The 288,358-nt window shown below is 40.0% G+C and overlaps 6 protein-coding genes across 7 annotated transcripts in view; 4 read left to right on the top strand and 2 right to left on the bottom strand.

Moving 5' to 3' along the window:
* Positions 1-67,529, top strand: part of ROCK1 (Rho associated coiled-coil containing protein kinase 1) — an 82,628-nt gene extending 15,099 nt beyond the window's left edge. The window contains exons 2-33 of the mRNA XM_030965161.1: positions 16,202-16,283; positions 19,983-20,083; positions 20,919-21,056; positions 22,253-22,428; positions 25,148-25,232; positions 26,877-27,021; positions 27,291-27,429; positions 27,851-27,942; positions 28,122-28,281; positions 30,672-30,738; positions 34,109-34,197; positions 35,758-35,806; positions 36,393-36,528; positions 36,898-36,989; positions 37,105-37,351; positions 39,003-39,109; positions 40,121-40,271; positions 41,184-41,344; positions 42,235-42,419; positions 43,161-43,230; positions 44,639-44,733; positions 46,056-46,221; positions 47,750-47,843; positions 48,197-48,285; positions 48,617-48,805; positions 49,045-49,210; positions 55,425-55,495; positions 59,221-59,309; positions 60,420-60,498; positions 60,616-60,877; positions 61,644-61,851; positions 66,023-67,529. Coding sequence (XP_030821021.1) covers positions 16,202-16,283; positions 19,983-20,083; positions 20,919-21,056; positions 22,253-22,428; positions 25,148-25,232; positions 26,877-27,021; positions 27,291-27,429; positions 27,851-27,942; positions 28,122-28,281; positions 30,672-30,738; positions 34,109-34,197; positions 35,758-35,806; positions 36,393-36,528; positions 36,898-36,989; positions 37,105-37,351; positions 39,003-39,109; positions 40,121-40,271; positions 41,184-41,344; positions 42,235-42,419; positions 43,161-43,230; positions 44,639-44,733; positions 46,056-46,221; positions 47,750-47,843; positions 48,197-48,285; positions 48,617-48,805; positions 49,045-49,210; positions 55,425-55,495; positions 59,221-59,309; positions 60,420-60,498; positions 60,616-60,877; positions 61,644-61,851; positions 66,023-66,026 — 3,984 coding nt within the window. The 3' untranslated portion in view covers positions 66,027-67,529. The remainder of the gene's footprint in view (positions 1-16,201; positions 16,284-19,982; positions 20,084-20,918; positions 21,057-22,252; positions 22,429-25,147; positions 25,233-26,876; positions 27,022-27,290; positions 27,430-27,850; positions 27,943-28,121; positions 28,282-30,671; positions 30,739-34,108; positions 34,198-35,757; positions 35,807-36,392; positions 36,529-36,897; positions 36,990-37,104; positions 37,352-39,002; positions 39,110-40,120; positions 40,272-41,183; positions 41,345-42,234; positions 42,420-43,160; positions 43,231-44,638; positions 44,734-46,055; positions 46,222-47,749; positions 47,844-48,196; positions 48,286-48,616; positions 48,806-49,044; positions 49,211-55,424; positions 55,496-59,220; positions 59,310-60,419; positions 60,499-60,615; positions 60,878-61,643; positions 61,852-66,022) is intronic.
* A 5,282-nt stretch (positions 67,530-72,811) lies between these two features.
* USP14 (ubiquitin specific peptidase 14) lies at positions 72,812-91,877 on the top strand. Its single transcript, XM_030970653.1, has 16 exons — positions 72,812-72,866; positions 75,294-75,439; positions 75,957-75,989; positions 77,492-77,596; positions 79,202-79,305; positions 81,358-81,416; positions 83,264-83,394; positions 83,680-83,760; positions 84,492-84,571; positions 86,099-86,213; positions 87,539-87,604; positions 87,897-87,989; positions 88,971-89,099; positions 90,128-90,188; positions 90,828-90,935; positions 91,063-91,877. Exons 1-16 carry the CDS (start codon positions 72,851-72,853, stop codon positions 91,212-91,214), a joined length of 1,479 nt encoding a protein of 492 aa, XP_030826513.1. The 5' UTR covers positions 72,812-72,850; the 3' UTR covers positions 91,215-91,877.
* A 1,559-nt stretch (positions 91,878-93,436) lies between these two features.
* THOC1 (THO complex 1) lies at positions 93,437-111,375 on the bottom strand. Of its 2 annotated transcripts, XM_030970634.1 has the most exons (22): positions 111,269-111,375; positions 110,084-110,157; positions 109,916-109,976; positions 108,937-109,003; positions 107,760-107,878; positions 107,049-107,097; positions 106,453-106,548; positions 106,107-106,189; positions 105,539-105,612; positions 104,873-104,981; positions 103,723-103,854; positions 103,243-103,343; positions 102,316-102,382; positions 102,105-102,155; positions 101,386-101,456; positions 100,544-100,567; positions 100,027-100,122; positions 99,668-99,733; positions 97,629-97,712; positions 97,258-97,405; positions 95,803-95,881; positions 93,437-93,890 (listed from the first exon to the last, which is right to left on the bottom strand). In XM_030970634.1, the coding sequence occupies exons 1-22, from the start codon at positions 111,365-111,367 to the stop codon at positions 93,595-93,597; spliced, it is 2,046 nt and encodes a 681-aa protein (XP_030826494.1). In that variant the 5' UTR covers positions 111,368-111,375; the 3' UTR covers positions 93,437-93,594. The 2 variants fall into 2 exon arrangements, with proteins under 2 accessions (XP_030826494.1, XP_030826500.1); XM_030970640.1 differs by lacking the exon at positions 100,544-100,567.
* Positions 111,376-128,615: 17,240 nt separating this feature from the next.
* COLEC12 (collectin subfamily member 12) lies at positions 128,616-225,050 on the bottom strand. Its single transcript, XM_030965327.1, has 10 exons — positions 224,900-225,050; positions 213,514-213,564; positions 147,469-147,591; positions 141,288-141,386; positions 137,805-138,851; positions 135,902-136,390; positions 135,663-135,799; positions 134,813-134,922; positions 132,984-133,129; positions 128,616-131,811 (listed from the first exon to the last, which is right to left on the bottom strand). Exons 1-10 carry the CDS (start codon positions 224,904-224,906, stop codon positions 131,792-131,794), a joined length of 2,229 nt encoding a protein of 742 aa, XP_030821187.1. The 5' UTR covers positions 224,907-225,050; the 3' UTR covers positions 128,616-131,791.
* A 44,997-nt stretch (positions 225,051-270,047) lies between these two features.
* On the top strand, positions 270,048-282,978 carry CLUL1 (clusterin like 1). The gene is made up of 7 exons (XM_030964305.1): positions 270,048-270,150; positions 271,493-271,641; positions 273,311-273,478; positions 275,490-275,934; positions 277,180-277,317; positions 281,491-281,705; positions 282,811-282,978. The coding sequence occupies exons 1-7, from the start codon at positions 270,048-270,050 to the stop codon at positions 282,976-282,978; spliced, it is 1,386 nt and encodes a 461-aa protein (XP_030820165.1).
* Positions 282,979-286,956: 3,978 nt separating this feature from the next.
* The window catches only part of TYMS (thymidylate synthetase), an 8,568-nt gene continuing 7,166 nt past the window's right edge, over positions 286,957-288,358 (top strand). Inside the window, exons 1-2 of the mRNA XM_030971161.1 lie at positions 286,957-287,255; positions 287,562-287,635. Of these exons, the coding sequence (XP_030827021.1) occupies positions 287,084-287,255; positions 287,562-287,635 (246 nt within the window). The 5' untranslated portion in view covers positions 286,957-287,083. The remainder of the gene's footprint in view (positions 287,256-287,561; positions 287,636-288,358) is intronic.

Here is a 288,358-nt window from a genome sequence, read left to right as displayed (position 1 = left end):
GACACAACCAAAGAGCCTGGTCCAGGCTGGGATCTGTGAGGTTGGGAGCAGCCTTGCTGACCTGGGGCTCCACTGGACAACTCCAAGGTGGGCATGAGCCAGCAGAGCACGACTGCAGCAACAAAGGCAGGTTGGATCCTGGCCTGCATCTACAGAGGGGTCAGTAGCAGAGTTGGAGATGTGATCATTCCACTCAGTGCTGGTAAAGCCACAGCTGTGGGGAGGTGTCCAGTTCTTGTTCCTGCAACTCAAGGAAAGCTCTAAAGGAGGGTCACAAAGGGGATCAAAGTGCTGGAGAGCTTGGTTTGTGAGGGAAAAGTGAAGGTGCTTCCCCGGAGGAGGCTTGGGGTACCTCATCACGGTGTTCCAGTGGACGCCTGGACAGCTACAAGAAGACGAAAAGCTGTCTTTTCAGGAGAAGAAAACAAGGGCCAACATGTACATGTTGCATTGGAGAGGTTTACGTACAAAAGAAATTTTTTACTGTTACAGTAGTCAGTCATTGGAGCAATGTCCGTAGGGATGGGGTGAAGTCCCCATTGGTGGTGGTTTTCCCCATTGGTGGTGGTTTGCTCAGCAGGGTGCTGAGCAATCTCATCAAGGCTCCCTTTTGCTTGAACAGTTGAGCAAGGTGAACTTTTGAGGTACCACCAAATCTAGACTGTTCTGTGATCCTCTGTCTTTGGAGAAAACATCTCTACAGTTTCACTGGTCAGTTGTCCCTTTGCCTTTTCCTAGCTTTGTTTCGGAGCCTCAGTGAAGCTCTTAAATCAGTGCAAGAACATGTTTGCAGCAGTGCTGGTTAAGCAGAAAATAATGGTATGTGCTATATGTGCAAATTGTTTCTTCAGCTATCAAGGTCCCATTTTCTGAGGTGACCCTGTCCAGGATACCCAGATATGATATCTGTGCTGAGCACTGTGATGTTAATTTCTCCTTTAACGGCAGATCTGGTCTCATGAGAGTGAAAGAGACTTAAAAGAGAAAAACCTTTAAAGGTAATGGCCTGAAGACATGGAAGAAACTCAACCAGAAAATGCATGCATAACAAATCTAGTTTCTAAGTGGACAAAAATATAAATCGCTGTTATTTTCTTAAATATTTTACACTCTAAATGATAACTCTAAATAGCAACAGTATCTGAATTTAAAAAAGAAAGCATCAGGAAAAGCAGCTCCCACAAAGTTAATGTTTGTCTCTTTGTGACATTTAATACTCTGGAAGTTAAGATGAACTCTGTCTGGAAGGAGGGAAAGAATATTCTGAGCCTTTAAACCAGCAAGTTAAAATTATCCATTTAGATTGGAAAGATACCTCCGTTAAGGTAAGAGAAGCTTGCAAAATGATCAGGAGCTAGTAGGAATTTTGCCTTATGATGGTTTCAGGTGAGAAATTGCTTCAGTTTTGTCTTATGTTTCAGGTGAGATTAGTATATGTCTTCAAATTAAGGATTAGCATAGAATGAAGTTTTTAGTAAATAGCATGTGATTCTTCTTTGTTAGTATGGAATTAATGCAGGTAATTTGGATATGACAGGTTGTTATCATATACAGTCAGATATAGCCAAGCAACATTTAAGTTTTACTAGATGAAAATATATAGTTTATTTGGGCATAAAATCAAGGCTACAGGTACACTTGGAAAAAATAACTGAAGTAGTTGGTTGAATCTGTATTTCTGATGGAGCCCTAAGAATTATGAAGAAAAAAAGAATTGTCTAAACTATGGTCTAATTTTAAGTGTATTTTATTTCTCAGCAGACTACTTTTATGTAATAAAACTTAGAAGTGCAAGAGATTGGTTTTAGAATTCTACTGACAAAAATAAGACTGGTATTAGAGGGCTCTATAGCAGCAATCCTCAGGCCAGTCCGTCAAGAGTGAGGCCACAATCTTTCTACAGCAGCCTCTTGTCTCTGTTTTGCAGGCCAGCATCTAATACAGCTACTGCCTTCCTGCTACATTCACTAGCTGTATTACTTAGCCACAGGCCTTTTAGAATTTACCTCCCTCTTATGTTTTGGGTTGTGGGGCAGGAGGACAGCTACCATGATCCATACTGTGATCCACAATGAAGGTGTATTAGATGGAATAAGAAGGCATTGGAAGAACTCAGTGGAAAGAGCAAATCAAATTCCAGCTATTGCTTATGGTCTTTTCCCAGTGGCCGTTGGCATTCCACATGCACTTTTGAAGAAATGAGTTGCTCCAACATCTGTGGTGCCAAACAGGCAAATTCAGTGACTGTCACTGTGGTGTTGGAAGGAAAAGAAATCAAACCAGGGTGTCTTTTAGTCATCTCTTTACCATCAGGTTCCTGTTATGTTTCTGCTAGTTCAGAATAATTCAGTGTGGTGGTAGTTGACTCTTGACAGAACAGAAGATCTAAGCCACAATGACCTTTTGAGACGCTCAAAGGTATGCTTCTCACTTTTTACAGAAAATAGCATATTTATTTTGAGGATTGATAAGGAATGTAAGCTGTATTATCCTGATTTTGGTTTTGTAATTTTTAAGATGATACTGCTTTTAATTAAAAATTTTTTAAAGCTTGGTACTGAAAAGTCAAAATATGTTTTTGGCATGCCCATGACATTGAACAGCGTTTGGAAACAGAGCAAGTCAGGCTGCAGGATATTCAGATGATTTTCTGCTGTTAAGATTAATTTCTATGTAGAAATAGTATGTGAGAATTTAGAACTATTCCACTCAGCTTTTTTTCTGATTTTCTTGTTCCTGTCTTCTGGACAGCCATGGATTTTTATATTGGCTTCCAGAAGGAATAGCGTATCTATTCATAGATTGGTTTTCTGCTGTTTTCTTAATTCTTTACAGCAACATGTACAAAAAGAGGTATTATCTCTCCTTGTGTTCCTATTTATGAAAGTTGGCTTTTAACGGAATCTGTTGAACTGGACTAAGTGTCATCTTGTCTTCAGAGAATAAGCAGATTAAGAGGTTTTTCAATGAGATAAGGTTAAATAAATTGGAAATTTGTCATGTTGTAGTTCAGTAGGTAAAGGGACAAAACTATAAGAAACAACCAATTTTCATATTTGTCCCTTAATTCTATATTGGAAGGAAAGAAGGAGAACTCTAAACATGTGAATGTGACATGATCTTAGAGTGTGAATGTGACATGATCTTAGAGTTGATCTACAGCAGTTCAGAAAAGGGGAAATTCAGTTCTTTTCTGTTTGCTGCAAGTTCCACAATGTGTTATCTTGACTGAGGCAAGTAAGGGGGATTTTAAATGTGCTTTACATGACAGTATTAGATGAAATGCTGCATTGCTTGTCTTCTCTGAAGACTGCATATAGAGCTTTGCATCGTGAACTACTTGTAATTTTGCAAGTGCGAAGGAGTTTGTCTCTGTTGTGTCTCTGTTGAAGTATTTGGTACTTACTTCTCTTGCCAAGCAAACAGTTTGTAAAATATTTGAAAGTGGTAGGTCACTTTAAAAGAAATTATTATTTGAAATGCTTGTTTGTTTGGGATGTGTAAATCTGTGTATAGAGAATGTATGCATGCACACACTTCCTGGTGTTAGACCTTTCTTAATGTCAGATGGTTGGGTTTTTCCTTTTCTAAGTCAAATTGTTTATCTGTAGTTCAAAGTTTAGTTAAATTTAATGATAGTTTACCTCAATGCCAGTGCATTTTGTTTGAATATCACAGAAGATACAACTGCCTTCTTCATTTCCTTTTGAAGTCTCTGAGGCTAGATATAGTCATTTATAAAATGACCATGATTGGTAACAAGCATCTGTTTCCAAAGTTACTGTTTCCATCCATGTGTTATGTAGTTCTTCAGAAATTGGCTCTGTAGTCCAGCAGACTTCTGGAAAGTGAAGTGCAGGAGGTCTGACAAAAGTGTGACTCTAAATTCTTGAACTGATTATTACTCTTAATTACATTCCAGAATATCTCATGGTGATACTGCGTAGTATTTAGAAACTGGAAACCTGCTTTCCTTAGTGTTTTACAAACACAGAATTTATATGAATGGGAAGTGACAGATACTGCCTGACCTCATTTGACATGGTCTTTGAATTACTTGTTTTTTAAATATTTTTATACACACATACAATGTATTTCCATCTCTCAGTTCATGTAGATTTCCAAGAAATCAGTGCTTTTAAAATGACTTCTTTTAAAAATTAGATACTGGCAAAATGTTCTCATAAAGCAAATCCTGGGGTAAAAATCATATAGAATTCGGATGGAAGTAAAAAGTAGCCTTTCAATTCCTTTCGGTTTATTTTGTAAAAAACACACTTTTATCAGTTTTGCTCTCTGCTTGATGAGAAACTAAATGACAGCTACTCAAAATGGTCTGTGGGATGGAGGAACAGAAAATATCATGTTAGTGCACTCTGATTTGTCTCGTGGCAGGCTTTTATGGTGTGACAAAAATATTGCCTGCCCTCATCTCCTGTAGAGATTAAGTTAATCAGCCCAGGCTCAGTCTTGCTCCCTTGTAAGGACAGGCAAGAGAGACTTTGACAAGATTCCATGGTTGTGGCAATGGTCCAGACAGCCCTGGCTCTCTTTCCTCTTGGGTTAAGATTTGTTTTCTCCCGTGTTCTAAATACAAAAGAAAATCATGCCTTTGGAGTCTAGTTTGGGTGGGTAAGGGGGGGAGTTGGTTTTCTCAGGTTCCGGAGTGCTACGAAGGAAGAATGGTATTGGGGAGGAGTTGACTTATTCTTTTGGTGTAGCTGGACAAGTTGGTAGAAGAGTTGCTTTTACAGTTCTTTCTTAGTATTTTAGTATTTTTCATCCTTATGATCGCAGTATATGAGCTCGGTGAAAATATCCAGTGTTGTAGAAGTTGAATACCACTGTTCTATGGAGTTCTGCTCTCTGTGTCTCATGCTTTAGCAAGTGTATTAGGAATGCATGTATCATGCTTGAGCAATGGAGATGTTGGGAAAAAACTTCTTTCTTGGTGTATGGAGTCAGTGGCTTTAGTTTTCCTCAAACTTTAGTCTCAAAGCTTGAAAAGGAACAAAGAGAAACACAGTTGCACATCCCTAGCAATCTTGTAAGCGTGCTAAATCACATCATCTTTGGACTTCCTTGAAATTAAAAAAGTTGGATCCTCTAATGGATTTCTAACATTTCCTCTCCTCCTCTAGTCTTGAAATACTGTACTTGAAAATCCCAGATAAGCTGGTTTATATTGTTGCAGTATTACATATGGTAAAATCCTTACTGATTATAATGAGACAGATTCACAGTTTGTAGAAAGCCACCCTTAAGTTTTCATGGACAGCTTTGATTCTATTCTGTCATTTCAGTACTGGAATGTGGAACCATGCTTTCCTGTAAATTTTTGGTTTTATAGTCACACCTTTCTTTTTACACATGCAGTCCAAAGCATAAAGGATTTTAGTCATGATTCTGCTATGGTGTCAGAAAGAGTAAAAAGAATACTTAGAGATTTGGTTTAAATCAGAGAACTGTAGAATGTTTTGGGTTGGAAAGGACCTTAAAGATCATCTAGTTCTAACCACCTTGCTATGGACAGCTACTATCCACTAGACCAGGTTGCTCAAAGCCCTGTCCAGCTTGGCTTGAAGACCTTTGGGGATGGGACATCCACAACTTGTCTGAAAGCATCTGTTGAGGGAGTATTTTTCGACCTGAAAGTAGTCACTATTAGTGACTTGAATATTTAATTAAATATCCAGTAGTAATTAAAATGATGTTGGTAGTGTCATTGTCTGTATGTGCTACCATTTTTTCTTCAGATGGGTTTTGAAAGAGAGCTTGTCTCTTCACACTTTTAAAGAAAAAAAATACTTAAAGGTAATGGGTAAAACACTTTTTAAAAAATTTATAAATTTAATTCATTGGGTTCTGGACTCTAGAAACAATCTGTTAGCAGAACTGTTTTTGTTCTACATTAACAGTGAAAATTTCCCAAAAATGTGGAAAACTTCCTGTTTTGTTCCTGTTAGTTACAAAATCCTATTAACTGACAAATCTAAGTGGTTGTAAATAGAAATAACTTGTCTATAGCTAAAATAATTCTCATGGAATTTTTATAACCTTTTTTAAAAATAACATTACTTGAAAGTCATTTTTGTGGGTGTATTCATCATGGAAAAAGAACAAATACAAAAAACATTGGGTTTAGGCATACAGACATCTTTTTTATTGAAAGTGAAGTTTTTCTTTTAATCAATACACGAAAAAATCTATGAGCTTTGCTAGGGTTTGTGATACAAAACTGCCTAATGATGCACAAATTCTTAAACAATGTTAAGTTCTTGTTTAGTTGCATATTTCAAATATCTGCTTGACGTGTGATTGCTTGTGCTGGAATGTTTATTGCAGAAATGTAGTGAGAGCTCTGACAGGAGATTGCGCAATCAAAGAAGCTTCTCAGAGTTGATTCCTTGCTTCAGTTGTGCTCAACTTCCCATATTTTTTGTTTTGCAGATTGGTTAGCATGTGACACTAAGGAAAGACATTGCTTTACAAATCACTAATTCAGTTTCTGCAGAGTTTTTTTAGCATAATTCTTTCATAATCCTAATTTCTGGTCTTCTCTCATGTAATTGTAGAAGTGTTTTGACTTGTAGAGTTTTAGGGAAGAATTTCCCTTTTAGTGGTGGGGAGGGAGAGATTTTGTGCAGTGTTTCCAGGCTGCTAGAAAAATTATGATGTTCCCACTCTTTCTTGGAAAGTTATTCAATTAATTGTCTGTACTCTGTTTAAAAAATTAAGTACTTTTGTTCTCAGCATCTGTTTCCAGTCCCTGGATTATTTTTTGTGGGGTGAATTTTATTACTAACAGAGAACTTTTTTTTCCTTGATGCACCTTTTTAGAGTCTTTTTGTAAAGCAGAATTATTGAGCTAATATAATCTCCAAGACCAAATTGTCAAAGCTAAAGAGAGAAGCTACCTTTTTATTGTAGTATAGTTTATTGTTTATGTCTGTAGTTAGCACTTAGTTATGTTTGCAGCAAACATAATCCAGGTCAGGTGGCAGCAGGTTCAGAATGGCTGCTAAGGTATTGCTGCTTTACAAAAAAATTAGTATCCTTTCCAGTGACTTATTATATTGCATACTTTGATGGTAATATTTTTTGTTTGTTTGTTTTTCACAGCAAAGCATGAAAAACTTTTCAAGCAAAAGCATGGTAGGAGAGCTAAAAGCAGCAATTTGGGCTATTGATGGGAGAGCTTAGGCTAGTTTTAGTGTAATGTAGAGCTGAGAGATCTAAAGTTGCTTTACGTATTTGACAGCTTTTACAAGAGCTAAAGTAATTTTATTGATGTTGTTTGCAATAACTCCTATGAATATGTTACTGTCTTGCTAATACACATCTTGCCCGAGTGATTAAGCCTTACTTTCTGAAGTCAGGTTTCATGGATACCTCCCTGGAAAAAAATATGGGAGGCAGACAGCAATTTCCTAGGCAACAGATGTGGAGGGGATTCTGTTTCCTTTGGTAAATACTTAAATACTCTACTATTTCTTAATGGAGTTGTACAGTTTCTTTTCTTTTGTTGAAGTCTTTACTCGACTCCTTGCGGGTTGCTGCAAAAGAAGCCTTAGACTTTTGAGCTGGGACTGGACCAGTTTGTCTTCATTCTTTCCTATCTCTGATCTGTCTTTATACATTTTGTCGAAGGGAAGTTATGTACCAGTATTTGCATCCATAGTGTTAATTTTTATCCGTGTTACTTTTGCTTTCTAATCAGCGTTTCTTAGTGTTGCCTGCCATTGATCTAAATTGGTAGTTTTGAGTGTTTGTGTTTCAAATGAAAAGGTTGGGACTCCCAAATCAGAACAGGCGATCTCTCTGCTGCCTGTGGAAGAATCTGCCCTCACAGGATAACCAAGAAAGCTGTGGGGACCTCAAAGAGCGTTTGCTGATATAATTTACAAGTGATGTTTGGCTTAAAAAAAAAATGAAGTAGTTATCTTATATCTTAGTTGAGGGAACAGGGCTTGCCTTATATTTTTGGTTAGCATCATCACTTTGAGAAGTGGAAAGGATGTGAAGTCACTTTTTCCCACCGTGAGGTATTTCTGTGGATAGTGTATCAGGTTGTCTGCTCATCTCCTGTTGCAGTTGTTACAGTAGCTGGGAACTCTAGACCTGTGAGGCATTTCCTAATGCCAAGTGCTGCGCTGGCTGTGCGATGCTGCTTCCATGGTGATAAACATCAGTCAGTGCTCCTGACCAGGACTCCTACTTCTTCTAACACTATTTTAATATATATGTTTTAGGTGTACTTGTGTTAATGACATTTAATACAGTTTTCTTGAAAAGGGCGGTTTTAACAAGCTGTACTTACACTTTATTTAATTCTAGTGTTAGCCAAAAGTGGTTTGATAAATCATTTAAACCTAAAGTAGGCTATCTATTTTCTTGTTTTCTACACATTAAAATATAAAGAATCTCTGTAGCCTTCCAGACAGTTCTACAACTGTGTTAGTCTTTTTATGTTAAGTATTGTTTTCATGGTAGAATGTGCCACATTTGGTATAGAAGCTTTGAATTTTGTAAAACTTGTCCACAGAGCATATTAACCAATGCAAGTGAACATTTTTTTAAGGAAATGAAGCTGCAAGAATCCAGCAGTCTCACTTGCTGTGAAATGAATCAGTATAATTTGACTTAATAGCAATCAGGTTTTACTTCCATTTCACATCTTCCTGAACTATTTTCAAATTATATAGTACCCATTTTCTGCCTAGATTTTACTGAATTCGTTCTTGGTGCTATGTGGGTCTGTGTTCTTCATCATCCTTGAAGACACTGCTCTGTCATCTGATAGTTGTTCTTAAAGATGCAATACTAAGTGTAATTAATTCTGATGACAAATTGCAATAATAAAGCAGTAACGTAATAAATTGAAGTTTGGATGTAAAGACTATTGACCACAAGAAATTATGCTATTGTAGTAAAATTAATGTTGTAATATAGTGTTAGAATTTGGAGTGGAAAGAAACACCCACTGAAATACATTTTCTGGAACACATCTTCAAACAATTTCAGTTTTCCATAATTTTAGGCATAAAATAGCCTCACCAATAGATGTCATTCAGAACAGATGTAGTGATTGACAATTTATCCATTTAGTCAGTGGACAGAGAGAGGCTCTGGTGTGAAGGATCTATGACTTCACATCTGTTTTAGTGAAAGACTGAGATGTGTAGTGGGTGCTGGCAGTACTCCTGCATGCTTACTGTATATTGGTTGATTTCACAGACTTGCACTACATTTTGTTTTAGTTTATTTTAGGAGATGCTTCAGGTCATAAAATCCATTGCTGAAGTGATGAAACAGCAACACCCAGAAGTGCATGTGAAAAAAAATTGCTACTTGTATGTGTATCTGTAGACTTGTAGCTGAGGTTTCCTAAAGTGATAATATGGATATAACAATATTGAGAGGCCTTTTGGCTCTGGTGTTAGTTTCAGTGGGTATTTTGATGTATGTGTTTGTGTATATCAGTATAATTTGAGATATTTGTATTGATTTATAATCTGGTGAGTCATGTAGGAAATGTATATTCCAGGAATTTGTCAGTGCAACTGTTTGAACAGAAGGCAAGTACATGTACTTACACATGGAAGCACACAGAATGTGGGTGAAGTTTGCAGCTACACTTGGAAAAACCCTTTAAAATGGTCAAAATGAAAGCAGTAGTCTATACTGCTTTCAATAAAGCTGCCTTGAAGTTTCAAGATCTCTTTATTCAGTTGTTGAGTCTTTGCTGAGTCAAACTCTGCTCTTTATTGAGTTAACACCCCACCTCCCCAATATTTCTGTTTGAAAGGCTATCTGTTTAAGCAAATTTGCAAGAACTCCTAGGAGTATTTCAGGGTACTGGGGAGCAAGGAGCTCTGTAGAGTTCTGTTGTGCTGGGTGATGAATCAAGGGCCTTTTACCAGGCTTACATGTCAGTTTGTGTACTTTGCCTGCTCTGACAATTTAATGAAAATTCTTAAGTGAAGTGCCTTAACTCTGTCTACATTTTCTTGTCCACTTTAAAGATGAAGTGTTAAATTGCAGTTTTCTCTTATTTGGACAGCAAAATTAATGAGCGTGATTAACTTAAAACTTAATGGGATCTTTTGGGTACTTGATTAGAGATAGATGAATGTAGCACTATTGGCATAGTTGACCAGAGAATTACATATGACAGGATTTTATTGCGAATTTTGATGAACACGTGCAAAACAAGGTGAGTCGGGTTTGTTGATTTGATAGTGAGGGGGGAAGATCTTAGTGCTGTAGAGATAGGAAAATGGCTACAATGCAGGGAATAAAAATATGGGTAGTTAAGAGTTGTAGATTTTAAGGCTTACTTTTGTCTCTTGAAAAAAGGAAAAGTGGCAAAGAGTTTAAACTTGGACAATTGCCAGTCTGTCCAAGGAATGCAAATTTTATATGCTGGTAATACTAATTAAGTATTTTTTAGTGCTTTGAATGCTAAATAAAAAGTAAAATAATTAAATGTCTCAATAACAAAGTTTCAACTGAATTTCATGTATTTTTATTTGTGTTAGATGATACTGTCACATAATGAAATGTGTATAAATAAAATTTCAAAATATAAAAATGCTGTAATTGTACCCTGATAATATAGGTAAAACATTGCATTTTCTACTTTATATTATTTATGAATGATAAGATATGTTTTGCTAAATTAGAATTGGTTGATAGTGTATATTTTCAAATATCCTTATAAAATTGTATTAATATTAATTCATACATATGAATGAAACCAGCATTACATAATTGTAGTGAGTTTTGACATTAGGGAATGTAGTTGCAGAGTGAATAACTCTACTATAGTCATAGTTGTACTGGCAGTTTGATGCATTAAAACTTAGGAAGTAGGTATAGACCAGAATTTGGGAAAAATCCAGTTAATGTGAGACTGCTTAAGACAAACTGAAGAAAACCAGTCCATTGTAGATGAATCTAATGAAAAGAAGTTAGTGTAACAACCTGAGAAATTCAGTGTTAATAGATTAGAACTGTTGTGTAGTTAATGTATGTGTTATATGTGTTAATGGTAAGTTTTATGTTACAGCATTCTGTGTTTTTAGAACAACTGAAGGGAAAGTAATGGCAAAGGCTGTTGAGTTTGACCAGTTGTATAATGATGAACAGATGAATGAATGGAAAGCTGGTGATCAATCTATTTAAAACAGATTGATAATGAAGTTTAACAGGTGTGTGGTATTTCACAGCCATAAGGGATCTAAAATGGTGAATAATGATCAATTAATGAATGTAAAGCAGTAAAAATTAAAGATCTAGCAAATCAAAGAAGAAATTAATAATTTGTGCCTGGTTGATTAAAAGTGGTAGGTAGAATTCATCTTGAATGTTGATTGAGTGCATGGGAGAAAAACCTCTCATCTTGATGGACTTATGTTCAACTAGCTTTGATTTGTAATGCCTAGTTTTGGGAAAGAATCAATCTAGTACACAGTGACTATAAAAACTAAGCAGATATTTCAGTGAAGAATTAAAAATATAATGAAGCACAGAACAGGAACTGTTGTAATGCATTGTGTACTTACAGTGTGCTCACAACTTAAAGACCACATGCAGTTTCTCCACGTGTCCCTGCCCCAGTTAAAAAGTAAATGGTGGAAATAAATCACCAGAGGGTGCTGATGGTGGGAATTGAAATAACTTTCAGACAAGGATAATTGGAAGAGAGTTGGCCAGTGGTGAAATGCTGCAAGCATGTAAAGCTGTGTCTTGGGGGAGGTGGGTAAAGAGTCATTGTCCCTTTTTTGGCTGAAGAGTGGTAAGCTTGAGATGAGGTACACTTTTGTATAGCCTGTAGGTGGTGGAATTCATATCTGTGCAATGCTGTAAGAGCAAGAAACTAAAACAGAAAACATTTAGAGAAAAATCACCCAAAAATGTTGTCTAGAAAATTTTCATCATAGTTAACTGTGACAGTGCCATTTCTGGCTGACACACACAGCTGAGCACTGCTTGCTCATATCCTCTTTCCTGGACACTCTTACTGTCACCTCCAGAGCCAGTCTATGCATCTAGACTGACCTTTGGTTTTATTCCATATAGCTATACCTTTTAAACTTTCAAGTATGGTGTAGTAATGAATGAAATTAAACAGAATATGTGGAATTGTTGGTTTCATAAGGAAGAACTCTGCATGTTGTAATGACTCCCTAGTGTGTCCTCTTTAAAATTTAAGGATGAAATGAGGTCTTTTAAACAGATAATGAAACTATTGATGATTTTGTTGAATGAATGTGATATAGAAAAGGCTGTATCAGACCATGAAACTGACTGAAGAATACTAGTAAAGAAGTTTTTCCCCTGTTCTTTTTTAATCACCTCTGAAATACTATTACCATGTAAGTGGAGGTATAAACCAATTTATTTTAGTAATCTAATTTTATTTTAGTAATCTAATTTAATAAAAGGAAAATGTCTGTGTAGACCTGAAAGCTAAACAGGAAAATTGCTCTGTAATGACAAAATAAGGTAGAACTTAGTGCTAGCTGAAAATACCTCTAAGCCACAATATATGTTTCCAAGAAGTATGGAATGTGCTGTATTTAAAGAAGATACATGCTAAAAAAACATGGCACCCATCCAAGTGGAGGAAAAAGCCATCATAAAATTGAGGCTGTCTTGTTTTGATACAGTGCATGGAATTACTGGAGGTATGGTTGCCTGTTACAATGAGGAGAAGAGTATGGCTGCTATAGGTCTTGATGGAAAGATGATGTCCCTTCCTTTCTGTGTTGGCAAAAAAGTCAGAGGACGTATTGAAAGCTTGACCAAAATGGGATGAAGAAAGCTGAGAGATGAGCTATCTCAGCAGCCACTGGCAGTAATGATCATGTCTTATTTGGACTTAACCCTTTCTCTGCAAGGCATTATTTCTACAACTCCATAGTATGTTCCCATCTCTCTGACCCGCTCCACTTTGAACCAGTGCTCACTTTGACTTTGTGTACTCCTCCCTGTTTGTCCACTAGTGATACCATTTAAAAATAGCTGTGCTTCTGTGCTTCCTTTGTGCTGGGACAGATTGTAGTGTTTGCAAGTTCTTCTGCTTTAGCTAATGGAAGTAAAGCTGTTTCATATTTTCTGTTATACACTAGGTATCCTAAGTATTTTACTTCCATTAATTATGATTCCATAAAATTGCTTCAAGCGTAGTCTTGCATTTGCAGTCTGACACTAAAATAATACCAAGGTCTTTTTTTTCTTCAGAAACTTACTTCAGTTGAAGAAAATAATTATTTTGAGAGTTAAGGATTTGTAAGTCTCTTAATTATAGCATATCACCCATCCTTACCTTTTTTAATGTAAGTTTTGAACCAGATTAGTTTATTCTCTGGATACTGTAGTGAAGGGAAGCTGATTCTTGAAGAGCCTTTTAAATAAGCAATTCTTGGCATGTAGCTTCCTTAGATATTGTTTGCATGATCTTGAAATATGATTTGAAATGGATGGAAGATCAAGAGCTTGAATGTATTTTATTCAAGCTTGAATGTATTCTCTGTATTTCAGAGTTGTTAAGTATTTTAATTGATAGAGTTCATATCTAAGAACTGGAAGTGAAGAACAGAACAGGAAACATTGTACATGGTGAATTCTGAATTAAACAGTATTGAAATTTGCTTTTGCATGTTAAAAGTGAATTTGTATACTTTTTCCCATCTTTAAATTAAAACTTCTAAAAATAACACAACAAAATACCTAACATGTCTTAGACATGAAGGAAACCATGCCCTTTTCTGTACTTCCTGCTTCTTTAGGCATGGGCTTATATTTTAGTATTTTGAAAGAAAAAGTATGATACAAAAGTAAGATTGATGTTATGAATTTAAACATATTGCCATTTTTTGTATGTTTTTGTATTCAGTGTTTAAAACCTCCCTTCCTATAAAGAAAAAGACTGAATTTTGCCTTTTGAAGCAAGCCCTGAGTTGAAACAGATAATTGCACAACCCCAGAGCCAACCAGAATTTGAGAATTTTGTGCTTCTGCTTGGGGTGGGTCAGTTTTGTGTTAACTGTGGACCTGGACAAATCAATTGACTCTACAGATTGGAAGGCTTCATAGCAGACTGAACCCCAGATTTTGACAGTTCATTGCCATCTCTAATTTGCTTTTAAAAATCACTGGATGGGACCCAGCAGCCTCCTAGCTGGTGTTTTCCTTCTGCTTCACACAGCATGGAGATAAATGCACAGAAGCTGCTGGTGGACTTTGTACTGCTGTGCAAGCATTATCATGGTTCCCCCTTAAATTTATTCAACAGAACCAAAGAATTTTAAGTTTTTTCCTGGATTTCCTGGATATTTTCAATGTGTCTTTGGAAAAGGTGTCTCTTAGTAGTTTGCCAAGTATTTCTCACCAAATTAGTTACCCTACCTTCATAGTTTTATTTCTGTATCTGCCTTGAGTCCAAATTGTTGTTGGCCTCTTACTCTATTGTTTTTACTACTGACTGGTTTAGTGTTGTTTCCTTGCAATTTGCTTTCTTTTTTCACCATCAGTGTCAGTCCAAAAAGATGATCCTTTAATGCACAAGATAAAAAATCTGACTTTATTTTAGAGAAGTGAAATACTGTGATGCTTTTCTTGTTTTGTATAATTTTCATTTTAGCATTTCTTAGTTCAAAATGAGCCACTGTAGGCAGAGGTAGCTTTAAAAAGGAATGTTTTTATGAAATTGACAATTTTAAGATTATCTAACCTTTAAAGTTATTCTGATTATCCTTGGAGGTGCCTGTGTTAAAATTCTAGCATGATTTTACTGTTTATTCTTATTATATATGAAGTAAATAATGGCTGTCTCTCATATTTTAAAACTGACGACTGCAAACCAAGAAATAATTTTGATTTTTCAAAATTATTGGGATATGGCCCTTGGGATTTTTTATAATTAAAAGTCAGTTGTAAAGACTGAGGTGAAAAATAGGTTTGAATTTGGAGTGAAATATCGAAGACAAATATTGCAATCTAAATCAAATGTGTTCTCAACTACATATTCCTGGAAAATAAGCTTTCAGAAAGCTTATGCTCTAGCTGTTGTTCAGACATAGTTACTTGATATACTTAGCAAAGACTGATGGATCAGTTTTCAATCCTGAAAAAAGGATAGGAAAATCCTTTTAAAAGCTGAAAGCAATCAAATTAGGTCTAGTCAGATCTGAACTGATCAGATCAAAGATATGTCTGGTCTAATATCTCACTCCAAGCAGGTTAAAAGTAGGTAACATAAACACCTAGGACAAGTAAATAGCAGCGCATCTCTGGCATGCTTTGGTAGCATTCATCAATTTGTATTTTAAGACCTTTGTCCCTGTTGTCACTTACACTTATCTGAGAGACAGGACTCCCTAATGCACTTTGATTCTTTGTTACATAATTCCTAGAATACTTGATCATTTTCAAGTCAAAGCCAAATCTGTGGTTTTCAGCCAAAAAACTGAGTTTAGTCTTTCTCCAAGAAGATGCTACCCACTGAGGAGTCATTTATACCTAGTGACAAACTTAGACTTAAACTGTTTCGCAAAGTTCACAGCACTTAATGAGACCTTAAAATGATCTCCTTCTTTGTTGTATTTTTCGCTTTGGTTTTCTGATGGTGTTTGGTTTGCTTTTGATTATAGGGATGTATGCTGTTGTAGTAGTGCCAGATGGGCTTGTGGCTGTTTGTTTCTAGATTTATGTAGAAGTGTATAAAGCCAACATCTTGTTCATGAGAATTCACACTGAATTCAATCGATAAAATGCAGGGGTTTGATTCTGTGAATTAAATTACCATCTTTGTCCTATTTGCCAGTTGCCATTTCATGTTCAAATGCCTACTATGTGATGCACTGTGACTTTTTAATATTACTGAACTTCATTAGAACTGCTATTCTTTTTGTATTTGGAAAAAAGTTATTATTTTCATGTAAGTATGGAGCTAATTAAGGTAATAATACATAGAAGCATATGGAATTAAATTTTGATGAGTCCCATGGAAGTGAAGGAGTAACAGCTGTTTCACATAACTGCTAACAGTCATTAAATAAATGTGAATGATTTCATTTGCATGGAAGATTGATAGGGACAACTGTTTTTTTAATGTGGCTCTTTAGTTAGTAGCATGTGTAATTATTTTTTCAAATACTTAATTTTGCTTGTTGTTTTGATTGTGTTTTTTCAGGATGGATTAGATGCTTTGGTATATGACTTGGATTTTCCAGCCTTAAGAAAAAACAAGAACATTGATAACTTCTTAAACAGGTGTAAGTATTTAATGTTTAATTTACTAAATAACAGAAGTCATAACAGAAAGAAAACACCTGCTCTAGCTCTTGGAAAGGTAGCTAGGGGTTGGGAGTGCATTGAGTTTTTGGGTGCAAGAGTCTTATTTATTTTCCCACTGAGCAGTGACAGCTGCCTATGCAAATCTCATCCCCAGCAATTGAATGTCCAATCTGTTGCCCCTGTAAGTGGCCTTGTCTGAAGTGGCACAAAGCCTTTTAAGAGAAAGGCCTCTTGTCTTTGTTAGGGCAACTCCCTGGATTCCCATAACTTGTTTTCTATTTTCATGTACTAGGATATCATAAGCAATTAACAGTAAAATGGCATAGTGATGTATACAATGGCATGGAATCATATTAAATATTTGTTCACTAACAGAATTGGAGCATTATTTTGTAAGCTTTTGGGTTTTTTAGTATAAAAGGTCTCTTTTCATGAAAATCTTACTCTGCATAGCTGATGCATTTACTTGTGTGTGCAGCTGATGTGTCTGCAGAATTCTCTGCATTTACTTTGTATTTTTCCACTGCAAGATTTCCTGCACATTATACTCTATAATAACATTTTAAAATAGTAAAGTTGATTTTTAAATAGAAATAATAATTCCATAATTTTCATAATTTAAAAGTCAAGATACAAACAAAGAAAACCCCAGAAAAGGCATTTATAAATCAAAACTTTAGTGAAGGCTGCCAAACCGGCAAATTCTGAAGATTGTGGCAGAAATGTTTGCTGATTGAAGACTTGTTTCTGCCTGTAGACTAAATGGGTGAAACTTGAAATTAAGGTAATACTGTTAAATTTTTGCAGGCTTAAGCAATTCAATTCAATTTTGTAATAAATATTTTCTGTGGTAAATTTAAAATAATTTGACTAAAATAATTTTTGTCTTTACTTTGAAATTTATGTGGAATGGTTTTTTTTTTCCACGGTGTTTTCAAATGGTTTATTGGGTGCAACTGTAACGTGTGACAGTGAATTTGTGGTGATTATTTTACATTAATCTCCATTTGTGTGAATATTTGAGTCCACTGGATGTGTTTGATGGCTCATTTGCACGTAAGCTGGTTACTGAAAGCCTAAGCTCAAATGTTCTGTTTAACTTTTCACAGTTCAAACTGTGTTGATACCATATGCTGAGTTACATGCACATTTTGTATACTCAGTTATTTACTGAGAAGGTGTGGTGAAACTCTTGGAGAAAAGAGAAGTTGTATCAGGCAAAGGAAATACTCATTGCAACAGATAATTTGAATGTAATTTTTATGAGTAGTGAAATCATTAGTGTGTCTCAAAAAGCTTCACTTTGGCAATAGGGGCTGAGTGAAAGAAAACTTTTACATTTACAACCTGATAATGAATATCTTTTAGGTATAAATTATATACTGTGTAGGATGTGACCTGAAGTAATCTGAAGGTGGAGAACAGAACACATTAGTTCCCTTCAAACTGCCTTTGAAACATTAACTTGCAGTGTTTGCTGAAATATGAAAGCAAGCTGTGGATGTGTGAGTAGTGGCCTTAGAGAGAACTGTCAAGTCTTAGTTTGCCTTGAATTTCTATTAAAAAAATTTTAAAAAGCATTTTCATGTTTATTTTATTAGGAAACTGTTTAAAATATCTTTTTGTGGTATCAGCTGCCTGGTTTGCAACATTATTGCAGAAATCTAAAATAAATTTCTGGATGGCAAATAAAATGGGAGTTTGCTTCCTTTATTTTGTGGACTGATTGCCCTATGAACCACTCCTTATCCCCTCTTTACTTCTCCCTAATTTACATTGTATATTTGTGGAGCCTCCAACATCTGCCTCTACCGGCGGAGGTTGTGAGGATGATTTTTGCAAACGTAGAACCTTATTGTTTCTCTACCATATAGAATTAAAAGAATGAAATGAGTATTGCAGGTATCTGAGAGCCCTGCCTTGCAGTGGTGACTCAGTTTATTTCAAGGCAGCATCTGAGCCTATACCCAAAGTTCAGGGCAAGTTGGGAGAGGGTGATTTTGCCATGGGAGCCACCCCAGCTGTTCATACAGCATAAACTGGGCAGGTCCTCCACTGGTCCTGGGAGATAAGGAACTGCCTATTGAAGTCTATTGCAGCCTGATAAACCTTGTTTAACAGATCTAGAGTATGGAGGTTGAATTTCCAACACTGTTGTTACTATAAGGTGTTCTCTGAAGATAGCTGTGTGAGTATATTAGTATGTATCTCAATTTCAATAAATTTCAGTAAATCTCAATTTGCAACTGATCAGAAGCTTGGCTTACATTTTAAAATCCTTAGCTTAGGTTGCTGTTCAGATGTATTTTCCTTAATTCTGCTTTGTTCAAAGGCAATGCTTGTGATTGAATACCATTTAAAGGATTCATATTGTGCTTAGGCTTTTTTGTTCAGAAGAGGTGAACCTCCTGTTGTGAGATTACTAGGGAGGAAGTTAGCAATAGCTAGAAAATTGCTGCCATGAAAATTACTGCATTTTATTTCTGTGCAATCTTGCTCCTCCTCTTCTGTAAGCTAGTTGTCACCAGGGCAAATAAGGCAATGCATTATTTGTTGGAACTACTAAGTATTTTGATCTCTATGTGGAAGAATTTTTCAGAATTTAAAATTTTGCTATAATTTACCGGAATAAGCCTGTACTATGCTGCATTGTAAATGGTTGCTTTACATTAGATAATAATGCTGCAGAGTATTTATTCAAACAGAACTATGTTTGTTCCTCTTGAGGTAATAAAATCTTACTGAATTTTTATTGTAGATAGGCAGCTTTTGTTTTAGATTGTGGCCTGTGTCGCTAGAAATCTAATGATAATTTTCTGTCAACTGTTCTGTCAGTTTTTAGTGTATGAACATAAAATATCTTATTTCTCCTCCTTTTTCTTCCCCTGTCCTTACTTCTCTCTGAACTTTGCTTTTAGGCCTAGAATACCATTTTTGAAAATAAAATACCGTTGCATTATTTTTTTATTAGAAGCATTTCTGTTTTAGTAGAACTTCCTGGCTTTTAGAAATACTGAAGCATGAAGCTTTTCTACGTAGTCTCATGCCAGTGTTGACCCACATGGATTAAAATAGACTGTTTTAATCTTTTACCAAATTTGGAATTAGAATTAGAATATCTGCCCACTGGGAGTTTGTAAATTATTCTAGTTTATAGAATGACAGGTTTATATAAATAATTGCAGTGATTCCCACTGCGTGTTTTAAATTAAAATCTACTTTTTTTGAGTGTTAGGAATCATGAAAGTGCAGAAAAGCTTAACTTTTTTCAAAAAATATTTTTTTCAAGTGTCTTGTAATGTATTTTCTTATACACTTTCCCAGCTGTGTTGCATATTTATTCAGAAATAATATTTTTATACTGATCAACTTGCAAGCAGGATCATGCTGTATATGAAATTTTTGCACAGCTTTTTTTTTAATGTAATTATTTTAAACAAAATTTCTAAATTAAGATCTCCTGTAATAGGATTGTACGTTAGAGTCATTGCATTAGGTTATATCAGGTTTTGGTAACTGGTTGTGAGAATAAGGTCATGCATTCTTGCAGAGAATTTTTCGATGGCTGTGTAGGTTCTTTGAGCAGCAGTTCTTCTAAAAACGATGAAAAATTGAAGTTAGACAAATGGGTTTAATTAAGTTGGCTATATATAAAATGTGAATTTTTTTCCATGTAGATAAAGACACAGTAAATAAAATGAGAGATCTGCGCATGAAAGCTGAAGATTATGAAGTGGTGAAGGTGATCGGTAGAGGGGCATTTGGGGAGGTTCAGTTGGTAAGTTGAGCTTCTAGTTGTACATTTGAATGTATTCTGTAGTATTTGCTCATGCATCTGTTTCTCAGTTCATGCATCTGTTTCTCAGTGTAGTGTTCAGAAGATGCAGTCTTAAATATTAAAGCCTTTGGCTCAGTGAAATTTTATTCCTTTACAATTTATGGAAATGTTTTTGAAAATGTCCTATTTCAGTCCTGTCCAATTGCACAAGTACTTGTTTTGCATTGAAGTCTTCTCTCTTAAAATGGAATGTGTATTACTCATAATCAAGAAAATTAGCCTTTACCACTGTTTACATGGACACTTGAAGAAGTCTTAAGGGCTAGAAGAGTTTCTGCCAGTTCAGGGACTACACCAGATTTTTGTGGACATAGTTCTCACAGATGAGAGATGTGTGTTGTTTGTGATAGGTTAGCAGCCAGGCTTGTTAATCCTGCTTTATTTAACCGAGTGCTGGTGGGAGAAACTGGAGATACAGCAGCAAGTATACACATCTGCTAATGAACTCTGGAAAATGCTTATAGTTTTAACTTTATGGTATTTAACATCACTAACTGCCAATATTTGTCCTTTTAAAGGCACATACATGCAGATTAATGTGACTCTTATGCCTATGGACTTCTGAGTTGAAAAGTTCTAGCAAGTATTTTAAAAGTAGTGCATTGTCAGATGTAATTATTTTGTGGATGTACAGTATAGAATCCTTTATAGTAATGTGAAGAGTCTTATAAAGGCTGTTAAATGGTAAAGTGGGAAAAGTAATGTTTTCAGTGATGTTCTTCATATGTTAATATGGCAAACTAATATGTTCCGTGTGTCACATTTGTCTTCACAGGTAAGGCATAAATCCTCAAGGAGAGTGTATGCTATGAAACTTCTGAGCAAATTTGAGATGATAAAAAGATCTGATTCTGCATTCTTCTGGGAAGAAAGGGATATTATGGCTTTTGCTAATAGTCCCTGGGTTGTTCAGGTAAAGTGATACTACTTTTAAACTATTGGCATTATAGAATAGTTTGGTTGTGACACTGCATGACCTGGAATTACATGTTTTGAAGTCTCTTTTGTTTTTTTGGTCTGGTAGGGCATACATGACTAAGATAATAGCAATTTTTTATAGCAATGCTATACAAAAGAGCAAGTATAACACTTGCTTCAAACTGTATTTTTTCACATTTACATGATAAACTATTCTCTTTATTATTAAAACTCTTTGCCAGATATATTTTGGTGCATCTGCTCTGGAGTAGTTTTTTGAATCATCCAGCATACCAGTAAGCATACCAGAAAGACATACTTAAGACAGAGCTTCTGTAAATTCTGATTTCTGTGTGCATCTTTGCAAATTATGCCTGCTCTGGTTATTTTTTCCCCATTTCAGTGTTCTCACTGACAGTTTCTTGGGAGGCACTGCTGCCTTTGAAGTTCTAAGGAACATGCCTGAACCAATCATCGAGCATTGTGTGTGCACATGTCATCTTGTTAATTTAAACTGTTCTTACCCTTAAGCATGTAAATTCTTCTGTTAGCTTGGAATTACACAAACTCATTCAAGATTTACCCAAGTCAAATGGGTAACTGCTTTACTATCTGTCTGGGTGTGATTGTGCAGAATAAAACTTAGGAATTTCATCCAGTTTTAAGTTAAGAAAAATCTGCTTGCACTACTCATGTTGAACAGAGGGCTGGCAACTTTAAAGGAAATATTTTTATTGTTTAAAGTTTAGGCTCATTTTCTATATAATAAATAAATGTTGATAATAGAAAAAGAAACACTTACTGATAATACAAGTAGAATTGGGCAGATGTTTGCAACAGAGTAATTTTAATTTTGTCTTTGTATATGGGTCCACTAACATCCCAGTGAGAAAGAAAAAGCATTTGTCTAAGTGTAATGAGCTTTCTTTAAAATGATCTCAAAATTCATTGTAGCAAATTCACTAATCATAATTTGTAACCAGAACTCTACTTTCTCCAGGGTAATGTAAGGAGATGGAGGATCTGGCTCTAGAGGTTAACTTCTTTTTAGAAGGTTTGCTGAATGATACAGAGTTGCTGCAGTTATTAGCAATTCTGTTACTTTGGAAATCAGCTTGCACAGAAATGCCTTTGATTTGCCAACAAGCAAAGAACATAACTGGCTTATTTTTTGTTTTTGCTTTTTTGCAGTTATTTTACGCATTCCAAGATGACCGTTACCTTTACATGGTGATGGAATACATGCCTGGTGGGGACCTTGTGAATTTAATGAGTAACTACGATGTTCCAGAGAAATGGGCAAGATTTTATACTGCTGAAGTTGTACTTGCATTAGATGCAATTCATTCAATGGGTTTTATACACAGGTGAGAAAGAAAAAGATATTATATAGGGTTGTTTATTTCCTGATGCTGCCAGAATTACTTCAGTTTAGGCAGTTTTAAAATTCAAGATACTACTTTTTTATTGTTATTCTATAATTATTCCATCTTAGAAATTGAAAAGTTTTTGCCATCAGAAACTGTAAGTCTGAGGTGATATAGTCAAAGTAAAGGTTTTCAGGGGGCTGATGTTCCTCAGTTTGGGGAGCAATAAAATTGTTCCATTTTACCAAGAGGTAACAAGAACAAAAATGGTGTGAGCATTCTTTTCTTTTGATTAGAAAAAGCTGTTTAGGGAATTTGATCACAGTAGTATCCACTGTTAGGAATTAATTCTCTGCTAGGCGTTTGAAGCCTCAATGACCCATTAAACAAGAATCTGTGAACAATGTGAGGAAAATCTCCCAGCCATATGTTTTCTTGTGAAGGGCAAAATGGAAAATTGAGACGCAGAGCAAAGAGCAAAGGGACTCGGATTAATTTCATATTATGTACTTGCCCTAAAGTGAAATGTAATCTTTTCTTTGATAGGTTGAGAAGTTTTCTTTTTGATATTTGAACTTGTATCTGTTTCTAGCTTTTAATTGTATTAACTGGGAGCAGAAGAATAAATTTTTCAACAGAAAATACAGGAAGAATTTGAGTAGTGTGTAGTACACACTATAGTATATACATTTTCAGTTTGTAATTTGTTCACAAGATCAGTGTTAACATGTAAGCTTTTGCAAAAAAGGCTAACACAAAGCAAAATAAACTACTAATCCATTGCTTGAGTAGGATCTAGAGCATCATTAATTATGTAGCTATGCTGCATCTAATGGGTAAATTATCTGGCTGAATGAACCATTTGTACGTGTGTATTGCAAGCTTTAGAAAGCAGACATTAGAAGATGCCAGCAGCACAGAGAGGTTTTTTTCATGAAAATTTAGATTATTTTGACACCAGGAGATTTTTTTTTAAGTTTGTTTTCCCCTGTAGTTAATCTGTTCAACTCTGATGAATGAAAAGGAACTTATGAAAATATGGGCCTACTGCTTAATGGGTCAGGGGCTGAGTGACAAAGGACATGGGAATGGCTGAGGCTGCTGCCTTTGCCCAGCCTTCATTGATAAGGTCTGCTTTCAGGCCTCTTGGGTCTTGTGCCCAGTGGCAGAGCTTGGGAGAGGAAAGCATTGCTCTGCAGAGGAAGATCAAGCTGAGTCCCAGTTGTGCAAACTGGATATGCACATGTCCAGGGCACACGGTGGGACATGCCATGGGTGGTGAGGGAGCTGCCAAGTAGCATTGTGATACTGCTCTCTGTCACCTTGGAAGGTGTGTGGGAATTAGGAGATTCCAGATGACTGGAAGGAAACAAATGGCACAGTTGTCTCACCCCAAGAAGGGCTGGGGGGAGGGAGAGGAGCTGAAGGCTAGGCAGCCTAAGGGCAGTTGGATTAAATTGTCAGGAAACCGTTTTTGAGCGTGCGGATGGAGAGGTGATGGTGAGCAGCCTGCATGGATTTATTAAGGGTAATACATGCCTTCCCAAAGCAATTACCTTCTGTGTTGAGATGATGGGCTTCACTGATGAGGCAGAGTGTTTGTCTTGACTTCAGCAAGGTTGTAGATATAGCTGGGTTAGAAAGGTGCAGTTTGAACAGATAGAACTGTCTAGATACTCCTTGAGTAGATTGTGCTGTCCAGCAGCAGTCAGCTACCAGCAGTTCCCCAGGGGTTTGGTGCCAGGATCAGCACTGTCTCTGTTCACAACATGAACAGTGTTCAGGAGGACAGAAAGCAGGACTTTATAAAAAAAGTGGACCAGGCTTGAAGTTGCATGGTGAAAAGATGAAAGGCAGTGGATGACACAAGTTGCAGCAGGGTAATACCTAGCTATTCATTAGGAGTTGTTTCTTCTACTATGAGGGAGGTCAAACATTATAAGAGAAAGGTTATGGATTCTTCATCCTCCAAAAAGAAAACTTGCCTGGATTTGACCCTGAGTAACGTAATGTAACTTTGAAGTCCAATCTGACTTTGCAGCTCTAATTTGATCAGGCAGGTAACTGAGAGTCTTACAAAAATTCCTTCCAACCAAAATTATTCTGTGAATGTACTGGTACATTTGCACTACATTTCATCTGACAGTTATGGCCAGAGTTCTCCTTTGAGGTCTCTGAAATATACTTTCTCCTGAAATTTGTAATTGTTTCTTACTGCGGTTCTGCTTCAGTATGTTCTATGACATCAGTATGCTGCACTTTACCAGTTACTTCATGAAAATTCTAAAGTGGAAGTACTTGGAGAGTGATATAAGTTAATATTCCTCTTCAGTCATGGGAAGATATTTGTTCACAATAATAGAATTTTGAAAATGACATTCAGTTGTTCCCTTGAAATAGAAGTGGTACAGGAAAGAATCTGTGTTTTCAATGACTGTTTGACATAATCAGTGAGGAACTTGAAGTTCAAAACTAGTGTCCAGATCTATTAAATTTGATGAGTGAAGTGTTCTAATTTTTAAAAATGTTGTTGTTCAGCAGTCTCTGTTGGTCGTGATACTTAGAGAAAGCAAAAAAAAGTGGAGGCAATAGTGATGTTTTAATGTTGCTGTTTCTCCATAAAATGTTGCACCTGAAAATCAGTTAACTTCCATTGTTTTCATAAGTTAAATCTAATAAATTGAATGATTACTTTTAAAAATACATATTTTTCTTTCAGAGATGTGAAGCCTGATAATATGCTGCTAGATAAAGCTGGTCATTTAAAATTAGCAGATTTTGGTACTTGTATGAAGATGAACAAGGTAAACATATGTTTGTAATTAGACTTTTCTGTTTGTGAAAGGAAAACATACTTAAAAGTGAAAAGAAAAGATACTGAAAAGTTTTAAGCTAGATGAGAAGGGCGTACTCTGTTCCCTTATTGTTCTTCATGGCCTAGTGAAAGGAACTAGATGATCTTTAAGGTCCCTTCCAACCCAAATCATTCTATGATTCTGTAATTCATGCATCTTATTCAGTGGCAATGTAAAGTGCAGAAATGATTCTTCAAGTACTGTTTTTTAGAGAAGAGTTTTTCTGAAGTTTTCTTCTTTTCTGAAGTCAAGCCTTTGATTGTCTCTAGATGCTCAGGGTTATTTCTTTAAGTATTTTGGTATGAAAAAGTAAAGCAAAGAAATGAGATGATTTTTATGTAATGTGCCAGAAATTAAAGAATCAAAACTGACATGCCAGTTGCTTAATGCCAGTTTTACTTATTAGCCATTGCTGACATAGCATGAGGACAAATCTGAGAGAAACAGATGTCATAGAATTACTTATTTTTAAAAATGCATTCTGAGGTCATTAAAGAAAAAAAGTTCAACAACAGTACTCGTGACCTGTGTAGCACTGTTCCCTACACAAAACTGCCTGTTTTGTCTCAGCCTGCATGTATATTTGAGGAAAACATCTTTGGAAATCTGAAATATGTGGTACATAGTAGAGTTGGTGTAATATGTACAATATATTTTCATCATATTTCAGGAGATTTGAATAAATTACTGTACTTAGCTGCTGAATAAAAGGCACCAATGAAAACCAAGTGCAGGCTATGTGTAAAAATCCTAGTAGTCTTGAGCCTAGTCTTGGTTCCTCTAGTCTTCTGAAAGTGAAAGGTTATTCTCTAGAAGAAAAACTGCTTAGCACAGGAGCTTAATTTAGGATTTGCTGCATATGCCGCACTAAATTAATATTTATTTTACTTGCTTATGCAAGTATTTTTATGCAAGTTTTTCCACTGATCCATTTCTAGGAATGGCATGGGATTATTTCAGAAGTGCCTGAATGGCAGTGGAAAAACGATGTGTGGTTACACCTTCAGCATTCTGGATGACAGCTCCAGTGTGACTGATCTCAGTTCTGCGAGCACTTTCTCAGGGGTGTGAGGAACATCAAACGTTCTTCTCATCTGTTACCTGTTTTGAAGCCTCTCTACATAAATTTTCAAAGACTTATCTACCTTTAGTCTTCCTAGCATTCAGTATCTTGTGTCAGAGGCCAAAAACTTGCAGTTCAGCTGTTCCTGTTATTAAAATCCCTGATGTTGACCCATTTATGCTAACAGAGGAGCTTTCACTGTTTACAGTACATTCTGTCATCAAATGACACATTTATACTGGCATTAGTGGCTGTGTGGTGTGTGCAGGGCCTAGATGCAATTCTGATTACTTCTTGGATACTAACAGGTTTTTCAAGCAACCTCCATTGTGTTTGACAGATATAGTGCTTTGTTCTAGCTTTAGCAGCTTAGACTTCAAAAATATATTTAAAAAAAATTTTAAAAAGAATGTTTGTTGACAGAATTTTATGTGGATCTGTTGATGTTGCTTAGGCTGCATAAGCTCATGGAACTTACTGGCGATTTTGGAACTTACATTTGGGCCTGGCTGTTTTCCCCTGTTTTGTAGGAAGGAATGGTACGATGTGACACGGCTGTGGGAACACCAGACTACATCTCTCCTGAAGTACTGAAGTCCCAGGGAGGGGATGGTTACTATGGGCGGGAATGTGACTGGTGGTCAGTTGGAGTCTTCTTGTATGAGATGCTTGTAGGTGAGTAGTAAGATCATCAGAATTGACTGCACTACTTAACTAGACTCCCATGTTAAAATCACTCTTGTTTTTAACATTACAACTCTTCTGGCATGGGCCGTGGTTTACAGAAAATATTTTAGAAAAATTCTGGCAGAGTTCTCAAACATTTGTTCTTGCCTTTTGTTCACTTGGTTACATACATTGTTGTATGTGTAATTCAGATATTGCAAATCAAGTCTACAGTAATTTTGATCTGCTTTTTAATGTTTGTGGTTCTGCTTTTTCAGGTGATACACCTTTTTATGCAGATTCTTTGGTTGGAACGTACAGTAAGATTATGAACCATAAGAACTCCCTTACTTTCCCTGATGACAGTGACATTTCTAAAGAGGCAAAAAACCTCATTTGTGCCTTTTTAACTGATAGGTAAGGTTTATATTTTATTCATAATGAAAATAAGCCTTCATTAAGAGTATTTCTTGTCATGTCAATAAAAAAAAGTATTTGCTTTGTGTGCATTTTTAAACTGCTCAGGAGAAGTGAAGTTCTTAGTGCCTGAGCATGAGTGCACTGTAACAACTTGGCAATTGCCTGAGCTGTCCATGATGGTGGAAACAGAAACAGCAGAGCTTCTTATAGACAAAAGTTAAAACCAGGCTATGTCTGAAATGTAGCTACTCTGCTCATATAGAGATCTTCTTATGAAAACATTAGAGTTATATGTACATTTTACTGTACCTTGAGAGGTATTTTATTGTCTCTGTTGTTAGATTATGCTTTAAAATGAGTCTTTCCTTCAGAATAATTTATGGAATCTCATGTGTTTAACCAAAACACTCTTCAACAGGGAAGTGAGGCTAGGACGAAATGGTGTAGAAGAAATTAAACGTCACCTTTTCTTCAAAAATGATCAATGGGCTTGGGAAACACTCAGAGACAGTAAGTATAGTGCTTTTCAGAAATAATGGTCTGGTTTACCTATGTATCATGTTAGCAGAAAGACTGGTGTATTTTGTTTAAAGGAGTTTAAAGTTTTGTTTACTCTGTACCAAGCAGAATTTTCTTAGTGACTTGAGTGATGTACTGATTATTATCATACTATTTTGCATTTTTTCTAGCTGTAGCACCAGTTGTGCCTGACTTAAGTAGTGACATTGACACTAGTAATTTTGATGATCTGGAAGAAGACAAAGGAGAGGAAGAAACATTTCCCATACCAAAAGCATTTGTGGGCAACCAGCTTCCTTTTGTAGGATTTACCTACTACAGCAACCGTCGGTATGTGTGCAGAAAGCAAATTAATGCTGTATTCTTTGTTGGCGCTGTTTCTGACTCTTACCCACCAATATCTAGGTTTAAATCTATTCAGATACTTACTAATCATTCAGAATACTAAAAATTACATTCTTTTAATACTTTAACAATGATAAAGTAGTGCTAGACATCATTACCTTAAAATATTCCATTGTATTGTTGAGTGTCCTCTTCTGCATTGAGAAGATGCTGCAGAAGTGATGCTGCAGAAGCTAAGCAAGAAAATCCACTGTTGCCACTACCAGGCAGAGGTGCCTGCAGAGCACTGAATTGTGTATAGAGTCATGAATCAAGGTTTGAAAGTCCATTTGTTTTACTGCATATTACTGTCCCTGAGCTGAATATGAAGTTTCCATACTTTCCATCAGTGTTTCAGTGTGTAGTAAATTAAACCTTGGCTTACTAGAAATATTTCCTACTTGCCTGCTTTCTGCTTCATAATTTATCTCTTTTTTAAGTACACGTCCACTGACAGAGTGAGATTGTGATGCTTTATGGCTTTCACTATTGCTTAAAAGACTTTAAAGTTACATCAGTTAAAACTGTATTAAGGCTTTCAACAGTCATTATTATTGTAAGCCCTATGGATAGCTACATCTACATTCAAAAATCTCGATAACTTTTTAATGCTTGGAAAGCTGCTTTTAATTGTGGTGTCAGTCAGGCTTAAAATGGGCTAAAACTTCTAGTTGAACTGTCAGATAGAGACTGTTAGTTTTAATAGCATTTCTGAATAGGAAAATCTTAAAGGAAATAAATCTGGTTTTCATCCTTGCATAGAAGAGGAAGCACTTTTCCCAACCTGTGGTGAAATTCTTTCCATCTCTGCAAAGAGTTGGATTTGTTGTTACTTTTTGCCACGGTAAGGTGTAGAAGGACTTGTAGGCTTTCCATACACTTTGGGTGAGTTCAGCAGCTCAAGAGTTTCACCTATTGTTCTCACTTTAGTCTGTAACTTTGAAAAGTTTCCATTTTTGCCTTGCAGGAATATTTTGGAATATATTGTCAAGAAGTAGCATATTAGGAGCATGTTAATAACAGAATTTCTTCCTTCCCTTTTGGGGGACCGTATCAGGAATTTAGAGAGCTAAGTGGCTGTGTTCTTGCTGTCATTGAAGAGTTCTGCTGCTCTCTGCTACTATTGTGACTTTGTAGGCCTACTAGAACTATGATGCTGGCCTAGAACTGACTTTGGTCCTGTAATATTCTGCTGGTGTGATTGTCTTGAAAAATCTGAAATGACTATTCATGCTTGCTAAACCTGTAATCCTAACTTTTGTTTTCTTTTTGTACTGGAAATAGTTCATGCATTAAAAGAAAAATAAGTCTGTATCTGGACATGTTAACACAGATTTTGGAATACCAGCTGAGAACGCTTTGTAGCCCTATCTGGCTTGTGAGTTCTCCTCTAGATTTGATAGAGCTGGTGCTGTGCCTAAGTATCACATTCTTACTGCTCAGCAACCCTGGTGTGTAAAATAGGGGAGCCTCTTGTACTCCAAACAGCAGGCTTGTTTCCATAGGAAACTGTTTCATTTCCACTTTGTCATTTGATTGTCTGAAAGCCAGATTGATGTTTAATTTCACCATGGTTTGGAGATGCCTTTGATTTTACTCTCCTTGATCTTTTGGAGAGGTATTTTTATATCTGGAAACATCCACGTGAAACAAAAAGGATGTGTCCATCTTTCTCAGTTCATGTGTTGGAGTGTTATTTCTCACGTAATCTGATGCACTTAATAGATGCTTTATGTCTCTTTAGATCAGTTATCAGGCCAAGAATATCACATCAAATACCAAAGGAATTTGAAAACAGTAATTTGTATTTATTTACCTAACTCTTCAGAATCATTGCAACTAGAAATTTATGGTATTTTTAGAAAACATTTACATAAAATAAGAACAGTGGCTTCAGGGCAAACTTTTTGTGTGTAGAGCTCTTAGTAACTTTGTTGAAAGTTACACAATCTCTGCAGACTTTGCTTCATTACTGCTACTTGCTGCATAAGTGCCTGAGTAAATATTTATGGGATAGAAGCCAATGAGAGTGTTGTAACTAAGGAAAGCAAAGATTTTTTTTAATGGTTATTAAAAAAAAGAAAAGTGGTTGTATTGTATTTGGCAGAAATCCTTTTTTTCTGGAGGCCTTCTATTGCAGCTTTGTACTTTAACCTTTCAATAAATTGAATTTTTCAATTAAATGTGCTTAAATCTGATTATGTTGCTATTTGATTATCCACATTTTGGAGCAATAAATCTGGGAGTTATATTTTAGGATGTCTGTATTATCTTAATCTTTTTTAAACTTACTTTTAAACAACTCTTCAAATATAACTTTAAAAATGTTTTTGCAGGTATTTAGGTGTCCCTGCAGAAAATTCCAATGACAACAGAACAGGCTCCAGTGTGGACAAAAGTGTGGTATGTCTTCATCTTTATTGTATCCCAATAAAGAGTCTGCTGCATATATAAATAATGTACTGCATATATGCCATAAACTGTTTGAGTTAGAAATGTCTCAAATTACCTTAATATTTGGGATCAATGAAATCAGTGCATGAGTTTTAGCTCTTTAGTATGGCCTCCCTAATAAAGTTAATGGAAAAGCAGAATTTCACTTCTTAATATAACATCGGTTTTCCTGAATTGATTAAAGCAGCCAAAACTTTTTGTGGAACAGGATTCACAGTTTTTATCTTAAGAATTATCAAAGTACTTGTGCAGTGTTTCTAGAATGCCTCATTGACCCTGGGTAGCTTTATGGCAGCCATGGAGTCTGGACTTCCAGTGAACTCAGTGGAAGGTGGAAGACAATGTACCAAGCTTGGGCATTCTGCTCCTTCACAGGCCTTCCCCACAAGCTGTTGGGAGTTGGGGCACTGATGATCTGCATTTCTAGAGCAGTTCACCTAGCAAGAAATGCTCAGGAATTCTTTCAGTTACTTATTCCCAAACATCTCGGCAGTCAGGTTTCCAGGAAGATATGCTAAGGTGTTTGAGACTTGGTTGAGTGCTTGGATTCTATGTAAGTTCTGATATAAATCAAACTATTCCCTGAAAATGGTTTGATATTTTACAAATTACATTCTTTCCAGAAGAAAACATGGTCAAAAATTGATAATTAACTTTAAAATAAATCTTGGCTTTGACTATGATTTACTGTGTTAGTATTTTGTTCTGTTTTCTGTTGAGAGTAGAAAATAGAAAGAGTAGATATCTGTGTTCCCTTTTCTCTTAAACTAGCAATAAAAAGGTTTAATGACACATGGCACTACCCAGAGAAAATTTCTACAGGGTAGGGGAACAGGTTATGTTCTTTACTGGGCAAGTGAATTTAATCATTGAAATATCTTGATTTTTTATGTATATTGATGTGTTTGACATACTTTCTTTTCCTTATAAGCATTTGACTGTTGATACAGTAAAATTTGAAAACAAAGCCAGACTTTCCAATGTTTGAAGGTACTTAAAACTGTGTGCTGGCTTTTGGCTGACTTTGAAGAGAGTTACTGAATGGACTTGGCATAGTCATTGGAATACTACTCAGTGTGAAGATGAATCCTCAACAGTCCTGTCCATATTGTCAGACATATTTGAGTGTCTTGTGACTTTAGCAGTTTTGGGAGGTGAAGGTCTGGAAGAATTTGAGTGATATAGGAAGGTTTAATACAATGTTAAGTCTTTATTACAAGGTATGTTTCCCCCACAGTTCTTTCTGAGCCGGTTTTCTTTCATTACATGCTGCAATGAAAACAGTATTGTTGACACATGGTTAGCAAATAAATTAGTTCTGGAAATATAACACAAGATGCTACCTGGTCTCTGCATTTGATGTCTGTGTTTTGAATGTCTTTGCAGAAAGACATGAGTGCCACAAATTTCCAAGAAATTAATTGTTTTGCAAATGTGTGAAACTTAACAGAATTAGGCCATGATGGTGTGCAAAAATAGAATCCTATATCCTTTTACTGAATATTAAACCTCTTGCTTGCTTTGGTTTAGTGCTGCCATAACCACCTGTAAACAGTTTAGATTTTAAGAAAAAGGAGATTAACAGATTCTTTTGCACCGGATCTTAGGTTTTCTTCATTGCTCAGGGTACAGAACCAGACTCACTATGCTGCAGTGAGTAAGAAAAAAGAAAAAAAAAATTACAGTTCCAGAGGGATTTTTCTTTACTTCTCTCTTGCAAACAGGTTTTTCTTCAGTCCTTTCCTCCCCTGCTTCCTACTCAAAATGGAAACCAAGAGCAAACTAAAGCTTAAAGGCGTGCTTTTATACTGAGTTAATTGTAACTCAGGATTTTCTTGAGATATTCTTTAGTCTATTGATAGCAGATTGTGCAGAGCTTTGCCCGGAAGCCTGTTGTCTCTACTGATATAATTAGACTGCTCAGCGAGCTCAGATGGGTCCCCTGGGGTCCACCCTGATGTGAGAACATGCAGAGACACAGAGACGCAAGAGGATGCGATAGCAGTCCGAGCGAGTCACAGGCAGTACAGAAATGCCTCAGTTGCCAGATGTCTTTGTAGACCTGTTTCTCATCTATCCCATTTAGTTCCTCTGAGCACCCTGTCTGGAAGGGCTATAACATGAGTGAAAGGAAATGGAAGAGCAATCACACTGAACCTTTGTTATCCTCTGTTTTGGGGCATTTGCTGTGGTCCTTTCTTATTACAGTGAGAGCCTTTAAATAGTCTTGCTGCTTGCTTTATTTCTCAGTGGTTCATACCAAGGAGATAAATGTGTTGTGTACTGGTCTTTTCTTTGTCCTCAAAGTCTAGATTTAGAAGGCATCCCTTGTTTTTAACTACAAGCATTGTCTGATCCACATAGGGTTATGTTCTATGTCACACCAGTAATTTGTTTTCCAGAGCTGCTCTGTTAAGTGCTGAAATGTCTAATTTTTTGAAGTTTTTTGAGATTTTGGAGTTAAAAGCAAAGCATCAGAAGCACTTGAATATGTTGCTTTGAAGAGAGTCTAGATTAGGAGTCTAGTGCTTCTTTGTGCAGTTCCAAGAGCATTGAGGGAAATATGTAAAAATGAAATAGGCTGAAATCTTTACAATATCAGTGGAAAGGTTTATAATGAATCAACCAACATGAGGTTGACTTGATGAGCTCCTTCATCATGTTAAATGAGGATTTTGATGTTGGAATGGGATTATTGTGCCTAGATATTCATGAGAGGAATGAATTCCTGAGTTTATCCTGCTGGCAAACAGTACATGCTATGCAGTAATGTGCCATATTAACATCTGAAGTTTGTTACTGTCTTTCATACCTTGGTACAGTTCTAGCTGTAAAAATCTCTGACTAAAGAGATGGTGAGAGCACTTTCTCCCCATTGCCAGTAGCTGACTGGCCTGGTTCTGCTTCCTGAACTTGTGGGGAGCTTGAAGATGCATTGCAAAATACACGTGGTGGTCATGCTAGAAGAAATTTAGAGACTTACTAAAGTGCTTACTTGTATTTTTGGAGTAATATCTTTAGTCAGGTACTGAAGATCTGTAAAACAAGGAGGATTTGATTTAGCTTAGCCCTGTGAATTTTGAAGATACCTTAAATTTCATGCGCATTCAAATGAAAAAAACTGTCTTACTTTTTGTAATTAATTGGGGGGGGGCAGGGAGGAAGGGATACGCATCACATTTTAATAAGGTAAAATGTCTTATTTTGGTAGAAGAAAGTAAGCTGTGATACAATGTAAGTAGAACTGAATATTATGAAATACTTTTTTAAAGTCTCTAATTTAATGCATGTTCTTTCATGTACAAATATATATTTAAAGCTGGAAAATATGCAGAAGATGATCTATGAGTTAGAAGAACAGCTACATAATGAAATGCAGTTGAAAGATGAAATGGAGCAAAAGTGCAGGTGAGACTTTGAACTTCAATTGTTTACATAATTTAAGTATAAATAACACTTCAGTTCTGTGGTACTGCTTTAGGGATTACCAGGATAACACTAAGAATAGTGTTGTAGTTCTCCAAGGGAGTTCCAGGCACAGATCTAAGTCATTCTAAAATTTTCTTGAGTATGGTATAGAGAAATTTTTTTTCATTGACAACCATGTAATACATGTTCTTTCTGAGCACTTTTGTGTTTCAGTTTACCTGATATCTTTGTATTCAGATGTTTTATTGGACTAAGGTACATGCTCACCGTGCTGATTTTTTTTGAAAATGTGAAATTCTGTATACATGGCATCTATTGGATTGTTAAAATTAATTAGGTGTTTTCTAAATATAGGGTATTTGTTGGAAAACCACCTTTTTTTTCTATGGCTGGCATATAAGAACAACAGTTTGCTTTATGAAGTTCTGTTTCTACCACGCTGAAGTAGCAGCTATGTGAGAATTGACATTTTTCTTGCAGTCACATGAACAAACAGTTGAGATTTCCCCTTTCTGATAATCAGACATTTTTACTGAGAGTCATGCAAACGAAATTCCCCTTCAGTTAGCTTCTCGTTTTGGAGTCTTTTCCTGAAGAATTTAATAATCCCTGGAGGCAACACTAGGTATATGATGCAGGAAGAATTTAGACTTGTGAATTAGAACCATAGTGTGTAGCTGTACAAGTGCCTTAGGTGTAAACTGGTAACTGAAATGGTCTAGTGGGAATTTAGGCTGTGTGACTCTGTTGCTTACTTAAACACAAGCTCACTGTTGACACGTTCTGATGGCTCTCCACAAGCAGGACATACATTCTTGAAGGATTTTCAGTAGCTGTCTTCCTGCCTTACTACTGAAGTTGTCAGAGCACAACTGTGTCTTCTGGTTTGTCATGCCATTCACTGCAGAGTTAGTAGATAGGAGATATCCCTAACTATTGCTACTGCCTCTTGTTGTACCTGCCAGGCTGCCTTGTCTGGATCCTCTTTGTTGCCTCTTTGAAGAGGGATGGCTGCCTGCAGGAATGCAATGGATGTGTCAATGTTATTGCCATTTAAATGGTGTTTTACTATGTGTTTCACCACACTGTCTGTAGTTCCGTCTTCTAATACATTGCTTCAACAGAGAGACTTTCAAATAATATTATTCATATACCTTTATCTGTAGTAGGGAGCTGTCTGTGGAATTAATGAGCTATTTTAGATATTTGGAGGTCATAACTAGAGGAAGTTTTAGCAGCTTACCCAGGGTATTGTAACCTTAAGGATAACCTGTTGTGTACATACACTGTTTTTTGCAGATTAAGGGATAAAATGTGGGACCTAAAGTTTCACATATTTAATCTCTAACAAAGCTGATAAATACTTAGTGATATATTTTACAAATTATTTGCAATGTTTGTCTTCCTTAGCTTTAAATGTTCATTACAAAATAACATTAGTCAAAATATTAACATTCCCTTTAGTAATGGTCACAAATCAGTTCACTAGAAAAACAGTATGTATAATGTATCTGTTAAATGATCTTGTTTTATTTTTAGATCTTCAAACATAAAGCTAGACAAGATAATGAAAGAACTGGATGAAGAGGTAATATTTTTCTCCTCTGAAGATGCCTTAATTGGGTGAAGAGTAGAGTTAGGAATAGTACTTTCATGATTCTAAGATATTTTTTCTGTGACTAAAAAAATTGTTCTGTGTTCAAGTTTGAGACCTAACAATCATGCTTCAATACATAACATTGGGAGATTACATTTTTATTTGTACACATTTTCAAAAACTTTTCTTTCTGTTAGTCATGCTGATTTCTGTTTGCTCTGATAAATATTTTACCTAGTCTTGTTTGTTGCAAGTTTTCTGGATTTTATCAAAGTCAATTACTACAAAAATGCAGATGATTTTCTATTGAGTCCTTCTCTTGTCTCTTGATAATAGTTTTATTAGTTTCTTTATATATAATTGTACTAATAACAATTTTTCTAGCAATTGTATAAATTTGTCATGTAGAAGTTAAAAAAAGCTGTCTTTTCTGAAAACCTTTCCAAGGAAGCCAGAAATTTATTCAATTGAAACAATACATCAGTTTCCATGTTTAATTAGCTGCAGAGATCATGCAACTGGTTTTGTGATTGTTCCTTAAAATGTAAGTATAAAATACCAATTCTTTGAATTTTAGGGAAATCAAAGGAAGAACTTGGAAACAGCAGTGTCTCAGATTGAGAAGGAAAAGATGGTATTACAACATAAGATAAACGAGTACCAAAGAAAATTTGAACAAGAGAATGAAAAAAGACGTAATGTGGAAAATGAAGGTATGCAGTATTGTCCAAACGTTGACAGTGAGGATGTATATGATGTGTTTTGGGGAATAATTTAGTATCATAGTGTCTTAAGTGCTGTGCAACTTTAAGGTTTGAAAAGGGATCTTTTCAAATAATGAATACAGATTTTGAATTACTTTTTTTTTGTTCTTATTTTCAAATTCTGTACTCTGCAGCACTGTGCTGTGCTGTTGGTCTGCAAGCACAAAATTTGACTTATAAATATATATAAGAAGCAAAAAGTCAACAAAAGACCTGTCAATGGAAAACAATATTTTGGAACATGTTTGTGCAAAAAAACAAGGATAAAATCCTAAGGTTTTTATAGTATGCTGTATTAATGATGCAATTTCTCTTTAGTGTCCACACTGAAAGATCAGATGGAAGACTTGAAAAAAATCAGCCAGCATTCACAAATTTCAAATGAGAAGATAACACAGTTACAAAAACAAGTATGTTGTTTGTGCTCCTTGTCTTCATTATTTCTTAGATCTGAGTATTCAAATATAGCAAAACTGGCTCCATAATCTTTATATTTGAGAATCTTTGTCTGGTTTATTTTAACAGCTAGAAGAAGCAAATGATTTGCTGAGGACAGAATCTGACACAGCTGCAAGACTGAGAAAGGGCAACACAGAAATGAGCAAATCATTAAGTCAGGTAGAATCACTGAATAGAGAACTGCAGGAAAGGTGCAGAGTTCTGGAAAGCACAAAACTGCAAGTGGAGAAAGATTATTACCAACTACAAGCAGCTTTGGAGTCAGAACGAAGAGACAGAAGTCATGGATCTGAAATGATTGGAGAACTACAGGGTAATTATTCTGAATTTATACTTTACCAAAAAAAGTTGCCATAACCCTACTTAAGTGGAGTTTGGTAATGGGAGGAAAGCCAACCTGCAAAACAGGTGTGACTGAGCAATATCTGGAGATTGGATCTGGCTTCCTGATCATGTTGAGCAGCTCTTGGGAGATAGAGATCCTCAAAATCAAAGAGTGTCAAACACTGATTGTGAGTCTGGGGCTGCACTGACCAAAAGTCTGAGTCCAGTGGTGCAAAAATATGAAGAGCTGATACAGTGCTAGAGAAGATGCAACACTATCTTACTGCCTTGTGCAGTAGCCAAGTTGGTATATCCTGGACTTGCTCTTCTTTCGTGTGTGGAGAAGGCTGGTTTTTTTGTTAAATTGCATTTGTTTTCTTTTATGATGATTCTACATTACTTTTACAAGTAAGGTTAAGAGCACAACAAGGGATGCAGATGCGGAATCCTTTTTTTCAGGATGCTTGAAACTTTCTACTATTTGTATTGATTCTTCTAAAGTAGAAGCTATTCAGATGCATTAGTTCATGGCTGTGTCTACGCTAATGGACCCTGACTCTTAACTTGTCATTTTGAACCATCTGTCTGCAGTATTGAGTTTCCATGAGGCGCAGGCTTTTGATGAGGACTCTCCTTTCCCTACCAAAAGGGAGCTTATGAGACAGAGACTTTTTACCAGGGTCTGTAGTGACAGGACAAGGGTCAATGGTTTTAAATTGAAGGAGAGTAGATTTACATTAGATATAGGAAGAAATTATTACTATAAGGGTGGTGAGACCCTGGGACAGGTTGCCCAGAGAAACTGTTGTTGCCTTGTCCCTGGAAGTGTTTCAGGCTAGGTTGGATGGGGCTTTGAACAACAGGGTCTAGTGAGATGTGTCCCTGCATGTGACAGGGAGATTGGACTACATGATTTTCAGAGGTCTCTTCCAAACCACGTGATTCTACTTAGTATTTCATATAAACTCTTATGCCACACAAGGGTAGATGCTGTGGGGTTTAAGGAATACTTTTACTTTTTCCATGTCATAACGCTTAAAATCATAGGATGGTTTTGTTTGGAAAAGACCTCTAAGATCATTGAGGCCAACTATTAACCCAGAACTGCCAAATCCACCACTAAACCACATCCACTAAGTGCCACATTTACACATCTTTTGAACACTTTTGGGGTGGTGATTCCACACCTTCCATGGGGAGCCTGTTTCAGTGCCTAACTTCCCCATGGTGAGGCGCACTTAGGTGAATACATGTTGTGTTACTACCCAAAAATCCGTTTGAAACTGACTTTCTGTGTAATGTGCGTTATCTACCCATTAATGAAGTTAGCATCACTTATAGGTGCTTGTTCCATAGCCTAGCAGAACTTGGGTTAATGAAAGAAATTCTGAATATTAGATAATGGAAGTGATGGAAGGCAGGAACCATTTTTGCATGATTAGTTTTTGTGAATTGTTACTGATGACGTGCATAAAGAGTGTCTAAAAGGGTCAGTTTGCTCTACAATGTATGGCCTTTGCATGCCTGAACAATTTGAAGTATTTGAAATATTTTATGGGCCCATAAATTAATAAAAGTTGCAAAGACAATTGATTAAGTAACATAACTAATATTGAGTGATATTTAATTTTTTGTGGCAGTTCGGATTACAGCTTTACAAGAAGAAGTAAAAAACATTAAAAACAATCTTGAAAGAGTGGAAGCAGAAAGAAAACAAGCACAGGATATGCTTAATCATTCAGAAAAGGTATGGTGAAATGATGTTGAGGCTGATGCTCTTTGTCAGCTTTTGACTATATTTTCAAATGTTATTGATGTTTCCAAGTCCTCAGGTAGTTCTTACTTGTAGCATTGTGCAAGAAAATTGTGTTTGTCATTCATTATTACTGATTCAAGGATCCAATCCTACTGCCAGTAGCGAAGAAATTTTTTTCTGCCTGCCTAACTATGACTGCAAAGACTTGCTTCTGAAAATCTATGAACTTTTTAAAAATCTGTTGTTTTTTCTTTATTTATTTTTTTATCTTTACTGGATTTTAATTTGACTGGATCAGTGCCAGGCAGGCTTTTTAGTCAACTTTGGTGTGGAATTTTTTTCTGTCCTTCCTTCTGAATGTTTCTCTAACATCTCTGATCCTTTCCATATGATGGAAAAACAAGTTAACAGTAAGAGGAAATCCTGCACCCTTTCTCCAGACAGACTGCAGAGTTAACTCTGTCTAGTGAGGTCAGGTAAAGACTTGCCTGTGCTGTGTGGTCTGTGTGAATAAACCAGAGATAGAACAAACAGCCTGTGAGTGAAGGGGACAAGCAATTCTAAGTTGTTGTTATGTGAAGAAGCCATTCAAAGGCCAGTGCTTGTCTCTCAAAGCACATCTTCAGTGCTTGTTTGGTGAATTACTGTTAATGCCTGGCAATCCTAGCAATGAAATAACCCAAATCCATTCAGGTAACAATATTCAGATTCCTCTGTGCTCTAGGATGTCCGTTCATTAGTTTTATGTTTCCAGTTTAGGTGACTACTGATTGTACAAAGGGAGAAGTTTCAATTTTCTTGCAAATTTGTAGACCACTGAGAAAGAGTTAATGAAATTTTTTCCAGAGCACTGAGTACAGTTTTGGTCTGTTACTGTTCTTTGCTAAGCGTGGAAAATAACACTGATAATCTCTTGATAACAGAAATTTAATATTAAAAAGGGAATAAAAATGTGATTCCTCAGGTATTATAGAAATCTGATCACTTTTTCCTTATCTTTAGGAAAAGAATAATTTAGAGATAGATTTGAACTACAAGCTGAAATCCTTACAAGACCGGTTAGAACAGGAAGTGAATGAGCACAAAGTGACAAAAGCGCGGTTAACTGACAAACACCAGTCAATAGAGGAGGCAAGATCAGTTGCAATGTGTGGTAAGTGTTTCCTGCAAGTTTCAGGTGAATACATAATAAAACATGTTCTGATTATGATATTTCAATACACATTGTGTTACACTGTAGTACTCTTGCACCAGTGTTTGATCCCTTTTATAAAGAAAATGTGTATTAAAATCTTAAAACATGAAAACTACACATTTTAAATTATTTTCTCTAACATGCTATTTCATAAAAATTGTATTGTTTCTTAATGTTTTACATACCTTACTTCAGAGCCTTCCTTGGCTTCTAAAATGCTGTTGAATCTTGAGATTCTGTCTAATGCTAAACAGAATTGAAAGAATGCATTATCAAGAGAGATATCTTAGAGCATTCATTCCTGTGTAACTGCATTAAAAATACCAGTGTCGTATTAGGCTTGTCTGAAGTGAAGTGAGAAGTTTCTTTTATAGATGTATATCCATGAATCAAAGGTGTGTCTTGATTTTGTAATTGAATGTGTCAGGTTTTCTCTGTGAAGGTCATCAGTACCTAAATGTGGCTTTTAGAGTTAACAATAACGGTAGCATTTTTTTTCTTTTGCTACTATCCATTCATGGAAATGAAACTTTGCCTTACGTCAAAATGATTACTTCAAGAATTTGTGCTTTTTTTTCTTTCACTGTTTATCTTTCAGTTGTCATGATAATATTCCAGTGCTTTGAATGCAGATTGGAATTATTTTTATTTTTTAGTGTTCCTTGTAATAATGCCAGGATCCTTTTTCTTTCAAAAAAAAAAAAGAAAACCAAACAGCAGAAAAGCTGAAAATCAAACAGCAGAAAAGCTTATATAGCTGAACAAAAAGGTCTGAAAAATATTAGGATAATTATGACTGTTTTTACAAATGCATGCTTGCAGATGCTATGTAATAATTTTTGTTATTTTTCTTTCCTTAATCTTTTTTAGAAATGGAAAAAAAGATAAGGGAAGAACGGGCAGCAAGAGAAAAGGCAGAAAATAGAATAGTTCAAGCTGAAAAACAGTGTTCCATGCTGGACTTCGACCTGAAGCAATCTCAGCAGAAACTGGAACATCTTCTTCAGCAAAAGGAGAGACTGGAAGATGAAGTAAGTAAAAGGTTCATCACTAATAATTTTCTATATAAATGAGAAATTAGAGTTGAACTGAGAAATAGAAAATAAATTCACTTATACTGAGCTCCTTATACAATACAACTCTCAGTAGAATTGAGGATAGTTGTTGGCCTAAGTAGGTTTGCATAATTTCTGCTTGTTTCATAACTCTAGCATGTCTTCCATATTTGAACTTCAATTCAATATAACACATTTTTTTGTGTTTTCTCTTTTTCTAAAGAAAAAAAACTTGCTTGTGAATTTGACTGTGCAGTCTGATTGATGTGGATGATTTACAGGTCTGAGTTTGTGTTGTCTAGTTTGCATTCTTTCCTTTTGTTCAAGGAAATGCAATTAGAATATTGAGTGTGAAAACTAGGTACTAAGAATAATAGCTTCATTCTTAATTTTTCTTTACAGGATAGTGGGAATGAAGTTTAAAACACCTTTCTTAAGGGTCACAACTCATGTAAATTAGTTTTTATGTACTTGATAAGCTGCATTTTTTTTCTAGGGTGAGAGATTTTTAAGATCTGAAATCCATGGAGAGGTTTGCAGACAATTCAGGTTCCTTCACTTGTTGTCTTTCAGATATTTTAAATCAGGGACTTTGAAATAAACTAAAAATGGGAAAACTTTATCATCCTGCAACATCATAGCCATAGGTTCTAAGGGCAGCAGCTTTGTGTGAGATTATTACACTGAAGTGTTTGGAGATTCAGGAATACTTTGACATATGGTACACAGTGTAGCATCTAGTCAGTGGTGTTTAATATAAAAAAAATATTTTATATTATAAAAATATAAAAATATGTGAAACCTCTTGAGCCACATGCAATTGGTTATTTAGCAAAGGCTCCTAAATGGAAATATTTCTCATTTAGGTAAGGAATCTGACACTTAAGCTAGAACAAGAGACGAATAAGCGAATAATGGCACAGAACGAATTAAAGGCACAAGCTTTTGAAGCTGATAACTTGAAGGGCTCTGAGAAGCAACTGAAACAAGAAATCAATACCTTGTTGGAAGCAAAGAGATTACTGGAATTTGAGTTGGCTCAACTTGCAAAGTAAGTAAAAACGTGAAGTAAAATGGAAAAAATTGCTTAATTATACATGTACTATTTTGCCTGTTCCTGCTAGTGAATAAAGTTCTCTGGAGCATAGGCATTTTTTCCTAAACTGAAAGAGTATTTTTAGCTGCATGTTATGATTCCTATGTAGCTGCCTGTTATGATTTCTATATAGCCTTCAGTGTTGGAATATTTTTGTTATGAGCTACAATTCAGAACAGTTCTTGGCTCATCATTCTATGTTAAGGCACACACACATATACATGTGTGTGTGTATATGTGTATATATATATGTATATGTACATATGCCTTTTTAATTTGAATTACTTTTTTATGGATTGACTCTGATGCTACTTACTAAATCATATGGGACTTTTAGTACATGGGAGTCAATAGTTCCCTTTCATTGTCTGATTCATTTTCTTAATGTTTCTTTATCTTAAATTGAAGACATTTTTCATTAATTAGACTTCTATCATATATTCTTTCAGCTGGCTTAGTGTTTCTCTATTTCGAGTACTTCTTGGCTTCTAAATTACATACTGAAAGGATCATTGTTTTAGAATAAGAACTGTATTAAATCAGAATTCTAGGATAGAGCAAACTGTTGCTCTTTGTGAAGTCATATGTATGCAAATGGAAGATCATTGTAGAGTGCTGTTCTGGTTAGAAATTGTCTTTGTCTTTTGTTAGTAGCTGACTTTTTAATTTTTTCCCTTTTTTTTAATTTCTTCAAAGACAGTACAGAGGAAATGAAGGTCAGATGCGTGAGCTTCAGGATCAGCTTGAAGCTGAGCAGTATTTTTCGGTAAGACTTGTAAGGAATTGTGTGTAAGGAATTTTGACATAAATTCATTTAACAGTGAATAGTTGAAACTAAAATTATTCTAATGTAAGTAACAGCCTGGCATAAATCAGCAATTCAGGAAAACTTGCTTGAAATACAAACAAGGAACAAAATATTAGAGAACATTAGATGGTGTATCTAAAATGTTGTTTTGTTGTTTGTCAAAACTGACATTACATTGAGTAACTGAATTATTATCAGAGTTGTTCCTATCCTGAGGTTAGAAAGGAGATATTTTTCTGATACAATTGCAAATTTGTAGAGAGTTGAAAATCTCCAAACTTACTGGAAAATAGCTGATGCTATTGATCTACCATACATACATTTAAGAACCATAGACTCAGAAGCATTCTGCATGTATTCCTTATTCTCAAAAGCTACCTTCTCTGCACCTAAATCTCTGAAGAACCTTACTGGGTACTCCAGGTAGCCAAAATGTGTATTTCATAGATGTAGTTTGATCTGTTTCGTCCTGTGAAAAGAAACAATAGGATAAAATTATCTGTAACACCTGAACTTCAAATACATTTGTGTATATGGACAGACTCATTTCACTTTGGGAAATACTTTTAAATTTGTTTTTTCCTGGGAGAGGCAGTAAAAAATTTTGTTTACTAAACTGCATATGATTATAATTTCATTATTTGTTATGGGGACTTTTTCTGCATTTCTCCATTACATACTGCTAACAAAAAGATGCAGAGCATTGTGTTTATCAGTTTCTTCTTCTTCACTAATTTGTAGTTTAAATAAGACATTCATAATTCAGTCTGAATATTTAGCAAAAGTAGTTTACTGTAGATCAAATTTTAACTTCCAGAATTACAGGTGATGGTAATAACAACAGTATAGTAATAAAACCCAGAAGTAATTCACAGCAGGAAGTAATTTACATAAATCAGACCTCAGCTGAATCACTTACTAAGTTTGTACAGAAAAAACTTAAGATTCTAAGAGAAGAGGTGCGTGGACACAAAGAGAATGCAATGGGTGAAAGCACAGAATGGTGTTAGCCTTGTTGGATGAACATTTTGAGTCATGTGATGCTTCAAGATGCAGTTTTGCCCTGTTGTGTCTGGGAGACCTGTTCTGCTGTGTCACAGTGCCTTCTGTCTCTTTTGCAGCACCTGTATTTGTGCAGCTATGTAGGGAAACATACTAGAAAATTGAAAACTAATTTGGTCATATCAGTTCCCTACCCAACAGAAACTGTAAAGAAGCATCTGGGAGAGGAAGGAAGGAGGAAATTTGACTAATGACAGTATTGCCATGTGTTGGGGTTTGACAAATCCAAACTAAGTAGTCTGAAAACAGGGAGGAATTTCAGTATGGAATTTGAATAATGATTTATTTATGCTTTCTTTTACAGACACTTTACAAAACTCAGGTTAAGGAACTGAAAGAGGAAATTGATGAAAGGAATAAAGAAACACAAAGAAAAATGCAGGAATTGCAAAATGAAAAGTATGCCCATTATGTTTCTCACATACACCTAAGTTTTTCCTTGTAATACTGTCTCACTCATGTATACTTGTAATCAGAATGAGGATGTTTTAATTCCTTTAGAAAAAGGCCTCAAAAGTGTTCCATAACACCTTGTAAGTGGCAAATACATAGGATGTTACCTATACTGACACACAAAGCCAAATATGGTTATTCATATTTGCTTTGGACATTATCATGTCTGTAAGAAGAATAATGACTTCTCTGAAAATTTAGTAAGATTCAAAAATCTTGAGAAACATTCCAATTTGTGGTTATCATCTCGTCAGCTTTTAAAATTTGATTATGTTATCCTGATAATTACTTAATAGTAAGTAATTAGTCAGTAATACTTAATACTTAATAGTAAGTTCTATACTCGGTAAAATAATTTGAGAAAAAGGCAACGAAGTCTTTGAAATTTAGTATACTTCTGATTACAGCTAAACTAGTTATTATTAACAACCATTAATTGTTATGTACTATTTTGTAAGCTATCAAATAAGAAAAAAAAAATTAAGCTTGTTTTTCCAGTTTCTTAATTTATTTCATGTTCTGAAGAAGGAGACTGTAGCCTTACAGATCAAGTACAGTTTCTTCTAAAGTCTGTGTCTCTTGTTCTGCTTGAGCATCAGCACTGGAAAGCAGTCTGAAGGGCAGAGGTTATGTACAGTGTTTGTTTTGTACAGCAGTTTGGTAGGCTAAGAAAGGGAGAAAGAAAAGATGTTGTGCTAATAAATATGGTATAGGAGGAAAATATATGTGCCTCTGCAAAATTGTTCATAAGTGGTAACCAACATAAAGAAATGGGAAGGGAGGAGAAGGTAGGCAAGACTACCCTTATACTTCTTGGGGTTATTTATTTTCGTACTTCTTTTTATAGATGCTTTGTATTCTATTCCCTCACCATTCTCTGCAATCTTATGTTCATCCAAGATGTTTCTCACTTGGATATAACTATGGGAATTATGATAATGGGCAAATGTGGGTTAAGTATCTTTTGATGGACCACTCTCTACATATAATTTAGTTTTATTTTCTGTTCCTCGAAGGCAGGAGAATACATCTTGGTGTTTCATGGATGATTGAAATGTTAATGAAGATGGCAGTAAAGGCTTGCTGCTGTAGCTTGTGTGGACCATCAAAAGATACAAGTGTACAGAATGCAGTTTTGTAACTCTTGCTTTTCTTAAGAAACTAAGATAATGACCATTAGCTGAGTGATATAATTTGGGTTTGACAGTTTTCCTGAAAATTTGGAATATTTTGCATAGGAAAAGGAAATCTTAATGCCCTTTTTACAGAGAAACACTCGCTGCGCAGTTGGATTTAGCTGAAACCAAAGCTGAGTCAGAACGGTTGGCACGGGCACTCGCTGAAGAGCAGTATTATGAACTGAATCAGGAAAGCAAAAAAGCTGCATCAAGGCACAGACAAGAATTGACTGATAAGGACATCATCATAAGAAGGGTAAATTAACTGTTATACCTGTATACATCTCTTCTGGCTGGAAACCAAAATTCATGGTTTTAATTAATGAAGTCCTGTTGTGATCATAAGTGATAACTAATTAAGTATCTTAAGTTTTGGGCTCACTCGGAGCCTTTAAATTTCATCATGTGGCCTCCCTAAAAAACAAAATTCATTAATCTGAGGTGAAGCCAGAATGAAAGTCAAGTGAATGTCTATAATTCAGTTACTAAGCCTTTTGTATTTACTTCTTGTCATTGCCAAGTGTATTATTTAAATCTTGTAGATTTGTGGAGCTGTGTATTAGAGACTCTTATTGCAGAGTAATTTAGTCTTTAAAAAAAAGGCCACTTGAGAGTCTCAAGTTTCACAACCCAAACCCCAAAATGTAATTTTTGAAGACACTTTATAGCATAGCTTTTGGATGTTAATATGAACTTGATAAATGTCTTTAACTGAAAAGTCTCAAACAGCAAGCCATATGTAGCATAGCTATTTTATCATTGTTTTTTCCCATTTAGCATCAGCTGTGCATGTATTCTTAAAAATCCTGGGGGTGTAAAGTTCTAGGTGTAACTGAGTTTGGCTCAGTTGATCAAAGCTTTCTGTTAATGCTACCATGGATATTCCATCTCTGTGAAAAGATAGTGCAAATAATGTTTATTTCATGAATTTGCTTTTTTAAGCTTGAGATTTACAGAATACCACTATTTCTTAAGCAGCATTTAGAAGACTATGTCTGTGGCATCAAAGGAATACCTTCTGGCCAATATATTTTTGGTTTCAAGTTTCTGATAATTTTGTCAGACAGCTTCATACACAATTATTTGTATAGACTTCAAACAAAACCTTTATTTAGGAATACAGTTATGTATGTTTTTTCATATATATTTGTCAAGTGATCCTGGCTATGGCAGTGAACATGGTCACATATTGAAAGTTGTTGAGGTTTTCCTTTCCAACTTTCTCCTGCTTTTTTTTTTTTGCAAGCTCTGTACATATTTACCTATGTCTGCTTTGTCTTAGTCCAAATTTAGTTTTGTTTTTATCTTGATTTTCATGATTTATCCAGTAAATTGCATAAATATGCAGATTTTCATGATTAGCAGTAAATGCCGTGTATCTACTCTAGATTTAATGCTGGAGTTCTAGCATCTGTCAGCTACTTTTCTGTCTGGATTCACAGTATCAGGCCTCTACATATTAGTTTTTCCAAAGTACAACAAATTAAAATTGCCACATTCCATAACTGACAATCTAACTTCGCTTAAGTTGATTTTTGATTCCATATGACAGTGTTGTCAGTTCTGCAGTGATTTTTTTTTTTTCTGGGACAGGTGTATTTTGAGCCTTCTGATAAATCAAAACAACACAAGAATACTAGCATTTTTTACAAGTTCACATAGGCAGAAGGTGTTCTAAGGAAATGGTTGTTATAGAAGTAAGGGTATTTAAAATAATAGTATTATAGATGTTTTTTGAATTTATGTCACATTCTTTATTCTAAAATGCATTTCTTTTCATGTAGCTGGAAGAAACTAATAATACTTTAACCAAAGATGTCGATTTAATAACAAAGGAAAATACAGAAATCAGTGAAAAATTTAAGAAACAAGAGGAAGGTATGTCATATTTGGAGTTTTAATTGATCTGTTCTGAAGCATGCCTGAATTTGAAGCACATGTGAAAAAATGGGAAGTGGAAGAAGACATTGCTATTTATCTTCCATGTAATTTTGGGCTTGATGTTGCCTTTAGTATTTCAGCTTTGTGCCTTTCTGATATATCCTTCTGGTCATTTTCTGTCATTGCAGTAGTGTTAAACTGGTGATCTTTATCTTTGCAAGTTGTATTTTGCTCAAAAAGGGAAGCAACAGGAAAACAGAATGGAAAAAAGATGCCCTTATAGAAGTAATTAAGTTTAAAAATAATTACCTTGTACTAAAATACCTCCAAATTGAATATTATTTTAACAGATTACAAAATGAAAAAAGAGGAGGAAATTAGCAATATTAGAATGCAATATGAGAAGAGCATAAGCACTGAAAGAACTCTGAAGACACAGGTACAACTTTTTATGCACTTTATTAGCAATTATTACTTTGCATTAATAGAAGTATTTCAGGTTTTTTGCTTTTGTGAACAAACTCTTAGTTCCTTTGAATTCAAGTTTATATTCCCCATGATGTACAAATATGCATTGTTAATTTACATTTGAAAGAATAAGTTTTGATGCCGCATACTTTTCAGTATTACTTCAGTTGTGAGTAAGGGCCATTTGTGTTGGTGAAGGGATTTTTTTTTTATCAGATCCTGTAACTAGAGGAACTGAGAAGTTTTTTATGAAACATGCTGCCTATGTAATTTTTCTTACTGGTTCCCCTTTTTCTTGACAGGCCGTCAACAAACTGGCTGAGATAATGAATCGGAAAGATTTTAAAATAGACAGAAAGAAAGCTAACATGCAAGATTTGAGGAAGAAGGAGAAGGAAAACCGAAAGCTCCAATTAGAACTTAATCAAGAAAAAGAGAAATTCAACCAGATTGTTGTGAAATACCAAAAAGAGCTTAATGAAATGCAAGCGGTAAAATAATTTAATTTTTTATCATACTGTGGAATATATATACACACACACATATATACATACATATGTACACACATATATATGTGTGTGTATGTGTATGTATAGATATATATATGTATAGATATATATATAGATATGTATAGATGTAGATGTAGATATAGATATGAGTTTTGTTTTCAAAATACTTGCCTGCCATGTTTTTGGTAACACAGTAACTATGTGTGTGTATATAAATACAGCAACTAGCAGAAGAATCTACGTACAGGAATGAGCTCCAGATGCAGCTGGATAGTAAAGAGAGTGACATAGAACAACTGCGAAGGAAAATCATGGACCTCCAGCAAGGAATGGATTCTACCAGTGTTGCCAGTCTTCCGACAGATGAAACAGATGGAAATCTTTCAGGTATGAGAAAAGCAGATTTGAACTACTTGGCTGTGTTGCATACACATTGTTCTGGAAGGTATTGTTTCAAACAATTACTTGTTATTGCTTCTTAAAGTCTTCTGGCTGTCTAATTCTGTATCATATCTCCACTTCCTTTCTTTCTTTTTTTTTTATTTCATACCTAGGTTGCTTATATTTAAAACTTAATTTTTTCTCACATCACACTTCCCACTGTATTGCTTGGTATTAGCATTGTTTGTATGCACTTTTGAGGAAGGAGTATCTTTACATCTCTTGTTTTTCAAATATAGTGATTACAATGTGCAGTATTTGGTGAAGAGAAGACAGGGCCAACACTTCTACAACATCATTATTATATTTTATATCTTGAATGCAAAATTGTCTTGGTCTTATCTCTTCTTATTCAGTCATGTAGCCCCTCTGTGACAACTGGCAATTATTGCTGATATGAAAAATAATTGGAGGAATTTCCATAATAAATTTATGGGTGTATGGTACTCTGATTTAGCAGATTAAAATAAGAACATGTAATACAGCATAGCCAGCCATGTATCAGTACCAGGCACTGTACTTTGAGAGCCACTGTTAAACTGGTTAGTTATTTACCTCTCCCCTTCCCCAGAGTTTGAAAAGTGTAATCAGTCAGTACTTCCACATGATTTGCTTCTGTATATCTCAATACAGGAAAAAAATTTAGTGTAATCAGGTGTGCTTGACAATTTCTGTACATCATAGCTAGGTATATCTTTTTTCTGTATGGTTAAGTAATTTTTAGAATTCATTGTGATTTTTTTCAATATATTTTTGATAAGTCTGAATTTCATTGTAGGAAAATATTTTTAGACATACAAAACCAGAATACTATTTTGGGTATTTTATGACTTCAGTGGATGAATAGTCAGATAAAGTAAATAGAATAATTTTAGATGTGTCTTTTCCTGTTAATGCACTTCATGCTGCTCAAATTGCCACATTCTAGAGTTTTTCCAGGAGTCTTAGAGTGATTGAAATTTCAGGTAGGTTATCAGTCTTAGTACATGTTTTGATGTAGTTACTCCTTTCTGTGTCTGTTTATGTTTCCTATCTTCCCCTAGTGTATTTTTAGATTTTTATTTTTAGTTAATACTGTAATGAATTTAATTTTAAAATAGATTTTTGTTCAGATAATGGTATATGCAACTTCCATTTTGTTCAAGAAGCATTTTGCATTTTGGAGTTTTATCTGTAAATTGCCGTCTTGTAAAGATTTTGTCTTTTGACAGCATCTTCAAGGCAAACTCCCACTGGAAATTCTCTGAATTATTAGATTGGTTAAGGAACATTTTTTTTTCCTTAGCTATCACCTGCTAGGAATTCCTTCTGGTATTTCTGAGGTATCAGTACTTCTCAGGAATTTTTCTCATACATACTAATTTTCAGTGTATTCCATTTAACAGGGATAAAAAGGAAATCAGAGAGGTTTTCTTATTAAAGTGGATTTTTTCTCCCCTCAAATTACAAATTGGAATCAAGCCTTATTGTTTTTAAGCGTCTTGTAATTGAAGAAGATTGTAGTTCATAATTTTAGTAGAAAATTTCTGAACTCTTTTCAGTTGAGAGCTTTAGGGTTTTTTCCTGCAACAAAACAGACCAGATTTATTCTACTCAAAAAAGTAGTTTTGAACTTTCTCACTTCCCTTCTCAGCCATTTTCATTTGATGGCTGTTGTGTATTATATGGAAAACATGAATGCTTCCATCTGGCCGTAGATACCTTCCCTATTTTTTTTTTCTTAAAGGCAATAGTGTGTCAGTATGACCCCACTGTGTCCCAGATCTTGGATGGACTGTAGGAAAAAGCTCTTTCTTTGTCTGCCTCAATAAGGAAGGTTATTTTCAGTTTTGCCTCTGGAGATGTGTGCCATCAGGCTTTTGGCTGCCTAATCTGTTGCTTCCATTTTGGGGCAGAAATTTCAGTCTGTACAAGATCTTTTCAAGTCAGCTGGTAATTCCCATTGTTGATTAGAACATGACAGTTCTGGTGTTCTTGGGTGAGGTGTCTACTTGTTAGCCCTCAACTATTTCTTTTTTGTTAGCTTTTCATTTCTCTTCTCTTTTTTGCCCTTTTTTCTACACATGCCTCTGATTTTTACTACAGTTGTCCTGCTGGTTTGATACAGGTAGGACCTCTAATACATATTATTAGGACTTATCTAGATTTAGATCATGTCCCTACATGCTGCTTTGTTTTTGTTTTTGTTTTTTTTTTGACTGAGTTTCTGGGTTGATCAGGATCTGAATAAGAAGCAGTTTGGTAATTAAAGGAGATTAAGTGACATTAGTGTAGTGAAATTTCACACACTTGTCAAAGAGCTAAGCAGAGGGTGAAAAAGGAGTGCAGTAGCATTATAAAGATGACAAAGAACCCAGCCAGACTTCAGAATAGAAATAGCCCATGCCAAAGAAAGAGGAAATTATCCAGCACATAGGTTTTTTCCTGCCAACCAGGTAATTAGTGTACAAGCCAGAAGGTGACATATTGCAGCAGCTCATTTGCTACAGTTTTGTTGTATGATGTTGATTGTCTTCAAGTGTGTGCCAAGTTCCCATCACTCCCACAGCCCAAACATGGCCATTCCTTCAGAGCACCTTGAATAGCATCTTGTTTTTAAGGGCTGGATGTGATGAGTGGTCAATAGCTGGTGCACCAGTTCTAAAGGCAAAGGCTCTAAATAATAGAAGCATGTATAAAAGAATGATTCCATGGTCATGATTCTGGCAATGGGCAGTTTTTGGTTTGAGAAAAATTTTTATACTTAAAAAATGTTAAGGAAAAAAAAGTCTCTATTTAGAAATAGACACAGAGAAATCACATGGTAACACACTTTACAGCTGCATTTCTCTTGGAGCTGTTTTCTGTCTGCCATTGGCTTAAATATTCCCTCAAATTTTGGTAGCTGCTAGGACAACTTATATTCTCCCAAGTTGGGGATTGACCCCTTTACACAATCCAGGCTATTCTCAGGCTCTTGCTCACTTACATGGGAAAGATGATTATGTGGATGAAAGTTTTTCCTTGTATTCAATTCTAGGCATGTTTTGTAACTCTCGCTCCTGATTATTGATTCAGATAGCAGCTCATATCTCAGTTGGTGTCCCCACTGTTAACAGAGTCCTTGCTGAAACAACTGAGGTATTTGCTTTTAAATTATGCCTTTGGAATGCCTCTTCCTCCTGGCTGGACTTAGCGAGTCTCTATACTTGCATGATTGTAAACAGAATTCCTTTTTGCCAAGACAGAACATAATCAGGAACGTGAGGGTTTTTTCTCCTAATTGTTACAGGGCACTTAACTTGTTGTGAATTGCTTCTTTTCATCTGATTGGCAGGATCACTTAAGCAATTTAGCTGCCCTACAGGTTTAACTGCAGCACATAATATTTTACAGCATATGTTGTCATGTTTTGCACAAAGATAGGAATAATGAATGTGTGGAGCATTTAAGCCAGCAGTTTTATTGGACTCAGATAGGATTTCCTGAAGCAGCCTGCATAAACCCCAAAGCAAGATCCAGTCAGAAATCCTTGCTGAAATCCACATGAAATTATAGTAGGGCAGTCTGCAGAAGGAAAAATCCAAATTGGAAGAAAGGAAATAATCAGCAAGATAGTATCTGCATGTTTTTGGTTGCTGTGGAAGACTCTTAGGAGTAGGAATTCTTGAGCATTGGAAAGAGATGCTCTGCTGTTACTGAAAGCACCCACATACAGTCATGGTTGTCTTGTGTGATTTTATTGAAGTCTTACTGTTAGCACTCTTATCATGCTGAATCCCTATGAATCCTGGTAGTCTGGATACTAGCCATGAAAATGTTTGGAATACAAATCTACATTTAAAATATATTCAGAGATAACTACAAGATCTGTAGCCTTTATGGAATTCTTTCTTCATATCCTATTTAGATCCAGCTAACCATCAGATATTTTTGAGGCCTATCTTAGACTTTCTGGATTGCAAATATGAGGTATCAATTCTGGTATTTTTCCAAAATACAGGGGAGTTGTCAGGCAATAGTTTCGAGCCTATTTTTAAAACAGGAATGGAAGATTCTTTTTTTAAGTCTAGATAGCCCATATTTTCTTAATTACTTAAGCAGAACACTCATAAATATTAGTCTTCTGGATCAAATATTTGTGAAATGGCCAGATGAGCATTTGCAGTTATGCTAAGTCTGTCAAGAGAAATGAAAATGCACTATAAATATTACTTGAGAGGAACCTTTGTGGTGAGGTTGGAATGAAGGAGCTCATCTACCCTTTCAAGAGTACATTTGGTTCCAGACAAATTTTAGCTTTGTTGAAAAGATGATCAGAAACTGTTACTTTCAACTGCAAGATGTTATTCACAGCTCAGAAATCGTCCCTTATTAAAATAGAATTTGCTCCCTAAAATAGATTTGTTGTAGACAGAAAAGAATGTCGACGGATTCATTTGAAATACCTCATTTACTTCCTACTTCTTTTGAAATTGTTTTCAGAACATGCTGAAGTAGAAGGAAACCTAGAAAAACTTATACTGTCCCTATAAGCATTGTTTAAAATTCATCATCATTGGATCTTTCCAGATTTTCATATGCCACAATTTCAACAGAAGCTTTCTTTTCTTTTCTTAACAAGTCATCCTTCCTACATTCCTTTTGAATGACAGTTTTCCATACTTTGTTTTTTATTAGCAATTCATCACTTTGTTTTGCAATGAAAACCTGAGTTCTAGGATGTTTCTATAATTTCTAAAAATGGAAGAATCTTCTCTTAGTGTAAAAATTAATCAAAGTATTCAAAACAAGGTAACCATATCTGTGAGGCCTGTAGACATCAAGGAAATAGGTTTTATTTTCCAAAGCTACTGAATATCAATAACTGGGGAGAGTCTGGGATAGCAGAGGGAGTGGGGTTGGGGGGTGTGGGGTCCTTACCCCCCAGTCCCCACAGTTCTTATGCAGATGTGAGAAGGCAGAAGGTACAAATCTCCTTCACTTTTCTGGGAAGTTTTTTTACAGGAATGAGTTTTGCTATCATGCTTTTCTTCCAGTTGATATCAGTAGTTCAGTGGTCCTCCAGTATTTTGAAGCCATTCTCTGTGGAGAAATTATGGGAAATTATTCCATATTCCTAAGTGTAGTCCATTTCTAAATATTGCCTGCTGTAAGGCTGATGTGAGAAGGATTTTTACATGCCTAATTGTAATCCCTTGCTAGGCCATCAGTTCCATTGTAATTCTATATAGCTAAGCATATGCACAGTAACTTGTATGCATTTGAATTCATTTCTGAACTTGCTGGGATATACCTCACACAGAGTAATTCCTGAAGGACAAAAGGAACCAGTAGCTCCTCAGGACATAAATAGTTGTGGAGAATGTTTCAGAAAATTTTAACTTAATGTTTTTGAAGTTTTCAGTGCTACTATTACCTTGCTTCATAATTTTAAATTTTAGAAGCCACTCTCAGTTAGCTGGAAGGGCTTTCTAAATCAACAGTCCACATTAGGCAGAATGCTAATTTCCTGTGGCCCTTTTTTGCATCATGCTAAACTATTTCAGTAGTTTAATGGTGGGAAAATAGGATATTATATTTCTCTTTGGATAATTTTTCGCTGAAAAACTTGTCTCTTATTCTTTATATCTAGTTGATTCTTCCTGCATTCCTTATTTAATTATCTCCTATGCTTATCTTCTGTGAGTAATGGGACACCCATGTAGCTTTGCTTGCTCTCTCTCCTTTTTTTGTTTCCTGTGGAAAATGTGGATCTGAGTTATTTTACTTCCTGCATCTTCCTGCTGAGTATTTTCATACAGCCCCTCTGAATGTTAAATTATGTTTACATTGAAAATCTCCTAATTTAAACTGTAATATATTTTCAAAGCAAAGTCTTTCCTGCCTGGCTCTTTGCAAACTATTTGCATACAGTGTTAGATGTTGGCATCAAGGAAAACAGCTTTACTTTTATTGTGCAGTAACTGTGTAATCAGATGTTGGCTTGTGATGAAGCATGAATTAAATGCTTATATCTTCATTTTATTTAGCTGTGCTTTTTATTCTGCATTGCTGAATAGGTAATTGCCCATTACTGCATGTAGTACATCTTCCTTTCTAGTAGTAGTTTGCTTTTGTGCTGTTCTGCTTTATTATTATAAATACACAGAATTATTAAATATGCATTTTTTAAAACCAGAATCAAGACTTGAAGGTTGGCTTTCAGTACCAAACAAGGGAAATATAAGGCGGCATGGCTGGAAGAAACAGGTACAGATGCCTTTTTTTCTTTCTTCCTCAGTTTCCTTGGAAAAGTTTCTAGGCATGTGGTGTATTGGTTTTACAACTCGTATTTAAGAAACAAACAAAATAATTAAGAGTAATTTAGTGTATGTACATTATTGAAGAAAAAAAAAACCCAAGAAAATTCAAGTTCAGTATGAAACCTTTAGTAATGACGTTATGCAAATTTGCAACAGGGGAGGAAATGCTTTACAATGAGCATCTTGGAACCATTAAAAATCATGTTTCTTCTTTGAGTAAGCATCTTTATAATTCTGTTACTGAAAAAGAGCCTCTTTGTGCAACTTGACAGTACAGAGTAGGGAATACCACACTTAAATTTTCTGAAGGTCATGGAAGAGTGCATCACACTCTAACTTGCTACATATGATTTCCAAGGATGTTTCTGTCTCCCTTACCTTTAAAATGATAGGTTTCTCTTAAAAAAAAACTGATTTACCCTAAGAAACGGGATCTCTGTGCCAGAATTCCCACTCCAAGCAAAGCAATTTTGTTTAGCCTCTGCAAAGGTTATGATCTGTTTCTTTGAAACATCCAATGTTCAAATTGAGATACTTAGAACCAGTTTCTGATTATCTTTTCTGACTTTTCAATTCCCCCCCTTTTATCATCTTTTAGAACAACTAAATACAAAAGTGAACATGGTCTCTAGAATTTTTAAAAATTTAAAAGCTAATTGTATTAAACAGTTTATTTTCCTTCATCTTCCTTATATTAAAAGACTGCTACTGGGAACTACTGAGTTATTATTCACACTTTTGAAGTAACTTTCTAATTCTTGTTGAAAGGTATTTCTCAAATGCTTCTATTTATATTCACATTCTACAACAGCTGGAAATGATTCCTATAAAATTTAAAGGAGAAGGGATTGATTCCTGTCAGAGAAGCACTTGAGGGTTTGTATTGAGTCTTTAGCTGCTGTGCTCCTTCTTTGAAGTACTGCTATTTTCAGTGGGTGTCCATGGCCTTCTTTTATACACTCCAAGTGTTGGAGTTCCAGACCTGCCTATTTTTACACCAATATCAGACCTTGGTGATTTGTCTGTAAGTTAAAACCACCGCCTATTCTGGCTTGCTGGGAGTGAGTGATAAGTTCTGCCCTATTTCAACTACCTTCCCCCCACCCCTTTGAGTAAGGGAGGAGCAAAAGCAGAATTTATGGGTTGAGTTAGCCGTTTACTAAAAGCACAAAGCAAGACTAAGACAAGCAGAATAAAACCAGCAATATTAACAGCAAAAGTATACAGAAAGAGAAGGTGCTTTACCTACAAAAAAGGTGCTCACCACCAGGAACAAAACCAAATGGCAGATGCTTCCTGTAGATCTGTTTGATTGCTAGGGCTGCTTGAATCCTCTTGTTATAGAATTGACAGTGCCTGGCACAAGTCAGGTAGCTTTGTTCTGTTCTGGATTATATAAAATACTGTGTCATTTTTCTGTCAGAATGCTTCTAAGTACCCTTTTGTGATTGTTTTGTAAAAATGGAGATTATTTTTGCATTCTCTGACAAATGAAATTTTAAACTCATGATAAATGCAGCTTCTCCAGTGAAAGACTATCAGAATTTCTTCAGGCATGCCCAGTATAGGCATTTTTACTTGCCTCAAGATATTTTAGGCACTTAATCCATTCTTTTCCAACACTTCCCTAGTTTGAATGCGCTCACACTTTGGAGGAATTTGAGCTGCAGATGGATGGCTCAGTCATGAAATAAATTGTACTGATAAGGTTCCTTAACTAGCTGAGGCTCATATCAGTGAGACACAATAGTGAGGGACTGTGTTCACTCACATGTGCATTCTGTTGCCTGAACTGAACTGCACTTGTTTCGGCTACTGTTGTAGCTGAACAAGCTGGGAGGTGGTCAGCTTCCTCAGGTGCTTCTCTTCCTAATTCTCCTGCAGTTTCAGTTTTGTTAAAGTGAGAGGTATATGCAACCTCAAATATAGGCATGCCCAGATTAAATTAAAGGAAAAGCAAAATCATATTAGGAGTGTAATTGGATTGATGCCTGAATTGTTACAACTTGAGCTGCTGCATTTCTGTCTCAAATGTCCGTAGTACCGATGTTTTTGCGTGATTCCCTCTGACTTATTTCGCTTAAGTTAGAAAGGGGTGAGCGTGGAAATCTTACTTGAGAAGAAACACTTGTTACACCTAAAGCTAACACTGAAATAGGTTACCCTTATTTTTTTCTGGAGCTTCATTTCATCCCCAGTGAAGATGATAAAATATCCTTCAAAAGCCACTGTAGAACAGAACTACCGTCAGAAGATTTTTTTTATATGTTCACAACAGGATATTGACACTGTTGTGCATAACTTTTTTTTATGAGGTCAAGTTGTTCTTTCACTAAGGCTTATCTGTAGTGTGATAATTGAATTCCGTTACAGTTAGAATTGGCATTTGTGATAGTTGTCATTTGAAGAGCTTGCTCTTATCTCTGAAAGGTGGAGGTGCACACTTCAAAGATGAAAAAGGCATTAGTTTGCTATTGGAGTGGATAAAGGAATTGAAGTACAGTCTTTTTCTTCAATGGGAAAAATCACAGGAGGCTCACACTTAGTACTTACTCAAGCTGATCAGGCTTTCTATTAAGGAATTGTGACAAAATGCCATTTCATGGCTTTTTTAAGATGCATTTCAGTAATTGAGATTTACAACTGTAGCTCACACTTTGCACAGCACATTTTAAAAATGCTGTTGTATAAACTTAAGGGGACTTTCATACTCAGGTTTTGAGGTCAGCTTCAAGTGCTGTGTAAAATGAGGTTGAAACCTCCCTTTATAGAAGGAGTAGACATTTATTCAAATTATCAGTTGTGCAGAAATCCATCCAGTTACCTGCCAGTACTTGGACTCAAGATGAACTATTGGTGCATTCACTCTCATGCTTTTCTGTCCTTCTGGGTTATATTTTATGTGAATCTGGAGATCGGTGTAGACAATTTACCTCCTTTTAATCATCCTTAGTGTCTTGTATCTTACAGTTCCTTCTAAAACATTTCAAACTTCCGGGGAGGGAACAGCCACAGCTGTCACTGAGCTTATACTTCTGGACAGTTCCAGCAAAGATGTTAGACTGGCAACTCCCAGTGAAGAGCAGCAGGCAGGGAATTCCAGTCTTGAATTTACTGGGACGTGCTTAGGGTAGAGGTGTTTGATCTTAACTATCTCAGTGTATCCATGGGTACCAGACCTCTGTTTCTGCTGATTCCTTTTACCAGTCCATTAAATTGGGTGTGTAGGAAATAGCAGGAGTCATGGGACTCTGTTTTAGCCTACCAGCAGTTTGGTGTGAAGTACCAGTGAGTCCTGCAGGCCTGTAGAACTAGAGAAGTTTTTTACAACATTATCAATAAGTGATAGCTTTTGCTTTTTGTCACTCTCAGTGATACAGTAAATTTCCTAGTGACCTGCCAGTGGCAACTGAAATTTGTGAGTTTTTGTACAGATGGACTTGCAGAGTCATCACAAGCATTTTAGAGTGATCCAGGAACAATACAGTCACTGCAACTGTAGCACAGCACAGCTGTCTGTAGTGTAGCTGCCTTCAGGATGATTTGAATATTTCCTGATGTTAATTTGAAACCTTTCATTTACTCTGGCTTTATATGTGCATGTGGATATATTAGGATAACTAATTGCTTTTTAAAATGTGATTTCAACTGTTTTACCCTTTCTTTCCACAGTATGTGGTGGTGAGCAGTAAAAAGATACTGTTCTACAATGACGAAAAAGACAAGGACCAGTCTAATCCATCTATGGTACTAGATATAGAGTAAGTAAAGTCATTGTTAGTTTTGGATACAAATTGACAAAAGAGTGTTGTGTGTGAAATAGCAGATAGAAAATCCAGAAGCTTGAAATAAAAATTCCATAAATTTTTAATTTCCCATACAAGTTGGAAAATGTCTATCTGTATTTTAGTGTACCATTAACAGAACTTGGACAGTACTTTGTCCTATGATTGCTATAAGTTAGAGAAAAAGAGAAAGGATCATTGCTATTCTAGTCCAAAGCATTTCTAATTTTTCCAGCTGTTTTCTGTTTAAAGTGGTAAAATATATTAATTGTGATTCCCTTACATTGGTTATACATGAGGAAAATTGTATCAAATATCACTGAAGCCCCTCAGTGGTACATGACTGTGATGTTTGAACAGCTGATTGACATTATGGGATCTTACAGAATAGTAATTGAAAAAAGGTTTTAGAATTCATGAATAGATGTATCAGGGACTACAGTGGTCTGGAAGGACTCTGAAACTCAGGAAGTGCTTCAGCTGCCAATTGCTCATAACCAGGAAAAGAGTTATTTTTTCTTAGAACTGTTTCATACTCTGTTTTCATAAACATCTGCTACAGCCACTGTTGAAAACAGGATCTTGGGAGAGGTGGACTTGAGTCTTGACTCACATGATGTTTGTTCCAATTTAAATAGTTTTTTCAACAGCTGGTGCCCCAGATTTCCTTTTGTGATGTTTTGGCATAGATTGTTCATCAACGTGATTTAGTAAAAAACTACTGGATAGTATTCTACTTAATATGGTTACTTTTATCCAGGTTTTCACTAATTTTTTTCTAGCAATAATGTTAGATTTCCTGGTGTTTTGAGGAAGTATTTGAATGCCTTTATCTTAAGTAAATTTACCATGATGGATCTTGAATGCATTGTAAGATAACCCTCTTTCCATGCTGTGAATTATTTTGGTCTTATGTGGGTAGACAAAATCTGTATGGTTTATGAATTAGTTCCCAAAATCATATTGCAGTGTTGAAGTAGGTTCTGTTGCTTGCATAATTTCTGAGAACTTCAAAGCAGTTTGATAATTGTTCTGAACCATACATAACTTTTTAGCAATTTCTGATTAATGTTTCTTCTAATCTAGTAAGCTGTTTCATGTCCGGCCTGTAACTCAAGGAGATGTATATAGAGCTGAAACTGAAGAAATTCCTAAAATATTCCAGGTAAAAATAAATAGATTCTCCTGTCTATTTAACTCTCTTGAAAAAGTGGTAGCTTCTTTGAAGAGGGTATAAAAGTACTTAGTGCTTCAACAGTAACACAGCAGTGTTCTTTTTCAGATTCTCTATGCTAATGAGGGGGAATGCAGGAAGGATTTGGAAGTAGAACCAGTACAGCCGGCAGAGAAGACAAATTTTCTAAATCACAAAGGCCATGAATTTATTCCCACGTTATACCACTTCCCAGCCAACTGTGAGGCCTGTGCCAAACCTCTCTGGCATGTCTTTAAACCCCCTGCTGCCCTAGAATGTCGAAGATGCCATGTGAAGTGCCACAGAGACCACTTGGATAAAAAGGAGGAATTAATTGCACCATGCAAAGGTATACTCATGTTTTTTTCTGTTCTGTGTTATCCATGTGGTTAAGCCAAACCTGCTGAACTACTGGAGGTGAATAAAAGCACTTCAGTTTAAAATTAAACTTAGAACTGAAGTGATTTTAGATGTGGAAGTTGTTATTAAAGCAATAGGCTGTTACAGTGTTTATGAACAGGCAGCTGCGGCAAACCTCTGTAGGGAGGTCTATGGTGTAACTGATGGAGCTCTGCTGAGGGCCCTGAGAGCACAAGGTTCCCTAGAGGTTTGTTCCCAAGTACTGGGCAGCCCCTTGGGGCCCACACCATTTCCTCTGCACCTGACCCATGCTAGGGACAATTGCAGTGGCTGCATCAGCAAGCACTGCTGAGACCTTGCAGAGTGTTTCTTCAGCACCTCACAGACTGGAGTAAAAGTTTCTCCTCTGTGCTGCTGTGAAGTGGAGCATTCAGGGTATGTACTCTGGAACTTGGCCATAAGGCACCCACACAACTTCCTAGCTTATTAAAACTGTAATTAGTGTAAGTTTCTCATTTCTCCAATGTTCATGTTAGACTCAAGAATCTTAATGCAGAATGACAAATCGTGAAAAACATTATATTCATAATCCTCCCTGCTGTTTGTTGTCTTCCAAAAATATATAAACAAATGCAATACAAGAATGCATATAGGTGCCATTGTTCTTTCCAGTGGCACAGTTGGTGTGTCATAACTCTTACTTTGAAAAGGAGCCCGGGTTTTCACTGAATCATCTTCCTCCTTTTTCCTTGTAGTGAGTTATGATGTAACTTCAGCAAGAGATATGCTCTTGTTGGCATCCTGTCAAGATGAACAGAAGAAGTGGGTGACACATTTAGTAAAGAAGATCCCTAAGACACCACCATCTTCTTTTGTTCGTGCTTCTCCTAGAACTTTGTCTACAAGATCCTCAGCAAACCAGTCATTCCGAAAAGTTGTTAAAAATACTTCTGGAAAAACTAGGTGAGAAATAAGCTACAAAAACTACAGATCTTCTTGGCTAAAAACCCCTCAGTTTATAAGTCCTATTCCATGTGAAATTGTGAAATAATTTCATAGTTACGGCTGCTAAACTGCTGATCTAAATCTTTGCTCAAATCCCAAAGGAATGAGCAGAATTCTCCTGTTATTATGGTAAATTTATCAACTCTTCACTTTTGGAAAGGTAGCATGGAGGTGGTAACTGGCCTGCCAGTGCTTGGGAGGGAGCTGCTTGCATTTTTCTTCCTGTTTAAAGGCAAGGCTCAGTGGATATGTCAGTAATGGCATTTAGCAGCAAGGGTGATCCACAGTCATTCCATCCATGGATTGACTCAGAGCTTGTGTATGCTAGAAGTCTTCTGCAAATGGGGCTAAAATGAGAAACTTACAGATTCTGTCTGTTGTTAGGCCAATTCTTTTGTTGTGAGGCCAGTTAAGTATTAATTCCATTCTTCCTCCCTGCTAACTCATTCCCAGTTGTCTTCTATCCCAGCAGTTGTTTTTGTAAACTATTTGCGACCCTATGCATTAACCAGGACATGATGTAAAATACACTTTTTTAATGCTTAGGTTGCTGTAATCTGATTTTAACCTTTATTAGCTTCCTGATACAGTATGTGTGTTGTTTTCTCCCCAAATAACCAAATGAATTGACAGTATGGAGTAGAAAATAGTGTCTCAGTAAGGAAAGAGTCTTCCCAGATTGGCAGGGCTACCAAACATTCCTGGCATGAAATGCAATAAAAGCAGACTTTTGCATATAAGGAGACATGGGGTATATCATGAAACATCCTCCTTGAAGGGAACAGATGAGAAAAGATCTGAAAGGCAAAAAGGGCATTGATTTTCTTGTCCCCAACACTTCCATCCTAAAACGTCAGTGATGATAGAATGGTTTGGGTGGGAAGGAACCTTAAGGATCATCTAGTTCCAACCCACTCTGCCACGGTGGATCAGGTTGCTCAGGGCCCCATCCAGCCTGGCCTTGAACACTCCCAGGGATCATAGTTTTGAGATTGTAATATATTCAGTGATATATAATCACCTTCAAGATAATCCCAATACTTCTTTATTTCACATTTAGATGTTTAGAGTTGTAGACTTTCTCTTCCAAAAGCTCTTAGAATTGATTCTGAGTATGCTCTCCATTTATCCTTGAGAGGTCCTCTGGTAGCTGTAATAACCAGCTTTCATGCATGCTCTTATGGGAGAAAAATCCATTTTCTTAAATCAATTAATTGATTATTTTTCACTCTGTCTTAATGGAAGCCCTGGTTTGGAGTTGCCTTTAGCAAGGATAAGTGTGCAGCTAATCTGCCAGAGAAGGAACAGATTTGGATATTTGAAAGTTTACAGTAACTCTTAAAGGAATGGGTATGTTTGGGGACATAAGTTATCCAGACTATTGCTGTTATTAATCCTGTTAGCATTGTCTTGTTGAGAGTGTTACAGAATCACAGAAATGCACAACTAGGGAGTGGAACTTTTGAAAAAAAAAAAGAGAAACACCATTATTAAAACTCTGTTTTTAAGATCCTGAAGATACGAGTCCAATAGCTCACCAGCACCAGAAGGAGGACAGCTGCTCATTCCTGAGCTTTATCTTGTGTCAGTTCATGCTTCACAGATTACCAGAGCAAGCTGATCTGTTTTTCAGCAGAAAATTAATCCAGGAATGTTTTGCCTAAAGGAAAGCCAAAAAACCCAAAGCATGATAACAAAAACAACCCTAACTCCAGAGAAGAAAAGCTTGTGATTTTCTGTTGGGTTCAGAAGTTACAGAGGTTTGGGGGAGAGCCTCAAGAATGAAAGGAGGAAGGGTGATGGTGATGATCTTGCACAAGTGGATGTCACGTCAGATCAGCTGTTCCAAATACTGCAGCCTTGCATTTTCTCCAGCTGCCCTGGTGTACAACCTCTGCTCACACCTTTCTCCATCATCCAAGGAGATCTTCCAAGTTCTTAGGAAGAAATAAAGCTCTTAGGTTTTCTGTCAATTCAGAATTTAATACCTGCATGGTATCTTACCTCTTTAGCTTCTTGAATTTATCTGACAAGCTGTGACATGGATCAAACAGTTAGCATTTACATTACTCTTCTAGACTGACCCCAAATCCATAATGACATAACTGATACCTTGCTTCTTGATGATATCAAATACTGACAGAGCTTCTTAGAACATATAATTAATTGTAAGAAACTCTGTTTTAATGCTGCATATTGTAGTCACTGATTGTGGAGCAAGAGTCCTGTTGAGCATAAGCCATTTAGAGAGGCACAGCGCATGAGCAGCAGGAGTGCTGGGTGTGTGTGTGCTCCTGCCTGTCATGCTGCCTGGAGATGTCTGCAAGAGGCAGGTGGAGCCCCTTGGAGGAGCTCCCTGGGTGTCTTTGTGACACACTCTGTCCCCATCTGACAGCTGGCATTGGGTTGACTGGAGTGCAGTGGGGCCTGCATGGTGCCTGCAGAGCAATGAGAACAAACAATGAAAAGATTCAGAGTTCCACTGAGCAAAGAAGCGTTAGAAAAAGGCCAGGCTGGAACTCTTCGTTCTGGCAGTTACACTGTGGACATTTTTGTGGTTTTCTCAGACAAATTTTTTGTGAGTTGTATCTGTGAACTAGACAAGTACTGCTCTGATGGACTATGTTCAGCCTGTGCCCTGATACCACTTCATATTCTGTCTTATATGTTTGACAATAAGGAGGTGATGGATTTATTTTAGGAAAATCCACTTCTAATGTACCACTATTTAAATTTGGCTTATTAAATAAATTCACAGTGTAGCTTATATACTGAACACTTAACTGGTAGCTCAGCACAGTAGCTGAGCTCATTTGACAGCCTGTTGCTACTTAAAGGGGAGGATTTTCCCTCTCTTTCTTCTTTTCCTTCTTTTCTGTCCTTGGATCCTAGGTAAGTGTTTGAAATGATCAATTTTGGACCCTTTCATGAAGGTACACAATTCGTTTTCCCGACTGTCAAAAAAATGTAGACTAACTGTGCCAAGGTAGTGAGTAGATCAGTGCACTGAGAAGTGCAGTGAAGGCCAAAGCTGAGGACAGGCAAGTTGGAGGATGCTCTGCTGGGGTCAGGGAGGTGATAAAACGGAGGAACACCAGGCTCTTTTCCTCTCAGGAGGCAGTCAGTTGTTGGATCAGCCTCTATGAACTCATGCATCCTGCAGTTCTCCTCCTCCCTCACCACTTTACCTAGGTGTGGGAATAAGAGAAGCAGCAATGATTTTTATGATTTTTATACATGTCTAGCTTTTACTGAGTATCTGAAAATTGTTCTCTTGTCAGACAGTATAGCAGAACTTGCCCTCGGTGATGGAGTCCTACCATGTAAGCAGGCATTAACTGTTTTGTTGAATGGATACAGACTTGAACACATGCTTGAAGACATTTCAGTACATTTCATTCAGGGTCTGACCCACCTTTCTTTGCAGTCAGTAGGCAGCGCTTCCTTGACTTCATGGAGAGGTGTCTCAGAACCATTGAAAGGAGCTTTGCACATTTGTTCATCCTAAGTTCTGTTCCTCATTTTAATAATTTATCACTAATGACAATGAATCAGAACTTCATGATGAACTGGCTGGCATTTGCAGTACTGCTTCAAGATCAGAACCTACACTTTATAGCTTCCAGTCTGCTGATTTATTCACATTGTATTAGCACAGCTGAGATCTTTTGTTTTAATACAGTTGGACTTGGGCACTTGGTCAAGTTAATGCATGTTTGAAGAGGAAAACGACCAAGCAGCAAAATTTCTGTGCATCAGATGAGCTCTGCAACTGCATGTGCGTACTCTTAGCCTAGAGAGCCTTTTTTTGTCCTGCAAGTGAAAGAGGGTCACCTTGCATTTGCCATGAATACACCCATGATTGTTGACTCTTGATTGCTTACTTGTAAAGCTGCAATAATATTATATCATCTGTCTGATCTCTGTGTCTGCTTAATGTCGTTTGAAACTGAGAACAGTTTGTGGAAGATGATGTAGGTATGATGTTAGTATTGTACCTTGTCAATTGAAAAAAAATTCTGTTAAAATCAAGTATTTTCTTCACTGAGGCTCTTGGCAAACACACACAAGTTTTACGAAGCTAATTTTTATATTTGTTATTAATTGTCTGTTTTCTTTTTTGTTCCAGCTAACCACATGTACAGTGCTTAATGGAACCTCATGGGATGCAGTCAGAGAAACAGGGCTTTTTTTAACCACACAGAGCAGTGCAGACGGGCTGTTGTTCCTTTCAACATAACTATCACAGGCTTCAGGGTTAAGATTGCTATTACTGTCTCCTCCTTGCTTTGGCACAAAAGCACGCTGAGGGTGTTTAATTGCGGGTTTGCCTCAAGGTAGATTAGATTAATTATTACTATGTAATGCAAGTTAAAGCAAATAAAGCTTAGCTAGGTATATAAAAAAGGTGCTGCCTTCTGGATTTTTTCAAAAAAGCCTGTCAGTCACAATGAAACGCAGCCAACTTTCTTCGTACCAGTGAAAGAAAAAGACTGTTAACCCTGTGAAGGGGATATTTATGTCAAGATGAGCATATGAAACGGAGTAGAAGAGGAAGGTTTCTCAGTGAGAAGGACTGCAATTGCTTTCAAGACTCTTAAGTTGTGCTCTTGAAGACTGCAGAACTAGCTTAAAATGAAGCCTTATCACTTGAACTTCAGTGCCTTCACTGCAGAGTTCTCTACAGCCTTAATGCTAACCACCCACTATGGAATGGATCAAAGTGTTAAATATTTTGCATTATGCTTTACAAAATACTGATGCAGCAGGTTTGTAAAGGGGGGAAAACAAGCAATTGCCTTTAATCTATGCATTTTTGCCAAGCCATACCGAATTATTTTATTGTTAGAGGCATTATAAACTAACAGTAAAAAGAACCACCGAGTTTGGAAGCATATTTTGGGGTACATCATTTCTATTACTGTATAATGTATTGCCTTACAATTTTAAGTGATAACGTACATTAAGTTAACAAACATTTAAGAATTATATGCACTGTTTGAACTGTAAATTATTCTTAGAACACTTTTACTTGGTTTTACATTGTTCTTTTAGTGCCTTAATTTGAGATAATTGTATTATTGCCATGTTGATAAATGTAGAGACCTAAAACTAAACAAAAGAAACCTCTAAAAAGCTATTGCATATCAGTAGTTTTTACTGAACTTTAATTGGTTGAAGTATTGTAGATGCTAGATGCATTTCTAAATTAAGTACAATCTTTGAGTGAGAATTCCTCTTACAAAGAAAGACTGATTCTTGTTCATAAGCCAAGAGATGAATAGGCAATGCAGGAAAAAAAAACCGGCAAAAAAGCTCTGGGTGAAATTCAGGAATTTCAGTAAATGCTGTCAGACTCTTGCTTTGTAGCAGGAATACATTCATGGTATGGGCAGTATGGTTTTATTTTATTTTATTTCTTAACCAAATACCTCCTCAATAATTTATATGGCTTTGCAGTTGTGTATTAAATAAGAAGCACTGGAAAACTGATTCGTCCTTAGGACGATTTGCATGTTTCAAGTGGTATTGAAAGCCGCACTGATGGATATGTAATAATAAACATATCTGTTATTAATATGGTAATGACTCTGTGCTCATTTAATGAGAAATAAAGTAATTTATGGAAAGACCTATTTGAAAATGACTGGCATGGTGTTTTCTCCTGACTGCAGCTTATACATCTTTCTAAGCATTCAGACATTGCAACAGTTTCCAAGTACAAGGTGCATTTGCATCATAATGCCCAGGGCAGTCTGGAAGGTTTTTTTTTTCTTTTACTATTCCTCATGAATAAGTAAATACCATATTAAATAATGTTTTAATTTCCTTATTCTCATGGCCTGCTGTAGTAGCCTAATTTTATTTATTATTCAACCACCACCCTGAGCTGGCCTTGTGATTGCTTCATCCTTCATGATGCAGGTTTGGAGTTTCAGAAATTGCACTTATTTGTGGGAGTGAACACTGTTCAAAAGACAGGGCAGTTTTTGTTGGTGGGGGGTTTTGGGATGAGGCTTTTTGGGCTTTTTTGGAACAGCCATGTACATCCCATGAAGCTAGCTGTCCATAAATCTCCCTGGCGAATCCACCAAGGTCTGCAGAACAATAGAGCAGTAAGGCCAAATTACATGTGAATCATTGTATGTCCTTTGAAGGTCACAGAGCGGGGAAGTACAGATAAATAGAAGCCACTGATGTAACTTCAGCAAGTTCCTCTGTGTTGAGCTTGCTGTATCTGAAATGTCAGGCATATCAAAACTGTGGCTGGAGCACACTGAAGACAACCTTCCAGATCACCAGTCACATTGACAGTGAGCTTGTCAAGCAATATAAGAGATAACTGGGACCTGCTTTAATCTCCTGTCACATACTGGGAAGGGAAAAATATAGTAAGATGATCAAACATATCTTACTTAAATATGTACATTATAATAGGAAATTTGGAGCAGTTGGAAAGGCCTGTGGTCTCTCCAGACTTGGATTAGGTTGTGGATTGCTTTTCTGCTTTCTTTCATGTGTAACTGGCTACCTCTGCAGGCTCAAAACCTTTTGCTTGAGTAATTTATTAATAAATAGTAGTATCTTGTAATTTCATATTTCATGAATCTGAAAAATAGCATAAGCCCTGTTATGAATAGCTAGTGACTAGTGAGAAGAGGGATTGTGGAAAAATGGTTTTTGCTCTAGAGACTGGCACCTACTGTCATTTCCAGAGTGTTTTAGTAATGCTGAAGTTCTGCAGGTTTTGTTTTTTTTTTTAATGCTGATTTTTGCTTGAGAAAGCAGCAGCAGACATAATGAAGTGTAATATTACATTGACTTGTGTGTCTGGGATAAATTGCAACTAAAATGCTGTAATAATAAAGTCTAGACGTGCAAATTACAGTTTGTGTGTTCTGGTACACTGATGTTGGCACTTGTTTACTGTAAGCAAGGTGCCTATCTACAGGAATAGCTACACTTTGAATAAAAAAAGCAGCCAAATGTCTCTACTGTTAGGAAATGTAATGCTTACAATCTCAACTGAAAGTCATCAAGATACCTGAAACGTTTAAGATGTGAAGAGCCGGCATAAATCACCCTGGCTGCCTTTATGCTGGTGAAGGTGTAATTTTACAAGCTGCTTGAGAAATCAAAAAGTTCATTTTCTTACATGATTTTTTGTTGTTGTTGTTGATTTGGCTCCACCTTTTCATTTTTTAATGATTGTATTAGGTTTACTGACATTGGCAGAATGTGAAAAATCTGATTATCTCTTCAAGCCTCCCTATTCCTGCTGAAGGCAACAGGAAAGAAAATGGAAAGAGTAGCTAACTGTAGCTAAACAGCCTGGTAATAAAAGGATAGGGCCTCCTCCACAGGTGGGATTTTCCTACAGTAGCCACTGGGACTGTAGCCAGATGCAAATTGAGAATTATGCAGCGAGAGGAGGGGGCAGCCCCTGAGCTTCCCTCTGAGCTTGTGAACTCTGCTGGGATTTTTCTAATGTATTTTAAAAAATGCACGTTGAGTTTTATTCTTGTTCCTTCCCCTGAATGTACACGTGACTCAGAATGTAAAACATTTGAAAACTGCTGAAATGAAGATGTAACACAAAAATGGAAGGGGGGGAGGGGGTGTTGATACTCTAAACATCTCTCTCATTGCTACATTTTCTTTACTGAAGATACAAAGAAGATACACTGGAGTGTGGCTGCCTTATCCCCATAAGTGTTCAAGGCCAGGTTGGATGGGGACCTGGGCAACACGATCTAGTAAATGGCATCCCTGCCCATGGTCCCTTCCAACCCAAACCATTCTGTGGTAGACAGGTTCCCAAGAATATGATGCTCCCCACAGAAAACAAATTATACATTAATAAATGCACCTGCCAATACATTGAATGAGGGTAACTCTTCTTGACCTTCAGAGAAACAAGAAATGTAAATGCAGTATTCTAAGTCCTGAGTGTCTGTTATTTAAAGTGAATCTTTGTTCTGTCCCAGGCATCACACAGGTGCCTAAATCATCTGTGACCCCTTGTCAAGGGGTTTGGTTTCCTTCCCCACACCTTCTGCTGGATGGCAGTACCTGCTTGTACTGTCTGAGGGTTCACCTACCACTTGTGCTCCTCAGAACTGTGCCACAGGAGCTTCCACAGCATAAAAAACATTTTCTAAACAGATCTGGACTTGCTCTGAGCCATCCTCCAGCACCCATAAATCCTGCCAGGCCTGTTGGCCAACGTGCACTACAGTGCTGATGACACAGCCCCAGCTTTTGGATCCAAGCTGGCCTGTATCCAACCAGCTCAGGATGGGAAGGAGCCCTGCTCAGATGGCCCTGTCACAGGCCACAGGGACACAGCCAGAGCAAGCACTTCTGGTGTCCCCCACCCAAGGTTCCCACGGGGCCTGCCTTTAAAAGATGCATTTAATAATGTTCAACCAATCTTTTACCATTTTAATGTCATCAGGTTCATATTTATACATCAGGCTGCACTCTTTGTCTCCTGATGTCAACCCTGCTTATGTGAGTTTGTGTGAGATTCAGGAAAACCAGCATCTATTGATCCCCTCCTTTAGGAAAAAGATTGTTACTGCAGGAAGGGGCCTACATGGCCTTGGAGGAAAAAAGATGGAGATAGTGGTTCTTCACCTTGCAGAGGTCGGGATGGTTTTTCCTGCTCATACAAATCCCTTTTCTTCTCCTTCAGCACAGCACCCTCTAGTGCCTTTCCCAAATTCTGGAAATGCATTGTCTGTGCCTGAGCCCTGATCAGCTAAGGATATCCCTGAAGGGAAGGATTCAGTGCAGCTTCAGACCAGAGAGCATTTCACTTCCATTGAGCTGGCACGAGTAAACATGACTCTACGTATGTCACTTCTGGTATAAAGAGCAAAACATTCAACTGGAGTTATCCCACATGTAAATTCACAGGCAGGCAGCTGGGATCTGCTCTCTCTTGAATAGATAGATGATCTGCAGGATCTTGCACTAGAACTGGATCAAAGCTTTTCTAAAAAGCTTCTTTCAGCAAGTCCCACTAACAAAAGATTCATCACTTTTGCTGGTCAATTTTAACAATTAAATTGCTTTAGTAATTGTAAACTCCATTTTAATTCAAGATCCAGCATAATCCAGCAAAATCTCTGCATAACACCCTTTGAAGCTTCTCTGTGAAATGTAATCCTTGCTGCCCCAAACCTCCTTGTCCCATCTAGGCGCCTACACTGGACAATAAAACCAACTCTTGCTCTTCTTCTTCACGACAAACTGAAAAGACAGAAATTTCTAAGCCTTCCACCTTAAGGCTTACTTTCAAACCCTGGATTATTTTTACAGCCATTTTATATTTTATTCTACTGTTTTGAAGTGAAAATCACATTTGGGGGACAGCAAGGAAAAAATCCTTCTTGTTTAGGATATCAACTCTGGCAAAAGTATGGCCAGAAGTGCACATGCCAATAACCAGACAGTGGTATAAGCTGTGACAGAAGCTCTTCACAGCTGGATCTGTAAGCAGCATAGGAGTTTTGGGTTTCCAGAGGTGGGAGCTAGTAGGGTCCAAGGAAAGGATGCTTCTCTCTTGTCTCCTTCTATTCCTTTTATCTTAAAGCACTGCTTTGGTTTCTTTAAGCACATCTGAATACCAAGAGTTTTTGTAGAAGCAGTTGAGATTTGGGTCTCCATGTCTACTGGTTTTAATGTTTACAACTTGGGGTTCATCACACTGAAGGCTCCTGGCTGTTGCCATCACATCCATCCTTCAGTTCTTCTTATCTATCACTGAGCCTAAAAAACACTGCTGGTTGATTACTCATCTCCTCTCCTCCCAGTGAAGTTCTTCTGTTGGTAATTTTAGCTCCTACTTCACCCTTTCCTATAAACCAAACCTATTTCATCCATGAGAGCCTTTTTATTTTTTCTGCCTCCCTTCCCCTGTGCAATCACAGCTTTTGCGCAGACCCCTGGGGGTGCAAAAGCCCAGCTCAGCTCTCACAGAATTGCAGAGTCACAGAATGGGTCAGGATGGGAGGGAGTACAGTGGGTCCAACCTCCAATCTCATCCAACCTCCCTTCTCAAGCAGGGTCATCCTAAAGCACACTGCATGGAATTGCATCCAGGTGGCTCTTGAATATCTCCAGTGAGAGAGACTCCACAACTGTCTGTGAAATCTGTTCCAGTGCAGGGTCACCCACACAATAAAGACGTTCTTCTTGTGTTCAGGTGGAATTTTCTGCGCACTAGCTGTCACTAGTTGCCTCTTGTCCTATAGCTTGTCACCACTGAGGAGAGCCTGCCTCCACCCTCCCTTTGGATATTTACACACATCGATGAGGCCCTCTCTTGGTCCTCTCTTCTCGAGGCTGAACAGGCCCAGCTCTCAGCGTGTCATCGTGACAGAGATGCTCCTGTCCCTTAATCGTCTTTGTTGCCCTTCTCTAGACCCAGAAGCTCCAAGAGCTCCCCGTCTCTGTTGCAGTGGTGATCCCAGAACTGGACACACTCTCGCTCCAGTCCTGCGCCCTCCACACCGACATAACCTGCCCGCGGCACCAGCATTGCCCGCCCCTCATTCTGGCGGTCGGGCCCGCTCCAGACCCCAGCCTGGCCCGTCTGCCCAGAGCTCACAGGACCGACGGGATCTAGGCCGGGCCCGCTCGCAGGACCGACGGGACCCAGGCCGGGCCCGCTCTGCCCGGGGCTCGCAGGACCGACGGGACCCAGGCCGGGCCCGCTCCCGCCGCCAGCCCCGCCCGTTCCGGCGCTGCGCGCGCACTGCTCCCGCCCCGCTTCCGCCGCCCGGCCGCGCTTTGCAGCGTCATCCCGGGGGCTGGTTTGAATGAGACCCCGAGCGGGGCCGGGACCCGCCGCCGCCGCCGCCTCCCGCCCGCCCGCGCCCACCCGCGCCGAGCCCCGCCGCCTTGCGCCCGCCCGCCCCGCCGTGCGCCCGGGCCGCGCCGCTCCGCCATGCCGCTCTTCTCAGGTGAGCGCGGCGCCCGCCCCTCCCGCCGGGCCCGGCCCGGCAGCGCTGCCGCGGCCCCGGCGGCGGCGGCGGCGGGAGGCGCCTCGCACGTGCGCGCCCATCCCGGGCGGGCCGGCGGCGGGAGCGCCCCAGGAGGCGCGGCCCGGGCCGTGAGGAGGGAAGGGAGGGAAGGGAAGGGAAGGGAAGCGGGGAGGCAGCGCTGGCCTGGCCCTGCTGGTGGGAGGGCGGGTGTCAATCGCGGGCCGCCGTGCCTCGGCACTGCCCTGTCTGGGTTTGCTCTGGGTTCCTGCTAAAAGAGAAGTGGTGCTGTCCCTGTGGTGAGCCAGAGCGCTGCATCTGCGCCTTCCAGGTGTGTCTGGCGCCGCTCTTTGAAATCCATTCTATCCTACAGGCTCCGATGGGTTGGAAAAGCCCAAGTCTAACCTTTGACCAGGCACAACCATGTCAACTAGACCAAGGCACCGAATGCCGCATCCAGCCCTCTCTTAAACACCTCCAGGCATGGTGACTTCACCGCCTTCCTGGGCAGAATATTCCAGTGTCTAATCACCCTTTCTGTGAAGAAATTCTTCCTAATGTCTAGCCTAAACTTAAAATTGAAGCTTAAATTGTACCTCATCCTGCTGGCCCTTCTTGCTGTGAGGAAAGGTTTCCGTGGAAGACTTCAAGAACAAAGCCGCCGGTGACACTTTGGGACCAGTTACTGCCTTGATAATATCTCACAGATTTGGCCTCTTTGAGCTTTTCAGTATTTGAGGTTGTATGCAGCCTCAGTACACAGCTTGTCCACTGTTTTGGCTGTGGTTGGCAAACTGGGATCCTTATGTCAGTGTGATGATTTTTCCTGAACCCATCCAAATCTAGTGGAGTCTCCCTCACTGGAGATATGCAGGAGTGGTTTGGGCACAGTCCTGTGGCTTGTGCTCTGGGATGGCCCTGCTCGAGCAGCGAGGTGGGATGAGATGAGCCTCTGTGGTCCCTTCCAACCTGACCCATTCTGTGAAGTGTATGTGCTGTGTTTTCTGATCAGCAGGGAAAATACGTCCTTCCTCTTTCTTACTTTGCATTGTTTTCAAATTAACGAGTTTCTCTTTTGTTTTGCACGAAGTCTTGGTTGCAATCTCTGAAGAGAAGACAGTCATGCTCTTCCATTCTTCCTCTTGAGTGCTGCATTGTCAAAACCAGCAACGTTACAGATTAATAATTGCTAACTCTTCTGCATATTTAGCAGTGGAAGCATGACTGTTCAAAAATTCAAAACCTAAAAGTCTGTGCAGCTGACTTGTTCAGTGACTGAGTAGGTTGTCTTCCTGGAAAATGGGAAAAGTCTTGTGCTTTGTAGGTCTTAAATATGCAAAATAATAAATGTGTTTTTAAAAAAAATTGGAACGTTGGGAAAAATAGAAGATGCTTTCTATTAGAAATACTGAAAAGTCAGTCATTTGAGTTCCTTTGTAAACTAATTTAGTCTAACTCATTAGACTTGATTTTGATTATTCTGTGATATTACACATCACGCATTGCATACGTCTGAAATCTGAACCTTTTGGGAAGGGTTTTCAAAATTATGACTTCTAAGAGTTTTGTGTTTTGAAAATATATTTATGTGAAACCAAAGCACCGGTAGAAGGATGTGGCTTTCCTAAAGTCTGGTATTTCAGCCATTTACTGTGCATTGAGGCTATTGCTGCATGCTGTGTTTTACAGATTTTCAGTAAAATCTCAGCTTGCTAAGGAAGCCTTATGTACCTGTGTTAGTTCTTGGAAGTGTTCAAAGGTGTGTCACTGTTCTGTTCGCTGTAGAGGCACACAGCTTATTCCAGGCATTTTCTGTCTGCTCTTGGTCATTACTAACCTCACCACAGTGACGTTAACATTCCATCGAGCCATTCTGCCTCCTGTTTCTGCTAATGATCCCATATCCATCAGAGGTTTACACTTTTTGTGACCAAATTTCGCTTTGCTTCTTAATTCCAGTCCTGCACCTTACTGGGGTCAATAGCCTTGCTTTTAAAGAGCACTGTATTGTTTTCCTCTGAAGGAGAACGGAAGTGCTACGGATAACTGAGCTGGAATTGCACCTCTGAACTTCCCTCAGAAAGTTCAGTTGTTTGCAGCAATCAGTGCCAAGAGAATGGGAGACTTAGTTCCAAACTGCTTTTCTGAAGACCTGAAGAAGGGTTTTTCGTGCTGTTAGAAACATGAAAAACACTTTTCACTTGTTTTGTAGGATATTTTTAGACCTGCTGGAGGTGGTATGTTCTGATGGATGAGGTGCCGTATAGTAAAAGCGTTCCCTACCTTCATTATTGACAATTTAAGAGTCGAAACCAGAATGTTTTGAGACTGTATGACGTCTTAGTATTCTTGGTAATTGCATTCTTGAGTATTAGGAAATAATCAAGTTTCAAAACATTTTGTTTGCAGTGAATGTGAAATGGGGAAAAGAGAAATTTGATGGTGTGGAGCTGAACACTGACGAACCTCCGATGGTCTTCAAAGCCCAGTTATTTGCACTGACTGGAGTTCAGCCAGCCAGACAGAAGGTTATGGTTAAAGGAGGAACTCTGAAGGTAGAACTCAAATTTTTATATTATGTTTAACTTTGTTATGTGTTAACATGAACAATGATGATGTTTCTGGGTGTTCCTCTGGAAGACCTTTGGTTGTATGTGTTAAACTGACTGAACTTCTTTACTCATTTATACAGAACAGCTTGGTGGGAGACTTTTTGTTACTTTTTTATGTTCAGAATCTGAATGCAAGGTTTTTCTTTCTAGCTTAAGAGAAGTTTCTTGGGTGCTTCTCTACTGGAGACTTACTGGTGTAATGAAATGTAGGCAGTTTTGCTGCAAAATTTGTTTACATTTAAGCAGTGTTGAACAACACATGGGAAACCTTATTGAAAACACAGCTTGGCTGCTTTTTATTTTACTCAGATGAGACTTGATAACATGTAAATAGTTAATATTGTGTAACCTTGGATGAAACACAATTGTATATTTAGAAATGTGATTAATATTAATGAAAATACTTGCTACAAGTATCTTGCTACAAGATAATTAATTCGTCTTTTAATTTATTTCACAGGATGATGACTGGGGAAACCTAAAAATAAAGAATGTAAGTTCTGAACAGTAACTAAATTTTACTATTCTGATTTTTTATTTTGGCATTTAAAGAGAGACTTGAAAGTGCTTGCTGTTTCTGTTTGAATGGGCAGTGCTATCTCAAAAAGTTATACCTTGATGGAAAATAATTTTATTGATGTCATATGTAAGCATGCTTAGAAAGGTGTCACCATTGATTTATGAAAAAACTTCTTTTTTTGCATCAGCAGGGAGCTCATACTATCATTTCTGGAGTACTTGAGTGTATATATTTATTTATTCCATACAAGAAATGTTCTGGATCAGAGCAGTGCTGTCTTACCTGTGATCATAAAAATAGTGATGTTGTTTAGAGAGATCTGGTGAACCTGGGTACTGTTTGCAGACCCTTGTCCTTGCACATCCCCATCATGGACAGATGTGTTGGTGATGCTGAAGTTACACCTCTGCTTTTGTCCTTTTTTACCAGCCTGCTGAAATGTGCTCTCCTGTGTTAAATAGCTGCTGTTTTTAAACAAAGCCATTAGTAATGGTAATTCATACCTTTGGCTGGTTCAAAAAGAAAACAGAAAGTGTTTGTGTTTGTGTTGCTTGCCTGTATAATATTGCATGGGGGAATCCCACAGATTTTTGTTGTTGTTGTTGTTGTTGTTTGTTTTTTGGGTTTTTTTTGGTGTCATTTTTGTTACTGTACGTCTCTTGTAACCTCTTGTAACAGCTTTACAGGTTTTACTCCAGTTCTTCACTGGGCAGATTGAATTAGGTAGCTTTGCTCTTACCCTTGTAACTAGTTTGCAGCCTGTAGCTGCAGTTATTGTAGCAAAGTTTTTCAGCAGAAAATGCAGTACATAATATTCTTGTCTTTTTCTGCATGTGGTTGTGCTAATAGCTGCTTTTATTCGTTTTAATAATGTTATATACAAGTTCTAGGGATTTATTTACACTGTCAAAGCAGTTTCTCTTCATTCTGTTGTTCATCCTTTTTCTTAGCACTGTACGTTTCAAGACTCCAGATAGTAATTTTCTCCTCCTTTGACAGATCTTATTGTGTAGATGTGCTCCTGTTGAATGCTGAAAGATTCCTTTTCATATTATGCTAGTTCAGCAAGCATGGAAACCTGGTTGACTTTTTTTACCCCTTAAATGTTAGTTCTCATGTCTAAACTGATGTGGTTTAGATTATTTTTTAGCTAAACTGTGTAGTTTAGATTATTTTTCACTTTTCAACTAGTTTAACCAGAACTTGCCAGGAAAGCTCACCAGATGTTTCAGTGGAAACATTTAGCATGGATAATACTGTGGAGTTGTTCTCAGTAGTTACTTCCTAGATACGAGGAATTGAGGTACACCCTAAAGTCACAGTAGTGCAGTATTGGTTCTGTTAAACTAAGAGATAAATAAATAAACAAACTGTGTTTATTTTTAGGGGAATAGCTGAAGTACGTTAGGAGCTTGAGGGTTTGAGTGGAAATAAGTGTCCTTAGACGTTGATTGCTGTTTTTGCTGTGTTTCAAGGGGATGACCTTACTAATGATGGGTTCCGCCGACGCGCTTCCAGAAGAGCCGGTTGCTCGCCCCATCTTCGTGGAGGACATGACAGAGGAGCAGTTGGCCTCAGCTGTAAGCATGCTTCCAACTTCAGTTTCTTGTAAACCTTCGAGGAATGGCAAATTTTTAAATGCTTGCAGTTGCTTAAAAGTGGGTTTTGAAACTGTAGTGTCTGTTTAGCATCTTCACCAAGGATCACAAATTTACATCGATGACCAAGCTGGGAGCAGTGAAAAGAAATCTGGGTTTTAATTTAAAAATCATACAATTAGTGCTTTTTTTCCTTTGAGCATGCAGCTTAGTAGATTCTCTAAAAATACCATTGTTGATGTTTTTGAAGATGAAGTTGTATTACCCTTACTGCATCAGTGTCCTGTACTTTGTCTAAGCAAGGCCTCTTAGATATGCAAAATTGTTTCCTGCCTCTTTCATATCTGTGAGGAGAAACTAGGGTTTGTTTTGGGGTGTGGTGTATTTGGGGTTTTGTTTGTCCATGTTACTAGTATTAGGTCAACTTTGTAAAAAATGGAAATAAGTTTGACACGTGTTTTGCTTTGTGGAAGTAAAGTCTGAAAGAGACTAATTATTATTTTCTTAATGAAGTAATTCCTGAATTTCCTTTTTTGCAACTTGAACGGCTTAATTTTCTCACCAGTCATTTGTACTGCAAGCTTTGTCATACTTAACAGTTGCATGATTGTTGTCAACTGTGCATGCAGAACAGAAATACTTTGATGCATGTTTGTATGAAAAAGGATCTGTGGTTCAGCACTGGGTTTGTGCTTCAGGATTTAGTGCTCTCCTGGCCACCTGCAGGTGAAGAATATTTATGTATTTTGGAGTAACCCCATACACAGACATTGAGATAACTGAGAGGCAAGCAAGGAGGTGATTTCACTGTCAGATAACATTTCAAAAAAGTTGGTCACATGGAAATTTTGTTACACATCAAAATTCAGTTGTTTGCAGTGCATGTATTCACTTTTGAGATATGCTGAATGAGTTCTCTTTTCCTGAAATAATCTGTTGGTATTGGTATGAAGTGCTACTTCAGTTTCTTTAAATGATGTGTTTTTCCCTGATAAATACCTAAGTATTCAGGATTACAGAAAAAGAAAGAAATTCTATTACATGGTGATTTATAGTTATTTCTGAAACTGGTTAGCGTACTATTAGTTGGCCTTCACTTTGGTCAAAACTTCAGAAATTCACAAGTTGTCTGAAAAGATCAAGTTAATGATCTGTTGCAGATTTCTGGAGAGGAGTTTAAACAATGCTTTTGTTTCCAACTATGAATTCCATCATTTTCAGAGTTTTACTGAAAACTGATTTTAATTAAAACATCAGTGCTTTGTACAAATGTATTCATGTGGAAATTTCACGGAAATCGAATTTTAAGGTCAAAACTTGAATGGGATTATAGTTGAACTTTCTGAATAATTGCATGCTTGAAGAATATATTCATTAAACTAAACAGGCGCAGAAAAACCCCCAAAGCATTCCCTAAAAGTATCAAACAGTGTAATGATTTGGAAAACCTCATAACATTTGATGGAATATTCCAGGTTTTATGCATAATTCATGTGCTTAGAAGTTGATGTCACATTATAGTGTTTTTACAAAAATGGTTGCCACTTCTCTCTGACCTTCAAGTACCCTTGTGAATTTTTTTGGTAGATGGAATTGCCATGTGGATTGACAAACCTTGGCAACACTTGCTACATGAATGCTACGGTTCAGTGTATCCGCTCTGTGCCAGAAGTGAAAGAGGCCCTTAAAAGGTAGGACAAAAATACCGTGACTAAAATGTTTCCTTTAGCTTGTGAAGTAGATATTTTGCAGAATGGTCATCTTAGTACTGGTATGGATTATCATGACAATCTATTACTCTTTAGGTCTACTCAAGATTAAGAGAATGATCCATTAAAGTTTATCCTATGGCAGTGTTATTCTGTACTTTAATAAAAAAGTTAAGACTCTGTATTTCTTGGAACTGGCCTTTAATAGAGAGAATGTGTTTTGCTTAGCTAGAAAGTAGTTCCTATCAAGACCAGTTTCAAATTCTAAAATAAGCTACTGAACTCTTAACCCTGTTTTTTTGCTGTTAGTTTTTATGGTCCTGTTCTGCATAAAAGAATCATATGGGAGTCCTGTTCCTTTGAGGAATATTTCATGCAATGGCTCTATTGCACAGTATTTTCAGCTGTGAAATTCTGACATTTGCTACTTGGAGGTACAGCTGGAAGTTTTAAGACATGTCTACATGAAATTTTGTTTTGTTTGCTAATTTGTTCTGATTATAGGATAGCTTTTCTGATTTTTGTTTGTTTGTTTTTGTTATTCTAGACTGAAATGTGAAAATGGCCAGTGGGGTTTTTTTTTGTCAGTTTTTTTTTTTTTTTTTTTTTTATTTTTTTGTTTTTTGGTTAAGGAATATACAACAAACTTGAAAGTCATGTATATTGAAGGAAAAAATAATACCTGCCAATATGGCCCGAATTTGTCCTCCAGATGAATTGTAATGAGAAAACAATGACTGTTTATAAAAAAGTGAGAATTAGGTAGAGTATTATTGCTGACTTAGGGTTAATTTAATTCCTTTTCCCCTGCCTTCTTGATTCTGTGGTACCCAGCTGGATATTCTGTATTACTGTAATCACTTGTTATTTAAGTAGTTATAAACAGTTTTTTATTCTGTTAGCAGGTGAACCTTTATTATAAAGCACTGAGAACTACTCATGAAGTACAGAAATTTGGTTTCAGGGTTTTTATTGACTATCAGTGTTATCATTTTTGGAAAGTCTTTATTTCCACGTGAGGGATTCTTGAGTTATGACACTGAATCTAAATACTGGACAAATTTAACATACCAAAAAGCAAAATGTAGCCTGTGAAGCTGGCAGACTGCAATACAAGATGTGGCCGTATTGTCTGTGGGAAGTCAGATTCACACTCGGATTCAAGCTCTGTTTTTCCCTGGAGATTTAGCCTTTTTTTGGTCTTCCCTGCTTGATGACAGCATGGCAGGCTATAGGGTGCATGGCAGTGGGAAGGTGTGAAAGGACTCACTTGGGAAAGCTGTTACAGCTTCTTTCCTCAGGCCTGCTCTGCTGATCTCCCCAAGGAACTCCTCCCTGTTCTGTAGCGTGCCAGGGGAAAGTTTCCTGCTTGTCATCTAGCAATGGTCACAATTTCAAAAGTCTAGTCTGAGATTAGAGAATGTGTGAGACCCTCCTTTTGCTTGAAGGCTTTGGGGAGTCCCTCTGTTCCTTATTCAGCTGCTAAATTAGGAATTTAAAGAACAGTGGTAAGTTCTTGTCATATAGATGGACTCCCACTCCCTTTCAGTCTAGGAAATACTTCGCCAAGAAAACATCTCACCTGTCACTGTTTTGCTTCTGCTGTGGAGGGAGGAAGCAAGCTTGCCCTCCATCTCTGTGCATTTTATCTGCCATCTATCCCTGAAGGTGTTTTTTTTCCCATGTATCTTAAGAAACCATGGCAAATGTTTCAGAAATGGGGTAGCTTTTGTTCAGACTTTCTCAGTTTCTTTAAAAATAGAATGAGTCTTTGAGGCAAAAGAATTAGGGAAGCAGCATGTAGCCAGATTTCTTGGTCTTTCTTTACTGTCTGAAAGATGCCAGTTTTCCTTTGCTTCCATGCTTGCAAAATAGCTGGAACTTTGAGGTAAATGTGAGTGAATCTTACCTTTGGTTACTTCTGGCTTGGTGATAATTTCCTTTAAATGAATCCAGTTGCTGCCTGCTTCAAAAACCCGACTGTCCTTCCTGTTTGTGTTTAATTGTATGCAAATCATTTTTCTTCCCTTTTAGATATGGTGGTGCCTTAAGAGCTTCAGGAGAAATGGCCTCTGCTCAATACATTACTGCAGGTTGGTGTTTAGAGTAGAAAACAGGGGTTTAGACAAGTGTGTGATTTCCTGCTAACTGCAGATGAAATTTGAAGTTAAACCTCTGTATTGTTCTTTAGTGCATATGCCTTAGCAATGTCAGGTCTGCTGACACTGGAGGATTCGTTTTGTCTTTAAAGGTTATTCTGCCCCTGCCTGCAAGGTGCTTATCTCTGCACATTGTCAGGCTGCAGGCTAAGGAAGAGATACTTCAGAGTGATCTAGGCTCAGATAGAAACAACTTGTATCTCTTAATTGTTTTACATGTAGGCATGAAGTAATTGGAACTTCATAAAGCAGATTCCATCCATCCATCCATCTATTGGTTTGATCACTTTGTGTAGAAATACTTTAGTTCTTTGTTTCACATAGTGGTAGGCTAACACCATGCTCCTGGGATATGTATGTCACTGGTGTTTTTTAATATGATTTATTGCCTGGGCTTTATTGTTACAATGGAAACCAATGCTTTATCAGTGGTCTTAGCCTTTGCCCTAAAGATCCAGATTTCATAACTGGAATGGAAAGGAGAGTCTTCAAAACAGAAGTTACTCTTTGTTGTGGTGGTCTGGGTGCTCACACTGTGGGAGCTCACGGTGGCCTCGTATCTTCAAGCTCTAACTAGAGTTCTAGTTAGACCCCTTACACTTGAACAAGGGTACTACTTGTCCACTTTTTCTTTTTTTACTCTATTTCATTGCCCCACTAAGATGCTGGGCCAGGACACTGGGATTTCTACCAGTCCATTTAAGGAAAAACAAAACAATATAAGGAAGGAAAGGTCCAGTTTGTGGGTATGCCTGCTGATCGAATTTTGGGGTGGTAAGTTCAATGGTTACTCTATACAGCCATGCCTGCCCCTCCCCTTTTCACTGCCTTTACTTCGTGTCCCTTGTTTTCTTTTTAAGGTGACAGCTCTGCTTCTTAGGAATTTTAATAGTTTAAGTAATTTGTAGTTAATTCTTGGGTGCTGAGCTGTTCAGGAACTCCTGCATGACACTTATGGCATTTTTTTTAATTGCTGTGTCATATCAGTTGCACCTCTTATCAAGGTCAGTGAAGACATTTCTGAAAGAGGAAGCAACTGACCTTGGTTCCCTGTAATCTTGCTTATATTCACTTACTCAGGTGAACAATTCATTAGTCTCTTCACTTGTAAATTAGTGACCATGTAGATTGTTGCCGACCTCACAGGGTTGTTGTGAGGATTAACAGGTACCTTTGAAGTGATCTGTGGATTTAAAATGCTGTAACCTGGATAGATAAAACATATGCTAGAGTATGGACCAAAAAAGAAAGCCATGTGTGTTGTCATGCAGTCAGTATCATTCATTGATTGCACAGTTATGAGCTCTCTGCACATATGCATACACATACTTGTTTTCCTGGGTCTTAAGCATGAGTATTTCCTAGATATTTTATTAAAGTTTTTTTTTCCTAGTCGCTGGTGAAACTTAAGTTGCTCTAGAGGATAGATTGTGAATGCCTTCTGGTTTCTCTTGTGAAAACATTGTTCCTCAGATGTGCTCCAAACAAAATCTTAATTGCTCAATTTTTTTTTCCCCTGTTAGCAGCCAGGAAAGACAAGGCAATATGTGCCAAATTCTCAGAATTGCTATCTTTATGCTTTCAAAGTTGTGTTCAGAAAGGAGATCATAGGTGCACCTGTTATGCCATCTGGAAAATTTGGTCCTGCTTTGGAAAGATCAAATTGGACACTGTTAAATGATCAGTCTTTAAATGTTGTTGCTGTTTTACTGTTCTTTTTACACTTCCTGCCATGTTTGAATTGTTTTTTCACTTCTCAAAGCATTCACTTTTTCTTCAAGCTCTTAGAGACTTGTTTGATTCCATGGATAAAACTTCCTCCAGTATCCCACCTATCATTCTCCTGCAGTTTTTACATATGGCCTTCCCACAGTTTGCAGAGAAAGGTGATCAAGGCCAGTACCTTCAACAGGTAAAGACCAATTATTAGCTTATTGTTTAAAATTCTGTAGTATGTTGGAAGTTGAGAACAAGAACATTCTAAGATTTTCATTCTCCTGTGAAAATAAGGAGTGGTTTTTCTGTAGAAAAGTTGTATAGAAGTTGAATGTAGTATCAAGTGCTAGTTTTGAGAATGCGTGGTGGGATTGGGAGAAATTCTTAGTTAAGGAATCCTCACATTTGGCTTTATAATTGATGGGTTTAATGTTACTAAGTCATAATGCTTGTATTCAGATTTAATGTGCTCCCTTCCTAGGATGCCAATGAGTGCTGGGTGCAGATGATGAGGGTACTACAGCAGAAGCTGGAAGGCATAGAAAGTGATACAATTATGGAGGTAATTGTCTTACTCTAACCAGAATAAGGATTTATAGTATTTCACATATGTTTTTGTTAGGTATTATCTGTTTGTGAGTTCTTTAACATGTGTCTGGAATTGTGAAGTTGCTTTCTGATGTCTCTGATCAGCATAATGCTACCATGGTCCTGTCAGTGATGCTGTGGAGTGTGCTAAAGGAAAACCTTCCCTTTGGGCTGTGTAAGGCAGTGTTGCACCAAGCTGGTGGTGACACCCTCTCATGTATGTGGCAACTGGCCCTGATAACCTGTGAATTCAGCACATAAGAGCTTTCTTTTTCTGAAAAAAGTGTGCTACAGTTTTAACTTGAATGGTTAATCTGATACAAGAAATTGCTGAAAGTTTTTCCCAAGATTTTACGAGAACAGCTTTCTCTTTTCTTTGTAAACTGTTTTCTGGAGAGTCTTGGCAGAGCCTTGGAAGACTATCCTAAAACTTAAGGTAGATTTAAGCTTGGGGGTAGGGATTTATGAATTTTTGATCTTGCCTGTTAATGGGCTTCAGGTTGGTTTTAACAGCATGTTATAAGCATATTTGTTTTGAAACTTTTATGCTGTGTAAGAAGATTGACTGACTAGGAGAAAATGCACCTACAGAAAGATGAAGGAATAGGCTTTAAAGAATTTAAATAAATGGGGTAATTTTGTCTGTAGAGAAGACTGTATTTACATTCTGTTTAAAGTTACATAATAAGAGATTTTGTTTTACAGACAGACTCTGGAGCTACAGCAGCATCCTCTAAAAAGAGGAGTTTAATTGATCAATTCTTCAGCATTGAATTTGAAACAGCGTATCCTAAAGACTAAGGCAAGACATAAACAGCGATGATTTCACACTTTAGCAGTTGAGTTCAGGGAGAATGAAAAGCATTGTTCAGAATAGTATAGACAATGAAGGTGTAGGTTGGGGAATGGGTCATGATATTGTGCAGGAGTACACAGAACTTAACTTTAAGATTGGATGTGCTTTGAGAGAGAGGATGGTGTGGGGAGAGAGAATGGTAATGGAAATCTACAGGGGAAAAAAACTCTTGTTGAATTTCAATAGCAGATTTCCCCCCCAGAGAAGATTGGCACTTACCAGCTTCAAGGGTCCTGACATGCTTTATCCAACTAAAAGTAAATTGTTGTCCTAAATAGGTTTTTTTGGCTTGTAAGGGTGTGTTGCTGACATACCTGGTGTACTAAAGATGCACAAAAGGTAGCTTGATTGATTTCTTAAGAAATAAATTAGGTGTCCACAGTTGTATGAATAAGAAACAAATGCAGCTGACAGCTTTCTAGTGGTTCTTTATAGCAAGAAAAAGAGGATATGACCACATGGGGCACACATCTCATGGGAAGCATTGCTCTTTTTCCATTTCTCCAGCCCAAAATCCTGACTGTTGTCAAGCTGAGCACCACTTTTAGAAAGAATTATGCACTGCATTTTGCTTGTCTGAAATAAGGAAACATCCCCTTAGATGAGGTACTGTATCTCATAGCTTGGTAGTAGTGACAAATAAAGGTCTTTTTTTAGGTAAGAATCATGCATCTCTCTCCCAACTATTTTAAGGACAACAAACGTCACAGTAGAGGGAGTCTTGGAATGTGTAGCTAAGAGGAATGATGCATAGGCCAGTATCAGCAAGAAGACTTGTTAGAAGAGTTGTTAGAAGACTTTGCAGACTTTCAAAGTGTGATTACAGCAGCATTTGTAGAATAGCTGCAGTCAGAAAAATACCTGGTTGGAAGGAGATGGATGAGAGAAAAACATTGGGCTAGAACTATGAAAAGAGGAGAGGATAGATAGAACAATTAAAAGGAATGTGTAGAAAATAATGAAGGAATTAATTTCATTTCAGTGAAGAGGACAGATAAAAGGCAGAGAAAGGAGACTCTGCATGTTGAAAGAAGCAGGAAGTCTGGCCAGCAGCAGCAGTAGAACTTTATTAATCATAAGCAACAGTGGAGTGCAGTGTTGCAGGGGGGCTTTGTAACTGGGTGTTGGCAGCCAGTTAATGCGTTCTGTGTCCTGGGGGTTGGGTGGTGATGGAGGAGAAGAAAGAAAAAGCAGGCCTCAGGTTAAATGGTGATCAAAGACTTGCTTTCCTTTATTTGGTGTGCTCTTTGCCCCTGCTGCCCCTTGTCCTTAGCCACAAAGGAACAGATTGGTCTGAAGGAAGGGCTCCTTCAAAGCTTTTTTGTACTATGAGAAGTAAAAGTACTGTCTACACAATCACAGAATTACCTAAATTGCTGTGCTGCTTGGCATGTTCTTTTCACTAGAGCAGTAGTTCAGCTCTTGGTGCATGATGGTTTTCCTTAATTTTGTGAAGCATGAAATGTACAGAAGCCGAAGAAGAAGAAGTAACTAAAGGAAAGGAGAATCTCCTTCAGCTTAGCTGCTTTATCAATCAAGAAGTGAAATACCTGTTTACAGGACTAAAATTGGTAAGTTATTGCAACTTTCATTGAATTGAAATTCTGAATGGCCTGTGTATTTCTCAGTTGAAATTGTAGGTGACCTAAATGCACATAGTTCTAAGTGTATTTAATCTGTAACTTGGAATTGGCATCTGCTGTCCAAGCTTTACAAAGTTTCAGGAATCTTTTTGGTGTTCATTGGGAAGATGGCTGTGAAAGGCAATTGCATGTTAATGTCAGACTTCAGCAGAGCATTATCTTGACCCTGATGTGGTCTTCCCTAAGCAGGTAACGAAGTGCAAGGCAGTTTGCTACTTGTTTCTTCAGCTGGGTTTCACTCCAGACTGAGCAGTATCATGATTTATGCAGCAATCAGTTCCCAGAAGGTCCAAAAGTCAACTTGAAAGTAGGGTGGCATTTTGGTTCCTAATTAAACCCAGATGATGTAGCAACTAAATTTGATTTTGAAGGGGGCATTATTTTCCATCAGACATCATCATTCTCAAACTTTTTTTAAGTAGAACTCCTTAACGTTGTCTGTGATTGTTATGTATGTATGTATTTTGAAATTGTAAGGGCTTTTTGGGGAGTCTGAAGTAAAAAGGAGAGGAGGAGAGGAGCTACTGCAAAACCTTTGTAGTAACTGTGTAAGACTAGGGCAGTGATCTGGTTTGTACAGGACTAAAACCAAATTATATGATTCTCAGATAATCTTTGTATATCTCTGTCTTCTTTTTTTTTCCTAACAGAACTTAGAAGGGAAAGTAGGATAAAATAGCTAATGCTCACAAATGAAAAAAAATATAAAAAAAGAAACTTCACTTTCAGGCCAAAAAAAATTCTACAGTTTATGCTAGATTGCCTGGAACAAGATAATTGCAACACTAAGAACCAAGTTTGTCTTTCCTGGAATTTTGTTAGGAGACACCAGCTCTCAATTTAGATGCAGCTCTGGCTGCTTGAGACTGAGAGCTGAGAAATGTGCAAATATTCTTCTCACAGGAAACTTCAGATTTTCTTCAGTTGTGTTCCAAGCATATGATACATTTGTAACCAAGTCCAGATACAATTCATAATAAAATCCAATTATGAGTTCTACTTCTGTGGAGCAAAATTTTCTGCAGAGAGAAACTCAGTGGTGTCAGGGCTCAGGAATGAGCCTGGAGCTGAAGGAATGAATGGGCTTCATCCTTTCTGCCAAGGAATTTCAAAATCTTATGTGTTGTAATGGCTGACAGCAACAGAAGAGACTGGCAGAACAAGATTTAGTTTATGGTTTGTTTACCCCTGTTGTGCTTTTCTCTAAGCTGTGTTTTGTGATGAACATGTGTCACTCCTTTTTCTTGCAACAGCGTCTTCAGGAGGAAATCACCAAACTCTCTCCAACACTGCAGAGAAATGCACTCTATATCAAATCTGTGAGTGGTACTTTCCTTGGTCTTTACAATTCTTTTAATTGTCGGTTTTCTGTTCCAAACCACAAAGTTATTGCTGTAACACCATGTGATTTTTGTTTATAAAGGATCTGAGTATCCACTACCAAGAAATTTAAGACAGAGCTTCAAAACAGGGGATCTTACTTTTTTCCTGTGGGTTTGTGTACAAATACATTCCCAGAATAGACAGTAATTTAGGATAACCAGTGTTTAAGGTAAAAAAGATCTGTGAATATTTAAAGTAATAGCTTTTTCTGATTTGTTTTTTTTGTAGTCCAAAATTAGTCGTTTGCCAGCGTACCTGACTATTCAGATGGTTAGATTTTTTTACAAAGAGAAAGAATCTGTGAATGCAAAAGTTCTTAAGGTAAGTTTTTTGCATATTGAAATTCAATTCCTCTTTATGTTTTCTGTGATTTTTTTATTAAAAGTAGACAGTGAGGACTTGAATACTACTTACTAAATTGTTCGCCTTTAACTTGCATTTTAAAACATTAGGAGTGCAGTTTCTTTGCTCAAGTACCAAGTAGTTTTGTTCCCAGTTGTGATGGTTTGTGGCAAACTACACTACCCAAAATAGACTGAGGAAGGAGGTAAGGGGCAAAAGTGAATTTACCCCAGTACTGCTAATATTACATCATGACAAAAAACAAGATGTTTTTTGGTCTTTTCTCACCAGTGGTTCTGAGAAGAATGTTTAACTAAGGAGAGGGCCATGCTTTCAAACTCTGAACAGCATTCTAATGTTGATGGGAGATGTTTATGCTGTCAGACACTTCCTGTATTAGTTATTTTAATTGTCTGGCTTTCTGATGGACAAATGCAGGGGCCAGCTGCAAACAGCTGAATGTTCTGGTCTTGCTTTCTGTTGGACCTCGTAGGCTGCTCGAGGAGCATCATGATAGGTGCTCCTTCCTTACAAGAGGAGGAAATGAAATAAGGATTGAAGGTACATGTTAACTATTTCAGAAGATAGTTTGGATAGCACAAAATAGCATTTTTGCCAGGGTACAGTCATTCTACATGCCTGCCTCTTTTTTCTTTTCCTTTAGGCCTGTATAGATATTTCTGTAGTGTAAAAGTATGACAGCTAACAATAAAGAATCTGATTTTTTGTTAGTCTGTGCTGAATGGAATAATTTATAGTGGTTTGTTTATATTGAATTAGACATTCTTCTGTGAAAGCATTGTAGCTCTTTTAGTAAATACCATAATAATCCCAGTAGGTCAGGTTGCCTTCAATTTGAAAAGGGCTGCATTTAATTTGATTGTGTTGTCTTCCCAAGGGAGAATGCTTTAAAGTGAAGTACCAAATCATGCTAATAAATCTTTGTCTTTTACTTCCTAGGATGTCAAATTTCCTCTTATGTTGGATGTGTATGAGCTGTGTACGCCAGACCTGCAGGAAAAAATGGTTTCTTATCGATCAAAATTCAAAGATCTAGAAGACAAAAAAGTAAATCAACAGCCAAAGAATGTAAGTCTCCTGACACTTTCACTAATTCAGACATCTGAAACTGGGGTACTAATAAGGACTAGAGAAAACTTGATGTCCCTAAATGCATTATTTTCTTACATAGCAAACTCCTCGGTATTGAGCTTTAGATATTTTTATCCTGTATTTTCATGAAAATGCTGTCTCTGCTTGATGAGAAATGTTAAATGCTGTTGTCAGATAGCATGTATTAAATGTATTACAATGTAGTGCTTCTGTTTATCAGTGTTATACCTAAAAGTTTTCTGTAAGTTACAAAAAATTATTCTCTTCAAATATTACTGTTCGCTGGCTGCTCCCTTCTTCAGTGGAGTGTAGGAAGCTGTTCCCTGCTCAGCAGCTGGAAAGGGTTGTACAAGGCACTGCCATGTGCCTGACTGGTAAAAATTAGAGTACATGTACTAGTGAGCTTAAAGTCAGCACTGTAAAAACTTGGAAAATGGTCTCATGTCTTATGCTGTCTACATAATTCTAAGATTGACTTCCCTGTCTTTATTGAAGACAAAAGTAAATGAGCTAAAACGGTCATGTTTTGCCATTTTTTTAACACTTGCTGGTGTTTTTCCTGGCCTAACTCCTGGCAAATTCTTTTAAACGTTTGGATGAGGCTTGCATCTCCTCTTACACAGATGGGAGCAAGGAAAGAGTGCTATTTTTGAATGTATTGGCACTGTCTGGTATTTTCTTATTGTCACTTCTGCTGCTAGCAAGCCCCCACCAAGGAATGAATCTGCAATTGCAGAATTGTTTCATAAACAAACCCAGGAATCTTGTGGGTGAACACTGCAGGCAGTATGTGCTAAAATATATTTGCTTTAAAACTGATCTTCTTCAGATAAGAGTTTTGTATGTCCACCTAAAAAAATACAATAATGAATTTCTTTCAAGTTGAACCAAAATGTTTAGACTTAAAAATGTACTTAAATTAATGGAGACTTGGGATTTGATGTTATTGTGCTAGAGCTTTTATTAAACTGTTCCACATTAATTCAACTTACTCTCTTTTTTAGTCTAGTAAAAGTGATGGTGCACAGAAAGAAGTTAAATATGAACCATTTTCTTTTCCTGATGGTGAGTACAGGGAAGCAAATTGGCTTTAAAGTAACTTTCTATTTACTTGTGTTTAAGTGTACCTGATGGTAGCACTGTTTTGAGAACCCTGTCTCTTTAATGCTTTTGAAAATTAATCTTCAAAGACTGACAGGAATGGAAAGATTAAGTAAACCAAAACGTTGAGATAGTGAAAGGCATAATTGCCATCCATCTGACAAGCTGGTGATAAGAGAATCAGGCGCATCAAAAGACATTTGCATGTAATGTGCACGCTGCCTTGTCAGTGTGTGGTAGAAGGCTGAAATCCAAACAAAAACTTAAACTGGACTTCTAAAAGTGCTGTAGTGGTGCTGGTGTTGCCTTTTTTTGGTGAGGCTTGGAGCCTGAAGGCCCAAAGCACTCAGCCATGAGCATTACATCAGTAATACTTATGGGTACATATTTATTTCATAAGAATGCACATCTTCAGTTTCCTGAGACTCTCCTGGCTGAGAGCTGCTGCTTTATTCACAGTGGTTTTGTGCTGTGCTGTAGCTGGGTTTTTGCACACACACCTGTGGTGCTGTGGCCTGGCTGGTGCATCTTTGGACTGCAAGCTGTTAAAAATCCTGCAGCTGTTCAAGTAGGACTCAAGGTTACTGTTTCTTTCCCCTTCAGATATTGGCTCTAACAACTGCGGCTATTATGACCTGCAGGCAGTGCTAACTCATCAAGGCAGATCAAGTTCCTCTGGGCATTATGTGTCTTGGGTTAAAAGGAAACAAGGTAAAAAATAATAAACAAATTGCAGCCCTGTTAACCATCTTCACAGCTCCTTTCAGCAAAGGGGCTGTTAAGCAAGCTTAGATTTTATGCACCTAAGATACAAATGATCCTCTTGTTTTCCTTGCAGATGAATGGATTAAATTTGATGATGACAAAGTCAGCATTGTTACACCTGAAGACATTTTGAGGTTATCTGGGGGTGGAGACTGGCATATAGCTTATGTTCTACTCTATGGGCCTCGCAGGATTGAAGTCGTGGAAGAAGCAGCTGAACAATAGTCTTCCGTTCTAGCCATTCTGCCTAGGTGTGAAATAAATGTTGATTACTGATCACTTCTTTAACCCCAGAGCTTTAGCAAGTGGATAAATAATTTGTTCAAACCTTCTCATGTACAGAGGGATATTGTTTTAAAACTGATCCATGTACCAATTAGTCACTATGGGACTGGACTGCCCACTGTGGTGGTGACAATACTTAAATAGCTTTAATGTCTTGCAGAAGATAATTTTTTTTAATGAGCCTCTCCTCCTCCTTCTCTAATGTCATCAAGTATTTATTACACACCTACTCTCACATTTGTTACTCTTGCATGGTTTATACCACAGTTCAGTAGCTGTCCATCCTTTGCCTTACCTGGCAGTTCTGTTAGGAAGGTAGAAGAGAAACTGTTGCCTTGTTGTGTAACTCAGTGCTGCTGCCCGTAGCCAACAGCTGTGGCTACAATCAAGTATTTGTCCAGCCTGACCTGCTGATTCAGTCTGTTCTGTTGCTGGCATCTCATGATTTCAGAATAAATTGTGATCAACAATGTGTCTCCATTAAAAACAGCTCCTGTCCTGGTACTGTAGTCAGTATGCATTTGTTTTCACTTCTTGGGCCACCACTGATGAATGTCTCAAAGCAGTCATGGAATAAAGTCACTTTTGTTTTTTTAAGCTGTAGGGATGTGTCTCCTGTCCTGTTACTCATTATTCAGTAGCTAAGTCCAGTGTGATGGCTGCAAAACTGGGCTTTGCTTATTTACTGGACCTGCTGCAGTAACTGGATGTGTGTGACTGCTGTAAAAAAACCCTTTCAGCACTGGCTACAGCCTGAAAAGCACTATCAAGGTCATCAACCCCCTCACCCCTCGATGTACAAGTTCCCAGTACCTTCTGGAAGAGCTGGTCCATATTCATATGAAATACTTTCACTTCTTTTGGCAGAATGGCGAGTTTGCCTGTGCCTCTTGATCAGAAAGGTCCTTTTACCCTTCCCTGGGGACGCTGGCATCAGCTGTGGCCATCACACTCAGCTCTTCTGCCTTGCAATTGTTACTCCAGTGCCACCTTCCCTGCACAGCTAGCTTCACCTGGGAGCACACCAAAGCTCTGGGGCTCTATTTTAAGTGGATGCTTCAAGGCAAGTTCTGCCCATTAAGGAAGCCCCCATGGCAGTACAGTACTGTCTCTGTTCTGCAGGCCCCACAGAAACACCTCCAGGGTTAAATTCTTGTTCTGCATCCTGTTACAGGGGAAGGAGGGATGGTGTTGGTGCCTGGTTACTGCTGTGTGGAACTACATCATCCCACTGTCATCCTCAGTTTTCCCAGCACTGAAGTTGTCAGTCACACCTGTACAGCTCCACTCACAATATGCTCAAGTCCCTTTATCAGTTGAAACGGTTGAAGTTCATACCTTTTACCAACCCGTATCTGCAGCAGGAGCTGCAGACCTGGGCTGTTACTTCCAATAATTTTCCTCTATCTCTGCCTCTAGCAACCTTCACTGAAGCATCCTTATCAAATTCCTAATCACTTTTAAGTCTGAAGGGGGGAAGCAGGCACAAAACTCTTTATCAATGGCTCTGCAGGCAGGAACTGTCCTGTTTCTGTTTCAGTGGCAGAAACACTACACAAACTAGCCACAGAACAAGTTGTAGCCAGTGCCATGTAACACCACAAAAATCTCACAATTTGAGGGAAAAGAGCTTGTACCCATCTACAGACAACCACAGCCTTAAAATGAAACCTTCAGAATTACCTGTGACAAAAAAGGTCTTTGTTTACCAGTACTCAGGGCTGTTTCTACACAGCCAAAGAATGAGAAGCTAGAAGTAATCCCTAACAAAAACCAGCATGGAAATCCCATGATCATTGACTGAACCAGTGCTTCAGTGGCAGAGCAGGACAGCACTTCTTCCCTGGAAGTCAGTGGTGTGCCTTGGACAGCCATCACAACCTTCTTATTTTACTTCTACCAGGTAGGTAGCTCCCATCACCACAAAAAGTTGACTCCAAGTCCTTCACACAGAGTCCTTCCCTGCTGTGAGGAACGAGCTTGCCAATTCTGTCCAGCAGGAGCAACCTGAGTTCTGCTGGTGCCAAACTGTCCCACAGGCTGCCCCAAAAGCTGCCAGGACTCTCCATCCTCCCCTTCATGTTCCACCACCAAAGATGAAGCTTCCTAGTTCCAGGCCAGGGCGACTAATCCTTTCTCAGACAATCCGGACAATCCAACAGTAATATTAAAAAGCTTTATATCCTTTACCGAACATAAAATACCTATCAAAAATCTGTTACCTAGCGACAAAAGTAACAATTATCAATGGCAAGCACCAGAAGAATCACAATTACCAACCCCCCGAGCCCCAAGTCAGTCAGTTGGCATCTGAGGCGAGTTAGCTGCTGCCTTCAGTGTCGTTGGTGAGGCTTTCGGCCAGGTCCCCGAGGCCGGCTTTGGTCAGCGCCATGATCAGGTTCTCGGGGGTGGCGTGAGAGCCCTCCTGATCCTGCCAGGCCACCAGCAGCTGCTTGGCTCTCATCTTCACATCCTCGCTGTCCAGCTCAATCTGCCGGATGTCAGACTCCTTCATCTCCAAGTAGGGGGCCAAGGCCTTCCACTGCTCCCCCAGCTTGCTAGCAAAGGACTCAATCTGCTCGCCTGTCATGGCTTTGTCCCGTTGTACGTCTGGACCTGGGGAAAACAGAGAAGGCAGCAGTGAGACACAGGGAACACCTCCAGACACTGCAAATGAATCCTCCCCATTTTAAATCCTCTGTTTATTTACTGACAGACTGACTTACACCTACTTGAGCTCTGAGAGCAGACTTTTTCCAGGTGTTTACCTGGGTTTCAAGAGCTAAGTTCCTTAATGCCCATAATAAGGAAAATCTTGCTTTTTATGTTATCTCCTTTTATATTGAGAGAAATGCCTAAATCTTAAATACATCAGAACTGCCTCCTCCAAATGAAGACAAGGATTTTGACAGACAAGACTACAGTTTTCAACACAAGTCAATTATAACATTAAAATACAGAGTGATCTTTAACATTTAGGTGTGTTTTGGAATTTTTTAGTTACCTTACTCAAAGTCAACTCAGGTAAAAAAACCCAAACAAACAAACCCAGTTTCATTCCCTTTTTTCTTATGTTCCTATTGGTAACAGGGCTATGACAGTAAATTTCATGTGTAGTCAGTATTTTAAGGAATTTTCTGTCATTCTGGCATTGACAAAAATCATGGAAGACTAGACTCTGCTGAGAAGCCAAGTGCTATAGTGATTACAGATGGGTTTGCACATTCATAGCTTATCAGGGTCTAAAATCTACAGCTTACCACCCGTGTTTGTTTCACAATTTTAAAGAAAAAAACACCAAAAATTGAAATACATAGAGAAATTAATCATACTCCTAATTTTTAATAAGATTTATTTTATTAAAAAATGATACCTTATTAAAAATTAGTCCCTTCTTGTGCCAGCTGAAGAGAGGTGGCACAGAGTAGAAATTTCAAGTCTCTCCAGCACTTATCAGTCACAGTCATTTATCTGAACTGAAGTCACATCGAGGAAAAGGACAAAAGATGCAGAACAAAACAATAAAAGTCCTCAGATCATTTCCCTTCTGTCTAAGCCCAGCAGACAATGGCTCTGCCAACATTGCTTTAAGACAAGATTTGAAGAAAGATGTAAATCCCACACAGTGACACCACAAAGAATGTGTGAATTAGCATTAAGCTGAAGAGGAAAGAACTTCTCTACTATTGCAAAGGAGACTGTGGAGAAGGTCAAGTGCTGGGTGGAAAAGGGCAACATTAGAGTGATTCACAGAAGCCCACAGGTGGGTTTCCACTGACAGAAAACAGCTTGCAAAAAAGCTGCCAGAGGTACCCAGTGTTTGGCTTCCTGCATATCCCATCTGCCCATGCTGGATCCAGGTTACAGCCCACAAGGGAGCTGTGAGATGAAGGCATGAATGAGGATGGAAGAGGGCAGATTCACAGACAGAGGAGATGGGGAAGGACACCTAGGAGTAGGACACGTCAGGATTAAAGGCGAGAGACAAACAGACATGGATTGTAGAGAAAAATGAATGAGATGATGTTTGTCAGGAAGGTTGCTCTTCTTCCAGAGAAACTTTTGCCTCTAAGGTATTTTAAATGAACAAGAAGTAAAGATCTCAGAGTTGGAATATATCCATTTTTGAAAGTCCCACAGTTACTACCCCAGGAGGGGCTAGGGGAAAGTGCTTACCCAGTGATTAAAGGGCAGAGAAAACAGGAAAGTGGGTGAGGAGCACTCACACAGGCTGTTACACAGCTGACATCTCAGCCATGAACACCCAGTGACACTGGCAACATAGAGCACATAGCAGAAAAGGTGAAAGAGGCTCCTAGTGAAAGTGCTAATCCAACAGGTTGGAAGCTTTCAGCACTGCAGGCCAGGACACTGGGAGGCTGCTCCTGTGTCCCAAAAAGGCTGTGCTTGTTGGTGTGAATGCACTGGGGTAAGCAGGACTGATGGCCCTCAGTGGAAACTACGCTAAAACACAGACTCTGCAACACACATCAAAAAACTGGAAAGACTGAGAATATGCAAATCTTACTTTCATTGTTTTCCTTTAATAAAGCATCATTGTCTTCCTCATCTTCATCTTCACCTGTTTTTATTTCTTCAGAAGGAGGCTACAATGAAAGAACTAAACATCACTGGATGAATTTTGTGTTTAAAGAGAAATTCTACAGCTCTGTGCTTGTCTCTGGAATGTGTGTTAGAATGGAAAGCCTGACACAATCCCAGATGAGAATTAAAAATCCCCCAGAGTCTCCTAAACACCAGTAAATTCTAATAAAATATATTACTAACTAAAAAAACCTCATAAAAGCATCCACTGACTTAATAGGATTCTTCCTTTTCATAGTAACAATTAAGCATTCCATAGTGAGCTTTATCACTTGCTTAAAAAAAACCCCAGCCAACCAAATTTAAGATCACTACCAATGAACATTTTTAAAAAGAATCATTATTATTGTTATTCACTAACTTTATTCCACACTTGGGAATTCCCCAAAGTTTATGTACTTTCAGACTTCTGGAAGGTGGCAATCAAATATACAAACTTTTCACTCCCTCATTCAGCGTACTGATCAGCCAAAAAGTTTCATCTTTTTCTATATTTCAGCCATGGGCCTTAGGTACACAAGTTGTTTCTTGCCATTGCCTTTGGCACATGACAGCAGTACCATCAGGAATATTGCACGCAGCCATACCTTAATACATTCAACAAATTAAAATCCCCACATTTTTTCTAAACTTGCTCTTAGCACACAGTTAACTCTGATGGCTGGACAAACAAAACAGCCATGTATTAAACTCCAGCTTTTAGAACTCACATTACACAAAAGGAATGTCTCAGTATCACTGTGTATAAAGCCATCTGAAAGGGCCCCCCGGACTCAAATGTGTACTGTTGACCAAGCAAAGGGTTAACGCCTTAATTTTACAGCTCCACAAGGTTTATTCTTGTTTTCCATATTTTACAAGTCAGGGAGCTGATAGAAGAACTCTGGCAAACCTTGCTGTAAAGTTCTGGTAACACTTAGCACAGCACCATCAGCTGCACATGCTGCCTCTTTCCTGCCATCCCTGTATATTCATGAGCCATGATTCTGGCTTATACCTTCCATAAAATTGGTCTGTACTGCAACATGGAACCCAAGCAGCTGGGTTAATGTGTATGTAAGTATATATTCACACACAAATATATATATATACACATACATACACACTCCTGCCTAACAATAGGATTGCCACAGCTGTTTTTTTTTCAGAGTACAAGGCAGGGCTGAACAGTTACTAGGTTAATCAATGTTGCTCAGTTTATTGTTACTGGGATGTTCAGAGATTAGACTGATTTTATTTGTAATTTTTACTTCAGTGTACAAACATTTTTCCTGGCTTTCTTTTCCCCTCTCTGTCCCCATGTACCAAATGGACTACAGAGGGACAATCAGAAAGTGAATGAATTCAGTGTTTATTATTATAGGATAATATTACTTACAGGCAGCTCCTTGGCTAGTTTGATTACCATGTTTTCTAGATATTCAGGTAAACTCTTGAACTGTTGGTTTGTTGGCTGGAAGAAGTGGGGACTTCTGCGTGCCAGAAGTCTCAGTGCTCTCCAGCCATAGTTAGAATTGTTCACAGCCCTACAATAAAACACAAGTTTGGTTAGTAAAGTCTGGCATCTATAAAAACACAGAGAAAGATTTGAGACATTTAGTAATATAATTCTGTCAAAATTTAATCAGTTTTTGTACATTTCTGGAGTCCTACACAGATATTAGTAATGCTGAGAACAGTCTGTTTTCTTTAACAATCCAAACATGAAACAGATTAAAATCAAGTGAAACACAGCAGAGATGGACATACTTATACTTATTTTCAACCATGTTTTCAGGGTCTGCTTGTTCAATAGCTTCCTCAAAAAATTCCTCCAGTGTCGGCATATATTCCCTAAAAAAAATAAAAATCAAATAAAGAGCTTAAATACACTTCACAAACTTCTCTAAAATAGACAGTCTTTGTTTCTTCAGACACATCTCAAGCTCATCCACTGAGGAGAAAAATACAAATCCCAAACCAACCCACCCAAATTTAACAATTTTAAACAAGCAAAGAAAGTGCTTGATACATGTTGCTATAAAATTATTAACTGCATAACCACTAGACTGTGCCAGCAGTTGCTAGCACTGCCTATTATATACATTTAAACCTCCTGCCCTACAAAGAGGTGATATCAACATCTGTCAGCAGCATTTGCTCAGCTCACAAGTGCTCAAGAGTCTAAAATGGTTGCTAGCTTTGTGCCATTTGACAGCATCAAAACATGGCTGTCCCTGCTACCCCCCACCTCAGCTCCATCTGCTCTCAGAACTGCTTGTGGTGGGTTCTGACAGGTACTCAAAGCAGCACAAAAGGAACCCTGACCTAAAAACAGAACATAAACGAAATTTCACACCATCAGGATGGTTTGCTGCTGAGAAGACTCTACCCAAGAAACACAGATTGTGTGAGAGCTGTAGGTTACTGAGAGCCAACACTCTCAGTGGTGCAAAACAAGCTCATAATGATCTGTATTTCTTCTACCCAGTGCTGACAGAGACATACCTGCTTCTGCAAGGAAGTCTAGCAAAGGGTTGGAGCAGGGGGTGAAGCACACTCGTCTTTAAATTCACTTCAATTTTGTTTTGAAAAAGGCATTTTGCCCAGGGCAGCAGTGCCCCCTGCATCATCACTGACTGCTGGAAAAAGCCAGCACCTTGAAAACCCATCTGAATCCTGCCACATTATCCCCAGAACAACCATCTAAAAAGGGGACAGCTAAGGAAGTATTACCCCATTTGAATGGAGATGTGGAGAACCAAGGCAAAAAGCTACACTTACTTGACCACATACAGTCACAAAACCACATAAAAAAACTTGCAAGCAAATCTGGACACCATGGGATCTATTTCCTGTTTACCATGGCATGCATTTTCTTTGTTTATCTCCATGTGTTAAGGCCTTTATTTATTTATTTTTATTTAAAGGCATTGCAGCACAATACAATCACACACATGGAACCAAAAGCTTTGGTTCCAAACACAACTCCAGCTTCATCCCTTGGCCTAGTAAAGGCAAGTATCCTGTCAAAGGCCTTCCTGTACATCCCAGCCTCACAAGAAAGGAGGGCACTTCCTCTGCAAAACTCTGCACCTCTAGAAAAGCAATTCCTCCCAGGAATATCTGCACAGCTAGCACCTCTACCCACACAACCAGACTTTACAGCCACTACTAGCAGAGTTCTCTCTGGGAACTGTCCCATTCCTTCTCCAAATTTTCTTACTCTGTATCATGTCTGCACAGTAAAAGAGATTTTGGTATCTGTAACAAAGAAAGTTGTGCAGCAGAATACATTTTAAGCATTTCCTACAATTGTGCAAGCATAAGGGACAACCAATAATTACATTTTTCTGTATCTGCCCACAAACAGACACAGTATGTGCTGGAACAATGCCTGGTAGCCAATTTCCTCTTATCTAGCATTGTTTAAAGCACAGACCTGCTCGAAAATCATAGCCAAACAGCATGCTAACTTCATCAGAGCCAGACTTGGCAATCTTCCTTCATTATATAAGGTAACTAATTATACAATCATGTTCTACAAAAGGGGAGTTTTCATCTGGTTTTCAGCTTAGATTTTACTTTAGTAAGCAATGAAAATTACTGGCAGCATAAACACTCAAAGAAGTGAGGAATACTGTAAAGAGGTTTCAGGGCAAAGATTCATACAACCACCTTCTCTAAAGGTGAGAAATGCACACTTCCTAAGATCATCTTGTACATCTTCCTTATGCCAATTTTGTAACTCTCTAATTAGAGTGCTAATTAGTTAGCTTTAAACAATGACACACCCATTTTTAACCTACCTACTCTCAGATTTACAGGCTTGAATGTTATCAGGACATAAATTCCAAAGGCGGGTCAGTTCCTCACTGAAAAGAAAAGCATAAACACACATTGTTTATGTTCATCATTCTACCATGCCACACTCATGGACTGTTTTAAAGGGATGTGTAAAAGATGTTTATAAGGAAAGCAAGCCTACTGCAAGTTTTAAAAGAGTGATATATCTTTTGGCTGTTCTTTGGCAGTTCCAGAGTAAAGATGTTTGAAAATTGGTGCACAGAAAAAACAGTGGGGGAAAAAACCCCCAAACATAAAATCCCCCAACCAATTAACCAAGCCAAACCCAGAAATTTTGTAAATGAAAGAGAAATCAACATACTTCCCCATAAGGATTTTTTTGTTTGATCCTTTTCCTAAGAAGTCCTCTGGAGCTGGCCTCTTCCTCACAGGCCTCATTGGCTTAGAATCAGGAGGTCTAAAGAAAAAAAAAAAAAAAAAAAAAAAAAGATGCTCTTCAGTATCAAACCAGTAATATCTCAAGAACAAAAAAGCTGTTTCACCTTCACCTTTCACCTTGAGATGGTGCCAAGTTAAATCGTAATGAAAGGACTGAGGGACAGTGAGTCTAAGGGTGGAAGGAGGCAGTGGGGAAAAGGAGAGAGAAGACAAAGTAGAGATAAAGGATTCTGCCAGACACCAAAATTAGTTCACTCAAAAATGTAAAGGTCTACCAGAGTCCCAATAAACAGAAGGAAGCAAATCACAATTGTGCCAGCAGGACGTGATCTACCCCACTGCTGGGATCATGGTTGCAAGGTCTCTTTCCCCAGCTGCACCTGATTTCATGGGATTAGAGAATGGAGATCCCAGAGCACTGAGGTTAGGGCAAGACCTACCCAAGTTGAAACTCTGGATGAGATCTAAAGGAGACAGAATATTTATAAAAGTCAAACTTCATAATTTTACTTCCCCACAATCCCCCTGCAACAATAATTTCTCTCTTCCAGCAGCCCCCCTCCCTTTTATTTACAAACAGCTTAAGTCATGAAGAGGTGGCTGCACCTCATCTCTCCAATAAAAAGGAATCTCCAAAGATATAATGATCCACATGCTCCTTACCACAAAGAGGTCACAGTCTGTGTGTACAATGAAGACGGGTGGAAGACAAATGTTTGGTCAAGCCCTCAAGATAGTCAAGTAGACACATTGAGTCAAAGTTCAAGTTTTGCCACTAGTTAGTAGCCCAGGAAACTTTCAGTGGTGAAAGCCATCTAATTGCCACTCCCTTTAAGGTAAATGATCACCATCAAGTGGCAAGCTAATAAATAAATTGTGTAAGAGAACTGTTACACAAACTCCAAGTATGCTGCCCTGCCAAAGCCATAATGCCAAAGGCTTCATTAGAGGCAGTCCAAAGGCATATATGGAAAAGTCAGGCACTAACCACTTCAAGCTAGGGTCTGCTGAAACCGGGAGGCAGCAAAACCTGCTCCAGTCTCCTGGACCACTGGATCCTCAGTACCACAAAATACTGCCCTGAGACAATGAAGAATGCTCTCCCGAGAGCAGACACACCCATAAGCACCCTGACACTCTGCAAGCCTTATGACTTTTGGCAGAAATCTAAGAGCCTGCACTCACTGAAGGGACAGGCAGCTGTACAGCTGGGTACCAGATTCTGAAGTGGAACCACCATTTCAAACAAGCAGCAGAAAGCTTCTGTTGCATAACAAGTTACCTTTCTTTCACAAAGCTTGGGCAGCCCTCATTTTTCCATGAGTTCCAGTTTTCTTCAGTATTTAATATATGCTGTAGAAAGACAGAAAGTATTGCACATTATTAGGGTCATAAGCACTTTAAGAGTTGACCCCAAAGTTTTAAATGGAGCTATTAAAATTAAGGGGAAACCTTTGTTCTAGGCTGTGTGTTTCAGTCACTATCTTGAGGATCATCAGTATAATCTTGGGCAACTGGATTAATTTATACAAAAATAGTGTAACTCCTCCCTTCAAAAATTGTGGGAAAAGCTTTATTTCCCCTGGTCTGGACAAGAAAATAGATGCAGTCAACGTAAAGGAAAAAAGGAAAGCAAAAAGACAACTTCTTGGGTTTTAATTAATTTCACTTGTATTTCATTTCCATGTCTTTGGGCAGAGGACTCCTATCTGCAAAAACTTTTAAATATTTTTTGCTTTCTAATAACCCATCATCCTGTATATACACATGCACATACAGGCATATCTCCGTTTCTCCCCCGAAGAAGGAAAAAAGAGTATTAATAAAAATATGGGATAAAATACGACTACAAAATAAAAAGACACTAAGACTATTTTTTAGTAGGATGAGGCAAAAGTTTTCTCAGATACCATAGATGTGTTCTAAAAGCTAGTATAAGCTAAAACTGCTTTTTTATGTGCTACATAGACTTTGTTCAGGCAGGCATATCAAAATACTCACCTCTACCATTTTTGAGAATCTTTCCCCATCTGGAGGATTTTCTGAAAGAAGCTATGAATGGGAGAAAAGAAGGTGAACTTTTTGTATTGTATCTGTGGCAGAACATGTAGGAAAAGAACTCCAGAGAATGCTGCTTTAAAGGTGGTTGATACAATATTACATGCTTAATATTCTTCCATGTAATTTTTATGAAAGTAGATACTGTACCAACCTGGTAGACTGCTTTTGTAGTATCTTCAATCCAAAGAGACTGTTCATCTGTTAGAACATAGTTCGAACTGGAATTGAAAAAAAAAACCCAGCACATCAGAAAGTGTGCTGAGGACACATAATTTATACTACATACAATCTGAGGGGTTTTAGGATCTGAGGAAAGCGCTTTGAATGTGATCTCCTGTGGTCCCAGGGCATTTATTAGCTTGTGGACTTAACTGGATGTGCTTGGGGACTATACTTTCAAGGTGTAGATAAACCCAATAGGAAGTCCATTTGAGTGACTCAAGATTACACCTCGACATTGGACCCAAAACACAGCAAATGGGCACAATGAAAATATTTCCCTCAGAAACACTCACCAAGTGTTATACTACACCATCTGTACCTCATGCTATCCTTGACCACCAATAAGTGACCATTTATAATGAACATTTTAATGCAATGACAATGAAATGACTGCCACCTCAAAAGGACTGAACTGGAATTCAGAAGACCTGAATTCCATTCCTTCTCAGCCACTAGACTGTCTTGAAAAATAATCTGTAGAATTAGGATAATGATCCTAGTTTACAAAGTTCTCTGAGAGGTGTTTACAAAAAGCAAGCTATAGCAGGTGGCAGAAAACTTACTCTGCAAAGATGAGCAGATTGCGTTTTTGCCTGTATAGTAAATGGCACAAGTTCGAGCAAGTCCAATCAACACTAGAGCATGGGAGGGCAAAGAATCAGGCAGAGGAGTAGAGAAATGAATGAGAGCTCTGCTTTCCTGCTGTAAAATTACTTCAGCCACACCCTGTATTTATCAATCCAAGGCTTCAAGTTCCACAAACTCAGAATAAGTAGGCAAACTATTTTAAAATATTTTGGTTTGTCTCCAAGTTCCTAGTTCCTCATCCCCAAAACACAAAGTATTTTCACATTACCTCTTAAATTTGACTTGTCCCTTTAGATACTGAAATAGTATTAGGTACTGCAACAAGATGTGACGACGGAAGTTACTGTCACTCAGCTGTAAATCCATCAGCTAAACAACAATAAAAAAGCAAAAGATCTTTAAATATTTACTCTCTTTTAATTTATCTCTGTAAAGGCACCATTAGAAATGCAATCCAATAAACAAATGGCAGCGTTACTGAAGACTCTTATTCCAGAAATAGAAGCCCCGTAGTCATTAATTAACAGAGGCAACCCACAAAGAATAAAATAGAAAAAGGAATAGAATAAATCTATCTAAATAAAGCAGCCAAACAGTGTAATGGGATATCCAGAGAAACTGTGGAGTCTTGACTGGACATAGTGCTGATCAACTGCTCCAGTTGACAGCTTTGAGCAGGGAAGCTGAACCAGACATAAATTCCTTCCAACCTCAATTAGCCTGGAATTCTGGAAGGGAAACCACGTACCTTTTCACTAGTTAGGAACTTTGCAAAATACACATGTTCTCCTCCTGTTTTAAGTTCTTCCAACTTTTTTCGGGAAGCCTGAGTGTCATCCAATTTGTAACTTTTGAAAACAGCCAAAACTTCTTCTGAGTACTATAAAAGAGTTATTTACCACATGAAAACAATACTGAACCTTTGCAGACTTAAAGCCAAGTGAGTAAAATACTTGCTAAATGTGCTATCAGCCCATTGAAACAACCCCGTTGTTACTGATGTGCAGGACTGCTCTGAACACCACAAATGAAGTGAAAATGTTATCATGTCAGAACATTTAAAGTATGCTAAAAAAAACAACATTTTAGGATCTGAACAATGTTTTGTTGTTTAGATGTCATGAAGAAAAAAGGTTCACATGATGACAGTGCTACAGATTTCATCTGAAAGACCTAAGTCTGGCCTTGATCAGTTTCTGAACTGCACCTCTGGTGGTTTTTGTTGGTATTTTTTTTGGCCCCATTAGTAGATGTCATAAATTAGATTTATATTAGGATGTCTGAGCAGATGTCACCTCTTATTACCAGAACACAGAGAATGAAGATTAAAAAATAATTAAGTTTCTTTGAATTAAATAAATACTGAGTGACAAATTTTGAAGACACAGTACCTAAGCAATAAATCCTCATCAATATTCATACTAAGCAAAACTGAAACAGCTGGCTGAAGGGGACATTCAAGTCATTGCTTCTACAAAGAGATCTGCTTTATTAGAAACCAGCAATCTTTAGGATCCCACTGGCATCAGTATGACTACTCAAAAATAACAGCAAGGACTAGATGGAGCTATTTACCTTCTTCGGGTAAAAAAACCCACCCAAACCCACAACTTCTGCTTTTTGCAGCTGATAAACCACAAAAAAAAGTACTTCTGGCACTGCTGCAGCATATGAAGTGTTTCTGATATTGACACACAGTAGGGAATTTACTGTACATTTTAACACAACATATTAATTTACTGTAAAAGGCTCACTTAAGAAAACAGCAAAATGCATTTCCTCGTGCACTATCATTTTCCAGCAGCCTGACCTTTGAACTGTTCCATGCTTATGCAGTCACTGCTACTCATGTAAACAATGACCTCAGGCTGAATGGTTGAAGCATGAACTCAGATTACCTTCAGAAACGTTTTCCATGACACCTTCTCATAGCACTGCACAGGATTTCTAAAATAATCTTGAAGCGACCAGAATTTTCTATACAGGTTATAATCTATTGGAATGGAACTGTGGAAAAAATAATGAAAAAAACATCCTGAAAAGCAATATATTATATTCAAATTCACTCAAGAATGTACAACCTCAGAAAACATTATTCACTTTGGAGTAAATTAGTGAGTCAGTAGTGAACCATCACAGAGGAATCTGTAACTCAAAATTTGTCCTTGTAAGAGTTTTCCATTCTGTCTCTTGTTACTTTCTCACCATAAAAGCAAAAAAAGTACACAAAAGGGATCTTAGGAGTTTTTCACTATCTGTGACATGAAGGGGAACACAGCTTTTGCTCCTTACGCATATACTCAAAATTCCTGAATACACCTTATCACAACAAGTTTTGTGAAGGGAATTTGTAAAATTGTCAAAACCAGAGTGGTTCTCAGGCAGGGTACACAACTTTTTCAAATCTGTACATTTCTGTCTTCCAGGCAACTTAAACAATTAAGACATCGCCAGGAGTCTTCCCTGATTAGATACATCTAATCTTCAGAGAGCAGAAGATGAGGAGCTTTTTTCCTTTCACTTTATAAAGCTTTGCTTCAGCTTTTAAACTTTTGTCAGCTCACCAACTCGTTGGTGCTTCATCATCTCCCATTTCACCTTCTTCCACATCCATTCCTTCTTCCCTCTCCTCAGTGTGCTAAATAGGAAAAAAAATATTTAAGATTTATATAAATGCCACTACAGTTTGCACAGAGCTCTCACAGTGTTGTTTACTGTAAACATTCAATTACATATTAGATCAGAAAGCTTAAGCTGGTAACTCAAAAGATCTCCGAAGTATTATTACTATAATACATGTAATAAATTTCTGTCTTAATGCAATGGTAGCCTCATTTCTCCTGAAAAAAGCTGAAGAGACAGCTCTGTCCTCTGCATACTGTGGGGAAACCTTTGCACAGTAAGTGACCGTACTCATTCCTCACAATCAAACCAGTCTTTTTCACCCTCAGAGTGCACAGTTTAATGTTCCAGGTGACCTAACAGACACCTGGGAATGCCTACTCCCAAAACAACAGCTTGGTCTGGCAGAGGGACAACCAAATTATGAACCTACAGTCCCAAACACTTTTTGTGCAAACAATCTTACACATTAACTGCAGAATCAGTGAAAAATTACATAGGAATTTTCACCTTCTGTCCCAGAGTGCTCTCATGTTCATTGGTATTGAAAACAGTGACATTTTCCAGGTTAAACTGACTCTGTAGGTTAAGCCCTGCAAAAAACAAAGAGGTCTTAAAAGCTGTAACATTCCCAAGTCTCTTTATGAAATACTGATACTCAATTCTCAGAGCATTCAAAACTTACATTTGAAATCAAAGCAAATAAAAGTCACAACACCACGGACAGACACAAGAACTAGGATGCAAGTGCAAAGTGATTTGGTCCAACTGGATTTGGTCTGCAACCATCACAGACTTTAAAGGTTCAGCTTATTTAGTCTCGATGTTAAGTGTGATGAAATGCAAAAAACCTCACCTGACTTTTCTGAAAGTGGAAATAACCTAGCCAAGAACAGCTGAATTCTTCCACAAAAGACTGTGTTTTGTGACTTAGATAATCTTCTTAGCAGATCTAAACATTGTAAAAAGTAAAGAATATTAGTATTTATCCCCCTTTTCACTTCTCATGTAACAGAATTCAAGACTTGCTAATTACAACCTACTGAGCTAATGAAAGGAAACTCGTAATTGTAAATTCAAATGCCAATGACTCCCTCTGACCAGACATATTTCTTCCAAATGCATTCTGTCAATTCTCCTAACACCTTCAACACCAATAAAAAATAAATTTGAATGAACGCTACCTAAATAATGCCTTGGATACAGGCCTTGTCATTGCTGAGGAATGATATTCTTCTATAATCATCTCCACTGATGAAGAGAGTTCCCTGAGGCCTGAATGACTTTTACATTAACAACCAAGATACGTATCTGTTCAGAGTGATGCACCTTTTAACTTTATTACTTACTGAACAAATCTGAATTTAAATCAGATTATTAAACTAATTTTCATTTCCTGAGATAGGAAGTTCTTTAATACTGCTCTCCCCTCCGTGAAAAACTACTACTCACCATTACACATACGCAGCAAGTAATTCTTCCCTGCAGAGTAAAATGTGTTCTGAAACAGAGAAAAGGTATTTAGAACATTAAAATATCATAAAACCTTCTTGAGCAGATTTAATCCAATCACAAGATATGAGTAAGTATGAGTCACTCCTACAAATAACTAAATTTGAGTCTTCCCTTACATAACAGGCAGGTTTCACAAAAAGGTCCCACAAATTCCAAGAAAGCATAAAACATATCCACATCCAGCCTTCTTAAAGGAAAACCACGTGTGACAATGAACTGTAAGAACACCATCCACTTTTTTTTCTTGGAATGCACTAATTTTTACACTAATTTCCTTTATTACTCCATGTATGATTTATACAAATAAGCAAACAGCACACACAAAAGATTAATAGTGTTCACAATACTGGGGATCTGGAAGAAGAAATTGGTTGATACTTGACTCGACAATAAAGAACAGTTTGTGACTAGGTCAGGGGCCACAATGTTATCTGAAACAAATCAGCCTGAGTGACTACAGGAGGAGGTTCTAGGTAGAAAATCCAGATTAGGAAAACACTGAGACAGTAGAATGCTTTTCAGGTGCTATCTCTGGAGTTCCTGACACTTATGTGTCAGCCACAAAGACAGTTAAATTCTGTTCATTAAAATGGTTCTTGTAGACAAAAGCTTTAGCCAAACTATGCAACATTTTGCAAAAATACCTACCGATTTCCATGTAGCAACATTTTTCTCCACAAAAGTGAAAATTTTGTCACACTGATCCAAAGGGAGGCAATCCAGAACATCCCCCAAAAGCACAAAAGGAGTTGATGCAGTGCAGATACCTATGAGGAACAGGGAATTTTTTATTCAACAAATTTGAACTGAAATACAAAACAAAGAGATGCTTTACACTTGAGGGACATTTTATTAAAAAAAGTAGAAGAAAGAAGTTCTTCCGAGTTCCTACAAATCCTAACAGAAAACTTGGGCTAAAATGTGAACTTTCATTAATGCTATTTCTACACATACTCAAATGAGATTTGCAAAAGCTTTGCACTAACATAAAACAAATATTAAAAAAATAACTGTTATAATGACCTCAAAATCTGAAACAATGTCACATCTTTTTGCAGACTGCAAGTGAACTCTTTCAGCCTTCTATATCCACAGTTAGTCCCACTACACACATCCATGAAGGCTGAAAGCCTTTTCAAGCACCACTAAAACAGTGCTCCAAGTCCATCCACCCATGCTCTGCAGGCAGTGCCTGCATTCCTCATAGCACAGCTCTTGTTATTCTACAGCTCATAAAACATACATGTAGTTGACCTGTACTTACTGAAACAAACAATTTTTGATGAATAATGTGAACAAATAAACAAAAGGAAGAGAGCAAAAGCCACTTCAGAGGAGAACAGCACACTGATTTCTGACACAATCTGCTATTGAAACAGATTCAAGTATCTAAAAACCAGCCATATACTGACAGGAGATGAGCACAGATACACAGGAGATGTTATTTCTGCCTCTGCCAAGTCATTTTACCTCTCTGCCTCAGCGGTCTAATCTCTGAAATTATGATGGGAAACTTCTAATCATTTTAGAGTGCTGGAAAGAAACTGTTGATCACGCTGCAACCAAACCCATTCATCTTTCTTTATTAACAAAAAAAAAAAAAAAAAAAAAGATTCTAACACAAATGTCACATATATAACCAGATTTAATTATTTAATTATATACTTTAATTATATACTTAATTTCTGTTCTGAAACTAACCACTAGCATAAGAGTCGTATATCACCAAAGATAACCATAGTAGATGATTTACAGAAATCAAGATTTTAAAATTCCCCTAAATGGTCCCTAAAACTCCCAATGAATTTGAAAGAGAGATGCTCACCTTCGGTGACTCCATTAATAGCAAGAGAAATAATTGCCAGGAGATTCTCACATGGAGCTTTGTTTATCTAAACAAAGAAAACACTGTTGAAATTCTCCAGTCTGACCATAATGTATCTAACAAAACTAAAATTCTTGTTTCCAAGTAGGCATATTTAAAACAAATACTGACATTCAACTTCCCAAAACAATCTATGAAATCTGACTTATCAGTTAACTGTAGTAAGTTTTTATTGAGAATTAAACCTTTCCTGACTGCTTCCAGCCACTAAAGACCCAAGTGCACGCAGTCATTTGCCTCTGAAAATTAATATCCCACATTCAGTCTTCATTCAAATATTATTTGATCATACACTATTTGACTCCTTTCATCATTCTTTTCAGCTGTCAAGGCAGCTTTGTTACATAAGTAACAAATCACAAAATAGTTTTGATTTGGGGAGGCCAAAATATCTCACTGTTCAAACCCCCCTGCCAGGGGCAGAGACACCTTTCACTAGCCCAGGTTGCTGAAAGCCCCATCCAACCTGACCTTGATCACTTCCAGGGATGGGGCATCCACAACATCTAGGGACAACTTGTTCCAGTGCCTCACCACCCTCACAGTGAGGAATTTCTTTCTGACCATCTACTCCAAACCTACCCCTTCCACCCACTTTTAAAGTACAGTTATTGAGTAATGCATGTTTATGAATTAGAATTTTCATATGCAGCAGACTTTCACAAACATTACAAAGAACTGCTAGAAAAGGCTCAGACAACAGCTCTCACTACAGTGTGATGTCTGTAAAATACAAGATCCTACCTACTTCCTTGAATCATCTGTATTTAATCTCCATTACCTCACCATTACATAGCTCCTGTTTTTAATAAAGTGTTTTCTTACACTAAAGTAAGTTGCTGTTACATTAATATACCAGCCTGTCAATAGACATGTGAGGTTCAACAAGAGATAAGCTTCAGCAGTTTAAAATACTCACTATTTCTTCTTCTACAACAACTCTAAAAGCTTGATCCAAGGTACACTTCTTCTCATTTTCACTGCAAATGCAAACATTCCACCTTAGTTAGTAACAACCCTCAGGCACAAGACTACTAAAACTTATCTAAACAGGCACTTTTTAAAAAAACAAGTGGCCTTGACTTACCTTCCAGGAACCTGGTTAAATGCATTCAACAACGGCTTGATGCTTTTGTTAATCAGAGCCTCTCTGGTGGATGTCTACCAAAATGCAAAGAAAGAAAAGCTACAACACCAGTACAAAACAAAAAGGATCTTCCTCCTTCCTCTGACAGTGGACAGAAATACTAATGAATCTTTCTACCACACACCATGTGTTAGTTTACACAGAGACCTTTGTAACAGGAAGGGCAAATAACAAACATATGGGAAATCAGGCACGTGAGCTAATAGAGCATCACACCTCAAACCTGGGCTAACAGCCTGGTGAAAATAGCATTTCTAATTGATACACAGAGGATCAGGCTCTTGTGACCAACACTGGACCTATCATTGTCTCAGGTGCCACACCCACAGCTTCAGGCGGTTATGATGCTTTGGGACACAGATCAGGGAACACTCTGAGTCGGAAGGGACCCACAAGGATCATCGAATCCAACTCCTGGCCCTGCATGGACAGCCCCAAGAACGACATCATGTGCCTGAGCGCCTCTTCCTGTCTTCAAGGGAGTTAACAGCTCCTCCCAATTTTCTACCACCTGCAAAGTTGCAAAGGATCCCTGCAAGTCCTGCGTTTATGAAGATGTTAAAAAGCACATGACTCCTGCTAAGAAGGTGGTCTAAAAATTACTAATTCCTGTAAAAAAATCGCTCTAATGGATCGAGGGCTTGTGCCTCGAGCACTTGTGTGCAAATACCACCTTCTCGTCTGAAAACCTGAGGGGATCCAGAGGGGATCCAGAGGCCGGGAACACACGGAGCCCCCCAGCCCTGGGAAAGCAAAAGCATCCTTCAGCAAAGGCAGCAGGGGCAATACGCCCGGACGTTTTGCTGCGGGGGGCACGCTACACTTTCACTGTCTTTTACATTAATTTTCGCTAACCTGAAGACTGATCCCCCCACCTTGGCCGAGCCGGCGTGCAGCCCGCCCTCATTCTCATTCCCACTCCCACTTCCACACCGCCGCACCCCGGCCGCGCTCAGCGCTCCATAAAGGAGCGCCCGGGCCGTTCCCAGCAGCTGCCCCGGCCGGGCCGCGGGCCCGGAGGCGCCGAGGCACAGCCTGGCCCCGCAGCTTCCCGTCCGAGCGGCAGGGACGGAGGGAAGGCAGGAAGGACGGAGAGAAGGCAGGACGGAGGCGGGGGAGGCTCACCGTGAAGCGGAGCCGCGCCTCGGGCAGGCTGAAGAGCGGCGGCGACATGATCCCGGCGCGCGGGCGGGAGGCGTTGCGGGCGCGCGCCGATGACGCCATGGCCCCGCCCCCCGGCGGGAAGAGCGAGGAGCGCGAGCGCCGTGGGCTCTGGGAACGGGACGGTCCTGGCAATGCCACGGTGCTGGGAACACCGGGCTGTGCCGGGGATTGGGTCGGGAAACACCCCCGGGATGGCCGGGTCCAACCGCTAACGCGGCAGTGCCAGGCCCGCCACCCAAACACGTCCCCAAGGGCCGCATCCGCACGATTCCAGGGATGGTGGCTCCATTGCTTCCCTGGGCAGACTGTTGCAATGCTTGGCAGCCCTTCCTGTGAGGCGATTGCTCCCGATATCCGGCCTGAACCTCCCCTGGCACAACCTGAGGCCATTGCTCTGGTCCTGTCACTTGTTGCCGGGAGGAGAGGCCGACCCCAGCTGGCCAAGCCTCCTCTGAGGTGTTGTAGGGGGTGATGAGGTCTTCCCTTGATGTGCAGGTGTTAGAAGGATAAATATTTGCATTTAATAGTTGTCGGTAGAATTGGCTTGATAAAGTTCAGTATTTTATGTGTTTCAATGATCTTGGATGCTGGGAGGCTAGCAAAGCTTGGGGAGGAGGAGATAGCACTGAGAGTGGATGTGAAAAATGCATATATGATTGGCTTTTCGCAAATATTAAAATGAATATTATATGTGTTATGCTAGAAAGTTTTGCTGTATTAATATTTTAAGTAGTGTGTTAAATATAGCTTTAGGTTATAACATAATGTTAAAATAGAAACTATGTATGTGGGATGTTTTTTAAGAAAGGAAAGAGGAACTCGCACCAGATAGCAGCCACAGGACACCTAAATCTTTCAGAGAAAAAAGAATTTATTGCTCCATTATCAGAAGAAACTAACTTCTTCCCACCTCGCTCAGCCATGAAGACGCTGTCAGGATTAAGAGGAAGAAGCTGACACTGACCAGACAGAATCCTGTGTTTGAATGGAATTTATGCATCATGTATGAGGTGTATGAATATGCAACAGGCTATTGTTTTTAAGGGTTAATCCTCTGTTAATGTGGATCCTTTTTTGGGCTTACTTTGCCCAGAAAAGGTACCTGGACCATGTGTAACTGCTCTTATTGTCTTGTATTGTCCTAATCACAATTGTCCACATTTTTATTACTGTAATTATATGACTCATTTTATAACCATTTTATTACGATTAAACTTTTAAAATTTTAAAAGCAAGTGATTGGCGTTTTTCCCAGTGGACACAAAAGAATGCAGAATTTACAGGCCACCAGAACGTTTGGCAGAACTCCTGAGATAAAGATGGAATTAACAAAGCCAGCTCTGCAGCTGTGCTGGAATCAGCTGGAGCTGTGTAAAAGGTAATTCTCACAGGGAGATTGTGGCTCATGGACTCAAGAAACCCCCCCCTACTCAGGAGAAGGCCTGACTGTGACGGTGGTCACAAGGGTTTTCAGGTGAAGGAAGAGATGAGATGGTTGACTATTATCAGAAGGTTTGATTTTTTATTTTATGATATATATATATATATACTACATTATAACTATACTACAAAGAAAGGAAAAGGAGAGTTTTTCAGAAGCTGCTAGCTACTTAAGAATAGAAAAGTAAAGAATGATAACAAGGCAGCTCTCTCTGACAGACTGCGAGAGCTAGCTCTGCTGTGACTAGTCACTGAGCTAAAACATCTACACTAGACTAATCTGGATCACTCTGTTGCATTCCACAGCAGCAGATAATTATTGTTTACCTTTTGTTTCTAGAGCTTCAGCTTCTCAGAAAGAAAAAATCTTAAAGATTTTAGTGAAAAAGATGTCTACAACACCTGGCCATACAGACTAATTAGTATGAGAATAAGGGAATTATTTAACCAACAGAAGGTAGAATACATATTAATAAGAGAGCTATGTAACTTGTAGCCAGTGAGCATTAATACATTTGTTTGCTATAATGTATAAATAGTGAAACATCTTGGTAGTCAGCGTGCAGGCTTTGTGGATTTGCCACTCAGCAGCCCTGTCTGCTTGGGGCTGTAAATGAATAAAATACCTCAACTCAGCTTGTGGATTGGTTTCTTGAATATCAGGTGAAATAACCTATTTTGAACAACAACCTGAGCCTCCTTTTCTCCAGGCTAAGCAACCTCAGCTCCCTCAACCTCTCCTCATCAGACTTGTGCCCAGACCTTTCACATTTCACTATTGCCAAAGTGGAAATGACTCTACAGATGTAGCTGCTGGTTATTTTTTTCCCTGATAAACTGCCCTAGACCACAATCTGCCACCATTTTCAAAGTATCACTGAAATAAAAATGATTAGGGACTTATTTATTTCATCAGTAAAATCACCTCAGTGCTGACAATTTACAGGTTGAGCAATATCCTACAGATACCTCCTGGCGATAGAAATATTTCCAGCAGGAATTACATTTATCGTGATCATAGAATCAGAATCGTGGAATTGTTTGGGTTAGAAGGGACCTTGGTGTCTGGCCAAAAGCACAGCTACTGCCAGACTGTTGTTCGAAGGTGAGAAAAAGCTCAAACATCCAATATCCCGTTCATGTGGGAAGCGGCGAGTAATATTAAAATTAAATTTATTAAATTAAATGCAAATATTTAAAGTAACGCATGAAAGGATAGATGGGAGAGTGTGGGGGTTTTTTTTAATGGTGCGGTGTGGCTGTAGTTAGCTTTTGTACCGGGAGAGGGAAGTGTTTGCCCAGAAAAGGAAGGTGCAGCGGGAGGGGCAGCTTGAGCCGCGCTTGGGGGCCGGTTCCAGGCGCTGCTCCGCTGCTGGGGAGGTGGAGACACCCTGCCAGCCCGGAGTTTGTCACCTCATCTATAACTGAAACCATTGTTTGACACGGCCTGAAAAACGTGAGCTATGCCAGAGCCGTACCAATTCATGTCAGACCGTGGGGAAAGGGGCTCCATAACATTGGAAACAGGCTCCACATGATCTGTCTGTGTGTCTGTCTGAATGAGTCACCTGCGTGTGCTGTGACACTTGCTGAATGTCATTCATTCAGGCTTGGGAGAAAGTTGGCTTCCCTCCAACCCCCCCCCCCGCCCTATTTCTCATCTTTTACTTTATATAAATTAAATCGTATTATCAGCTAAATAAAGGGCCACTCTAAATGAATAGTTTGAGATTATTCTAGCCCCCATGTCTTGCTGTAAGAAAGAGAAACCAAGAGCTCTCTGAATTGGTTTTTAAAAAAGCTTTAAACTTTAAAAAGATGGTAGAAAGTGAAAGTAGAAGTGTTCTAAGGAGATGCTGCTAAAGAAAATAGAGTTTGTTTTTGACTAGAAAGATTCCTTAAGCCAAGACTAATGTTTTAGATGAACAGAGAGAAGAACTGCCAACATACTGGAAAAAAGCAGTGCAGTATGTTTGTTAATGAGTACAACATGACTGAGGAGTTGTTTTTTTTTTTTTTCTTGGGGTAGGAACAGATAAAGAGGAAGAACGGTGTGATTTAATAGTGATTTATAGCCGCCTCTTGTTCTATACCGAATTTTTCCTGTTTGGAACCGTGTTAGTTACTTTCTCCTGGAGAGGTGGGGGTGAACGCTGGGCTGTTAGTGCTCGTGTTGGGTTGTGGGCAGATGAGGCTGCAGTGCCTGAAGTTCTCACCCCAGCAGCTGCTGCGCACCCGGGCAGAGACCGTCCCTTCAACAGCAATTTATAGTCAAAGAGAAGCTCAGCAGCGTGGCACCTCTGCTTGCCACGGGGTGGAGTCACCGTGCAACATCCGACAGCATCGCTTGGGGCCATCCTCGTCACCTCCTTAACAGAGGTGCCAAACTCTGCTCTGGGCTGGCACACAAAATCCGGTTTTGGGGATCAGAAACTCAGTCAGAGGAGTAGTACTGCGTACCTGTAAATTAAAATGCTGCAATTATCCTGGATATAAAGAGGACTCAGTGATATTATTAATGTAGCTAATTATAAATTCGATAGCAGTATGTTAGAAAAAGCTGTGTCTTCTAGTATGTGCTAGGTGGGAAGCTAAGGGGGAAAAATGAAGTAAATATTGCTTTCTGTAAAAGTATTGTAAGCAAAATAATTTTCCAGCCCAGATTTAAAGCTATCAGCAGCTGAAAGCTCAGATGGATGGAAGCAATCAACAGCAACAGTATCTCAGGATACCTCTGTACTCAGAGATCAGTTGATAGAACAGGTGTTCTGCCATCTTATGTCAAGAGGCTGTGTAGATGGAATTATAAAAAACTTCACCCAGATGCTGTGTAGATGGAATTATAAAAAACTTCACCCAGATGCTGTCTTTTGGAGTAAAATCCTGTTCCAAGACCAATCTGAGTTTCCATTTTAATTTCTGTTACCATTCCTGCAGAATGGAGACTCCAAAGCCTCTCATCTCTGATGGCACGAGGGCTTAGTGCTTTGTTTTCCCTCCTTGTTGCCAACCCTCATGCTTAAGTGCTTTTCTTCTCAACCCACTTCCTTCCCCACCACCTTGCACCGTGTAGAACTACAGGCACGAAAGGTGGATAAATTGCCTTAGGAACCTGGTTTAAATAGCTTACCTGTTATTTCCATAGCAGTCATGGGAAGTTGTGCGAGGCAGTTTTATCTTTTAAACATTGATGAATACAAGGTGTCCCCCCTTAGGCACTTAATTTTAAGGTGGCATCCTGCCAGCCACTATAGCTTGTTACTGACTGTGAGATACAATTAATAATGTGTGGACTGACGAAGGAGAAGCTAGATTAACACAAAGCACAGCCCCTCAGGAAAATTTAAATAACATTTTAATAAAGTGAATAATAGAGAATCTTTCTGCATTTTATTAGTGTATTACACTTTTCACCAGAACATACACATAACTTTTATGTTTGTTGAATCTCATGGTGATGTTCTGGTGCATCTAATTCTTTCAGGGTTTCCTCTTGATTTATTGAATAAATTGCTGGGGATTATATACCATATGGTAGCATTCTGTCATACCAGTTAGAGTAGAAATGTTTTACTGATATATTTTATATTTTAGTGGCATTTTTCAAACAATTTGGTGAGAGTGTCTAGGAAGGGTTCATTTACCTGGTTTCACCTAGAAGACTGCTTCACACGTGAATCTGAGAATGATTTTTCTGCTCCACATCTTTTATCTAGGACATGGGACTTGCTGGCATACAACAGCTGGAATACTGCCAGGTATTATACTTTATTTATATCAATTTATATCTGCAGATAGGTGGAAGTATGGTCACAAACAGCAATGATTGTCAAATGGCCCACTAAGGACTTAAATGACCAAGACCAGGGATTTGACCTTTGAGTCAAAACCTTGCAAAAATGTTTAACATATATTGTTTGTTTTATCCCAGTGTAGAGAATGTGGGGGTTTTTTTTGCCAAAAGAATTTACTAGAATTCATATCTGTGTTCTACTAAGACTATGGAAATCTGACTTTTTTTTCTGAAGCAAGGTCTCACAATCTGGATGCTACTCACAAAAACCATGCTATCAACAGCTCTTCCTCTCACATATCAATATTTTTTGGATTCTAACCTAACAATACTACTGTGATTTCAGCAGAGAACTTGGATTAGTTGGACATTTTTTTAGTTAGAATTTCCTTACAATATGCCTCTCATTTTGAGCATACTCTTGACATGGAACCCCTTTAATTTAATTCATGAGTGCGTTATAATGTCAAACTTAGTTATTAAAGAATGCAGGAAGGCATCTTCTGGACCAGATACCTATGCCTCTATACCACAAGTGCCTGAGTTTGCTTTCACATCTGCCAGTGGTATGAATTCTGAATGAATTCTGGTATGAATGTTGTTGTTTTGTGATTATGCTACAGAAAAATGATACCATTTTTGCAAATTCAGTTCCTATGGATTGCACTACTGAAGCTCATTCCTTCCTCCTTGTCATCTTCTTTTTGACCTTCCTTGTCAATATTCAGAAAAAATACAGCTCTGCCCCAAAGAACTTCTAGTTCAAACATACACATAAAAAAAACCATACAAAAGCCAGTGGAAGAGGTAGGCAACTAATTCTGATCATAAACTTTTGAAGCTTTTCTTTGACTATAAATTTGAAATGAGAGAGCAAAGATACCCAGCAATCCAGGACTGGAGTAATAAGGAAGAAGTCAAGAAAATTAGAGTAGACAAGAGAGGGAGAATCCCAGAAAGACATAAGTGAATGGAGGGAATGTGATGACCCACCCTTAAGGAGAAGGAAGTCGGAGTAAGGGGTAAGAAGGGGTCAGAGTTATGAGTGCTGGAGTGTGAGCTTGGTCTCAGTGGGGAGGGAGAGGAGGAACCTTGGAGGAATAAAAGAAGCTAAAGCAGGGAGAGCCCCCCCCACAAAAGCCCACTTAACTCAAGTTGACTTGAGTGAAGAAATCCACCATGCTGCAAATGTTTTAATTTGGGTGCCCAATAGTTCTCTGTGTAGGGCTTGGTTAATGAGGAAATGGTCCCCAACAGTGTTTAGTCCAGTCCAAATAACATCTGACATGCATGGGCAAGAGGAAAAGAAGGAATCAAGTATTTCAAGCTACAGAGGTGCAATGAGGAAAAGACCTGCTGAGGCTGCATAGCAGGAATTAATCATAAAATCTCCCCAAACAAGGAAAACTATCTGGGTGAAGTTTTTACATCAGAAGTTGTTGCACTCTGCTGTATCTCTTCTGTACTTCAGCACAGGGTATAATTTACAAGAGGGGATCCTCTAGGATAGTTGCTGCATGATCACTATGTGCTGTTCTCACATGTTGGTTCCCCTTGACAAAGAGTGAAGAAGGAATGGGAAAATATTTTAAAAATGGTAGTGAAATTCAGTATAGTATCTTAAAATATGTAAGGTCAACAGGTAACAATTTTATTAAGATACTTGAAAAAACCCCCAAAAGCCTAGGGAGGACCAGCAGCAAACTGTACATGTCACATTTCCCAGCTCACTTTATGAATATGTTCCTTTCTAGTAAATCTGTGTTTGGGTTTTGCTTTAGGTTGTTTTTTTTCAACACTGCAAAACCCATAAGTTCTCCATACTCAAATGGAAGTTTGTAAAGTACCTTGCTCTTTGGGGACCTGTGTTTTACCTCAGCCTCCTGTTCTCTAAATGTCATTCTAGATTGTCCATGCATGGGGGTTTTGTGTCCCCCTCTCAAATGGATTGTGGCTGGAAACTGCCAGCTTATGGCAACTGATGACATTCTTTAAGAGACATCTGAAGACAAAGTGAAAAAATCCAGCCATATCCATGTGTAAATTCTAACTAAGGCATGTGTCATTGAGAACCTTTGCTATTGGGGCTCTCTGTTATACTTTATTTATATCAACTTAAAGCCTGAAAGAATGTTGCTTTGGCTGCCTTTCAAAACCTGAGAACTGAGCATATGTGGATTCATTGAAAGGGAAATTAGTCACTCTTATTGCTTTAGAGAAACTAGTCACTTTAAAATCCCTGCAATATCAATATGCCTCCCCATGATATAAATGCCCTAGAGGTTTTCTTGTTTTGAAACTTCCCTTAGTGCAACTCTCTAACTACAAAAACACAGTTCACTTACTGAAGTATGGAAAGGCATTTGGAAGTATAGCTTGTTCAATCAAAACATCTGAACAGACTTGGAATCAGTGGAGTGTTTACATTTTTGTCAGTTGTCTCCAAGTGCTCGCTGCTATTAGAAGCTGTCTTTTTCCAGGCAGCCTTGCTTGTCTTATAGTACTGGAGAAAGCTCATGGAGAGATCCAGTGTCTTTAACATTGCAAACATTTGTAGCAAACCTAAAGCTATTTACCCTCACTCTGGCATGCATATTCATCCACACCTTTGCCAAGGTGAGCTGTTTCTCTAGGTGGAAGAAGACAGTGCAGGTCCAGAAGATCAAGTGTTATTGCCATGGTGCAACCCACTATATGGTTGCCACTATGGCAACCAAACTCCTTTCCAAGGGCTCCTCATATCCTGTGTCACCATAACATGTGGTAAGCAGGTTGCTGTGACTCTGTCATGGAAAGTATTCTTTTAGTCTCCCAGCAGGAGAATCAACCCAAGAGACAACAAACAAAAAAAAGGGAATGCTAATACCCACGATGGCAAAATGGTATCAGTTGATAGCAGAGCCCTCTTAGGCTCTGAGACTGCTCTAAAAATGTCCCTAGTCGTCACTGGGCAGAATGGTAAGGATGTTTTTTTCTTGGGTCCCTCCTAGATGAAGAGCTTTGAAGCTAAGCTCTGGAACATCACTCCTAGAAAAGATGTGGGAATGGCAGGCTCCAATGCATTGAGATGAAAGGTGAGAGGTAGAAGACCTACTAATTTGTATTCAATTTTAGATCTCATAAATACCCCTGTTCCTTCAATAAGGCCAGATCCCTGTCATGTGTGGAACTAAGTGAGGATCCCAGCCTTCATAAACACATCTTCTGACAAAATAAAGGGGTGTTTCAGGATTTAGGTGAGAAAGTGACACTGTGGTGGTCTGTTGCCCTTACAGAGAGCCTAGGACAAGTATGCTTATCTCTTAGGCACTCAGTTAAGTACCACAAATTAGGTGGGATGGATCTCAGTGACAGAAATAACTTAATGATCTCCCCTACTTCACTTGTGCTGTGTTCTGGCAAGTGGAGCAGACCAGCATACTGGCAGGATGCTTGCACACACCCACCCTTCAGCAGGCTGCAGCCTAGGAGCAATGGCTAAATTGAATTGCTCAAGATAATCTCACATCTGCTGCTTTTCCAGATGTCTGCTGACCTTAGATGCTTTTTACAAAACTGAAGAAAAATTTGATCAACTTTCTTGCTTTTTCTGGGACTTGGTAATTGTCCTGGGACAGAGAACCATAAACCCTGACTGCAAACTGCATGTATCAAGACATACATCTAACACTGCAGTACCTGCAATGTCGCTGTGATTCCTCTCCTTAGCTTGTTCCTCAGACTCTTACAAGTCTGGATTCTTTGTGTATTCACAATCATTATATTAAAAATTTGAGTTTCCTCACTACATTTGGTATTGAATTCTTCATAATGAGACTTAAATTCTCTAACTATTCTAATAGTTTGGCATAGTTACTGGCCACTGGCCTTTTTATTGTTGAGGGATTTCACAATTATGTAATTAAAACAAGAGTGTTTGTATGGCAGCATAAGAAACTGAGCCCCTGAGCTATGGTTTTGGATTTTAAACCAGTGGTTGGAGCTTGTGCTCAGAGGTGTGACAGCAACAGATTTGTAAAAACAATTCGGGAACAAGGTTTCACTATCACTAACAATTATCATTTTTAATAATACAGTCTGCTAGCATATGTTTTAAGCATGGAGGTAGCTCCAAAGAAACATTCCTAGACAAATTCCTGTCCTTTCCTGAACCTTGGGATCTGGGCAAACAGCTGCAGGAGAGCATTTGCTACCACACAAAAATGTTCCCCTGGCTCTCGGGGAAGAAGTTGGAAGGGAAGGAGACTCTGGAATTAGTTTCACTTTCTTTACTTTCCTTTGACTCTAAGTGCCAGTTTAAGTGACATTGTGGTACATTTTCTCCTTGTTTTCATGTTGTTTTGCACTCCTTAAGAGCAGGTGGGAGAAAAAAAAAAGAGAACTTATTTCATGGAGAAATACGTGCAAAGAGTTGCCTGACACACAAAGTCAGTCCACCAAACAAAATATATTTCCCCCTGAATTTTTAGGTAGGATTAATAATCTGAGGTGCCCCTGTACTTCACAGGAGTAGGGATGTTCAGGTAACAGTGTGGTTTCTAACTTGAAGATAAAATACCCAAATGACAAAATATAACACCTGACTACAGCTTTCTATCAATCACATTGTTTCATGTTATATATAACTCACCTACTTAAGTTTCACATATAAATTTCTTCCCTGGGTTACCCAAGGGAACAGTAATAATTTTCCAAAGTATTCACCTGAAGGTTCCCAAGATTATTCAGGTATCTATTAGACTCTAGAGAGACTAAATATAACCACATGGAGTCTTCCTTTAAAATCCAGGTCTGGAAGAATAATTTCTGTTTCAAGAGCAGGCAGCAGGGCCATTTTCTTGGTGAAGCTGTAGATCTAAAAATGTTTTAAAGCTTCTGTGGCTTCTTCACATGACAAAAGCGTAAATCAGAGAAAGATGTGTTGCAAGAAAGGCCATCTGAAGCAGAGCAAGAAGTACACACAAATCTTATCCCAGCTTTTTGAGCTGGGGGCATTTGGCAAAGGGGAAATTGGGAGGTGCGGGTGGTGGGATCAGTCTTCCTGGAGCAGTGGTGATGCTGTTTGCAGCCAGTCAGTGTTGCCATATCTCACTACCTCTGTGCCCCTGTTCTCACAGGTAGGGGCTGGTAGACCTTAGTTTTGCAGTATATCTGGCAACAATGCAAGTTCATGTTTTTCTCTACAGATATAGCACAACATTTTTGCTGCTTTTACAAAAGGAGGGATAGAGTCGACCTCAGAGAGTCCTGTTCTTAAATCCAACCTCCTAAATTCTGTCTACCTAATCAGAATAGGCCTTTCATGTAAGGAGAAGCAGTAATTGCTTTGGTCAGCTGCTGTCTGTTTTGTAAATGAGGCAAAGGGTTGTTTTCCTTAGTCATTTACAAATATCTTGTGAACTAGTGCATCTTTTCTGTATGTTTATATTTCTACTCCATCTTTCAGCCAACTTTCTGAAAATATTTTGCAGGTGTTTCTGTGGGAATGGTCACAGAACTGTTCTTTGGTTGAAAAAATCCATCAGCATCTGTAGTGAATAGTGAGAGAAACTGGAGTGAAGAGTCTTTTAGACATTGATGAATAGGACCAATGATCTGTTTAAAGCCAAGCAAAATTTTAAGTGATTTACCACACCAGGTCTTTAGATCTTTGCCAAATGTCGTCAAGAAAACTGATGATAGTACTCATATCTCCTACAACTCTGCCAGCCTCAGACTTTACAGCAAACGACTGTTTTATTTAGTGAAAAAGAAATCTGACAAGCAAGGAAGAAAAATGAACTGTTTTTGTGACAGACTGCTACACATAGAAATCTTGTGTGACAGTGGCAGGATTTAATCTGGTTGACTCCCCTGGAGAAAGGACTCTATAGCCTGAGTGTGTTTGCAGAGAATCTGTGAATAGAGGGATGGACATCTGCTGGGTAAATCCTCTGTTGCCAGGCTATATAGAGTTTTTAAAACACAGGGCAAATTCCACCTGATTTCCTGGAAAAACATTGAGATACCTCCAACTTCTGTTGCCTAAACTACAATGGCATTCAGTTAGGGGCATGGGACAGTCTTTTAAATCTCACAACCGTGGTATGAGTACTACTAGAAAAAACTGCTACTCCATTAAATTCAAATTCTGAAGTTAAGTGTTATGCTCACCACAATGCTCTCTAAGTTTTTTTCCTTCTCTCTCTGGTTGGCATGTAAATAATATAATTTGCTCTGATATATATATATATATATATATATATATTTGCTCTGCAACTATATATAATTGCAGGATTAGTATGCAACTCAAAAGTCCTTTAGCTGATGTTTCAAATAATATATATTTTCAAGTTTACACACTTCATGGTCTAGACTTTCATGTTTATGCCATTATAGTTGTTATTATATGAACCACACCAAATGAGGTCCAGGTTGCACGTGGTGCTGGATGGCATTAGTGGTGTGTTGGTGAGCACTCTTTGCTGTCACCTAATGGTGCCACAGGTTCTGTGGGGTGGCTGAGATGTTCACACAGCGTGGCATATCCAACCCAGCCAGCGACCATGCCCTTAGCAATGGGAGAAGATAGCCCTGAGCAGGAAAGCACCAAGGAGTAAATGTTTGAATAAATCCCTTCCTCTTGGTTTTTCATTCTCAGGCAACAATCCCTTTTGAACAGAAGCAATGGGTCTGATTCTGTCCTCCCACAGGTATTATACTTGGTGTCTTCTCAGATGTGTCATCTCCTGTGAAGGAGAAGCATGTGGTGTGCACTGCCTCCCAGTGCCTGACAGCCCTGGTCACAATGACAATAAATCACAAAAAATACTTTATTTTCCCTAAGCTCTACTTATCACATATTTTAGCTAATGGTCAAAGAATTTACCTGTTCTAGGTTTGGTGTAGTTTCTGGTTTTGTTTTTGTTTTCCCAGCAGAACTTCAGCTTTGTCACCTGATTTCTTCAACTTCTTTTTCAAAATGTTCAGTAATTAGGGCTGTACCTTGCAAGATGCTGCATGTGCATTGGAAAAAAGCTGACCCAGTGTTATCTGGGGTCTTTGAGCATGGGAACACCTCTGGCTGCAGCATCAGCAGTGAAGGGGGAAAGCTGCCTCCATCAACTGTGGTACAAGAGCCATGTACTTCTCAAATGGTCATTGAAGTGTTAAAACAAGGCTTGCCTGGGCTCCAGGAAGCTCGTTCTTGGTGCTCCATGTGGAAGGACTTTCATTCCTCATCCCATACCCATGGTGTGAGTAGCCCAGAGCATGGTCTGAGTGCTGTGGGAGTCAGTTCCAGATGGGTTTGTGCAGCCTATTACATGGTGTACACTCATTTTCACTGTCTCTCTGTGCTTGGAAAGAGAGCAGTATTCCTGGCTCTTTTTCCTGCTTTTGCAGCCATATATTCATACAAGGTTTTTACCCTGGCTGGTATGATCACAAAGGAAATAGTGCAGTAGCCTCTCAAACTGAGAGAAAAGAGCAAATCAAAACACATCAGTCCCCTGAGCCAGCGTCCCAACTACCACAGGGTTGGGAAAAATGCCATGGACGTGATTTTGCTGCATGCTAAAATAAAGGGAAGGGAAATGAAAAAATATATCACCATGTCCTTTAAAAAATTGTACCTACAGAGTTGAAGCAACCACAAGCTATGCTGTACAGATGGTTTTTCTCTTGCCAGGGAGAAGTGCAGTGAGGCCAGAGTCTTTTAATCTGTCATATATATAACTGAAGATTTGCAGTTGGAATCAGACTTGAAAATGTAAGTGGCTTTTCAATTGCAGAGTCTGGTCCTTCATAATGGCTTTAATTCAAAGCTTTGTCTGGGTAGAACAACAGCTGTTCTACCTGTGGTTTTTCTTGCCTTATTTTATTTTTAGAATTTCCTCATATGTAAGATGCCACAAGACGGATGCAGACTGGGAGACCTTGTAAGACCTGAAATAAATAAAGTTCTCTCCTTCTCCACAAAAAGAGTTAATTCACCTAGTGGAGAGTCCTGACCTGGACTTTTGACCACCTTCCCTCTCCTAACATGGCTAATCTGGATAAAATGGTATCCAGAGATCCAATCTGCCTTTAAAATTAGTTGTTTTTTTTTTTTTTTCCTATGAAATCATCAGCTGGTGACTGCTGAGAGTCCCCCAACTTTTGCATCTTAAAGTTAAAAATTGGGGAAAATCAGAGATTGGTCATTTTAAAATGCTACCATTAAAGCAAATTCAAGGGTATTTAGAAGTGTCTCTGGTGTTTAAATTCAGCAACTGTCTGTTTTTAAAAATGAAGGTACCTCCTTTTTGTATCCCCCTTTTCAGCATGTGTACATTTCTGCAGCTCTTGTTTATTAAAGATCCATGCTTGACTTCATAATGTGCACCTGTTCAAATGTTGATACCAACTAGAATTTAGTATAAAAATGGGAGCTGCAAGTCCAAATACTGCTGTGGACATATTTTCCACTGCAGACAGTGTTTTTTTGCTTGGAGACCTACTGTAGGTTCTTGCTTTTGTTCTTTCTTCCAAAGTGGAGTTTTGTACTTCTAATACAGACAGAAAACTAGAAAATATTCTGTGTTTCAACACTTGTGTAGGAGGAAAAGGACACGTAGGAAAAACCAACCAACCACCAAAACAAAAGCCTCAACCCAGCTCCCAGAAGACCTGGATCCACCAGGAATTTTTGTTTGTGCTGGGAAAGTATGACATGACTTCAGGCACCAACTGAATGACATTTCTCTCTTGCAAGGCAGGGATGTGTTCTTTTCACTGCTGAGAAGGGAATTACGAGAACCACGACACTGGCCCTGTTATGTTGTTTCTGAGAAGAGAGCTCCTCTGTGGTTGATCTTACTAGAAACCACAATTAGGACATCAGGGTTCATTATGCGCCTCAATCATTCTCTGTATTTTTTTCTTCTACTCCCTGAGCAGTCCCTTTCTATTTTTCTCTGTTCCCCTTCTGAGTCGTCAGCTCTTCTCACTTGACCTTTTCTCTTTCTTATCTCCTCCAGTTTCTTTGAAGCACAGCAGGGAAGCAGGGTTGCCCCAGTTTGTTAGATGATGGGCCAGTGACAAGGCTGTGCCTGTAGGTAAGTTTGCTTCTGCCAGCAGATAGCATGAAGCTGTCTGTTGTTCAGATAGCAGTTTGTGCTGTTCTCACAGGCAATAATCCAGGAACATTATTTGCCTGCTACAGTGGGATACTGCAGTGCCAAGGATGCTTTGTCTGATTTTAATTTCCAGGCTTTTATTTTGACATAATAAACCAAAGTGGACAAAAAAAATACATTGTTGCCATTCAGAAAAATGATTCATCATCTGTTTTATATGAGTGTGGGTAATAGACATGGAATTAAAGAAACGTCGTCTTTGCAATATGCCCAGACTTCTGAATGAGAAGGATTCCTAAACAAAATCCTTCTAAAGTCACATTTCAGACTTGTAGCTTCCATCAGCAGGACCTCTGGCAGGGCTGGCAGGAGCATGACTGCAAACACGGGAAGTTTGGAAGCAGTCCTTTGAGCCTGGAATCACACTGATGCCTGAGCTGGGAATTTGTGTCTTGGCAGGACAGACAGAAAAAGTAGAAGTCACACGCTAATCTCTGGATTGGAGATTTTAACCTCTTGAAGAACAAGGACCTAGGTATAACTTGAACTTAGATTCTGCTCTGGTGTAAACCCAGAATAAGTGTGCTTAAGCTCAGATACACAGACTGATTTTTCAAATGCCTTATAAAATGTGTTACTGCCTTATAAAAAAGTCAGGCACTTGTAACCTGCTCTGATTCAGTGGGAAACCACCCTTTATACCAGTGTTGTTGCTCTCTGCTCTTTTGCAACACTAACAAAAAAAGAGTATGGAAACTTCCACCATTCATCAAGATGCCCAGAGTGTCCTCAGATATTCCCTCGTGGGGCTGGATGGTGGGATCAGAGCCAGGCTCTGTCATCAGAGCTCCCCAGCTGGTCAGAGGGATGTGTTTGTTCCCAACCACCCCTTACTGTGTCTCAAGATGAATGGCTCCACACTGACCACTACAATTACTTGACAGTCCCAGGAGAGATGCTGTTTAAGCCTAAGGACAGTACTGGAACCAGAACAAATGTGTCTAAACTGGACATAATTGCATTCACACTGGTTATTAAAAGAAGATTCCTAATAAAGTTTTTGAAGAGCAGCCAAAATTATTAAAGAGATAAAGCATCCCCTAATTATTTTTAAAATATAAGCTGGAATGGTTTTGGGAAGATTTAATGAAGTTGCAGAGGAGTCAGAGGTCTCAGCACTCCTTTAACCTTCTTGTTTCTGACTAAGGGGTCTCTTGGTAATTTAGTGTCAGGTGTTAACTCTTACCCACATAGGACATTGCTCTGCTCTGCTGGTGTTCCTCTGCTGTGATCACACTGAGCTCTGCCCTCCAAAACAGCACCAGAAATGGCTGCCTCCTGTGTGCAGGGTGATGGGGGGAGGACAGCCCTCTGTTTAATTTAGCATTGATAGCCCACTCCCCTTACTAAGGTATACGAAAAATAATTTGCTGTATGTCAATGTTGGTTTCAATGGAAAAAGTCACTTCTAAAAATCACCTACCTGATAAACAAAACCTTTAAAATGAGACATCAAAATGAGCCACATTCTTGAAAATCTCCTTTTTCTTCCAGTCACAAAATGGGGCTGGCAATACTTACATGCCTCTGGGAAGTTCCCTGGGTAAGAAAATCATCATGGCATGCAAGATCTTCTCCAAAAAGGGCTTTATTTGCCTGGTAATTTGCTTTTATTGTTTTGGTCTAAAAAAACCCCAAAACATCTCCACACAAACTTCGTAGCGTTACACTGAGTTTATTTCAAAAAAGAAATCAAAGAATGTTTTTTCATCTCTGAGCCAGATGGGAAGAAAAAGCAAACGTATTTCACCATATGAAAGAAAACAGATGAGAACTTTCAAAAAAATTTTAGCCAAGTTTTTTAGAATTTTTTTTCCACTAAACAACATGGAAAAATGCAGTGGAGATGGTGAATGAACAAATAGGCTCTGGTTTTAGGAAGGCCTGGTTTCTGGGGAGCAAGGGTTTTGCGTGTAAGGGAGTTTATAATCCCATTTATAGGTGCCCGAGGTATCTCTGAGTGTGGGTGAGCACTGGGACCTTCCTCCTCCAGCTCCTGCCCAAGCCCTGGGGAGCCCAGGGTGCCCCAGCTGGGAGCAGCGCCAGGACGAGCAGCTGTCCCACTGCTGGCCTCTCACCTGGGTGAGCCCCAGCACCTGCACAGGGCAGTGCAGAGCCGGCTCTGGGGACAGCTCATGGAAGAGCCAACATCTCTGGGGAACACAGGCACCCACAGAAGCGAGGGAGGAAAAACAAAGCAAGGCTGGAGACTGCTTGTTCCCTTTGGATGATACAGATGTGTGAGCTGCTGTGCTCTTGGGCAAGGAGCCTGCACTGGGGAAAAGTGGTTTTGTTTTCTCACATGTGAATCAACTCAGCCACCTTTCCCCTGCTCCTTGCAGATCAGTTTCTTCCCACAGCCAGTGGCTGCCCTCTGACCAGCTCCTTGCCTTGCCACTGATCAGATACCAGTTCCTGCTACTTGCTAAAAGCAGAGTAGCTACTTGCCAGGAACAGAAAATTAAAAGAGGAGGTCAGCCATCTGAGAGAGAGAGGAATAGCAAGACCAGATCAGCCATTATAAACAGATAATTTAAGCCATCGTAATGGCTAATGTGGTGACTGATGTGACTTAATTCAGGACATGCCTCACCTGGAGACCCCTCTGAGGTGTTTGGTGTGCTAGGACAGTAAGCAGCAAAGGGCTTCAGCCCTTCTTAAAGGTCTTGTTCAGATCAGACCTTCCAAACCATGTTCCCATCCCCTACATGCTGCAAGAACAAGGCACTAAACCTGCAATTGTAGGATAGGACACCCCCAGCCATGCTCAGAATCAGGGGGTCTAAGTGAAAAATAAGGCTTTAATGGAAAAGAGCTTCATCAGTTTGATTTTTAATACCTATGTATGTTCTGGCTCCACATCCCTCTCATCTCCACATCCCTCTTGGTTACACACACATGCACAGAGTTAACAACATTAATTTCTGTGTCTCCACTTAGTGATTCCTTTATTGGAACATTTGCAAGTATTAATTATAGACAACAAAGGAAATGAGAGTTGAGATTTATAAGCTCTAATCAGCTGAAGGCATTTCCAAATAAATTAATGAAACAAGTCAGAAATGACATTAAGAAATCCAGAACTTAATGTAAATCACAATGACTTTGTACCTTCTCTGCCTTTCCCTCTTTTTCTTCCAACAGTCCCAGTGCTTGACAGGGTATATGAACTTGTACTTAATTTTATGTAAAACAAGAAGGATGATGGGAATGTGTGTTCAATATGACAAGTTACAATACTTATGTATAAGAAGGAAAGCAAAACTCAAGCTGGGACAAAATAATTTGCTATCACTCAAAAATTTCCATAAAACCTACATTATTGCTCAAACCATACAGAAAGATTTGATGGGGATGTTTTCCCATTAAGGAGTGGCAGGTGTGACTTTCATGACAATTTCTTGGCCCATTCTGGTGTCCTGCTTGCACTCCTTGCCAATCTGTCCTTTCTGTGACATGTTCCTGAGCTGTCTTAACACTCTTGGTCCTCTCAGTGATTTCAATTTGTGTTGCCATTGGACACCTCTGTTTCCTTCCTGCAGGAATACTAGGTCAAAAGGATGGTCTGTCTGAGCATGCCTGGCTGCTCAGGCCATATTTTAAGGATGACTGGCCACGTCAGACACGCAACTGCAGCATCCCTCTTTATCCAGTTTTGTCTGACAGCTGCAGTGTTTGATTTGAGTGTGCGAACAGAGGGTGTGAGCCCACTCACGTCTCATTTCTCAGTGTCCTCAGCTTGTCATTCCTCTGGCTGGGAGACACTAGATAACTCTTGGATAATCTGATCTTGTATATGTACTGTTGCTGAAGGAAGAGAAGGATGAAATCTGGGCAAGGAAGCAATACAGCTTGGGCTTAAACAGAGGTTCTCATTCACTTCTTTTGGTGACAGAAGTCTGTGACATCAATAAAAAGCATAAAGAATTTAATGTGGTAGATGCTCAAAACAGGCTTATTTCACCCAAATAAGCCAACATTCAAAACAAAGGTAGCAGTCTTTCCACTTCAGTGTGGCTCTTCAAGGCTCCACTCACCAGGGTTTGTGAGGCTCTCTGGGCACACAAAATACTGGTTTTGTAACTCATTATCCAAAAATAGCAGTTTAACATTATCTCCACAGACAATCTGTAAATATATATGTAAACCCTACAGCATGTGTCTACACACAACTCCTTGGTACAGCATGACAGTGCATGGCAGAATCAAGTTGTATTCAAAACCTTGTGAAAAAGAAAAGGCTCACAAAATCCAGACTGTGTGAAGACAAGCCCTGCCTCCACGATGGTGACACAGGTTTCTGCAGCTGCAATACATAAACCCTTTTATGTAATACATAAACCAATTTTCATGTTGTTCCTGTCTCATACCTAATTTGTAGCCACAGGACAGATTCCCAAATGTAACATTTTGTGTATTTTGAAAAAAAATTATAATTGAAATTTAAAACACTTGAGAGAGTGTGAGATGTAGAGAAACAGCAGTCTTTAACTGATTGATCGTAGGAGCAATATTTGAAAATCTGAAGTACGGAATCTTGTCTGTTTCCAACAGAGCTGGAGTATTTCAACAAACGTATCTGCATTTGGCCAAGGTAAATGGCAGGTCAGGAGGCAATGGAAAAACAGCTCTCCTTCCCAAGAAGCCAAAACAACTTCCTTCATCATAGAGCATCTGGCCATGAGAAGGGTATAAAAACTGGAAACCAATTCCAAGGTTTCTGCTAATGAATTAACCTGCTAATTTTTTAAATTCCTGATAAGCTGCCTAGACAATGGCTCATGGGACTGTGGAGGAAACTGGCTGAGTAATGGTATCATCTCTTTCTGCTTTGTAGCATATTTTATTTTCTGTTTTGTTTGAGAGAGAAGTACCAGTCCAAGAAAACAGAGAGATTAATTTACAAAGCACTTTGGAGAAGTGCAAGTTTATTAGACTTTTCTGAGTATGGCATGTTTTTCTCACCAAATCTTGAAATCTGTCTTAAAAACAAACATATTTCAGTGTGTCCAGCTTCTTTGTTTCTCTTTTCATAAAGTCTCTCATCTGGGCTTGACCTGCAGTATGTGTGGCAACTACAGGGGTAGAATCCCTTACAAGAAGGGAGAAGGAATGAAAACATTTCAAAATGATTATTAAAAATTGGAGATTTACTTCCATGGAATTTTCTCCTGAGAGGGAGGAAGGCAGGAAGGCAGGAAGGCAGGAAGGAAGGAAGGAAGGGCTTTTATTAAAATGGTCTTTCCATAGTACCCCAATGAAACACTGGCTGTGATCAGAGCTACAATGAGTATCTAGTCCTTAGTCAACTTAATTGTTACACATGCAGACTAGACTGCATACAGTAAGGAAAACACTATCTAAAATCTGCTTTAAAAGTTATTTAACCAGAACAAATCATCTGGGAAAGTAAAAATGTTTCTAACTGGAAAAATATTTCTCTATAGCTGAGCTAGGCCCGACAGCAAACCTTAATGAATTATTAGTACCTTTATTGTTTTCTTTGGCCCCTGTGCACTATATTTGTAAAAAAAGTCAGTAAAAAAGAGAACAATTGTAAAAAGCAAACATTTTGTACAAAAATACAAAGTTTTAAAAGCTCTTAAAAGTATATTCCATATTACTGATAAGAGTTGGACTATATATATATATTTATATAAAATCTATATATTTGTGTATCTGCATAATTTTCCTACATTTGGGATTTTAGCAAATTAAGCAACTATTTACACAGTTGCATTATATGTTTTTCGATATAAGTGACCAACAGTCTTACTCAGATTGATAGAGTGTCTTTTTTCAGAAGACACAAGCTGCTTATGGATGTGGTTACTGGTTGGGAAGAAAATCTAAAACAGAATTAGTTCAACAGTATTTCCTGATGCTGAGGGTCGAAAGGCCTTAAATAATTACAGGATGCTGGAGAAGAGTTATTGCTGAATTCCTTGATGCTTTTAAATCAGTTTTCAGTGCTTGTTTTTTTTCTGTTTTCATATTTTTTTTCAATTTTGGAAATCAGTGTTGCTCTTTCCCAGGATTTTCTTCTTTACATAAATTTCCTTAATACGAAGGTATCTGTAAAGTTACAGCCTTTTACACTCCAAGAATTTGCCCTACAGTATGAGAGAAAACAAGAAAAACAAAAAGAAATGCTGTCAAAAGCCTGTGAAGATTAAACAAATTTCCAAAAAGAAAGCTTACAGAGATCAAGGTATGGAAAAAATTTGAGCAGACTCATACTAAGACCCTGAAAATCCTGGAGGATAAATATTTGTAAACCTTTAAATTTTCTTAAAATAACAAATGTATGTAGGAAAACCAGGGTAAATCATATTGTTACTCACACATGATCCTTCATTCAGGACATCCAAACAGAATTATACACACAAAGCTTGTTCAGCACTTAGTTGTGTGTTAGGGGACTATGGATGGGATGTAATTTTGGCTCTAGCTGACATTTGTGTCTGCCTTCACTGAAATTCAACCAACAAGTTTCCAGTTGGAGGAGCCAGGCACCCTTGGCAAAGCAATGTTTAAACAGGTTGTATGGAGGAGCTAACATTTCAGGCAGAGCCCCACCATGAACACAAAGACCAGCTTTGATCACGTTCTGTGGCGATGGGGCTGGGCTGTAAGCAGCCATGGGAACCACCTGCCCTCTGCTCCTGCAGAAATGCCTGTGTCAACAGAGAGAGATGCCCCGTGGCAAGCACCTGGCTGACTGCTGGCTACACCAGCAGTTTATAAGTCCTTCACTCCAGCTGCAACGGATGAGCTGCTGATGGCCTATGGACCCAGCTTCTCAGTCCCATGGGACATCTCCTGGCAGTGACGGGAATTTTAAGATCTCCTCAGCAGTCACCAAGGGCCTCCTATTGCACAAACTTTCAAAACAAAGATTTGCTGGTTTTTGAAGGCTGGTTCCTGAGCCACACTAAGGTCCGCTTTCCCTGTTGTGTGGCCAGTGAGCCTATAAAGGCAATTTCCAGTGCGGGTAGGATCTGGAGCATGTGCCAAATCATGCCCAAAATTTTAGGCATGTGTAAAGCCTACAGGAAATGGTCAAGATTCTGGGCATTCCAGGGCTATAGACAGCTTTGAGGCTGCTTTTTCCATGTGCAATAAATCCAGCACTTGCATCTGGATCTGTGTAGAAGTGCCCCACATGTGATTCCTCCTCTTCCTCAACAAGGCACTGCTGTAGCATTTAGCCAAGATCTCACCTCTAGCTGCGGGAGATGTACTATGGGCAAGATGGAATAATCAAACCAAGGGCCTTGCTTACCTTTGTCCATGTCCTTTTCACAAATGAAACTGTTAACATCTTCACAGTAGAAGTCATTCCAGAGCCCAGCATAGATTAACCCAGCACAATCTTCCCCTGGCCCGTGATCGTGATCCCAGTTATCAGGCTGCCCAGGTTTCCAGTTTCTTTCCACAAAAAAGCAAGAGATATGATTGCACAACACAGCACACATGGCAGGTTTTCACCACAAGAAATTAATGAAAACATCATGAGATCTGTTCTGAACGGGAAACACACATTGAAACAAACAATACATGACTCTTGCTGAAAATGGAAAACAGATGTATTACAGAGAAGGGAATCTATTCGCCCTCAAGCTGCCAAAACTCAGAGACCTAAATTTAGACCAATGAACTTTATTTTAGTTTCTGAGTGTACATGCACACACAGTGGGAGTGCTCTGTGCTCCAAGTGCATTGCTCCAAGCCTGTGAAACCTGCACACCGCATTCCTGCTGGCAGATGGGACTCAGAAGAGCCCACGGGCTCAGAGATAATGCCAAGATGGCAACAGCGTGCCCTCACTCACTCCAAAGCTCTCTGACTGCACCAGAGGTGGGCATCTTGGGAGGAACAGCAAAGATCCATGTGTTTTAGGGACACGTGCTCAGGTGGGAAGAGAATTCTATTGAGTTTTAAGAAATGCACACACAGTATATTTACACACATCTTTTGAGATCGTTAGCTTTGATGGCGAAATTGAAGGTAGCAAGTAAAAAATCTTGCAGCAAGTGTTTCCTCATCCTGTTTTTGTTTAACGAGTTAGAAATGCTTCCAAACTCAGGATTTAAAAGCTCAATTTTCCTGAATAAACAGGTTGTTGAAGGGAGCTTGTGATTGCTGGCTGACACAGTCCATGCTCAGCTAAAAAACACGCCTGCCTGACACAGAGCATCCAACCAGGCTCCTGGGAGGACACACAACTTTCCAGAAGTAATGAAATACTCCAACAATCTGTAGCCAACAGCTCTGAGGTTATGACAGAGCACCTAAAACCATGGTGCAGTGGAAATCTACTAAAAGCAGCACCTTACGTAGGATCAGTCACAGTGCTGCCATGAAGAGGAAGAAAGATGAAAATGGGAAAGGAGAAAAAGGGGAAAATATTATGGCTCATTTGAAATGAATCTGATTTTTCCATGTTTTTCATCTAAATGAACACCAATGAGATCACAGCTAATCATTTCATAACATCTGACTGACTGTGTAACCTGTTTTTCTGAAGCACAGCATGTTGAGATCTATAAACTCTTTAGTCTATTCCTCAGTATTAAAAATTTGGGTGGTTGCAATCTGTTCCATTTAGGACAAATTAGGTGTAGCCCTAGGACTCCTGGAAAGCTGCCAATTCAGTTCTCAGCTGGCTAAAGCATAGACACCCTCATTTCATGCATTTTCCTTATGTTGAATGCTTTCCACTTGGATTTGGGCTTTATCTAAAGACTGGTCATTTTTTATTAGAACGAGTACTCTATTTATAGCCAGTTGTAATGCAAATAAGGAAAACTCAAACCAAAACAGTAAAACTGTGCTTTCCATCTCAACTTTGTAATAAAAGTCAGAAGCAAAAGTTTTGGCAAGAAACACTGCACTGCATAGTTATGTGATTCTTTCATTCAACATTCAGTTTTCTTTCTGGCAAGGAAAGGAATCCTTGTGCATGGAGAAGGCAGAGAGAAAGAACCCCAGCACCCTCAGTAACAAATTAAATTATTGGCATCTACAACCTTCTGGATTCATTAGAAAATTTCTAGATGCTGCTTTTAGAAGTGTCAGCAAGAGTGCCAGCACTGCTTTTTATTTACGTACGTGTAAACTGGTAAGGATCCATCCAACCATCTCCACTCATTTTCCTTCTCTGTATCTGTTAGTCCAATCCAGAAGCTGCCTTTCCCAATAATCTGCCTTTTTATCCATTGCTGTGAAAGAAAGAGCTTAGTCCATAACAAGGACAACGGGTTTTGGCACCAATAAACTACACTGGTTTCATAAGCCTCTTGTTATTAGAATACGGTGGCCCAGAGAAATTTTTCTAAGCTGAAGATATGTTTCAGGAGTTGGCCTTGGGACCCCTTGCCCAGACTAGAATCCCTTTCATTGTTTGCAATGAGGTAGAGAGAGCTAGGCATGAAAATTGGGTTGACATAAAGCCACAGCTAATATCTTACAGGCACAAATTGAAAAAAACCCCAAGAGTAAGTAATTGTATATTGACATCTCCACTGCCATGTTGAATAATATTAAAAACATAGTTAGATTAAAGATACTTTTGGGTCATACTAGTCCTAGGTTGCATGTATTAAATCAGATAATTTAAAATGAAATTATAGTCACTGCTGCGAAAAATACTTTGATAGTACACAAGGCGTAATGGATTTCATCTTTAAAGGTTCAAAACTCCTACAATTCTCAGCAGCTTTTCTGACTGCTCTGTCCCCACCAACTTCAGGGTCAGCATCAGTTCTGCTCACACTACCCTTCTGCACAGGGAGAAGCTGCTGATCAGGCACAGGGTGGACAAAATTCTAATGAGCCAATCAATGTGTTTACTTCCACTATATGAATCCATGGTGCTCTCAGCTTCCCAGTATCTTGTGGTTTCTACATGTTAAACAGCTTCAAACTTCCTCCTTGAAAACCAGCAAGAGAAGGTAATTACCTGCTCCTCTTTGTCGTTGATGATAACCAAGCGCGATGCTTTCTCTTCACAGAATAACTTTGCATCTTCAAAAATTTCTCTTTCAGTTGAAAAGTAGTAGCACTTTTCCATATAGTTCTTCCAACGGGGTGAACAACCTGTGATGTGAATTTTTTTTGTGTTAAGCCTGTTATTGGTAACTCAAGGGAGCAGTGATAGGGCCAGTAATAAATGAAGGATGCAGTGTGTTGATGGCTTACCATTAGCCTCAGGCACGGGCGTAGGCTGGCTCTGTAGCGCCATTGGCATCCCTGGGCCTGGCGGCCCTGGTGGGCCAGGTGGGCCCTTGGGACCAGGCAGCCCAGGTACCCCAGGAAGTCCAGTTATTCCTCGTGGTCCTGGTAACCCTGGGCTTCCCACCGTTCCTTGCAGGCCTTGAAATCCAGGTGGGCCTTGGGGCCCTGGTGGACCATCCTTGCCTGGTGGCCCTGGTGGCCCTGGGTCTCCATTTGGTCCAGGCAGACCCGTCTTGCCAGGAGAACCTCTCTGACCTTTGGAGCCAGGTGATCCTCTTGAACCTTTCCCTCCTTTTTCTCCTGGTGGCCCGGCTGGCCCAGGTGGGCCCTTCTCACCTGCAGGTCCTGGTGGTCCAGGCTCTCCTTTCTCTCCTTTTTGTCCTTTTAGGCCAGCGGGGCCAAGAGGACCTTGAGGGCCTCTGTCACCTTTAGGTCCTCTTGGACCAGGAGGGCCTGAAACAATGTAAGCATACAAAGTGGGGATATGCACAGAAAACAAACCAAAAAGCCCACGTGGGTTGGGCTTGTTTAATACATCTCAGACCAGCGCCACTGGATATTCAACAACATAGAAACTGGGCTAACAGCTGCTTTCATCAGTACTTGTAATAGTGCAGCTGCTTTCCAGGTCCTGTATACTTGACCCAGGTCCTTTCCTTGACCTCCACACAATACAGGATACAGAAAATGCTCTGATACACTCAGCCATGTGAACTGGACAGTGACACCATGTCCCAGGTGACCAGCCAAGGTGTCAGTCCCTACAAAACTCTGTGCTACTGGTTTATGCACTAGTGCTGTGTGCTGGTGGTCCTGTTCCCTCATTCTGCCATGCTCCCTTCTTCTTCTAGTCTCATCTCTCTGATCTTAGTCCTAGGACTCTTTCTCCTGATCCTCGTTGTTGGTCTGTTAATAACAGGGTGTCAAAAAGAGACAAAATGATGGATAGTGAGAAAAAGGCCAAATATGGGAAAGACCAGAAGTTGCAAATTGGCCAGCTCTAACAAGACAGGGACGATAACTCACGACAGGAAATGGCAATACTGTGACAGCAATAAACAACAAAACAATTTGGGATTCTGTTCATGGATGAGCAAATCTCTTGTCAATACCTTCCCATCCCCAGCACTAATCTACATAATTCAAACTCCTCCAGAGATAGACGTCCAAGCTGGAATCATTTAGGCCTGGTTGAAATGAGAATGGTTAAGGTTACTGACATGTAATCTTGGCTCTAATGCAGCCTTAGTTTATTTGGAGCAATGGATTTATATTCGTGATTAGAGGTTTAGGCTGGTTCACATCTGATTGGAAATATGAGTATTCTTTTCATTTGGGATAATATTTGGCTGGGAGAAACCTCCTAAACCTGATGCTATTTATTTCTGGAGAGAATAAAGTATCCCAGGATTAAAAACTAAGCAAAGTAGGATGTTTTCTGGCAGACTAACAACTGGCTTAAAGTGAAATAGTAACTTGTTTTTCAGTAAGGGTGGACCTTTCTGGGAATAGTCCAACATATATTTTTTAGCCATTTCCTCCTTACTGAGGATTGGTTTCTTGAGGTTCCACACCTTCACTCACTTATTTTAGAAACTAAATCAAAAGCAGATCCAGTCAGTCAGTCAGACAGAATAAAATTCTGCTAAGTCAGAACCTTCTTTCATAACATCCCCATTTTAGCTATGTAAAAAAGGCATAGAAAAATCAGTACAGAAAATTCAAGCTACATGTTCATTTCCACAGTTTAGGATTAGATAATGGAAAACCCCAGGACTCTGTACCAGCATGCACTAACTTCCACAGAACTAAAGAAGGAATGCAAGTAGGAATTCAGCACACACACATCATTAGGGAAGCTGCATACCTTGTAGGATAGTGAAGTTCTTGATGAGCTGGCCATGTTTGGAATCCACCAGCTTCATTTCTTCCATGATTACTGACAAATTGGCAACTTCAACATCTAACCTTGACCTCATCAAATCCTGTTGCACCTTGAGAGATGCAGAGTCTATGCGAATATTGGCTAGTGTGCTGTTCATAAAAATCAGCTCATCCGAGTGTTTACTTAAGGTGTCCGTACAAGTTGTCCTGACCTCATTGAGATCACTCGTCAGTGTCCGTAGATGATGAGCAGTGTAGCTGATGTTGCTGATGATATTGACTATATCAGTTTCAAAGACCTGGAACCTTTCTTCTAGATTGGTGAATTTGGCAGCAGTTCTGTTTTCATCTCCTTTATGCTGTTCCTGGAGATCCTTTAGACTTTGTTCATTGGCTTGGGCAATTGTGGTGATGTTCTCCATCTGCCCACTGAAGGAGCTGAGCTGACTGTTCATGTCTTCAAGTGTATCATTGTTGGCTTTTGCCATTGCTGAATTGTTGGCAGCCAAGGCCTGTAAATTGTGCACTTTCTCCTTAAGCCAGTCAGTGTCCTTCCGGGCCTGAAGGACAACCTGCTGCAGATTTTGAAAGTCATTCTTGATTCTTAGAATAGCCGAGCTTGTATCTTCCATTGACTTCTGTAAGACACTGATAAGATTTCTTTGCTGTATTTGAGTCAGGTTTAAGTTGTTAAGGCTCATGATGACCACATTATGAGAATGCTCTTGGTTTTGCAGGTTTGCTTGTATATTACTTGTGTCTTGTTGTAGATCGTTGATATAGCCAGTATATGCCTGAAGAGTCTTATTGACACTGATGATTGTGAAAGTGTTACTATCTAAGGCACTTTTCATTTGGTTCTGCCTATCATCTAATAAATTTCCAGACTCTTGCAGCTTCTCCAGTGTGTCTTTGTTTCTGCTAGTTTTCTCTGCAATGTCATGAAGCTGCTGACGAAGAGCCAGAATGTCAGATCTGAAGCTGGACAGTTCAGTGTTAGTATTCAAGGCTTTTTGTCCAGTTTGGTCATCTGTTGTACAGGGAAAAAAAAAAGGAAAGGCTTTATTTTTTTTTAAACACAGTATAAAACAGCACAGTGTGTTTTAAGAACAGTCAGGTTGTCAAACTGTTCAGTAGAACTTTTATGCTATTTTTTCCAGAAAAGAGCAACTACTAAGCATAGTTCTGCCTCTAGACAGAGAAAAAAAGCAAAGAGGAATTGATGGAGACCTGGTGTCTTGCTGAGGAGAACAATACAGTGACTCTGTCATCACAAATGGGAAAAACTCGGGTTAGAAACTGATGAGTATATGCAGTCAAGAATGCTGTGTTCTGAATGAAAAGTGAATGGGAAACAGAATTCAAAACATTAAACAGGTACCAGCAAGTGTAGGTTTTGAAGTTACAACTGGATATTGCTGAAAGATCAGAAGTTTATTTTATCTGTTCATGTTTTCTTCTTTCTTTTCATTGCAAGTGGAATACCTTCATTGTGATTTAGTACATATAGTTTCAATTTTTAAAATCTTGGGTTTAGCTTTAAGTAAGTTCTCATACTTATTTTAAAGCAATCTGGGTTAGAGCCAAAAGCTTTGCCAGCAGGCTACTTCAGATATGTCAGGATAAGATATATTTCTGGTTTTCTCTCTAATACATTACTATTGCTTTTAATGACATTTATTTTGCCATTATTGTTTCCTCATGTTCTGAGTTTGAGGAAGGCAAAACCTTTAATCTTTGAGGAACATCTCTGCCTGTGCTTATATTGCCCTACGGAATACTTCTGGAAGCTTGTCCAAGTATGATGAAGCATTTGAGACTGCACAGCCTATCATCCAGGACATAGAAACCAAGGAAATAAGCAGTCAACACTGCTCTCAGGGAAGACTCCCTTGCTTGACCTCAGTCACTTCACTATCCTGCTCACAGTCCATATATTTTTGTCCTCAGCTACGTGTAGCTATATTTATGAATTAGTCAGTCTCAAGTCCATAATTTCAGATGATGCCAAGAGAGAGCAGTATGGTTTTCATAAATTACAGTGAATACAGCTGTGTATGGTGCTTTTGTCTGGTGTGATTGAATGAGTCATGATGCAAATGTCAAATGATGGCTTGTGAGACTTCAGCCTGAAGTGTTTGTGGAGTCTTTTGTGGATGGACATCTTCCTGAGCACAGTTCCTCTCCCTGCCGTTTCTCTCAGTCACAGATCGTCTCAGCTCTGACTCTATGTTTACCTCTAGGCTGTAGTTCAAATTATACTGTGTTCCTCACACAGCTCTGACAACTGCCAGGTCCACACACAGCTAATCCCTGAAGGGCTGTCTTCCATTCACCACCCGCTTTTATCCTTCTGGCCCTACAGCACTTCTCTTACTTTTATGTCTCCTACTCAAACTGCTCCAGAACTTTCCTAACTTCCTCCATGGCAAGCCCACTGAAATGGGAATGGATGATCCTGAGCATCCATCCAGCACTGTGTAAAAATGTGTGGCCATGAAAGAAACAAAGGTGCTCCAAGTCATGAAAATTTAATCAGCATAATATAATAACCCAAATAGAATCCAAAAGGTTGCACAAGCAACGTTTACAGAAGTAAAATGTAACATTTACTTCTGTAGATGTGTCAGTAAAAGAATGAATTACCCCATGTTTTTCAACTAAATGTAGTGTACAAATACTTTAGAAGCCAGCTCCTTTTTGAGGGAAAAAAGTTGTAAAACTTTACAATGAAGCTGCAAGCAAGGAAGTTTTCCTAGAAATACATGTCTCAATATATGGTTTACAAAACTAGACAAAACTTATTTCAAGAATCACATGCATGTATGTGTATATTAATGCTTCTACAATAAAAACTATATGTATAGGAAGAAAAGTAAAAATGTACACTTAGAGAGTAGAATCTTTATCCATGATTTTTTTTACATCTTCCTGAAAATTGAGAACTTGAATAGTGCTTGGAAGACCCAAACACATAACAATTTATGGAAGTAATACACTTGCCTCAGACATAAGAATTTTGAATAGCTGATTATTTGTGTACCTTGCAAAGTGGTCTACAGTTTTGAATCTTAATTGCTAAAACAGCATCAAGATGACTGGGTGACAGGTGGTCATTTTATGTAGAATCTTTTGTGCTGTAGAACAACTTCTGTTATGTTTTAGATCTCTACCTCAGAGAAGATTCTCTCCTGAGGACAACATTTAAGTGTCTGTTTATTTAAATATAAATGCTTTCAGAGTGACTTCAGTGGGAACTGTAAATTTGAAGCATTCTTAAAATGCTCTTCTAAGTAGAGCTGATCTGAACTATTTTTAAGTACTTTCCCAAGTACTTGAGAAACTGGAATGGAAGTGCTGTATCTTGTCATAGGCAGAGATTTTTCAGACAAATTTCCTGCCTCAATCTGCCAGGAGAACACCCCAGGTCCATAATACAAAGGGGCTTCGCTTGCAGGTAGATTACCTAATTTCTTCAGATCACTCTCCACTTCTGTGAGCTTTTCTGTGTATCTTCTGTGGGATGTTTCCAGGCCACCTGTCACATTGTCCATTTTTTCTACAACTAGGGGAGAAAGAACAGTGTGTTAAGAAACGAAGAAAAGGGAAATTGTGGAAAAAGACTAGTAAACAATAAAGCAAACAAAACCCCACACCATTATCACCAAGCAGTAAAAAAAGAAAACGTCTTAAAATTGCCTTGCTTGCCATTACACACTGCTGTTGCTCTGTGAAATCTTGGAAGGATTAGCTCCTATTTGCTGGTGGACCCAGAATTCTTCTTCAGTCTGCCAGCAATCCCTAATGATTTTTTTTTGCCCGTGAGAAATCTCTCTCCTGAATGAGGAAATCCCTCTTTGTGGGTTTTCCTCACAAACAAAGTAATTTTCTTTTAACAGTATTTCCATGCTTCCAGCACAGTGCTGTGTGGCAAAGGAAAACTGATTGCTAAAGGCTCAGATGTATGAATGAAACTTCCTTTAATTTTGCTATGAGCCATTTCTCCTTCAAAAGAATTTGTTTTTTTCCTTGTGCCTTTTCATCATTAAAAGTTGCCACCTGGATAGCAAACTTAGGACTGAGATAGTAATTACTAAATGTTTTGGGGGGTTTAAACATATTGATAATGGTACAGATCACTCAAAGCAGTCTTGAAATGATTCTGCCTCATTAAGATTGAAAGGATGGTCATTCAGGAAGTGCAGATTTATGACTGATGTGCCCTTTATTTTGTAATGCCAGAGTACTTTTCTTGCTACTGAGACATTCAATTATTTGATGAAATTAATATGGGAACGGAAAAAGCAGAGCAACAAATAAACAGCCCGGGGTGGCTTCCAGCAGCAAAAATGTGAAATGCTTGCAAGGCTAGAGGTAGCCTACAGCTTTCACACTAGACTTTGTCTAACACCCTTTGGCATTCAAGCCACAACTAGGAGTAGAAATTGCTTCTCATAATGAGATTATTTAGTCCTTTTGCTACACTGGGAGCAGAATGGGTCTGTAACAACCCTGGGAGAGGCTACATGAGTTATTGTGCCAGCTCCTTTTTTTTCAAACAGAAGAAATAAAGTGTTTCCCATCTTTTGAGGTTCTGTAAACATGTGTGGGATAGGGGTACCTCTAACTCTTTCTGTCTGTGAAATGATCTGCAGCTAGGAAAGAGTCTCATAAAAATTGTTGCTATGTAAAGGTTTGGGTTTTCACAAGAAGTGAAATTTAGGAATCTTTTTCTGCTCATGAGCAACCACACGAATCCCAGAACTTTCAAGTGTAGTCCATCATGTACTCCTTCTTTATTAACGTTTGCATTTGTTTTTCTGATTCTGGGTACCGCAGTTACACTGGAGGCTTTTGCTGCTTCCCCAAAACCAACATGAGAAAAACAGACCAAGACTATCTGATGGAACATCACTGAGGAGTTACAACAGAGAAAAAGGCTCAGGGTCTTCAAAAAGACCATACAGCCTTTGGTGAATTACCTGGCTGCTCCTTTCTAGGCTGCTAACAAGCCAGTAAAAGAGAGACTCTACTGTGTGTGCAGTCAGTTAGAGTGTGGCTTTTTGTATTTGAGATGATAGATTGCTTGCTAAACACCAGACCCAGACTACAATAAAGGCTTTGCTTTTTCAGAGGGACAGTTGCTCAATATCTTCATCTTTAGAAAGCATTTTCTCCCCATTATAGCACTAATTTTTCACTGGTTCTTCTGCCCATTAAAGTTGTCAAAATGCTATATGCCATTTTTCCTAAATGAAACCAGAGTTGATTCTCTGTTTGTCCTGCCCTGCTGTCTTCCAGGCTGGAGCCCAGATCAACAAAGGTCCTTCAGCTACTTCTGACACTCCACTGATGCTTGTATACTCCTATGCATCACATGCAGAAAGAGTGAGGACTTGGCTTTTCCTTCTGGCTCTAGGCAGCAACCTGTTCAGTCTGTGGTGTCTCCTTGCCAGGGCATGGCTCACTCTGAGCACTTAGAGGGACCTTATGAAATCATCTGTATTTAAAAAGCAGACCTAATTCAAGTGTTTCTGCTGAACCTGTGCTTTGACTAGCAATGTCACATCACCTACGATTCTTGTTAATTCAGTTTTAGTGCGATATTCAACTGTTTCCCCAGTTATACAACAAACTTGGAGTTGGCAAATGAATATTATTAGTAATTAAAAGAAAAATGTAATTTCATCCTTTTGCTGTCCAAATGAATGCTAGTTTGTACTTCAGATCTGAAGTTTGTAAAATTAAACTTTCATATAACAAGTATGTTTTCATGTTTAAATGAAATCTAACACTGGAAGCTTGAGTTAAAATTTAACCCTGAAGAGTCCAGAGCAAATGTAAACAAAACAGTAGTAATCCTATCAATAAATGAGACTGAGGCAGTTAAATGAGACTGAACAGAAGTAATTATACAACAGCATCTGGTATTTTCATTGTTCAAAGTGAGAAAAACCCCAAACCACTGAACTCCAGCAGCAGAAACAAACCTGCTAGTCTCTGCAAACCTGATTGCAGGGTTAGCTCAAGGGCTAAGCTGCCATCCCATAGACAAACCAATGCATGTATTTGCTTTATATTGGGATCTTATGGTCAAATAAATCATAGGTTTGGGGAACTTGATCCCCTGCCCAAACTCCTTCCCAAAGCAAGTTGTAGCTTATCTGCTTTTCTTGCTATTTACCTGAAAGTGGAAAGGATGAATTTGGGAGAGACTGAGTAGCAAAAGGCCAGTGTTGGGTTTTGTTGCTCTTGGTGTCAAAAGAGGTCATATGGACTAATGGTCCTGTTATTGGGAATGTCTTTCCTTCCCTGGTAGCAGCTCCCACCACCATCTCTGGATGGAGCCTTCAGTGATATGTGAGCATGTGGAACACTCTAGGAAGTGGAAGTCACCTCTAGAGAGTGCCCCAGACTTGAACAGCCACTTTCCACCTTCTCCAGAAAAAGGCAAACAAGCAGATCAGCTGTAATATCCCACACAAAAGGCCACTCTGCTGCTCCCAACAATCTGCTCACTCTTAAAAAGGCAAAGCTGTGTATGTCTTAACTTGCTTTTGGTTAACTTCACCTTAATTCACAGCTTGGTCTCTGCATTCTCATCTCAATTCCTGACAAGATCACAGTGATAAAGATCCTCTAAAGGAAGCCAAAATTTCAAGTAGCTGCTGACAAGAACAGTGAGGACTGTCTGCATCTAAGCCACTATGACAAAATGTGCCATTTCACCAGTATGCGTTGGCCCCAGGTAATGGCAGGCAAACTATGTCTGGGAGACAGACAAAAGAAGCAGCTGAAAGTCACGGTGGGCATTACTCAAGAAGCTTAAAAACAAGGACTGACTAGAGAATAAAAACTACCAGAAATTCAAGCTGCAAGCACTCTCTTACTGGAACGAACCACAGGAAGATCATTCATCTTCAATAGACTAATCTGACACTGGCTGGTGCCAGAAAAATTATAACTTTGTATTTTTAATTTAATTTAATAAAGTATGTGCAAAAATTGCAGATTGCTTTATTAGTGTTTTAAACAACAATTTCTCTTCTCAAAGCAGAAGGATACTAAACTTGCCTTGTAATTCCTTCATGTTTTGTTTCCCTGTTATTCATTCATGTTTTGGTTTCAGGGTTCTCCAACATACTATATAATTTTTACCACTAGTTTGGAGGTTTGTTCTATGTTGACTTTGCCTCCCATTGAGTTATTTTTTTGCTTGCCATATTTAATCCACTGATTAGTACTTTTAACATTTTAAATCACAAAGGATATTTAAATGCGACGTAGGAAATGAAAGTTTTAAAAGTAGTTTTGGGCTTTATAAACACAAGTGTGGGAGGCAAATTTAATGGAAACTTAGCTAAGAGACTGAAAAAATCCTTGATGCCAGCAGAATTCCTTCTTCCAGTGTAATGTTGCAGTAAAAAAGAGAAGCCAAATTCTAATATAGAGAGGAGAGTTTAAGAACAATATACTTTTATTCTGAATTTTGTTCTTCCTTTAAGGCCTAATCCCTTCTCAACAATCAAAACTATTGCAGTAATTAATTTGAAAATGTACTGTCAGCTGGGGTTTTATCTAATTTATGTTTTCCCGCAAATTAGCATGTAGGTACGCTGAAGACAAAACTCTGAAACTGCAGGTACAAAGGGCAGAATTAGTGTCTGACATATAACCATTTGCTGCTTGGTGTTACAAAAGGAATACTTGGATTCAACAAGACTTTTGTCTCTTTGCCCCTTTTCCTTGGCATTCAAATGTTGCAATCACCAATTTGGTGAGCAGTGGAGCGGAGGTCACCAAAATGTCTTAGGGTCTGCAACCAAGATATGCATTATCCACCTTCCTACAATCCCTTTTACATTTATTTTTGGAAGAGGAAATTCTTTTGTCCTTGTCCTGGATAGCTGTGATTAGGTACTGCCATGACAGAAAGACTCATCCCTAATGAGTGACTTCTCATTCAAAGAAGAAAGTTTAGAAATGAGTGAAGCAAAGTTTGAGCCTCAAGTAGAGAGCAAAGCCTGGGGAAAAGATGGTGCTGGGGCCCTCATAGAGAGAGAAGCTTGAAAACGAGATTGAAATGAGGAAGGAAAAATCCTTCTGGAGAGTTTCCTTATTGCTACTGCTTCCTCCACACATGCAAATCATTTGCCAAAGCAAGATAAAGAACAGTAGTCCTTCCAACTTGATACACTGCATCCGATGCTGAGTGAGGGCTCAGTCTTCTGGGAAGCCCCAGAAATGACAGTTTTATGTAAAACTCTTGAGGGAAATTCTGCTAAATCCCAGTCATTTAGTGGCTGAGTTAAGTCTGGAAAGATCCCATTCTCATCTGATGTAAGCAGATCTCTACAGATTTATACCTGCAAAAGGCCTCCCCTAATCCATTTGACCAAATCATCTTATATTTATAGATCAAGAATAAGTTTTTGAATCCTGGAAGGCTTTTTGTCCCTCATAATCTGATTTCCAGAGACCAGTTACTTCAGGAGATGTATTCACATAGATGTACTGCATTATTTTAATATTTGATGTAAATTTGCCACCTTCTGTCTGCTTTCTCATGAAACAAGATTACCTAGGTCTGTCTATCTGTTCCTCACGTTCTCTCTTTTCCCTGGATAAATCTTCCATCTAAACAAAACAGTTTTAATTTTCTCCCACTCAAAACTGTGCCAAATCCTCTTAAATAATTATTTATCCTTTCTATTTCTACAATTTCCTTTTCTTTCCCTGGCAAAGGACCAGAGGTGATGTCAGCTCTGCTATGAGTGCAGCTGCTGGCAGCACAGGACACACTGCATGCTAATCACATGAATATTTACTCAGCTCCTTGGAGGGGTTTTGGAGCTACTCTCAGAGCCATACTCAGCCAGGTAGTTTAGAACTAGCTTGGTTTACTCTGCAACAAGCTGTGATACCCTGTTATAATGCTCACAATGATTTTGTTCACTTTCCTTTTCATGCCAGAAATTCACATCTTATTTATTTAACTTATTATAGATGTAACTGCACAATAAGCAGGTCTTTACATCAAAACATTTTTATAAATGCCTAAGTGGCTACAGTTAATTAGTGATAAGGATTTATGGGAATTTTAAGCCACGTTTTCCAATGTGCCCAACCAATGACTTGCACAAATGAAATTCTCTCCATTTCTAGGTTGCTCAACTACCAGAATCTTTGAAATTACTGTTAAAAGCATCTAAGTGTCTTTGTTCATCGCAATTATTGTGGATAGCCAATACACTGGTATCTCCTGGTTTAATTTTTCTTCTTCCAGATATTTCAAAGTAATATTGATACTACATTTTGTTCCTGTGATAAATATTATATTAGTAAGATAGTCTTGGCTGTTGCACATGTTACATAGCTTTGTGTCTTCCAGTACTCCTTCTTGGTGGAGGAATGTTCATTTTGTTTTAACTTTCTTTTCAAATGCCTAATCTGGTTTCAAAAATCCATAGTTATTTGAAAGTGAAATTCTAAGGCCGTAGTTTATTGTTATGTACATACAAAAAGCCAACATTGCCCAAGTACTGATATTTAGGCTAAAATGTGACAAATTGCCTGGCTAGCTAATAAGCGACAGTGTGTTTGGACGATCGTCTGAAAGTGAAATGTTGGTCTCAATGCATACATACCTTTATATCCCAGAATGGCTACAGTGATTGTTAACAGGGCACATAAAATGTATAATAAGATGATGGAGAACTTCAGTGCCCAGTTATTTTTACACTTGGTACATTGGCTCCCCTCCTGAATACCTGCAACAGAAAATTTAAATAAATTTAAAACAACGGCAAAGAACACATTGCTGGGTTTGTCTCCCCATCTCCTTTCCTCTGTTTTCTAAAGAGCAAATTATTTATCTCAGCAGGTGATGTTTACATATGGGGTGTCTATTTGCCTATGCTGCCAGGATAAAAAATCATGGTGGTTAGAACATCTGCTCAGTGAAACAATCACTTTGGGATTTTAGCACGTGTAAGAAAAGTAGGTTCTGCTTCACTGGACAACCTCTGGCTTTCCCAAGAGGTGGCTATTTTCTGATTGTGCTAACAAGATTCTGGTGAGTTTGAGAAATAAAACCTTTATTAGCGTCTTCTCTGTCAGGCATCACACTGCAGGAGCTCTTTCTTAGCATTTGGTATCCCTATGGGGGCAATAGGACACAACAAATGTTCTGGCAGGAAAAAAACACAGAAATAAAAGAGCATTGTGAAAAACTGGTAGGAGTAGTTCTGCTTTGTAACAATCACCACAGACAGTTACCATGCAAGCACTTTCTTTCCACAATGACACTTTTTGCATATTTTTGGCAGGTTTTGGAGAACACTATTTCCACAGAAAAGAAGGGATGCTTTACTGATACAGTGATCTGTTCACCCACAGAAAAAGTGCTGGTGAATTTTTCTTTGTGGACAAGCTTAAGAAAAATGGCCTCAAATTGATGAAAGAAAACAGAGCTTTACTATTCTATATTTAAACTTTTTTCCAGAACAGCTTGATATCTTTGAGTCTATTATGGAAGCAATTTTCCTATTTTCCTCTTTTGTGCTCCTTGGGAATAGCTCAAGAGTGTTGGGAGCATGGGTTATTAATCAGAAGCACAAATGTGTAAAAACCTGAAAACTGGAGCGATGTGCTGGAAGAAACAGACGGGATTTATCCATCTTTCCAAGGTGCGCTAAGCAGGCCAGGATTAACCTAACTTTCTGTGTCTGTCAGAAAATGCATTTCTTTGATGTTTCACTCTATTTGTGTACTATTAGGGGAGTCCCACAGGAAAGCTTTAAGCTCTAATAAATTCTATGTACCAGATTACTTAACTAATCAAAACTTGCTCTGTAGCTTTTTATGAATAACTTATATTTCCCCTGAGGCCTAACACACAGATGATTTTACTTTTCCGAACTCATTACCTTCTGCAGAGTGTTTTTTTATTTTTCATTTTTTTTTTAAGAGAAAAGCACAGGCCACTTCCCCTGGGTTCAAGAAGGATGGGTGACCAACATAATGAGTTAAGTCAACTGCATTTCTCTCTCCAATGACATTTTCCAATGGCTTCCTTTAAACCTAAGGTACTTGAAGAAGGAAGGATTACCATATTGGAGTAACTGAGGAAGAGGATTTATACAAATTTATTTGACAAGACATTTTCTTCAATCTTCTCTGCACATATACTCCCTGTGGTTAAGGTGGAAATGCATCTATTTTCAGGTCTTTTCCACATTACATCATCACATGTTTTTCCTAAACTTTTCAGGTGTGACATCACATTCTGTTGCCACGTGATGAAAGTGATGTCATAGATTTGGGGTCCTTGTGGTTTAGGCATAAGACCAGCCGGGAACATCTGGTTCTTTTTTCAAGAACATTATGGGAAAATGAGACGAAGGCTTGTAAGCATAAACTCAGGAACAGAAATTCCAGAGGGTAAAGGCTTCTCTTCTGCCCATGGGGTGGGAAGGGAGGGAGCTGGCACAGAGACAGGCAGCTCCACAGCCCATTTATGGGTGACTTGGATTTGGAAGGGTGGTAACTTCTGCACCAGAAAAGAAAAGGTGAAGGGTCCATAATTCAGCAGTCAGGTTGGCTCATGGATCCTGATGCATGGGCTGACTTGCTTTCTTTGGTCTCAAGGAGTTTGCTGGTGAGGAAGCTCTAACTGCTGAAAAAGCATGAAAGGGAAAGTGCAGTTTTCTAAAGGTTTGCAATAGGTATTTAGAGACTGAAATGATCTCACAGTGGGAACTTGGTGGTGTCTGGAGCACCATATTGCTGGCCTTAGCCAGTACTAATGGGCTCATTGAGTGCCTGTGCCCTAAATGCAAGGCTCCTTCTCATGGAAGGGTTTAAAATTCCAATTTCGTTGTCTTCAAAAGTTCCACATATCCAAAAACAAGTTTGGAGCAAAACTCACATCACATTCACTTTCTAAATACACAGACAAACAGAAAGCTTGATCCTCCCTATTTTAATGTTAATTGAAGCAGGCCTAGATCCTTATCTGGGAAAAATGATGGACTGCAGAGGTACAAAACACAGAGAAAGGTAGAAGTAAAAACAAAGCCTTTGGCAGCAATTGCACAATGAAAAGTTTCACTTGATAAGTGTCTCATAGTCAGATTACTCATTTTATGACACGACCTGCTTTCTGTCACTGTACTCCGGCTTCCTGGGTAGTGTAATGAGCTGAAACTTCACCGATGTCACTGGATGTATTGCAGTTCAGCATCAAGCATCATGTATGTTCCAGTGCTTCACAGGGATCTAGTTTCACTTGTCTCAACCCTCTCTACCTCTGGTTCAATAAAACAGCACTTCAGCTTTTCAGAACTTTTTGTTTCTGTGTATTTCAAACTGACATCAGAACAGCACCCCAACAAAAGCCAGACCTCTCCATCCTTTTACAGCCCAGAACAGTTGGTATCAATAACACAGGCACATCATACTAAAACAATCATACAGGCTGGAGTGATTCCATTAACTAACTGGCCTGGAACTGGGTACTGCATTCCTTACTGGGGCTTTCTGCCTGTCAGCCTAAAACTACTTCTGATTGCCAATGAACCCCTGCTACCCTCAGCCAACATGACCCGGGTCCAGGGCTGGAGTGAAAAGCCAGGGAACTCTAACAGGCTCCTTTGTTTTCTTTTACCCGGATACAGTAAAGTCTTTCAGAGCAATTATATTTGCTCTTTATTACAAACATGTAGTGCTTAACTCTGCTGCTAATTTACTAAACATATAAAAACTACTACAAAAATACCAAAGATACAGGTACCCCTTGAAGAAAAGATTTGGAAGTGTCATTCTGATGTCTTTCTGAGCAATTAAATACATCAGGCTATATGCAAAAGCCAGGAATGCAACCCTGTCTGTATAGGAATGAACTACAGTGTAATCAGAGCTCCCCAAATTCCCAAGCACACACCCTGACTTCAGCTTGCCCTGTTATCCATCCCCACTACCTCACTTAAGGATCATGCCCAAATAAGATTGTTCTGATATAGGAGATGCATTTAGTTCATGTTGTGAGGACATCTTTTTATTCAAAGGTGGTTCTCAACAGATGTGATAGCCAAAATATTAAGCAACAACAAATGGGAGACAATTAAAAATGCTTACTGTGATTACACAGAACCCAGCAGGTTGGCATAAAATCATGCAGGTTTACCACAAAAGCTGTGAGCTGATCCTTGGAGGAGCCTATACTCAGGCTTTAATTTGGCAGAAGTTCCCCAATTTTATCCACTAGACTGCTTGCTGTTATGACTGACATAAAATGCAGAATTCTTCCAGGAGATGTATCACATTTCATCTAGAAAGCTGCAGACTAAATGGAAAGGGAAAGACCCTACACACACATCCCATTGACAGAACAAAACATCCCATTGACAGAAAAAATGTAAAACCTGCAAAAGGGCGTTCTCAGCTGAAGTCAGCTCTTCTCCATCTGTTAATGATGCTCCTAGTGCAGCACACTCCTCTCTGTGTCCTGTACACGTGTTTTCAATGCTGCTCTGCTCCCAGACATTTGTCACTGACTTCCAAACCCAGGGAGCTGGGGTCACTTCCGCATGACGTGCATTTCTCACTGCTGATTTGATCAATGTTTAATAAATATCAGATGGGACACAATGTGCCTTGTTTCACTGGACATATGCTTTTTTCCATTCCTTTCCCTGACTTATTTTAATAAGAGCTCTGGTTTTTCTGCCTCACTGTTGGGAAGACATCTGGCCAAACAGACAGCAACCTAGTACAAAGAGATCCTGCTGGCTCACATGCTTTGGGGACCCCCTTCTCTGCAAACCAAAATGCTCACAAAAAATATGCAAGTGAGACATCCCCCTGTTACCAGGCTTTGTAGTATTTGTTTTTATAGCATTGCATTCCAGTGACTGAAGACTTTGTTCTCACGCAGGGGGTATACATCTGCAGATTCCTTTTGGGCTCCAAGAAGAGGTTTTGCTGAAGGAGGACCTGAGTTTTTTGGGTTTTATTTGTTTGGAGGATTTTTGTTGTTGTTGTTGTTTTGTTCCATGGTTTTAACGGGAGACTATATAGCTTTGCTGTTTGTAACCACCTTTCAAAATGCCTGACTCCTCAACTGTATTGCAATTCAGGAGCACATCTTTGAACACTGGAATAAGACATGCACATGCTTTTCTTTTTTTTCTGAATAATTCTTTTACAAGTATTTGCCTCTCTGTTCTTTTCTTGGCTCTGGCTGCAGGATCATAGGTAGCCTCATAGTATTTCTGTTAGCAAATCAATTTTGACAAAGGTGCAAGGTTTCCTTCATAACCCTGACAAGAAATGAGAATAATAATGATAAGATAAAGAAATGTAGTGCAGGAAACGAAAATATATTAGTTTGGAGGGGGTTTCCCCAGTGTGATTCACTGAAAGGAGATAACATCCCTTGAATTTCAAAAGGAAGACTGCAAGCCTACTTTGCAGCCTTCAAATGATTGTTGTCTCAAAGTTAATGTTTTCAAAACAGCAGTGGATCTAATACCTATATTTAAGGGGACCTGAGCAAACTATATACATCTAATTCAGGCCTCCTGCCCTGGAAGGTGCCATTGGCCATGGCAGGGAGGCAGAAACTACATGGTCTTTGGGTTCCCTTCCAACATGAGCTATTCTGTCATTCAGTGTGTAACTAGGAGTCAAATACTGACAGGTAATTAACGTTGCAGAGTTGCAACAAGCTCCCAGGGGTGTCTATCTCACTAGCAAAAGTAGGTGATCCCATGAGGAATCCATCTCTAGGTTTAAATATTTAAATATTTTGAAAAACCTGGTTTAAAGTGCTTAAATTCAGGCACCCAGGTGTAAAATGGTAGGTTTTTACTAATATGCATGACTAGCAATTATGAAAGTAAGTTTGTCTCACAGGACAGAGAGGATTTTAAAGTTCAGGCATATAAGTGTTTTCATATATACATACACACAAACACATTTATGTTCAAATATATGGAAAAATAAGTGTATTTTTTTTTTTTACAGAGAAGCTTTGGCAATGAGAAAACCCCAGCATATTATATCAGCACACTAAGAAAAAGCAGGCAACAGCATCTTTGACAATGATAGCTTTGTATAGATTTGAGATTACTGGATCCAGCCAGCCACAAAATTCACAGTGAGATTTTTGTCTTCTCTTTTGTATTGTGTCACAGGTTATTAACCTACCCCTCACAAAAACAATTCCCATGATCCTTCAGGAATGGTTTTGTTGCAGTGAACAAAACTGATGATTTGATAGCTCCATATGCTGGCCTACTTCAGAAAGCAATTGTTCTTTAGAGTGGCAAAAATTGAAACTGCTTCATGCCTTTTTAAATTATTGCTTTGAGAAAAAGCTAATTTCTTCAGTTTAGTAACCATTCTCACACTGTAAAAGCTGTAATTTGAGCTACATGTAAATAGATGCCCTACATATTTCCTAGCTAACGTGTAAAGGTCCACACCTCCTCCCGTTCCACAGTTTTGGCAAGCCCTGTCTCCACAATGGTAATGGTCCTGCTCACCCAAACAGTGCAGTGCTGGCTTGTGGGCAGGTGGATTGCAACAGCCTGTTTAACTTAATCGTCAGGTTTTTACAATGCCATTGGAAAAAATATTTAGCACAAACATGCTGTCATTTGTTCCAGAATTTGCTAGTTTTGCTTCTGGTTTTGTAATCAAATAGGGATAAATGCAAGCATGCTTACTTTGAAAAAGTTTCTGGTTATTTATTAGGAAACAGATAAAGCAGCTAAACTTGAAATCTAAGCAGTGGGTACGTATCCACCTAACTTGTGCCAGTTTTCCTATGCCAGGTGGAAAATTAGGAAGCATGGCAGCAAGACACAGGCTGAAACAGCCACTCTAGATTTCAAGTAAACACTGCAAGACACAGAGCTTCTTTCTTCCAAAATTAATAAATAAATGGACCCAACCCAAACCACTCCATCTCCACAGGTTTCTACAGCGTTCAGCATAATCTGATTGCCCTGCTACACAGCTGGCAGCTTGTGCCAATAGCCTCTGGAGAGAAGAAAACACACCTCTAAAGCCCAGTCTGAGGATTTGTGCCTCGTGAGGCTGTACAATCCCTGCTACAGACAGTGGTACCAGTTCCTGTGGTTTTATCCTGAACTTCACATTCAAGACTTCTTATTCACCTGGTGCCCCTTTCTTTCCATGTACAAGGTTGGGGCAATCCCTGATATCAATATAGGCTGGGGCATGAACAGATCAAGAGCAGCGCTGCCAAGAAGAACTTGGGGATGCTGGTGTACAAAAGCTGGACATGGGTTGGCAATGTGTTCTCGCAGCCCAGAAAGCCAAACACATCCTGGGCTGTGTCAAAAGCAGTGGGGCCAGCAGTGGAGGGAGGCAATCTGCCCCTCTATTCTGCTCTGGTGAGACCCCACCTGTGTACAGTTCTGGGGTCCCCAGCACAGGAAAGACATGGACCTGCTGGGGTGGGTCCAGGGGAGGAACATGAAGATGATCAGAAGGCCTGGAGCATCCCTTCTATGAAGACAGGATGACAGAGTTGGGACTGTTCAACCTCGAGAAGAGAAGGCTTCAAAGGAACTTTATTGTGGCCTTTCAGTACTTAAAGGGGGCTGCTAAGAAAGATGAGGACAAACTTTTTAGCAGGCCTCCTGTCCTAACAAGAGGAAATGGCTTTAAACCAAAAGAAGGTAGATTCAGATTAAATAAAACAAAGATTTTTTACAATGAGTGTGGTGAAAGAGGAACAGGTTGCTCAGAGAGGTGGTAGATATCCCATCCCTGGTTACATTCAAGGTCAGGATGAACCAGGCTCTGAGAAAACTGATCTTGATGAACATGTCCTTGATCACTGCAGAGCATTTGGACTAGATGACAAACTTTAAGGGTCCCTTGCAACCCAAACTGTTCTATGATTCTTGTAGCTATGTAATTACGTGGGACTTTCAGCTTGCATTCTTGGAGAACAGATTCCTAGACTCCTAAAAAATAGAAGTGGGGAGGAGTTGTTCATTAATGCTTAAGAGAACTGAAGACTCCACCAGGACTTTCATAATCCCATCTCTGCAGAGCAACTCTCAACACTGAGGGGGCAATGCTGGGGCTGGGGCTGGCAGGGCTCACCCTGTCCCTGCACCCCCTGAAGTGGAAGGGGTGCATTTTGTCCAAAAATCCCAGGGTATTTCAGTAAACATGAGGGATTTCCTTCTCTGGGACACCTTGGGAAAACCCAGCCCTTAATGATCAGCACACTGCAGCCCAAAGCTCTGCACAAAGGGGCCATCAAGCAAATTCTCCTCCACACACCAGATTGAGCCTGTTGGAGGCAGCGGCCACTTCCCATAAATCAGAATCCCACATCTGACATAATAAAGAGTCTCAGAGGGCCAACACTATTATCTCTGGAAAGCTTTCAGCCTAAGAAATACTTTATTCTATGTAATGTACACAAACCCTTTCATTAAAGGAGGGGAGAACCCTCATTTTCAGCCTGACCATCATCTCTCACTTATTTATATAACCCAGGCAGCATTTTCTCTCTGGCTTTGTTCTTCTTTGCAGCAGTCCAGAGAATCACAATGAATTGTCAGAAATCCTAATTATACACTTCAACAACCACCACCATTTAATTATATAGTATTACCAAACAATGTCCTACTGTGATTAAACACTAAATATTTTAATTGAAAGGATACAAAAAGCCCAACCACAACACAGGGTAAGCACAGACTGCTGCATATCCAAACTGTATGTTAGGCAAATATTACAAACAGAGCTGAAGAACCAGCGTGGTAAATTTTATGAAAAATCACGGATTTGCAATAGCTTAAGGTCCAGCCATAACAATGTGGTAAGAATATCACACCAGCAGAGGGTCCAGCATCCCATAGCCTATTAGATTTAAAGACAAACTCAAACCAGAACAAACCTCAGAAAATGGTGGTGCTTTTAAATAACTGTCTGGAGTAAGAGAGATGTGTCTGTCCTCAGTTACTGAAAATCAAGTAACGGATCACTCAGTGCATGTCTCTCTTTTGGAACTAAACCCAAAAATCTAATTAGGCTGTTCAAAAGATGAGAGAAACACTAGAACAGTTAAAGGAAGATAGAAATGATGTATGAATTAAATACCTGTTCAATGACAGGCAAGACAGCCATGATACATGACAATAAAGAGCCTCTCTCAAACTCTGACTCAATACAGAAGAATTTAGACTGACTTGCAAGAAGAAATATAGCCAGATCTATAGGGAGATCAAAGACAGATTTTCGTTTGTGAAACAGTTTCCTAAGACAACCTGAAGATATTCCATTCAATGATTTAAATAAAACCAGAGATAACAAAGCATTAGCAAAGTCAAAGAAGGGATCTGTCCCTCAGAGTTGTGTCAGATGGCAAAGAAATGCCATTTTTGTCAAAGTCTAGGCCTTCCATTCTGAAATAAATATGCTTCCTAAAGAAACATAGATCCTAATTAAGATTATATAAGTTGATGACTAAGGTAACTGATTTTCCACCTTAATTCAAGTTACATTTGACTGAAAGGATGAAAAGAGGTAACATATAATGTACATGCAAAGTATATATTTTCCCTAAGATTCTCTAATTTTATAACACAGTATTTAGGTGTTAGTGACCCTAGTAATGGTGCTAAATGGTAGGCAGAAAAAGTGGTTAACTCCATGCTTTGTGGCTTTTCATACATTTCTTGAAGAGGGCAAGATGATCCCTTCCATGGCTGTGAATGTGGTAGGTGCCAAAACCACGGCAGTGCCACCTGCGCCGCAGGGCCACTCACCAAGGACATGATGAAGTCATCCAGGGCACAGATGCAAAGATGATGCTCTTCAGAGAAAGCTTTCACCTGCTCTTTTACCAGTTCTGCAACTTTTAAATTTAAGGGCAATGCTAAAAACATTGGACCACTGTTTTAAAGAACAAGAAACAATGGGAACTCCAGACATGCACAACAAAGCAGTATTTCTGTATCCACTGATGTTGCCACAAAAGCTATTCCATTTAACTACAGAAATTAAATTTTTTATGTGCATTCACAAGTTAAGTGGAAGTATTTGGCAGCCATCTGTTCCATGTAAGTTTCTGCACACGTGCACCCCTGACATGGCTGAGGCAGGTCATTCATTTAAGAGCATTGTAAAATACCATGTGTTACAGCAAAGTGTGCTTTTAAACTCTTGTAGCTCATATGAATCGAAACCAATTTTCACTCAGTAGTCAGAAGCACAACCAGCATGCCCTTCTCATCAGGATTTTTTCTCTCATCTACTACCTGGTGGAACTGAACAAAATAGAGTTTCAACCATATTTGATAGCATAAAAACCATATTTACACTTTTTCCCTCAGGGAAAAATGCAGAGATACTTTTGATGAGGTTTTCGTCGGGAAAAAAAATGTTGCCTGAGACTGAGCAATATACCCAGAAAATCAAACCTGCAGATGTATCTGTAACTACAGGTTTTGTTATGTTCCACCTGAAATGTTGCAATAAATGCTGACATTAACAGAATTGAAAAAAATTAACCAAGATTTGACAACTCAAATTAATATATATACCTTTATACACGCTTTTCTGGATTTAGTGGTAATGGTCCTGTTGCCTTCATTAAGAATCACTCTAATATAAAAATAACATATTTTCCAAATGGAAAGTCTCTCTGAGGACATTATTTGGAATTTAAAAGATTCATGTGCATGAATAAAGAAGGGGTAAAAGTGTTTCTATCCATGCTGGGTACTTAGCAGTTACATAGACCTGTTATTTGGAAGGTGACCCCAATAATGAAGAGGGCCACTAGCAAGAATATAGGACCTCAAAAAAAAGTGAGTTCAGAAAACAGTAGGTATAAAGAAGACTGCTCTACTCTTTTAATTATGCAAATTGCCACTTCTGATTAGCCTTTTCCCTGTGATATCAAGAATGCTTGGCTGAGATACCAATACTGAACTGAGAAGAAAGGATCCCCATAGGCACTGCACTGAACATAGCTCATGGTCACAAATCCACTGGCCGTAAATTCATTCCTAATCTCCTGAGGCTACATGCTCAACTACAGGAGAGAAATTATGTCTAGGTATAAGCACTGTTCCTCTGGAAGTGTGCTGCCTTACTCCCCTCAGTTGAATTGAGACTCTGCATTAAATCACCTCCAAAGGAGAGGAGCTGTCAGGGCCTGGATTTATTTTCCACCTCACTGCTCTTCTAAAACCACTTTCTAAAGGTAGGGCTTTTTCTACAGAAATATTGCAGGCTTGATGGCAGGCACAATAAATCTTGTTTCCACCCTCCAATATAATCATCATCCCCCTCTGCCTCCTTTTCCAGAATCTTATTTTTTCAAAGTGGAAGTTCTCCCCTGTGAAGCTGGATCTCTAGGTTAAGGAATGATTATGTCCCAATGCAGCTTCCATCTTTCAGTTTTCTCATTCTGTTCTTCCCTTTTCCCCCTCTCCTGTCTCCTTGTGTCCTGTAGCATCTCTGACTTCTGAGGTCTCCCTAGCCCTGGTTCATTCACACCTCACTAGCATCCAATTTCCTGGATAAAAAGCAGACTTAGAATGAATTCCTCAGGCAACCAGAACATTTTTTTCAAACGCCTGTGCCAATGTGTAATGACTGTGCAATGAAAGGAGCAAACAGCCCTGATAAATGGATTTTTTCCACCTAATATCATCACAATTTCTGGGATTTTTCCCTGGTTAATACTCACCCTTATCTACAGAGGAAATTTTTATTCTGTAAACTACTACAAGAAATTTTCTGTCCAGAGGTGGGAGTGTGGTTGATGAACATAATTTGTGTTTTCCCTCCTAATAAAACAATAAGCAAATCTGCACTTTCTTGACAAATGCTGGGAAGTAAGGAATTAAATCTGCTTGTTACAAGTGAGGAAAAGCCCTGCAGAAGGGCATCCAGAGCACTGCAGTCACAAAGATAAGGAACTAGCCAACAATTGGACAACAAACATATTACCTGCCTACATAGCACCCACCCTGCTGGCAATGCAATCACTGTGGTAAGTAAGTGAAAACTCTACTGCAATCATGAAAATACAGAAGCTGACAAATCCATTAAACATGAAAAATTTGCTACACTTTCAACAGCGACAACAACAACAATAATAATACCTGCAAAAATAATTATCTTCTTGAAACATGCATTCCTTGCTATAATGCTTTCCCTGATAGCTTATGAAATCATGGAGAACCAAGTCTGCAAAATATTTTTAACAGAGTCTGGCAGTTTTAGGGTCTCTGTCTTCAGAGCAGTACAAGGGGAAGGCAGTTGCCATGAGACCAGGGTCTCTTGAGATTCTACATCTGCAGATGGAGGACTAAGAATCTCAGAATCACAGAATCATTTTGGTTGGAAAAGACCTCCAAGTTAATTGAGTCCAGCCTTTGACCCAACTCCACCATGGTACTGAGCGCCATGTCCAGTTGTTTCTTGAGGACCTCCAGGAATGGTGACTCCACCACCTCCCTTGGCAGTCCATTCCAATACTTGACAACTCTTTCCATGAAGAAATTCCTCCTGATGTCCAGCCTAAACCACCCTTGGCAGGGGTAATAGCTTGAGGCTATGTCCTCCTGTCCTGTCACTTGTTGCCTGGCAGAAGAGGCCGACCCGCAGCTGGCTCCAGCCTCCTTTCAGGTGGTTGTAGAGGGTGATAAGGTCACCCTGAGCCTCCTTTTCTCCAGGATAAACACCCCCAGCTCCCTCAGCCATGCCTCATAGGACTTACAAGTCTTTTAAGTTTGATTTAAAGTCTGACTTAAGTCAAGGCTTAAGTACAACTTGCTAGTCTTCAGTCTGGCAAGACTCAAATCTTACCATGCATTTCAGTCTCATTGCTACAAGCTTTATCAAGGGATTTAGGCTGACAGTAAAAGGCTTAAATTGAAGAAAATAATTTTCTTACCCAAAAGACTAAATGAAAAACTTAGAACTTTTCACTATAAAATGTATGTTCTTTAATGGAGAGAAAATCCCAGAGCACTTTAATTAAGAGGCAGAAGGCATAATATAAATCTATAGTTACAAGTGGGAATTGGTAAATTTTAATTCAGACAAAAAATTGTAAAAGAGACCTTGGGTTTTTTTTTCCCTAGTTGACCCATAAATATATTATTAAAAGTTCTTGTGAAAGGTACAACCCTGTGCAATAAAAAAACCCCAACCCAAATATTAGCTTGTGTTTCAGTGAAAGCAATACCAAGGTAACTAAAACTTTGGAGGACAACTATTCATGGAGGAGGGAAGAAGAAAGCTGAGTGAACTCAGTCAAGATGTCTAAGCTCATTTTGAAAATTATCCTGCCTTAAGTTAATGCCAAAGACTTTTGGACTGCAAACCTACATATCTGCTGTAGAACTTTCTCACTGGTTTCTGATGTTCTTCTACACTTGTAACTTTACCACACTTCTAACTCTCTGAGGAATGCTGAAGTTCTCAAATAATGGCTGTAATAATCAGTTTCCTTGTTTTGATATGATATACCACTAAAAATACAAAGAAAATAGTACCTTTCTGTACTTTCTGTAAAAGATGGCAAGAACTTAGAAAGCTAATAGAATTGATCATATTTGTGTCCAACCTGAATTTGCATTTACATTCTTGGGGTTTTTTGCCAAATACCAAGATTTATTGGTCCTTGAAGAGAAAAAAAAGACTGAAACAAATCTGGGGTCAATATTTGACTTCAGGGTCAATATATCTTGCCTTTTCACTCTCAAAGAGGTCAATATCTGCTGTTATTTATGTCATACTCTGCAGCTGCTCTTTTGAACTCCAGCAGAGAAATACATCACACCCTTGACCCACAGCCTTTCCAGCTAAGTGTGGAGACACTGTAATTTATTTGTTCAAAGCAAGTGTCAAATGTTTTTAGCACTAAACTGCACTAAACACTCTTGTTCCTTATCAGAGCTCCAGTTACACAAGTGCAACCTCTCTGACTTCCACAGAATTACATGCAATTTACACCAGTGCAGGTGTATCACTCAGCCAGGGAGCTGGAAAATGTTTTTTGTTCCATGTCAAGCTAAAAGCATAAAACAGAAGAGCAGGTGAAGCAGCCAAATTGGCAGCTCAGTGGAAACTCTGCATTAAAAAAAATTAACACACAGTACTCTAACCTATTTAGGGAAAATCCAATAAAATACAAAATAACTCTTCCTTGTGTCTTTGGAATCCACAGGCACCAAGTCCCAGTAGTGCTCTGAGGTTTATATGTAATAGGCTGAAGAATAATTTTCACGTATTAAGAGTAAAAATATTTTCTAAAAATTCTGTTTCTCTGCAGTTTTATTTGACTTAGTACATTTATTTCTTGGCCAGTTCCTTGTATGGTAAGTTTCAGTCCAGTACAAATTTTTTCCATGGCTGAACTATATCCTCCTGAAAAGCAGAGGTGGAAATGTTGAAAACCATAAACTATAGCTAAAGGCACATATCACAAAAAGCAGAGTTCTCAGTGTGAGCAGAACCTCTTTTTCAATGAAATGTGGACTTTGTTTGTTAAGCACACTTCATACCTCCTTGTACTTTGAATCTTACTCCAGTCTCCAAAAGGAAGAATTATTTGAACACATTTGCTGTAGCTTTTTTACTTAAGAGACTAAGAGTTTTCACTACTTTGCATGTTCCTCTTGTTCTGCACTTCTTTCCTGATCCACAAGAAAAGATGGCATCTTGTTTGCCATCTCATTTGAACAATGCATCACTCTATTTAAATAGCTTAGACAGACTTCAAAGCTGTGAAAACTAAGAGTTCCAAAAATATTTTTAAGGAGAATTAATGTATTAAGTTTCTTCATATCCTACTATATGAATACTATTTTTTACTGGTGAGATCAATGTCTGTAAATTTTTAGATGAACTGTGTTGCACAGTTGAAACAGATTAAACTGCTTGATAAATGCCCTGGTAGTTCTTGTGCCAAAAGATGAGAGAGGATATGCCCAGCAAAAAGTGTTACACTCCTGCAGAAACTGGGTAGCATAATTTGTTATGCAGGTTCTTCTCTCGTCCACTCCTTGTTTTGCTGAGTGCTTTGTTAAAGAAATTTAAATGAACTCACAGAAATTTCCTCTAAGTGTCCTGCCAAGGTGCATGAGCAAACTCAGGTCAAATTTTTACTGTACATGGACAGAAGCCAGAGGACAGAAGAGCACTTAATTTTTAATCATTATTTCATTAGTTAGTAAACTGCTTAACTGCTCCATAATATTTTGGATTGTCTGAAAATGGCACACAGCTTTGCAGGAAATCCTTCTTTGGCCACTCTCAGTAGCAGACACAAACCTTATAGGTTTCCCAAGGGAGCACAAAACTTAGTGCATAACTAAACATAATGATGAGTACAGGGCAGCCATTCAAGCAAGCTGAGTCACAGGATAAGCTGGGACCACATACAGGAAAGTGAATATCAGGGTATCTAGGAGCATGGTGGAAACAAAATCACAAATCCTGTGCGCTGTGTGTGGAGAGTAGTGGCTCCAAAGAAGATAACGAGTGAGATGACAAGAAGGCCACCAAAGCAAGCTCCTTGGCTTGCTGCAGTGAGCTGGCAACTGGACCAGCCTTGGGCATCGCAGCACTGATGAGAACTCAGCTCAACATAGGGACTGGGAAAGCCCAACTCACTGCTGTGGCTTCCAGCTTCTCGTGCTGGAGACAGCACTTGGAGGCTGGACAACCTTGGACCAGCTCTACAGCTCCAGGGCCACACCAGTCATTCAAAGGCTGAGAGAAAAGTCTCCTGGAACTTGTGGCCAAGGGCAGCTTCTGATGGGGTCAGGAGTCTTGAGGGCCACTGGCTCCAAGGCAGCACATACTTGAGGGAGTTGCCATTGAGCTCATGACCCTGATGTCCCTTTGTGGGGAGGCTGCAAGTCACACCAGGTGTTTCCACCACTGTGAGTCTTACCAGGAGTCTGGGGTTTACAGTGAGAGGCTTAAATTGAGCCAGATGCTTTTCATACTTGGAAGAAAACAGTAATTAAAAGAAAACCAGAGGACTTGGCTGCAAACTTGGTTGCTTTAATAGAGCACTGTCACTAAAGGGCACTCTGATGTAGAGGTAGGAGTAACATATGTTCCTGGATACAAGCTGGAGGTAGAGACTCTTGGAAAAAAAGCAGAAATTGAAGCAGTGGGGGTGATTACAACTGGAACAAATTACCATCACAGGGGATTCCCTGTACTTTAATGCCTTTAGATCAAGCTTGACTCCTCATTTAAAAGATATGCTTCAGCCAAAAACAAAGTCATTGGACTTTGTACAGGAGTAACTGGATAGAGCTGCATAGCCTATCACACACAAGAGGTCAGAGTAGTTAAGTGCCTTGGCTCTAATCCCTACAGATGGAAATACGTGTGGCTGCGCTCTGGCCTGCTGCACAGAAAATATGTCTCTAGGGGAAGTTCACGGTGATGCCAAGATGCCTCACTGCCCCAAGGGGGATGTGTCTTTCAGACCCAGCTGAGCTCAGAATTAAAACAGATAACCCTCCCAGATGTTTTATGGCACTGGATGGAGACAGCAGGTGATAAGGTTCAGTGTATGCTGGAACACAAGGAGGTTTAGTTTTTTTTCTTATAGAGCAGGTAATAAGTCTGTTCAAGAAAAAAAAAATTAATCCAAAGGAATAAAGGAGAGAAGCTAATTAAAAGCCTACTTGTATTAAATAGAGGGGGAGAAACTGCTCCAGGATAGTTCATCATGTTGAATAATGGCCCTGTAACGCTGCCAGAAAATGCTAAGAGCTTTGGTGAGTTATCTTTGACCTGGTTTGTTAGACAAAACTACCGTGTTGTTGCTTTTCCCCAGAGAGGGCACAGATACCCACATTGGGGGGCAACAACCAAGTTAAGTATATGTCTCTTATGTAGGAGTGAAAGGACACATTTCTCATCTTGACCCTTTTTTTGTTCTTTAAAGCTGGTTCTTCCAGTCTGCTGGACCTTCTTTAGAGCTCTCAGCCAAATTCTGGAGGAAAACTCTTCTTGCTGAAGTCCAACTTTTTTCTTGAAGGGTATAGAAGTGTGGAGGGTATAGAGTATGGAAAAGTACAAAGGAACAACAGTATTTCAGTCAATTAATACAGCTTTGGAAAACATAATTATACTAAATTTTTATGACTGTTACTAGAATGAGTTACTATTTAAACCAATGAAAATTTGCTGATAATGCTAGTGACTACTAAAAAACCCACAGTATGGAAAGTAAGGATTTAGGACCAGGATATGAAACAGAAGAATTATCTAGAAAACTGAAAAGGGCTAACTTGGACAGGCTTGTAGAAGCTTTTTTACTGTAGTACTACATAAGATGAAGCTCACTTGACATTCACAGAAAACTTCTGAGATGCAGCTGGTCCCTGCAGTCCCTATCCTGAGCACCCCTTCTGTTGTATTTGCCCCATTACTTCAAGAAATAAATTAAATGCTGCATTTTGGGACAATTTAGTTACAACCAAAAAAGGATAATGAATGACACAATAAATCAAACCCTGGAAGATTGCTAGAAGTACTGGACAACTGTGCATGAAAACTTAAGCATTAAAACTTGTTTTCTTGCAAACTTTCCTTAATCCACACTTGCTGGGAAGGCTCTCGGAACTTTCGAGAGAACAGAGACAGAAACGGGGGACTTTTGTCAGCCTTTCATGGCATAACAGGCAATCAACACATCAGCCTTTTACAGCCAAGAAAACTGCCTCCCTGTGTGCTGAGCCTTGAATCATCCCTGTGTTAGTCACAGCTGGGGACGGCTTGTGCTCTGCTTCCAGCCACGGCTGCCACACTGGGGAGGGAGTAAGGGAATCTCTAGGGAAGCTTTTGGGAATCTGCAGTGACTCTGTCACGGAAGGGGGACAGCCATTGCACAGAATGTGTGGCCACCCTCGTGTCAGGGCACTGCTTGAGGGATGTTCACGCTCACGCTGGGTTTCTCTGGAGCCTGTAGGTGTGTTAGTGTTTTAGCACCTTTTCCTACCAGGCAGCAAACTGTGGAAGGCTGAGCCCCCAGATATCCTATATTGTCCAGTCTGACATTTATTAACAGGGAAATGCCACTGTAACACTGAGGGTGCTTCTTAAATGAGCACTGTTAAACTTCAACAAGGATGCTTAATGTATTGCAAAGAGGAAGAATGAGGCCCTGTCTTCTTAATTGATCTGAACAGTACCTGGCAATCTTACAAAGTGAAAAAAACCCCATTGCCTTGAATTTTCATTAAGGCTCAGTGTTTGGATTCAGTGCCAGTTGTCATTGACTCACCCTGCCTTCAAGATAAGTTACAGACTAATCTATTTTACTTTCATACAGAACTGAGGCCAAATTACCCTTGCACCCGCTCTGGTGGAGCCTCACAGAGTTAATGTCATCACACAGATAAAACTCAGCCCAAAATCTGGTGTGCTGACTGACGTCTATTCCCTGGTTTTCCACCCTTTATCAAAGGAAAACAGCCCATCCTTCAGCTGTCCGTGAAAACTAGAAAAGACACAAGTTCCAAAATTCATATTTTTTCCTTAGCTTGACTAGAGACTCTTTAGTGAATGTACATTTATTTTAACAGATTGAATTTGCTTAGCAGCTATTACAGACTGAAATTCAGCTCTAAAAGACTATTACCATAAATTGAGACAATTTTCTGTAGTGGAAATTCACCTCATAAATCAAGTCTGGTATTCATATGGCAGCACAGATGTGCCAACTCAACTTGCAGCTGTAGGCACTCAGAAAGCAGCAGCATTTGTCGCTAAATCTGCAATTGTTGGATGACAAAATGAATATATTTTGACTTTCAAGTGAACAGACTATTGGAAGATGCTTTCTAATACAGAATTTCAGGATATCTAGTCCAAAACACCACTGCTGGTAAAAATGAGGAGACAGTGGAAATCAAAGGGTTTTCCTAGTTCTGCCTGTACTGCAGTTTTTCAAATATATGTTCCTCTGCCTCCAACGTGCTGGTCAGCAGGACAAGCATTTCTTCAGTATTGACACACCATTCAGCTCTATGTCAAACATGGAAAAGGGTTAGTTTTGCCCCACAGGAATGCAAAGCACTTCCAGGTCCAGGGGAGTTACTAAGTAAACAGCTTACATTTCAAAATTACCTGGGAACTCCTGCTGAAATTGGGACCATTCATCAAAGAGAGAGTTTAAAATTAAATACCTGGGTAGGAGGTTAACTGAAGTTGCTCGTGGTTCAGCTCTTCTGAAATTCAGTTTATTATTACTATAAAGCCAAAGGTCCCTGTTTTGAAGACTCTAGACTAATCCCACTTACTTACTTATTTCTGTCAATCAAAAAGTGGCTGAGATCCTGATTTTGCCTGACCAGACAGAATAAAACCAAAAACTCTAGAAAAAGAAGTTTGTCGCCTATATGTCTGGGACGAACACAGAACTCACAAGAAAAAAAAATTCTGTGATTCAGCAAGCACAGAAAACAGAAGTTTTTTTTCTATAATTAAGACATTTTTTTCCCAACTGAAAATTCTTATTTCACAATAACTTTTTTCGTCAGATTTAGATTTTTAACATAATCCAATTTTCAGCCATAAAATATGCAACACTGGCCATTCTGTTAAGCTTGATGGCAAAATTTTGACTATTTCATTTTGTATTTACACCTTTGTCCTTAAATACAAACTGCCAGTCATGCTGTCTACCTTAAATTGCACAGAAACAAAATTTGACTCCCATCAGGCAACAGTTTGAAATACGTGGTCCCTCCAGTGCTGAGATACATTGAACAAAGTCCTCATTGCAGGTTTTCATGGAACTTGCTGTCTTTCTGAGCAATTTTTTTTAGTTATGAACCAAATTTTCAACTCTTACATCAATGTGAATCCAGGATAAGTTCAGTGTAGTAACTCTAGTCTGAATTAGTACAAGTGAAAACAGAACAGCCCTAGAATATGGCCATTAAAATGTTACTTGTTTAAATAGACTATAGACGCCATGTCAAAAATTTCTGGTTTTGTTGCTTTAATATATTTTGTGGGATACTCAAAAGAACTTCAAAAAAGGGGTCACCAATTCAGAACAAGAACTGTGTTAAAAATCAGCTTATATCTTCCAAGGACCCAGACTTTCTGTAACTTGCTTCCCTGTCAAAGCAGGGCTTCCAGGAACACCCTAAGAAACTCTGAAAACATCAATATGAAGCCTGGGCTGTGGGGAATAATATCATTAGAAGAAACTAATGCAAAAGGGCATCTTTTTGCAAATTCAACATGCACAATTGGAATATCTCCTTTACATAAAATTCCTGTTTTATGAAAGTGGTATATGAGGAAAATCTAAAAGCTCATTTAACAGTTTTAGGAAGTGATTTGCATTCAGAACATCTCACAATTAACACCACATCATTTACCCAAGGCTGAAGAATAATGGGATTCTGGCTCCCATGCCTCCATCCTGACTTAGCTTCCCTCCTTCTCCTGTCCCAGGCCTCTCTTCTAATTCAGTTAGTCAGCTTGGTAGATACCAGACACTTAGGAACCAGGCTGGGATAAATTAGCCCTCTGAAACCAATTTAAATTTTAGCCAGACAAGGTAAAAACCGTGTGACTCGTGTTGTGCAATAACTCACTATTCAGTTATCTCCAGCCTTCTCCACACATCCCTATCTCCCCTCTCACAAACACCTTGAGAGCTTTGCAGGTCTTTGACACTTTACCTGCTGTGCCTATCACACACCAAAGCTCCCCTGGATGAACACATACACAGCTAGATATTACACAGTTCCTGTTGGTATCCCACCTGCTCAGCAGTTCCAGCTGTCCCTCCCTGTGAAAACTTGTGGAATGTGAGGTTAAAACTGCCAGAAAGCCTTCCTATAGGCATTTACAACAAAGTCTTAATTTCCCACATTTTTTCAAAGGGGTGCATATCAACAGTTCATTCCTTGCTGGTTTATAAGTACATCTCAGATTTGTAACTCAGGCTGAAGCTGTCATAAAGTCGCACAGGTTCTTTCTTTAGAAGTTTCTACAGTTAGCTTTCTCCACATTTTTACTACTGAAATTTTGAACCCAAGGTTGGCCACCCCTAGACTCAATGATTAAAATCCCTTTGCCCCTGGATTCCTTACATTTTTTTTCTGACCTCTTCCAGAAGAGCTCCAAAGCAGCTGCTACCTCCCTTTCCCCCATGTGACTCCTTCATATTTCCTGCATCCCTCTGCTATGTCCCACTTCCCCGTCTCCACAGCACACACCTGGGTCTGTCAGTAACTCCAGATGTCCTGGGGAGTCATCCTCCCCTAATGTCTCTCTTTTCACACCCTGGCCTTCCCCTCTCTCCTCTCACTTGTAAAACTTATGCACAAGGGAATCTCTCCATTTCTCAAGAGCCAAGCAGCACCTGGTCCTTGTGCAAAGACCCCCAGACCTGCTCCATCACATTCTTCTCCTTCTGACTCCCCTGCAGAAATCCCTGATGGCCTCAAGATTCAGTGGCTGCACTGCACATGAGTCTGCCACCTGGTTGCCTGATGGGTCAGCTCATGTCCTTACAGCCCTGTCTTTAACCTGGAAGTGATTTTGGACAGGACCTGCACTGAATATGTTACTCTTTGAATGGTGGGACCTAAAATGTGTTACAAATGACTTGGCAGCACAATATTTGTAACTACTTTGCCTGGAGTCTGGCAGTGAGGGCTGTTGAAACAATACAGAACAAAGTTTGCAAAAAACTCACCCCTCTAAGCTTCCTCCTCTCTCAATCCCCCCAAAAGCAGGAGATACAGTTAATCCACCCATTTTAAAGGCAATACCACTTCAACAAAGGTTCAGAGGAGTATCTGCCTTCCCCACATAGCATCGTGTCATGTAAGAAGGCTGTGACAGAAACAGATGTTGACAGTATACCAAAAGGAGGTTACACCATGCTGGTACACTTATTATCTGAAGGCTGCAGCTGTCAGAAGTTTTGTGCAGAGTGCAAGCCCACCTGAATGAGGACACATCAAAGAGGTGCCGAGCCAGAAACAGCCTGACATGAAGCCCGTATTCAGCACCACATCTTTGCAAATGGCAATATAATCTCCAGAAAGATGCATGAGGATATGGAGAATATGTGCATACAGAATAAAATATCTGGCAATTGTACTATGTTCATCAGTTGGTGGATCGTGGCTGAAAACCCCACCAGAGGACACAAACTTTGGAAAACACAGAGGGGTCAGAACTACAAAGCAGTTGTGAGGCAATTGGATTTGCTCATCCAATACTGTCTTCTTTTAAAATATTGCAAACTAAATATAAAAGGCAAGAGTCCAGTCATGTAGCAGGGATAGGTGACTGTGTTTTAGCAAGCAGGGAAGGCAGTGTGGGTAACCACCAGAGCCTGACAGTAGGAAACCCTGTAACTAAGGAGAGAGTAAATGATGAGAGAAAAAATGCAATGGCTAAGTCTGTAAGCAAAATTAGAGATGTGGTATAACTGTGTCTGGTGACGCTACTGGAATAGTTTATGCTGTTTCTGCATCCATTTATTGAGCAACTGAAATGTAATAAAGAATTGGACAGTACAGATGAAAGGATGATAAAAACTTTCCTTAAAATGAGGCGTTAAAGAAAAGATAACTTTACTGAGTTTATCAAAGATGAGACTAAGCTGACTTATTCTTGTTTTGTTCATAAACGAAACCCTTTCTGACAATACATGGCTTTCAAATAAACATAACATGATAAAAGCCAATGTGGTGGACAGTGAAGTTAAACATATTCCAAGTAGACACAAGCTGATAATTCTTGTAAGAGATGATGATTAACAATGGGAAACAATGAAAATCACATAAAAGGGATTTTGTGCTGCATGAAATGTTAAAATTAGGTCTCATGTATTTTATTAAGATGTGCTTTAGCTACAGGAAAAAAGAATGATGGGAGTTCAGCAATTCTGCTGTCTTGTATTTTGAAAAAGGTCAGGTTTCATTATCATGATGCTCCCCTTTAATTGTAAGGTTCTGAGCCTATGCATTTTGAAAGCATTCTATGCTCTTGAAAACCATTAATTGCACCAGACTATATGACCATAAAAAGGAGTTTTGATGGACAGGCTGAAGAAGGTAGCTCACAACAGCCAGTAACTGTGCTTGTGCTTATGGAAACCAACTCAACAGCAAAGAGCAAACATACAGATGCCCCATGGATAACGTTCTGAATACACAGAGGCTGCCCAAGATCCCATGCTGGGATCATCTTTGTCTAGAAAGAAGAGCAGAGAGGAAAGTAGTAATAATATGCCATGCTTGTTCCCTTAATGCATTTGAAGAGATGTTTATCTGAATTCAGCTTTCCTGTTGCACCAGGAAAGTCACCCCAGGTACCTCTCTCTTGCTTGTAGTACCTGTGCTTCAGCTGGGACTTGTGCTTGTGAAACGAGGGGTGTCTGGCCAAGGATGTCCAAACTGTGCCCCGCAGTGCCTGAAGACCTGGCTCCTTCCACTCTCAGACACGGCCTGAGCTCCCACATAGGCATGTGCATCCCCATTTGGCTCGGGAGCTCACACCACAGGAGGAACAAGTGCATTTCTGCTGGGAAATCTGGGACACAGCAGAAACTGAAGGGGCACCAGACCTGCATGGCAGCTGATGAGCCCCAGTATGCTTTGGTGATCTCTTTTCATTTCTCTCCCTCTCTGGCTCCTCAAGGAAGGATAGGGAGGAACTTTTCCTCTTCTGCTGCTGTTTCAGGAAAAAAAAAGGGGTTTAAAGTATTGTGAGCCATTTAAAAGGAAACTCCTATACATACAGAAAAATTGTTTTTTAAAAAAATCCATCCTCACAACTATTCCAACATGTTTCAAAGAAGTCACTGTGGATTAATGATGTCTGCAAACACTTTTCTAACTAAATAGCTCACTCTTTCCTTGAACACTGAAACAGCTTTCATCTCACCTTTCAGTTTGCTGTGAACTCTTGTAATTAAGGAAAGAATATTGACATGGTCTTTGGCTTTTTAAATAATGCCAAGAGACGCAGTTTCTTTATATTACTCCATTTGTGCAGAATTAGCAAAACTCCAAACCTCCCTGAGAAAAAATGGAGAACCTGACTCGGGAGACTGACAGATTTCCTTTGATGCCTCACAAATGCACTGTTCTAGTGCTGGTGTATCACTGCTGGTGATGTGAAACACAGGCCTGGGAGCCCCAAGTTAGCACTGAGCCTCTCCCTGCACTCCCAGTACCACAGCATTACTGCACCTGTCCCACTGAGTACAGGCACATCAGCTCAGCACCTTTGTTCTGTGCCCTCCTGCCTGGTATGATGAAATACATCCTTCAACACTCAGGCACCCTCAAAAAACCCAAACAAACAAAGACTTATCCATATGCAAGTTTTGAAAAAGCTTTCAGAAAGGCACTGGCAAAATGTAAAATGGATTTTGAAATTATACAACATTCCGAATCCTCAAAGGTGAGGTGCCACTTTTGTCTTCGGGTTTAAACTCAGAGAAAGCTTTTTCTACAGTTATCCCACTAGCCCTGACAAGATCTGGTTTAAAACAGCATTACCTTCATCAGATACAACTGAGTTCCTCCTGTGAGGAAAAAAAAAAGGCTTTAACGATGTTCAAATATCAGGCTTTCTGAGGTCCATAAGCCAAAATCTACTTGACTTTCCCCCTCAACCTCCCTGTCTTGAAAAGCAAACCTCACATCTGCTTGTTATCAGTAGTTATCTCACAGCATGCCTCTGAATCATTTAGAAAACTCAAAGCACATGTTTATCCCTGCTGAGAAACCAGTCATTATGATGCTATTTACAGGCCCTTGGTGACCCAAGCTCACTACATGGTGTAGAAAACTGCCAAAGATTTTGTCTCAGGGGTTCTCACTGCTGCTAGGTTTAATTACTTACCACCAACTTTCAGCCAGGAGGTTGCACTCCCTCCTTTCAAGCTGCATTGAGGCATGCCTGTGTGAGGACATGTGGGAAAGCTGAGATAAATAAATTAGACATATGAAGCATGTTGCATGTGACTTAAGGCACGTTAAGTCCTCATGTGGTTACTCTTATTCAGAAGAATAAAAAGGCTTTCACTTTCCTGCGCAGCCAACTTCAAAGCTGCATCATTTTACAGTTGTGGAGTGTAGTTAAAAGCAATGAGGGGCTAGGAAGAGATGCCAACACTCTTGGGCAAATGCATTTATATCTAAAAATGAAAACACTGATTGTTTAGTAATGTGGAAGGATGATATGTCCTTCTGAGACCAAATGTGCTTCTCCCAAGACATTGTGCACGCAAACCTCTCCAGAGCCTTTCTGCTTAGCTGGCCAGGCAAACCTTACATTTGCCTTAGCACAAGGATAAATAACTATTTCACTACAAGATACTCAAAATAAGCCCACTTTTTTTGTGGGACACGAAGGTTCAAGTCTGCACTTCCCGTCTGTTGAGAGTCAGTGGTTTTGCTCAGTATTTTCAATATTTGAGAAAACCATTTAAAGGTCTGATCCTACAGCCAGTGTCCAGTTTGCAAGATCTCCTTACTACACCACAGGGAAAATCCGCAACAAACCCAGACCTTTGCCACTCTGGTACAAATGGCTAAGAATATTGGTTCCTCCTTGTGCAAAGAGCAGAAATCCCTTCATACAATTCTTCTTAACTCTCTTGAAAATCTGTGCAGGACTAGCCCCAAATGTCATTTTTCACGATTTTGAATCAAAACAGAGCCCTATGTTTTCTGCTTTTCATTTAGTAATTTCAGCAGTGGGCCATATTTTTAATTTTTTTGGCTACAGCTGTTTCAACAAGTTTAAAAAGTTCTTTCTAAAGCCTTCACAGCACTTCAGAAACAGAAGAATCCCAAGACCTCCTCCTTGTCTCTTTTTGCTAAAGAATCTTTTGGAAAGGTAACGACATCAGACAGGGACGTTGCAGTTTTGTCTGCTTTCAGAGACTGTCTCTGTGAGGGGACATACACAGAAGTGACCTACAATGCCAAACTCCAAATCTTATATGTGAAAATTTGTCTGAAGCTACTTGCTGTGGCATATCTGTGTGAAGTACCAAGTACAGACAGAGCCATCCATTATAAATTCAGTGCAGAAGTTGTATGGTGTCTGTCATCTTCTTAATTAAACTAAACCCAAAACCAATAATAAAATACCCCAGCCCCAAACAAAAAATACTTCAGCAGACCAAAACCAGCTGAATGTCACCAGTATTTCCATTCCTGCATGTGGGTAAGTATCTGCAGCTGACAACTTCAAGCACGTGTTCTGCAGGCTGCCTCGTTCCACGCTGTTGGGGGGATGTTTATATATCCACTCACATGCCTTATGCTCTTTAATAACACAATATACAGAACTGGGAAAATTTAAAGAGAAAGCACTTGGCTACAGCTAGGTCCAAACCAAAGCTATGTCTAACCTAACTATGCCTCAATTCCTTGTGTTGCTGTCACTGAACTAGTATAAAATTTGACTAGACTTAACATTTCTGGCTTTATCTTGAGAAAATCATGGAAACTTGGGGTTGAAAAAAAAAAAACTTCAAATGCATTGCAATGTGACCCTGGAAAAAAATCTAGAGGCTGTAAGTGTATATAAAATATCTGTTCTGCCCTCTAAATAGATACTAAAAGCTTAGTTAATATTTCATAGTGGTTTGACAGAATCTTTGAAGAAATCAAATCAGAAATGAAAAATATGTATGACATTTATTTTGAACATCCTAGTGCCATAGGTCCAGTTCACTAAGTGTGAGGAGACTGCTACATTACTCAGAGGTGAAATGTGTATTTCAAATCTGCCTTCATTTAAGTAGTGCAGTTCAGTTTCCTCTGCTTCTCCAGTTTCTGGCTCATATTTGGACTGGACTGACTCTTTTTGCTGAAGTGCAGCTTGACTTGGAATTCAACTCCAGATGTCTACATCACTGACACTCAGGAGGGAAAGACAGTGATGCACTGGAAGGGGGTGTTTCTGCTGTTGTTGAAGACTGCCATTCTCTTCTCATGCAAGAAGCTCATGATTCTGAGGTGACACTAATCTCCTGGTTAGGTCCCAACACAGCATTTGCTTCACTGAATGCTTTAGAACCTTTTGTTCAGGCCTGGCACAGTTAGCCAAAGCTTTCCACTTCCATTTAATTTTTGTTCAAGATGTAATTACTGCAATGCACTCAGGCTTGCAGCTACCCTTGAGGATCAGTCAGAGGCAACAGCTGCCACACACTGTGGCTTCCCACTTGTTAGGAATTGCTCACCACAGGCAACATGTCACAACAACTCTTTCAACACACTGTACAGATTCACATTTCTCATGTTCAAAGTTGCATTCATCTGGATTAGCAGAGACATGGGGAAGCTGGCACCACTGTGCTAGCTTGCTGAGGCTGGGAAACCAAGGGCTTGGCTCACACAAACGTTTGGCACTTTTGGGTCCAATGTATTTCCAAGCCTTTTGTCCAGTCTTTTGCTCGTTCTTTACCCTAGGATCATCTTGGTGTTACCTCATCAGCAAGCTCCTCTGGTACCCCTGTGCCTTGCCCCTGTGTGCCTTGCTGTATCCCTGCCACACCAGGAGGAACTACAAGCTAATTCCCCAGCAGAGCTGGCTATCTGTGCAGCGCTCTGCTTGCTGCTGTGTCTCCTTGGACTGGGCAGGAGCTGGCAGCCTGTAACTCAGACTGGGTATGTTACCCACCTTGGGAAATTGGGATACAGCTCAGAGAAGGCACTGGACTGTGCAGTGTCTCAGGTATTCAGTTACCACCTCAAGAGGTGGGATGTGGTTATCTGTAAGGTGCTGTGCCAGAACCAGAGAGCCAAAGCAGAGCCACAGCTTCCCAGGGCTGCACTCTAACCTCCAGATCACCTTAACTGCAGCTCCTAACAGTAAACACCATAATGGAAAGCCTGGCATAGCCACGCAGGGATAGGGTCATTCAGACTACAAACCAACCTCTTTTGCATAAGAATGCAACCAAAACTGAATTTAGCTAGCCCTTGTTTTGATCAGGACACAGCCTGTTTATACTGCTTAATTGTAGTCATTCCTGTGGCTTTGTTTATTTGTTTACAGCAGTACTCCAAAGTTTGGGAAAATGTTGCAAAAGTTTCAAATAGCAAACATGGCAGTCATTCTTTAATCTAATGTTTATAGTTTCTAGGAGGACTTCAACATGCATTATAATATTGCAAAACCCCAGCATGCCTTTGCATAGTTTGTCAGTACAAATCTGGGGACAATTTATGCAGTGCTGAGAAACAGCTACTTCTGGTACAGCTGTAAGTTTTTGCAGACACACAAGATAAATCACCTACTCAAAGATGATGGAAACACTCCCAGGAGTTTCAAACAAGTTCACAATTAATTAATATCTACCATCATCAAAAATCCATAAAAACAAATCTGAAAAGAAATAAAAAAAAAAGGATGTGACACCACCCTCCTGTTATGTCCCCACATAGTATTTGCATAAATAAAGGACTTACAGCAGCATTACATTATCTTTTTTTTCCCCAACACAAATGGGTTTTCTGAAAATGTCCTGAGCTGAGTCCATATGTTGTGTTTCTCATGCTTTAGTACATATGTTCCAAAAGTGTCCCTTTTCCCAGGATTTGTCAGTCTTACCGATACATCAAGATAAAGAATCTCAACCTTTTCATAGTCTGGTTGGCACTAGACCCGTACACCTGAAGAAGCAAAGGTCTGGCACCTAATTTAGCAAGAATCAGTAAGACAGTTTAGGAACAGGGAGTTTGAGGAGCTCTATGAGAGTCCGGAAAAGGGTATTTTGCTTCTACATTCACTAGGTACATAAATTTGAAAATTTTCCTTGCCTTCTGATGCAGGGCCCTAAAAGGTATAATTCTGGTACCATGAAACTGGGACAGTTCTTGAAGTGGGACATGTTTCTTTTAACAGCAGATAAGTACTCTGAGACATATCAAACCACAGGATTTTTCTAAATAACCTTGTGAATTCTTTCAGGTGAGATGCTCTCTCCATACCCTTTGATCCAGGTTAAATTTTATATTTACACAGCACAGACAACCTTTTGCTGTGACACTGATGACATTAACTTAGTGTGCATGGTCTATTTTCTGCAAGGCATGAATATTTAATTTATGATATCTGTTCTCTATTGCCTGAACCTGGAATTTTAACTCAGAATTGCACAGGATTTTGCCTTGATGCCTTTTGCCCTTTATTTTGTTGAACCTCAGGGTGTTGAGATTCGCAACTTCGTGTTCCCCCTCAGTATCGAGGATTTCACTGGCTTGTGGTGAAATATCCATCTTATACTTTCTTTCCTCTCTGTTCACATCTGGAGCGAGGCATGATGTCATCAGTATAGTATGTCATCTGCCTCATCTCCCCTGGTAAAAATGAGAAAATTTGCTTGATTTTCAAGCATTCATTGAGGAGTCTGAATGCAACATGAAGCTGCTCGGAGTGGCCTGCCTGTTCTGGCCAGTCTGATTAATCTGCACCATCACACAGCTCTCTGGGAGGATCTGAACAGCCATTGCCTTGTTCTTAGGAAAAAAAATAACTCACAAATTCTTATTCCTCTCTGCCCTTCCCCTAGCCTCGAATCCCATTTCTGTTCCTTTAAAGGTGAATTATATTTTTGTTTCCCTTTCATTCCAGCAGAAAGATGGCCCCTTTTCTGTTTCAATGGGACCCAGGCCTTCCTGCCGCAGCTGCTCCCTCCTGGCCAGCGGCCGACTGCCTCATCTGAGCTCAATCTTAATGTAGTTTATTTTTCTCTGTCTTAGTTGTTTTGTTCTTTGCCTTTTCTTCGGGTTGGACCTCTCTTAATCAATCTCAGTCTTAGCCCTTTTCCCTTTCAATTCAGCCTTTCTTGCTCTGCTGGGTTTGGGGTAAAAGAAACAAGGCTTCCTTAGAGTGATTTGCTTACTCTTTTTTTTCCTGATTTCCTTACCCTTCTCTTCCTCTGCCAGGGAGGTCAGGTGAGCTCTGACCTTGGGTAACAGCACAAACTGGAACATTTGTGATTGCAACAGAAACACTTTTTAAATTAATTAAACAATCCAGCAGTTGCAGAAGGAAGCCAGCAGGGTTCTCCTCCCTGCTGGGCCCTGCTACACGATGTCTTACATCGCCTTCCATGCTGAAGTTCACTCTCATGGAATGAAGTCATGACTCTGATACATCCCTCCTTGTCAGTCAGCAGCAATACAAGTCAAACATCTTTATTTATGTATATTTGTTTTTACCTCTAAAAAAAAAACCACTAAAATTACCACTTAAAACTCAAGTTGTGTCATTGTGAACCCTTACTTTGCTTCATGTGGCTTTTGTTTATACAGCTGAAGAGTCACAAAGTTGATGAACTTGAAATATCTGAAGAATTCTGTAAGAAGTTATTATATGAAATCCTGATTGGGAAGAAGTAGTGCGTTTGCTTGCTGCTATGGACGGCAGCAGGGCACATACCATTAAGTCCTATGAAACAGAACGCAGCCCTACAGTTTCCAACTGGAATGTTTAAAACCCTATAGGCCTGAATGGGGTCTGAAAATTTCTCCTATGCATAAGAGAAGGAAACTGTCTTTAGGAGGCTTTTTCGTCTGTTTAACAGATGCTCATAGAGATCAAGCCATGCTTCCTAGGAGGGTTGGGGCCACTGAACCAAGTAAATATGGGGATATAGGGAAAATACAGGACAATGTCAAAACACCATTTCATTATGGTGGAGGGTTATCTCACCAGCTCTCAAGCATCTAAGACAACATTTCAGCAATGCCAGCTGACATAAAATTTAGGGCTGACCATTCTGATATAAAAACAGTGACTGGAAATCATAAATAATCCATGGAGAAATCCATGGTCCTTAACTCATAATCACATTGCTTTAGATCCTCAAGTTTGCCATGTGGTGTTCAGTAGTCTCCTTTTATGAGTAGCCACACTTCATCATGCCATCTGCAGAAGAAAATAACTGCATTTAACAGAAGCCTCTCTTTATTTAGAGCTGCAGGGGGAACTAATTAAAGGTAACTGAAACCACAGCTGCTAAAATAATTATATGGCATGTAAACTATTTTGGAAAGCTCTCATTGTTTCTCAGTGTGACAAAGCGGAGTACGATTGAAAATCTACCATCGCCTTAAGCAATACATTTGTGGTAAATGATCTACCTAGAACTCCACAGGATACCCCCTAACACAGGCATGTGAAACAGCCATGCATGTTTTAAGTGTATGTATACACAAACACACACACATATTGTACAAATTGACTTTTTTAGTACTCTTACTAGCTGCATATAGTCTTCAAAACTTAGGAAAGAAACAGGTACTGGCATTATAAAACTGTAATAAAGAGATGCCTGTGTTATTTTGGAAAGAGAAGCATTTTATAATCATACATGGAACTGATTGTTTGGAATTAAACACACTAAACATTATTCAACCAGTCATCAGTGAAAAAACATTTCTTTCAATCACTTTCATGTAAGAAAAAGACTTGAACTTCATATATATACACATACACACACACACACAGAGAATGGCAGTACTGAAGCTTGGATAAAGAGTTTCAGATGAGGTTTGAATTACTCCAAACTCAGGGCTCAGTGGGGAGCTCAGATTTTACATTTGCACAGGGATGCAGCTGTCAAAAAGAAGTAAAATCAATTGACAAAAAGCACCAGCAAATGAATCTGATTGATTGTGTAATTTGGAACTTATTCATAAGAAGTTCTTTAAAATGAAGAAGAGGAAGGATGTGCATTTGAACTCCTTTCTACTTTAATTTGTTTCTCTCCAAATGATGTTCATCATCACAGCATTTCAGCCTCTTTTGAAACTAGTAATACAAGCAAGCCTGAAAAAGGCAGGCTTGAGTGACTCAAATCATAGAGTGACTCAAATCTGGACCTGGCTTTAATTTTACAAGCACACTCTTCTAACACCCTTTCCAATGTTTATTACAGATCATACTAAATGTTTTGGGACAACAGTGTTTCCCCAAAAAAGCCATGACAAAGTGCAAAGTGCGGCGTACTCCCCTGATGGTGCACACACTCCTTAGCCCACCTAAAACCCAGATCCTTGGCTCCTTCTAGAGCAAAATCCCCATATCCATCTCCATTTGTTGACTTGTACTCAGTTTTGAGGAAAGAGAAACGTGGTGGTCTACCATAAAGTTACCACAAAGTTTATCACCAGTTAAGCTCAGTTTGCTGATAGTCCTGCTCTTTTAAGTGACAGCCCAGCCAACATTCAAATGAAGCATTCAGCGTCACAAAACCAAAGTACTAATAGTCTGTCATGAAAAAACCCCAACAAAGTAAAGTTATCCTCAGTGACATTTTAGTGCCAATACTGCTTGGAAATAAGCATGAACACCAGATATTAAATAATTTCCATACCTTGGAAACAACATATTATCCCCCTTGAGATGCAGAAAAGGAGATGAAGCCAACTTCTTTGACAGGATATCAGTTGACAGGTCAACAGCCACATTTACCATCTCAAATAATATTTGGTCAGCAAACATCTATTACTAAAAGACCAGAGTACAAATCTCCAACTCAGACATTACTTTTGTCATCATATGTGGATGTGCAAGAGGGAAATCTATCAAAATCATAGGCAGACTCTGAATGATTTAAAGAAAAATGCTTCAAAAAAATACTAGGCACTAAATGGATTTTGAGGATAATATATAACAAGATATACCAGAGCATCCAATAACTGGTTATGTCTTGAGTGAACTAGAAAAAGTCCCTTATGAACAATGACAGGAAAATGGTGAGGAAATATGTAAAGAGTGAAGCTGATTCGTTTGCCATAACAGACATTGCATAGGTCAGTGGGTAAACCCTCAGAAGGCCTGACTGAAAGAATTTCCTCCTTCAAGCCTGCTGAAGGAAGGGGATTGCACTTAGGAATATGCTCAGCATGAAAGCAGGAATTTCAGTTAGTTGGGGGCTGACACAACTCTTAAGTGCTCTAAGAAAAGTTGGGTGGCTTAAGGAAAGATTGAGACGCAGGTGTGACAATTTTCACAAAGTCATTTGCCTCAATATTTTTTTTCATAGAATGTTTAAGTTGTCCCATTGACCTCTTGTACCTTACCTGTCTTCCTTGACATATTCAAGGAAAAAGAGCCCAGGAGCCAGGATGTTGGCCTGGAATGGACAATGTCCTTTCATTGGCTGTTACTGGGGCTCAGAGCAAGTCATGCAGGCATAGGCTACTTTAGGGCACAATATCATCTAAAAATGAAGGTGCAAACCTCCTGTGACTTTAAAAGGTGTCTTAGCAACTAAATCTTCTTGAGCTTAAAGAGGGACTAAAGGGCAAACAAAAACCACCACCCTGTGACTTTGAAAGAAAGCACGAATTAAAAAATTTCTTCAGGGTCTTGTAGTCAAATAGTCTGTCAAAGCAAAATGTATTCTGCACATTTTCTTTATTTTTCCCCAAACTTCTCTCTTGTTGCTATTCTAATGGACCCTGTGTGAAAGCAGGAAGCACACAGGCCTAAAAGTATAGGAAGCTATAGATAGACTGCATGAGGCTGCTCTCAATTACAGCCAAGCTGGAAAGAGCACAAATGAAAACCAGACTGACAGTCTGGCTATTTTATGTCTCAATGAGACCTGAAAATTTAGATAGTTTCAAGAATAACCCATATGAAGAATATCATATATTTGATTGATAAACAGCTCAGAGACTGAATGGTCCCAGCTTGTAGTCATCTTCATTTTGACCTGATTGAAAACATCCTTCCCTGTCTTGGATGGTATGTGGGTCACATCAGTGGAAGGATATTAAGTTCACCCTGTTGGTGCCCTTTCACATCTAATGTGTTAAGAATGACCCTGACGTGCCAGAAGTGTTGACTGACAGTCGCTCTCGTGCAGATGCTGGAGAGGTTATGCAAATCATGGTGTTTATGAGCTGTTACACAAGACCCAAGCCAAGTTTGGTAGAAACCACCCCTTCATTTTGCTGGCTTGTGAGCCCACCCAGAGTAGCTGAAAACCTCAGACAGTGTTCCTTTCTTATGGAATGAGAAAATGCCGCACTGAACTGAGAAACTAAGATTGACTTGTGCTTCTGCGCCAAGATCTTTATGTTTGTTTCAATTGCCTTTTTAATGGAACAGCAGATAGTTTCCATTTTCCTCGAGGCCATTTGCAAACATGGAGAAAGGGTCTGAAGAGTGAGTTACAGCCTGTGCCAGCAGAGAAGATTAAAGTTGTCAAGATACTATGATAAAAATTATGTTACTTTTACACTAGGATTTGGGATTGAAAGTATTAAAAGAAGGCCCTTACAGAGAAACTTGAGGCCTACCCTCATTTTCCCTGCTACATACTGTTCACAGCTGCCCCCCTTTGTAATACAATAATGATTAGAATAGAGTAGCTGTTGGTTTTAGTTTGGAAACCAAACAAATATAAACAAAATGCCAAGAAGATGTAGTTGAATACATTCTCTGAAGTCCTAAATGTGGAGAAAAATTTCCAGTAAGAGTGATAGCACTGAAATGAATGCATACCACTTGTGCAGAGGTAAAGATTGGCACCGCTCAGAAAATGTCTGGCAGAGGACACACGTTTGTTGTACAAAATATTTCATCACTCAGCTCTGTGCTGTCTCCATCTCATTTCATCTCATCTCATCTGATCATCTCATCTCATCCGATCATCTCATCTCATCCATCTTTGCTTGTATTTCAGCTACAGCCATACCAATGCTGATCAGTGTAAGTCTCACTTCAAGTGATAGAGAGATAGCAAACAGTCCTATTTATATGTCACTAGCTGAGAGTGACATGGAACTATCTGGGCATTCTCCACGCTACATTAGCCATGCCCACAGGCTAATGGACAAACAAACTGAGGCACTGGAACAGACTCTGGCCTCAACCAAACTCAGACCTTATGAATCACAGTAGCCAAGAATGATGCTTCTAAACTATCTAAATGACAAAACAATTTTGAAGTCTTTAGAAAATCGTCTACCAACAAAAAAATATTTTCCTGTTGAATATCAAACTATGAAGCTGGGATCCTGCATGTGTGGGTAAATGATTAAAACAATCAAAAGGAACTGAACAATTCAATTATGTGGTCAGTCATACAGGTGGTTGAGTAACAAATGCATTCTGAGAGAAATATTTCTGAATAAGGAGTAAAAATATTGTCAATATTTCTGAGTAGAGAATGTCTAATTACTAACTTAACCTGTAACTTAGTTCAAGTAAAAAAAGACTTAGATAAGCTTGGAAGTCAAAGGAAGTAAAAGAAGGATGCAGAAGTTTGGCATTTAAGCAGATTCATAAATGGAAGACATGTGGCCTTAGATGAACAACAAACTCCCTTAACATGCTGATTTTCTAAAGAGAAAATAGCTGCAAGTATTTTAGATGATTTCAGGACAGGCTGCTATGGTTAGGGTCTTCATTTTTGCAAAGTAAAAAAAAAAAAAAAAAAAAAAAGCAAGAAAGACATTGTCCATAAACACTGCATTATGCAGATTTAGGAGTGAAAATTCCTCTTGCTATTAAAACTGTTAAGGTCTTGAATATCAAGGAGAACATAATGTCAAAAAACATAACCTCCCTGTAATGCAAAAGGTGCAAAACAGCTGGCAGGATGTGCCAGGCTTATTTGCCCCCTGGGCTCCACACCCCACACCCTCACCCTCAGGCCAGAAGCACCAATAAGCCAAATCCTGGGCCCCTCATGATGGCATCACCATCATGACGCCATGATGTGGCAGCGGCAGCCAGCCTTGCACTGATGACTTCCAGGCTGGCCCTTCCCAGTGTCTGTCTGTAGCCATGGGCTTGCTGGAGGGCACAGTCAGTGCCTGTACGTGTGCTGAGCCCCAGGGGCCCAAGGAAGATGGGTCTTGCCCAGCCAGATGACCAGTAGGGCTAGAATGGGAATCTTGAAAACTTGGCCCTTCCCAGCTTAAATAAGAGAGCTAATGAAGAAAGCAACAGTGGCTCTAATGTATGGTAATAATTAAGACATATTCAAATGGTGGCAAATGAAAAGGGTTGCTGAAGACTAAAGAAGTAAAATTGTAATTGTAAGTAGCTGAGCTTCCACTTCATACAAAAACAAGAGAGACACTATGAAGGATGCCATATTGCACTTGGCTCCTGTCCTAAAATAATTCCACATTATAAATATTTGACACAGCACTTAAGACTATTGCCTCTACAGGATTTAATGTAGTATAATATAACACATCTGTTAGCTACCCACATGGCATGAAAAGAGTGAATGAGGAAGATAGGAACAAAAAGTTCAAAAACATATTGTACACTATTACTTCTGTGTTGGTGCTGATCATGCTGCATTCATTACCTATTGAACTAGGACGTCAGAAAATGTTTCACAATACCTAAACAGCACAATCTTGCCCATTGGTTTCTTGACTTGAGAGACTACATCAACCCAGTTCCTGACTTAACTTTCTGCACTCCTGGAAAGTACCACGAGAAATCATGACTTGCATGGATACTAGATACAATGTGAAAAATTGGAGTACCTCTATGAAAATGCAGCAGCATAAGACATGTAAGGTCAAGTAACATGGGGAAATGCACCTGCTTTTATGTCTTTAATTTATGTACTAAAAATCTATTGCCATCAGTTTACACTACCTGAAAAATTGTAAATTGAAGAGATGTGTTAACCAAGTTAATAAATCTTTTTGTCAACCACATGGTTGCTAAGTAACATTTTCTTGCTCTACTTTGAAGAGTTGCAGGATTGCCATTTGACAGTTATCTCCTCTGCTCAGCATCCTTCCTGCTTGCAGGGAAACTTTTCTTAAGGGTATCTTTCTCAGGAGTAACTCACAGAGTATCTTTCTTAAACTGTAAGTGCTGTAGTCAAAGAAAAATGTTAAAAGCCACAGGTCATATTAACAAGCAAAACAAACTAATGCGCAAACAACACTTAAGGGTTGGCACGCACTTTCATCACTGCAGGTCTGTCAGTCGGCTGGTAACAAACTCCACATCAGCTTTTTGCTCTCCTGAGAGCAGCTTAGATTGATTTTGGCGTGACCATGCACTGGAACAGATTGCCTTGAAAGGCTGTGGAATCTCCCTGACTGGAGATATTCAAGAATCGTATGGATGCAACCCTGTGCCACGTGCTCTAGGATGGCCCTGCTTGAGCAGGGAGGTTGGACCAGATGTGGTCCTCTCCAACCTTACCCATCCTGTAATTCTGTGAAAAGAAAGCTACACTGAAAAAGTAATTACAGAACAAACCTTTGGTTTTCTCATGGTTCCATAATAGAAGTGCCAATCTCTGCTCTGTTCCCAAATTTAACAGTTAAAAAGCAAAACAGAACACAACAAACAGAACAAAACAAATTAAAAACCCCAACAAGCAAAAAAAAAAAAAAAAACAACCCAAAGAAATTCTTACTGTGGGATAGAGTTTAAAATCTTTCCAGAGGATGGAGTCTTGTCTTTATTCAGGTTTTACTTTCATCAAAGCATTTTCATGTGGTGGTATACCCAACCCAACCAGGATCTTCAAAGCTGCAAACCAGCTTAGCTGTCCTTTGTTAATTTGAAAAGGTCAGTGTTGATCTGCAGAGAGACCACGCACAGCCTGGGCACTGTTTTATGTGCCTGTGGCCCAGCTCTACCTGCTGGGGGCAGCCAGAAAGCAGGAGGTGGCCAGGAGGTGGTTCAGCCAGGACCTAGAACTGTGCCAGGCTCCCAGGTGCCACCAACACCGAGTGACCTCTTTCTGAGGGCTCTCAGAACTCATAGTGGGTGCACTTTGGTAAGCTCAGTATCTCTGCGATACTCTCTGATCTCTTATTCCCCATGTCTAAACCACAACATTTTGTTTTCTCTGAAAGCTGCTGATGAAGCAAACATTAGCTTTTTGGGAAATTGCTTTGGCGTTTGTCAGACTATCAAAATGAGTAAATCATTTAGCAGAGAAAAACAAATCTAGGCACAACTTTGCATACCATTATCTTGACTCCTCTACTGTATAACTTTTCATAACTGTGCCTCATCTGGGAAAAGTCACAAATCTGTTGTTTGTGGGAAGCTAGATAATTAGACACTCTAAATGACAACTTACAAACTATAGCTAAAAGCTAACCAGATTGGTAAACAGGAAATGCAAGACTGATTTTTGCTTCTTTACTCAGAGATTCACACAGATTAAAGAAATGCTTAATTCAGCCCTTCTCTAGCAGCAGTCCACAAACCAGGGGTGGTTTGTGAAACCACAGAGCTTGCTTGTGGAGCCATGTTAAATTCGTAACACTTCCCAGTTTAGATTGCCTGCAATAGTCATCCCTCCCAGAAACTTGCTACGTGCTGGTTCATTCATCCACAGCTTGGAGATCCATAGGTTTCAGTCAGGTCTAATGACTAGAAATTTAGCCAGTTATTCATAAACGATTTCCCACTCACAAGCACAAGAGCCTGACTAGGCAGCCCCTTGAGATAACAGCAAATCTCCTAAAAGAGCTAAGAAATCAAGGTAACAGCATCTTGACTAAAGTATTAATTTTTTTTTACACTGGTAAATGTTCACATTTTCCCTAACAAATAACCCATGCATATGTACTTGGCTATGAATTTCTGATTTCACAAACATTGTGGGCAAACCCTGTGGTCAGAGGTTGCTAGGAGCATAAATGTGTATAGCTGTTTGTCATCACGTCCTCCTGCCTCTGCAGAGGACAAAATTAAGAGTATATCATTCATCTCTTTTGTTTGAATTATGGAAGGACCTGGCTGAGAGCAGCAGGAATGAACTCCAAACTTGGGTCACGAATGTGAATCATTAGAAGAAGGATCTCAGCTAGCATATTTGATCTCCTCAGCTTGGAGGACAATTAGAGCAAAACTGAACAGCTTAAGTTTTTCTTTAATTAGCCTCCAGTCTGCAGTACATGAAGGTTCAGAGCTTAAATAAATTCTTACATAACTCAAGATCCTCTTTTCTTTTTCCATCAATATTACTATTTCCATTGAAAAATATTTAGGTTTTAGAAAGGAGGGAAATGTGATAGTCATTTATTGCCCCCACACTGCTAAGAAATTCCATGCTTTTATGTGCAGGAAGCATTGTGTTGATGTTGGCTTCCCCATGAGTTAAAAATCTTGTTTAAATGTTGCAGAATCTAAATGCTCTTTGAGGTTTTTCTATGTTGTTTTATGGAAAGGCTTCTGCCTGATTATTTACAGATGCTGTCTCTAAGAAAGCCAAAAATAGTTATTTACTAATTCAAATTTTAAACTAGCATTTTTATTATTTTATTGTGTAACCAAGGAACGCTGCTCTGGGGTCCTCAGTTCAAAGAGGAGAACGAGCCCTTGGGCTCTGCGTTGGCATCACAGGCAGTGACATTCCCGCTCAGCCAACAGCAGTGCCAAGCCTTGGCAGACCACAGGGTCCTCTCCAGCAGAAATGCAGCCTCCAAAACATTTTGCAGCATGGACTCCTTAGGTAACATGACCACGAGGGACTCGCATTATTTCAAAAGTTGCTTCTCCCACAGTAGCACAGCGTGTTTAAAGCAATTTTAGGAATTACGACAGCCCTTTAAGCCATGCTGCTTTTCCATGGCCACCTTGGCTGAGCATCAGTAAGAGATTTTTTTTCAATAGTTCATGAAGTGCGAAGATGTATCTTGAGCTTAACAAGCAAGAAATATTGCTCAGCCAGCTCAGCAAGCAAGCATTTCGTCAGATGGAACACTCATTCAAAGTTTCTCTTCACTTCTCCAAGGCTAAGGAGAATTGAGAACACCAAAAAATAGGGGGGATACCCTTGTTAAAGAGAAGCCAAGGAGCTTGGATCTCATCCTTGCCAGTCTAAAGACAGATTTTACTCTATATTCTCCCAGCAACCAGGGCCAGAAGAGTTGCACTTCCCTTGCTGCCTGAAGCTATGGCTTTTCAATCCTAAATCCTTCTTGGTGGGTGGTTTCACTGATTTGGAGTGCTAGAGTACTCTCCTCCTACGGATATGGCAGTCTCAGCAATCCTGGGAAGGGACTGGGGAGCAGCACAAACTAGCAATATGAGAGAGAGGTGGGTTACAAGACATTTCTGCCTCACCAAGAACATGGTTCAAAATAGCTTTCCTGACCCACATGAACTCAGCTCCTCAAAATCCATGAATTGTGATATGGTTAGGAGAGAGAATGATGTACCAAAAACTCACAATTGCAGTAAACAAGTAGACATATTACTGTTTTCATTACAAAAGGTTCTACATAAAATATTGTTGATAAAACATTTGCAAATGCAATTTTCTGCCTGTCAGCAGGTACTCATACCAGCTGAAAGCTGCCCCTAACAGTTTGCACAAACACTTGCCTACTACAATGTGGCTTTGAAACAAAACAGGAGCTGTTTGTAAGCCACTACTTGTCTCAACTCCCAAGTAAAGTACCACACAGATACAGGACAAATCTGTGGGCTTCCATGGTAGATTTGTCTTCTAACAGACTGGCCTTCAATTTGGATGCCTCTCAAACACATGGCTTGGGAGGCTTGTGTTTATTTCCTATAGTTTAACTTCTTATCTAAAAATAGCATTATACATTTTGTGAAAACAACAGCAAACACCCCTTGGGTGATTTCTTTACAGACTTCTGTAGTTGGTGCAGCATTTGTATTTAGTTGTTCTGCAGCTTCCTTAAAAAAAAAAAAAAAACGAAAAGCAAAAAAAGACCCAGCTGCATTTACTTCCTCCAGTAGAAAATTTCCTTCATTTCAGAGCTACAAGAGGAGATTGGAGAACTTGACATTGTGACAAATAAATTAGGTTCTTATTTACATGCACCAAAATATTCTCATTTACTTTGAATGAAAGAAACCTCTTGACCACAATTACCATTTTAAGGCGTTAACTTTTTACAAACTATAGATTTCTCCCAGACATGAAACCACTTGAGAACCAAGATCACATAGTCAAATTTGACCTAAAATTGAGTTCTCATCTTTTTTTCCTGAAACACATTGGAGCTTGCATGGTTCTGGCTGGATGCCACTCATCTCTGGCACTGATAACAACTGGCATCTGCTCTTTCTAAATGTGGAATTCTTCTACAGGGAAGGCTGTATGATTTGTTTAGTCATGTCAAGTTTTTTAGCCATACCACAACCTGGCCACATAGTTACTTCTCTCATTCCTTACACCTACACATGGAAAGAGAATTTATATGACTGATAATTTGCACTTGGAACTGAGTTTGCATGGCCTTGCTACCTTTTATCCAAAAATTTTAGGTGCTCTAGAAATGTCTATAAATTTTCCTAACAGTGCCACTTCCTACCATTACTGCAATTTAAGACTCTCCCACAGTAACACTAAACTTTTAATAAGTGTCAAAAAAATTTTTGGCACTTACTCTTCAGTTATAAATCACTTGTTCAATGTATTTTGCATTTTATTTCCATGTTGGGATTGTGGTTGGGTAAAGTTACCTGGGTGCCCCCCACCAGCCTTGCTTTGTCTCCAGCTCCCTTGCTTTCTCCTGATGTCTGTGCTCTGCTTCTTCTTCTCTCAGAGGCAAAGAACCACACCATCTGTAAAGCATGTTTTCTCCTTCTTACTTTTTCAAATGGAGTTGATGTGAATTTTCCAGCACAACACAGGCATTTGCACTAGAGCTGGAAGACCAGTAGGACTTTCCTCCTGTCTCATATCAGAGCACAAATTAATTGCTAATTGCTCTACATGTTCCTCAGAAACGCTGATCTGCCATGACCGCAAGCAAATTTCTTACCTTGGTTTCAGTCTCACCTCCTGTACCAAAAGGATGATGAGAAACATTTCCCTTGTTGAAAAGATCAGTGATGACTGAGAAGCAACCAGTGAATTCCCACTGTTCTTAAGGAAAATACTTTCATAAAAACTGTTCACCTCTCCTCACTTTGTTGATGAATATGCAGCTTACCTCACGACACGATACACAAGAAACCAACATAATTGTGCTGAAGAGAGTGTGATTTCTCTTTTTCTAATAAAAAAGAGGAGTGACTAGCAAAATTTTTCTTTGGCCTCAGATGTCTTTATTAAGTCAAATGGATGTACAAGATGTAACTGAGCATCTTCCTCTGGTGAGAATTTTCTGAAATATGGTTGGATAAAGAAAATTCCTTAATCACCTTTGAAATCCGGTTCCAAAAGAAAAATTGTAGGATAATGGCCTCTGATGAAACAGTAACAACAAAAATAATAATAACCCATGTATTCCCTAATTCTACTAGTATTAGTTCCATCATCATTGCATTCAGTACTTGTGCTTGTTGGCCTTAATTCCTACAACATTTTGCTGTGTTGGAACATATGAAGTATAAACTAAAGTCCACAGCTGTTTCTTGCTTATTGTGCTGGTTTGCAATGGGGTGGAGTTAATTTTCTTCCTAGTAGCTGATATGGGTCTATGCTGTGGATTTGTGCTGGAGACTGTGCTGATCACAAAGGGACATTTTCATTATTGCTGAACAGCTCTTATGCAGAGTCAAGGCCTTTTCTGCTCCTCACATCCCTCCACCAGTGAGCAGCCTGGGGGTGCACAAGGAGCTGGGAGAGAACACAGCCAGGAGAGCTGATCCCAATTGACCACTGGGATATTCCATAACATATGGCATCATGCTCAGCATACAGAGCTGGGGGAAGATGGGGGCATTTAGAGTGATGGTGCTTGTCTTCCCAAGTCACTGTTACATGTGATGGAGCTCAGCTTTTCTGGAGATGGTTGAACACTTGCCTGACCAGGGGAAATAAATTATCTCTCAGATATTTCACAGAATATTCCGAGTTGGAAGGCACCTGCAAGGATCATTGAGTTCAACTCTCAAGGGAATGGCCTGGAGAGTGATCAAACATGCAATGGTGGTGTTATCAGCACCATGCTGTAACCTACTGAGCTAGTATCAGGTGGTGAATGAAATCCTGGTTTTCCTTTGCTTGTGCACAGCTTCTGCTTTCCCTATTAAACTGTCTTTATCTCCACCCACAAGTCTTCCCACTCTTACTTTTCTGATTCTCTAGCTGGTCCTGCTAGTGGGTAAGTGAATGAGCGGCTGTGTGGGGCTTAGCTGCCACCTGGGGTTAAGCCACAACACTCACTAAAAAGAACAGGAAGCTTCTTTTAACAACCATATCAACAAGGAAAGCTCACACAATTGACTGAAAGAAACCTGAAAACTGCATCCTCTTCATCATTTTTATGGTGGAATAAAACTGCTACATTTCACCCAGTGCATTGCACTGATATCAAGAACATTAAGTGCCAAATGTAGTGCTGAGTTTCTGAGGCATTTTCTCTCCCTGCATTTCAACTCACACTTTTATAGGTTTCCAGGTGCCAAGAGGAAATCTGTCCAAAATTAAGTACTTGAGCACGGTTATGTTGGCAAGACTTGCACCTAGCTAGAGCCTAAAAACTGATCCCTTATTAGAGCACCTCAGTGGACTGAATTTATTAGCAATCTGAGCCAGAGTGCAAGCCACACACTGGATGCAAGTCTGTCAGAAAATGGGCTTGCTGCTTGGAAGGGTTGGGGATTACCCAGCCCGCCTTGGACTCTGCTGCAGAAATGGAGCATCTCTCCCCTGGATGCTGTTGGTATTGTTTACTATGTGTTGTGTGTCTCTGCACTGCACCACAGTTACATAAGCAGACTTGTGAGTGCAGCATCAGCCACCTGCAGGGCAAGCAGATCCTGCTGGGGTCTGCTAATAGTGGTCTGTCTGGCCCCTACTGTTTTGTTACACAGGGTCAGCAGATTCCCCAGGACTTCACATCCATTCCTGTGATAAAGTAGAAGCATCACCCTGAAATATTTTCTGTCTTCTCTTATATTGGGCATATGCTCACTATAGACTACAAAAATCTGTTCTTTCATGCCAGGCCAGGTTTTATTTGTCATTAGTCAATGCCTGCATAACCTCAGCACTCCCCTCTCATATCTGGAGAATGTTAAGCCAGAATTAATGACACATGGCTAACAGGCACCGTGGCTAATATGTCACCAAGGCTATATCTCCCAGAGCAGCAGTCTCTGCTGAGCATCAGTCCTTGCCTTCGTGACTCTGCTGTACTCCTCCATGTAGTTTACTAATTCAGATTACGTGGAACATCTTTTGTTATTTAACACTAATAGGATTCAGTTGAACAATGCTTAATTACATCCAGGTCTTCTTCAACGCATGGTTTGTTCCCCCTGTCAATGATCCAATAAGTACTGAGACATACCACAAAATGCAGAATGAGTAATGCACACGGAGGTGATTATTATGCTGTGGTGCTCATGATAACAGCTGGAACAGATCACTGGATTACTGAAGCTACATGGACTTTGGGATAGCCCCTGCAAAACATTTTCAAGAATGAGTTTCTCTCAGTGCCCAGGTTAACATACCCATCCAGGCTGCACTATCCTTCCTTCCAAATGACTGTTTCCTTTACACCATTTACTGCATCCTGATTTAATATCATCATGGATTTATCCTCATGAAAACTGGGGAAGACAGGATGAAGTTTGCAGCTCACTTTCATTCTTAAGTAATAGTTAATGGTAGATCCAGGATACCAAATTCTCTTCCATCAATACCTACTTAGTTTGGTTAGCCATGACAGAAGATGTCAATAGGCATAAAAAACGTGATACCTTTTAGATTGATGAGATGGATCAAGTGAAAATTCCCCAGTTTGACAGAGCTGGGGTCAAATGTGGGGGCAGCCCCAAAAGCACAGCTTCAAGGCCACTGCTGTTGAACCCAGGCATGGGAGACAGCAGTCTGCTGCCCACCCTGTCACCTCACCGTCCTGAGCAGAAGACAGTGGGCCATAGGTCAGGATGCCTGAGGCACACCCAGTGTAAGTCTCTGAAGTGCTGTGACCACCCCAAAAATGCTCTGGATAGAAAAGGAAATGGTGCATGCCACCCACCCAAACCCATGAGGTGTCAACAAGGGTTTAATTTACACAGAATTGGACCATGGACTACGTAACTCAGTATCACCCCTCGGCATGCACAGCCAAGGACAGCTTCGCTTCATTAGTGCTCAGCAGCGAGCACACACTAAACTCCACTATCCTTCCTTACGATTCAATCCCTGATCCCCTTGGTGATTCCCTAGCTCCTCTAAGTCATCCAAAAGATTTTGGAGAGGAGCACAACAGGTCAGCCAGACTCTTTCCACACTCGACCAGAAAAAGCAAAACACTCATCCTGTTTACATCACATGTTTTGGGAGCTGCACACCACCTCAGCCAGAACACCGCAGCTCATGGACAGTTTGCAGCCAATTCCTGGACCATTCTCTAATGTGGAGCCCTCAATGCTGAGAGAAAGTGAACACAGTCAGCTTCTACCTGGAAACACCCAGCAGGGTGGGTGTTCTGCAATTCTCAAAACACCTTCTGAATAACAGTATGAAAAATTCTGCATCATAAAGAAGTGTGATCTCTCCAGTGCGCTTTCTTACATCCCTCTATATCACATTCAACCTAACTCAGACAAAAAACATCCCAAACTAGGCAGAGCTGATGGATTCAGCTGCCTGAATAATCCAAAGGAAAACTTTCATCAGATTGAGCGGGCAGCCTGCCTTTCTCCACAGTGACAAGACAGATTTAATTGCTTATCATGGATTTCTGTCAGGAAAATCTTGCTCCTTCAGTTTGCTTATTTCTGCTGAAAACAGTCTAATTGCATGAGACTTGGTAAATGTACTACAGTAATAAAAAATGGTCTGTGCCATCATTTCAGATAACAAACAGAATAAGTTAAATATCAGAAAACACTATAACTTCAAGGTTGTTTTCCATTAAAAATACGTTTTCAGCAGATTCCATCTTCCTTGCCTTTAGAGTGTTTCAGGAAGAAACAGTATTCCTCTGTTCTGGACACGTCACACTCCTGTTTTGTCACAGCTGTGAGCACTGGTTCCACCCCTGGAATTTGTACAACCTGAACTGGTCTGTTTATATTTGCTCATAAGGAACTGAGTTAACTTTCACAAATGCTGATGTGGAAGCACAGTGGTACCACAGAAGCCTCAAACTTGCCTAACTCCTGCCAGAGACATGTTGAATTAGCTGTAATACCTTCCGTGATGCTGCTGCAGCAAGGAGTCTGTCAACAAGTCCTTTTTCAGCATAGAACACTCCAGGCAAATACAGCCCTGATCTGTGTGGGACACTGAGCAATTTTATAGACACAACACATCACTTGATGATAAACTTCTGCTGAACTGAGCTGAAGAATGGGAGTGTTACATCTCTCCCATCCTTCATCTCTGTGCCCTATTCTGAAAGTTCTAGAGAGGTTTTTATTCTCTAAAGCATAATTTGGATGCATCTAGAAATCGTAATTTGAGCTCTACTATATATTCTGTTGGTGATTTTTTAGACTGTGTTCATTAAACTCACATTGCATTCTGATACTCAAAGTGAAAAAAAAAACCAAAAACAACTGGAAATCCCTCAGTAAAATGTCCCTGTGGTAGGTCCAGATTAAGAAGCTGAAATGAGATAAAGATGATTGACATATAAAGACTTTCCCTGCCCTGTACCAAAAGATCCAGAGGTGTTAAGATGAAATAACTTAAAAAAGTGGAAAAAAAAGCATTTATGAGTTGGAGAATAGTTCAGCCTCATGTTTACTAGCTGGTTATAAACAGGGCTAGAAACCCTTGCCTGTTCTCAATAATTTTTGTGGAAGGCAATATAGATGAAAATATGCTTTTATATGACAGCTAACAGATGAACGAATTTATTTATTGCTCATAAAGACTTGAGGACTTAGTCATCCAGTGGGGAAGGTTCTCCTGGAATCACAGATGCTCCTAAAATGCTACTACTATCTATTATTTTTACTCTTTGGAGCTCAATCCTAGAACAGAGCTGATGTGTGAATTCCTGCTGTCACATCCTTCCCTTGGCCTGCAGGTTATTACCCACTCTTTGCTCATCTCACCTGCTGACACCACAAGATCTTGCATGATTCTTACTATGAATTTTTTGTTGATGAATTTCAGATGCTATGAAATAAGCACCATGAGTAACAGCAGCAGCCCATCATTTAGACACTGGAAAGGGAGCAGTTGTTCACTGCAAGCATGAAACATTTTAGTCAGACTTTTTCACATTTTCTGCAGATAATAAATACATAGTTTCTATAAATGAAGGAGTAGCCTGCAATATATTTTTGAGTAGGGCATTGCTGAAGTAACCACAGTGAAGAATCTGACACTTTTTTTTGGAAATTAAACCCAGTAGAAGTTTTTACTAGATTAGTGAGTCTATGGAAGAAGGCAGTTCCATTTGAAAGACCTAATATTTACAAGCACTTTCAGATTTTTCTCTAATGAAAGCTAAAATAAGCTGTGGGTAATGTTTAGATTCTGGACAAAGCATAATGAACAAGCCTCAAAACATTCTGCAAAAGTGAAAAATTGCACTACTCAATTGAAATGTGTTTATTTTGAGGTAGCAAAAGGGAAACACTGGACAGTATTCCTAAATAAACCACTGTGATACCCGATGCATTTCTGGCTTGGGAGCCCAGCCTCCTAGTGAAAACTGAGACTAATTAATCTGATCTATTTTTCCCATAAAACAAAAGAACAAAATTTAAAATCACACCAGAATAAAGTAGAATACCTCAGTTGATCAGGAATTCTGAAGCTGCTCTTCAGCTGAAGACCTCAAAATAAAGCTGTATAAGCTTTTCCAAGATGATCCTTTCTGCAACTGTCCCTTGTTGGTGGGGGAAGGTGCGTGGGAATCATATGGTGCCTTTATTCAGAGCAAGAAAACAAAAAAAATGAAATGCCAGCACTTTTTTCTGAGACAAAAGAGTCAGAAGTTTTTGACAAGCTCTAATATTAGAGCAATACATCAGCACTGCACTAATTCTGAACAGAGGTATTTCCGTATAAAAACAAACTTATATACTTGAAATTTAACACCAAATTCAGCCTCGTGCAATGCAGTCCTACTTGCAGTATGTAATCCCACATATGAAATCTAAATGAAAGAAGCATTTTATGTTTTGAAACTTCCATATCACAAATAGATGGGCCATGAATCATGGTGACAACACACAGAAAAAATATCTTTTCTGCCCAGTCTTTCAATAAACTCCTAATTCACTGCTAGACGTGATTACCAACCAGTCAGCCTCGCCTCCATGCCTGGTAAGATCACAGAACTGATCATCCTCGATGTTATGTTGAAGTATATGGAAGAGAGGGAGGTGATTAGAGACAACCAGCATTTCTTCACCAAGGGCAAGTCATGTCTGATAATCTAGTGGAATTCTATGATGGAATGACTGCATTGAATTCATGAATGATGGCCCCTCATCATAGGGAAGGGATGTCATCCAGAGGGACCTTGACAAAGACTAAGGAACAGACCCACATGAACTCCATGAATTTCAGTAAGACCAAGTGCAAGGTCCTGCATGTAGGTCTGGACAATCCCCAGTATCAGAACAGACTGGGTGGTGAATGGATAGGAGAGCAGCCCTGCAGAGAAGGATTTGGGGATACCAGTGCATGAAAAATTTGGCACAAGCCAGCAAGAACCACACCCTGGGCTGCATTAAAGACACACAGCCAGCAGGTCACTCTCCCAACTCTGTCACCGTCATATTTTCTGGAAAAATCCCCTTGCCCAGGATTCTTCTCCTGGGAAGCTGAGAAGCCTCAGAGAAAAAGGAAAACAATATCATCTCATTTGCTTCTCCTGTGTTTTGCTGCTTTGGAATGTGGTTTGGAGACTGTTTATCCAACAGGTGATTGTTTCATTCGTTTCATGTGAATTTTTTAGACCTAATGACCAATCAGGGTCCAGCTGTGTCAGGATTCTGGAAGGAGTCACGAGTTTTCATCATCTTTTAGCCTTCTGTAAGTATCCTTTCTCTATTCTTTAGTATAGCTTAGTATAGTATTCTTTAATATAATATAGTGTCTTAAAATAATAAATTAGCCTCCTAAGAACATGGAGTCAGATGCATCATTCCTTCCTGCCACTGGGCACCTCCCAAATACAAGACTCCTCTCTCATGAAACCCCATCTGGAATACCAGTTCTGTATGTCCATCCAGTTTCCACAGTACAAAAAGACATGGACTTGTTGGAGCAGGTCCAGAGAAGGGCCAAAATAGTGGTCAGAGCACGGGAGCACCCTTCCTATGAAGGCAGACTGAGAGAGCTGGAGTTGTTCAGCCTGGAAAGAAGACTCTGGGGACTCATTATAGAAGCATTCCAGTACTTACAGAGGGCTTATAAGAAAGAGGGAAAGAGACTTTTCAGCAGGGCCTATAGTGACAGAACAAGGAGAAACAGTTTTAAACTGTCAGAGAGTACATTTAGATTGGACACCAGAAAGAAATTTTTTATTATGAGCGTGGTGAGACAATGGGACAGCTTGCCCAGAGATGACGTAGATTTCTCATTATGGGATGTGCTCAATGTCAGGTTGGACAGGCTTTGAGCAACCTGTTCTAGAGAAAATGTCCCTGCCCAGGGCATGGATATTGAACTAGATGATCTTTAATGTATCTTCTAACCCAAAACATTCTTTGATTCTGTTTCTATGATTTTAGACATCCAAAACAGAATCCAAGCACTGAGAGAGTGAGGATCCAGAGGGATTTTCATTACTTGGATGTTTTGTGCCATCATGGCTGCAGATTTAGCTTTTGGGTGCAAACTTCCTTCAAACTCTCAATCACTATCCATCCTCATGTATTCCTCATGTATTTGATTGGTCAGTCAAGAAGAATCTCTAATTTTCCCAGCTTTACAGAAAACCACAAGATTGCTTTCGTCAGATTTTGGAAAACAAGATCCAAGCATGTAATGAACAAATATGACGGTTACTGCACAGATGACAGGAATAATGCACATCAATATCTGGGTAAGGCAAGTGGTATGTGAGAAGGAAGAACATGACAGTTTATTATTTAAATGTGAAAACTGCATTTGTGAAAATACTTTCAAAGTAGAAGCTAATCAGAAGTGAAGACCTCTGATTCTGTCTGCTCTCCCTAGAACATGTCATAAATACGTGCATTTTGTTTACAGATAGACTGAGAGCATACAGACCCTCCAAAACAAGACCTGAGTTTCCTGATGGGTGTCTGATGAAGACATCAGCCTATATGCCTTTATTTGTGAAGCCTAATGACAAGAAAGTGAAAAATGCAAATCTCCTTGGAGAAACTGCAGTAAACGGAAAGAATTTATCAGCAGTTGCCTCTGAAAAGCTTATGCATTTACAAGCACAGTTTTCCCATTTGTTACAGCACTCTCTACAACAGTTCGCTGACCCCAAGTTATGCTCAAATAGCCTGATTGTAAAAAATGTGTGGTGTTTATGAGAAAAATTTGGTGGAGGATTCCCCCTTTTAGTTGCATGTTATGAAGAGAGGCTATTGAGGACCCCAGTTTGTAGGCATGCACAAACATGGAGGTGTCTTCCCACAGGTATGGTGTGGCAAGGGCATCCACAGAGCAGTGGGTACGAGGGGCTCTCTGCTGTGTAGGCAGCAGTCTGAGCAGCTGACACGGAATCTTCTTCGCCCCTTCTCACCAACCATTTGCTGTTCCTGCTCTGGGGTCCTGAATTTAGGCCAAAACAAATGGGGAGAAAAAAAACTAATCCACATTTTGGGATGGGGGATAAGGGAGATAAAGTTCCCCTAGACATTTTCTCTTTTCATTGGCAGGCACTGGACGCTGCTCAAAGGTTTGGTATGTCAGACACGGTCCCAGCAGAGACTGCCCAGCCCAGAGGTTGCAGGTGAGGCAGCTGTTTCAGCCAGGGCTGTTACCACTACAAACAAGCTGCTCTTTTGCAATCTGTTTGGTACTTGTCCTCGTCTCACCAAACACAGGAAATATTACAAAAAAACCCCGAACAAAATAATAATTTTTTTTTTTTTCCAAACCCAGTGATTTATTGTGACAAAGATTCTATTTGGCCAGTCCTGTCTTCATAGTTCCTTTAATTGCAGTATCACTAGAGGAAAGCATATCACACTTCCTATATTCTTCTTACATAATAGAGGAAAAAAAGCTCAGGCTCAAAATAACCCAAGAACCCCATACCAGGGGGGAAGAAACCAACAGAAAAATTAACATTCCACATGTTTCAAGAATGTAAACAACGTCATCACACAGACATGCAGAGAACTGGTGTTACTCAAACCAGGCACTGCCAATTCTATCCATCTAATGAGTTGCTGAATCCTGTGACAATCAGAAACTGCTCATGAGAGCTTAGTGAACAACAGCATTTGTTTCCCCTTCTAATTTCTCCTTATTAAAAGCTACAGGGAAAGCACTGGGCTAGAAAGACTACCTCAATTACTCTTAATTGCTGTCCATAATGATTAGTTCAGGCCACAGTGATGCTGCAGCAACCAGCACAGGATACAAAGCAGGTGCTCTGTCTCCTCCTGGTCACTCCCTCTGCCTGGAGTGGAAATGCCATTGAGGGAATGAGTACAAGCTCGCCCTCCACAGAGGCTGGTGATACCCATGACTGCATTTTGTGATAAAAGGAAGGCTTGACCTTCCTGTTTTGCTCAACTGTCTTTTTTTTTTTCTCTCTGTGTTTTAGGCAGTGTTCCAAGTAATCTCATGAATGAAACCCCACCTCTCAGAGCAAGAGGGCTGCTTCTGCTTGGATAGGAGGGTGAACATGGCTATGGCAGGCAGCTGATCTACAGAGCAGGGACATGTGTACGGCCCAGTGGGCCAGATACATAAAAACAGCAAGAAACACTTTTCCAGAATCAAGATGAGGACAGAGGACTGCCTCAAGGGAGCTGAGGGAACATTGAAGCTTTTTTGAACAAAACAGAGGAAGTAAGATATTGCTTATTCCTGGTCCTTGCTATTTCTCCTTTGGCATAAATCTGCGGGACAGTTGGGGCATGACTCTGAGTTTTCAGTTTGCTTCTGACAAGGTTTTCCCAATTAAAAGACAAGAAAATATCAGAAACATAGATACTGGGATAATATATATTCTATATATGGAGGAGATGGTCATGGTTTCAGAACATAAATTACCATAAAATCAAATTTAACTATTAGCTGTTTTATCACCCAGTCATCTAGGACAACATTCACTATTGTTCACTAAAAATTAAGAACACAGCAATGAGAATGTTGGAATGTCCATCTCAAATCAGCCTGTATTAAAGAGCAACTTACCAATTAAGTAGAAGGAAACTAAGAGTCTCTTAATACTATCAATCAGTGAGGAGACCCAGACCCAGTACTGAACAAAATGTTATTTTTATAAATCCCATACCAACCTGATGCAAAACTTCATGGTAGGACTAACTTTACTACTACAAAACTTTAAAAACTTCACAGCGAGATGCAATAATTCCTTGATGTTAACAAACTTCCTTATGCTCCTCTGACAAGTGTTAAAGGACTGGATGGTGCAAGCAACTACAGAGGAAACTAGTCTTTCTCACTGAGATCCTGGCTCTAATTCACTAAATACAATGGAAATAAATGATGGATTTTATTGTGATTTAAAGCAACATACTTATTTAGGCCTTTCAGCTGCCTGCACAAGTATTGTTTAACTCTGTCTTTTAACAGTGGGATGACACAAATCTACCCAAATCATTTCACACTTCAACACTATCAGGGACAACACTGCTTTAATCAGTGGAGCTGTACTATTTGCAACAGAATTGTCTGTGACCTAAGAATGCAACTCCTGAGTGATAGTCACAAAATTCTCCACTCTCCAGAGATTTCTAAAAGACATTTAAAATTAGTATGAGAAAATAATGTTACAGATAGCTTCCATGGATTTCAAAAAGAGCCTGAAGCAAGAAATCCCCGAAAAAACCCCACAATGTTTTGCTTACTGTACTACAAAATGAATAATCAGAATTTTAAGGCCTGGGAAATCAGCAGAGATAATCCCAAATCCTTGTAACAAACCATAACCTGATGAGAATGATGGTCTGCTGTGAGTATCTCACCAGGCAAAGCTGCAGACAAATTACAGATCATCCTCCTCCCAGCTCTGTCTTTCACCTAAGCTTTCCTCATGCCACTGTTCAAATATTTCAAATAAGCACTTTGACTTAAACGTCTAATTTAGTGGAAATCTGCTGGCAACATCTTATGAGTTGGCTGAAAAACAAGCAAAGTAATCTGCAAAGCTTTAAAACCAGCACAGTTTTAAATGGGGATGTTTGCTGACTTCTTGTTCTCTCTCTCAGTAGTGGTCAGCTCTGGCAGTGAAATGCTTCGAAAAACATACAGCCCGTGCTAGAAAAAGATCAAAAGCGGAACAGATGTCAGCTCCAGCTCATGTCAGTCGCGCAAGAAAGAGGAAAAAACAAAGTGAGATGATTTTTTCTTGCCATGCATCACTCTATGGTTCCTCATATGCACAAGAGGGCTCCTGGGCACAGCACAGCATTTCTGCCAGGAGACCTGGACCCACAGCATGATTGGGATCATGCTGTCCACCACTGCCCCATCCCTCTCCCCAAAAAACTGATCAGCCTTTATTCTGGCAGCACCAGGACTTTCCTCCCAGTGCACCTCCTCATTGGGCTGGCAGTCCTGGAGAAGGCAAAGAATCCTGGGTGCTGGTTTGACTTGACATCGAACAGTGAAAGCGTTCAGGGTGAGGGCAGCCCTGCTCACAGGCAGGCAGTGGTTGCCCACACAGGGCCTGGCTGTCTCTGGGAGTGGGAGGTGAAACCCCCTGGATTTGTGAGCAGTGCCAGGTCGTGGCACCGCTCCCCTTCCCTGCCCTTGCTACACGATGTCCCATTTTACCTGTTTGCATTTGCAAGATTACACACACACTGGGCTGGGCTAAAAATGTGCAGATAATGCTCTATTTTCTTTAAGAACATAAAGTCTTTTAAACATTTTGGAGGTCGACATCAAAGAAGAGTCCCCACCCAAGAGTCTTAAATGCCATAGCCATTTTCTGGGGGATTTTTCTAAAGGGCTGTGTTGGGACCCATATAAGAGCAGTGAGCTGGGTTTATAGCCCTGTACATCCCTTCTAGACAGGCACACAATGGCAGCTGACTGGGGAGCACCCCCTGCACCCTGCCCACCTCCTCTCTGCTCTGTTTGATGCTTGGGGGTGAAGGTGGTGAGCACCCATGGATTTTGGGGCAGGATTAACCTGAAAACCTGCCAGGGATTTTGGAGGCTGGCTGTGCTGACGTGAGGTGAGCAGCAGCAGCCCATGCCCTGCTGACTCAGCTGGCCGGGCTCGCTTAGGCTGGTTGGTGGGCGAGATTGTGTTACATGGCAGAAATCATAACAAAGGCAGGAAACAGATCAGTACTCCCTGGGTTTAACTCCCTCTCTGGGGACCCTGCTGGTTTCCAGACTGCAGATTGTTTTAACCCTGTCCCGAAACGCGCCTGTGTGGCACACTCTGCTCTGGCAAATCAAGGCAGCAGAGGAATGGCCCCAACAGGCACCAGTCAGAGAGGTCCAAAGAGGCTTACATCGCTTTTTATGAATGGGCACAGAAATATGAACCCTGCTGAGCAGTGGTCAAATCAGAGTAACCAGACTGCAACAACACAGTCCCTTGACAGAGTTTTGGGATGACCCCCTCCCTGCTGATCCCTGCCAGCTCTGTGTGGCTTTGCCTCCCCACAGCTGCAGAGCATCTCTGTCATCTTGAGCCTGGCTCTCCTGCTCCTGCTCTCACCACTGCACTTCCAGCACAGGACAGGAGGAAAACTCCATCTGACTTCATGCAGCTTTCAGAATTCCAGTACCCAAAAAAGAGTTGTGCCCTCAACTGTGTGGTTTTGGTGGCTGAGTTGATGCAACGTGTCCATCGGAAAGGGGATGTCTTTCATAAAACCAGTCAACTCTGCAGGATTGTATTTTATTTTAAAAAGCTCAAAGGAAATTATATTAACACATTACTGATTCTATCAAGTGCTGATCTGATTTCAGGTGGTGTTTTTTTCACTTTGAGGCAGGATGCTTAGGAACAAGTCCTACCTGTGATGTGAAGTGTTGCTCAGAGCAGAGGAGCAGGGGAACAAGCTTTGCAATCTCCAAACTGAAGGTGTTTGGGGGAAAAGAAGGCATTTCTCATGAGACCACAATGACCATAGCACTACCTTTGGTTCCCTCTGGGAACTCTGACATTCTAGAAACAGCAATCTTGAAAGGTGAAACATGGTCACCTGGAGGCTATGAAACATTTTCATAGACAGATCTGATAGCAAAAAGGACAGCAAAGTGACCACCAAAAAACGCTTGCTGGGAATTTGCCTGAGTGAAGGTTGCAGGACTAGGGTGGTATCATGGCTTCCCTCCATCAGGATTTCAAAGAGGGAAATAGTCCCATAACACATCGTCCTGCAAAGCTCCCAAAACTGGTGGAATAAGGAAGAATTTCTTAATTTAGTTCCCCCTGTATTAAAAGCTTATAAAAACTATTAAAAAAAAAATACATAGGGGTAGAGTATTACGAAAACCCAAACAAACCTCAAAACACACCCACCCTGGAAATGTCTCCCGTTCACAGCTTCACCAAGTATTTTCTTTTAACTCACCACAAGACTTCCCAGAAGAACAACTGAAAAGACATTAGACATTATTTATTTTTCTTTTAAAAATATTGTTTTAGAAACCTCCCAGAAGGGAGAAAAATAAAGTAAATTATTATAGTGCCACATCAGCACAATCGCCAAGCTCAAAATGAAGAAGGCTACAGTGATCTAAGTATTCCTTTGACGTAAAATGCTTTTTAATTTCACAGTCAGCTGTTCTGCTTCCTTTTACAAAGATACTTCCACTTAATGTCTTCTAAGTCACCTTGAATACCCACTGGACATATACAAATTCTTGGTAGCTCTTTCACTTATTTGGTGGGTTTGTTTTGGTAATCTGGTTTCATGCATGGGAAAGTTCATTCTTTGTAGTAAATGAATGGCTTTCATAAGGGGTCTTCTTTCCATTGGAGACACGATTAGAGGCCAATTGCTATTCAAACCAGCTGTAATAAAAAGGGCTTGTTGTGAAGAACACAGCTCTATTTCTTTTTATTAAAGCACAGAACTACTCACAGTAACCTTTTGCAAGACAACTGAGAATAAAAACAGCTTCACCGTGTTGTATTTCACACAGCAGCTTGCCAAGAGCACGAGTTTCTCAGGAGTCAGAGTTGCAGCAGAGGAGCAGATGTGGCTATTGCTGCAGAGGTGGGCCCCTGCCAGCACCCTCCCGTCCTGTGGGTCAGCACGCACGGTGGTCACACGCTGGGCAAAGGGGCTCTAACTCAGGCTGAGTCTCATCTGCTCCTGGCCCAGAGTCAAGGCCTGCTGAAGCAAGAGGCAGCTGTGAAGTTTACGGGGTTTATGGGGTGCCAATCACCCTCTGACAAGGGCAGGCATTTCCTGCAGCTACCAAATTTCCCTCCTGTAGCATCTTCTTGATGGGCTCAGTACTGAAATGTGCTTTCTACCTGCTGCTGGACTACTCCAGACCTATCTGATAGGGGCAAGGGGAATAATGGACAGACTTGCAGCTAAACATGGAAAGGACAGGAGCCACTGCTGCCTTGCTCCTGTTACCTCTTAAAAAGCAAAAGCAGACCATGGCACCACAAACCAGCATCTCCACAGAGCCTGCAATTTTCTGAAGCATAATGAACTGGAGCTGTGAACACCACACAAAGCACAGAGATCTTTCACAGATGTGGCTTCATGTGCTGCTTTGGACCTTGCAGAAATGGTCCATGAGAGATGGTCTCAAAGGGTTGAATGACGGGTCTCTGAAAAAATGATCTTTACTTGGGTTCTCTTTGATGAGGCAAGAGAAAGACAATGAAGACATGTTTACTCTTCTTCTTCCTCCGGCAGTATTTCAGCTGATTCAGACCCTCACACATACCAAACTCATTACTTTGAGCCCCCCAAGTTTTCTCCTAATTTTAGCTACCCTTGATTAATTATTTAAACCCATATTAGAATTAAAATTGTCAATATTCTGGAAAGTTTTTTCAGCTCCTGTGTAATGAGCAGAAGAACATGATGTTGGTTTATTTGCCTTCTCTTAAAACCGAGCTATGCTGCTGCTTTCTGCAAGGCACCCTGAGTAAAGAAATTTTGTAGAAATCTGAAATCTGCGCATGAATATTTTTATAAATTTGCTAAAGAGGTTAAACATGTAGTATCATTAAACAAGAAGAGACCTGTTTTCTTAAGGAGACAAGTTACTTTGTTTGAGGCAGCCAGAATACTCATGAATGGGGACTTGGAATACAGTGAGCACAAGAACCACCTCTCAGATTTTTTGCTTTCCAGACCTAGGAAACAATGTTTGGAGCACAAATTTCCAGATGGAACCTACATGCAATCTGGTCCTACAGGTCTGTTTCTGAAGTTGTGCTGTTAGGTAGTCCTACACACTGAGCCAAATCCAGCTTGGATGTATTCACACAAGGAACACAGGTTTAAATATAAACATCTGTGTATGCAAGAAGAGACGTGTGGTAACTTCTGGGGACAAGTGAGTTTAGCTCTGCACAGCTGCTGTGCTGAAACCTGGAAGTGTGTGTTTGGATTAATTTGCTGCAGCCTTAATTAAAGACAAGATTTCTCCCACTCCCAACATGAGACTCACAGGTCAGATTTAAAATGAAATCACCAGTTATGTGGGGCATTATACATCAGTTTTCCACCTGAAGCAAATAACTTCTAGAAACAAATGAAGAAGGAATAAAAATATCTTTTGGCTCTATGTATTATTATTTCTTGTAACCAGACTGTCCCCTGTCATATGATAAAGCAGAAATATATGTAAGGAATCTTTCAGGCAATGGTTGTCACTACATACACAGATGGTCTGAAATCATACCTTCACCCACTAACAAAACACGAAAGGGAAGGTTTTTCCTGCCATTGAACACTACCAAATTTAGGGTATATTGATCATAACAAGCCTGGTAAGTAAAAGCTTCCATGTCCATTCCTGGACCAATTAAAATTTTAAAATTGGTAGAATTCTCCATCTTCCCTGACCAAGACCTTGAAATACAAGCTCACAGACATGCTATGTAATACAAATCAATAAGCATTTTCCAAATATTTAAAATTTCAGGTTTTGAAAAACATGAGTAAAGCCCTGTTAAGCAGACCCTCATGCCCAGATATCCTTAAAGGAAGACAATTCTGCTCTGCCTCCTTGTGGCACTATGAAACAGCTGCCAGAGAAGACATAAAGTCCTGCTATGCTAGGCCTGAATGTCTGCACACAACTTTAAATACAAAATCTCCTTACAAGCCTCAGCTGGGCTGAAGCAAAGTGGATCCCTGGGTCTCACACTCCACCTACTACAGAAAGTTCAGCTGCTTCTATTAAGAGTCACAAGCCGAATCACAAAAACACATTCACATCTTATTTATTTAAGGCATCAATCTCTCTCTCTGGCTGAGTGGGTGGATTTTCCAGATGCACTCCTGACCGAGCTGAAGAGTGTCTGCAGGACACAAACCTCTCCACACCCCCACTGCACAACTCCTGTCTGTGCTGGCTCCGGGCACTGAGCAAGACTCCTTCCCACCCACATCTCTCTCCCAACCTCTCTCCACTTTCCAGAGTCTCAGCCCACTCACTTAACCCAGGCTGGAACAGGAGAAATGGAAATTTCTTGGCTCTTGGCCACTTCACCTAAGGTTTACCCATATACAGAAGGCTAATTGAGACTGGGTAAAATTTTAATCCAAGCTTTATTTTGGCTAATACTCTGTAGTGCAGAACAGTGGAATTTGGATTGGTTTTCACTTAGCAAAGCAGCATAGTTTCCTTGTTAGTGTTTGCAACAGGACAAATCATCCTAAAACACTTACCCTGTTCTTCATTTGTGCTATCCCTTATACTGTTCTCTCTCACAGGCTTCTTTAGGCTTTCCCCAGCTTTTATATAAGACATATTACAGAGATACAGAGTTGACAATATTATCTGTGCAGTAACTCAAAATGATCAGGATGGTGATGCTCTTGTTCAGCATGGAAATCTTTTCCTGCAGCACTGGCCTCTCCTTGCTATTGCTAGTTTAAGGACAGATGTCTCAAAGAAGTAGTTGCCACAGATCCCTAAAAGTAGATGACATAACTCCTATCCTAAGTCTTATATCCAGATTTTATATGGAAGTCAATCTTCAGACAGAAAATTTACACTCTGAAAATCATCAAGAAATTTGTCAAGTACAACAACGTGATGTAGATGCATTCAGTGTTACCTTGCCAGGACACTGGCCAGGCTCAGGGCTGCTTAGTGTGATGGTAGAGGACAGCAGAGATATTTAGGTCTGGGTCTAGGTCCAGGTCCCACATTCAGGTCTGGGTGAAGCTGGTTATGTTTCACACCTTCCCTGCAGTGGCTCCCCAGGAGCATGGAAAACCAGGCACCAACCACACACAGACCTACAGTACAGGTTGAGGAAATTCTTAGGAAATAAAAAGAATCCAGGATATCAAAGTAAGGAGCACATGACAGGTACGTGTTTAATTTGTGTGTGTTAGGTTCATCCAAAAAAATAGCTTCAAGGGAATACAGCAGCCCCTTTCTCATGGAAAGACCAGTGTCCCTGTGTCACTTTCAGATAAAATCATTAAGAAGAAGGTACAGAAAAGCCAAAGATCAACTGCAGACATTTGAGAGCTTGAAAGTTAAAGTTCAGCTGGCTATAGTGGCAGCTGGCCACAAACACAGATTTGCATTTGGAATAAAGCTTAAGAGGAGCTCAAGAGTAATGCTGGTGCATTCTACAATCCCATGGCCATGCTGAGAGTTTCTACTAGTGTGTATTTTCCATTATTTTTCCTTCCATCTCGTGATGGCTTGATATCTGAAGTTTTCATTTCTGCCACAGTTTTCCTGTGTTACTCCTCTGCATGGAAACATAACGGTACCAAGCACTGAAAACACAGCGCACAGTTTCCTTCCAAGACAGTAATTTCACAGGTAATTTTACTACAAAGTGGAACAGCCCAAAATGCAGCCTAGGTGTTCTGGCAGCAAGCTGATGTTACCAAACATCATTATTTGTCCAGCTAGTTTACAGGGAAATAAAAACAAAATCCCCAGGTGTCGCTTACAGTGTAGCCAATGTTTTTCATTCCTCTCGTAAATACAACGTGCTGTTCAGCCCACACACCTATTTTATAGCTCTAATGAAAAACAGCAAAATTCACACATCATGGTGACCACACTGCTTTTCAATTCACCCCTGTAAAAGACAGAGATTGATCAAACAGGTATTGCTCCAAGCATGCGAATGCAATAGATGAAGAAGCATGTCAAGAATTTTAATTGTACTAAATAGGAAAAACCCGTAACTAAGAGACAATAGATTGCCTACATAACAACACACAGCTGGAATGACTTTAGTCCCCACAGCATTGCTAAGAGGCCTCTTTATGGGCTTGAATTAGAAGTGCCTTTAGCCAGGCACAGCAGAACAGGTTGGATGGGGCAGCCTCAAACCCACAGACCTGAAGGTCTCGGCTCTTTCAGCTCCTGACTAAGTTAGCACAGGTTAACTTTTTGGATCTTGCTATTACTGCCTGAAACTGATGGATTTCTTGGGGTCCACCAACTATTCTCTATCTTTATGAAGACAGGTGGTTTCAAATTTGCTGTTTGGATATCCCATCTATAACATGTGCCATTACACTGCAAAAGGCAGAAGGTACTGACAGAGGACGGACACAAACCGGTGGCACAGGGGCACCTTGACAGTTCCTGAGCACATTCCTCTGCAATGCCAACACGTGTCAGCATTCTTTATTTATCTAGTGAGACTTCAATTCCCTGCCAACTGCTCCAGTACTGGGAGTATCTACTGGAAAAGAAAAGAAAGACAAAGAAACCGTACATAGGTGGTCCTTCTCCATGCAGCCCCTGATGCTGGGATTGAAGCCCCAACACAAACCCAGGACCCCTGAAGGTGCTGGATTCTCTCAGCTGCTCAGGGCTCACCCCAGGAGAGGGCAGGCTCGACGCCCTTCCACCTTACTGGCCACGGCAATTAAAAGGGTCATTTCAAATGAAATTTCTTGGCCTGAAGTGAACAGCCACACGGGCACTGCCATTCAGTGGGGATTTCATACCCCAGGACACACGCAGGCAAAATCCTCATCTGTCAAATATGGCCAGATCAGTGAACTGGAAGCAACAGTGCCTGACTTTCCTCTGCCTTTGTGAGTGTGAATGACCCTGTGACTTTTTATTAAGCCATATGATTACACACTGCAGGCATACAAGTGAAAGAATGCCCAGGGAGGTATGTGGTTGTGGCACCTGAAATCCCTCACTGGTCGTTTACAAACCATAAAGAAAAGTCGACAAATTCCTAAAGCTTAGAATGTTTTTTCATAGGGGCTTAAGGTTTGTGTGGATATAGCACACCACCAGACTGATGCCAGATATTGTTTTGGTGCTTGTTATTAGAGATATGAACACTGGCCTGGATTTATTCAGAGAAAAGGACTAAAATTATTCCATCTGTGCAGTGTTAATGAATAAATGCTGTTCCTGAACCATCACAAAATTCTGAGCCATGAATTTTGATCATGTTTGAACAGTTATTTATAGGCACAAACTACCCTGTATTTTTTAAAATCCTTTTCAGAAAAAGCTTTGTATCTTAAAGTTTTCATTTTTGCTGTACTCCATTCTTAACGCTTTTACCAGTTGTACACTCCTAAAACTCCCTGGTTATATGTTATCAAAGGTGAAGAAAGAATATATAACTTCTTACTGTACAAAATATATAAAAAGTGCACAGCAAGAAAGCAGTTAAATGGATCTTGTTCAGCTGCTCCCAGACCACTCATCAAGGAAAAAAAAAAACAACAAAAAACCCTGTTTTACAAATATGTTTTTAAACATATTTTTCCCCCCCACCTTTTTTTTAGTATAGCAGATTTCATTACTGCATGGCAGGATGATTCATCCATTCTTGGTCCACAAATTCCTAGACTTAATTCTTACACCTGGAATCATGTTTAGGAGCTAGATGGTTGTAACTGCAGGGAAGACGTATCCCAACCCAGTCATATCTTATGTACCCTATAAAAGATACCTAAAGAAGTACCTGCCTTCCTTGAGGGAGCCCCCTGGTAATTTTTATCCCTCCTTCCCTGGCAGCTCTTGACCTAAGGGGTGCGGGGAAGGTTGGAGGATCAGTGGCTTGGTGTGCACTGGACCTCCCTGGGGACATGAGAGATTGTCCCCTACTGACAGCTCAGCGGGGAAGAGGGGAGGGGATGGTGAGGAGTATCCTGGCTCACCATTTAGAGCATGGAGGTGGCCAAGATGGGTGTTTCTGTGGAGAACAGGCTCACAGTCTGTAATTCTGGCTGTGTTTGTCAAGGGCAAAGGGTAATTATCTTGCATAAGCTGTTTAGTCTTTCACTTATCTATAGTGTACTGGTCCTATCTTCTGATTCCTTGGGGAGCTTCTCTTCATCAGCAGGGCTTTCAGCTCATTTATTTGAAGCCTGTTTTCTAAAACACTGCAAGTGTGCTTTGCAACAGGTCAAAGACCATCTTCTCTGCTTTCAGCATTCCATATTGTACTGCAGCTTCGTATTATGCAATCAGTAATTTACCAGAAAATTTCTACTTCAAAGACTCTAGCAAAGCAGAGATATTAAGTTCTTAAACATTAACATAAAATAAAAAAAAATGCACAATGAATTCTACATCTATTACCTCAGAATGCCATGAGTTAGGAAGATCAGATGTTCTACCTTGGAGTCCATTTGATCCCTTCAATTCCCTTGCCTGTGGAGATGCCCAGAGCCCGAATCTCAGAGGAAAGAGTCATATCCTGCCAGAAAGAGATCTCATCCTTCTGTCTTCCATTTAGAAACTAGTCTTAGTTCTAATGCTTGAGATTTAGCATCCCCAAAGGGTATCATATTGGAAAGGAAGTTTTGCCCTTTCCTCATTCATTGTTTCCCAAAGTGAGTTGTACACGAGGTGGTACAAACCAGTGACACTGATTGGTGAAAGAGTTAATATTGGTGGCAGTCTGGTAGAGGAAAACCAGTGGAGAGGCTTAGCTTGCCATCTGGAGCAGATAACTTTAAAACAGCCTGAGAAACGGGATTGAAGATGAAGTAACTGGAATAAGAAACACGCTTCCTCACTTTTTCAGTGCAGCAATCTGGAGGCATTGCAGCTGAGCAACTTCTGGCAGCATCCCTGCACATCTGTAGCATTCATTGAAAAGAAGTAAACAGCATCAGTGAGCTGGAAAGACTGTTTTCCTTACTGACCCCCTGCAGCAAATGTGTCCCAACCTCAAAGGAGAAAAAAATCTGATGTGTATTTTCCTAGGAGTTGTCTGCATCTGTATTCATTATTCTTTAATATGTTAGTGTGTTGTGCTTAGTATGTTTGGCTTACTATGACCAGTTAATGTTCTATTGACTAAAAAATACAGTAGCTTGACAAATTCTCAGAAATTAACTTATTTGGGAAGGAAGGACAGAATGATTCAGAAAAAGAGGAAGTGGTGCAAGACAGTGCGTATTCAGTCCTCTTTTTAAAAACTTCTTCCCCAAAATGAGAATTGCTGGAGAATGCTTCCCTCCTTCCCTCCTTCTGCTGATCTCTTCCTTCCTTGAACCAAACTACAGGCTCTGGGAACAAGGCACCTAATAATAAACTCCTCAGCTGAACTCTAGGAAAGCAGCTTGGTTAAGGCTTTGCCTGCCAAATGCTGACCAACACATGTTCCCAGCTGCCAGCAGTGACTGACTGCTAGACACTTTTTTTAAAACAGTTATACTTTAACCTTCTGCCCCTCAGAGCACATTTTACTCCAAACAAGACCTCCCAGTTCCAAATGATGGAGTCAAAGGTACTTGACTCATGGTCCACCTACCATGCCTCATGTCCATGGAGCATACAGGGACTTCTCCAATCACAATATATTAACACAACTGCTGTTGCACTATGACTCATGAAACAAAAACCCCATGGCTGTTTTTATCCCTGCCCACACCAAAAGGCTGTACAGGAACAGCACTGGCATTTCTACAGTGTCAGCCAGCAGACAGACAGCACTTCTTTCAAAATTACCTTTTATCAAGGTTTGTGTAATAAAAAACAAATAAAACTTGGTTCTTGCCTTGGGATTCCCCCTTATTGCCTCCTTTTACCAGGAAGGACGCAGGGCCAAGAGGGAACATCAAGACAGGAGGTGTAATATTTCCTACCGGTCAGGCAGGAGCTCAGCTGCATTTTGGCCCCTAGAGCAACCTCTGGTGCTTCACTTGAAATGCTGACCCAGCTGTCCACTGAGTTTGGAGTCTTTAAAAGTCGTGCAGGTCACCTTTCTGTCTGGAGGAGCCCAGTGCCAAATGAGGAAGCAGCCAGTGCTGCTGAAGGTATGAGGCTCCCGCTCTCTCCAGAGGCTGCTCAGAGGCTGCCTGGAAATGCAGCAGAGACTGTAGAGGTGGGAACTCACTCAGCCAGGTTTTCTGAAGAAGGGGAAATAAACCCTTTAAGGGACACAAAAGCATGAGCACCTATAGTCAAACAGCATGGATGCTGGTGCAGGGGTATGTGGAAACCAGGGCATCCTAGCTCCTCCCTGAGCTGCCCCATGATGCTGGGAAAGATGAGGAGGGTATGGGAGGAAGTTTGGGCTCCAAAACAGTATGGACAAAGGAGGCTCCTTGGGACCCTACTGAATTAACACAGCTCTCACCAGTGTCAATACTATGGCTTCATGATCCCATTGCCCCTTTAGTCAAGGCTCTTCTGTACTGCAGATATTTGGGATACCTTCCTGACCACAGCAATGTTGTCCTCCTGAGGCATAAGGCACTTATGATTGGTTCCTAAGGGTGGAACTACCCTGACTCCTCCTCTTGTGGCGAAATCTCCTCCTACCACTTCCAGGCTGTAAATCCTCTCCTCCCTCCATGCTGCCCCACAAAGCACAACAGCACAAGCATTTCTGGAAATGGTCTGTCTTTCTAAGGGGAGAAATAACTCACCTTGGTAGCATCACAATACCCAGGAGAAAGAAAGAAATGACAGCAAGTTAGTAGGCAAAAATCCCATCCCGTCACAACAGCGCACTTACTGTCAGGACAGTAAGGATAATGGAGTGCCCACTCCTCCCTAAAATCTTGTTCACTGCAAGAGTGCTGACCAGGGATAGCCAGGTAGAGGATAACACCAAAGAAACCTATTTTTATAGCTGTTCATGAATATCAGTATTTTTACTTATTTGGAGGTGGCAGAAGTCAACAGTTAGCATTTCTTCCTATTTCTCAAGATTTGTTTTGCCTTTTTGCTATTCCAGGGCTTAATGCAGAACACCAACAACAAATGGAAACAAACAAAAGGAAAACAACAAACAAAAAAGGAAAAAACCCTGTGTGCAGCCTTATGGAGGACTTTCCAAGCCACAGATGCTGGCTCTGTGGTTGGCTGGTCTATCCAAAATAAAGCTCAGCAGCAGGGAGCAATGGAGTAGTTCAGGGGGTAGAAAAGGTCATGCGAATGTGATCCCCACCTCCCAAACTCCACATCTCCTTACGCTGCCTCCTCCTGCTCCTTTTGGGATGGAAGGAATTTTTTACTTACTTTTCATTTTTATTTTCAGCCTGCCTTTTTTATCCATTTGCCAACTGGGGTCATTGAAAGTGACTCTTGCTGCAGCTACTTTCCCAGGACAGAAAAAATGAGGTGAACTATTCTGATGGCTTATAGGTGAAAAGGCACCAGCAGCTTTGATGATGAGTCCCTTTGGCTGTGCCAAGACAGAGCTGGCACTGTGGGAGCTCAGAGGCCACCATGGAACCCTCCCCTTGCCACAGGGACAGGCATTCTCCTGCCCTGGGTGAAACTGTTGATTGCAGAGACTGAAATGTTTTCCCAACAGAAAGAGATCACAAGAGCCTTGAAAACAGGGGCTTTGAAGGCTGCTAACCCCTGTGAACAGATGCGTGGTACTACCTTCCTCACATGAGAAGGCAATTTTAGGTGAACAAACATAAAAAAAGAGGAAAGTGGAAAAAGAAAAGAAAGTGAGTAACCTCATTTTAATAATTTATGACATCAGAATGCATTCGTACCATATACTTTTCCTTTGAGAGGAGTGCACAGCCTGTGTCGTGGCTCAGCTGCCAGTACAGCTGAGCCATGTCTACAGGAGATGCCACAAAACCACTCTGGGGAAAACCTATAAACTCTACTGCACATCAGTCTGGGGAAAACCTACAAACTCTGCTGCCCATCAGTCTGGGGGCTGAAGCAGTGCTCAGCTGGGCAGAGGACATGTAAGAGGCATGGCCCCTTTTCATAGCCAGCACATTCATTTCTCTTCAGGTGTGGGCTTCAATTTCCTAATGAAAGAACAATTTCGGAAGCCCTATGTTTGCCAAGAAAATAAATCAAGTCTAAACATCACACCTTCCTCTGGGAGGACATTGGATGTGGATGATGGGACTGTACCTGTATGTTTCAATGCTGCCAACAGGAAAATTCTTCATAGCAAGTGTTTGATTTACCCTAAGCACTATGCAAAAGCAAGCTGAAAGACTGCTTTTGGAAGGCCACTTACCAAACCTCTTGTAGCCGAAGGACTGCACCTCCTCCTCCTCCGCGAAGTCGTCTGGAGAAAGAAAGACACAGCGGCAGATTGTTACTACTACCACTGGAAAAAGATGAGAAGAAGTTTTTACAGGTGCATGTTCAAATAATGTAAGTTTACTTGGTTTGTTAGGCATGCTAGTCCTCTTCCCCCCCTGCTGCTCCTATCCCACCTCTGTCTCCAAGTACAGAAGGCAGTTCAGAGCCTTTCCCCCAATGAGAATCCCCAGCAGAACTCTGGATGACAAATTGTGCAGATTTATCACCTGGCAGCCATCCTGAGGCCTGCTTGGCCAGCTAAGTGCAGATCAGAGCAGATATGTCCCTCATCACAATGACAGCCACAATTGTCACCAGTGTGCCACCTGATCGAGCTTGCTCAGGCCACAGGAGTCTGAGGGGATGGTTGTCCATCCATCCATCCATCCATCCATCCATCCATCCATCCATCCATCCATCCATCCATCCATCCATCCATCCATCCATCCATCCATCCATCACCTCCCATGCACGCTAGCTTGGCCTGAAAATGTCATATACCATAAAACATGGGATTCAGAACTGAGAAACTGAGATGAGAAAAATAACAACTGAGATGGTGAAGATTGTGAAAGATCTAGAGGGGAATGGCTGAGGTCACTTGGTTTGTTCAGCCTGGAGAAGAGGAGACTGCGGGGACACCTCACGACAGTCTACAACTTCCTCGTGAGGGGAAGTGGAGGGGCAAACACTGATGACAGGACCCAAGGGAAGGGAAGATGTGGGGAGGTTTAGGTTGGCTTTTAGGAGAATATCAGGCTCCCCAGGGAAGGGCTCACAGCACCAGCCTGCCAGAGTTCTAGAAGTGTTAGGACAATGTGTTCACACACACGGTGTGATTCTTGGGGCTGGCCTGTGCAGGGACAGGAGCTGGATTTGATGATCCTTGAGGGTCCCTTCCAATTCAGGATATTCTATCATTTGATGATTCCATCATGCCTTTTGCTCTCATCTTTACAGTAAGCAAGCAGTAATATGCTAATAATCACAAGGTTATTTTGTCAGAAGCTGAATTTCTCTCCATTTCCTTCCGTCAGCAAAGGAAAAGACTAGCATCAGCAAAAAAAAATACACCCATGACTTTTTATTAAAAAAAGGATATGTTTGTGTTCATGTGTTCAGCCTCCTTCCACCAAGACAACCCCTTGTTCTGCTGAGCCAGGAAAGGCAAAAGCTCTGCCTTGTCACCAGCACCAGCCTCTGCATCAACTGCTGCGAGGGCAGCACAGCCCAGGCTGTTCTTCTCCCACCTCTGTATTTCCCAGAGGGAACATTTAATGACTGGTGGAGGAAAAGCAAGCTCAAAGCAGATAAACACGTGTGATGGAGTGAGAAGTCTGTGTTTAGTTAGATCTTTTTTGCCCACAGACTTACTGCATGATTTGGCTGCTCTGCATCACGAAATTGGGCTAACTGGTGCCATAGCTAACTTGGGACAGCACAGAGCCTTGGGGGGATGAATTCAAAGGCAAAGATACAGTCTGCATCCAGGCTCAACAAAGCCTAAACAATTTGTGTGCTTGTCTCCAGCAGGAAGTCTGACTTGTTCTTCCTTCTGACCTGTGAGGTGCCACACACAGGAGTCTCTGAAGGACACTTTGCCTGAAGCAGCAGCAGAGTCCATGAAATGCATAATTTTGCAGAACATCACCCTTTACTCAGACAGAACAATTGATTAATCAGTGAAAAACATATTCTTCACCAGGTAAGACATTTTGCTTACTGCCAGCAGTGCTCCTGTCTGTATGTTTAACTAGACCCCCAATTCAGCTGTGTATTTAAGAAGTGGAAGAGCCAGTGGATGCTCCTTAGGTAAAACAAACACATCCTGGTTTTGAAGACAGAAAAAAACCTTTAAAAAACCAAGCCAAACAAACCCTCACAATTGTCCCAAATGTTATCTGAAGACAAGCCCCCCCAGCTAAACATGACAAATACTAATAAACCATAAACAGTCAGCAACCAACTTCTCATCCCAGCAGTGAGCTACACAGGAAAGATCTTCCCCTCTTGCACGAAAGATAAAATGCTGCACAAAATAAGATAACAGCTCCAGAGACCTTAGCTTCCTGCCCTCTCCTGCTATCAGGCTGCAACACAATTGCCTCCTTTGTTTCTCAGGAGTGTAACCTGGCTTATCTGATCCGCAGCTGATGTATACAGCCAGGCCACCTTTAGATCTTGCAGCTTCATCCCACACCACATCTCCAAGTCCTTCCTTCCAGGCTGACAGCCCCTACCTAGTTTTCTTGTTTTTCACACTTAGACCAACAGCATTGGCTTTTACAGCTTTAATCACATTTTTGTTTCTTTGGCCATTTTGGTATATGCAACATGTTTATATATATACATATATACATATATATGCTTTTCAGTATTTGCAATGCTGTATATTATTCTTTCTAGGGATGGGCTTTTCCCTTAAGCTTTGGATACATTATAATTATTGATTCACCTCCTAATTTTGAAGAGCACTTGTGATATTTGAAACAAAGAAGTGGAGATGGGCAGGGACAGCTATGTCAAGTGGGGACTCATCTCCCTGATCAGTAAAATCTCAAACATCATCTCTGTGAGTTGATCCTGCAAGGCGCAGTCAATGTAATTTTAGGGGAAGTCTATAAAAATTATTTAACAAACAAAGCTCAGTGTTCTTTCAGTCACAACTGCAACTTTGCTGAAATCATGTGCAAATATAGTACTTTAAAATATTAACTGTAATGTAACAAGTTTAAGGAAGAAAAAAGATGGAGGAAATTAACAAAGCAAGCTTAGACTAAACATTCAGAAATTACAGCACTCAGCACTTTGGAAAAAGAGACTAAGATGGGTTGAAAGTCCTACCTCAGAAGAAGTCTATGCTTGAAATATTAAAAATTAATTTGACAAACAAGCCTATAAATTTAAGTCCCAAGGCAAAGCCCTACACCCAACCTGCTCCTCCCATGTCTGTTGGGCAGTATTGTCCTTACTGGAGGCAGAAGAAATGATCCTCAGCTCCCTGTTTCAGTGCTGGAAATATTAAAATTTTGTCACAAGTTCTACAAAAATCTCAACGCTTCCTGCTATCTTCAAATCAGCAAAATACAAGAGAACCTAAGTTTTCATTTAAAAGATAACAGCTTTCCTAGTGAAAACTATGAAAATGTGATCTGTTATGAATTACAGAGGTTAAGAAAATATACACCAAGTAAGAAGTCAAATACTATGAACACCTCTAGTATGTTTTAATGACTTATGGTTTTAAAGGCAATATCAGAAATCGTTGTGGCAGAAATGCATGAGCTTTGAGAACCAGTGACTGATTTTAGAAATGGAAATTCTGCATTTTCACATCAGCAGTGCCCACACTTGAGTGAGGCTGCAACTGGTGTAGGAAGGGTTTGCTGGACATTGTGAAAGCCTTAAGTTAGAAATAGTTTTCTTTAGTTTAAATTCAGTCCTCAATTACAAAGAAGACTGGAATGAATTCAGTATTTCTGTTACATACACATGCATCAATATGCAGGCAAGGCTTATTTTCATAGGTGAAAAATATGAAGGCCAGACTCCTCCTTGAAGCAGACAATCAAGTAGAATTTGTTGTTATGTCCTGGTCACAAGAAATAACTCTTTAGTAGGGGGAAGACCAGCCCTAACTCAGTTATAGGACACTCAACTGAGCTCTCAGCTGTGAACCAAAAATCCAGAATAAGAAAGATGAAGAAACATGAAAAGCTGGTCTCTTATTCCACTGACTTGTACAGAGCTCTGGCAACAGGAAGGTCCATAAAAAAGGTGAACTTTGGGCAGAACAGAAACATATGTGAACAACCAATTGTATTTAACCATGTAAGTGAAGGGCCACCAGAGATCTCCTGTTTTATTGGGTTTACAAGAGACTCCTTGGATGCTAGAACAGATTGTCATGGGGAGATTACAGCAAACTGCTACAAATCACTGTCTCACTGAGGCTGAACAGCAATACATCAAATATTCTAGGGAGTCAGTGCAAAGTAAGAGTTCTGGTCCAAAAAAGTAAAAAAAAAACCCCTTTGAGATATTTTGGCAATATCCATGCCCAATTGAGTACCAATGCCAAATTCCACTTGCCCTCCAGTTATAAGCTATTACTGCAACACCTCTAGGAAGTACAGTTGTAGAGTTAAATAAGTTACAGTACAATGCTTCAAGGGAGTGGGAATTATGAAAAGGCACTTCAGCTGGGGATTAGCACAGCGAACAGAGGGAATTCATTTAATCTAAAACAAATTAGACTCTCAGTTGATTAATTTGCTAGTGGCAAAGCAAATCCATGGAGTAGAACTGTTTAATTTCTTGTTCTTAAACCTTAAATAAATTAATCATGGATCACTTATGAGTCACTCTGAGGTCAAGAAAGAAAGAGCTGGCCTGGAGCCAAAATGGATGTTAAATCTGCCCCTGAGACAATACAGGGCATAAAACCACAGCACCAGATCTGAGGAGCCTTTGGTGCAAGGTGATATTAGGGAAGTTGTTTCCATTTTAGCCCCTTCCTTTCATGGGTGTCATTGTTGGCATATGGAAGGTGTTAAAGAAAGCTGCTAATGTACATGTCCAGCTGTCTCCTTTTAACAGTACACCTTGCTCAGCCATTTAAACCTAATTAACTAACGAGGCAAACAAGACCTCAGAACCATTAGAGATGCTGGGTCATATGGTGGCTGCAGACACGTGGTATCCAATAATTTCAAGAGCACTTGTGTGCTGCAAACATGGATACAAAGTCCTTGTTTAAAGACCTCGTCTGAAGTCTTAAATAAAGAACACAAACCGATATTCTATATTGCATTTAAAAATCTGGGAAAATCTATTCCGGGAGACAATGAGGCATCTGGGCTGAAAATTGTCATGCCAAGTTTCACCTCAGATTTTAGAAACTCCTTTATAACTCCCTGAAAAATCCAATTACAGTACATTAGAACTTACCCCTAAGTACCAGGCTGGGAACTCACACTCTAAGATGAATTTGTAGTAAAAAATGACATCCAGTGCATGAGTTTCCTCTAAAATAAACCTCTCTTTCAAAAGGCTTTAATAGTTAGAGCCCTGCCTTTCCTGCTGACTTAATGGGAACTATAGAGCTATATCTCAGTGCAATTCTGTAAAACTCATTCTGATATCATCAAGGAGAGATTTTTACTTGTAGCTTTTGGAAAGAAGCTGTGCCCATTAGTTGAAAAATCACAGTATTCCACTCTTTAACCCATCAGCATGGATGAAGAACTCTACTCAGAACTGTGTAACAAGTGCCTCTCCTTCATGAGAAGAGTGCCTGCAGTGTCAAAAAGCTGCTTCTGCCTGCTCTCTCCCTCTCAGCACTTTCACTGAAAGGCAAAACTCCTCCACTTGTGAGGTTTCTGTAATATTAACAACTGTTCAGGCAGACAAGAACAGCGACACCAATATCTTTCTCATATCACATTTCAAAAGCTTTTTGAGCTGCCACCAGATTTATATGCATTTCTGCTCACTATTAACTGGGTCTACATTCAAACTGCTGACCTAGAGGTGAAATGGAGCCAGCAGAAGCACAGCAAGCAGCTGTGGCCTTCAGATGTTGATGACTTCATCAGTCTAATTGGTTTCCACTGGTTTTCATAGCTTTTATTCTGGACAGTCTCCTGCTTGTGCTAATGGGCTGCTCATTCCCAGCTCTCTTTGCAGATGCTTTATTTCACTTGTCCTCTTGTTCTGCCTTTCTCCACTGCTTTTTCCTTATAGACCCTTTTCATGGTCAAGTCTCTCTCTCAGCCTCTATTTTGATAAGCCCTCCCTCACAAAATCCTCCCCACTTAAAGCACTTCCTGATTGAGAGGATCCCAATCTGACATGTCATACTAACAGTCACTGCTGTTGGCTGAGTGTGTTGTGCCCATATTATCCAACCCTTCCTTTGTCTGGCTTGTCACACAGCAAACTCCTTTGGACAGGGATGACACAGATTCTGCACTTGTAGAGTACCTGGTCTTTAGGGCAGCCATGGCAGAAGTTCAGCTGAGGCAGTCCTGGAAGAGAGACCACCTCCCTGCATCCCAAAGCATCCTTTGGGGTGTTGTTTGAGCTTGGATTCTGGCAGCAAAACTGAGGCTTTTCCTCAGCACTGTCCAACTGAGACTGCTGATCTGGGAATTTTTCTGCTTATCTTAGTGACTGAAAGAGGCAGTGTCCTAGATCAGAGATCCTCCCTTGGTACTATGCTATGACTTGGATAGTGTCTCCCATCACTGAACATGCATAAAACAAACAAAACCAATAGTCGTGACAAATGGGTGCACTTTAATGTCTTGGTCTTCATCTATTCCCCTACTGCTGTGCCCAAAAAATGTGAGCACTTACATTAGGAACACACACAAAAAGACAGAAGATTGTGAAATTTAAAGGTATAAAAACAATCACTCTAGTTTTGCTTTTTAGGCACAAGATGAAGACAGTAAATAGGGAGTTTTGAACAAAACCTGTTAGCCCATAAGTGCCACATTAGCGTACTGGGGTCAGGAGCAGCTGCATGGTGTGGAGGATCAACCTTAGAAGTTAAAAGTTTAAATCGTATCGTATTTCAGAATAATGATTTAAGAGCAAGCAGATATGTTCTCATTAGTGCACTGAAAAATTGTGCCTCCCTGTCTGTATGTCAGAGGAGGCAATTAACAGCGGTATTAAAATGGCATACACATTCCTAACAACACATGTCTCTATTACCTCCCATAACTCATTCACTTTGTTCCCCAGTGATGTCCCAGTCTGCACCTCAAATTTATGCACCAAAAGGGATTGCAGTTTTAGGAGGAAGTGGTGAAACTCCAAAGACAATTCATCTTAGGTTGCTCCCTCACTTGCACAGACCACACTCACATTATGAGGAGGATCGGGTTCACTTTCCATGCCTTGTAAAAAGTGTCTTTATTTTGCTTTCCAAGGGGGAGGGCTGGAAGGAGAGATTCTCTGTTCTGACATACAGAACCTCAGGATAAGGAAGGTTTTGTGAAGCGGAAGATAATTGGGTATGCATCCTTTGCAGTACTGAGCTGCTTTCATCCTTGACATTTGTCTCAGCTCTCCTTATTTTACTCTGTTTTATCTCTGGAAGGCCTGATCAGCTCTATCTCTGTGCAAGATTACCTTTCCCTCCTTATCCTAGCAGGCAGAAGTGTCTGTACCTCTGGGCACAACAGTCTTTCAGTGTGGATCTAAGTAAACTGTTTAGTGGTTGTGACAAAAAAGGGCTCTGTTCAGCCCTCGGCTGTAGCAAAATCAGTCTAAAATGAATCTATGTTATCCAAAGTAGGAGAAAAAGGATATTTTAAACAACTCCCTTCTTCATAGGGAGGTTTGTCTGTGTTATTCTTAGTTGCTATTAGTCCTGTGTGGCTGGGAAAAGTAGAATTGAAGCAATAACAAACAATTACAAGTTCTTACTGAAAATGCTCCTGTCATAAATTGCTTATATGCTAATTCTGCTCAATATTCTTTGCAGTTGTATAGTAATATTTCTATCTGTGCAAGAACAGATTTCTCTTATAATTTCATAGCTCTGTTTTCCTCTGTATTAGTAAGAACATGCTTTGACACACACTTGCATCTTTCTCATCCATATGTTTAAAATCCTCTGTGCTACCAATCAATTCAGGACACACACTGACTGTATAGTAGCATTGCTCAGGATTTGTTCTGTGTTTTATCACACATTTATTATAACTGCTCATGCCTTTGAACTTCTGCTGTAGAGTCCTGTGACATGTCCAACACACACCACTCAGACCTCCTGCATATGTTTCATGTTTATGTCACTATATTCATATAAGCTCTGTTATAAATGGACTAAGGAAAGGTTACTGGATCACTCCACTTCTAATCCTTGGTTTTCAGATGCTTTCTGGCTTCTGCAAAATGCTCTGGACTGGATTTTTTAAAAAATTCTTGGTTTGAAGTTTCTATCCAGGAAAGACCTATTTGCAGATGACTGTTCATTTGGTTTTGTGCACACAAAGAAGAGAGAGAGAGTGTGTATTTTCTGCAGTGTTACACAATTATGACTTTTATTCTTTTATTCTTTAAAATTAGCAGTGGCATCAAAACTGAGGGAAAGACATAACCTGTCAAGAAGGTAACCATCATATAAATAGATTTTTAAAAATTTTTCAAGGTAGTCAAGAAAGAAGTGAACTTGCATACACAGTCAGCTTTTGCTACTGTAGGCATTATTTTCAAATTACATCCAGGCTCTAAGTCCCACAGAAGGGACAATTTTAGCAATACAGGCTGATATGGTAATTAATTGTCTGCTAAAGTGTTCACTGTGTAAGGCAAACTTGGGGCCAGCTGAACTGGCATGTCCCATGAGATGGGAGCTGGGTGTGCTCTCCTCTCCTGAGCGCCCCTGAGGCAAAGGGGCCGAGGATAAGCAGGGCAGGCATTCAGGCCAGGCTGGTCCCCAGCCACTGAGGGCTTCACTGCTCCAGTGCAACACAACCAAGGCCACACCTGCTTCTCCCCCTGCATCCTGTTGTATTGAATGAGAGCAACAGCATGAGACAGAATATTTGGTCCACAGGATCCCAGATGATTTGTCCTCCAGCACTGCTATACAGGTGCATTGCTCCTCCAGCATTGCTATACAAGTGGTACATGGCAAGGTGCTTGTGGTGGCAGAGAGGGAGGAGGAGGAAGAAAAGGAATGAAAAGAAGCAGCTAAGCTACTTTAAGCATCATTAATTAAGAGCTTCTCTGTCACCCTGGAGCAACAGTCCTCCCAAAATGACCACTTTGGCTTTGTCATTGCCTGATTTTGGGCATTAGTATTAAGTGGTTATCCAAACCGTATCCATGTTTCAGAGGAAAATACTTATCACCAGCACTGCCATGACAGCTGTGATTACAGGTAGAGTTTAAAGTAGCAGTTACAAAATGTATTGCAGCTTTATGGGAAGAAGCTCTCAGTTTTAACAATGCTTGTCCTTGTCTTAAATTACAGCCAATGGTTTTGAACATGTGCTGATGTTTGACTATGAGGAAGCTGTTTTCATTTGTATCCCAGGCAATGAGTGCTCCTTCATACCCCAATAAATAACTATAACTTAGAAGAATCATTTGATAAAGATATAGCAAACCCTAAAGCAGACAAATCCCTATATAAATCACATGAATTATTGCTAAAAAATATGACAAAGTTTGTGAGCTCAGTGTTGTTTGCTGGAAATAAAACTGCCAGCATATTGAACATAAGCTTCAATTTGTTTTACTGATTTAAAACATAACACATTACAAATACCAGCAATGGAAATATAATTTATTCCTTACAGATATTTAGTGACGTAATTATTTAGATATTCCTCCATTCTCTAGAGAGGGTAGATACAGAGACAGCTGCAATCAAGAGATCTCTTCATTTTTATTGAGAAAAATGTGTAACTATACAAATTTCTACAGTCCTACAATTATCACTACCATCAAGTTTAAAGAGAAAACATGAAAATCCAAGTCCATACCCAGAAAAGGAAATCACCGAGTCAAAGTTTGGTTTGACTCTCTGACTTCTCTAACACTGGCAGAAGCCCTTGATGTGATGATTTGTTTGATGCTTTTCTTTTGCTATTAGCACAGTCCTTCAAGTGTTCTTTGCATGTTTTATTACTGATTTCTGTAACTCTCTGGGGGAAAGAAATAAGATGGCTGTGATCACTCCTAGGGAAGCCAAATGGTAAGGACTAGCACTTCCTCTTGATGGAGTGTGGGGCAGCAGGGAGTGCTCCCAGGAGCAGGAATTACATCCTCCCTTTGAACGCCACTGCTCTTCTTTGCAAAGAGTGGTGGAAGCAGAATAGGAGACACAAGCTGCATTATATTTTATTCTCATCCTTGGTCCTTTGCATCCCACATCTCCCCAAAACCCCAAAGAATGGAGTGTAAGGCTTTCAGTGGTAACAGGTTTGTTCTGTCTGCTGTCAGATCCCCATTGTTTTGGTTTGTTCCTGCCCTTACACTTATGCTGATAATGACAAGCTGATAACAAAATTTTTGGCATGATCAGCCTATAAATAAAGAACACTGTAAATACATTATTTGTCATATGTTGCATGGCCCTGGAGAGGCACCATGCCACAGTGTCAGAAGTAACTTAAATAGTGTGTGTGTGGGCTTGCAAAATAAATGCCCCCCAAACGTTTTTCCTCCCTTCAGGCAGCTACTCTGGCAAGTGAATAAATAATCACATCATTTGGTGTCCTAGACTCTGGAAACTCAGTGTAACTATCATGATGTTTACTGGCCTCCTGGCATCTGGAATAAAACTCTGCAGTCCAAGAACAGGCACAGTGGTGCCCAAAAGCAATTTTCATATATGTATGTCTTTTCCTTAAGCTTATTTTTGCCTCTGAAGAAAAACTGAATTCAACTCTCACAACGTCCCAACTAACTCCTAAACTTTCCATAATGTCCTTTGATGTTTTAATTGTAAGTATTCCCCAGTGTGTAAAGCCTCTGCCTTTTGCTGTAAGACTATCAATTTTCATAAACAGAAGGCTTTCTTGCACCTCCCGTACATCTTTACTAGGTTACAGAGTGGCAATTCGGCAATCTGCTTCTTTATTTCAATTTAAAGTATGTGATACCTCTCAGTCACAGCTATGTAGGACAGGGACATTCCACTCATTTAAAACAGGAGGAAGGGAGGAAAAGAGAGAAAAAGGAAAAGAAACAAAGTTTCAGTTTGAACAGATGCAAAGGAAAGACCAAAAATTTTCCAGGCGGTGGATGCAGAGGAGAAATACGCCAAATACATTTCACAAGCCAGTTAAGCTTCTACTGGCACCTAATCACTGCCAGATGTTTAGAAGCAACACCAAGAACATCGCAAAACGCTGGTAAAAAATAAACAAATCAACCAGGGAGAAACACAACTCTTCTTCTCGGGGCACCGGCGAGGGGGAAGATAAAAGTTGGGTGCCGAGAGAGACAGTGCCGGGGGGAGAGCACACATGCCGGGACACACACACTCACGCAGGGACAGCCCGCTCCCGGACCGGGACTGACGGACACACGGCGCAGACCCCGCACCGCGAGGTCGCGGTCAGACCCCGCTCTGCCTCTCCCGGCACCGGCCGCCCGTGCCCTGCCCGCCACCTGCCCGCACCGTGTCCCGCGGGCACGGTCCCCAAGACCGCCCTGCCCGCAGTGTCCCCTTGCTGACACTGTCCGCGCTCCCGCCCGTCCCCGCACGGCATTCCCGCACGCCGCCGGTCCATCCGCGCTGCCCGGTGCCCGGTGCACGTGTGCGGGCTCCCCGCTCCCGTCCCTACCTTTCATCTTGGCGCCGGGGCGGCTCGCATAGGACGCTCGGGGCGCGGCGGGGCTGCTGCCGGGAGCGGCGGGCGGCGGGGCGCTCCCTGCCTACTGCCGGGCCATGACCGCCGCGGGCCCCGCTGCGCAGCCCGGCCGCTCGCCTCGCTGCTCGGCCGCCGCCGGCACCCAGCCCTCGCCGCCAGCCCCGCGGAGCCCGGCCCGGCCCCGCCTCCCTCCCTCCGCCCCGGGGAAGGGGCCGCGGCCGGGGCCGGGCGGTGGGGGCGGGCTCGGGGTCCCGCCGGAGGATGGGGCTGCGGGTGTCGCGCCCCGGGGGTGTCACACCCCGTCCGCCGCGTCCCAAGGGACCGCGGGGTTCCCGGCTTGCGGGGCCGCGGGCAGCCCGGGATGCCCGTGGGGAGCAGCCCCGGACGGGAGTTACAGTGCACCCGTCAGGGACCGGGGGAGCTCAAGCCGGATGCGGTGCTCCCGGCAGGAGATCGGTCCCGGCTCTGCACTCCCCACGGCCGTGCAGGCACCCGGGGGATTCCTCTCCAGTGCGATGTCTCCAGGCTCTCCGCAGCAGCGTGCCTCACTCGCGGCACGCCGATGGAGGGACCCTGGAGCGGGGGTGCATAGCTGACTGCTGCAGGATGTGCCAAGTTCACCCTGGTGCTGAACGAAGGGCCACGAGTAGTCCTGTTGGATTCAGCGGGACTGCGTGCGCTACTATGCATGCGTGCATTACTATGCATGCGTGCATTACTGCGTGCACTTCAATGGCACTGGAGAGTGTGTGTAAATATTTGTGGGATTAGGGATATACAGGCCAGTCATCTTTTATTTTTCTAGTTCTGGATGTTGCCAGGAATAAGGGATCGTTTCCAAGCTCCTGTTTTCATGAAAGGCATGGTTTGTTTTTCTGCAAAGCTACCAATTTTTAGGCAATTGAAGACGGTGATAAATGTTTATGATCCAGCTTTGAGTATTAACATCAGTGCTGATGAGGCAGGGCAGGTGCAATGTGCCCCAGTTCGTTCTGGGGAGGAATGAAGTAGTGGAGGCAGAGAGTAGTGGAGGCACCAGAGTCCCTCCTAATGCAGTGAGAAGATGCACACGATTTTGCCTTTGCAGTTAGAGGTACCACAGCCTGTTGGACGTAGGGATACCCAAAGAAATGATTATACTACATGGTCTTTCCAGAGGGTCTATAGCTCCATTAAGCACCACAGAAAGGTCATGGCTCAGGGTCACAGTATTAATTTAACACCAGGTCAAAAAGCACTGGAAATCTATCAAGTATGATCTCATATCAGCAAGGAATGGAGGATTAAATCCACCAAAAGTAGTAATTCTAGAGCAAAAATGAAAGAACAGATTCAGAAATCTGAATTCCTTCAGTTGGTCTGATTACTTGAGTTGACATCAGCTTGAGCATGTTTCACTGACTTGGAGGCAGTACCTTCAGTTTGGGACTGATGAAAATATTGGAATACCAGCTGCAGTAGCCATTTGCTGCTTTAAAGCAGGGCTCAGATATCAAAGAGACTTAACTCAGCTTTTAGTTTACACTCTAGCAGTTGGAATATCATGAGTAGAACACTTAAATCTGAATACAGTTATCAGGTAATTGTGGGGTCCCTGTAGTGCTGTGTTGGATTAGGACTGCAGGGTATATGAGACACACTCATGCTTCCTTGGTGGTGCGAGGCTCCTAAGTTAATCTACAATTTTTATTTTAAAGAACCAATAAAATTCTGTTTTCAAAACTGAAAGCCATTGAAACTCTGATGCAAAGCCCATGAGTATGTTTCCGAAAAGAAACCTTTCCATCACTTTTCATTGACTGTATGAAAGCAGTAAATGAAACCCCATTTCTCCATAGGAGCGTACCTCTGGTTGAAAACACAATGCAGAAGGAGTGCTTTAAAAAAAGAGGGGAAAGAAGAATATGGCCTTAAACCTGTGTCATCAGGCGATGCACAAGGAGCAGGACTGTGCAGGAATTTAGAAAATTCCTCAAAAGCAGTAAAAGATAACACTTTTCTAATTTTTTATACAGTAACCTTAATGAACTGAAGGGTAGCAACCAAAGCTGCAGAGCCTGATGAGTTGATTTCTGCATCTGAGGAAAATATGTTCCTTATTAATGGAAAGAAAAATTATTAGTATTTTGAATTCATACAGAGCTTATGATTCATTTAGTAGGCCTGGGGTCTACCTTCATTCTTGTGACTTGAAAATATTTATTAATTTGTGAACACAGTGGGACACTTCATATTTCTGGAGTAAGCTTCCATATGGGCTTTTAATCATGTAAGTTGTATTCCATGGTGGATTTCCTATACATATGTTAGGAATGTGTGAGAAAGTGTAGGTAAAAATACGTTAATTTAAATGGCTGATGAGCTTCTGCTAACACTGCTATAAAAATCTAGTGTTAGTAAAGAAATGCAGGAAACTCATGAACTGTTTCATATGTCAAATCTTTCCTTTAAACCCAAGTATTTTATGTTTTAGTTTCTAAAGTGAACATTCTTCTTTCCTTCCCACCAATCCATGTCTGTCTACCAGAGGAGGGTGTAGGTGTTAGACACCATCACCACCCTTAGCAATCCTGGGATTAACAAAGGGGAAGACAGATTGTTGATGGATCATGGAGATGGGGTAATTGATCAAGCACACTTAACAAACATCACTGGATAATTGATATTATGGAGCATATACATTATTGTATATGTTCAGCTGAATACATACATATTTAGGGTGCAATACACTACATAATACAGGTTTGTATTATGCTAGGAAACATAATATTGTGTTGCTCAGTCACAGGCCTTCACAAACCTTAGCTTTTTATACACTTTCATATTTTTCAAGTTTCATTTAAACCTATGGTGAAATTTGCCAAACAGAGTTTGTTTTTCTGCAGAAAACCACTGATCTTCTCAGAAAAAGTTTCAAGTGTATTTTCATATTCTTTTATTTTAGACCAGATCTAGGGAAACTAATTTCACAGAAATGCTTTATTTTAGGGGCTTCTTTGTTACCCTAGTTCAGGACATAAATTATGAGGCCTGTTTTTTCATCCAACAATAACAATATAACAGCAGCTTACTACCACAACGGGCTGCCTGTCACAAAGCCATCCCATGTTGCAGCCAGATCCAGACTCAGAGAAGGGCTAAAGGATCTAAACAAATCATCCTTCTTCAGAAATGTTTACATATTGCCTTAATATGGCTTGTTTATATGGAACTATTACAATTTATTCATCAGATGCTGAAATAAGGTGCGCAAGTGAGCGCTTTGCAGTTGCTGTGGCACGGTGTGACTTTAAGCACTTACCAACCACATGTGCGTTGTTTATTTTTGTTTCTTGTTACAGTCTCCTCTTGAATATAAAGGAAGTTTGTTTATAATAGGTCTCACTCACTTTTAGTCTGCAAAATGTGTTGAAATTCAGCAGTAATCCAAAAGAGAAAGATGTTAGTGTTTAATCTCCCCATGTGCACTTTAGAATAAATTGTGCAGGCTGTGCTAAAGTGATTTAAACCCAAGGTAATGGGCTCAGTTCTTGTTCGCTTTGATTCCACTTCATAACAGACCATTACCCTCACCTGGCTCATTCCCAGAGCCTGACCTACAAAAGTTGTGCTCTTTGGCAAGTCTTGGAGATCCTGGAAGCCTTGGTCCTTGCACATGGAGGCATGTGTGGCATTCTCTTTTGATGGGCAGCTTTCTCATAGCCCGAACTCGCATACAATACAAAGAGCAGCAATTGAATTTAAAAATGTCGCAAAAAAATAATTGCATGCATCATTGAGGAGAACTGCATGTGACACGGGAACCATATGTGAAGGATCATTTGTCTGAAGTAAGTACCATTTGGGTTCCATACAAAATGTTCATTTGAAAAGTAAGAGTTGAGTATTATAACATATTTTAATGATAAATCTTTTTCTGCACAACAATTTCATATTGTTGTTAATGACCATTTTGGAGCTGTGCCCAGAGTGAAGACATTATCCTTGGATCTGGGTAATGAGTTTGTAAATGATCCTGAACAAATGGTGAAGCTATTTGCTAAAATTTTTGTTAAATCTACAGATGAGCCTTCTCTTAATCTGGGTAATTAGCATCATAATTTGAAAGTATTTAGTTATCTAGACTTGTCCGTGGCAAGTGAGGTTGGTTTTTTGTTTTTCCTTTCCTATTTTTTGATTAACTGTGAGACTGAGGGGGATTCTGAAAGCAGCAAAACACCTGGTTGTCTTTTCGGTATGCCAGAATTACTCAGAGATACAGACTTGCTCTAGCCATGGTTTGGATGTTGATCCTGCAAAGGCTCATGTGCCAGTTCTCTTGTCTTTCAGTTGCTGTGAACTTTTTATCTTGGAAGGAAAAAAAGGAAGATAGCTCTAGAATAGGCTGGACAGTCACACTAAATTTAAATAAAAGCAAAATGCTGGAATGCAAGTAAAAGTACAGCTATTATGATGATCTGCAGATGAGATTGAGGGACCACTGTTTCATATTTTTGATATTTGGTAAAACACATTATTGTGGTGTTTTTTCATATTTTGAATGAAGAGAAATTGTTTACAGTTCAGCAAGTTTGCGAAATTTTATTCTGGCAATTTACAGACCAATTTCCTTGCACAGTTTTTTGTCAAAATTTTCTAAAACAATTGTAGCCGTTGTATCTGCTGAATATCCAAACCAATGAAATATTGGACATTTGCACTCCAAAATTTCCATAATGAAAAGTAATTCCATTACTGCTAGAGTGCTAAAATGCTGAAGACACTAAAACCAAGACCAAATAATTTGTGCCAATTTTATTAGGATCCTCGCAGACGCAGATTTTTATACCATATTCATGACATTTTGTTTGCTCATAGAATGTGTTTCTTTCAACACACAGAAAAATAATTCTGACTGCCTCAGGAACAGATTCTTACTGCCTGAGGTCTAACCAGGTCAGCTCTCTCTTCAGCTGGAGTATATAAAAATGATACTGGCCAGAGTTTGATTTATGTTGATAGAAAGCAGCAAAGGTCTCTCCATGTTTTGAGACTGTCCAAATGACAATGACATTCAGTTTATGGCTATCTTTAGTGGGAGTAAGCCAGCAGGAACCCAGAATTGGGCTGTGTCAGCCCAGAGAAGCGCCAGTCTGCTGTCATTTACATGCCACACATCTGGGCTTCAGCTGGGTGTGTTCTGCATGCCCCAGTCTGGCTGTGCAACTTCTCCCAGAGGCAAAGTGGTGCACAGAGCTGTCTCTGTAAGGGCACCTGGCACTAGAGGGAGTGGAAGCTGGTGTAAGTTACTCACAGACACCAACACAGCATGGTTCAGCTGTGTCCACTCCTCAGATTTGCTGGTTATGTCAATAGAGACTCACATGGTAAGTCCAAATTCATGATACAATCATATAATCATAGAATGGCCTGGGTTGGAAGGAACTTCCAAGATCATCTAGTTCCACCCCCCTGCAGCGCACAAGGACATCTTCCACTGGACCAGGTTGCTCAGAGCTCTGTCCAACATGGCCTTAAACACTTCCAGGAATAGGACATCCACCATTTCTCTGGGAAATCTGTTGCAGTGGCTCACCACCCTCACAGTAAGGAATTAATTCCTAATATCTAATCTAAACCTATTGTCTTTCAGTTTGAACCCATTCCTCCTTGTCCTGTCACTGTGTGCTCCTGTGAAAAGTCCCTCTCCATCTTTCTCCTCGGATCTCTTCAGGTACTGGAATATGTGGTGTCCCTGACCCCTTGCCTGGCAGTGCAGACCTCAGAGTCAAACAGGGACTGAGTGTGGCTTGTATATTGCTTGGTCACAGCAGAGGATCCTAGCAAGAAAAGCAAATAAAAATACAGTGAATCCTCCCTATATTAAGTTAACATTATTGCAATGTATTTTGGCTCCTCAGCCCGTGAGTTCCACCCATTAGGACTCCCTGACGCTTCAACAAGTGGGTGTAAGTAGGTCCAGGGGAATATTAAATTACAACTCTTCAGCTCTGAGTTTGGCCCAAAAAGAAGAGAAAAAACCCTTTGAAAATCAGGGAACATCATGACTGCAATTGTAAAGTATTTTGCACGCTATGTAGAACACATCTGTAAATTATGTAAATTAATATTTATGGGGAACGTTGAACCTTTGAAGTTTTGCTTTTTGGAACATACTGAAAATAAAAGATGGCCACTCTGATTAGTATTTTTAGTAGAATTTACCAGGTTTACATAGATTTTTTTTTTTAAAGAAAATGGACTTCAAAAGGAACAAATGTACCAAAAGATAGGAAGTGATTGCTTCTGAGACCATATTATCAACAGTTGCTTCTGGTGCAACTGGTGTTCTGCTTCTGTCTTCTTTCAGGTAGATTACAGAGCATGAGATACTCACTGGAAATATTAATGAAGGCTATAAAGAGATACTGTGGCTTTTTCATTTTGTAAGGCATGCATAAATAGTTGTGGTCAAAAAACATTATTGAGGTGGTGAAATTGAGCACTCACAATAGGAAATGCCAGGAGAAAGATTTCCCATGGGACTTCAGCTCACTTGCCTATGTTTGGAATTATTGACAAGACATACATTCCTACTGACAAAAGGTATCAATATGAATACTACTTTATAATGGTGTATTAATTTTTTTCTCTCATAATTTCATTTATCTGGTACAGAGGAGGGACCGAACTCATTTAGGGAGCACCCATTCAATATTTTATCTTTTCTTCGTTGTTCCTATAGGTCCCATTCACTGCAATGTTCATGCTCCTCTCTGAAGATAAAATTATTTATTTCCTCTATGTCAGTCATCAGGGTAGCATTTCACAAATCTTAATTCAACTTTGCAAGCAATAAGTAGTATTAATACCTCTGTTTTATAGGACTGAGACACAGTAAGGTTAAAGCTATTATCTCCTAAGAAGCGAATCCCTTGAAGTGCAATGATTTCTCGAGGTACCCAATGTTGTTGTTGATGTTTACGCTATACACCCGAGGGCACCTTCCACTTTCCACTTTCCAAGCCTGGCTGAAAGTCCCAGTGACAGCCCCACAAGGCTCAGCTACACACAGTGCTGTCTCTGACCTTGCTCTCCCATCTTTCCATGTGTGTGAAACCTGCAAGGAGCAGCCCTGGCAAGCTCTGAGTGAAACCCCACGAGTGGATCACTGGGACATGAGGACATGAGGGTGCTGCTGATTGCAGAAGACCAGTAATCCAGCTACAGTCATGCCCAGTGTTTCCAAGCTTGAAGGCTACATCCCATTGTCTTCCATGTCAGGGGGCAGTGCTCAGCCCTTCTGCAAATGAAGCCATAGGGCTCCTGTCAGGATTGTTGAGAAAAACATGGGTAGTGACAGACAGGGATGAGCTGGATGTTGGTGAGTTGCTGGGATGGGTTGAGGCCAGCTGGTGGCAGCTCAGCCCCCACCCAGTTGCTCACTCACTTTCCCCCAGAGAGACGGGGGAGAGGGTTGGAAAGCCAAAAGTGAGAGAAACTCATGGGTTAAGATGAAAGCAGTTTAATAAGTGAATGGGGAAAAGAAGGTCCCAACTGATGCAAAGGCAATCACTCATCACCTCCCACCAGCAGTCCTATGCCCAGTCAGTCTTCAAGCAGCAGCTGAGCACAAAAAGTCTCTGTTTTATTGATGGGCATGCTGTATATAGTGTGAAATATCCCCAGGCAGTTTGGGTCAGCTGTCCCCTTCCAGCCTCTTGCCTACTCCCAGCCTACTCATGGGGCAGCAGAGCTAGAAACAGAGAAGGTCTTGGTGCTGTGAAAGCGCTGCTCAGCAGCAGCAAAAACATGGATGTGTTACCTGCACTCTTTTGGTCACAAGTCTAAACCACGGCACTGTGCTGGCTGCTTGAAGAAAGTCACCTCCACCCCACCCAGACCCAGTGTAGTTGCTCCCATCACATGGGCGCTGCCTGGCAGAGTCAGAGTCTTGTTCTCTAGTTTCAGCTTTGAAAATCAGAAATTTCTTTTTCCCTGCCTCTTCTCTGACCTTTACAATAAGTGAGGTAGAACTCTTAAAAGACTTAAAGTTTTCCTCACCGTACAAACCTGGGGTCGACATCTTGCTTCTATGCTGTGCAGACTCCCACTGGGAAAGAGAAAATGTTATTCCAGGCACAAAGATCACCTACCCACCAGATTTCAGGATTTTGATGCAAAGCCTGGGAAATGAGAGTTTTTAAAAGAAAACATCTACAGGCTTTTGACATAGACAACAATATATACATTTTCCCTTAGGTTCTTTCTTGGAAATGACTGAAAATTTTCCAAAAAAATTATCAAAAGAAGTCCAAACAAAATCAGCCAGAGGCATCCAGCCAGCAGGAGAAATTACAGCTAGGATGACTGAATTTTGGCAAGGCTCTAAGGTCCTTATAATGGAAAGTATTGGGTAACTTTAAAGAAAGGCCAAAACCAGTTCAGGAATGAAGAAAGAATGACCATGGTGGCCAGTGATTTTAATCTTTCATCTACCATGCAGCCCTATAAAGGGAAGACATAACCCAAAATGTGTTTGGAGATATCTGCGGAGAGGACACAGAGGAACAAGCTGATTTTGATTTTTTTTCCGTCAAGCCAGGCTGTCAGGTCTTTTGAAAGCTCTACAAAGCTTTCTCCCACAGTAGGAAAGTCAATTTCTCTACTTGAGATATTTGTCAGGAATGAAACACATGCATCCATGCCTCTCTCAGATCCACATAAAACTACCTACAAGCCCAGCTGAGCAATGAGTTACAGCCCTTGGCTTCCAGACTCAGCATCAGCCACTCACACACCCTCAAGTAGAGTATAGACAGACCTCTTTTCTCTACTTTAAAGGTGACTCCTCAGCATGCAGCTGGCTTCCAGAGTCTTGTGTAAAGGGTATTCCAAGCATTTCAGGTTAAAGTTCAGGAAAGAAGTGCTGTTATTAGCCCATTTCAGTGCAGGTGCTAAAGCAGAGTATTGAGACTGGGAAAAAGTCCCTCCTGCTCTGGCAGAAGCACATCTGCTGTGGCTGACAGAGCTCAGTGAGGTCTCCAGCTCTGCCTCCCAGAAAGGGAGCAGCACAGAGATCAGGAGCAAAGCTCTGCACTATTCACCAGCTTTGTTGTTCCTGCAGGGATACTTGGGATCGAGAGGAAAGAGTTCTGTCACACATTTATAAAATAACCCTTTGAAGTGCAGAGTTTTCGTGCTGTCATTTGTCATGCTGTTTTCGTCATGGAAAGAGACCAGGCATGCCTGTTGACAGTCAAAACCTGTCAAAATCAGCATGAACTGCAGAACAAGTATATACATACACCTGTTTGTTCAAACTTTTCCCTTAGGACCTGGAGATCTCTGGGATTTCTTGGGCAATGGATAACTGCAAGGGCAGGGAGAACTGTGAAGCATGGAGCAGCACTGTGTTCAGTCCATGTGCCACATGCAATACATGCAAAAAAACATTTTCATGGGGAATGAAAATGAAGCAAGGCACCAGAGACACAACCTGACCATTCTTCCTGGGGGATGTTCATAAGTTTAAGTATGGAAGAGTTTGCTTCTTCTGTTACCATGTTTTTTTCTAAATTTTGGAGTGTTACTGGTTTTGCTTTGTATTAGATTTCAGAAAATAGACTTCAAAATTGGTAACAGGCAGCTAGTCTGCTCATAATGTTCCTTCCCCCCCACCCCCCCGAGATATTTGCCTGTGTAATAAATCCAATTTTTTTATTTATTAAATGAACATAGTCAAGGTACTTCCAAAGAAATGAATATCCAAATATATGCAGAAGTATAAGAGAACAAAATTCACTAGAATAGCAAAATTGCAACACAGAGTCATTTACACTGGAGGGAATCATGAGGGGGTCTTTGGTTTGGCCTCCTGCTCCAAGTAGGGTCTGCTGTGAGACCAGACCAGGTGGCTCAGTGCTTTTCCCATTTGGATCTTGAAAGCTCCAAAGGCAGAGACTACACAGCCTCTCTGGGCAGCCTGTGCCCCTGCCTGGGTGTGACTGATCACTCAGGCTGAACAAGTTTCTTCTTGTATCTTGTCTGAACCTCCCTTGTGTCAATGCATGCTTGTCTCATTCTCCCAGCATGGAGCACTCACTGTGTAGAGCTCAGCTCCATCTCCTCCCCAGCCTCCCAGCAGGAAGCTGCTGTCACCTCCTGGGCTGCACCTCTGCTTCATGCTCAGCTTGCTGTCCTCCACAGCCCCCACAGCCCTTCCTGTGGAGCTGCTCCCCATGCTCCCAGTCCCCAGCCTGTCCCATTCAGTAAGCTGGTCCATCCTAGGAGCGGAAAATTGTACTTGCTCTTCAATTGCAAAACATTTCTGTTGGCCCAGTCCTCCAGCCTGCCTAGATCCAGGACTGCTTCCTAGCCCAGTGAATGCACTCTCCAATTTTGTTTCATCTGCAGATTTAATAAAGTGCACCCCATGCCCTCCTTCAGATCAGGAATAAAGGCATAAGACAGGACAGATCTTGCTTGTAACTAGTCACCAGACAAGGTGGCAGGAATCATTAACCACTATCATTTGAACCTTTTGGAACCCTTGCACAAACCCTATCTAGTTCCATTGACATAGATCAAAGTTTCCCAAGGAACCTCTGACTCAGTTCTTTTTCCTTTTTTTTTTTTTTTTTTTTTTTTAGTTTCTCTCTCCCTGACCATCACTTCTAGGCATAAAGGTCTGAGACACCTTGTTGCTGAAGACCAAGGCACAGAAGCCATTTCTCAGCCTTGCAGCTGCTGGTGCTGCTGCTTTCAGCAGTGGAGAGAACAAGCTGCTCCTGGCAGTGGTCTTCTCTCCCTTGACCTTTCCAGACAAGTCCCAGGAAGAACCTGCTGGAGATATGGCCAGGAGTGGGGTGTTTGTGGCAAGCAAGGATGCTTTGAGGCAGCTGGCCTTGGCCCAGCTCATAGGAGCAGTAGTGTATGTTGTCCTCAAGGCAGGATATCTGGAGCCACTTTCTGTCCACCCCTGCAAGCCTCCATCGACCCAACCAAGCAGCCTAACTTTATGTTATTATCTTTTATTTTACATATTGATAATATTTGTGTTTGCAATTAAAGAAACCTGAACTTGTAACCAATTTTCCTGTTCTTTTGGCCCAGATACTACTTTTTTCACAGAACTAAAATGCAGAGTGCAAAATTTTGCTGCTGGTTGATGTGGCCCCTCAGTCTCACAGGAAAAGGGAGGGAAGAGTTTTGAGTCATTCAGCAACAACCACAGGGAAATATAGTCCCATCCACATTCATTTCCAGAGAGGAATTTGAGGTTTGGATGACACAGAAGAGGAATTACTGTGGGGAAAGGACTTCTCAGGCTTTGCTGGTAGAAGGACGTTCCAAAGTGCAGAGGATTTTTATAGTTTCTGTAATTCTTCTAACTCTGTGTTTCTCATTTTATGAGCGTGAGCTGTCTCCATTTCCCTGCCCTTTCCTGTTGGGCTCGTTTGTCTTTGTGTAGCCCTGATTCAGCAGCAGCTCGGTGCCTCGTGGGATGAGGGTGAGAACTGGCTGCATTTGCTGGCTACAGGAACCAGCATTACCTTGCCTCAGAGAGACTGGCTGAGCTGCTGCCAGAAATCAGACTCGGCTAGCAGAGCCTTGGCCGTGACTGCGGCCACCTCTCACTTCCCCCTCCTACAGGGAATGAGCTCCTTGTGACTAAGACTGTTTTCTGGTAACTCTTCCTAACCTCTTTGCAGCCTTGGGGTGAAGAAAAGGGATCTGAAAGTGCAGCCTCCAATTTCAGAAAAAGTGTTCAACATAGAGTCATAGAATCACAGAATGGTCTGGGTTGGAGGGGACATCAAAGATCATCCTGTTCCAACACCCCAGCCATGGACAGGGACATCTTCCACTGGACCAGGCTGCCCAAAGCCCCATCCAATCTGGCCTTGAACACTTCTAGGGATGGACAGGCACAGCTTCTCTAGGCAAGCTGTTCCAGTGCCTCACCACCCTCACAGTAGAGAATTTATTCCTAATATCTAATATAAACTTACCCTCTGTCAGTTTAAAAGCATTCCCCTTTGTCCTATCACCCCATGTGCATGTAAAACTTCCCTCTCCATCTCTCCTGTAGCCCCCTTCAGGCACTGGAAGGCTGCTGTGAGGTCTTCCCAGAGCCTTCCCTTCTCCAGGCTGAACAACCCCAGCTCACCCTGTCTTCACAGCAGAGGTGCTCCAGCTCTGTGGTCTTCTGTATCACCCTCACCCTGTGGTGAATTATTGGGGCTAAGCTAAAGCACAAACATGAATTTTACATAAGTTATTTGGGAAACTATGGAGTCTATAACCCTCATTATGTCTTTTCAAAATGTGTTCCACTCCCAATTCAACTTTGAATCCATGAAATATGAAAGTCCTCCACACTGATAGGAGGTACAATACATGGTCCTGTGTTAAATGGCATGGCCATGCTCAAGCTTCTTTCATCCATTTGGAAGCAGAGTGCTCCTGTGAGCCCTTCATTTGCTGCACTTTGGATCTTCTTTTTCTGACGTTGGTAGTTGCCCCAGTAAAACAATTGCTGTAGAAGGTGATAATGCAGGAGACGAATTCATCTACTGCCATAGCTATATGGGCATCTGGTCACCAGACAAGAAATCTTGAAATGGATTTCTTTTATGGTGGTGTTGAAATGTGAAGAATGAAACCTTGGGACAAGATCTGCTCTGCTAACTAAGTAGGCAGCACCATTTTATACCACTGGAAGCTTTTTTCAGGGTGGAGGCAGTCCTTGTATTGGACTGCTCTTACCAAAACTTTGAATTTTAAGAGTCTTGTGAAATAAGACTGCAACTAATAATTGCAAAGAATGAAGGAGAAAGCTGAAAGTTCGTAACCTGTATGTGTCCAGGTGAGCCCTTTTGGGTAGATTGTTTTGTCACATTTTCAACCCAGGAAATTGGTGTAATCTCCATCCCTGAAGATATTTTAAAGTTGTGTAGATGTGGCTCTTGGGGACATGTGTTAGTGGTGGACTTGGCAGTGCTGGGTGAATGGCTGGACTCGATGATCTTGGAGGTCTTTTCCAGCCTAAGCAATTCTTTATAAAAGTAAATTCTAAATTATACATTAAAGACTCTGGTGCTTGTTTTATGGCAAGTTCATTCTGGTCAGGCAAAACACTGTTACAAAAGATACATTCAGGTGTGTTCACCCAGCTGTAGACCCCTGAATTACCAAGTATTGCAGGTGAAGAGCCTCGTGCATGGTTCGATGCTCTCAGCCTTCTGCAGGAATTAATTGGTCATGCAGACAACACTTCTGTTGATGTTTTTTCTTGGCAAGGGTGAGCCGAAACAGTTTGTATATAATTGCACAGCTTTACTTGGACTTGGGCTTCCTGGTTATGCTGATGGGCAGCATTTTTGGCTAATAAGAAATCTATATATAATCTCCCACTGTACATGGTGATGATATATGGATTGATATTGGAACAATGACTGAATTCCTTCATGGTTTATGAATACCACTCTAAATTTAAACAGTTTTGATTAAATGCTCGCTCGGGCTCATGCTGTTCTATAACATGTGGCACTTTTTGGAAAGAGGAATTTTCTTTTAACTTGTCAGTCTAAGTATCAGTCCTGATCAAAACATGGGATGTATGTGCTCAGGAAATTTTGCTGTTGAAAATTTGTTTATTCTGAATTAAAGGAGAAATGACATTTGAGCTTATTTTTCCTACATTCCACAGTGCAAAAAATTTTTTTAAAAAATTCTCTCTACTTAGAACACTGTAAATTATGGGTTGGATTTTGAAATTGTAGGTTAAAAATTTTTAAATGTTTGCTGTATTTATTTTTTTATGTTTTTACATTTTGATATTACTTTATGCCACTTTCATTGCTTTGAAATCAGTTTGTGACTTCAGAGCAGCTATATTTCATTATATTACTTTAAATAATATTTAAGTCTGGCTTCTGTTTATTGCACATTAAAGCATTTTATCTTCTCAATGTAGCTGTCTCCAATTTCTGTTGTGTTGAAAGAATTTATCAGAGTCTTTAGTTCCAAAACAAACAGGAAATACTTGGATAGGAGTGACATACCAGATCTTCGCAAAAAACAGGAGACACTGTGATCAAGGAAAGAGGTTTCCTTCAGTGATAGAAAGCAGCACACAGTAATGATTTTAAAAGATAGTAAAACCCAGGAAGGGAATAAAATATTTCAGCTGTGATGATAGTTTTTATTGCATTGTGCTATGTTGCACATCTGCTAACTGCAGTATTGTATAAATTGCCATAAGTTATAAAATTTATTTTAAAATTAACACAAGACAAATAGAAACATAATTTCAGAATGCTGAAATGAAGTTTCATAATGTAGGCTGAAATCTATTTTCTTGAAATAGTGTTTTTCTTGAAACATTTGTGCTGAAAGACTTTGGGGTGGAGTTGATTTGTATTGACATATTTTAAAATTTTTCAAATTTTGATGAAGAGAGCACTACTGCATTGGCAAATATTTTGATGAAAAAGTCAGCCTGTGTTTTAGGTACTGTTCTAAGACAGGATGGTAGTTTATTAAAACTTGCATAGGAAGAAAATTAACACATTTCAGGGACATGTGCAGACGTGGATGTAAATATTGCTGCTTGTTTCCTGAGGGATGGACCAAGCTGCCATTAACCTTAATGGGAAAGATGATATTTACTTTTCATCTCGTACAGGAGTGGATATTGTTTAGTTCTTTAAAGCTATTAAATATCTGCTTGAACTTCAAATGATCATTGGATGTGCTCATTTTAAAGTAGTCCTACTGCTTTTGCTCTTTCTGATTGTGCTAACTCTAGAGAGCCTGGTAGAGAGGAACCTTTACAGATGTCCTTTGCCTTCAGCTTTCACATTCAACAGTTTGGAAGACCAGAAGCCATTGCCGAAGACTTGGCCTTCCTGAAATCAATGGGATACATGCCACTGGCTTCAGCAGAGTCAGGATTTCACTGCATGTTGAGAAGATTACCATTTTAATTTATTTATTTTATTGGCAGAAAGGAAAGCCGTGTAAAACCAATCCAGTTAAACAAACTTCTGATGGGTTTGGATGTGTAACTCCTATTTTATGCTATTAGAGGCAAATTGTGCTGGAACTTGCCCGTGCTCTCACTGCAAGCAGGCAGCAGAGCCAGTGCAGATCATAACAACACACAAAATTCTTTGAAAGCCAGAATTCTTCATACATCTGTAAGAAATAATGCTGCAACACTACACTACTTTGATTTATCAAAGATCACTTTAGAGAGGGGAAGGTGATTTTCTTGGTAAAATGGAGTAAATTTCATTCATGCTCTTGCGCCCATATGCTGATGCTGACAAGCACCAGGAGGGGTATATACCCAAATAAATGCATTCAGGCATCCAGATATGAGTACCCAGGCAGTCTGCCTGGGACTCCTTGGCAGGTAGGACAAGGGATGCCTCCTATGAAGTCCTCCCCACCTATCCTGGTTTCCCCTTAGATTGGTGGCAGTGATGTGGGTTTGTATGTGCCTCTTTCACACCATCTAGAAATCACATCATCAGTTATTCAGCCTGGGCACCTCCGTGTCTCCCAGTCTGGGTGTCCTGGGAAGCTGCACACAGTCTGTGGGCTCTTCATGTGCCACCAGTCCAGGTATTGTCAGCAGATATTGCACTCATAAACCTTCCCCTACTGCTTCTTTGGGTAGTTGCCCACCCTGACTTTTCCACTCCTGCTCCACTCATAACACTCCTAAGTTTTTTACTGCAGTTCTCTACATGTTGATGCAAAATTCAACAGACTTGTTTTTTGTTTGCAATTTTTTCAAGGTCTATACAAAATTGAACTTGTGAACAGATACAACCTCCTTTCACTTACTTTACTTTGAAAGTGGCTCTGTTCTGATGCTAAGAATAACTTTCCCTTTCAGGGAAGAGATCCATCTTTTAATGGGTCGTTTGTCAAGATTGCAAAACCTCTCTGAATAATTCCTGTGTTTATATATGTTTTTTATATTACATCATATTGAGAGGTCTCAACAAGGCATATTTTTGTGAGTTTATGCTAGAAAGAATCATCTCTTTGAGCCTAAATGCTTGGCTTTGTAATCAAGAGACACTCATTTGATGAGGCCCCTGGTGCTAAGCCCCCCAAGATGAGTAAAAGGCATTACTTTTTTGTCAAACTGTAAACATCACATACTTTTAAAAAATATATTGGATAAAGAAACAAGACAGTAAAAAGGTATCTTATATCTGTTGCATGTGAAAAACTGTGTGAAGTTGACCAAATTAAAAACAAAACAGATAGCATTCTATTGCAGGAATGAATGAAGGCTTTAAAATGAAATATAAGAACAACCTTCCACCCACAGAACCCAGTCCAAAAGTAAGATCTTGATTTATTTGATTCTACACATATTTTTGTCATTAAGCTTTGTAGCATATTCTAAACTTTTGCTGTGCTGTTATGCATGCTAAAACACTGATTCCCACATGGTGAGCTAATGGCAAAGAAAACACTTGTGTCACCAGGAAAAAGAGAAAGTCTTCAGCACGGACACAGAAGATTTAAATGCCCTCTCAGACACATTCCCCTACATGAAGATGACACCACACAGGATTCCTGAACTCTTCTGCCCTGTCTTAGGACACCTAAATGAGCTCCTTTCAGTCATAACAGCAGAAAGGAGGACAGATTGTAATGAAACCACATTAAAAGAAGAAAGGAGGGGGAAAAAAAGGAAAAGCAAGCTAAGATCTTTAATTTTAGATAGCTGGGCAGACTTAACTGCACAGTTTTGGAATAAATGAGTCAAAACCACAGATGGTCATGAAAAAGAAGAAGAAAAGCTGTTGATAGTATCAGCAGAGTTACATTAGCTGAGCTTGTGTGTGCGTGCATGCAAACATCAGGACTTCCAGGAAAAGAGCCCATACCCTGCTACAGAGCCCATTCACGTCTGCTGGAGTCCCACCACTGCGGTGGTGCCCCAGTCCTCTCTTGGAAGGCAAGAGACTCCTTGGACTTCTTTTTTTTAGAAACAGAAAAAACATCATGCAATTTCTAATGAATATGCCAAACTGTTGCCATCTTTTGAGAGGCTCAAATGATAACTTTTGGGTGCTATATAAAAATTAGGAGTTAAATATATCAACATATAATTAACTAATTTATTCATTTACCTTGGCCATCCTATGGATTTGCTTACTCAGCTGCACTTGTCCTGGGTCTGAAGAGGTGCAGAGATCAGGACAGCTGCCCTGCAGGAGCTCTTTTTAGTTTTCTTCTATCTGGCACCTGCAGTGTCCTTCAGTGGTGGGAGAGGAGGGATGAAGGGATCTGCAGCAGCACAAGTCCTTGGCCATTGCCCATCTCTTCTGTGCCCCCAGGAGGGAGAGCTCCTTGTATAATATACCAGACAGGTACCAGCTTCTGGAGGACAATCCAAGAGAGATGCAATTCCCTCCTAACCTAAATAAGTTGCAGCTACAGAGACGCCCATCTTCACTTCCAAGGAGAGCTATCTCATCAAATCTGTCCTACCTCCTTGTGGTGGAAAGGCTAGAGTCGTGTTGGCCTATGGCTTTACAGAAAGGAGCTTGAAAATAAATACTCCCAAACTGACAGTGTTGTCCATACAAACTCTGTGTCTATTGGTGAGGTTTTTTCTGTGAAGTCCTTTTACTGTGTGAGCAAAAACTCCATTCACTGGTGAAATTTGTGCCTTCACTAAAGGCGTGTGCCAGTGTTATCACTCCTCCTTATTGAAGTACCACCTAATGGGTTGGGGGAGAAAAAAATAAATCCAAGGATCACCTTGCTAAGGTAGTTTTCATTATGTTCAAATACTAAGACAAGACTCCATACAGGATTTTTATTTAGTTTTATATTTTTAGTTTTATTTTCTCCTGCTTTTCCTGCTTGCTTGTTTGAATCTGTGGGAATATGTGTGCATGTGTGTTTTTTTAAATTTTTTTCGCAATCATTTCACAGTCTCCCTTCTGATGTCTTGGAGACCACACATTAAGAAGACTGGGTGTAGACTAATTGTAAGACTTTCCTAGTAGCATGAATCTAAGCTTGAAATCCCTTCTGCTCCTTTCTTTTTCTTCCCACAAACAATATCAAAATGCCAACAGACAGGGAATAATTTCCATTCTCATATTTTCATTTTTCATATTTATCTTGCATCATTTATCTTGCATCATATTTATATTGCATCATCCAATACAGTCGCTTGCTGGAAGCAAAAAACAGTAGGGTATGGGACAAGCCAATGAGTTACACTGAAGTGACTTAAGGGCTGAGTCCTGGTGATAACTGCAATTGCCTTCTATTTTCCCTTTGTGTGGAGTAGTTTATCTGCAGTCCCAGCTGGGCAATCTGCCTTCTGCTGGGCTGCAAGGTAGGAGCCCACACTGAGTGGAACAGCAAGATCATGGCTTTGAGAATTTGTTTCTGATTTTTTTAAGGCGCACCACAGAGGAGACAAGATCACTGAAACACAGGCAAAGAAGTAATGAAATGCCACGGCAAAGAAAAAGGAAGATGTATGCTTGGTTTAATAAATGCATCTTTGTGTTGTGCTCCTTCAAGGTGCAGTAAATGAACACGGCACAGAAATAGTGCTTCGTGTTTCCTTTAGATGTGGGATATTTGTTAACATTGTTAGATGGACACAAAGCCAGATGGCTTCATTTCGAATTGTTTTATGGTGTGCTTTTTCCACTGTGCCTAACAAAAAATCATTTATGAAGCAAAAGCGAAAAAAAACCCCCTCTTTATATTACGTAACTGTTAATTCAGCCTCAAAAAGAAGAAAAAAAAAAAAAGAAGCCATGTGGGATCCCAGGGAAATATTATTAGATTGTTGCTGAAAATTTATTGCTTAAGACAAACATTGGATTAAATGACAACTATTATAATGGCACCTTTGTGGCCAGTACATGTATTCGTGGGAAAGTGGTTAATATTCCCTGCAAAGCAGCTGAACTTTTCAGAGAGACAAAAAATGTACAGTTTTTTTTTTCAGAGGCAGTCGATGTTTTCTGAAAATTCACACTGCTGTATGTGCCCAGGAGTCCTGTGAGCATCTTCTGCTACCAGAGCTTTCCCAATGCTCCCCAGCACCAAGAGCACAGCCCAGAGTCCATCAGGAACAGTGCTGTTGTGTGGCAAACAATGAAAACGAAGCAGAGAGGAGCTGTGCATCATGTAATGTGACGGTGGCAGGGCCAGGAATGAACCTAGACCTCTTGGCTCCCCACCTTGTGATCTCCCTGCTAGACATCTTCCTGTTTTCCTTTGAAAATGTTGACAGCTTACTGGAGAGGAAAATCTACAAACATTACACATTCCACTGTCCAAAAAGGGGCTTTGTTATTTGATATAGGAACTCTTTTAATTATTGAGGTAACTTCACAGCATGAGGTCACAAAGGGCAAATTTGTTAGCAGCATTTATGAGTGATCTGTTCATGAGCAGCACACAAGTCCAGAAGAACTGGCTTGACATGCTGGAGTTTTTTACGCAGTCCCATTCAAGAACATTATAAGAACAAGTATCATAAGTTCTTTGACTGGAAATAGTGAAATTGGTACTGATCCAGTAAGAAAACTGACCTGAATTCTCATGCGCCACTTGAATCAACACCAAAAACTGTTCCAGCTCCTGATTCTTTGGATTTTAGTTTCAGACAGAAACAGATGCACACAAATCCAAAGAGACAGTTTTCCCTGTAGGAGCCAAAAATTTAAACAAAACTTTGTACACTTCCATCACACTGACTGTACTTCAACAGTTTAACTTTTCAGAAAAATACAAACTTGTTATTAGCAGGACCTTTTAGACAACTGGATAGTTAATTTGAATGCTTTCATTAGTCACAGAACATTTTTGTTGTTTCTTGTGAATATTTCTATTAAATTAGTTCACAATAAGCCAGTTTTGTCTCTTCATTATAATGGGAATATTAAAGGGGTTAGAACTAAAATATGTCACAGGCTAAAACTCTTCACTCCATGTACACCAAACATACAGTAAAAAGAAAAAGTATTCAGCCATGTAAAAAATAGGATATGAAAACCTGATCACTCTTGATCTGTCACCTCTTTGTCTTATAACACTTAGTGGTACAAGGCACATTGAATTCAGCACAGTGACAGACTGGGAGAACCTGGAAAGTGTTCTTCTTAAAAAACCTTGAACATCAGCCTACACCTAACAAGACAAAGCACACGTCTTTAGGAATTCTGCATCACACTCAGAATTTGGTTTGGGCCTCAATAAGGCTCACAGGTTTAATGGGGTATTGTGCTCTGGAATCACTGGAACTTGTAAAGAGCTCTGCACCCCTTTTCAAGCAAGTTATACAGTGACTGTGATATTACAGTGGCTGTGCTACAAAAGGATGCTTTTTTTTTCCAATAGCCATATTAAACAAGGGCTACAGTAAGCAGTGCTGATGCAAATGAAAATAGCAACTACAATGATGACATCATAAATATCAGCTCTAAAAGAATTCCACAAAGGGAGGTACAGATCTGTATCTCCATACTGGTGATGGAAAAACCCCCAACACACCATGTAGCTTCTTATGTTCAATCAAAGAATGAAAGATAGAAATTCAATCCAGCATCCTTCCCATTTCTGGACACAATATTTAATATATGCATGTGGGTATGTAATTCCTGGGGGTGATCCTCCACTTCAGATTCCCCTCATCATCTGCCTTGTCCTGGAAGTTTTTAGCTCCTGGGCAAGGCTCTGAGGTTGGCAGGGCTGGGGCAGGCACCACAGGCCATGCAGTCTGCTGTGCCCATGTTGCTGCTGTGGCATCATCACCCGAGATCATGATGAGCTCTTCAGGGCTTGCTCGTATGCCAAGTTGCCAGGTCCTGGCTTGTATGGCCTGAGAAGGACAGTTGTGACATCTCAGCCAAGAAAACCCTTCTCTACAGGCGCATGTGTTAGTGTCACCACTACAGCTATGGCATTGCATTCAAGAGCAGTGGGGCATTGGTGCTTGAGTCCCTGTGTTATCCCAGCCTGCCCTGAAAAGGTTTCAGAAGAGCAGTGGTGGGTCACACTCAAGCTGACCGTTCCAGGCTTTTAGACTAGATTTCATGGCTTCATCTTCCCTTGAATATAGAGGATGCTAGGATTTGGCAGCCTCAGGTTGTAGGTGGTCCGCAGGACTCGTGAGGCTCTTGAACTTTGACATCACAGTGGCACCAGTGTCCCTCTTTAGCACTTCACAGCAGCTCTGAGCGTGGCCAGCATGTCCTTTCCCTGCAACATGATCTGTAAGGGTAGAGCTTTAAAATCAACCTTAGACATTCCCCAAGAAGGTATGGGGGGATGCACACGAGCCTAAGAAGCTGAATTTGAAATACCTCACCCTTGTAAAACCTTCACGGTGCTGGCGGATGTTTGTGTGAACACAATACCACACCTTCAGGAGCAGGGCTTGTTTTCTACCTCCACTGACCTGGAGCTGTGAAATACTTTGGATCTTCTATATCATATAGCAGGGTCAAGCATTTTAATTTATAGAGGGTCACAGTTGCTACTCCCCTTAAACACCAGTGGAATTTTTCAATATCCTTGAAGTAAATCCCTTTTGCAAAACAGTAAATGCTAGTATGTCAAACATGGATTTGTTCCGAGATTATTTACTTACAATTAGACAACTGTGCTGGCTCTCAGAGAGACTAGTCAGCAAAATCAACATTATTTGAAAGAGCAGCGGGATGGCCAGTGTTTTAGAATCCAAGGAATGTGGTTTTCATAAATTCCACAGCCTGGTGAGATGCCACAGAACCAGCTAATTTGATCTTCAAAGTTTTTTGGGGAGGCTTTTTTACACATATCTACATTTTAAAGGGTTTCCATTTTGTGAGGAAAATAAGCTCTCCATTTTAAACCTTGTGAGATGGATATTTTCCCATTAAGAACAAAGTATTTTTCATCCTTCTTTTTTTTTCCTTTGACATAAGTGTATGTATACACCTACAAAGCTCTTGGGCAGGGCAAGGCAGGGCAGAACAGGGAATCAGCTGTAGCTGAAGCAGCTGCCAGGAATGAAATCACTGAACATCAAGGGACAGTCTGTTTGCAGCTCCAACCTGCTTCAGGTCACCATTAGAAGTTTTGCATCTCTCGGTTCAGACTCTTCTTTGAAACTGCTTTTTCTTAATAAGCATTCCTTGTAAATCCTAGCTGCATGGTTTGTTCATTCCTGAGATGAAAACAAAAAGGTAGAGCCTATAGTTACAGGCAGGGAGGCAGCTTTTAAGCAGACATTCTTGCTGGTGTATGTTTTCAATAAAATTTTAATTATCTTTGCTAAACTGGCATGTTTGTCTCTGTGGACACAGTGTAGTTCAGCACATGCTTGTAAAGAAGGGCAAGGACAACAGAGAAGCTGCAAAGCCCACTTGCGAGTTAAAAAATGGGTGTATGGACATCTTTTACACACACATTGAGGGGCTGGCTTTTGATTTAGCACAACTCAACAGAGCAAAGGCAAAGCAGATGTGGAGAGCTCTTTTCCAGTGCCAGGGAGAGCAGTAGACAGCAAATGGAGATCTACTGGGGCAGAGCATCTGCATGGAAAAATGACAGTAAACTGGGTGCCTGCTTTGCCTGTGTCACTGCTCAGGACACACAGACTCTCTGTTGCTTCTGCTACAGCCATCAGAGCAGCAGTTTTGGCAGGGCCAACTTCCCAGGGATACCTGGTGTGACCTTTGTCCCTGCTCTCCTCCGCCCTGCTGTCCCCTTGCTCCCCACAGCAGCCCTGCTTCTCCTGACACCTCTTTGAGACCATCCCTGGCCTCTTGTGTTTTTGTGGCCATCTTGCAAATCCCTCAGGGCCTCTGCTTATCTACCCATACCACCATTCTTTGATTTTCTCTGCAGAGTCACGAGTCTATATTTGTTGTATGAGAGGCTCCATATATAAGCAATATTCTGGGCATTGCCACTATTTTTCAGCTTCATTAAGAATACTCCATGAAATCCCCCAAGTCTAATTACAATATCCCAGTAAGTTATACTTGGTCTTTTCAAAATTTGCCTGACATTTAAAATCTAACTTCAAGATAGCTTCAGTATTTCTCATTTACCTCTCAGTGATGAATTCTGTGAGGAACCTCATTCCCTCCCTTTCTCTATCCATCACAATCAGTGAGGACTTGGCTCCAAATGGAGGAGAACAGATAAATGTATCAGACAGCAATGCTTCACATCAGGTGTGTCAGGTAAGGAAGTGCAAAAGGGAGAGGAAATCAGAAATTTTTCATGTATGTTACAAAGCTCTTTTCAAGTTGATCCTAAAGGGTAAAAGGGTGGATGAAAAAGACAGCAAATTTTTTCTTACCCATTTACACATTTGTATTCACTTGATAAGCTAGGTACAGTCATGCTGAAACATTAAAGACATTTTTTGCACTCTGTGTTTGCATAATGATGTAGAAATGCATGCCAGAAATAGTCTCAAGGGAGGAAAAAGAAACAGTGAACTAGGAAATCAGGCTCCTGTTAGGGCAGATAATTAGAATATCTGAAGAGTGACAAGATTCCAATGCCAAAACAGCTTCATTTCACATCACGGAGGAGGTTTCAGGAAGATGGAATATAACAAAGGCCTTAGAGAATTCCTCCTAGTTTCTGTTAAGCTTTTTGCAAAGAGCCCATGTGCTAAGAACTTTGCTTCACCAGCATACTCCCTCCCTTTCCAGTCTTCCCCATTTGAGCAGTTTGTGCCTCCACTACTTCATTATCTATTCTTCAGAATTTGCAAGTACACATTGTCTACCACCTTGAGCATGTGAAATTTCAAGTGCATGCACCAGAACCAAACCACACACAAGAATCAGGCCCAGACCAGCACCAGAGCTGGGTGTGGATGAGAGGGGCTCAACACTGCTGCCTGAGATCCACTCACACAAGCCAGCTCTATTTCACATGAGGAGATCTGGGGGTACAATAACCATCAGGACTTATTTTTCCTTCAGGAAAAGAGAAGCCTGTTACTGCAGATCTCTTCTTTACTCTTGGTTGTGGAAGGGAAGGGGGAGAAGGAGGCAGTGGGCAGCAAGGAGCTGAAAAGCAGGAAAGTACAGGGGATGTGTTTTGCTCTGCTCCATCATGTAGCCCTGCCCTGGTCCGTTTGTTGTGCAATTTAAAACTGCCTGTCAGCAACATTATTTATGGGACTGCACAGGCTGAGTCTCAGAATCAGGAAGCCAAATCCAGCTTCCCTGATATCATTCTCCACCCAGGCTATTACATTGTTAGCCCTATTTCTTAAGAAAACGATTCCTACGTGACTTTTGCAGCCTGTTTGTACAAGAATCTGTGTGTCAACTCTCAAGACCAGTGTGTCATCTTTCCTTAGAACTTTGCCCTGCAATTCACCCATTTCAAAGATTTAGCTGAAAGACACAGGCTCAAAGTCGCTTGGCTCCCAAACTTTTGATTGAACCATTTGTCCACAAAGGAAAACAACAGCCAGAGGAGCATCTGTTCCTGATGGGAATGCAGACAGAGCTCAGCCTTTGTTCAGGCTGGAAGTGGCCATCCAACCCATGCCCACATGCACATTAGGCTGGCCAGCTGGCATGCAGGCACATCCCAGCCAGCCACAACTTCTGCTGCCCAGAAAATTTAGGGACACTAAAACATGCTGGAGGGGGTATCCATACTGCAGTGGTGGTAGCATGTGGGATGTGAGGGGAATGGAAACATCCTGTTCATGAATACACAAAGAGGAATTGGGGTGACTCACCAAGAGGCATGGAGGCTATGGGGTGCAAATCTGAGTTGAGGCACTTCCAGAGTGTGCAAATCTGAGGTGAGGCTCCCTAAAGAGCACCTCAGTCATTCCATGGCTCCCGGACTCAGCGCGACCTGGCACACATCCAGCTCAAGTGTGAGACAAGTGGTGATACCTCCAGAGCAGAGCTGAGCACATTTTTGCTATTTTGTGTCAAAATGGCCTGGACAGTGCACTGGCGATAAACCAGATGATGCATAAATTCATAGATCAAAGTTCAAGAAGATTTAGGAAACAGGACTTTTGATAAAACAAGGACCCAAAGGAACCTTCAGATTTGAAATAGTAATAGGAAGGGTCCAGAGACATGTTGACAGCAGTAAGGGCTGCATTCTTATTATAAACCAAGGGGCTCTGATTTAATCTATGGAATGACCAGACACAAAAGGAATTCAAGAGGAATTTTCTGCCTGCAGAGCAGTGGACAGAGCATGCAGGAAAAACGGAAAGAAGAAAAAGGCGTAGTATGCAAGCATGGCTTGAAAATGATTGTGGAATTTATCTAGAGACTCAGAAAGGGGCACACTTAATTAGAAAGGACTCCTAGCTTCCTTCTGTCCCAAAATGTCTCTCATTTGCCATTAGCAGCTCAGCAGGCGCTGTATGATACAACTACTCATTAAGTAAAGGAATTTCAAACCTTTGCCCTAAGAGGAGGCTAAACTTGTCACTCAAACTCAACCCTGCATCTTTTGATGAGCCTGAGCAATACTCAAACAAGGATCACAGAGCTGGGCTTTATTTTTGTTTTGCTGCAAGTGCTCAGGGATTGAAATGGAGAGTTTGCTCCTGGTGAGTCTGTGTTACTCTGCAGCTGTCCTGCACACACCATCCTCCTGCCTGCTCCGTGGGCTGAGACAGGCTACTCTTATCTGCTAAACTGATTTCCCTCATGAAATGCATCAAATACAGCCTCCCCTTTTCTAACAAAATCATTAGCTCTGAGTGTAATAACCATATTTTATATTTGGGCAGAAGGGAGCATGTGGACAATGAGGTTACAGAGGTTTGTGGCCATGTCTGCATAAATGATTCATCTTCTGTATTATCATATTGGTGTTACTCTAACTTTTGTGGTTTAAGGGTACTGTTTTGTTTAATAAGCCTGAAGGACCTAATTAGAAAAATGAGCAGAGCTTTTAGATTTCTCTATTTTCCCCCCACTCTGGCAGCTAGGCTAATAAAAGATACTTCCTCCCTCTACAAATCTAAGTATTCTGATTAAATCTCTACAAGATAAATACTATAGTGATTTACAGCACATTCAACATTATCCCTGTGTGCGACTCTTTTCAATAACTAATAAATAAAAATACCAAGTTAATGTACAATCCAATAAAGTCTTGGCATTTAGAATAAAGTCTTGGGACTAAACAGGAACACATGTAGCTCGCATATCTTTATTTGAATAAAGTATATGGAAAAACTAACAAAGGTTACAATTTCAACTGATCAGTTTTCCTCAGAAAACTTTGCTGAGTAAGACACTGAAATGTTAAACTTTGTTTCTCTTTCCACTTCTGTTGCTTAAGGAATTTTCTACAATACTGTGGGGTGTGTGTGTGTTGGGAAAAAAATGCTGCTTTAACATTTCTTTGTAAGTCACTCTGATTCTCTTTTGTTATGCCAGAGATTTACTGTTTCTTTTGACATCACAGTGGCTGTTTTTGCAAGGACTGCTTGAGACAGCAGCAAAGCAATCCTTCTCACTTCCATCCCCATGTACAGAACAAAAAGCTGAGAGACACCAAGTAGTTTTGACATTGTTTGGTGAATAACAAGGAATTAGCAAAATTGTACAAAATTCTCAGGAAGGGATTGAAAAAAAAAAAAGAAGAAGGAGTAAAGTTATCCAGGCAAAACACCACTTAGTTTGTGACCAAATCTAAGAGCAGCATCTCAAGTTTCTTTGGGAGGCCACTGCCTGGGATCAGGTACTCCTACAGGATGTACTCTTCAAGACAAGTTTTCTCCCCAAGGCTTGTCAGTGGGACTGTTTGCTTTCCTCAGTGGAAATACCACCCAAATAATCCAAAAACCGACGGAACTTACCACATCTGATTTTTCCTAGGATCCCTTAGTGGGCAGAAGTACTATCTCGCCTAGCAAAGCAGGTTATCTGTCAGCAGGTGAGCCATCACTCTGCAAACACCTGCCCTTTTACAGCAGGGCTACTTTTGTGCAACTCCATGGTTTCAGACAAATCCCACAGAAATCTCCATCAGGAGATTCCCCAGACACTGAACTAGTAATGTTCATTGCTCAATATATTGAAATCCAAGCCTGAGCCAGTAGAATGGGTACTTTCCATCTCCAAATGCTCCCTTTTGTACAGCTGGTTACAGAGGCACTAGGATTAAAGTCCCTGAGACTTCCCTAAGAGGTTGCTCTAGTTAATGAGATATACGCTGAAAAAATGGAAAAGCAGATCCTAGTTTTTGGAAAAGCAGCCCAAAAGCTTTCAGAAAACATATATTAAACATGTATTAAACATCATATAAATACATACAGAGAAAGCACATTCAGAAAACATGATGAGGAAAGCAGTGAAGCAGGTGGCCTTAGACTTGGAGTTACGGAAAACATAATAATGAGCATAAATACTTTTATTGCTGGCATGTTAGGCAATGTAATTTTTCCTGTCCTGACTAACTGGGAAGAAGCTAAAATTAAGAGTGAGCTGGGTGTACTAAGCAGTTATTGCTGTATTAGAGCAAATAGTCCAGGGAAATCATAGCAGGCCTCATCTCTGCAAATATTCTGGGTTACTTGAAGAAGAAACTAGAGAATACAGCAAATGTCTCTGTTCTTCTCCAGTTTAGGCTTGGAACATCATCAGATAGGAGGAGGCATTTACTTAGAATAGTCACCTCCTGGTGGGATAAATTCCTCTAGTCCTTTCTCAGATTTGTTGTGCATGGTGTTTTGATGGTGTATGATTAAATAAAATTGAAATGCAAGATAATGCACCATATACCAAGAGTTCTCAAGGAATAAAAAGCATCTACCTTATTGTGATTGCATTGGCAATATGCAGGCATTGACTGCAGTTTGCTATTATCAACACAAAAGAATTTAGAGACAGGATGGTGAACAAAACACACTGTTTTGTGAAAAAAACTGAAGAGCTAGGCAAGAGGCAAAAGAGATTTACCTCTTTTGCAAGAGGCAAAAGAGATTATAGAGGTAAATCTATAATTGCATGTGGTCAAAACTCCTTACCCTGGGTGAAGACAGAGTGCTCCTTCAGGGGTGGGAGCATGGCAGTCTCTCAGCAGTGGGTAATGTCGCTATTGCAGCCCAATGCCATTCACTACCACGCTGCCACCTTGACCCAAAGCATTCCAAAAGAGATAGAAAAGGTAGAAAATTCCATGAACACTTCTCCCAGCCCTAGGATTTTTCCAGGGAAGTCTTCCTCCCTGGGCAGTTCCACAGACAGGGCCCACACAGCTTCCTTTGGCATGGAGGGGTTAGCTGCAGGTCTGGGGGTGAATAATCCTGCCAGTGAAACTGCAAGATGGTTTATAGAAAACATTTGTAAAAAGCTTTTGATTGGAGAGCCTCTGGGGATATCTTGGAAAACTTGGAGTGAAAAAAGCAGCCACACAACTGGGTTCCTAATACAAATGCCCTCAGATGCATATGCAAATAGGGTGGGTTTTCATATAATCACAAAATGGGAGCTGTCTAGCAATAATTCTCTTTCATTTTACTTTCAGTTTCTTGGCTACTTGGAACACAATTAATAAAAAATGGAAGAGCAAGACCTTGGAGGAACCAGTGACAAAGAAATAAAAAAAATATGTGCTAAAGACATAGACTTGGTATTTCTGACAAATGTCCTCATTTAAGTGGACTTTTCACAAGATATGAATAAATGTTGTGAGTTGTTGACAAAAGTAATTTTTTCTGTTTTATCCACGACATGAAAAGTCCCTTTTCTATTTCTGCAGTAAGTCCAAACACCAAGGATAGCAGATGCTCTTTAACCACAAGCAAACAATACAAACATTGAGTAAAGTATACTGCTTTTTTGTTTGGGGTTTCTTTGTGCAAAGAGCAACTACCTTAAGTGCACATAACAGAGTGAATACAAACTCCTTGGTTGCTTCCACTTGGAAGACTGTGGCTATTTGTTTCTCTTTAATATTGACTAGTGCTGAAATAAGTAGATCCTAAGACTTTATTCTCTAAACTGCTTCCTGCTCTGAAAACAGGTGTAAGTCAAGATGTATGAGGGATAAGAGAACACTTCACAGGGCTATTTCAGTCCTTGATAATGTTTGCTGGATTGCCAGAAGAGGATGCTTCTGATGAGGTTACACGTGTGACGATTCTTCTGGCAACCACTCATATTGGTTGCTTACAGCAGAAGTGAAAGAATTCCATTGAAGAAGTTTCAGTTGAATTGTATCTATACTCCTGTCTCTGAACAAAAAAAAGGAAATATCATGTATTAGCTCTGAAGCTAGAACAGGAAGGAAGCACTTCCTTGAGCTGAAAGGAATGGAAAGAGTACTTCCCCATGTGAAATTACAAGGAAGGAATAAAGACAGTAGCTATCAGCAAAATCAAGCACATATCATTCATTTGCAAACCTACTTCCGTTCCTCAAGAAAACTGGAAGTGGGTTTTGGACACAATCTGACAATTAAAACAACCACTATTTTCTAATGCTGCTGTGTCACAGAACAGGACTTTTTATCATCATTTCTTTGGAAGCTGTTCCATTCTAAATAACATGGGAGTGTGCACACTTCCCAAGTGACAAGAGGTCCTAAATCTGGTTGCGTATGTGAGAACTGAAGCCTGACTTAGACACCACAATCCTTGTCATGTGTAGCAAGAACAGAGATTAGCTGTGACTGCAGTGGTGTAAGCCTTTTGTTAACACAATGACCTGTAAGAAAAGTAGGGAGCCCCTGCTACTTAAATACATGAGCGCATCTTATTAAACTGCTGTGCCCTTTCACATGAAGCTCTTTTAATACACACATTTCAGGCAGATGAGGAATTGCAGTGTATTTTTTGTCTCATTAATGCCCCCATAAATTATTTTGGACAGATTTGATTTTCTCCAGGTTTTAAGTCATGGCTATTTACACCTGTAAGAAACCATTGCAGTAGAAGATTATGCTTCTAATGGGAAAGTATAGGTGCCATGAGATGGCAACAAAGGACTGTGGCAACTCAATTAAATGATTTTATTGAAACAGTGAGATCTGAGTGCCCTATAGCTCTAGAGTATTATGACAGTTGTTGAGGAAATAGGGCTCATTTGTCCATTTGCTGCTTCCACATTCCTAACATGAGAAAAATGTTTCAGTGATATTGTTAGTATTTCAGAGTTATGCAAGCTAAACCACAGGTTTTTCTCTTAGACCCTTGTACTCTGGGTGGCTCACACAGCTCTTATCTAAAATCCAGATACTTGGGACCTTGGGAATGCTTCTCTTAGTTACTTATCTGTATGGTTCCAGCAGAATACAGATAGCAGCTTTCAGCTGCAGTTTTTTGCTTTGGCTGGTGGCTAAAAGCAATGTCAAAAATTAATGTTAGGCCTTTTCTCTTAGGTAAAGATTTTGTTGAATTTTTGTTTGTTGGGCTAAAGATTCAGAGATGGAAACAGTTTCTTAGGAGAGTTCAGAGGTAGAAACTTCTGCTAGGAAAGTTTTTCTGAATAAGTGCCTGGATTTCTCAGTACTGCTGACTATCACCTGGAGAAACTCTATGCAGAAATAGCTAAACTGATTCCCTCTGGGAGCCATCGATGCCTTGTCAAGGCTGACCTAGAGCAGAGGCTAGACAGAGTTAAAAAATAAAGTAGATATTTATTAAAAGGCCTCAGTGGATACACCTTGGGCAGCACAAGAGCCCAGTCAGGGCTACACCGAAGATGAACCCAAAATGGTCACAAAATGGACAACCAGTCCACACATTTTTATAAGTTCTGGTCCACATTGGAGTTAATTGTCCAATTATAGCTTTAGGTTTTGAAGTCCCATCTTTCTTGTTTTTCTCTCTTCAGTCCACAGTGTTTATGCTCCAGGGCTGAAATTTGGGTCAGTTGTCCTTGGTCCCAAGCTAGAAAAGGAGTTGCTTTGTCTACCTGCTCTGTGAAGGGAGCTTACTATCCCCTAATATGAAGCTCAGAACTACACATTAATGCAGCATAGAATTTGAAAAATATAAAAGCTAAAACTTAAGGCATCATCACAGACAAACATCCATTAGAGCTGGAGAGGAATCCATAACAGAAAAAGAAAATTATATGCAAATGCTGTCAGTGGATGCCTTAAGTGGACTTAGCTTCTTTACACAAGGTGCTGTAAGATTAAGAGACTCATGTTATGGCAGTAGGAAATGGTGAATAATGGCAAAGTGTGAGTTCCCATCAATCATGGTTTGGATGAGGTTGATAAATTTGCATTTAGTTAACCTATGTTAATGTAACACTTGATTCTAACTCTTTTGCAATTTTATATCCTACCACAGGACCGACAGAAATCAAAAGTGCATCTGTGTTTCCCAGCAATCTTAATTGCATCAGATTGCATTTAATGTCTCCACTGGCAGATAGTTTAACTACAGTCGTGGCCATATTCCATGAGAATGTCAACATCACTTCAAACTCCGCCTAATCAATCCCCAATGAAGTTTTCTGAAAAAGTCTCGATTTCATTGATGCTTACTTTTTTTAGCCAGGCACAATACTCCTTCCCAGACTGAAGAAATAGAGAGTAAATGACCATTACTGTATTTTTAATTTTGGAAAGATTAATCTGATTTAATGTCTTCTGTATAGATACATGTACCTGCCCCCAATATTCCAGACAAAATTTAATGGAATAATGATGCCACCTTGGCTATTAATAGAATGAGTTCAGCTGATTAGTCAAGCTTAACCTACTTATTTTGACAAGGTCTTTGAGTTTACTTCTGTTTAAACAAGCATAGAAAGCTTCTAATTGACGTTTATTAAGTATAAACCCATATTTTTTTCTGTAATAGCAGTGAAAAGAAATAAATAGCTCAAAGGAACAAAATAAACATTTTAAAGTATACTTTGCAAAGCAGGTGATCCCTGTTTGGTTTGTTTCCTCAGATGTTGTGAAAATATTCAACCCATTTAATGACAGGAGACAATCCAGCATCAAATTCCTTTGTTGCAAGTGAGCAAGAAATACTATTTAATATATTTATAGGTAAAAGGAAGGATGAGTGTTATTTAGTCTTAAAAATACAATTTAATGGAAGGAGCTGCATTACTACTAGGAAACTATGAGTTGCAACTCTATATAGTAGACTTAATTAAATTCTAGATTGATCTTGAAGAAACTGAAAGTCTAAATGTTAGCCCAGGTCAGATGCACAGAAGACATTTAAGAGATCCAACCCTACTGTATTTACCTACTGAATTAAATGTGCTGGCTAGATACTTTGTTTTCCACCACTTTCCCTAGGACTGTTTCTCTGCTATATCCCCCTCCCTCGCACAGTGACAGCCAAGGGGACAATTAAGCCCTTAATGGAGGAATGTCACTGAGGCAGGAGAGTTCAGGAGCCCTTTTATTTGGTAATGCATAACAGTGGCTGGCAGAACAACAGTTCCCCTGGAGCTATGGCTCTTAAAAAGCTGCAGATGAGTTCCTGTACAGCTCCTACAGCTGTTCTTCATCTCTCTTGGTCTCATCACCTAATTAGTGAAAGATACATCAAGTCATGCTTCCCCATGTGTGTTTGATGTTGCACCCATGCCTGGATCCTCAGAGCCAGTACCTTGGCTGTGTAGGCTGAGTAGGTTGTGCAGAGTTGGCTGGACAGGGGAGATACCTGGCTGGTGCACATCAGTGCCTAGCATCAATCTGGAAACAGAGCACAGCCTGGACACAGAAACTGGAAGTGAAGACAGCTCTGATAACTTACACATTGCCTAAACATCCTCATCTGCAATGAAATCATTAGTTATGAATCTGAAAGACACACAGCTCCTTAATCATCCAGTTATCTTTCAGCCACAGCTCTGAACTGTCAGACTGAATCTTACCTGTCCTGGCTTGTAATGACAACCAGCCCTGTGAAGTGTCACAGAGGAACAGGGGATGGCACTAACCAGCTTTCAGGTCTGGTGGTACGGGGAGGAGGGCAGAGGAGGAGATGTCTATGCCATCACACATAGGCATCCCAGCTCTTGGGAGAAGCTTGCTGGAGGCAGTTTCTAACATCTGGATTGAGAAACAGCTGTGATTTGCTGATCTGCATAATTGAGATGCCTCCCTAACTGACAGAACTAACTGTCTCCAGAGGAAACTCAGCATCTGAGCAAATAAGACAACCAGGAAGGATGTGGTATTGAGATATATGGAAGTCAGTTCTCCCATCTCTCTGTCCATGTGCTAAACATCTTTCTCATCTTTCTTGGGTACCCTGCTTCTTCACAGGGGATTTGTAACAGGCAGTGTGAGTGCTGCAGCCTCGTGGTATCACCATGTGGAAGCTGCTAGCTCATGACCAGTCCTGTGCCTCTGGTTCTGGTATTCAAGCTGATGGACATGCATCTATTTCTCTGTCACTGCAGTGTTCTTGCCCAGGAAGCATTTCAGATTCGATGTCCAGTCTCTGTCTTCAAACACCAAGCTTGCCCTTTGGACTCTATTCCAGTCCAACAGTGCTGGGATATTATATTTAGGCTAATTTTTGTTATTTTGACCTCTTTTTGGTACCCCACACTGTTCTGTTCTCTCCTTGGCTCTCAGCCCCTATGGCGATGGTCCAGAATTTCTCGCCACACTCCTGTATCAAATGCTCAGTATCCCCTGTTAAGCCTGTTCTTGAAAAAGCCTGTTCCCCCTTCCCCTAATCAATATCTATTTTCTGTGAAACTCCATGGGAATGCTTGTGAATTCCTGATAAATGTCTCTTCCCTCCCAAATGTTACTTTGAGTAGTGACGGGGAACGGAGAGACAGAGGAGGCAGGGATAAGCAAAAAAACAAGAAATGATAATGGAAATATTTTACATTCCTCCAAATGCATGAAACTGTGCCTATCATTTCACAATTAAAAGTGAGATTCAGCTGTCTTTCCCCTGAGTGTTGTGAAATGACAGGCAGCATTTTTGTAGTTTAAAGAATTCTAAGACATTTCTAAAATATACCATATAACAAAGGCAGCCTTCACTGGATTTTTTTTTTTGCCAAGATAATTTTCATCTGTATGTGCCAAAGTTATAACTTTTCAGGAAAATGCAACAATTACAAATAACAGAACTGAAAACAAATGCAAACAAAGCATAACTCACAAACAAGCAGAGGAAAAAAATCCCTGTCTTATGAAAACAGGTTGTTTTATCAGCCACAAGTAAATTTTCCAGGTTAGTCATCTCCCTCAAACACACACAGTCCTGACCTGCTACCACATTTTTTGCTCACATGTACATAGTTAGTGCTTCATGTTTTCTAATGCTTCTCTATCACATCCAGTGTCCAGGAATGTAGTGTCCTCTGCTTGACAGTGCTTGAGGCTGAGCCAGACTCTGGGCTCTCACTTGTGCTCTGCAAGGGTCTTTGTTATCATGCCTGGCTAACCATCTACCTCCCTAATTTAATATACCCACTTTGAGAAAACACATCCTAATCTTTATACTCTTTAGAATTTTTGGTCTCATGTGGGAATTTTGAATTGCCAAGTAGAACAGGGTTATGTCTCAAATTACCTTTGCTTCATAAAGTCCTGAGCTTTTATATTCCACAGATGGAAGGTGTAGAAGGCAAATCTACCCACAAAGACACAAACCCACCATATGCAAATCTCCCTTACTGTAACTATAGATAAAGATAATAATAATAATGCCAAGCTGAAAAGATGTCTTATTGAAACTTGTACAAAGTGAAATATTCCTTATAACCCAACTAACCTTCCTAAATATCTTATTATATAAGTGAGGTTATTTTAATGGCGCACAGATAACTGCTTTATAAACACCTCTCAAGACAATGATGACTTCCATTTATCTGCAAAGATGCATCTTTCAATGGTTCTATATCACTGCATAAAGAAGAACAGGAAAATCACAGCTCAGTATTTAACAAAAAGCCCAACATTTAAAGTGGGATCACCTCTCTGCCATGAGAGACATAAGCATATTTAACGTTGGTATTTAGGGTAAAAGTTCACAGTTAATTGCTCCCAGCACTCTGCCATGTCTTAGGTCTAAAGCTAAGAGCTTTCACACTGAAACCTGCAGAAGCTCTGGCTTAAAACTGCAGAAAAATATTACTGCTATGAACTAGATCCTTAGGGCTATACCAGATGTGCTTCTGGACTAAAGCGTGAGTCTTTTCTCATTTAGAACCCTTTAAATTATGTGGGCTGATGTCGGTTTCTTTTTGGGAAATGGACAAACAGTGGTGAAACAGGTTTTCTCCAGTGGCTCAATCCTGTAGGGTCCTATAGTACACCCCAAAATTTTCCTCCATAAGTAACTATAAATACTTTTAACTTCAGCAGGCCTTTCATACAGAAAGCTGAGAAGACTATCTCCTGCTGATACCTATAGCTAATTGAGCTTTCACACATTAAATTTCTGTGAGGATGCTGTTACTAGTCCTTTCTGAATAGCTCTGCTTGTGGTCATTTAGGTGTATGTATTTACTGCAAGCTGAGGCACATTCTTTTTGGACCCCCGTTGACTCGGGTATAGTCTGTACATTGAGTTGAAGCCTTGTTCATGAAGAGTGAAGTCAATACAAATATTTCCAGGGGCTCAGATGGGCTTTGATGGGCCCTAGCCCAGGACAAGAGTTTACAGCATTTGGAGCCAGAAAAAACTGAGTGAGGTCATCTGGTTTGGTCTCTAGCTAACCACAGGATATGCAAGTTTAATCCAGATATGACAGTATTGAAATAACATTTTTTTTCCCTTAGGAGATTAGCAAGCGTGTGCCACGGAGCTGAGAAATGGAGGTGCCTCTGTCACAGTATGGCACCCTGGCTGCTGGGACTTGCTCAGGAGAGAAGCTCCCAGATGACTCCAGCTCCATTGACAGCCACTGAGTCACAGACAACTGTGCAGCACTGTACTCCCTTCCCAAATCCTGAAGGAAGCGCAGGATTGTCAAACTGCGCCAGGAAATTTAATCAATGCTGTTTCCTACCAAACTCATGCACAAAGGGGGTGAGCACAAGTGAGGCTGACATACTATAGGGCCAGGAAGGACTGCAAATACCAGCCAGCTTAATCCTCTCGTGATGTGAGTGTATGTATAGTACAGTATTGAAAAGAAATATGGTTGTACTAGGTTAAATTCAGAAATATGTCCAGCCAAGTTGTACTTTCAAAAGCAGCAGATGCTTACAAGAGATACATAAAGCAGAGCAATATAAAATCATCTGTCTCATAATCAGTGGTTTAGGAATCTTTTGGGTTGGAGGTTGGATGTGGACCAGTATGCTGCAATAAACTGGTGGAGGTGTCTCTTCTCCAGGAACCGTGCAATTTAATTTTTTTTTTTTAACTTCATGAGTTTACTCTCAGAATCTGGATTAATCCCCTTCTTCTTTTAATACGTTTAATCCCATCATAAAAACCCTGTGTGAGGGTAAATCCACTCCCTTCTCATAAGCTGTCTCAATATTCTCCTCACAGCTACGAGGAAATGTCTTATTTCAAGGCTGGATTTTTCTAACTCTAACTTCCTTGTGCTAGATCTTATCATGCCTTTGTCAGTACACTTGAAACTGAGCATGGAAAAGAGATTTTTCTCCTTTCCTTCCTCTGTTGTACTGTACCCATTTTTAAGTAACAGCCATGCTGATTTTTAAAATCCTGATCCACTGGACCACTTAATTGCATGATTTACTTAAGCACAGAAGTAATCCCATTGACTTCCATGGGACTGCTCTCAGGTTAAAAGTTAAATGCATGGTTAAGTGCTTTGCTTGAATAGTATTTAAGTTCTTTCTAATTTCTCCTTTACTTTCTTTCCTTGCTCATGCTAGTTGATCTGCACAGTGTTGGAAGCACAGTGTTTCCAGTAAATTATTCAGTATGGGATCACATATGTTACAACACAGCAATTTCCATTGCAGCTTTTGTCTAGCACTGAAGGAATTCTGACTGATGGATACCAAGGGCTTCTCTTGATGTTATTTTCTCTGAGGATCTAATGCTCTTCATTCCTGCTAATTCCCTCTGCTGCCTAGTTTATTTGTTCAGCAGTGCCCTAAACAAGAAAGGTTTCCTTCAAACAATAGGCTGCTTTGCACTCTGCGTGTGTGTGGTTTACTGAATCCAGACCTAGTGAAAATGCACTGGTCTTCAGCTGGTATGAATCAGAGCTGTCTGCAGAGACAAGGGAGCTTTGCTTATTTACATCAGCTAACGATCTGACCTGTTGTCTACTGTTTTAATATATAAATGTGTCTATGTGTGCAGTTAAATATGCCCAGGCAGAGGAACAGGACTTCAAACATCTGCTCTTGGAATATGAGATATAATATTGGAGGCACAAGGGCAAAGGCTGAAATGAAAGTTCGTTTCTTCCTGCGGTAAGGTATGGAAATGCATAATGTGGTATTGTCCCCCAGTACCAATGGAAAAACACTTCTGAATAGTATTTGCAACATAACTGTGCCAGTGCCATGGACATTTGAAAGTTTTCTAGCACCTAAGGTGTTTCAAATACAACTGCATTATTGATGAATTTTTAGTAATAGAGACTGACCATTCTTGTGCCCTACATACGTGTGACCAGGCTTTTGCAAACATTGTGAAGCAGCCATTTCAGATCAGTCAGCCTTGGAAGTTAAGTATTACCCAGCTCATGGTTTCAATTATTTTCTGAAGATTTCTGTATCTGGTCTGTTGATAATATTCAGGGCCAAACCCCTGCTATAAGGTGGTGAGAATATACAATGAGATTACTCCTTAAATACAGTACTACCCCAATACTCCAGATTTGCACACCCCAAATATCCTTCCAGCAGGTGAAATTTCATGGATTTCTTCAATTGGAGAGAACATTTTGTCCATTGTGCTAAATATTCACAATGAGCCTATCTTCTAGGGTTTTTTAAAACATACTTTGTCTGCAGAAACAAAATAAAAACATAAGGAATAAGGAACAAGGAATCCCTACAAACCACTGTCCACAAAGTAGGATGCATGATACTGTGCTGGACACTATAATGTAGCTGATCCAAAACCTAAGTGAAAATCTAGCATGACTTTGAAGTGTTAAGAGCCTAATGCTAAGTATATTATTGTGCTCTGTAGGAGTTTGCCTTCATCTTTTATGAGTTTAACATTTTGATTTAAGTTTTCAAAAAGATGATGATTTAAACATGGTAGCTGCCATCTCAGCTGACTGCAAATTGTGCTAGAAAATGGCAGACTGGATTTTTTACAACTTGAAATAATTCCTATGTTTGTTGTGCTGTAAGTATGAATGATCAGACCCTGCCAGCTTCTATGCATGATAGATGTCACACAAATCCATATTCAGCAGGATATCCAAGTCTCCCATTTTGGCCTGTATCATACATGTCACAGAATCATAGAATCACAGAATGGTTTGGGTTGGAAGGGACCCTAAAAAATCATCTAATTGAACCTCCCTATCACAGGTAGGGGATATCTTCCTATAGATCAGGTTGCTTCCTGCTAGCTGAGGTGCACACACTCACTGTGCACACACAAATCTGGACTGGTGAATTCCACAATTCTTTTCTTGGTGTTTAGCATTTCACCATACCTGAAAATGTCTGAAGTGTGGGCAAGTCCCCCCATCTTTGCCAGAATGGCTTCATACCAGAGCCAAAGGAAATATGAGGAGCAATAAAATATTTCAAGAGTTACCCTGTTCTGCCACATGCATGTCTTCATGGGATTCCTACATTATTTTTGCATGCAATAATGATTTGGCTGTTGCTAGAAGACATGGATATGAATTAATATACTTCCAATTGGAAACATTATTCTTGTCTGTGTCTCCCCTGACATTTTGTACTTCGTGGTCTTTCCTATTTCACCTTCCTTTTCCTTTCTGCCTTTTTAATTCATTCATAATTCTCATTTGCTCTGAACTCAATTTTTCTTTTTTTCTTTTTTTTTTTTTTAATTCTCCTCCCATTTGTCAGGTCTCTGTAACTACTGGGTTTTTTTCACAGTGCTTTAAAAAGGTTTGAGTATTGAGGCAGATGCACAGGGCAGGGTACCAGTTATATAAAAGAACAGCTGTAAAAACATGTGCAACAGCAATTAAGCAAGAACTCTTAGAAGCATGAGGTCATTAATCGTAATTGCAATAAGGGTCTTCTTAGAAATTGTCCTTAATATTTGAAATGGACAAAATGTCAGCTTCAGGCAGCGTTCCAGCTTTGCTGGAATCCACTTCTGTGCTACTGCAAGCAAGGGGACTGTGTGTGTCTGATTATCAGCTACATGAGGAAGCTTTATATTCAGACATCCTTCTTTGGGCTTGCTGTCCCATAGGCACTAGAGCATGGTCCACTTTAAATGAAGCGGAAAAAAGAGGCCAAGCTACCAGGCAGAGGGTTATTCCCCAACAAAGCAATTTCCAGTTTCTTCATCGAATATTACCAAGGCCCTATCCGGAGTGCCTCCAACCCCTTTCCAGCAAGTTAAGGCAGCTAACCATCTTCAGGAGCTGTTCTGCACCTCACAAACTGGTAACTCAGTCCTCCCAATTTCAATAAATTCTGGAGTTGTTTTCAATAATCAGTTAACTAGGTGATACAAGCTGAATGACAAAAATATGCTTAAGCAAACCAGATGAATATACAGAAGGAACCCTGTTCCTTTCAGTTGCAGGCTGAAAGCTGATATATTACATGTCTGCATGCAATAAAAAGTTTTTGTTTTAATGTTCCTAGGGAAGCTTGAAACTAAACCCTCACAAAACATCTGGTTCAAAACTTCAGAATTTTAATATTAAATGCTTCCTGAAATCTGTTTGTGTAATGGTGCTGTGCAGGTTTGCTTCATAGCTTTCTAATAAATTGTTTCTAGCTCATTTTGTTATCCTTGCACTGACTTTGATATCTCCTGCTGATAATATAACGTCAGTAATAGTGCTTCTCCAAGTTTAATAGTTAGCTGATATCCTCAGCACAGATTCTGAAGACAACTGCAAAGTTTTTAGCTTTCAGCTTCATATTGTCTTTCATTCAACCCTAAGGTTTTAACTTTTTGCTTCGTAAAGTGAGTTAAATTTCTGTTACAGTTTTGTCTTCCCACACATAGTCTCTGGTATCACCAGAGGTCCCTTCTGCAATGCCTCTGGATATAGCGGGAAAAAACTTTGCATGGCCCTGTGAAACAACAGTTGTCATGTTACTGCTGGGATTGGTATTCAGAACTTTGTGTCAAAGCCCTGAAGGGCTTGGAAAACAAAAAATTTCAGCAGTGAAGTGGAAGATTTTTTTTTTCCACACCGAACTATCATCCTTATCATCCATGGATAGACGAGCAAAAGGAAATCAGAAAAGGCATTTTAAAGCCTTGTGAAGGTGGGCTTGCTGACCCCAAAAGCTGTAGCTTAATAATTCCAGCTAAAGCCACATTAACTCTCAGCGTGATGCTCTAAGTTTCATAGGCTGATTTCTGCCTTTTGCTGGTTTCATGTTTGTGCTGAGCACAGCGCAGCGTCCTGACCTGGCATTGCCTGACCCTCCTCCAGACAGGGTAATTGTGTCAGCCTGATTCTGAGCTTCAGGGCTTGTGAACTTTGGGATCCTGCCACAGCTGTGCTACACTGGGGGCCTGAGCTGGTATTTTTGCAGGATGTGTAGCTTAGATTGACTGTAGCTATTCAGCTTAATGCAGCCTCAGCTCCTCTGTCTGAGGCCTTCCAGCATGACTGAGAGCATCTCAGGAGCATGCCTCTGGCTAAAGAAGAAGCCTTGGTTCCTAACTTCAAGTAACAAGGTAGAGCTCAAAGACTGAATACAGAACTTCAGGAGGCCTTTGAGAGCCTTTGAAATACAGGAGAAAGCAGAAGCCACTCAGGGGCTCATGAAGCACTGGGAACAATCAAAACAAAACAAAACAAAACAAACTTTTACAGCACAAAAGTTCAATTCTATACCCTTAAAACTGGTACCAACTTTTAGCAAAGCTTTGTGCATGCATTAGATTAGCCATGTAATTACACCACAAACCCCCACAAGGATTTAATTTCAATTGAAAGCAGTAGAACTAATAGTGTGCTTACAAATAAAGCTAATTAAGATTTCGTAGAACTAGGGACTATTTCATGCAAATACCAAGAAATTTAATGTCAGTATATATCCCTTTCCATGACTCACAGAGTCTATAAATATGTACAGGTATTTTCAGTCTGATCATTATATGCCTGGCCTAGCTCAGAAGGAAATGTTTAGGAAATGTGTAGCATAGTAGGAAACAACTCTTACAAACAGAAAATAATTGTGTAAATATCTAACTGGAACAAAATCCTATAGCTGATGTACAACACAGGAAATTCCATTTCAGCATATTTCTGGATGCTTAATCCTGCCAGGTGGAATGGATCAACAAAAAGGGAGAAGTCACAGTACATGGTGAAAAAAATGTTACAGATTTGTGGAGGTCATCCAACAGGACCTAAGAAAAATCCACAAAGCAGCTACAACTCATTGCTCAAGTTCAGCTTGGTTCAAGCTCAATGTCTATATATCTTGTTACAATTATTTACTTTTCAATTTATAACTATCTTGCAAAAAAAAATCTATTTTAACTGAAACTCCTTTTCAAGCTATTTTCCAAATTTTTATTCTCAATTGATAAATATTATTTCAGTTAAAATAGAGTAGTAGTGGAATAACAGGGGTAGAAGTTGGGGCAGGAAAGACACTTGATACAATTAGCTCCCAACAGCTTCTTCAGACTGTCTCTACTATGATTCAATATTAGAAGAGTACCTTATTAATTTCAGCAGCATTGAATCATCTGCTTGTATAAGAGTGGGAAAAATTGAAAATGTCATCACAATGTCATGACACGACACACTATACTGTAGCTGATCAAAGCACTCAAATTCAGAGGAAAATAAAATATTTAGAGGAAACTGTTGGACATGGCAGCTGAGATGAAAAATGGAGATCTCCATAATAGGTCACTGCAAATCATCAGATTTGGAATGTTAAAAGAAAAGAGAGTAGATATTTCACATGAAACCTGAAGGTATTATTGATGAGATTTTTGTTTAATTAAATTCAAAACAGAAATGAGAGAAGAAAAACTTTTCAAAGTAATCACAATTAAGAGCTGCCTTTCAGGACAGGGTGCTGGTTTCTTAAGTGCACTCCTAAGGTTAAGTTTAAACCCAACATTAAATTTAACAGACATACTAGCTCTATCAATTTTGTCCTTGGGTTCCTTACACCTCCTCTTTCAGCCATTAGATATATATGAAATAACATGAGAGCAAAGAACTCGGATTTTGTGTTTTTGTAAAAAGAAATACATAGATACAGTAGTGCCTATTTCCATGTGGTTACATAATAGTTACAACAAAGTATGAGGAGGAGCCCCTAAGATGATGCAAGACACTTTGCAATGTTCAAAATCAACTGAATTGGGAACAGGAGCTCAACATACACCAGGACTCTCTGTCTCAGTATCAGCTTCAGGACTGGCTTTGCAAGGCGCAAGTGTGTGCTTGACCAGAGAGTCCCCAGGAGACCTTCAGAAAGCAGACAGTTCTGGGAGTAAGTAGTGGGATCTGTGCCAGAGGCATTCTCCAGCCTCTTGCTCTGGGGCAGGAGTGCAGCTCTCCCTGCCCACAGGGCTGGGGCCGCCTGCTTTCTCACAAACTCCTGTGAACTATGAGTGATGTGTTGAAACCATCCTTTTTAATCTAGGTCGAGTGAAGCTTTCTCTATACAGAGTCAGATTCAGAAAGACCAGAAAATGAATGCTGCTGGTAAATGAATATTAGCAAAGAATAATGTCAAAAATGACTGGACAAACCCTTGCAGTGAAAGATTAAAGTCTTTGTTAGGATTTATTATACATGAAATACAGTTTCATTCTCTCCTGAACTGAGTGTGAGGTTCAGAGGGGGAGAGAGAGAGAGGGAGAGCCCCTTCTGCTTCAGCCCAAGACCCAGGGATCCTTAACAAACAATTGCCAGGGCATTGCAAGTTCTGCAATGGTGCCTGCTTGGTTTTTCCACAGAAGAGAACTTGAAATGTTTTGGGCAGTGATGAGTCTTGGTCAAGGAATAAACAGAAACTCAATGCGATAGCAATTCATATAGATTACACCAAAATACACCAAAATTCCATTCCATCCATAATTTTCAGAAAAAAAAGTGGAGTTACCCTGATTTTTAATGCAAACTGGGGACTTGCAGTTCCCATTAGGCCAGTAGATTCTCCACTCTTTCTGATAATGTGTTTAAATCCCTGAAATCTCTTGCCTAAGCAGCATTAATCATGCTAGATCTTAGCCATCAATCATCAATTGGCTTTTATGAATATTAGGTAAACAAAATAGAACAGAATGTCTTAAAGTTGCTGTTACAGACTGTGGGCTAAAAACACCCACTCTCCACATCTCCTCTTTGGCTACAAGGGAGTAATATTGCTGAATATCACAAGGTGGGATATGATTTGCTAACAGTACCTGTCCATATTTTATATTAAGCACCTGTTAGTATTTAAATATCTCATTTCAAAGTACCCAAAACTTTGTACAAGTCAGATCTCAGACATATTTCACAGACATGGAGAAACTGAAGGAAATAGCATTAAGTGGGCAACCCCCCCACAACATTGGCAAGTACAATGACATACAAAATGCCAAAAAAATTGCTTATCTCGTTCCAGAATCTGCTCATATGCTAGCCTCCATCTGGGTTCCTGACATTTTTTTCAACTCCCATACCTTCAGAAGGTGTACAAAGAAGGCCTTTACATAATGAAGTGGTTTTTATAGCAAGCTAAAACCATGCTGAGAAGATTAAATGTTGAAAGCTATTTTTAGCCAAACTAATGGTATCAATTTCACTAATAACATAAGCTGCAGGTGTCTCCTAAAGTAAGAAGTAAGACGATGGAAGACCTAACACGACAAAAGGCTACTGACTACAGAAAAGGAGCAGTTACAAATTACATTAAACCAGGCAATTCTGCCCAACGCTCCCCCTGGTGGTTTTGCCCACAGAGATGAGCATGAAGTCGCACACATGCAAAATCCTCCAGCCTAGTGACTAAACATCCCGTTAATAGGATTAAGTACCTTCTCATCAGATAAGTAGAACATGGCAAAATCCCTGACACTCCCAGAAATAAGTCCAGAACACAGCCCAGCCCCTTCCTGACACAGGGAGCAATTTTGCAGAAGAGGTGCAAAATATTAATGGTAAATATACTTGGGTTTTTTTACTTTTCTTTGGTTGTGTGTTTGTATTCCTTTGCAGTTAATTGGTCTTTTGCTGTAAACGTGAAGGTACAATATGCAAGTAACTGTAGAAGTAAATCTGGGCTATAAACAAATCCAGGATTTTAAGTTACATATGCTCTTGTGGCTGATAATTGCATCTCCAAGAAGGCTATATTGGCTAACTACAAGGTATCTGAATACTGTGTTAATTTAATCAGATGAGAATCATAAAGTGCAGTTGCATAGTTTCTGAAAAATAAACCTTTTGGCTCTGCTCTTAGGGGAGAAATAAAGCAAATGGCATTTCTTTCCCTTCTTTAATTTGCTGATCTGTTTGTTTACAAAATTGATCTAATTGCTGATTTTTTGGCACACCTATTGTTGAGTCCCTTATATTAAGTCTTATTCTGAAGGACACTGAAATAAATTGCATGTTTACAAGAAAGGGAACAACATTCCAGAAACTTCCCTCTTTAAAACTGGCAATAGTGTTTAGCACGGATATATTTATAATATGAACTAAGAACACGATATGAGATCAGCAATTGGTGTGTTTCACAAAGCGGAAAAGGGACAGACTGAACAGCATAAGCTTTTGATTTTATATATACATGTCCTGATTCTGTTAACCACTGTGCAAACTCAGTGGAACTCATCTAATTAATCTAAATAGATAATTACAAAGGAGGTCAAGCTTCTTACTCGTGTATTTTCACCAAGAGTAGCACCTAGGTGCATGCTATACATATCAGAAACCATTGTTAGAGACAAAATTAATGGGATCTTGTAAGATACGTAGTATTATAGTTAGAATTTATATTTACTTAGTATACCTAGATATCTGAGCTTCCTGACAATGTTTTTGATGTAACTGCACCGAACTTTTCCTCGAACAGAAAGAACATGAGGTCCTCCTGGATATTTCTGATCCATGTGCTGTGTCTGAGTGGCCACCAGTGCGCACCAACGAAGCAGGAGGAGATGAATCTCCGGGACAACCTCAAGCGTACGTAAGCTTCTCCTGCCAGGGTGGGCTGGAAGCCCCCGGGCCCAGGTCTCCAGCTGGGTAGGGTATCTTGGCTTCCACAATCACTGCCATCAACAAGTTCCACTTGCATGTGTGGAGCTTAGAAACCAGAATAAAGTCGATTGCATGCCTACATGCACTCAATAGGAAGAACAAGCAGGATGAGTAAGTAAAGGGATTAACAGATAAACATCACCTGCCAAAAGAAAAAAGTACTTACAGGATTTTTATAGGTTATTTGGTTCCTTGTAGATTGTCAGAATAGAAACCAAACCCAAAATTCAGTTCAACAGATTTTGAACTACTTTGTTCGTTCATATAATCTTTGAAAATATTTCCTCTACACTTACATACTTCACTGAAAAAGGTGGCTTTTACAAACAAGTGAAAAAAAATTACTTAATTTAGAAAATAGCAGCTATTCTGCATACACACACACACACACATGCGCGCATACACACACACACACTTCTAAGCATGGCTTTGTTTTGTGGAGAGAAAAAGGATCAGCCATTAAACAATCCTGTGCTTCAGTCTATGTTGACAAGATTTCTGCAATAAACAAACAAACAAAAAGCTAGGGATGAGGAAGATATAAAGGAAGAAGTGATTGATGTGTTTTTGGCAGTCTCAAGGTGAGATGGTTTTACTCGTTTTGTATAATTACAGTGGTAGTCAGGGTATTTCCACAAAAAAAACAAATACAGATAAAGGACAGGCAATCATGCAGAGCTTCAAGGTGCAATGCATGGGCCAGCCCAGGTTTTCACCAAAACTCTGTGGTCATTACTTCACAGTAAGCCTACAAGTTGTATTTTTATGAAAACAGGTTGAAGGCACTTGTAATCTACATTTTCAAAATGTAGAGGGAAGCTGTCACAGGCTTCTACCAGATCAAAGATAAATATAAAGGTTATGTCATTAGAAAACTGATGGATGAGTGATCCCTGGAGATATTCAAAACCCAGAGTGATGATGTCCTGTGCAGCCTGATGTAGTTGACCATGCTTTGAGTGGAGGGGGCAGACTCACTGATCTCCAAAGGTACCAGCCTCAGTTGTTCTGGGATTCAGTATTCAGCAGTGGGACAGTTGAATGTATCTTTTGAGCTACATACAGCTGATCCTTGCAAAAGCTCTGGTCCAGATTCTTCTCTGATGGAAATTGTCTTGGCTCAGTGTCATTCAGCATTCGCTATCTCAGATTTGGCTCTGCCACTGTAGGGAAACACAGAGCTATTTCATTCTCCATCATCAGTGCATGACAATTTGCAATAGTGTTAAAATCTGATTAAATCACTGTATAATTTGTCTTTTTTTAGAATTATCTGAAGTCGGAGAGAAGTATGTAGATGAAGAGGTAAAGAAAGCTTTGATTGGTATTAAGCAGATGAAAATTATGATGGAAAGAAACGAAGATAAGCACATAGATCTGATGAAAACCTTGAAGAAGAGCAGTGAAGAAAAACAGGTAACACAAATGCATCTGTGGGGGTTTTATGCTTATTCTGGGAAGAACATAAACCAAACTGTATGTACAACACAAGCAGTGTACATCTTTTCATGCAGTCACAGGACTGAGGCAAAATCTGCTTCTGGCCCTTTGTTTCACTAGCAGAGGAAAATTGCACCTACTGCTTGTTTCTAAAAACCCCTGCTTCACTGAATTCACACCAAGGCAACTGCAGGCCTCTGTAGAACAGTGTTCTGTGCAGAAGGTCCAGCAGCTCTGCCCTCCATGCCTCTGTACTCCTGGGGCCACAAGATGTTCTCCAGCTTGCTTTGCAAACTTCAGACCTGCAGGAGAACATCAAAGCACAAATGATAATGTGCTCTAAAGAAAGTACAGTGAATCAGGGAAATTTCTATTATCTTAGTGCAATGCCTAGGTTCAGAGCCATGTGTTCAGATGATCTGAAGAAACAGAGGTTTACTCTATATTTAAAAAAACACAAATATCCTAACTTTGTTTCAATAAAGTTGAAGGAAAATTCTCTCCTGGCCCAACATCTGGTAGTTAGTTTAAACTAAAAAAGTACCTGATAGCTTTCTAACATCTTAAGGAACACCAGTGCACTCCCACAGTCAACACTCTTGTTAGATCTTACTGGATGATTTCATTTACACAGGACTCACATCCACAGTGAGAGTTCATAAAACACTGAATAAATGTATTAGAAAGATCAGAAAATAACTGAACATAGATTACGAAAACTGCAGTTCTTTTCTCCATCAAGCACATTTTGACAGAAGTTTTCTTTTATGTGAGTCTCTTCCCTGTTGGAATGCTGACAAAAAGGAATAAGCCCATCAATTGAAAGGTTTCTGTTACACTTAGAGATAACTTGGAACATTGTTTGGAAACAAAAACTATTGCAATATGTTGCAACTGGAGAGAGAAAATAATGATGTGTAATCCACTTTATTAATTTCTAATAGGAAGAAATTTTCTCTTTCCATTGTCAAGTCTATTCCAAAAATGCTGCTTCTTATCTGCTCAGTTTTGTGCCCTAACTGATGAAGCAAGTAGAAGCAGCATTGTGAAATGCACCTTGTTGCCCCTCAGTATGGAAGGAGTGCCTCACACTTCCACAAGAGCAGGAAAAATTCCCCTTTTGATTAGTACACTCACAAACAGCAGAGATGCTACACTTTTATATATTTCTGCATTAGACAGACTTTATGGCAAGGACCTACCCTCATGAAATATCAATCCCTTAAAGGTAGAGAAAGGCAACAGAGAAGGACTATTTGTGGGACAGATGAGTACTGTTCAGATGATATAGAGCAAAAATAACACGAGTTGAACACATGACCATGGGGGAGGCTGAATTTTTACACAGAATGGTGTGTGAGTTTTTTTCTTAACATCAAAAATCCTGGTAGACTGTAGAGATCCATTTGTTTCTCTAGGCCATGTCCCCTGAGAGACCAACAGCAGAAAAATCCTATAAAGAAAAGGTTTTCAATTTTCAGTTCCCTCCATATGTGACTGCAGCTGAGAAGGCAACCTAGCCTAGTGGTTAGGGATTAGCAAAAAAAGGAGCCATAAATAGCCAAAATGAGTGATGAACACCGGGGTAAGTACTTAGAATGTTGATCTGAAAATTGCCCTCAGCTGAATCTTTTTCCTCACTTAGCAAGCCTTGCGACTTATGGATGAAGTAAAGGCAAGACTGGAAGAAGAGGAAAGACAATGTCAAGTATCCTTGAAAAATCTATGGGATGAATGTGAATCTTGTTTAGAAAGTACCTGCATGAGATACTACACAACTTGCAAACATGGTGTGTCAACCTTTAAGAGAAAGGTAGGAGGAAACTTTGCATCTGGAGAATACTCTTGAGTTCACCCAAAGAGACAGCACATCTTATTTCCTCAATACCTAGGTCTGCCAGTTATATCAGCTTACTAAAATTAATTTCATTTGGAGAGTCTGGAAATATGAAGTTATATGGTAGAGATTACATGTGATTATGGTCATGGAATGCTGAGCCAAAATGAGTTCAGTTGCACCCTGGCAAGATTCCATGGAAACTGATGACTCCCCTAACTCAAACAGACTCATTCCAGATATAACATGTTTCCTCTCACAGTGGGATTTGCACTAAGATGCTCGATAACTGTTTCTGAAAAATATCACATAGATTCTTTATGGTCTGTCTGAAAATCAGCAAAGTTAAAAGTGTAGATGTAGTTACCAAAATTACATGGGGGAAAATTCACCTAATTATTACACCATTCTTTCCTATATTTATCTTTAATAAACCCTTTAAGTAACAAACAACTTTAAAATGCTTAACTTCTTATAATAAAGGAATCTGTCAGCAAAGGAGGTTCCCCTAATTCTACTAGAATGAAAATATGGTTTCCTATCTGGCCCATAATTGCTACAAAATTTAAGAATTGTAATCACATTTTTTATTTGAGCATACGCTTTAAGCGCAACATACTTCTGAAGCAAAACTGTACTTGCTGCTACTAAAATGTTGGCCAGATTCTCTAGCTTTCACCCCTCCCATGTACTGAAAAATACAATAACTTAAACATTAAATGTGGTGTTTCAGGCAGGGTTTAGAGCACAGGTGTTTAATATTTGTGCATATTCTTAAAATAATTCAGGTTAAAATGTGGGAGATATTAAATTTAAAACTATTTGTTATACTTTTAGATTAAATTTAAAACTATTTGTTATACTTTTAGCTTGTTGGGTATCACTCATAGGTAGCCCATATAAATATTTTGGGTTTTCAAGAGTCTGTAGATGCTGCAATTACTGCAGTAAAAGTTATACACTGCATTGTCCCTGTCTTTGACCCTCTTGGTAACATCCCCCATCAGTCACTTGGTTTACTTGAAGCATTCAAAGTAAGAGCTGTGTTATGACCAAAGTTACTAAAAAACAAACAAACAAACAAACAAAAACAGGGAGAGAAAAGAAAATATGATAACGGTAGCTGAGGACACAGAGACAGCAGGAGCAATACTTGCTTAGGCTGTTCCTGCAGTGCTGTTTCACACTTCACCTACCCTCTAAGCTGCGCTAGTGGTCAGATCAAGCTGATGATTTGTTTTTTGTTTGTTTTTTTAATTAATATATTTAACTGTCTTTATCTATATGTATATCTGTCTACAGATATCTATCTATATCTCTATATGTGTGTTTTAGCAAGGTGCTTCTTAACCCTTGCCCATTTTCTAATGCCATGGAGTGTGGCTCAAAAAGCCACTCCATTGGCTCAGACCAAAGTAACGCCTTAAGAGTGGGGAGCAGGGAACCAGTGGCTGAGACCCAGGAACTGGAACTCTGTGACAGCAGAATTGACACTTGGCCTCTCACATGGTAAAGCCATGGACTCAGAGCCACTGCTTTACTGATTTTGCTGGTTTCCATTCACACAAGGACATGAGGATTTGACCAATGGTGAGAGAGGACAGGCTTTTTACAAATCAAGGTGAGAGCAATCACCTTCTGCTCGCTACACTGCATGTAAGCAGACAGAAATGCATCTCAATCTTTACAACATAAAGTCCAAGCTGTCTGTTGGAAGAAACTCAAATGCTGACAATAACTTTGAGCCCCCACAGATTAAAGCAAATTTTTTACTCCAGATCTGATTTGGAACTAATGATTTAGATTGAATGCACTTCTCCTCTTTGGGGTCAAGTGTCTTAAATTATTTCAGAGAATATGCTGTGTTGGCAGTTATTAAGAGGGCATTGTTTCTTTGAGTATTTGAAAGAGAAAAATTAGAGACACTTACCAGAGAGATAAGACACTGATAATTGTCTCTCCTGATCTGTCTCCTTCTTATACACAGGTTGAAGATTTTTTGAGGAAAATACCTCCACTCATATTTACGTTTCATGAGGAGCAAGGAAGAGACATCCAGTCTAATGAAAAGCCTGAGAAAGAGGATACCCAGCTAGTAAAGATGGAAGATTTATTTAGCCAGTTACTATTGGATGTGGGCTCAATATTTGACAGAAGTTTCATTTTTTTCAAGCACATGCAAAAAGAATTTGACCAGTCTTTTCAGACTTATTTCATGTCTGATCTGGAGATGAGTGAGTCCCCCAGTATGCCAGCTTTACCTGAGGTCACCACCAGAATTGAAGGCTCCCAGAGAGGCTGGGGCATGCCTGGCTTCTTACAGATAGTTTTTGATTTCAGCAGGACGGTATTCAAAGGTGTCAGCGAGGTGATCACCGATGTGTTTGATGAATACCGAGATTACAGAAGAGATGTGCCAGAACAAACCAAAGGCAAGTGTTAGAAGATGAAAATTGACTGCACTGTCAATGACATCAATCCCCTTGGGATGGCTAAACTACAGCGAACTACTCAGTTTCCAGTATGAGTGTGAAATACGTAAGGAAGCTCTGGAGGTTATGGGTCAAGGATAGCTATCAGTTAAATGAACAAATAGAAGCCACCTAGAAATCTCAGAGAAATGTTGCAGGGGACTTAGGGGTACTACGCAGCCTGATTTTCATGGCAATTCTCAAAGCATTTGCATCAGCTCCTCAGGAGCACTTAATTCAGGGTGGATGCAGGTTTTCATAAGGCTGACTGGCAGATTTAATCTCTGCATTTGTCAGGATATGATTTGTATCATCTCTTATTGACATGGTCACCAATTCTAAAAAATTAGGGTAATTCTGTGAGATGTTAAGGCATATCCCTGCCCTTGCCAAATGATGCTAAGTTCAGTTTGACAGCTGCAAGTCCTGTTCCAGGCTACAGCAGCAATGTAATCTGACAATCAAATACCAGCTAATCAAAGACCAGTCATCAGGTTTTCCAGTGACCAGAAAATTCTGGGCATACCATTGGTGATGACACTCAGTGAAGGAAAAGGATCATGGCTGACTTTTAGAATACAAATAAGCCTCATATTTGACTATTGCAAACAGGACAAATACTTGCTGGTCCTTGTCTACAGGGAAATCACAGTGAGCACATGCCATAACTCGGAGTGGCAGGTGACATAAACATTACATGATCATCAGGAAATACAAAGTTAAGTGACTCTTGAACAGTGTTTTTAAATTTTTCTCTATATCATAAGCCATGTTACTTCAGAAATAAACTTTGGTACTATGTTCTCATATAACTGTATATGATTATGAAACATCTTGACTTCTAAGGGTCAAAAAGATCTTACCAGAACTCACATGTTGTAGAAATAATGTGTAATAATATTAGCAATTGTTTGGTTATGTCTGGGGAATACACTCCTAAGTCTTTATAAAGGAATATACTACAGTATGAATTCCTTGAAAGAAAATATAATTTGAATCTTCTCTTGACTTCTACTTTTTAATAATTTATTCCTTTTACTTTTTTGGGGTGGAGGGGAAGTGGAGGGGTAAGGAAGGGGATTTATGCAAAATACTTTGGATTAAGGACAAGAAATTATATTCTAGCACTCGGGCTCGGTAATGAATGCATACTTATAAAGACTCAAAGTTTAACAGCAGTCTAAAAATACTATGACTTCATTCTAGATCCTGAAAGAAGTGGCATGTTTTCAAAAATTGTGTCAGGGCGCCAGAGACTTCAGTGCAGGGAGCTCCGGGAGAACTCCTCTGGATGCCCACAGTTCCACGAGAGATGCCAGAAATGTCAAGACAATCTTTTGCGTGGTAAATAACTATTTTCCTTTTTTTTTCCTTTTTCTTTCTGTAATGCATTGATTACTGGTTTATAGATTTTGAGGTTTTAATTTTCTACTGGAATTAACATTTAACATAGTCACTGAGTTTTTACTCTAACCACGGCTACAGTAACCATTCCTCATTCCAGATGATTTCAATTAGCTTTCCCCACTGTCTCCACAGAGTGTCAGTATAGCTCAGTTCTTAACATACCGCTGGTGCTCCAAAGAGACGTCCCACAGCCTGTAACAAAATATATAGGTGCTTTCTTAGAGCTGCAATCCTGCAGAGAAGCAAGATGTGAGGCAGCAGCCGATCCTGCCTGGGTGCAGCAGTGCTGAGCAGAAAGTGAGGAGAAGCTCAAACTCCTGACAGTCGCTTCTCCTGCTGACAAGCAGGTGTAGCCTCAGGTATCATTCAGCTCCTCACAATGAAAGCAAGTGCTGAAGAGCCTGTAATTACTTTTTGTTGAACCCTGTCTGCAGATAGAACTGACATGAAGGACAAAAAGGGGACTTCATGTCAGTAAATAGGGAGATGGCAGCTCTGTCAGCACCGTCCATGGGCACCTGAAAAACCTTCAGACTGATCACCTAGAACTGCCAGTCAGGACTCCCACTGCAGCATAACATACCTGTCTTTCCAGAATTATTTAGATCTTAAAATCTAAGAGCATTAAAGCATTAAACCTAATGCTTAAACCTAAATGTCTTCAGAATATCTCCAGTGGGGCAAACATGAATGAACAATGAAATATTTTTAAAATAATATCTGACCAATTATCTTTTTATCTACACCCATGTATTAAAGATACCAGTTTGTTACTGTACCATCAGCTTGAAGGTGCCCCTTGATAATCCAATTTGACAGAACAGAAACTGAATTTTTACAGAGAAATTATTGCATAGAAATTTTTCTTGTTTAAATCCATATTTTAATAAAGAAAATATCAGTAATCTTCAGTTCTGAATTTGTGGCAGATGGTGCTAGTCTACTGTCTAGCTATTGTAAGATAAATATTAGGTCCTAACACTCAACAAGAATACAGGCTTTCTTGTTATAACCTCTATCACAGAATAATATAATAATTTGGGGTTAAAGGGACCTTGGTCTAGATGACCAACTCCCCAGAAATCAGCAGGAACATCTTCATCTGGATCATGTTGCTCAGAGCCCCACACAACCTGACCTTGAATGTTTCCAGGGATGGGACATCTACCTGCTCTCTGGCCAACTTGTTTCACTGTTTCACCATCCTTATTGTAAAAACTTCTTGCTGACATGTAATCTAAATCCACTCTCTTTCAATTCAAAATCATTACCTCTTGTCCCCATCGTTCTTACAGGCACCCTTCAGTAGCTGATGGTCACAGATTATATTCAAAGACACTGTAAGTGTCCCCAGAGTCTTCTCCGGGCTGAATAACCCCAGCTCTCTCAGCCCATCGTAATAAATAGGAGACGTGCTCCCAGCCTCTAACAGTTTTTGTGGCTCTCCTCTGGACTTGCTCCAACAGGTCCATGCCATTCTGTGCTGAGGAGTTGTCGTGGTTTGACGCTGGCCCAATGCCAGGCACCCACGAGAGTTGCTCGCTCACCCTCCCCTGCCATAGCTGGGCAAAGGAGGAAAAAGAAAAAATTAATGAAGGCTTCATGAGTGAGATAAGGACTCAGAGAAATATTTAAAGGCCAAAAAAGGCTTAAATTTTGTTGCAAAGTGAAATTTATTACTAACAGAATCAGAGGAGGGTAATGAGAAGTAAAATAAGCCCTTAAAACACCTTCTCCCCCCAGCCCCTCCCTCCTTCCCATCAACAGTGCAGGGCATGGTGGTTTGGTCAGTTCATCACCAAGATTTTCTTCCACTGCTCTGGGAGAGGAGTCCTTCCCCTGTGAGGCTCTGGGGGCCCTCCCACGGCAGAGAGTGCTCTGTGAAATTCTCTGGTGTGGGTCCACTCTCATGAGCAGCAGCCGTACTGCACCTGCTGCAATGTGAACTCCCCCCATGGGCAGACAGTCCTCCCAAAACTGCTGTGGCATGGCTCTCTTCCCATGGAGTGCAGCCCTCCAGGGACAGGCTGCTCCAGCCTGGAAGCAGGGGCCTTCTCTCTCCACCGGGTCTTCCATGGATCACAGCCTCCTCCAGGCATCCACCTGCTCCAGCATGGGCACCTCCCCCACGGGCTGTGGATCCCCACGGGCTGTGGGTGGATCTCTGCATCCCCCAAGGATCCCCAGGGGCTGTGGGTGGATCTCTGCATCCCCGTGGATCCCCATGGCTGCAGGGGCACAGCTGCCTCACCATGGTCTCACCAGGGCCTGCAGAGGAATCCCCACTCCAGTGCCTGGAGCACCTCCTCCCCTCCTTCTCCACCGACCTGGGTGTCTCCATGTTGTTTCCGTCACATATTCTCACTTCCTCCTCTTCTCTGACTAGAAGCAAAACCCCATGACTTTGTTTCTCTTCTGGAATATGTTATCACAGAGGTGTTAACAACCTCTCTCATTGGCCTGGTTTTGGCCATCTTCAGAGCCATCAGCTCTGGATCTGCCAGACATGGTGGGAAGCTTCCAGCAGCTTCCCACAGGAGCCATCTTTGTGCCCCCCCTGCTACCTAAAACCAGGCTGTGCCAAACCAATACAGGAAGCCAGATCTGGATGAAGTACTTTAGGGGTTTTATGAGAAAAGAGTAGGAGGGCAAAATCACCTCCCTCAACCTGCTGGCCATGATTCTTTTGATGCAGCCCAGGATGTGTTTGGCTTTCTGGGCTGTGAGCACACATGGCCAGATCATGTCCAGCTTTTCATCCACCAGCACCCCCAAGCCCTTCTTGGCAGGGCTGCTCTCAGTCTGTTCAGCTTCCAGCCTGTGTTGATAGCAGGAGTTGCCACAAGCCAGGTGCAGCACCTTGCACTTGGCCTTGCTGAACCTCATGAGGTTCACCTGGGCCCACTTAATGAGCTTGTCCAGGTCCCTCTGCATGGCATCCCATCCCCTGGGTGTGTCAACCACACCACTCAGCTTGGTGTCATCTGTGAACCTGCCAAGAATGCAGGTTGCCCCTCGATCCCCCTGTCCATGTCATTGATGAAGACATTAAACAGAACTGGTCCCAGTATGGACTCCTAAGGGACACCACTTGTCCATGATGTCTATTTGGGCATGAAGACATTGACCACTACCCTCTGCATATGACCATCCACACAATTCCTCATCCACCACACATTCCACCCATCATCAAATCCTTATCTCTCCAGTTTAGGGAGAAAGAAGGATGTTGTGGGGGACTGCATCAATGGCCTTACAGAAGTACAGATAAATGACTTTTCCAACCCTTTCCTTCTCCAGTGATGGAATCACTCCATCATAGGAAGCCACTGACTGGTGAGGCAGGACTTGCCCTTGGTGAAGCTCTGCTGGCTGTCCCGAATCACCTCCCTATCTTCCATGTGCCTAAGCAGAGGTTCTTGAGGATCTGTTCCACAATCTTTTCAGGCATAGAGGTGAGGCTGATGGAGTGGTCCTCAGGGTCCTTCTTACAACCCTTTTTCAAAAAAATCAGAGAAATATTTCCATTTTCCTCATCACCAGAGACTTCACCTCTCTTCCATGACTTTTCAAATATCATGGAGAGTGGCTACATCAGCCAATTCCGTTTGAACTCATCAGGTCCCACAGACTTAGACAGGTTAAGGTTCCTCATGTGGACTTAAAACTTCTCTTACAGTGGAAAGAACTTTGCTCGCTCAGACCCTGCCTTGCAGTCTATATACCTGGGATAGATTCAAAATGGAATATAAGCCAATAAAAGAACTCATAATGTATAAGAAGACTGTGAAGTTGCTATATGTAAAATTTACCAGATCTTATTTAGCATTAACAAAAAACCTATTGTCATGAAATATTATATAAACCTTATGTATTATATGATATAAACTTGCTAAATGTCTTTAATACAACAAATGGCATAATGCATTCATTTTGTCATTGAGTCTAAACTAAATCTACCATAATCAGTAAGCAAAAATTAGTCTCCTTTTTTTCAGCATTATTTAAAGACACATCCAAACCATGCCCTCTCCCTAGGCTTTTTTACAGTTTTCATTTCTTCAGACAGAAAAGATGAAGAACAAGACGTAATACTGTCTTTTCTAACAGATTGCCCAAACGTTCCTGAGCTGCACATAAAGTTTGATGAAGCCTTTAAGCTGGTTAATCTCTCAGGGGAGCAGTACGAGCAGATTCTCCAGGTGGTTCGGCATCACACGGAGGACACTTCCTACTTGCTGAACAAAATGAAAGAAAGGTTTGGGTGGGTGTCTGAGTTATCCAACATGACCATTGGACCAGAAAACATTTTCAACGTAGTTAAGGTAAGGGTTGTCTTCTGAAGGGAGCTATTGCTGCCTTTAAACTGCATTTTGCTCATGTTTACACTCCTGGAGGCTGTGGATGTTCATACATGTGTAATGTTTAGCTTTACAACATGACTTTCCTACTCATCTTGAATTTGTGTGTGCTTGGTAATCCCTCAATGAGCTGAAACTCCTGAGATTGGAAACTATTTTCCTCTAAATCCTTTTAGTGTGATGGATTGCTGATAGGCTAACCTGAATCACTGTCTGATAAGAGTAAATTGATACTAGCAGCTTTGACTGGCCTCAGATTACCTTCCCAGATAAATTGCACTGCACCAGTCACTAACACATCCACATGAGATCGATGAATGTCTAGCTGTCTGTGCCTGTACTTACATACTCCAAAGTTCAAAGAAGGCAAATGTTATACAGATTTTTTTGCAGTGGAAGCTGCACACGCTTGACAGCATTGGCCAATATTTCAGTAAATACATAATGACTAATTGTGTCTCACACACAAAGATACATCCAAGGTAAATCAATCCATTTTCTTGGGCAAGGGACAAATCTTTTTCTCTCTTCTAACTCAGAAATCCACTCATATATAGTGAATTACTACTATTAGTACCAGAACTTTATGCAAAATGATAGTACAATCCACCAAAAAAAGCACAAAATAGGAACAGGAGACAGGCACATTTTCCCAACTGAGTCTGAGATATCTGTCCTAGGAAAATAAAACTAGAGAAATAAGTCTGCTTTAGAGAAACACACAGGAATGAATAAATTCAATCACACAAATGTTGTATTGAACTTAGTGGGACAGCTCAGAAGTTTTTATTGGGAGAATAGAAGCTCTTTATAGATGTAGCTCATGATATAAATATTAACATGCAGTTCTTTAATATGGTCTTGGCAGTGCCATGTCAGCTCTTTCCACCACCTACATAAATTCAGACACCCACTGTCTTTTCAGAAGAAAGCAATTTAAATAAAGTAGACGAGTCTAAAATATTCCCCTATTTAATTTTCCCCTGTTAAAGAGACTGGGCACAGCAGGTATAAACAAAACTGAAAGCACACAGCAGTTTGTGGTGTCTAAAGTACTGATCTCTTCTAGGTGGTACCTGGGGATCCCTCCAGTAAAGATGAAACTGTGGTAGATGTGAACGTTCTGACTTCACCTACTTTCACCATTAAAGTTCCTCCCAACTTAGATCCCAAGAGTCCTGAGTTCATCGAATACATAGCTGGGAAAGCACTCCAATTGTATAAGCAGAATTTTTAAGTGGTAAGTTCATTCTTTCTGCTTTCACAGAGAACACACTTCTTCATAAGAGGTGTTTACATTGCAATAAACTTTAGTTGGAACAAGATTCATTCATGGTGCATACAAGACTACCTTCTCAGAAAGGACACATTGAGAAAAACACAAGCATTATGGAAACCACAAACAAACACTCAATGTTCTTGCCTGCAAAACACAGACACGATGATATTAAAAGATTTGACTTATATATCTGTGAAACCCCCAATCTTTAAGTAACAGCTGGGATGAGGTAATGTGATAATAAATATTTCTTCACAAAAGAATTGCCTCACAACTGCAATCCAGTGTCTTGGCATTGAAAACCACGTCTTTGTGTTCATCCATCATGAATGGACTGGAATTACCACTATTCATTATGGTTTTGGTTTTTTTTTTTAATTTTCAGTAGTGTTTGAGAGCATGCTCATATTATTTTTGATGATAAAGGAGACAAAGTGAGAATCACCACCAGGACTTGGAAAAGCTGTCTTGCCATAACATTTCTGCATTAGCAGCACACTGCTCAGATTAACAGTGTTTATTCATAGAGGCTACAGTTCAGCTTGCAGGATCATGCACAGAAAGATCATGCACAGAAGGCTCTCTCCTTGTTTAAGACATTTCAAGAAGACGAAGGAAGAACCAGGCAGAGAGGCAGGGAAGACAAATGTTTCATATTCTGTAATCCCACAGGGAATTTCCAGGAAAGATGGAATGGTTTTAGGTGGCATCACACTGCTGTGAAACTTGTAAACCACCCTTCCCTGTGTTTCCCTTCCAAGAGGACCCTGGGATGCACAGTTTTAGGGGCCTCTGACTCTCAGAGTTGTCTCTTCCAGGGGAACAGAGCCACAAGACACATGAGATTTTCAGGCAAATCACTGCAGTGTTTCCAAATCTTCTGAGAATGACCAGATTTGGACATTGTTTCTCTTTAGGTCATAGCTGATTTCCTCAACTGAGCAATTGAAGCATGACCTGCACACAAAGAGAAGTCTCAGGAGGCAGGGAAAGAGCATTCAATGTTAACAAAGTAGATGAGGAAGATTTCAGCATTTTGTATTAAATCTGCTTATTCTTTTGAGGTCGGAGGCACACTTTTTGAGCCAATGAAAGAAACCACACCCACCAGAGAGGCTGAGGTGGGCTGCAGAATTTAGACATAATAGAATAAACCATGTACTTTGCTTAGGTAAATGTTGGTGAAATTACATTTTGATATTTATAAACATCTGAAATAAAATGCTCCAACACTTTCTCTACAATTTTTCTTCAAAATTCTCTGTAATTTACATGCAGTTGTAAATATAAATGATAAACACTCTTTCAGATTATTGAATACTAATCTTCAGGGCCTAATGATGGCAATAATTATTTCTGTAGTTTGATGATGATTTTTAGTCTGAATCTTAGTCTGATTTTCCTGTGGGCATATCTTGTGTACCCATTTAATAACTGGGAAAAGTAAGCAGTGTTGATTTCAAAATCACACCATTCAGTTTGCACAAGGCTTAGAGTACATGAAAATGTAATGGATAAAAAAGAGTTAAAATTCTACAAGAAAACTGGACAGATCTGTGAGAACAGAAAGGGAGAGAAAAAGAAAAGTTTCTGTCTGGTTTTTATGTTATGCATGCCTCTATAGCAGGACACTGGTATATTCCACATATACTTACTTTTCTAACATATTTTTCTCCATTCAAAACCAAAATGTATGATTTTTCTTCTTTTTTTTTCCTCCTAGGAAAGAAGAAGTGTGAATTCTTTCTTCCTGAAATAAAATATAAGCTCCTTAGTTGAACTACCCTGATGCTCAACATAGCTAACTGTTAAATTTCTATGGCTAAAATAGTTGCATATAAATAAAATGTTGCTTAGTAAATACTGTGACATATAAGCTATCAACCAGAGACTTCAGAAATCTTTAAACTCCCCCAAAACCAAATCCATTTCAATATTAGTTTATTTAAATAAAATGTTATTTATGTTGTCAGTAAAGTAATCTTTGATAACAAGCTATGGCTCTGGTTATACAAAGATTTAAGGACATAATCAGCTGTAAGCATAAAAGTAATTTCTATTTGCATACGTACATTCAAGCATATTCTCAAGCCTTTTCAAGACTGATTCCCACAGATGTTGCACATTCAGCTGTTTGAATCAACCAGATTTCCATCTGCATGTAGCATATTATTTTGCAATGAAAATATTCAATTTTTCTGCCAGTTGCTTTTGATGCTTATTGTGTACATTAAATGACTTATCTGAATATGCACTAATGAGTAAGTCTTCTGCCTTTGGCATTTCTTACAAACAGTAGTCTGCCTCTGGAGTTTATTTCTTAATTAATTAAAAGCCTTTATCAGTAAAGAAGCTTGTTTCTCCCTAAATTATACACATCAGCTTTCAATGGTATTTGTTAATTATAATAAAGGCTAAGAACTGATGTATCTCTCAGCTAGATGCAGAGCTCTAGGTGATTTGGTATCATTTGCCATGCAGCGCTTTTCTAAGCATTTTTTGCACACAGGTATATGCACCATTTCCAACTGTAGCTCTGCTAAATGAAGTATGCTAATTTCAAAGTGCACAAAAACATCTTTATCAGATATGAGCAGAGAAAAATATCCACCCCCTACTTACACTTTATGATTTCCTTTACTTCTATACATACACAGTAAGTGTATAAATTTATATGAGGAAAAAAATAGATTTTACTCTTTTAATTAGTGAAAAAGATTATTTTCTGCCTGATGCAAAGAAAGGTAGCATTTTCTAATCCACAGTCCTCTGTGGTCCTTAGCTTCCATCATATATACGTGTATTTCAGGGTCCTAATCACGACAGATTATCAGTCATAACATAACATAAACATGTCACTTGTCAGAAAGCTGGGCTTTATCTCAGAGATAAGTGACTCTTAGGAAATTCTTGACTTCCAAGAGATACTAATGATTAAATATTTAGAGAAGAATCAGTTTCTTCCGACTAGCAGACACTATACATAGAAAATTTTCAGAGGACACCATGTTGGGAACAGTTGCAATCAGACACGGGTCAGGATGCAAAATGACACTGGGACATGGGAGAAGCTGAGATCAACACGATGAGACCCAATAAACCCAAGTGACGAGGACTACCCTTAGTGAGCAGCAAATGTGCCAATAAAATATGAAGCAGGAAGCTGACATGGCATGGTGTGAAAGGAACCTGGCTTTGGAAGCTCAGGTCAGGGTGACACCGCTGGACGTGGAAGGTGAGCTGTACATGGGGCATGGCACTGCAGGGCCACCACAGCAGGGGAGACAAGGGAGGCTGGCACAGGGGCTTTTTTGGGATATCCCGGCTGGGGGGATCCAGTGCCAGACGTGTGCCGCCTGCCAGGCCCAGCTGAAGGCTTTGGTCTTGCTCAGTTCTGACATGGGGTGCCTGAGGCTGCAGAGAGAGGGAGAAAGATGACAAATGTCAACAGCACTTTGCAGCACGGGATGAGCCTGGAGAGCGCTTATGGTGGCACTAGAGCAGAACCAAGTCACAGAATCACACAGTCAATCAAGTATGAAAAGACTTAAGCCCCTCTGAGCTCATTGGGTGCAACCTTGGACGGAACACCACCCTCTCTGCTAGAACATGGCACTACAGGCCACCACCTCTTTCTTCAAACACCTCCAGGGATGGTGGCTCCACCACCTCCCGGGGCAGCCCATTCTGATACGTGATCAACCTTTCTGTGAAGAAACTCTTCCTAAAATCCAACCTAAAAGAGCCGGTATGGTTCGAGGCACTGGCTCGGGCCAGCCCTCCCTGAGAGGGAGCAGCTCCGCGCAGGACCACAGCGAGCGACTACGGACGCGGCGAAGCTGAGGACCCCCAGGAACTGGAAGAGGAAAGGGAGGGGGATAGGGAAGGGGACGGGCGGGGGAGGAGGTGGCGGTGGTGCCGCTCCGCTCCGCCCCGCCCGCCCCTCGGCGCCGTTTGGCGGGAACTCCGGGCTTGCTTTGGCGGGAACTCCGGGCTTTGGCGGGCTTGGGAGAGGCGCGCAGCCGGAGCCCAGAAGACGGAGCCCAGAAGCCGCTCGCCAGCCATGCCCGCCGACGGGGAGCTGCTGAGCGGCCCCGCCGCCTGCCCGGAGCCCGGCGAGCAGCAGTACCTGCAGCAGGTGCGGCACATCCTGCAGCACGGCCACCGGAGAGAGGATCGCACCGGCACCGGCACCATCTCCGTGTTCGGCATGCAGGCGCGGTACAGCCTCAGAGGTGGGCACCGCCGCGACCCCCGGCCCCTGCCCTTGCTCCCTGTCCCTGCTCCGGCCCCTGCTCCCTGTCCCTGCTCCTGCCCCCGCCCTGAGCCGGGCTGAGTGTGGGGGTCTCACACGCTGGGCCTGTCCCGCTCTCTCCCACCCGAGGGCTCTGATCATGGGAGCTACACATCCTAACTCCTTATTTCATATCCCACCCTCACAATGTCAGGTGGTGGCATTGCCCTCTGTGTAGGGAAAAGCCGAAGTCTGCTCACCCTGGCAAATGGCTGGGCCCCTCTGACACTGTGGAACTCTTTTCCAGATCAGTTTCCACTGCTGACGACGAAGAGAGTGTTCTGGAAGGGAGTGCTGGAGGAGCTGCTGTGGTTCATCAAGGTTCGGTATTTGGGTGTCTCTGTGGGTGGTGGGCCCGAGAGTGGCATAAACAGAACCAGCTGGTGGGCAGTGGATTAATGCATTTGGGTAACTGCAGATGCTTCTGTTCCTATTACAGAAGAAGTGCAGCTCCCTAATACTGTGACCACACATGGAAGGTCGTTATTACCAAGACATTCTGCATTTTAGTGCAGACTATTGCTACCAGGGCAATCAGAATAGTTTCTCTTCTATTTCTTCTTAAAGGAGAAAATTTAAAATAGTGAGGGCTTGGACTAATTTGAAGATAATCCACAGCTATAAAGCCTGATGCAGTCTCTTTTCTTTGTGTTTTAATCAGAAATAATAATATGAGACAGATAGTAGGCAATTTAATGATCTGTTTTTTAATATTGATGTAGCTTGATATGAACAGAAACAAGCAGTGTGGAACCACGGGTGAAGAAAGACTTATGTAAATGCTAGACTTTTTAGTAGCAAAAAAATGAGATCTAATAAAGTAAATAGCTGTACCTAATACAATAAAGTTCAGCTATAGTTAGTTTATTACAATGTAAGTGTTCCTTTCTATGTTGTGATATTGTGCAAGTATGGGAGAATTTACATAAGCATTTGCTAGATAGCAGGACTCAAATCCAAATTGATTTTTTAAAAGCTTTTGGTTTTGTTTTCGGTTTGGTTTTGTTTTTGCTTGTTTGTTTGTTTTGTTTGTTTTGGGGGGTT

Source organism: Camarhynchus parvulus, chromosome 2 (genome assembly GCF_901933205.1).
Source record: "Camarhynchus parvulus chromosome 2, STF_HiC, whole genome shotgun sequence".
NCBI lineage: Eukaryota > Metazoa > Chordata > Aves > Passeriformes > Thraupidae > Camarhynchus > Camarhynchus parvulus.
This window is presented reverse-complemented; position numbering and strand designations above follow the sequence as displayed.

Excerpts from the sequence above, each read along its gene's own strand:
- CLUL1 (XM_030964305.1), top strand. The coding sequence starts at position 270,048 with ATGAGGTCCTCCTGGATATTTCTGATCCATGTGCTGTGTCTGAGTGGC. Across the intron at positions 275,935-277,179 it reads TGTGCCAGAACAAACCAAAG|ATCCTGAAAGAAGTGGCATG; the intron begins GCAAGTGTTAGA and ends ACTTCATTCTAG. Across the intron at positions 281,706-282,810 it reads ACATTTTCAACGTAGTTAAG|GTGGTACCTGGGGATCCCTC; the intron begins GTAAGGGTTGTC and ends GATCTCTTCTAG.
- USP14 (XM_030970653.1), top strand. Across the intron at positions 87,990-88,970 it reads TGAATGCAAAAGTTCTTAAG|GATGTCAAATTTCCTCTTAT; the intron begins GTAAGTTTTTTG and ends TTTACTTCCTAG. Across the intron at positions 90,936-91,062 it reads TTGGGTTAAAAGGAAACAAG|ATGAATGGATTAAATTTGAT; the intron begins GTAAAAAATAAT and ends TTTTCCTTGCAG.
- COLEC12 (XM_030965327.1), bottom strand. Across the intron at positions 138,852-141,287 it reads GAGTGATCTGAAGAAATTAG|ATGACCAAACTGGACAAAAA; the intron begins GTAATCTACCTG and ends CCTGTACAACAG. Across the intron at positions 136,391-137,804 it reads GAACTTCACTATCCTACAAG|GCCCTCCTGGTCCAAGAGGA; the intron begins GTATGCAGCTTC and ends ACATTGTTTCAG.
- THOC1 (XM_030970634.1), bottom strand. The coding sequence starts at position 111,367 with ATGGCGTCATCGGCGCGCGCCCGCAACGCCTCCCGCCCGCGCGCCGGG. Across the intron at positions 106,549-107,048 it reads CTTGCTGCGTATGTGTAATG|ATCTGCTAAGAAGATTATCT; the intron begins GTGAGTAGTAGT and ends TACAATGTTTAG. Across the intron at positions 100,568-101,385 it reads CCAAGCTTTGTGAAAGAAAG|ATCTCATCCAGAGTTTCAAC; the intron begins GTAACTTGTTAT and ends TGTCTCCTTTAG.